The following is a 273,302-nucleotide window of genomic DNA, read 5'->3' on the forward strand; positions in this document are numbered from 1 at the left end:
ATTGTATGTCCTAGGACCAGTGGGTATATTTTTCAGTAATCTTTCTCTAGTGACACATGTTCAGTTTGTTTTAATTTTGATCCTATTGAGTGCTATCAGTCCGGTGCCTCTATCACCAACAAATCTTGATCTATTAAAACCTCAGTGTAGCTTGGGCTACTTATATAAGACATCTATGTATGGTTCTTATTCTTAAGACAAAAGGTAACTTTCAAACCTACAATGACCACAGTGGGTACTTTGGGACCAATCCCTTCTTCCATCTCCATACTCCCTCCCTGACCATCACTGGCCTCCCTGAATCCAAAAGCTTTTCAGAGAATGGGATTTTTTCATGTTTAGACTTGTTGCTTAGGTATTTTTTTTGTTTGTCTTTTAATCAGATGAAAGCAAAGAGTATGTGATTACCTTCCAGGTAGGTCAGAAGTAGAATTTCTTACCTGAAAGCAAGTTGTTGGTTTTTATTGACATTTAAGAAGCAGGTGTCTTTTCCAGCCTCTCTTCAAAGACCTAGAATTATCTTGAATTTTCCATACCTCATTTCACATGCCCTGTCACTAAAGTGTTTAAGCCACATTAAATAAGTAATATTTTTCAAAACTACATTTTTCTGGCAATAAATATTCATTATTTAAACATGAAATAATTCATTACTTAAAATGAATTTTAAAACTATTTGTTTAAACATTCATTATTTACAATAAGAATCACCTACAATCCTACTTCGTAGGGATAACCATTGTTAATATTTTGGTATATTCTCTAGACTCTATGCACATATATACTTTTTAGTCATAATATATACATGACTTTGAGTGCTACGTAGTTTTTCATCATGTATTGGATATGCTACCACTTTAATAGAAATTTAAAAAATCAGCTGCCTTAAAAAAAACCCTAAACATTCACATTTCTTTGATCAGTTTATTCCCATCCTGATGAACTTGATTGAACTGTTCTTAGGCATTTCATCTTTGCTATTGGTCAAAACTCTGGAGATTTCAATAGAGATTTCAAGGGCTTCAGTAGACTTTCCTTCCCATCTCCCAGCTACAGACTGATGTTTCATTTTTGTCTTACATGTAGTGTTTCCCTCCCTGTCCTTTACTTTTTGGTAGCACTAGATAAGCACAGGTGTTTTTGCCTTTAAAAAGGGGGTCCTCTTACACTTCCAGTTATAAGATGGACTTTTCCCCCTCCACCTCTCCCTGCAAGGTTGCAGAATAACCAGAAGCCTAACTTGGCTCTGTTCTCTTTATCACTCTGTTATCTATTTCATCCCTCAACAGATTTTACCGAGCACCTACGAAGTAGTAGGGATTGGTTCAGATGTTAAACTGCAGTGGTTACTAAGACCCCTGCTAGCCTGGTGCTTCCAGGCGGAAAGACTGTGTTGCTTATCCAACTGTAAGCTGCTTAAAAACAAGAACTATGTCTGTTCCATCTGGGAGCAGTTCTATTGGCTCCTAGGAAAGTGCCTTTGTCACAGTAGTAACTTAATACTGTAGCTATTTGCCAAATGAAGAAACAAAAGTAAATTGCTTTAGAAAATAAATGAGTTTTGCCACAAACTTTGTAGATTTATTTCTTTAAATGAGGGCAATCCAGTACTGGTTTAAAAAAAAAAAAAGAATATCTCTAGGAGGAATAATATAAAAACACCTCTAGCCATTAATAGGTTAGTGGGAATAAATTTTCCAACCGACTTCGAAATTTGAACTGGGGGAGAAAAAAAGGAGGCAACATCTGCTTTGTATCATAAGGGTTGCTTAGGACAGACGTGGGAGTAGTTTGGGGCAACCAGGGAGCAAATGATGGTGCCTAGGAGGACCAAAATGAAGGGTAGGAAAGCTTAGAGGGCAAACTTCCCTAATCTGACAGTTATGTTCTCAAGATTCTCACAAAAAAGAAAGGTACCCTACCTAGAGAATATTGAAAATGCTCACAGAGAGCCTCTGGCAGTAACTACGGAAGTAACAAATCACAAGCTCTGCCCCATTTGAGATTCGGGAGGCAGAGATAAAATGAGGTCCCTTCCCCTAGTATCCCATTGCAGAGAAAGATCCCGCTCTGCAAATGCATGTACTCATACTGATTTATTTTCAGGTTTACAGAAAGTAACCCAGTGGGAAATTCTCTTTTAAGCAATATTTAGCTGCTTGAATTTCAGGTTTTGTGAAAGCCAGAAAGTCCTCAAATTCAGAAATCTAAGCAGTAGAGGTAAAAACCACAGCTTGGAGGTAAGCTGAAATGTGACATCTTTGTAAATAAGTTCCATAATTTCTCCTCATTGAGATCCTGTTTGTTAATCACTCATGTAAACCTTAATGGAAAACAGATGCAGAATCAATTTGCAAGAACTGGCATTCATTAAAAAAAATCTATAAAGGTACTTTTACTATGGTGACAAAACCACACAATGATAGATCCTAAATCTTTTTAAAAATCTGGAGCAGAATTGGCATGGGAAAGGAGAATGAAAAGAATTAGAACAGATTTCATGTAGGATCTGGTAAATTTCCACACGACCTATTGACTTGCCAACTTGAAAGTTGGGGCATATCTTAGGTTTTATTTTTCTTTTGGAAGCTTTCGATTGTCTTTGGCCAAGTGACTTTATCTTAGTGTCTGGAGCAAGAAAGAAGATGAAATAAGGGAAGAAAAAGAACAATTTAAATGTTCTGAGAGCGCACATGCATGTATATTTACACAAGCATTGACAGACAAGAATATACAAACATTTAATCTTGTACTTATTCAAATGTCTTAGTATAGTTTGAGTAAGGTATCTATTTAGAGAAACAGACTAACTTCTTAAAATTCAAGTTTAATTACTTCATTTCCCTACTTAAATCTTCCAGGGATCCCCATTGACTTTGGATTAAAGTTTAAATTCTTGGCATGTTACATCCTTTATAATCTACTCATTAGCCTATTCTCCTAGGCAACCTCCACCCCCACCGTGGGCCCTGGCTGCCTTTCTTTTCCTGCCATAAATAGTACCTCCTGTGGAAAGTCTACCCTGAGTTTCCATATTGGGCCAAGTGCCTCTCCTGTAAATTCCCCCATGACCTTCTGCATAGTTCTATCTTACTTCATGGTGATCTGTCCTCATGTCAGTTCTCACAAAACTCTGTGCTCCCTAAGAGAAGACATGCTGTCAGTATCATCCCTGTAGCTCCAGCATGTAGCCTAATGCAGCATGCGTTCAAAATAATTACTTGTTAAATTGAACAGAATTGAATTTATTAAAGCACTTACTGAATGTAGGTGGCTAAAAGCCACCAAAGTGGAATGGAAGCTACAATGACTCTGCCAGTGTTGGCAAATTTCCATTTGAACAGGCAACTGGTCAACATGAAGCAAATCTATGCTAGGATAAAGGAGGGCTGGCCACCAGGTGGGGGCAAAACTGACAGCTTCCATTTTCTTTTGTTTCTTCCCTTGCATCTTGTCCTTTTCTCTCCCTCTACTCCCTGGTACCATTTCCTATCTGAACACACATGCATCCACAGGCATGCACTCAAGGGAAGATGGTCATCTGGCCCCTCGAGCAATTCTCTTGGATTGAGTGTGGGAAGAATTAAGAGACTGGCTTATATGGAAAGCTGGCTTCGATCAGCAGACACAGACTTACATGACTTCAAGAGTTGAGCAGTATGTGTGACTATGTGAAGAACATTTAAATCCAGATTAAAAAAAAAATCTTGATGACTGCATCTATTTCAGTGATTGGTTTACTAGTTGGAGACCTCTGGCCTAGACTCTGTGAGACCTCTAACAGTAGTTCCAGGGAACACTGGCTAAAAATTCAAATCACAAATGGCACGCATTTTAAGTCCAAATGTAGTGAATGAGAAAACAGACCTTGGCATACACATAGTTGGAAGGATGAGCCTCTTACATCTAAAATGCCCCTACATTGACGATGGTGATACAACATGTGCACATACAGCACATACAGCATCTCTGAGGTCAAGGTGTTCTAGGACCATGTTGTAAGTCCAACCGTGATGGTTTTTTATTTTGTTTGTTCTTGGTTCTCCATTTATAGAGCACCAAACAGAAGCTGAGCATAGGCTAGATATTGGGATAGAGAAGTGAATAAACATGATTGCTCTCCTCAAGGACTTATAGCACAATAGAGAAAGATGGGCATCTATATTAAAAAGTACTGGAAAAAAAAAGTACTGAAACATTACCAGGGAATAGTGGGGTCTGCAGAAGAGAGTGGTTATTCCTGCCTGGGGATAATTCTTGAGTTGAATCTTTGTAGAAGAATGAGTAGGATTTCCGAGGGAAGTAGGGGGCACAGAGAGAGAAACTTAAACATGGTTGCTTCAACATGAAATTGGTTTAGAGAATTATGGGGCTATTAATAGTTCTGTAGGATTTGAGAGAGAGAGAGAGAGAAACCCTAGAAAAGCAGAAAAGAATCCAGGTTATGGAGGCCTTAGAAGTCTGGCTAAAAATTTTGAACCCTATTGTGTGGAAAAAAAGAAAAAAGAGTATTTAAGGGTGTGGCAGGACAATTTATTGTGATTATTAACCCGAATCTTCCATTTATAACTACCCACCACACCCTACTCTTCTTTCCAGAAGGTAGCCTGAGCTTTTCTCTTCCCTTACCCTGGGGCATTGGCAGGGCCGGAAGGAGAAGCTGTTGAAGAACAGCATTCTTACTTTTGTGTTCAAAGCCTCGTGTCTTGGATAAGATTATACTCAGGAGCCTGGGTGGAGAAAGAAAGGGACTCTGGCTGGGAAGGCAAGAGAGTTTGGACTTCTGTGTTCCTGGCTTCTGGGACTACTCCGGGGAAAGAGAAGAACCTCCATTAAGTACTCTGATTGAATTTCCTGCCAGCTGTAACAATAGGGGCTTAGAATTGGATTTAATTGGAGTTTTAAAAATGTGATATTTTTCGAACCACCCAAGTCTGTGGAGTAACATTTACAGAGAAAAACCACAAAGTGTTTTAGAAAAGAATATAATACCCTCAGACTTGAGTGATGGAAGGGTAATGATTGAGAGAATTGATCTAAAATCTGTGAACTTCATTGCAATTGGAGAATCAGATTTTTTTCCACAAGCTAGTAAAAAGAGACAGAGGAACAGAAGGTGCACAAAGAAACAGAACATGATTCTTCTAGAAAAGTCAGCCTTTCTCAGGTAGAGCAAGCAGCACATCCTAAGGACTGTGCCCAGGAGTGAGAGGTCAGAAACAGCATACTGCGCATACTCTCAGCAGCTCAGAAAATGCCACTGCCCTGCAGTTCAATTCAGTTCAACCTTGAAGCTATGGGTGCCCAGTAAAATGCATTTTTAATGTTGGCCAAAGAGTCCAAGATTTCAGTTACAGGATGAGTAAGTTCTGGGCTCTAATGTACAGCGTGGTGACGTGACTATAGTTACTAATGCTGTATTGTATACTTGAAAGTTGCTAAGAGACTAGAACTTACGTGTTCTCATCATGAAAAAAACTCCCCAAAACAAACAAAACAAAAAGCTATGGTGAGGTGGTGGACATGTTAATTAACTTGATCCTGGAAATCATTTCACAGTGTATATCTATATGAAATTATCACATTCCACAGCCTAAATATATATAATTTTTGTCAGTCAAATTTCCATAGAGCCGGAAAAACAAAATTAAAAAGTTTTTAATAATAAGACTTTAATAAAAATCTTTGTTTTATAACTCCATATATCCATATCTATCTATCTCTATAGATAGGAAAGTTACAAATGTGATCATAGATATAAAAAAAAGAATCTTAGTATTACTGGGTCCACATTCTTGCCTACAGGCATAAAGTATTCTTACTACCATTTTAGAGACAAAGGTGTCCAATCTAAAAGATTTAATTCATCCACTGAAGCATACGTTCGATGAAAGTGGACTGAGCTCCACTTTATCCCAGATGCTCTGCTAAGAACTGCCTTGAGGGAATCTATAGATGGGAAACCAATAAGAAAAAGATTGATTATGTATATAGACAGATAGATACAGGTAAGTCCTCGACACTTGTACCTTTCCTTTGGAAGGCCTGCTGTCCACGATGACCCCATTTCTCGGAGAACTCCCCATTTTCCATTCCCTCAGTATTGATCCCTGGCAGATGTGCTTTTGCAACTTAATCCAACACTCTGGTTTTAATTGCATCTGGTGTGGTTGCGGGACTAACGTGGAGCAATTACATTCTCTCTTCAGGGAATTTAGAATTGGGCCTGAGAAACAGTCTTAGCCTGAGCTCGTCTCTCAGGTCCGAGGTAGTTCTAGTAAATTATGTATTTCTTTGAATTTCACCAAAACTTTCTAAACTATTCATGCAAAGTTTAGAATAACTGATCTTTTTAATATCCGCAGCATCTACATAGTCACCTCTTTGATTTTTGATACTGGTTGTTTGTGCCACATTTCTTTTTTTTCTAGACCGGTCATTCTAGAGGTTTGTCACTTAGCTTTTCAACAAACCAGGATTTGGTTTGGTTATCCTCTCTACTTCATGCTTGTTTCTATTTCATTAAATCCTGCCCAGTCTTTATGATTCCCTTCTACTTTCTTTAAGTTTATTTTACGGTTTTTTTTTTTTTTTCCTAAAATCTTGAGAGATGCTTTGCTCATTAATTTTTAACCTGCCTTCTTTTCTACAAGTGTTCAAAGCTATAAATTTCTAAGTGCCGCTGAAATTGCATCCCATATGGCTTGACTATTTTGTTACAGTTAAGCTGAAAATGTTTCTAATATCCATTAAGATTTCTACTTTGACCCCTGTGCTAGTGAGAGGGATATTTTAAAATTTCCAATCACACAGAAAAATTTCCAAGTTTTTTTGTTACTGACTACTAGCTTTACTGTGCTACAGTTAGAGGATACAGTTTTGATCCCTCAAAATGTGAGGAAGTGTCCAGGATATGGCTAACTTTTGTGAATATTCCATGCTTGCTTGGAATAAAGGTATATTCTGCAATTCCTAGCACAATATTGTATGAGTATCCCTCAAGTCAAATTTGTTAATTGTGGAATTCAAATACTCTGTATACCTATAGCTTTGTTTGTTTGTTTTTGCTTTTTTGTTTCTGTTTCCCATTAGTTCCTGATAGAGGTGTGTTAATATCTCCTAGTATAATTGTGGATTTGTATATTTCTCCTCAGAATTCTTTTGGTTTTTACTTCATATTTTTTGATGCTGTATTACTATGTACATATATGTTCTAAAATGTTATATCTTCTTGGAAAATTGAACTTGTATTATGCAGTGATTGTTAACTAAAGTAATTCTTTTTTGCCTTAAAGTTTATTTTGCCTGGTGTTACTATACATATACATTTTTCTTATTACTGTTAGCATGATATATCTTTATTCTTTGACTTTTTAACCTTTATATGTCCTTTTATTTTAGGTATCTTATAAAAAAATATGTGCTTGGATTCTTTTTTTTTTTTTTTTACACAGATTCAGTATGATTATCTTTTAACCAGAGTACTTGGTTCATTTACAATTAATACAATTATTCATGTGTTGGTATTTATTTTATACTGTCACATTTTGTGTTGTCTCTTCTGTTTTGTTATTTTTGTCTCCATCTCCTTTTTCTTTTGCTTTAAGTATTTTTTTTCTTATTCTTTGTCCCTGTATTCATTTGAAAGTTATATACTTCATGTCTTTTCATTTAATGGTTAACCTACAATAACAACATAAGGATTTAGCTTTTCAAATCTATCTTTCATCAATATCATTACCACCTCCCTTACAAGTTCTTAGACCTTTTTAACTCCATTAACTACCACAATCTCCCAACTGAAATGTCATTTATAGTCAAATTTGTTTATATTTCCCACATATTACTACTTCTTTCTTCTTCCCTCCTTGCACCTCAAACTTCCATTTTAGACCACTTTCTTTTAAATCCAGTGGTAACCTTTAAAATATCCTTTAGTGAAGATCTGGTAATGCTATACTTTCTCAGTCCTTGATTTCTTGAAAATAGTACATTTTATCTCATGATTGGAAGATGTTTAAATTGATACAGAATTCTAGGTTGAACATTATTGTTTCTCAGCCCTTTAAAGGCATCACTCTAGTATATTCTAGCATTCATTTTTACTGTTAAGCTATTACCTGTAAGTCTGATAACTCCTAGAAAGCACTGTATAATTTTTCTGTGGCTGTTAGATTTTTTTTTTTTTTTTTTTTTTTTTTGTCTTTAGTGTCTTACAGGTTTTCTATTCTGTGTCTTTGTATGGATTTTTGTGTATCCTGTTTAGGATCCCTTGGGTTTCATAGGAAAATTGTGGAAAGCATCCTGTTAAACCTTTAAATATTGTGACTGCCAAACTCTTTTTCCTTACCTCTATGAAGTCTAATTATAAATATAAATAAATCTTTTAAAATATATATTTATTAGAGAGTGTGTGGGGAAGGGCAGAGGGAGGAAAAGAGAGAGAACGAGAGAGGGGTAGACTCTGTTGAGTGGAAAGTCAGAAGTGTGACTCAATCTCACAACTCTGAGATGAAATCAAGAGTCAGATGCTTAACTGAGCCACCCAGTGTCCCAATTATAAATATATATTTTAGAACTTGTTATTTTGCTCTTTAAGTCCTTTAAGTTGACTTTATTTTTTCCATTTTATATTCTATGTTGCATAGTAGATATTCTTTTTGTGAAAATTCAAGTTCATTAAATCTGAAGCCAAGTTAATTTGCTATAAACTTGACTTTTTAAATTTAAATTACTCTGTTTTTCATTTCCAGAATACTTGTGCTTTGAAAAAAAAAATCTGCTTGGTTATATTCTTCATAGCTTCTTGTTTCCTATAGATATTTTAAACTTTGTCTTTGATAGTGTAAAAATAGTAGGCATAATGACTAAAATTCTGTTTGTGATAATGCCAATATCTGAAACATTTGAGGTCTTTGCTGTCGATATTTTGATTCATGAAGTGTTATTTCCTTGTGTTCTTAAAACTCTTTTCTGTTTGCTGTGTATTTTCCTTGGAAAAATTATTTCTGGAAATTCTTTGAGAATTGTGGTAAAGGTACAATCCTCTGACCAAATTTGCTTTTCCTTTGCCATAGACCCATGAGTACTACCAGCTTAGGTTCCTTTAATGATATTTTTATTTTTATTTATTTTTCAAGATTTTATTTATTTATTCATGAGAGACACAGAGAGGCAGAGACATAGGCAGAGGGATGCAGAACTCAATCCCAGGACCCAGGGACCATGACCTGATCCAAAAGCAGACGCTTAACCTCTAAGCAGCACCCCCAGGTGCCCCAATAATGATATTTTTAAAAGTCTAATAGTTGGTGATTATTTTGGATTCTCTTGGTGATTTGGGGGTTGCAAATGCACATTGGGTAGTTCCTTTGCAGCTGGCTCTTACCTTGAAAGTATAGCCATTTGGGAATATTCCAGCTTTCTCGTAGATTACCTCTTAGACTTGCTACCTTGGGAAGGTCTGGGCTTTATCTTCTACCTCTTATCTATATAATCCCATTAATACTTAGACCCAAGTTTATTAGATTTAATGAATACCCTGAAGGTAGAAGCAACTTGCATGTTCCTATTGCATCTATAAGTTCCCGCTTTAACTTAATTTTAGTACTGATAAAATCTCTTTTTTTCCCCTTTTTTGCCTCTTAGATATTTTCAGGAAGTATATTTTCTATATATTAGCATTCATTTTAGTTGTAAACATTAGAAGAGTTAGCCCAGATACCAAGCCAAACATATTACCAGAAAGAGAAGTCCCACTTTTATCTTGGAATAGCAATTTAGCTGTTAATCCTTGAAGTTAATTTTCCATTTTCTTTAGAATTCTGGGGTACAATTATTTCCTACAAAATTTCAGATATTTACTATTTATTAATTAATTATTACTTTACTCTATTGTTGCTGGTGTTTAGTATACTAATGTCTTAAGGTTTATTACTGCATTCTCTGATTATTTTAAAGACTTTTTTCAATCTTTAAAATTATATCACAGCACAGTTTTGGCTACATCCCATAAGTTTTGATATATCCTATTTTCATTATAATTCAGTTAATGCATTTTCTAAAATTTATTGATTTTTTTTCATCCTTTGTCTTCTGTGGTATTTAAAAGTATATTGGAAATATTCAAGTTATCTTTTGTTATTGATTTCAAGCTTACTTCCACTGTGATAAGGAAATATTTTTCAATTGTTAAAATATGTTAATACTTCCTACTGTATTTTTCAATTGTTAAAATATGTTAATACTTGCTTCACGGCCAAACATAAGGTTATCTTTGGAGAATAGTATGTGTTTGAAATAATGTATTCTAGAATTGTTGGGTGCAGTATTTTATACACAGTCAAGTTGGTTAGCCTTATTGTTCATACCTCCTCTATTCTTAACTAATTTCTGTCTGTTTGTTCTATCAGTTATTAAGAAATGTTGCAGACAACTTTGTGATCCCTTCCTTCCTGTAATTATACTCTTCTGTAACTCTCTCTTCGTAACTGTAGACTGGATCCAGGACTTGCTTCTAATGAATAGAATATGGCAAAAGTGGTAAGATGTCATCTCCAAGATTACACTACAAAAAGACTCTTATCCTTTATTCCTTGCTTATTCCCTCACTCTGATGGAAGTCAGTGCCATATGGCAAGCCACCCTCTGGAGGGGTCCTTATTGCAAGTACCTGAAAAAGGTTTCTTCTGGTAAACACCAGAGAGGAACTGAAACCCTAAGCCCAACAGCTGGTGAAGAACTGAATCCTGCCAATAACCAATGGGGAATAGATCTTCCTCCAGCTGGACCTTCAGATAAGATTGCCCTATGAGAGATCTTAAGTCAGAGGACCCAACTAAGTCATACCAGGATTCATGATATATCTGAAACTGAGATGGTAAATAATTATTGTTGCAAGGTGCTACATCTTAGAGCCATATGTTATGCAGGAATAGGTAGTACAAGAGAAATTTCATCGTGGAATTGTCTACTATTTTTTAAAGGTTTTAAAAATTTTATTGTAAAAATTTTGTAACAAAAAATTTCCCATCTTAACCATTTTTAAATATACAGTTCGGTAGTATTAAGTACATTCACACTCCTGTGTGAATCTCTGGAGCAAAATGGACACTTGATACCCGTTAAACAATAACTCTCAATTTCACCCTTCTCCTAGCTTTGTCAACCATTATTCTACTTTGCCTCTATGGATTTGACTCATCTAAGTACTTCCTATAAGTGGAATCATACAATATTAGTCTTTTTGTGACTGACTTAATTCACTTATAAGGTCTTAAAGATTCATCAAAGTTGTAACATACACCACAATTTCTTTTTTTCCCATTATATGTACATACCACATTTTATTTATCTATTCATCTATCAAGGGACACTTGAGTTACTTCTAACTTTTGGGAATAATGCTGTAATGAAAATGAGTGTGCAGATATCTCTGAGACCTAGCTTTCAATTCTTTTGGATATACACTCAGAAACAGAATTGCTAGACTATATGGTAAATTCTATATTTAATTTTTTGAAGAACTACTATGCTATTTTTTTCAAATAACTGCATTATTTTATGTTCCTACCAATGGAACACAAGTGTTACAATTTCTCCACATTCTTGAAAACACCTGTTAGTTAATTTTTTTTTAATAGCAGCAATCCTAATGGGTATGAGGTGAATTCTGTTACTTTTTTGCTTTATATATTTTGAAGTTATATTAGTAGGTGCACAGACATTTAAACTGTTATGAAACATCGATTGACTCCCTTATAATAAAATATCCATCTTTTTCTACAGTATTTCTTGTTTAGAGTATACTTTGGTTAGTAATAATGCTACATTGGACTTCTTTTTATTCATGTTTGCATGTGTCTGTCTTTCTTTCTTTCTTTCTTTCTTTCTTTCTTTCTTTCTTTCTTTCTCTCTTTCTTTGAGAAAGAGCATGCCTGAGTGAGTGAGTAGGGAGGGGCAGAGCGAGAGGGAAAGGGAGAAAATTAAGCAGGCTCTCCACCCAATACAGAGCCCAGTGTGGGGCTCAAAACCACAACCATGAGATCATGAACTGAGCAGATAATCAGGCTGAGATTTTAAATATATAACCTGATAATCTTGGTCTTTTATAATTGAAATATTTTGTTCATTTATATGTAGTGCAATTACTGATAAATTTGCATTTTAACCTGCCATCTTCCCTTTGTTTTCTATTTGGCCATTTAGTTTTTAATTTCTGGGTTTTTAAAGTATTATTATTTCCATAAGTTCTTTTTGTTTTGGCTTTGTCTCTTCTTGCACTGTTTTTGTTTTCCTTAAACTTTGTGGTTATCATTAGGAATATGTTTATTTTATAATTTCTTGAACCTTCTTACCTCAGTTTTTTGGGGGAGTACAAATTCCCCTTTGTCACCAATTCTTCCTTATGGTAGGTAGGAGATATATATATATCCTATATTTATATGTATATATCTATCTAAATCTTCTAAATTTTATATTGAGCTCATCAGATTATTCCCCCCTTTACTGCTTAGAAGATCCATATGTACTAAACTAAAAAAAAAAAATATCTTCTTTCAGATGAAATATGCATTTTCTCCAACAAGACCCCATGCTGGATTTCTATTACACCAAGACCAACTTACATATAAATTCATCTGCTTAGGATTTTCATACCACATGGGCAATCTAAATTAGGGTGTCACACCTGTATATTATACAGTATATATATATATTTGGGTTTTTTTAATGTCTAATAGGAAACTTTTTGTCACATCTCAAGGCCAAGAGGAGAAGAAATTCCTACTACTTCCCTAAGCCAGAGTATGGAGTTTGTCTAATCTTCCTTCTGTGAAGGGGATAACCATTTGGAATCCTTGCTTTATGCAGGCTGGCACAGGTTTCCTACTCCCCTTGGGCCATAGATGATGTCTCCCATCCTTGCATCTATGTTAAAATTCTAATGTCTTTCCAATAGGACCAATATCCTAGTTTAATATCATCTTGGGTGTTCCACTTCTGTGCTCATCATTCTAAAGATCTACTCTGTTTTTTTTAATCTAAATATTTCTCATTCTTTTAATAAAGCTCACTTACATTGATTAAAGAATTTTAAAAAAATTCTGCACTCTAACATACTTGTATTGGAAGCAGAATGGAAAAATTCACATTGAATTCATGATGGTGCTGGCACTATAAATTCATGCCAGCAAAACAAAGGATCTAGGTGCTGTCTAATGCCCCGTATATATTGAAAATTCTATTTACAGTGTTAATATTGACTCTAATGTATGTACATTCATGTTAAATTCCTGTAGTTCTTACATGCTTCTGATTCCTTAAGTACAAGAACATTTTATTTTAACACTTTGAACCATAAGCAGATTTCTATACAAGCCTGTTAGTGAACTTATGACAGTGTGACTGAGTTCCTCATCTCTCTTGCTTTCTAAAAAGTAACCTCTGTGTGGCTATCATAGTCATTAAATTTGTTCACAATTATTTCATCTCTTTTGTCTTTGAAGCATATAGTAGGATTGTCATTCTACTCCCTCTTCAATTTAAATGTGTCAGTATCACTGGCTTTGGCCAATGAAGTATAAATAGATGATATCATTTCCTGGTGGAAGCTTTAAGACTTAATGTGTGCCTCACCACAGTCTTTTCCCTCTCCCATAGAAAAAGTGTTCCAGATAGTGTTGCTTCTTTAGCATAGGTTTCAGTATGAGAACTATGCAAAGTAAAGTTTCTATATGAATTATAATTGATGTGGAGTCTGAGTGAGAAATATACCTTTGTTTTGTTTTGTTTTGTTTTAATATTTTATTTATTTATTCATGAGAGACACTGAGAGGCAAAGACACAGGCAGAGGGAGAAGCAGGCTCCTCACAGGGAGCCTGATGTGAGACTCAATCCCGGGACTGGGATCATGCCCTGAGCCAAAGGCAGACACTCAACCCTTGAGCCACCCAGGTGTCCCCGAAATATATCTTTGTTGTCTGAGATTTTAGGATGGTTTGTTACTGCAGTATAACGTAGCCTTTCTTGATTAATTCAAGTATAAATGGGATTGCTTATTTTTCATTATCATTTTCTATATCCTAGCCCAAGGCCTGGCATAGTAAGTGTAAATTGTTGAGTCAATTTTAAAATCAGAGCTCTCTAAACCCTCTGATGATGGTGCAAAGATGGGGTCTTTCTGATTTTCTATGAGATTTGGTCTTGAATCCCCAATGTATTCCATCCAACTCTCCAGTTGAAGAGAGAGAGAGAATTATATTTGACTTCATTACAAATGAGAATCATTTTGTTTGGTACAAAGCCCACTGGGAAAAGCAATACAAAAGACATTTTGTCCCCTGGTGGGTAACCTGCTACTTACTGTACACTAGATATTTTGTTGGCCTGTGAGAGATGATGCTAGGTAAGAGAAGAGGCCAGGTTTTTGTTTTTTGTTTTTTGGCTCAAAAGAATTAGGGAACCTCTCTGATCGTAGAATTACATGCTTGGGAAACACTTGGGCATTCGTCGAGTCCGTTACATTCCCCACAAGTAACCTATCTCAGAAAGGGTGTTTTATTTTCAGAGGACATCAGGCCATTCTTGTTCTATGAAGTAAGATCACTTGGTCCACCAAGAGAAAGTCCCATTCTCTTATGGATTTCTTTTTCTCAAATAGGTGGAATAGCAATATTATTTACTTCCAGACATAGGGACATTTGAGAGCAAAAGAGAGCACCATTATGAATTATATCAGGACACCAACATAAGCTGATATTTGCCTGTACAAATGGTATGAATGCCTCACAAATCACAACCTTTACAAAAGTAAATTTCCTAACATAGAATCAAAGCATTAAGTCCTTTGTTCCCTGACTGAGGGACTGAGGAGCCAAGGGAAGGAAATTTCATCCCTTGTTAAAATTGAAATGGGTAACATTTTTCTATTAGCTGGTTATCACTAAGTTTTTTTCAATATATCCCTAGTGAGGTCTTTGATATCTTTGTACAGATGTCTGAACTAGTTGCCTTGCATGGAAAGCCCATTCTTTCTCAGCAATCCCTCACTCCAAGACCCAGATTAAATGTGACTTCCTCTGGAAAGGCTTCTCTAACATCCCTAGATGTAGCAAGTCTTTGGCAACTGGGTTTCCCCAGTACAGTGTAGACACTTGTGCATGGCATTTTAAACATTATATTCTAATTCCCCATTTAGGCCTGCCTTCCCTCATGGACTGCTTGAGGGGAAAAGCTACATGTCATTTTCTCTTTCTAAGAAAAACTTTTTTTGCCCTAAAGTAACTGCTCAGTAAATTATTGCAAGTGTGAACCCAGAGAACTATTTATTTAGGAAGAGATTATGCTTAGAAGGCCTTCCCAGCTTGAACATGAGCTAAAAGAAATAAAAAGAATGAACTGGTTTACCAGCTGTTTCCTGATTCATAGGGGAAGAAATATAGAGTGATTCTGAGCTGGGGATGAGGGAGAAACAAAACACAGTTCCTTCATTTTAATTACATTTGGCTGTGGCACCATTTCAGAATGGAACTCACAAAGCTGTAACTGCTAGAAGCTGTGTGTTTATTACTTAAGGGAAAACAAGGTAATGCAGTAATCTTTGAGGGATTTTTAAAAGACTTTTGTGGTATAGCTTCTAGGAATAAAACTGAATATATTCCCCAAGCGGTAATTACAGAAATTAGAGATGCAGAAAACTCATCTGGTCAACTCTCTCAGCACAGCATGCGTTTTTATGCAGCTCTTGTCACTTCCCAGAAGTGGGCAAAACTCTGAGCAGGTCAGAGTGAATGGCTTTGGATATATAAGGCAGATACTTGGGTCCTCATGCTAAATGGCCTTTGTGAGGGATTGGGAATTGGCAAATGGAAAATTAGCAGATTTCTCCAAGCCAGGAGTTAAGGCTAAAGTCTGAACTATCGAGAAGTCATGTATATTTAGGCAGAAGGGAGAGCCCTTTCTTGTGGGCCAAGAAGTGGGTGGGTGAAATGCACACGAGCCTTCTTAAGCTGTTTTTGCAAGATTTGGAGGGCTGATCTCCCTGAGGCATGTGAAAAGACGGGCAATTGTTCTCAGAACCAGAAGTAGTACCATCCAGGAAGAAGAGCATGGGCACAGAGACTCATGGGGTTACTTTGGGTTCTGATCCTGGGCTGACATCTGAGTGGGGTAGAAGCATTAAGCATCTGTGTTTCTCCCCAGGGCTTGAGTTTTCATAGCACTAAGGTGTAGAGAAGAGTCCCGGTAACCATGGGAGGTGGTGGCAGAGGGAGATGGCACAGAAACCGTGTCACACATCACTCCCTGCACCGAGTCGGCCTCCACCCCTATCATCCTCTCTTCCATCAGCACGTATATCCTGGGTCACCACTAAGCTCATGGCACTGTGCCAAGCAGTGCAGAACTAAAGGTAAAAATGATAGCCTTGGCTTAGAAGATCTCCCAGTCTCTGGGGAAGGCAGCTACAGAACCAGACCATCATCATTCACTGCAACGGGTGTGCTATTGGAATGTGTACAGGAGGTTGTGGGAATATGCAGGAGGGGGTTGCTAATTCTATACAGTTAATTATGGAGGAAATGACGTTTGGAGAAGCCTTCACATATGGTTCCCCCTCATAGACCCGAACGCTTTTGGTGTGGCATTCTGGGGTCTCCAATACGTGTGTCTTTTTCAATCCCAGCTGCTATCACAATACTATATACAAATACTGTACAGACATGATCTAGCAAGTAATATAGTCTAGGGTGGCTTACAAACAACAGTAATTTATTTCTCACGGTTCTGGAGGCTGCAGAGTCCAGGATCACGATACCATCAGGTTTGGTGTATAGTAAGGGCTTCCTGGATCATAGACCGCTCTTTTCCCTGTGTTCTCACATGGCAGGAAGGGCAAAGGTGATCTCTGTGGTCTCTTTTAAAAATACCCTTTTCCTCTTTAAAGGCCCCACCTCCTAGTCCATCACTCAGCTTGTGTTATTCTCAGTTTTGTCCTCTTTATTCCCCAGTTGGAATAAAGTTCCACTGCTCTCTACTAATCCTGAATCTTATCTGTCAAACATCAGCTTAAATCCCATCTCCTCCATGAAGCCCTCTTAGATTACTCCAGCCTACAGTGGTCTCCCATTCTGGACTCCCTGTTTAGAATTCTACTTTTATCTTGCGTTGTGATGTCTGTTATGTTGTTCTGTAGCTCTTCTATTACTGACTTAATATGCATACTTTCCTTTCTCCTCAACTAAAATTAAAAGCATTCAATGGCAGAAGACATTATCTAATTTTCCATATAAACTGCAGTATTCAGTCAATATTTACTGAATGAATGAATGGAAAATACAGACATTTCGTCCCTTAGGGAGATTCAGGATGAAACTGGTTTTGTTGTTGTTTGTTTTTTAAGTGCCCAGATTCAATATGAAGAGTCTTCCTTCCCTGGGGCTACTAATTGGGCTGTGCTCTATTTCCCTGAAGGCCATCCACCCATCCATCAAATATTTACTATGAACCACTGTTTTGCTCCTCTGAAATGAGTACAGCCTGAAAGCAGACATCTGAATGGGAAGGGCCAGTGTGTAAAGGGATTTGTATCTGTCAGGGTGGGGACACGGAACTGAAAGTCACTTCTTTGATAAGATTCAGGAATGAGTTCCAGAGTCAGGGTATGCTTATTCCCCTACTCACCAGGGAATGATATTGCTGGACTGGGGACTTTTGGAGAAGTGTCAGAAGGAGTAGAGCAGCCTAGAACTTAAGGCAGCCCAGTGCAACTAAACACCCCACAGTTCTTAGGTCCAAGTGAGGAGCCCTCAACACAGGCTGGTTGCTATAGTTCGTGTGTGAATGCCCTTTGAGTGTCCTTGACCTGATTTCATTGTGACCTTGGGTATCCAGACAGGTCTTTATTCTACCCATTGCAGATGATGGAATTGATACTTTGGCTAGAGGTGAGAGTTCTTGATGGGAAGTAAGTGTCCTTCAGAGTTCTTAGGGTATTGCCCAGTTATTTCTAGCTTTCAGCATGTATAGACTTAGATGCCATTTCTGATTTTTCATATTTTTTTAAAATTTTTAAAATTTATTTATGATAGTCACAGAGAGAGAGAGAGAGGCAGAGACATAGGCAGAGGGAGAAGCAGGCTCCATGCACCAGGAGCCCAAGGTGGGACTCCATCCCGGGTCTCCAGGATCACGCCCTGGGCCAAAGGCAGGCGCCAAACCGCTGCGCCACCCAGGGATCCCCTGATTCTTCATATTTTTTATGTGATCTTTTCCTCCCCGCATTGGCCCTAGTTTTTAGGATCCTCTTTTTGTCCCTGGTATCAATGATCATGTATCTTGATATGTTTTATTATTTTTAAGTCATGACTTTAACTCAATTATATTAAAATTTTGTTATTTTTAAACATGTTGATGGGCTCTTTCAAAATTGAGATTCCTATTCTTATTTTGTTTTGTTTTTAAATTTCCCTTCATTTTCCTCCTTCTCTCTTTCTGGAATACCTATGGGGTAGATGTCCAATCTGAACTGCTTTTGTAGTTTTCCACTCCTCCCTTCCATTATCCATCTCTTGGACCATTAGCTCTACTTTCTGAGCTTTCTTTAATTTTATCTTCTCATCATCTTGCTGAAGGTTTTGTTATCCCATTTTTTTTAAAAAATATTTTATTTATTCATGAGAGGCAGAGGGAGAAGCAGGCTCCCCGTGGGGAGCCCAATATAAAACTCGATCCCAGAACCCTGGGATCACAACGTGAGCCAAAGGTAGATGCTCCACCACTCAGCCACCCAGGAATCCCCCATTTGCTTTTTCTAAATAGCATCTCATTGTATCCTTCATTCAAAAGAAAGTTTCTTGTAGGCCATTTCTTTGACTTATTTTGGGGTCACTCTCCCACTTGAAGTCTCTCTAAATATCAGTCGCCCCTGGGCAAGGCTATGGTGGGAGGAAGAAGAGAAGGTGACCTATCCATAGGGCTGGCTGATGGCAGGGAGTATGGGAAAGCCATCAGTTAGGAAGCCAGTAATTTTCAGTGAATTGTTTGTAAATACCAGTGGCTGTTTCCCCTTAAGTGAGGGTACCAGCCATCTGAAATCCCAGAAGGGAGAGGGAATCTTACCAGTCCCTGCGAGGACTTGTCAAGTATTGTGTTTTCATCTGGGTTTCTGGGCTTTTCTGTGCCTGAGATGTTCAGGTCCAGAGCCTCTCATGTTCTCGTCCTCCAGCAAGCCTATCAACAATCTGCATTTGGGGCTGGGAGGGTGTCTGGGTGCTACTTACTTCTAGGCAGGCTCAACATGCCCAACCACGATATCTTCTGAGGCCCCTGGGGTGCCCCTGATTCCTGGCCTTTCCAGATTTTTGCAGCTTTAATTAGTCCTCCCCCCGCCGCCCCCTGCAGGCTTCTGCATTACACAGTCAGTTACCACTTACTTTTACTGTCTGTCTCCTCCAATTTTTCAAAATCTGTCCTCCCCTGCCATGCCCTGTTCTCTTTTCCTTTGTAATTTAGGGGCTTTCTTCACTTATTATCATTGTGGAGATTTTTCTTGATAGAGTTGAGATAGACCTGTAACATGTAGCCTTACAGGTTAACTGACCATCCTTTTCCTTATGCTGGTCCTTAGAGTTCTCCTGACTGTCTTGATGGGTTCCCCTCACCCTCCTCGGCCACCCCTCACCCTCCTCTCCCTCCTCACCCACCCCACACCCAGTTCTGTGGTACAGGGATGCCAGATGTAGAAAATAAAAATACAGGATATCCAGTTGAATTTGAATTACAGAGCAAAAAATACTTCACAGAATATACTTTAAAAAAAAATTAGTCATTGTTTTCCTGAAATCCAAATTTACCTGGTCATCTTATATTTGATTTGGCAACCCTGCTAGGAAAGAAGCTTCTCGCTCTGAGCGTTGACCCTGTAGAACCCAGTGGATCCTTCTGCATAACCACTTAACTAGCACCCGAGTAACCCTCCCTTGTTCTCCTGCCACCACAGGGAGCGGTGCTACACCTGTGTTCGGGGAGGCCTTCTCCACCCTTTTGAAGCAAGGTGGCCAAAATGTGTCCTCTTTTTATGTTGCTTCTGTTCAACTAAAGAGTTTGAATGTTAGCCTCAGAGCTTTGGAAAATTGCCAAATACTTTGAGCAGAGAAATGACATGATCAGATTTGGGCTAAAAAATGATATGAAGGGTGGGGATCCCTGGGTGGCTCAGCTGTTTAGCACCTGCCTTTGGCCCAGGGCGTGATCCTGGAGTCCTGGGTTAGAGTCCTGCATCAGGCTCCCGGCATGGAGCCTGCTTCTCCCTCTGCCTGTCTCTCTCTCTCTCTATGTCTATCATGATGAATAAATAAATAAAATCTCTAAAAAAAAAATGATATGAAGGGCACCTGGGTGGCTCAGTGGTTGAACGTCTGCCTTTGGTTCAGGTCGTGATCCTGGGGCAAGGGATCGAGTCCTGCATCAGGATCCCTGTGGAGAGCCTGCTTCTCCCTCTGCCTATGTCTCTGCCTCTCTCTCTGTCTCTGTCTCTAATGAATAAATAAATAAAATCTCTCTCAAAAAAAAAAGATAAGAATAATGCTGTAGCTTAGAGGGTGACCAGCCTGGGGAGCCGGTCACTGTTGTAGTGAGTAATTCAAGCAAGAAAAGTACGGCATCCTGAACCAGGGCAGAACACCCGAGAATGGAGAAGAGAATGTGAGGAATATTAAGGAGGTAGGAACTGCTGGCTTGGGAAATTGAAAGCTGCGGTGAGGGAAGGGAAGGGAAGGAAGGGAGGTGTCGGGGATGTTTGCTGCTGCGTCGCTGGCTTAGGCTGATGATGGGGTGGAGAGCGTTTCACCAAGAAAAGAAACTCAGGAGAACAGATCTCGGGGAGGAGATTGCTTTGAGCTCTCTCCTAAATGGTTCTCATTTCCACAGGGGGAGAGGGTTTGCTTCTGGGAACCATGAATGTGTTTGGCCTCGTCCCAAACTCCAGCAAAAAGAAACCACGAGGATGTCTGCAGCTTACCGAAGTCATTTGCAAACTGTCGCTCCTACCCTGGCTGTGAGCTCAGCTGCTGGAGGAGGGCCTCCTACTTCCCAGATACAAGCCTGAGAGGGACCTTCTCACGTGACAGTCCCAGCCTTCCCAGCAGGGGGTGACAGCTGTTGGCAATTGTCAGCTCAGCAAGTGGGAAAGAGGCCGCTCTGGGTTTGGGGCTGTCCTGTCCTCACCCCGGGCAGAAGTGAGCCAACCCGGACTCAGTCCTGACAGCGCCTGCTGGGGGGGGGGGGGGGGGAATGGGAGGGATGGGGGGTTGGGAGGGGCGTTGGGAGATGCTGATGCACTGAACCTGCAGGTCACATCATTTGCATCCAGTGCTCTTCCCGCCCTAAATCACCTGCCCGGAATGATTGGGGCCCAGGGAGTTTATCAGCTGCAGTCAGCCTGGGTCCCTTCCCGCGGCCGTGGAAATCCTAGGGGCTCCTCTGTTGTTGATTTTTTTTTCTCACGTGAAATCTTATTATCAAATCAAGTCGGTGGCGAGTTTAACATGAACTTGGACGCCAGTTCTTGGGCCTGGTGACAGTCCAGGCGTCCAAGGCCGTGCTGTTAGGCTAATGAGGCGCGGGGCCACCAGGCTGGCAGGTGCGGGCCCTGCGTCCCTCGAGGGGCTGCGTTGCCCGGGCAACTTCTCCCTCGACTGTAAATGGCTTTTCAACATTTTCCCCTCCTGCCCGTGTTAGCAAATCAACTGGCCTCTCTCCCCTTTCTTTTCTCAAAGAGTGTGTAGAATGAACGCGAACAGACCGTCATCCTGGCGATTCGGGCCGTGGCTTCCCTTTCTAGTTCTGCTGCCACTGATTTAGTTTCTGTTGCTGTTACTGTGGAAAGCAGAGTTCAGCCTGTGAAACTTGCCGTAGGGCTCGGACAAAGGGAGGTGGATTATATTTTTACGGTTTGGGGCTGGGGGAGGGCAGTGCTAAGACTAGGATTTCCAGCAGAATAACTGAGCCCCTGGAGAAACAGAGGAAGGGTTTGCAAAACCTTGCAGCACAATGAATTCAAGTAAGCATTCCTGGGCCTGAGTTTGCCTTATTAGGTTGCTAAACTTAAGTCACAGGACAGGGACATAATAGATCATAATTACAGGGAAATAACCTACGGAGTAGACCCTAGATTGAGAGCGGAGCATACAGGACTTGAGTGGAAACAGGGAGACACTGCACGTTACCTTATAGGAAGAAAGCTTCATCAGCCGTGTGAACTTACTGTTGGTTTTCCCCAGCCCACCGTCCATTAGTAGTCACGGGGTAGGATGAATTCAGTGTCGTGTTCGGATTCTTAATGCACATGCACTCATGCTCCTGCACGGCCTGAGGCTTGCCCATGGTTTTCAGGAAGTACTGTCAGGCTGTGGTGAAGACTCTGGCCCCTAGAGTAAAAAAGGCTGAGAAGCATGTCCCAGATTTGGGACCTGCCAAAGGATTTGGGGGGAAATGATTCAGTCTCTGAGCCTCAATGTGCTCCTCTGAAAAGTCGGGGTGATGGAAAGAGAAGAAGCCAGGAGGCACTCAGCACAGTGCTTGGCACAGCCAGCAACTACATCGTTGTTTGGGGAGAGACCTGCATCCGTCCTTTGCCTTCCTCAGTTTTTGCAGCTAAAGTGTGCATCCTGTTTCCTGTTTCCTCGTGGGAAGTGCTTCCTACATCTTTGCCTCCTCATTTGGTTGTTGCGGGCCCGGCACAAAGCCTCTGGGTTCCGGGTTTGCAGAGGAGGCTTGGTTGCTTGCCAGCCTGCAAGGGGGACTCCCCTTGAGGACTGTGTTGGAGACGCTAATGAGATCTCTGTTTAACCGTGGCTGTGAGCTCTCCTGGCAGTTGGGGGAGAGCAGAAACACCTTGCACAACAATTAGCTTTTCACAGCCATGAGCAATTTGTAGTCATTAGCACCGTGGAAACATTGCAAATCACACTCAGGATGCAAATACCACTCTGCGCTGCCACAGGGCTTCAGAGCAGCATTAGTCCCCAGTGAGTCAGGGGATCTTAGAGAGCGATGCCCTCTGTTCTTGCCCACACTAGTGAAGGGATGTGTGACCCAAAGTGCCTATGTCCTTTCCCATCATATTTCTGAAAGCGGCTGCATGGAGCTCGTGATTTGTTTCTGTGAAATACAAATCTTTCAGAAGGAGAGCTTGGAAGATGTAGTGTGTAATAAAGCAATTCTGAATGCCTGCACGGACCAAGAAATCTAGACTGCATTGGAATGAATGGCATGAATAATTGAAATGCAATTTGAATGAAACCCCAGTACAGAGCAATGCTTTAGCCCCAAAGCCACTGCGAGCAACACTGCTAAATTGAGGAACCATCTATATGTCTTAAAGTAGGGTCTGGTTAAATAATCGTGCTGTACCTATTTAATGGAATATAACACAGCCTTTAAAAATAGTGTCCTGGAATTCAGAGTTGGATGATAATAAAAAGGTTAGAAAAGAGTATTAATATATTTTTTCATTGTGAAATGATACCTTCTCAAATGACAGGTGTTATTCTTGGGTGCTGGGAATGATAATGGATGGGTTTTCATTTTCATTCTTTTACGGTTCTATTTCATGCTCTTTTTCTAAAATAACTGTGTCTATATATGTAATCCTTTTGAATCAGAGAAAGTAAGAGCAAAAAAGAGCAGAGTGAGGAAAGAAGCCCTATCTGATCAAGCAGATTTAACATAAATGCCAAAAAAAATTTTTTTAAAGATTGTATTTATTCATGAGAGACAGAGAGAGAGGCAGAGACATAGTCAGAGGGAGAAGTAGGCTCCTTGAGGGGAACCTGACGTGGGACTCAATCCCAGGACCTGGGATCAAGGCCTTTTGCCCTAAGCCAAGGGCAGATGCTCAACTGCTAAGCTACCCAGGCATCCCTAAAATGCCAAAATTTTAAGTAAATTCCTTACTGAAGTATAACACATGTACAGAAAAAATACACAAGTGATAGGTGCATAGTTTGATTTTTCACAAAGTTCCTAGACTCAGATGCAGAATGAGTCTTAAGTAGAGTGATGGTTCTGTGTGTGATTCTTTGATCATGAATCTGGATGGCAAATAATTAGAGTAGGAGATGAATTCAGTAGGAGTTGATGGTCTAAGTTGGCAAATTGGAAGCCAATGATGGTAATCTGGAGAGAAAGGTGGTAGATCTCCATTTTGCAGAAGGAGTAATTGAGCTAAAGGGAATAAGGGTAACTTGAATCCTACAACTACTAAGTGGAGAAGCTGAGATTTGTTCCCAGGCAGTCTGGCTCTGGAATCCATGCTTCTCCAAGAAGGAAAAAAATCGAGCTGAGCAACCAGCAGGAGGCCATGGCATCCCTAAGTGCTCAAGGACTAGACAGTGGGAGAGAGGGCAGGGAATGTTGTGTAAGAGAGGCTGAGAAGGAACAATAGAAAAACCATTTCCTGGCAACATCTACAAAAGATAGACCAGTGGGGAAATTAATAAGTTTACATTTGTGCAGTTAGGGCCCATGTAGAATTGAAAGGTGCCCTTGAGGCTAATGGACCAGGGAGCACAAGGGTTCTCGCCTTGTTCAGCTCTGGCTAAGTAGGAGAAGGGGATCTGATTTATATTTCCTCTACATTTGCTGATTCACAGGGAAGCAAGGCACTATTGGTAATCTCCTTCACCTAGAAAAGTGCCCCCTCTCCCCCCAGAAATCTTCACATGGTTATCAAACTTGTTTCTTTCATGAAATAACTGATCTGTGTGAACCATGTAGAGGGCGTGTTCTGGGCAAGAGGTGCCTCTGGAGGGTAGGCAGTAAATGTTGAGAACTTTCGGTGATGACAGCAGTGTCACCTCCCAAAAGAAACCCAGCTGGGGAAGATTAAGCTTGGGAAGTTTCATGGAGACCATTTTGTCAAAGGCATGTGCCTAGGAATTTGGTTTTCTTAATTAACTCCAGGGTAGCACTGAGGGCGGCATGTATAGTCAGTGCTGTGCTCAGCACTGGATGTGACACTTTGTAAGTACCTCTAGTTAGGTTCTAATATCCTGTCTTCTCACTGTCAGATTTTCAAGAATAGGGGCTCTGTGGTCATTCATCTCTATATCCCCAGCACATCATAAAGTGCTGGCAGATGAGAGATGTTGCCCAAGTTCTTGCCGAATGTAGAAAACATATGTCCTACATTTTGTAGGATGATGCCAATTTAAATACTCCATTGATGATGTATGCTGATTCAAGTTCAGGAACCTTGATCGCCAGAGAACCAAGTCTAAGCATGGCTGAAGGGAGCTGCTGAGAATTCTCAGGGAATACTTTTCAGCAGTAGCCACAATGCCAGTAGTGTTTCATAGGTCTTGTCAACCATGCTTTGGCTCCAGTGAAGGATCCGATAGAGATGAAGGAGTCCCTGGCAGGAAGGGAAACAAGAATTTTATTAAACCTAAAATGGAATCCTCAACTTCATGCTTCACCAACCTCAGAAGTTATTTTATATTTAATTTGAGTATAGTTGACACACAATGTTACATTAGCCTCAGGTGTACAACATAGTGCTTCAACAAGTTTATGCCTCATGCTGTGCTCACCACAAGTGTAGCTGCCATCCGTCACCACACAACCTAATTACAGTGCCACTGACTTTATTCCCTGTGTTGTACCTTTCATCCCTGTGACTTACACATTCCATAACTAGAAACCTGTGTCTCCCACACCCCCTTCACCCATTTTGCCTGTTCTCTTATCCCACTCCCCTCTGGCAGCCATCAGTTTATTTTCTGCATTTATGGGTCTGCTTCTGCTTCTTTGCTTATTTATTCATTTTTTGGTTAAATTCCACATATGAGTGAAATCATATGATATTTGTCTTTCTGTCTGACTTATTTCACTTAGCATTAAACCCTCTAGGTCCATCCATGCTGTCACAAATTGTGAGATCTCCTTTTTTATGGCTGTGCGATATTCCATTATGTGTGCATGTGAGTGTGCACATGTGTACACACACACATACTTAATATTTTCTTTGTAGAACTTTTAATTATTTGACAGAAAGAGAGAGAGAAGAGGGAGAAAGAGAAGCAGACTCTCCATTGAGCAGGGAGCCCGATGTAGGGCTTGATTCCAGGACCCTGGGATCATGATCTGAGCCAAATGCAGATGTTTAACCGATTGAGCCACCCAGGCACCCCCATACTTTAGATTTTTTAAATCACCGAAACAGCTTTTGAACAAACATTTATTGACCCTTGCCAAGTGCCCAGATCTAATTCAATGTTAAAAATATAAAAATTAGAGACAGAATCCACAGATATAAATACAAAAATTGCAACATGTGTTGGATAATGTTTTTATCACATAAGATGTGTTTGGTAGCAAGTAGCAGAAAAGAAATAGTGGCTAAAACAATAGAAACTGTTAATCACCTCACAAATTATAAAAGTCTAGAAGACACTGGTTCCAGATTGGTTCAAAAGCTTAATGATATTATCTAAAACCCCATGTTCTATCTTTTCACCTTTATCCTTGCCCCTTTGGCTTGTTACCTCATGATCACAAAATGGTTGCTGTAGCTCCAGGTATCATGTTTCCATGCATTTACAATCAAGTCAGACAGGATAGAACTTGCTACTACTCTAACAGAAAACACAAATATTTTGAGAAGAATCCATCAAGAGACTGTCCCTTTAGTCTCACGGGGTCACATGCCCACTCCCAAGCCAGTCACATGTAAAGGGGCGTGAGATTGCCATGTTTGGCATAAGCCAATTATATTTCATTCTCTCAGGCCGAGGGAAGAGTTCTATCTTCCTTGAGCATGTTGCCACCCTTTAGAAATGGGGATTCTATAATCTGGAGAAGATAGAAGGTAACCAACTGTGTTTACCGCTGGTGTAAGAATAGAGTTGTGCCACGTACCTATTTTCTCTGATCTGATGACATGTCTTCAGCATCAAATACCTCCCCTAGAGTAAGCCCAACAGTCCAAGGCTGCTAGAAAACCCTGGCCTTTATCAGTGACACAACCCTGGCCTGGTTGCCCCAGTGGAGGGAGTAAAACAAGCTGTCAGACTCGGCATTGGCCCTATCCTTGAGCTCGCCTAAACTTAAGCTTTCATAATCTCAGTCAACTTTTAAAAATGCAGCTTGCTGATGTGAGTGGGAGCTTGGAATGCTGGAGGGGAAGGGTGAAAGTCAGGTCAACAAAGGAGATGGAAGTGCATTTTCTTCCACAGACACAGAGCTCCCTTCAGGACTGAACTCCAGTGACTTCTGAGTGGGAAGGAGGAGAAAGCACTGCAAGACAGCTTAGCCTGGCCACAGATGCAGCTGGAAAGTGTGACAGGAAGGACAAGTAGGTTTTCTCCTTGAAGAGCAATGTATTCTACTTTCTAGATGTACCTAATAGAGAACGAAGGAGCAAAATTGAGTCTGGGGAAGAAAGTCCAGAAATGATTAGAGGAGATATTTTTGAAGGGTGTGACTTTGGCCAATACACCTGTATGCACTGGTTCTGCAAGACCCTGTAAATTTACTAGCGCCATATGTAATACAATATGATACAACACCGAGCAATCCGGTAGGACATGTAATATGATGTAATATAATGCAATCCAATATAACATAACAATGCAATATAACAGCAACTAAAATTTATTGAGCGCTCATTGTATAATAGACATGATACAATGTACTTTCCTTGCATGACTACTTATAATGGCATTCACAGAGCATGTTCCATTATCATCCAGAGGTTGGTAACTTGCCCAAAGCCACTTCATCAGATGCTGGACTCAAGACTCGGGCTCTGGAGGCAGACAGCCCTGGGCCGTCTTCCTCCAGAGCCCCCCCCCCCCCCCCCCCCCGTTCTACTCCTTTGCTGTCTTCTGCCTTCCATTTGTTTTTTGTCTACTAGGGTGTTAAGGAATGTTGCGGTGACAAGGCCAGGTGGTGGCAACAGACAGGACTGGAAGAGTTTAAGTGAAAAATAGCTCATTTGGGCTCTGGATTGGGAACAAATGTTCGACTGGCTAGAGAAATAAAAGAAATAACACCAAAAAGTTATTTTCATTCTGCCCAAATGTTCAGAGAACAAAATAGTTAAAGGTTTCTTGTTATACACAGTCCAGGAGAGTAAAGAACAGAAGAGGAAATGCTGTACCGATCAGAATTATATAAACAGATAAACTTCTTTTTTCAGCACGGAATCATGCAAATATATGCATGCGTTATGAAGGTTTCACAATTCCCTTGTGTATCTCCACAGTCATTCTCTGCCTGGATAGTTTGTGCATTTACTCATTAACTCAAACATTTTATTCATTCATTCATTCATTCATTCATTTACCTAGTCATCTGTCAGATGTTTATTCAAACTGTTGCATGCAACCCTACCAAAAAGGACAATGAAGGTTTAAGACTTTAAAAAAAAAAAAAATGCTGTCTCCTGACTTAGATGGGATGGAATTAAGAGATGATTTTCCTCTTCAGCTGTACTTTCAGCTCACCATGATTGAAAATGGTTGTCTGCTTTGGACAGACTCCTTTACTCCTCTGGCATGCCACTGGCATACTGTAGGGAGTTACCTGTCCCTGATTTGTGACTGGGACAGTGGGAAGAACAGGGGACATTTGATAGGTTCTCCATCTGTCTGATGGAAGCAAATCTGGTTCAGGGATCCCCTGTGGGTTTCTATAGGATCTCGAAGACTTCAGTTTCCAGGAACTATTGAAAGCAGCTTGGTCCCTTTAAAATTTCCCTCCCACCTATGGAGGGCAGGTGCCTGGGGATTTTCTAATCCCATTGAAGAGCTTCCTCCTGTAACTGGATGGCTGATAGCCGCTTCCCTGATCTGACCTTTTGAATGTCTTATCTTTCCAGAGCATTTTCTCTGAAAAACCCAGCAATGAGCATCATTCTTGACAGCTCTACAATTGTCCACACCTCTATATGGACTCTCTTAGGGCTTCTGTTACAAAGTCTCCAGACTAAGGCATTCCCCTCCTCCCAATAACCATCTCATCCTGAGAAGGTGTTCCAGATCATTCCAGATCACTAAAGATGACCTGTGTCAAAAATGGCTCACCAGTGATGGCAAATGCCCTAAGCAGGTTTCTACCTGTGAGGCAGTCTACCTCCATAAGGACTATCCAATTACGATGATGCTCCAGAAAAGTGTGTATTAGTGTGATGGAAAGGACAGTGGAATGAAATTCAGAACACCCCCTCCCTCCATCACCACCAATGCCCTGGATATTTGTTCCTATCCTTTTCTCTGCTCAGATTTTCTCTACAAAATAAATAGTTCAGACAAAGATAAGGCCTTGGGTCCTATCAAGCTTGGACAATCTATGACTTTCCGAGTACTTTGTGTATTACCTGCTTTGGCAGTTTGCACTTAGAACTAGGCTTCAGAGACTTAGCACACCCTAATGTTCACTCAAGTGGCAAGTGTGTTCAGTCTCGGTGGTATACATCTACTCAGCATCTCTGGCTTTTGGAGTGCAGGGGGTAGCTGGCATTCCAGCCTGGGCCTGGGGGATTTACAGCAGCTACTTCATAAAAGGACACTACGGTCTCTTGGGGAACCAGTCTGGCCTCTTGGCAGAGGGGAGCCCAGGAAGAGGGTCCACAGCCAGGAGCTCTGCCCAGGCACAATGCTCCGGGAGGCCACAATCTCAAGCATCTATGAATGGAGAGAGGGGAACAGTCAGTCCCAGTGTGTTTATTTGGAATCCTAAGTCCTATTTGATCTTAGAAACTTGGAAGCTGTAGGACCTGGAAGTGCTAAAGCCCAGAGGCCGTGCAGTGTAGTGGAAAGAGAACTGGCTTTGGAATTGGAAGTTCTTGTTTGAGTCTCAGCTCTGCCCTGACTGGCTACGTGACTACGAGCAGGTCTCCTCACCCTGCTGACTCTGGCTTTTCTTGTCTGTCCGATGATGAGAATTAGGTCTTCCCTGATGATCTCACAGGGCTGGTCTTGGTTGGTTACTTATCCTGCACACAGTGTACAATACCCCGGTAATGTCTCCATCATGATCTGAGGACAATATTAGGGCAGAATGATGATAATATTAGTTTCTGTAGCAAATACAACATTAATAACTATTGCCACCAGCTGTTAAGTTCTTAATATGTACCAAACACTCTGCTAAGGATTGTGGAAACATTATTTCATTGCCGAAGGTCATATGGTTGTGGTAAATCTTATGGCAGGACTCAACACAGACATCCTGACTTCAAAGCCAAAATCTTAACGCTTTGTGCCTGTGCACGCTTCATTCCTTGTGACCAACCAGGCAGATTTCTCTAATAAATACACAAAATAAATTAATCACATCCTTTAAAACAGGCATACACAACAACTTTAGAGTGTCATACATTAAAAGACATTTTGTGGAGCAGAATTAAATAACAAGGAGAAAAATCCAACCCTGTGTTCACTAATAGTTAAACAACATTGCTTACTCCCTTAAGTAAAGCTTTCTCTTAGGCTTGGACAGAATGGGCCTCCATCCCAACTATCCATCCCCCCCTCTTCCATTCCCTTGAGAAACAACTTGCAAGCACCTGTTTTGTTCCAAGTCCCCAAGCAGTGGTCAGATCCGGTGGTGAATGAGGTGTTTGTGTCCTCAAGGATCATTCCAGAAGAGGGTATTGATAAGCATACAATTAGAGCATGAACACTCTGTGATGGGACATGGGCAGGGTACTAAGGGCAAACAGAAAATAAAAAGTTAACACCATCTGAGATGATCAGAGAAGGCTTCCCAGAAAAGGTGACAACTAAGTTGAGTTAGTCACACTGTTGTAAAGGAAGAGATGAGGCCTTAGCAGGGAAGAAGGAAAAGAGCAGCTCATTTCAGGAGGTTGAAGTATTCCCCATGATAGCTGAGAGGCAAGAGAAGCAAGACCCAATCAAGGAGTCAAAGGAAGTTCCGAATGGCTGAGGAATAGAGTCCAAAGACAGGGGTGGTGAGAGCTGAAAAGGAGGGCCATATATCCTTCACTGTAGTCACACTGGGAATTAATTGAAGTGATTCAAGCTACGGGAATGAGTAGGAGAAATGTGGGTCATCATGTGATTTGTGTGTTTTGAAGGTGATTCTAAACACAGCATGGGGAATGGTTTAGTAAGGGGCAAGGATGATGACAGCTTACAGAAGATAGAACCCCTCGGAAATTATTTGGAATAATTCAGCCAGAAGATGAAGATGACTCCTCGGGGTCTGGCAGTGGGAATGGGGAGGAGATACCATGTAGAAGGTGTAGTGAGCTGATGTGATCTAGATTGGTCCCTTGGTCCCTGAGAATAAGGGCTGATCTGTTTTGTGCCAGGTTCTTTCTAGTTAAGACGGAATGGCTTTGTGTCCTCAAATTTCCGAATCCATCATCTCCTGCTTTTTGACATCCCTCATCTCTTCCCTTGTATTTTTTTTAATGTTTCATTGTATTAATCAGGGCTATGTGAACTGCTGTATCAAATTCAGAACTTTCAGTGGTTTATCACAATAGAAGGTTCTTTCTTGTTCATATGGGACTCTTTGCAGGCGCATCTGTGGCTTCCCTCTGCATGCAGGTTCAGGAAACAGACCTTGTTCAATTGTATGGCTTTGTCATCCTCTAGGGTCCCAGTGTTTTAGCATCCATCTAATAGAGGGGGCATGGGAGAGGGAGAAAATATCCTTGCTGCTTAAAAACCTCATTTCTGTGTCCCTAGTGAGAGCTCATCATGTTTATCTTCTACTAGTTGACAGTTGCTGATTGTGGGGATGGCACAAATATTTCATTCCTCTGGTTTAGACACTGAGAGAGGATGACACCCTCTAAGACACAACACAGAAAGGATGACTCATGAGCTTTTCATCACAGGTTAAGCCATGACCATTGTGCTATCACTGAGCAAAGGACACCTGAGAGATGGATGATCTGGGCTCAAGTTGGGGCTCCCTCGGCAACTTACAGCATGACTCGTGCCAGTCACTTAGCCTCTCTGGGCTCCAGTTTTCTCATCACTAAAACAAATGGACTGGAATACACTGGTGTTGCTCCAAGTGTATTCTGTAGGACATTAGTTCCATGAGATTTTCTGGGGAAAACCTTTACTAGTCAAATAGGTGTGAGATATCCTGTGAACTTGAAACCTCTCCTGGAGGATAGTCCTGGCTCGTGGATGTATTGAAGGGTCTGGGAAATCCTGTGCTAAGGAACCTTATTTGGCCTTCACGTTGACCTTTCCTAAAGTTGGGACATGGAATTTACATATCCAGGTATTAATTTCTGTAGTTAATGTTTTACCACTAATCAGTGGAGCTGTAGCATAGAGAGGTGTGGCCTGAAGTCAGGCAGAATGAGTTCTTTCAGCCTCAAAAAAGGGAAAAAGAAGGAGAAGCTGAGAATTGTGCTAAGAAGACTGGTACCTTTCATGTGCTGAAAAGCTATGAGAAAATTGACTGCACTGTGCCTAAATATCCCTTTTCTGTCATCATGGGTATCCCACAAACTCCCAGGGACCAACCCCTGGACAGTGGAGCATCTGGATGGAAGTGGGATTGTTTCTGCCTGTAAGACTCTACCTAGGTCCCTCCACTATCTACATGGGCCCATCTCCTGTAAACAAGCCTCTAGTGAAGAGTTAAAGTCATTTTACCAGAAAGACAGAGAAGGGAGACTTTTTTTTTTTTTTTAAGATTTTATTCATTTATTCATGAGAGACCGAGAGAGAGAGAGAGAGAGAGAGAGAGGCAGAGGCAGAGACACAGGCAGAGGGAGAAGCAGGCTTCCTGTAGGGAGCCCAATGTGAGACTCCATCCCCGGGCTCTGGGATCATGCCCTGAGCCAAAGGCAGATGCTCAACCACTAAGCCACCCAGGCGTCCCAAGGGAGATGTTGTAACACATTCTGACTTTAACTCTTCATCTAAAGAAGTATTTTTATTTAAGGCTAAAAATGGTCTATATGTCCTGAACCATTTTTTTTTTTTCTTTTCAGAGAAGACCAAAGCAGCCGGGAATTGTGAGCTGGTTTCTGGGACATTTTAATAACTTAAAACCAGGAGTGAATGTATTTTATACAAGTTAAACATGTTCAAATGATCTTTTACACGTAACAGCTTTTTTGAGATATAACTCATATAATCATATGTTTCACCTCTCTCTTGAAAGTACAGAATTCATCAAGTTGTAAAATCATAATCAATTTTATTTTTTAAAGACTTTATTTATTGATGAGAGACACAGAGAGAGGCAGAGACACAGGCAGAGGGAGAAGCGGGCTCCCTGCAGGGAGCCTGATGCAGGACTTGATCCCAGGACCCGGGAATCACGACCTGAGCCAAAGGCAAATGCTCAACCAGTGAGTCACGAGGTGCCACTCAATTTTATTTTTTTTTAAGTAGGCTCCATGCCCAATGCGGGGCTTAAACTTGGGACCCTGAGATCAGGAATCATCTACTCTACTGACTGAGCCTGCCAGGCACCCCCATAGCCAATTTTAGAACACTTTTTATTACTTCTAAAAGAAATCCCATGCCCATCAGCAGTCTCTCTCTTTTCTCCCAAGGCCTGAACCCCTAGACAACCACAAAGTACTTTCTGTCTCTCCAGATTTGTCTAAATTGGACATTTCATATAAAGAGAATCACGTGGTCTTTTGTGACTGACTTCTTTCATTTGGCAAAATGTTATCATGATTCATCAATGCTGTAGCATGTATCAGTACTTCATTCTTGTTTTTGACTGAATGAATACTATTCCATTGTGTGGCTGTACCACATTTCATTCATTCATTCATTCATTCATTCATCAGTTTATGGATATTTAGATTATTCTACTTTTTGGATATAATGAATAATGCTGTTATGAACATTCATGTGCAAGTTATTGTGTGAACATGTGCTTTCATTTTTCTTGACTACATGCCTAGGAATCACATTTCTGGGTAATACGACAACGGTTGAACATTTCTAGAAACTCCCAGGCCATTTTCCAAAGTGACAGCACCATGTTGCATTCCCATCAGCAGTATATGAGGGTTCTAATCTCATCACCACTTGTGTTGTCTTTTTAATAATAGCCATCCTCATGGATATGAAGTAGTTAGTATCTCACTATCATTTTTATTTCTATTTCCCTGATGACTAATGATGTCAAGTGTATTTTATTGTGCTTAGTGGTCATTTGTAAATCTTCTTAGGGAAAATGTCTATTTAGATCTTTTGCCTACTCTTGAACTGTTTTTAAAAAAATTATTGAGTTTTTTTTTTAAAAGATTTTATTTATTTATTCATGAGAGACAGAGAGAGGCAGAGACAGAGGAAGAGGGAGAAGCAGGCTCCATGCAGGGAGCCCAACGTGGGACTCGATCTCAGGTCTCCAGGATCACACCCTGGGCCAAAGGCAGACACCCAACCGCTGAGCCACCCGGGCTGCCCCAATTATTGAGTTCTAAGAGCTCTTTATCACTTATCAAATATATATCTTGCAAATATTTTCTCCTATGGATTGTCTTTTAACTTTCTTAGTGGTGTTCTTAATGGTGTAGCAAAAAAACTTTTTGATGAAATTAATTTACCCATTTTTGGTGTTGCTTAGTCTATTCTCTATATTTAACCGTTGACTAATCCAAGGTCGTGAAAATTTATGCCTGTGATTTTTTTCTAAGTATTGTTTATTTTTAGTTCTTTCATTTACCTTGTAACATTTAGTGTGAGTTAATTTTTATATATAATGTGAGTTAGGGGTCCACCTTCATTCCTTTGCTTATGAATATCCAGTTGTCCCAGCATCATCTGTTGAAAAGACTGTCCTTTCCTCTAATGAATGTCTTCTCTTTTTTGTTTTTTTAAGATTTTATTTATTTATTCATGAGAGATGCAGAGACACAGGCAGAGGGAGAAGCAGGCTCCATGCAGGGAGCCTGATATGGGACTTGATCCCGGGACTCCAGGATCACGCCTTGGGCCGAAGACAGGTGCTAAACCGCTGAGCCACCCAGGGATCTCCACACTGAATGTCTTCTTAACCTCATTGAAATCAGCTGACCATTAGTGTGAGAGTAAAATCTGAATTTTTAATTCTATTCACTTGCTCTGTATATTTGCATTTATGCTGGTGTCACACTGTCTTGATTATTGTAACTTTGCAGTCAATTTTAAAACTGGAAAGTTTAAGTCCTCCAGGTTTGTTCTTTTTCAAGATTGTTTTGGCTGTTCTAAGGTCCCTTAAATTCCCATATGAGTTTTAGGAACAGCTTGCCAATTTCTATTAAAAAGCCAGTTTGGATCTGACAGAGATTGTGTTGAATCTATAATTAATTTGAGGAGTATTGTTATATTAATGATGTTGAATATTGTTCAATATCATTATTTTCTAATCAGGTATTACAAAATACATTCAGATTTTTTCTAATCAGGATATTTTCTAATCAGGTATTAATTTCTTTCAGCAGTATTTTGTAGTTTTCAGAATATAATTTTTGGAATTTTTTTGTGAAATTTATTCTTAAGTATTTTATTTTCTTTTATGCCATTGTGAATGAAATTATTTTCTTAATTGCATTTTTGGATTTATTCCTTACTTTTGTGTTGAAACACAATTGATTTTTGTGTATTGATCTTAGAACCTGCAACCTTCCTGAACACATTTGCTAGTTCTAATAGTTTTAAGTGTATTCCTTAGGATTTTCTATATACATGATGATATCATCTGTAAACAGAGATAGCTTTACTTCTTCCTTTAGAATCTGATGCCTTTTTTTCTCATTATTTTTTTTTTGTCTAATGTAACTGTCTGACACTATTATGTTGAATGAAGTGGTGTGAACACTTATCCTGGTCTTGTTCCTGATACTGGGGGAGGGAGGAAGCATTTAGATTTTTTTCTTTTAAGGATAATGAAACATGGACCAAAATGTGGCTGACCATGAGTGAATTGGAAATGGTGGACATACCTTGGTTTACTGTAGAGGAAGAGATTCAAAGACTTAGAGAGATTGGAATGTTAGAGTGGATTTGTTATGTAAAGCCTACTCTTCCTCCCTGGGAGGACCCAAAAGCTAGACCTTCCACTAGCATTGTGAGGAATAAATATGTGAGGAGAGCTGACCACTCTTCTCCGTAGGCTAGAGTTCACAGTGGAAACTGCAGTCAATGAATCAGGAAACTGAAATGCAATGGGTATAATTGGATCCTGAGTGGCAGGGGCTCCACCACCAAAGGGCAAGTGGAATGGCTACTATAATATACAGTAAAGTCAAAGCAGCAATGGGTAGTCTGACTTGTGTAGAACTATGGCTCTGGCTAATTAATCACAATGAGAAGTAAAATTTACAGGAAGCTTACTAAATTTTTGTTTGGTACAAGCAGGAAAACTTTAAGCCAAATGAAAAAAAGAAAGTTTAACCTGAATCCTAAAAACAGTCATGGTCTTAAAATCAGTTCCCAGACTTGAGCCAACTTATAGACCCACAACCCATTAATGAGGAGGGGGTTGTGTCTCCTTGAGGAAAGACCTCAGTACACTACCAAAACTTTACGCTGTTAATCTTTCTCCCAGTTCCCCTGATGGGACCTATAGCCTTTTACCAGAGTAATTGTATATTGAGGAAAGGAAATAATTAGACCCTTTGGGGATTACTGGAAACTGGTCTAAACTAAGTCCAAGAGACCCAACATCTGTGACTGTACCCCATCAATCAGTGGAGGCGCTTATGGAGGTCAGGTGACCAATGGAGTTTTAGATCAGGCCCATCTCTCAGTGGATCCCTGAACCCTCCCTGTGGTGATTTTCTCCGTTAAAGAATGCGTAATTAGAATAGGCATACTTATCAACTGGTGGAATCTTCCTGTTAATTCTTCTCTTTAGGTCTGGGTTTTTCATAGGTACTCTTTTTTCAGATTGAGGATGTTCCTTTCTAGTCCAAGTTAGTTATGTGTTTCTGTCACAAAGGGATTATTTTATTTTGTTAAATTTTTTTTCAGCTACTATTGAGATGATTGTGTGTTTTTTGTCATTTATTTTTTATTAAAACATATATTAATCATACTTGGATCTTCAACCAGTCTTATATTTTTGCAATAAATCCCTCTGGTTATGGTGTATAATCCTTTTTATATCCTGATCATGATTTATGACCTTTTAAAAAATATGTTGTTTGATTTTCTTTGCTAGTATTTTATTGATTTCTCTACCTGTATTCGTAAGAGATACTGATCTGTAGCTTTCTTGTTATCTTTGGTTTTGGTATCGAGGTAATACTGACCTCATAAAATGTATTGAGAAATGTTCCTTCCTCTTCTATTTTTATGAAGAGTTTGTGAAGTATTGGTATTGATTCTTTTTTAATGTTTAGTAGAATTCTTTAGTGAGTCCTGGGTTTTTCTTTGTGTATAGTTTTTTTAAAAAATATATTACTAATCTCTTGTTATAGATCTATTCAGATTTTCTATTCCTTTTTGAATTAGTAGTTTGTACCTCCCTAGGAATTTATCCAGTCCATCTGGATTATCTGTTTTGTTGGCATACCATTGCCCATAGTGTATCTTTGGGTTTTTTTTCATTTCTGTAAGGTCAGTACTTTTGTTCCCTCTTTCATCCTAATTTTGGTAATGGAATGTTCTCTCTTTTTTGTTAGTCTAGCTAAAGGTTTTAATTTTTTTTTCCCAAACAATCTTGGTTTTGTTTATTTTTCCCCCCTGGTTTTCTATTCTCCATTTCATTATTTGTACTGTAATCTTTATTATTTATTTATTTTTGCTTGTTTTAAAGTTAGTGCATCTTCTTTTTCCAGTGTCTTATGGTGGAATGTTAGGTTATTTATTAGAGTTTTTTTTTTTTTTTTTTTTAACATAGGGTATAAATTTCCCTTTCGGCACTGCTTTAACTGCATCCCATAGATTTTTCTACACTGTATTTTAATTTTTATTCATTTCAAAGTATTCTATAATTTCCTTTGTGGTTCCTTCTTTGGCCTATTGGATATTTAGGAGTGTGTTGTTTAATATCAACATATTTCTGAATTCCTTTAATTTCTTTCTGTTACTGACTTCTAAGTTGATTCCATTGTGGAGATCATTAGTTCTATGATTTCAATCCTCTTAAATTTATTGAGGCTTGTTTTACTGCCTAGCATGTGATCTGTCATGGGGAATGTCTCATGTGCACTTGTGAAGAATATATATTGTGTTGTTGGTAGGTAGAGTCTCTGTTAGGTTTAACTAGTTTATAGTGTTGTTCAGCTCTTCTCTTTGTCCATCTTCTGCCTTTTTGGTTTATTTATTATTGGAATTGGAGTAGTAAAGTCTTCAACCATTGTTGATTGTCAGTGTTTGACATTGTTAATTGCTTTATGTGTTTTAGGCTCTGTGTTAGGTACATATATGTTTGTTATCTTTCTTGATAGACTGAATCTTTTGTAATAATTAAATGTTTCTCTTTAACATTTTTTTTTGTTTTAAATCCTATTTTGTCAGATAATAGTCACTTCAGCTTTTTTATGGTTACTGTTGGTATGATCTTTTGTTTAATCCTTTTACTTACAATTTATTTGTATCTTTGAAATTAAAATGTGTCTCTTGTAGATGGCATATAATTGAGTCTTTTTATTCAGTTTGACAGTCTCTGCTTTTTGATTGGAATGTTCAGTCCATTCACACTTATGTTACTGTTCACAGAGTTAGATTTACATCTGTCATTTTACATTTTGTTTTCTATATAGACATTAGTTTTCTAATGCCATCATAACAAAGTATCATGAACTGGAGAGCTTATCACACACAACACAAACAACAAATAGAGGCCCGAAGTTCTGAGATCAAGTTGTCAATGGAGTTGGTTCTTTCTTTGGCTCTCTTTGGTCTTTCTCTTTGGCTTTTTTTTTTTTTTTTTTAAGATTTTATTTATTCATTCATGAGAGACACAGGCAGAGGGAGAAGCAGGCTCCATGCAGGGAGCCTGACGTGGGACTTGATCCCAGGTCTCCAGGATCAGGCCCTGGGCTGAAGGTGGCACTAAACCTCTGAGCCACCCAGGCTGCCCTCTCTTTGGCTTTAAAAAATCCATCTTATCCTTCTCTCTGTTCACATCATCTTCTCTCTGTCTTCATGTGTCCAGATTTTTGTTTCTTATAAGGGCACTAGTTGTATTGGATTAGGGCTCACCATAATGACCTCGTTTTAACTGTATTCCCTCTGTAAAAACCCTGTTGCCAAATAAAGTAATATTATGAGGTGAGGGATTAGGACTTCAACATATGAATTTGGGGGGGACATAATTGAATCCATAAGATTTTGTTCCTGAATTCTTCTACTTCTTTCTTTTGAATATTTTCTAGTGTGACATTACATTATATGTATTTTTGAGTTAGTTACTTATTGGTTGCTCTGGGATGTACCATCTGTATCTTAATTTTCAGACTGCATGTCAGATTTATCCTGTATTTCAGTGAAATACTAGAAAAGTTACTCCTATATAGCTCTGTTGTTTCTCCCCTTTTATGTGCTGCTATTGTTATACATATCACATCTATGTAACAAACCCCCAAATACATTGCTGTAATTATTGCTTTATACAATTGATATCTTTTTAAGAAGCCGAGAGAGGAAAGGAGAGCAAGTATATATTTATAGAGTTTGTTATATTAACTGTCTTATTTGCCATTTTCATTTCTTCCTCTCACTTTTAGTTAGCGTATGGTATAATTTCCTTACTATATTATACCTTTGCTCCTACTCACCTCCTCTTTGGTATTATCAACTGTATTGCATTTCAACATTTTAGGCCCCCAAATACACTTATATGCATATTTTTGGCACAGCTGTTTTTTAAATAAACTAAGGGAAAGAAGAAGAAATATGCATTTATATTGTGTTTTATAATTACATAGTTATCAGTGCTCTTTGCTCTTTCATATAGATTTATATTACTATCTGTGGTCATTTACTTTCAGCCTGAACTTCTCTTAATACTTCTTATGAGATATTCTGATAGCAACAAATTCTCTCAGTTTTATTTATCTGAGAAGGTCTTGAGTTGCTTTCATTTTTGAAACATTATTTTTCTGGATATAAGTTTCTTGACCTAGTTTTGAAATTCTAGCACTTTAAATATGTCCTCTCACTGCCTTCCAGTCTTATTGTTCTTGATGGGAAGTCAGCCGTTAATCTTTTTGGGGTTCTCTTCTACTTGATGAGTTCTTTTTCTGGCTGTTTTCAAGATATTTTTCTTTGTCTTTTAACATATCAGGTAAGAGGTGTCTGGCTGTGGATCTTTTTGTATTTATCCTTCTTGAACTATGTTGAATTTCTTGGATGTGTAGATCACTTTTAAAAAAAATCAAATTTGGGAGTTTTTAGCCATTATTTTATTGAAATATTTTTTTTCTACTCCCTTGCCTCCCTCCCATCATTCTGGTAGTCTCATTATGCATAGGTTGCTGCTCTTAATAATGTCCAACATTTCTCTAAGGCACTATTGATTTTTCTTCATCCTTCTATCACTGTTAATTGGATTGTGTAGCTGGTATCAACATATCTTCAAAATCATTGATTCTTTCTTCTACCAATTCATATCTGCTTTGGGTCCCTTTAGTAAAGTTTTCATTTCAGTTGCTTTATCTTCATCTCTATTATTATTTCTGATTTGATGAGACATTGTCATCATAGTTTTGAAAGCATAGTTTCCATTAGTTCTTTGAACGTATTATAGTGGCTGCTGTGAACTTGTTTTAAATATAAGATCTAGGCCCTCCTGGAGATAGTTTTTGTTGCCTTCTTGTCACCCCACCCCCTGTATTGGCCATGCTGTCCTGCTTCTTTTCATGTCTAATAATTTTTTGTTGTTGAAAACCAAACATTTGTGATAATATATTGTAGCTACTCTGGTTACTGATTTCTGTTTTCCTAGGTTTGTTGTTACTATTTGCTTGTTTATCTGCTAAGTAACTTGGCTGGAGTACTTAAGTGAAATCTATCTCCCATGCAGCATGAAACCTCTGATGCCATTCTTGGGAAGGTGCAGCCTTGGGTATGGGCACAGTCACCCTTGGATGACTGATTTTAGCAGGGCTCTCTTTTGCTGCCTACTTTCCTGGTCTCTCTGCTAAAACTTTTGTCTGTTGGCATCACAGCCAGCTGTTAGGCTCCACTAATTGCTGGCTGATTACTCTATGGTTTTCAGTGACGTCCTAGTACATACAGTGCTCCACAGTCTGATCCAGTTACATCAGGGCCTTTTACAGAGTTAGTCTTTGAGGTTTCTTCCTGACTTCAGGAGGGCTCATCATAGTAGTTATCTCTTTACTTGCTTCACTCTGGTAATCTAGTTGGCCTATATTTTTTTCTTATTGCTTTCATAGAGCTATCAACCGCCACTTAATTATCTACACCAAAATCTCCATTGTTCTATGAGAATCCCTTAGGATTAAACTTGCCCACGTTTAATTCCAAATAAATTGTCTGGAAAGAGTTTCTACATATTTTATTCTTTTACCTTCTCTCTATGCAAAAATCTGAGTCACTGCTTTGGATATGGGAGCAGGGACAATGATCCACTTCTTTTGGAGTGCCATTTTTGCTCTAATGACCAGGGCATTGGGCCGGAGCAGTAGCTTCTGGTCTTCCCAGCTTGCTTCTCCCAGTGTGGAATATGCTCTGTATGAGCAAACTGTGGTGATAGTAATTGACTTCAGTGTTATAAGCTATCTTTGCCAGCGGGGCTAAGAGTGGGTTGGAGGGAGGAAGGGAGCCCCTGGCCTCTTTGTCACTCTTGCTTAGAAATTAGCTTCTGAAACAGGCAGCTAGGAGAGGATGAGAAATATTGGCACCTGTCCATCCCAGGGAGATATAGCTAGTAGCTTGGGGGAAAGGGAGCCCTCTGTGGAATAGAAGTTAAGCTGTGAGAGAAGTGGCAAGGGAGAGAGTAGATCATGACTCAATTGACATAGGCTCTCCTTGTTCTTACCAAGATTTATTAGTTTTTCTTGAATAAATGTTTCTTCATTAACTGTATTGCCCTTAGGCAATTTCTAGAGACTTTAAATAGTTGTTGGTGTTTTAAAATAATTTTTACCAGGTAAGGTTGTTTTGTTAGGGAGTGAGTCTACAGAGCTCCTCATACTACTGTGCCAGAAGTTATGTCTCTCTAATTATCCTTAGATGAAACTGATTAGGGTAAAGGAAACAAATTAGTATAAAAACAAAGAGAACAAACCTGAATTCTAACTAATTTGGCTATTAGTGGTAATTATTATTTACAGATAGCTTGTTTGTAGCTGATTAACTGAAAACTTGATTCTTTTCTGTTATAACTCTATCAAAAAATTATATGTTGAGTGATAAGGTTCTAATGTAGTTTGACTTTTTAAATAAATTCCAAGATTTGGATATCAAATTCCAATAGAGCATTAAATAACCACTATAGTAGATTGAAGAATTGGTGGTTATATGCATTTTCTATGATGGGGATCTTTTATTATAGAAAATGTCAATGTGGTTATCAACTCAGAGTCTGGATGGGTTTCAGCATGTCTTCTCTGAGCCATCTCTCACATTTGCAGGGCTGACACAAATTTTTTCTTACAGAGCACAGTCTTTGATTTAATTAATCAAGAAATCCTTATATAGAGTATCAGCTGCCTAGAAAGTCGCTGTGCAAGTAAACATAGAGAACTCCACAAATGTAGTACAAGATACCTGTCTCCAAGAGGATAATCATCACTCAGGTGATGTAGTTTCCAAACAAATGAAAAAATAACTTGTAACATAAAATAGCATAGTTCAATAATAGATGAATAGTGCAGAGAGGTTCAGAGGAGGGTTTGGTACTTTAGGGTTGAAGTCATAGGTTTTAGTTAAAGCAGGGGCTTCAAATAGCTCTCTCTCTATATATATATTATATAATTATATATAATTAATATATATAATAATATAATATATATAATCTTTTTCTGATAGATCTTCAACTTGGGCAGGGCTCAGCAGGATAAGGCTTGTCTCTGCTCCTTAGCTTGGGAGATATTGGTGGTTGCTGGTAATTAACTGAGGGCTGGAGGATTTGCTTTCAAGATGGTTCCCTCATGTGACTAGTAAATTGGTACTGGCTTTTGGGGAGCAGCTCAACCAGAGCTCTTGGTTTCTCTCCTGGAAAGTTCTACAGAGAGGGCAAGGAAACCGAGGACTTGCAAAGGTCATTGGAATTGCATACATTAGAATCCAAGAATATTAGAGTTTCAGTGGAAGAAACCACATTGTAAAAAGATGAAGGGGGGGTGAATATTGCAGCAGGTTTATCTCTAGTCCAGAGAGTAAACAGTAAAAGGAGAGAAATTGGTTGATAGCAGAGAGATTATTAAATCAGATAAAGGTTTCTTTCAAGGTAAGGGAGATCAAATTATCACAGAAGGCAGAAGAGAAAGAAAAATGTTTTATATGTGGCTCGCTTTAGACTTGGTTTCTAATACTATTGTATTTGAATAGTCTACCTGGAACTACTAAGGATTTTCTTGACTCTCCTGGGGTCTTGATGTTTAGATGCCTCTGTGCCCCAGGGAGCAAGAGTCTGAGATTTTTGAAGCATTTTTATAGCATTATATCTTTATATAACCTGAATCTAAGTACTTCCTGTCTTCTTGGAGAAGTCTCCTTCACAGATTAAGAGAAGTGTGAGTACTTCCTAGCCTCAAGCTAAGTGAAATAGGGCCAGTGGGGCAGGCAAAAGTATGATGCTGAGTGGAAATTTGCATAGGAATTGTAAGAATTTTCTCTCAAAATCTGTGTGACTTTATTCATAATCACCTACTGATGGCCAGAGCTAAATGATACTGGAAGACCCATAAAGGACTATGCTCATGGTTTGTCAATAGTAGTTAAAAGGATTATTAGCTATTGAGGGGTCTCATTGCTAGAATTGATGACAGGGAGGCAACTTAGAGTTACTACTGAGAGCCGTCATCTCTGAGGGCAACTGCTGCTGCTGAGAGTTCCTGCTATCCTAAACTCCAGGGTAGAATGTTCAGGGGGAACCAACTTTAGCTCCTGACAATCAGCACTGATGGGAGCAAACTCAGTTGGGCTTTTCTTAAAGTCACTACTACCTTGACTGGCAAGGTCAATAAATCCTGCTCTGAGTTTCTGAGAGGAAACCCTTCAGGCAGCTAAATTTAGCTTAAAAAACAAGGCACATTCTTTGGCCAGTGACCCAGTCTGCCCTCCTGGCAAACACTGATCTTAACGTTGATGGGAAGACTAGGTTGACACTCAATAGAGGTCAAGTGAAGAACAGATAGTATGGTAAAAAGAGCATGAGCCTTGGAGCCTATTTGAGACAGGTTTGTATGCATACTTGCTAGTTTCAGTTTCCTTGTAGATAACATTAAAAAAAAACCCTATCATGGTGTTAGAGGGAGGGCTGAATGAGATAAGACATGTAATAGAGCCTGGTATGTTGCAGGTACTCAAAATGTGATTGCCAATAGTGTTCTTTCCTATCTGGACCCATGTGAAATGAAGGCCATGGGACTCCAAGGCATCCAGCCAGTTACTGAATCCTTGAATTATATCCTGCTTTTTACATAGAAATAATGTAGGAGGCTCTAGTTTGAGAAAACTATTAAATAAAGGACTAAAGGCAGATCCCATGACTCTGAGAGCCTTCACATTGTTACATGCATGTGGACTCATGACTGATTCTAGAAACATCATGTGTCCAAGGACCAACATACCCATTCCATGTGTTTCTAATGTTGACTCTAGACCTCATTATCATTAAACTGTTCAAAGGATCCTAGTCACAAAGGATGTTGTTTCTGGAAAAAGTTTTCAGTATGTTTGCTTCTCCTTATGTATAAAAGATGGAAGCCACATTTCTCTTTCAAAAACCCACTGCTTGATTAATTTCTCCTTGCCCAGCTTTAGGCTTAATAGCTGGATGATTTGGGTCTCACTTTGCAATTCAAAATCTTAGCTTTCCAAAGATGCTTCTTGATTTGATGTTCCAGGTGGCTGAGAAGAAATGGACATTAAGTGATTGCTTATGGCTTTGAAAGGTCATGATCTGCTTCATGCAGGCTAGAGAATGTCAATCTGCACCTGAACTTTAAGCCTCATACTTTTCTGATTATGGATATAAATCATGTGACATTGGCAAGTAGCTCATTCTCATGCATATCCAATGCTCAATTAAGGCAGGACTCAGAGCTGATGGGCACTTCTGTGACTGGCATTTCAGGGGTATATTTATTTCCTTTTTCCCTTAACTCCTACATCAAAGGAATTTGAGTAGTTTGGCTGGTAGGCAAAAGGGAAAGCAATTCTTCACTTTGCATGTAATCATTTACACATTTAGAGCTCTCACAATGTGTCATTCTTTCACAACTCAAATTTTGCACATAATCCATTTACTTAGGATAAAATAACCGACACACTTTAAGAAAATATTGCAAGAATTATGTATGTGAGCATTTAAAACTTTGTCGTATGCTAAAAATCCATAAAGTTCAGAGATACACTGCTATTTTTGGTGTAGCATCAAATCATTGATCTGATAAGGAACAGTTTTGAACATTATGAAATATTACTTGCATCTAGAAATCGGTACAGGTAAAATAATTTAAAATGTTGCCCACATATATTGCATCTTTAATACACTCAAAGTCCGTGAAGTAGATTCACATGTTTGTTTAACAAATGTTTATTAAGAGTGTGTTTTGTGTGAAACCTTGAACTAGCATTTTAAAGATTTTCATTTATTTACTTTAGAGAGAGAGAGAAAGTGTGAGCTAGGGGAGGGGCAGAGGGAGAGAAACAATGAGAGTCTCAAGCAGACTGTGTGCTGAGCATGGAGCCAGACCTGGAGCTTGATCCCAAGACGCTGAGATCATGATCTGAGCTGAAACCAAGAGTCGGATGCTTAACTGAGCCACAACTTGTGTGAAACCTTTGAACTAGCATTTTAAAAGGTATCATTATAGGTGGATGTACAGACAAATTTTATACACACATAATTAAGACAAGTACAGAATATTATACATTTTTTAAAGGAAACAGTGTGCAGGAATGGTGAATTTTGTGAGATCTACTTTACATAGAACAGTCAAGGAAAGATGCCATGGGATTTAACTAAAGTAACATTTAAGCTGAAACCTAAAATGAGAAGCCACCTATTTGGTGTGTAGCAGTAAAGTTGTGTTAGGCAGAGGAAAAGCAAGTACAGAATCCCTGAAAGGGAGTTTGGCATATTGTAGAAATTCAACATGGCGTGACTGGAGAAGCATGAACAAAGAGAAGACTAGAATGATATCAAGTGGGTTTTCTGATTATCCCTAGTTAAGATGTGAAGAAGGTGGGACTCAGGGAGCAACTGTTCAGGCATACAGAAGCAATAAATATCCGACCTGGGCATGACATCTTGGCCTTCCAATTGTAAATCCCAAGCATGTTCTGCTATTCTAAGAACAGGGAGATGAGGGAAAAGATGGACAAAGGATGCAAAAGGTATGGTGCCTGGCTCCTTGAAAATTTGTAGTTAATGGCAGACATGGATTTACCATATGCTGTCTTATCGATTCATTCATCTATGAGTCCTGACAAAGCTCTAGCACAGTAAAAATGAGGGAAAAAAATTATGGCAAACCACAGTAGAAATCCACATTCTTTAAAAAACTTAAAAGTCAATATGAGGAAGGCAAAAGTAGAACATAACATTGTAATTGCAATGCTAGTTCAACTTCCTCAACTTCATTGACTGCTGGAAGCTTTTGGGGACCTGGTTAGTTAGTTAGTAGGTGCCACACCTAGTTGGACCTCAACACAGGGCTTGAACTTAAAACCCTGAGATCAAGACCTGAGCTGAAATCAAGAGTGGGATGCTTAACCAACTGAGCCTCCTAAGCACCCCTGTTGGGGGACCTTTCATCATTTAGTTGGTAAAACACGAGCAAGTTGTTATATCTAGGAGTTCAGGCTTCTGTGTTCCATGGTCTTTTGTCTTGATTTTGAAGGAAAATCATTTTCATTCTAAGATGTAGCAGATGCCTCTGGAATTAGATATTGTCCTAACTGGAGAAAATGACCCCTGTAGGAGAAAAGTAGAGTGGGGTTATCCTCTAACTTGCTTAAACATCAGAGCTACTAAGAATCTTGACTGGAGTCAAATGGGTTGGGATACTGGCATTTTCAAGCTCAATAATACTTGAAAGAAGTAGTAATTATAAGGGTTGTCCAGTTGGCAGGCTCAACATAACCAACCGCTAACTCAGGGCACAATGTGCAACCCTGAAGGACTCTCTTATGGCCTTAAAGAGACCCTCCCCTACTGTTAGCAGAGGATAAATTGGGCTGAAAATCAGGCCAGGGACCTAATTGGGAGTCAAATTGCTGAGAGGACTTGATACACAACCTCATCAAATCACATATACTGAAACAGAGAATTGATAGGGAAAGAATGTGCTGGGGACATCTAGATGGAAGAATTTGAAAGCCCCACATTATCAAAATCCCTTTTGAACTCTCCACGCCTTCAGAAGTGGTCCATTATTTCTTGCCTAGAAACTATTACAAATATTTCCCTGAGGCAGAAGCCTTATAAAATGACAACATTCCTTCCTCAAGATTTGTCTCCACCTCTCTTAGGACATCCAGGGCAACTAGGAGAGGAGGATCGACTCACAGAGTTTCCCAACTGGTAAGATACTGTTGCAAAAATTGAAATGAAATACACAAGAGTTTTAGTTTTATATTGCCGTTGTAACAAGTTACCATAAATTTGCAAAATGAAGCTATACAAATTCATTATCTGACATTTCTGTAGGTCAGAGGTCTGGCACCATCTCACAAGGCCCAAATCAAGGTGTTCTCAGGGCTGCATTCCTTTCGGAAAGTTCTGAGAGAGCATCCATTTCTTTGCTTTTTCTAGTTCCTAGAGACTACCTGCACTCTTTGGTTCGTGGTCAGGTGTTCCACCTTTAAGGCAAGGGCAGGTTCAGTTCTTTTCGCATCACATCATTGTCATCTTCTCTTGGGCCTCCCTCTTCTATCTATTAGGACTCTTCTTATATTGGCCCAGCTCAGATAATCCAATATACTCTCCCTAGCAACCTTAATTCCATCTGCAATCTTAATTCCTCTCTACCACGTAATGTAGCAAATTCCCAGGTCTCAGGAATTAGGATTAGGCATTTTGGAGAGGTTGTTCTTATGCCTGCCATAAAATATAACGATGCTAAAACTAGGGTGGGATATATGGTAAATGCTCAGCGAACATTTGCTATTATTCCCTGCTTCTAATTCTTGGGCTCCTGCTTTTAGGTGGAAAAAAAAAAACACAACCATCTGAATCAGAGGCATCTCAAACCCAATGCTCTCCCCTGTTCTCAGTAAAATTCTTCTCTTCTGCTTCTATCTCTAATGTCCCTAAACTACCATTTCCTTCCCTTTCCCCAGTCTCTCTGTCATCCCCATCAGCAGATGATTTTGTTGCCTATTTTGAACAAAAAACTGAAGCCATTTGGAGTTGAATGACATTAAACTCTGGTGCTCCCACCCATTTATTTACCTACTCCTGCTCCCATTCTTGGGTCTTTTGCCACCGTTGTGGAAGACTGGAGCTCCTTCCTCTTACTCATGGTCAACTCCACCCATATTCTTGGTGCCTCCGTTAGCTTGAGGACATGGCTCCCATCCTCTCTTCTCTCTACTTTTTCTGTGCATGTTTCTGTGGACCATTACACCCTCTGTGAGCTGCTGTCTGTAATCTCTTGCTTTCCACAACAAGCTTCTGTGGCACCGTTCTCTCCTGGCTCTACTGTTACCTCTCTTATCACTTCTTGATCTTCAAAGTCTCCCCTTCCTCCACTTGCCTCTTAATTTGTGGAATATCCCAGATCCCATCCTCAGTTCCCGCTGCTCTCATTTCATTGTGAGGAGATACACTGTAATCTCCATCCAATGCATGGTGCTCACTGTTTTCATCTTCCAAGCCTGAGCACTTTCAGGAAGCCTTCCTGTGACTCTTGTCCATGCCTTTCCTCTGAGTTCCCTTAGCACTCAGAAAACTATATCTAAGAATTAACATCATAATATGTTGAAATTATATCTTAGCGGGTCTGTCTTCTCTATGATCCTGTGTGCTACATGTGGATAAAGATTTTAGTGATCTTTCTTTCTCTAGTGCCAACTACAGAGGCTGACGCACAATTAACTCTTGATGTAAGTTTGTTGGTGTATCTATTTTGAATAGAAAACAGAAAAATAATGCCAAATTTATAAAATTCTGCACTTAACTCTATCATGTGGATACTCTTCTATACAGCGAAATAACTTATTTCCTAACCAAAAGTTATTAGTCTCATTTGACTTTGCATATATATACCAAAAAAGAAAAACTTTTTTTGCTAGGCTGGTTAATATATAGCCATAAACAATATGGTATAAAGTAACTTTTCAAATATCAGCTTCCAATTTCTATATTCAGAATGTTTTCATTGCTCAACACATTTTTGGAGCTGCATTTATGGAAATGTGCTTAGATTTTTGCAGTGCTCCTGCGGCTCTGAATGTCCATAATATGGCTTTTTGTGATGGATGGCTGATTAAATGCTCTCAAAGTCCCCAAGTGAGATCAGATTCACGCAATACTTACTTCAGCCTCGACCTAATAGGTCATTTTAATGACAAAGAAATTTGGCAACTTAGTTCTTAAATTTTCTATTTATGTCAGGAAACCGAGGAGGAGTAGATACCTTTCTTTTTCTCTGACCTTTCTCCTACCTGCGCTGTAAAATTGTCAAAGTCCCCTCGAATAGCTGCTCTGTTGTCCTTGTAAGGGATGCATGCTTTATTGATGGATGAAGTGATATATCTGCATGCCAGATATAATTTTGCAAAGTCCTTCGGCTTGATGGAGGTTGCACAAACAAGAGAAAATGCTTGGAATAAATGCTTGGAAAAAGCTGCAAGTGCAGCTTTTTTTAGTTGCTTCTCAAATCTAGGAAAACCCAAGTTAAGAACCAGTGTTCGGTACAATCAGTTTGTGATTCAACCTAACCATGTACTGGGCCTTCCTTTTCTATATCAAGCATATTGAATAATCCATCTCCAGAGATCTGGGTGGCTTCAGATAATGGAAACATATTTAGGTCACCTGCAGAATAACTCACATGTTGTTTTTTAACCTAGCATTACAGGATAGGAGTTGTCCCAGCTTGCTTTGTCTGTACAGGAAGCACTCGATAAATATCTGGTGAAATAAATCCAGGTCAGACGATGTCCCCAATGCTGGGATACAAAGATAAATAAGACACATTTCTACCCTGGAGGAGCTGACAATGTGGCAGGAAAGAAAATCAGAGAAGCTAACAAAAGGGGATAATAAAATACGGTAGTAGCAAAATGTTATGGGAATCTAGTAAAGAGTAAGATTAATTGTTAGGTGGAACCCGGGGAGGAATCACAGAAAAGGTGATATCCTTCAAGACCCAGTAGGCAGAGAAGCTAGAGGAGACAGGAGACAGGAGAGGGTGGTTAGGAAGCACGTATGGGGTCTCAATGAGTGAGCACACGGAGTGTCTTCGTGGAACTTGATGTAGGTTAGTTTGGTTGAAGCATGAAGATGCTAAAAGGAGGGCAATAAATCAGGTCTAGAAAAGCAGACTGAGTTTGGGTTGTTAAAGGCATCATAAATCTTACAAAGGAGTTTGAATTTCATTTTCCCCATCGAAAACTCCATGTTGCCTGGAAGACTGGGTTTCCCAAAGGCTATTCCTGGGCATGCAAGTTCTATAGGATGTTTGGGGTGGGGGATTTATACCAAAATACCTATTTAGCTTTTAGTTAAAGGTGGAAAGGTAATCATGTGGAGCCCAGTTGTGAGAAGTGGCATTGGTAGGGAATTTCCTGAAACATGTACAGTCCACCCATCTCTTAGATAAATGAAGTTAAACCAAATTAAACTGCATACTTAGGCCAAATAGTTCTGCTGCCCTCCTTGATGGATATTACTATCGTGTTTTTCAATAAGATGAGATTGGCCTGCGCCGAGAATTGTAATAGGAAATGATTTGATGAGACATTTATGTGCACTTCTTCTGAACAGAGGGTTTGTCTTGATCTTGAAGGCACTGGGAGTGTTGTAATGGATTAGGTGTACTTCTTTGTCATGAATACTAGTTAAACCTAGAGCCAACTTTGCGGCTCACCTCCGTAGGAGGGTCCTTAGGGTATGTGTTCCTGGGTAATAACCGGACTCAGAATTTTGTGTGACTTTCTACATTTGTATTCCCTTTGCTTAATCTACTTATTTGATCCTATTGCAAGTTTTTGTAACCTCTCTGTGATCCTTCTTGGAAAGAAGAGCTGGGATTAGGAGAGATATCAAATGTACATCACTCACCACAGTGTCTGGCATACAACACCTACCAAACAAGGCCTTGCTTTTGTTGCTGTGGCTTTTATCAGTTCCACCTCCTCCATCGTACAGTTCTCAGGGTTGACAGAAATGGAAAGAGAGCGTATACTAATGGATGGAAATGATTTCCAAGATCTTTTTGCCATGGTCTTAAGTCGCATTAAGCACACAGAGCAGTGGACAAGCCTGAGTTGAACAATTAGCGATCCCAGGTCTCCAATCTTGTGCTGTGAAAGGGACAAATCAGTAAATCAAAGAGAATGGTAAATGAAGCCTCTCATCTAATTAGGGAGCTAAGTTATCACTATGGGCCTCAGGATCCTTATCTGTAAAATGGGAAAACTAACAAAATTTATTTTGTAGAGTCACAGTAAGGATTCTGACTATGTATGTGTAAAGAGCTAAGAATAATGTCTGGCACATAAGCGCTCAGTTAACATTAGCAGGGGTTTTAAAGAATCAGACGAGTGGGAAGTCCCTTCCAGCTCAAGTCAACCAGGAAGGCTTCCCAGAGGAGGTGGGATTTGAACTAGACTTGGTATGATGGAGGGAACTCAACTAGGCAGAGAGGAGCAAGGAGGTTAACCCTTTTGGGAACTCAGTTTAAAAAAAGGCAGAGAGAAGGGAGATATCCAGTGAGGAGGAGACCTCAGGAGAGCAGAGATATTGGTGAAAGGGGCTGTTAGGTGGAAGGCCTGCAAAAACCCCGGCTTTTTGTGCCCTCTTGTGTCCTCCTTGGGCACTAACGCACTGCTTCTCGGTGGGCCTTCCCTAACCACCCCCTGAAGGAAAACCTACGCTCTTCTCTGAAAGACACTCTGAGCTCTTCTGAATCTTTCCTCTACCTTGTAGCCAGTAGGAAATTACATCAGGGTGTGGTAATTAGAGGGAATTACAGAAACTGTGGCCGGTCACCCCCCCCCCCCGCCCCCCTGCCGCCAACACACACACACTAAGTTCCTACACACAGACTCAGAAAACCATGATTCTATTTCGGGCTTTCGAGTGCTTAGGAAGAAAAAGTGCAGGAAATGGGAAATGAGAAGGAGGCAGCAGAATTCCCATCTGTGCCGACACTGAAAGGTTTTTAGTACAGAACGTGAGAGAAGCTTGGTGAGTCCCTGCAGGGGTGGCTGGACAGGCGCCCATGGGCAGCGCCCGAGAGGGCCGCGGTCATCTCAGAGACAAGAGTCACCAGGCTTCTTTTCCACATTTGTCTGATTAAAGAGAAGAAAATCTCTTTTTAAACATGTGCCCTCGTCTGCTATTTCTAGATTCCTTAAGATTTGGAGGGGGAAAAGATGAAAGATTAATTGAGATAATTTATCTTTAACCCAAGAAGAAGCCCAATGTTGAACTGCAGCAATGAGACGTGAACCAATGGAGTGTAGGGGAGGTGTGATGGACCTGTGCCCGCTGGTGACAGCAGCCATAAAAACAGAAGGATGAAGATGCAAAGCAAAGAGTGAAATCCCAATTATAGTTATCTGTTTATTTATACCCTGACACATTCCCAAATTATTTGAGCCTGCTGAAATTCAAGTTGAGAAGCCCAGCTCTCTGAATGAACACCTGCTAACACCATCGAGCATCACATTTCTTAAAGCAAATGCTAGACACTCTAGAGGGAGAGTTTTTTCCACTTAAAAAAAATTTCCTTTCTGCCATGCCACACCATCCTGAGTGGGGAAAAAAAGAGCATTAATCAAGCTGGCAATTCACTTGAATCAAACCTACATTCCCCATCTGTCACTGTTCTAAACGCCACAGAGAGACATGTTTCACAAAGGGAACTTTTCTACATTAAAATTTTTATTGGGGCATAAGAGACAGATATATGCACAAGTCATAAATACGCAGCTGGGTGGATTTTCACAGTGTGAAAATGTCCATGCAGCCAGCATCCTGATCAAGAAACAGAACATTACTGGGATCCCAGAGGCTCCTATGAGTTACCCTATACCTTCGAGGGTAACTCCTTCCATGATTTCTAACACCACAGATGACTTGGCCTGCTTTTGAGCTAACATAAATGGAGTCATCGACTCTCTTATAAATTCTTCCACTCAACATTATGTTTGTGAGATTAATTCACAACATTGATTCACTTATTCTCATTATTGCATAGGATTTATTTATTTAACATGCTGTGATTCACTTTTTTTAAAATAAGACTTTATTTATTTATTCCTGAGAGACAGAGAGAGAGAGAGGCTGAGACACAGGCAGAGGGAGAAGCAGGTTCTCTGTGGGGAGCCCGATGTGGAACTTGATCCCAGGATCCCAGGACCACGACCTGAGCTGAAGGTAGATGCTCAACTGCTGAGCCACGCAGGTGTCTCTTACTTACTTATTCTATGGTGAACAGGCCTTTCGGTTCTTTCCAGTTTGGAACCAATGCAATTAATGTTGCTGTGAACATTCTTGTACCTGTCTTGCAATTGTTGGGATTATACCAGGAATGGAAGTACTAGATACATATTGAGTATTTGCCATTCTTTGGAAACTATGGAAGAAGGCTAGACACTGGAATAAAACGAGTGAAAAACCCAGTCCTTATTTGCAAGGACCTCACAATCCAGTGAAGGACAGAGCTGAGCTGGCACATACTCTAGGATGTTTGTAGGGGGCATGTGCCAGAGCACCTGGGATGGAGGGGGAGGACAGGGCAGGTGGGAGTCAGGAAGCCTTCCCAAAGGCAATGACTCTCAAACTGACTTCTAAAGAATGAACAGATATAGAAGGAGGAGCAACGTGGAGAAGGCAAGAGAAGAGCACGTGGAAAAGCAGAGACAAGTGAGGAAGTAGGTCAAGTCCAGAGACCATGCATTACAGCAATAGAGAAGGTCGGAGTGTTTGGTGAAGGTGAAGGCCGACTAGACAAGTTGGGGACACACCAGGAAGGACCTCACTTTCCATCTATGGAATACATACATTATCCTGAATGTGATAGGAAGCCACAGAAGATTCTTGGGCCACAGAGGGGCAAGATCAGTTCATGCAGGTGGCTCTGTGGAGACAAGCCTGGGAGCTGAAAAGGGGAAGGGAATGTGGTATCTTAGCAGATGGAAGCTAGGTGATTCTTTGAAGTCTGGTTTTGGCTAATATCCAGTCCAAGAATCTGGATGGCTTCTAATGGAATATGGAGGATGTGCACAGGGATAAGGAGGGTGTGGGTGCCAAGTTTCAATGTGCAGAAACCACACACAGTAATTCATACAGAAAGCTTTTTGGGCCAGGAGGCCACCTGCTGACATCCAGACTGGTGCAGGCAAGGAGCCTTCTGCTCTGGAGTAGAGAAGCAGAGCATATGTGTGAGGAATTCACGCCAGAAAGCGAGTGTACTACAACGTGAGTCTGCAACAGTGGTGCCAAAATCTCATTGCTCTCCACTCCCTCTGGAGACCCAGACAGAATACGGAGTGGAGACAAAGAAGGTCTAATCCCACCCAGATTCCTGATAGACTCGTGAGAGGATTCTAGAAGAGTCTTCTAGCCTCCTCTGATTGAAATCATAAATTCAATAGTAATATTTTATGCATACTTAGCTAATACAGTGGCCTGGATGGAGCCCAGAAATTTGGTGTTAGGATTCTAAATGGATACTTCACATGGCAGAGAGGTATATAAAATGAAATATAATGGGAAGATCCTGATTATTAAATTTCCTTCTAGTATAAAATTGGTACTACATTAGAAAGTATGAGAAATTCATAAAAGCAGAGAACATTTGCCCCCTATTCCACAGGCCAAAGAAAGGCATTATTGAGAGATTTTTCCTCCTCTCCCTCCCCCTTCCTTCTTTCCTTTCATACACACATTTCTTTTTTTTATTTTTAAAGATTTTATTTATTTATTCATGAGAGACACACACACACACAGAGAGAGAGAGAGAGAGAGAGAGAGAGAGGCAGAGACACAGGCAGAGGGAGAAGCAGGCTCCATGCAGGGAGCCTGATGTGGGACTTGATCCTGGGCCTCCAGGATCACGCCCTGGGCCAAAGGCAGGCGTTAAACCGCTGAGCCACCCAGGCATCCCCACACATTTCTATACAGTTGTAATCATAAGGCAACCTTCATTTTGGCATAATTGGCATTATCTCATATTGCTTAAAATTTTTTGTGACCACAAGTTTCCCTTTATTAAAAAAATTTCATTGCAAAACTTATAGAAAATATTGTGCAGAAAAAAAAAAACACCCCTAAGTTCCCACCACCCAGAGATAATCATTCTCAAATCTTAGTCTCTTCCTTGATTTTGTATGTTCTTATCTATAATAAAAAGATTGCTTTATATTACCTTTAATTTTGCAACTTTTAAAATACTACCTCAAAAAAAAAAAATACTACCTCTGTGTTAGGAATATCTTTCCTAACTGTATCGCATTGTATAGCACCAGGTTTTATTGGAATGATTCCTGTTTTGTGACACTTAAGTTGTTTCCAAATTTTTTTTTAAAGATTTTTATTTATTTATTAATGAAAGACAGAGAGCGAGAGAGAGGGGCAGAGACACAGGCGGAGGGAGAAGCAGCCTCCATGCAGGGAGCCCGACATGGAACTCGATCCTGGGACTCCAGGATCATGCCCTGGGCCAAGGGCAGGTGCTAAACCGCTGAGCCACCCAAGGATCCCCTCCAAATTTTAATATAAACAATGCTGCAGTCCTTCAATTTTAAAAAATATATACTCTTTACATGGAATTGCTGAGCTGAAAAGAAAATCTATGTAAATTCTTAAGACTTTGACTACATATTACCAAATTTCTATCTAGGAAGTATATACCAATTTATACTCCCAACAGCAAAGTAGTGCCCATTTCTCTACAACTTCACCAATATTAGGTACCATCAATTTAAAAAAAAATAAAAAACAAAACTCATATCTAATGGAAGAAAATAGAATTTTATCATTTTCTTTATTACTAATGAAGTTTTAAATATTTATCTATTTAAAGCATCATTTTTCTACCAGCATAGTTCTGTCATGTGAATATGCTATTATTTTATGTGAGCATCCTCTATGGAAAGGGGAAAAGTATAAGGAGTTCAGGCCAAAGAGCAAACATTACTACATGCATGTAGAACAATGTGACAAAATCTCACTGCCCTCCATCCCTTCTGGAGACTTCCAGGTTTTTTGTGTTGGGGGTACGTAGAAAATATTCCAATTATACCTAGTATTACTTTAATGTAGAATGATCCTTTTATGGAAGTTATATAAACAACCAGTAGTCTGAGAACAGAAGTTCATAAAGGCAAAGTAGACTAAATTTCTGCTGTTAATGTGTCTTTTTGTATTTAATATCAAATAAGACAGGAGTCATGTCTTGCCACATGCTCTAATGCACGCTGTTCACTCTTCTCAACCATGCACACAGGATTCCAGAGGTCTGAGGCAGAGTGACGTGTCCTCTGATGCTAACAGATCTACTGGAGGGGGGCAGTAGTAGAAGTGTTGAGGAATCTTGAGGTCAGAGATGCTTGTACTAGCTCCTTTGCTTTTTCTTTGGGGATCATCTTCTGGCACCATTTAGCATGAGTCTCCTAGAGATTGAATAAAAAAATCTTTTTAAATTATCCTTGGATTTTGGATTAAACCTCTCCATGGTTTTTAGGAGTAGGGGGTAAATTTCACTAACACACACTTGAGTTCAGTATATAAGATAATGTGAACATGTGTGTGTTTATGTAGTTGGTGCTCAGAAATAAAAGGGTTTTGAACCTATTTGATCATCCCAAAGCGGTTTTTTTTTTTTTTTTTTTTTTTTTTTTTACAAATCATAGTTTACTGCTATACAAAGCATCTAGGGTTAAAACATTGTGTTTTCATGTGCTTCTCAGGTGATTCTGATGATCAGATTTGTTTTCTGGTCTCTATTTTGCTGATGTTTCCCATTCTAATGATTATTCCTTTGTATGTTATTTGTTTTCCCTACTGGCTCTTCAACTCTTGTTTGCTTCAGTGTTGTACCCTTCATATAATGAATCTACTAGATTTGCATATTGTGTGCAGGATTCAGTGTGCCGCTCTAGTGCGAGGTTTCAAGACTTTTCTTAGTTCTTGACAAGTCATCCCCATTTCATGTAGAGCATTGCTCTGTTCCCATTTTTTCTTTCTGAAATCCCATTAGAGCTAAATTCAAACTTCTAATTTAATCCTCCATATCTCCAAACCTATCTTTTGATTTTATACCTGTTTATCTCTCTCTGCCACCCTCTGGGTAATTTCTTCAGAAATATCCCCTGTGTCAGTTCTCTCTTTCACTGTGCCAATCTACTCTCAGAGCTAGTTGTTGCTGAATTTTATCCACAGTGTTTCATCTTGAGTTCTACTGAGTTGTCTTTGTTTTTTTAAGATTTTGTTTATTCATGAGAGACATAGAGAGAGGCAGAGACACAGGCAGAGGGAGAAGCAGGCTCCCTGCAGAGAACCTGATGTGGGACTCAATCCCAGGACCCTGGAATCACGCCCTGAGACAAAGGCAGATGCTTAACCACTAGGCCACCCAGGCGCCCCTCTACTGGGTTGTCTTAACTGCCAATTCTTTTTTCTGTTTTTTTTTTTTTTTTTAATGAGGGCTTTTAATTTCTCCCTTTATCACTTTCATAATTATAAATATGCTTAAATTTATAGCTAGCACCACAAGAACCTGAGATAATCTAACGGTCTAAAGCTATTTTTCCCACATGTATCTGTTGACTCTCCCATTTTGTGGCCACTTCCTTGATTTGTCCTTTATGAAGCATTTTTTTCAGTTAGGATATAGCTTCTCTTGTGTACTTTAGGATGTGGTAGTAATCATTCAGAGGAGTCTTACATTTGATTCTTTGATGAAGACCAGGAGTTTCACTGTCAGAAATATTTATGGTATCTGTATTAATCTGCATTTGGGGTTCCTCTGCTAAAATTTGGATGCTACACCTATGCATGACACAGATTTTTTAAATTGCCATTTATTGTGGGAAATTTTCCCCACCCAGATACCTGAGGAGTGAGAATTTTGCCAGTAGCTTTAGTAAGTGAACATGTTTTATAGTACCCCAACAGAGTGGGAGCAGGTCTTCCTTGGTCCTCGCTTTATGTGTGAATTTCAGTTCTGACTCCTTACCTCTCCTTACCCAAAGGCCATGTGTCAAAAACCCCAACCCCTGGCTGTTAGGTTCTGTGGTCATGTCTGATATCCTCTGTTCTGGACTCCACTCCTGTATTTGCCACATTGGTTATGAGGTTCTTTATTTTTGGCATGTAAGGGTTTTGTCTCCCCATTTCTCAGTCTCTGTCTCCTTTTCTTCTTTGCCTAAATGTAAAATAGTTTCATGATATCTTATCCAGCATTTTCATGTGTCTGTAGCACATAGAAGGATGTCAGTATTAAGTAGGTGGAATTAGAAAGCGTTATTAGTCAGGTTTGGAGACCACCAATGGGTGCAGCAGAGGGTACATGACTCTGAAACTGGAACCAGAGTTTGAACTGTGGCTTCACCCCTTTCTACATAAGGTAGGTTGAGTCATCTAACCTCTCTCTAAGCTTTAGTTTTCTCAGCAGGAAAATATGGATAATATACCTAGGGTCTTCCTTTAGGTATTCTTCTTATTGCTCTAAATTCCCTCCTGTTGAAATTGATGCCATTTTCTCCATCTTCCATTCTTATAGAAGCTGGGGGAATACTGCAAGTTTCTCATTCAATATTTTCCTCTAAAAATCAGATAATGGATACAGTGGTTGACTGAATGATCTCGCTAATTTCCTTTCACCAATGTATTTCCACATGCCAATGGACTGAGAAAACTCTGCCCAAACAAACAAACAAACAAACAAACAAAAAAACACAGCCATGGAGCACCTGGGTGGCTCAGTCTGTTAAGAGTCTGCCTTCAACCTGTTAAGAGTCTGCCTTCAACTCGGGTCATGATTCTGGGGCCCTAGGATCAAGCCCTGCATTAGGCTCCCTGTTCAGTGGGAAGTCTGCTTCTCCCTCTCCCTCTGCCCCTCCCCCTCTGCTTATGCACTCTTGCTCGGATGTTCATTGGAAAGAAATGAATTCCATTTCCTAAGAAGTTTGCAAGGCGGCAAGAGAGGAGTGGACTTACATCTTTGGAGTCTCATTCCTCTCCCTTCTTGGCTGCTCTCTTTCCCTGGAGTGCAAATGAGTGAAACCGTATATTGGTTTAGAGGTTCTGCTTGGGTAAAGGTTTAAGAGCCAATAAATCTGTCAGAGTAGATCTCAGGCTGAGCCAAGGTGAATAGCCTCACAGCAATTTTTTCAGAGCCTCAGGATACCAGGCAGCAGAAGCAGAGAGCTCATCAGATGCCTGCTAACCCCCTGCCCAGGAGCTGAGATATCACCCCACAGGAATATGAGGAACTTTTCCCAAAAAGTTGTGTTTACTGTGTGGTAAAATCCCTTGTCAAACAGCAGAGCACTCAGATTTAAAAAGCAATTACAGAAAAAAAAAAAAAGAGGTACATAAAAATCACAGGTCCTCTCAGTGAATTATCTGGTGGCTTGTAGATTCTAGGTGAACATTGCTATTCATTGTGGAAGGCACTTTGGTGGTATCACTTGCAACGTTTAATATATATGTCCTGTTTCAGCTCTCCACTTACAGAAATGTATGCTAAAGATAAACACAGAATCACTGGGTTGTCCATGGTGGCTTAATTTTTTATGTTTTGCACTTTATTTTTAATAACAAAAAAACAGAAGATATTAAAAATCTTATCAGGATACATTATACAGCTGAATGTTCTATACATACTCTGTATACTCATTTGGAAAGGTGTCTAAGAGCATGACCTTTGGAGCCTGAGCTCCAATAATCTGTATTTAGCTGTGTGACAGTGGACAAATCCCATCCTTATGGCTCAGTATGTTGATATATACAACCAGGATAATAGTAATATTTGAGCCATACAGTTATTGTGAACATCAAAATGAGTTAATGTATAAAGGGCTTGTAACAATGTTGGACTCACTGTCAGGTACAAAACTATTATTATGTTAGGTAATTATTTTAGTAACTAAAAAGGGCAAGCTAAGGCTAACTGCTTGGGTCTGGGCAATATACTTGTGGGGTTTGAGGTGAGAGTGAGCTTTCAGTTTTCATTTTATACCATTTGGATGGGCTACTGTGTACACAATAATCTCATTTCAAAAGTATACTAGTTAAGAGGACAGTTGTTCTGAAAGTTTGGCTTTTAATGGGGACTTTAAACAATCACACTTACTGATGGCCATATATTTAATGCATTAGGAACTGATTCCTGTGAGCAATCCCTTACATTTAATCCCCGACATCTGTAGTGCATTTTACACTCGGCAAAATGTTTTTATATTCATGAGTTCATTTAATCCAACTAACTGGATTATTTATGAATTCACTTAATCCCTGTGAAGTGAGTTTTCATATGTATTATTCCAAATAGATGAGTGGGAGAGAGTAAGAGTGGATTGTTTTTTTAATTTTCCTCTGCTCATGGCAAAGCTGGGCAGGCAACAAAATTGAAGCTTAGGGTGTTAAGGGCTTACTTATGATCAGATAGCTCCTGGGTAACAGAAATAGATGAAAAGCCAGGTTTCCCCAGGCAAAGCTCTTTCCAGCAAACCATAATTACCCTGTGGATTTACAATCCCATTCTCTGCATGAACACTATTAAGTATCTGGTTTGGCAGAAGGTGGGTTTCTAGTGGGTCAACAGGAAATAACAGCCAAAAAGAAAGTTCTCAAAGTTTATAAATAAAGCTTGTAACTACCTCAGGATAAAGATGACCAGTGACAACATATAGTTGGCTTCTGGGTATAGAACTCTCAAGTGGGATAATGCTGGTAAGGTAAGACTCTAGAATAAGAAACTAAACTGCTCAGTGATGGAACCAACAGTATAATTAAAAATAGTAGCTATAGGATATAGTGGAGGTCATTAAGACAATGAATACATTTAAAGCAATAGGCCAAATAGCCTGCTATCTACGTCATCTGTGGCAAGTTGCTTTTCCCTCTGGTTTTCTCACTTCTAAAGTGCCTCTATTCCATTTATCAGTCCATTCATTCAATAAATAGTGCTTTTTAGTGCTGGACACTGATTATACTAAGTTGGATGAGGTTTATAAGGTCATAGCCTTCAAGGAATTTACATTCTGGTGGGGGCAATAAACAGACAATAAACAGAATATATCAGATAGTAATGTGTCATCCATAGAATTAAAATAGGCTGGTGGGAAAGATAATGACTGAATACCCTAGGTGGGTGCCCAGGGAAGGATTTTCTGAGAAGGTGACATTTTAGATGAAAATAATAAGAAAGATGGAGCCATGTGTGAATGATAGAGAAGCTCATTGTAGGCAGAGGAAGAGCTAGTCGAAAGACTCTAGAAAGGGAATGAGGTTGGAGTTGTGAAAAACCAAGACTTGGCAGGCCAAAAGCCAGTGGATGTATTGTGCTGTAGTTACAGAGACTTTTAGAAGATTTTAAACTGACTTATGATCTGATTTGGGGTTCAAAAAAGTTTACTGTGGTTGCTATGTCCAAGGCTGGAAGCAGAAATACCAGTAAGAAGCCATTGTAGTCCATAAGAAACATGAGGTCTTTGTCTAAGGTGAGAGAGAAATGCATAGAACTGGACAGATTCAAGGTGTTTGCTGGAGTAGGATCCACAGTGTGTATATAAATGGCTTTTGTGAGTTGAAAGAGAAGAATCAAAGATCATTGTCAGATGTGTGACTTGAACAACTGGTGAGATTTTGGTGCCATTTTCCAAAATGGGAAGAAGGGAGAACCTAAGGGGTAGTGTGTGTGCAGGTAGCAGTAACTCTAAAGTTCTCTATTGGTCATGCTAAGCATATGAAAATGTTAAGCCAGCCACTAGAGTCAGGAGTTCTGGGAATACAACATAGTTAATGATAAATGTCTGGGAGTGATCAGCATAAAACTATGGGCTGGATGGAATCCCCTAAAGAGACTTAGAAGAGTGAGTATAGGATCCCAACAGTTTTACATCAGAGGTCAAGTTGAGAACCTGGACCAAAGGAGAATGGAAAGGGTGTGATAGGAGGTAGAAACAAAATAATGTGGTATCTAGGGAAACTTCAAGAAGCAGAAAACAATCCAGTGTTAGGCCAGGAAATGAAGAAATTTGATTCCACATATAGGAAATCTTGTTTAAATAACCAGGTATATCTACACCTATATGTTATTACAGCCCTTAAGGGCTTGGGGAGGAGCCCTTAATGATAGGTTTGCCAAGGGGTCTAGAGAGTTCCATTGAAAGTCAATAGACAGGAATTCCAATATGTAGAAAATCTGAAGCACACTCCTCCAAAAGATAAATAAACATGCAGTTTTAGCAGTCACTCCAACAAGGAGATTAATGTACTTCAAGATAAATGTAATAATCTTAATGCAGTAATCACACATTATAAGGAAATAAGGATTACATGTAAGTTGGCACTAGTCCAGAAGGCAAGTTTATCCATAGCTATCATATAACTATTAAAAATTTTCACTCCATAATTGATGTTTGGGTTTGTGGCACAACTTGAACAGTGTGTGTGTGTGTGTGTGTGTGTGTGTGTGTGTATATGTTATATGATATATATGTGTATATATAAATTATATGATATATATGTGTGTGTGTGTGTGTGTGTGTGTATATATATATATATATATATATATTTTATAGAACTGCCTTCATTTAGGAAAACTGTAAAGTTGATTAGGGGTAGAAAGAGTACTGTGAGGACATGAGTCAACACGAACCCAAACTTCTCTACATTGAAATACCTAAGGACTTAGTAATGGGGAAAGAAAAGGAAAAGACAATGCTAAGCAACGTGATAGGGAGGTGGAGTCCAACTTGCAGAAATAGCAGAAGGGGCTTTAGGAACCCCCATATCTAACGCTGGATTTCAATATAATTCTACACAAATACTTCATGTGCCTAGAGAAAAACCTGTAGGCATGGACATTTAGAAACTTCATAATGAAAAGGTTAAATCTTTATCCAATTTACTGGACAGTTGGCAAGCTATGTCCAGCTACACCAAGCTTCCAATCTGCACTTACTAACCTAACTTTTAAAATCTTAAGAGAAAGTTGAGAACTACTTGACATTTGAAGAAAGCCTCTAACATAATTAGGGACATCAAAACGAGAAAGGCAGAAAGGAAACTCAAAAGAGAAGTTTAATAAAACTATATTTAATGATCTCAGAGAGGTAAGCTATTTATTGTCAAAACAAGATCAGGATACTATTAAGAAAAAGGCAGAGATTAATTTTAGGATCAGAGAGTGTTCTTAGAAATTTATATGTGAGAGCTAAACTTATACAAATATAAAATTTGTAAAAGATTTGGAAAACAAGGAAATAACACCTTTTTGAAAAAATAGAGGAAGCCAGGAGGCCTAACATCCTACCAATAGGGTATGGAAGAGAAAAAGGTCAAGAGAAATATTGCAAGGACATTTTTGGACCTGAAGTACACGTACATCCATAATGAAAAAGCCTCCTGAACACCTAGTATAATGTATGAGAAAAGACACACCATGTCGTGTCCAACACTTTCCAACACTAGGAAGACAGTAAAAGTTCCAATAAGGGGGAAAAAACAGGTTACACTCAAATGACCAAGAGTAAGAATTTCCGTGACTGCTGTACCCAGCACTATCAAGACAGAATGCAAATGTTTTTTGATGTTTAAGATCTAAAAAAGTATTTGTCCACCCTGACCTTTTCTGAGAAACCTTCTCACGGATGGCTCCACCCAAAGCTAGAAGGTAAACCAAGAAAGAGGGAATGCTATCCAGAAAACCAAGAAAACCACCCAGGAGGGAGAGAAGGAAATCCTCTGGACAAGTATGACTAGTGGGCGTAAGGGTAGAAAGCACACAATCCAGGTGAAACCAGATAACAAGGGACCTATAGCAGAAAGAGCTTCACAAAAAGTTTCTAACTAATGATCCGCTAGGCTTGCTTACATAGAAAATTCCATCAAGGGCTGTGATGCTTGAGGTTGGGGGAGTGGATGCAGGAGCCCAACTCTGCCTTTTAGAATCTCACCATGCTAGTCAATTAATCTCCTTGTTTCACATTTCCCATCGATAAAATGGATCATAATGTACCTACCTCACTGAGTTTCTGTGAAAATTAAGTCAGTAACTATACTTAATGTGCTAGAAAACAGTGCCTTGAATATTATGCTATAGAAATCACTGGAAAGACTTAGCATGGATGGAGAAAACTAAATGCATTTTTTTTTTAAATGACCAAATTCTCAGCTCTAGGGAAAATACCTGAACAAGAATGGAAACATGGTAATAGGCTCCTTGGCTCAACAGTGACTTCCATTGTCAGGTAATACAAATATTGTCACAAACTGGAAAGATGGAGGAATGTAAACGGATATAAGAGACATAATTGTATCTACCATAATAAAATGTAAATAGAGGTAGCATTCTATTTTAGAATATGGAAATAAATATTAAAATGAAGGGCTAACTATGTTTAAATTACTCCTCAAAGAACAGGATGTGGTTAACTATAGCCATTGGCTACCGTAAATAATAAGTAAATACATTAAAAAAAAAAAAGGAGAAATAGGAGGACAAGGTGCTTTTATAGTAATTCCAGAACACCAATTACTGACAGGGGCCTCAAGGATAGAGGTCCATGGCACTATACACTAATAGTTTGCACTGCTAGGGAACAATGCAAGAGAAAAGCTACAGTCTCAGGATATTAGTCCCTTACCCTGGAAAGGGGCCTGCTGGGACAACTTAACAGAAGAGAACTTTTCCTTTTGAGCTCTATCACCTAGGACATGAGTTAAGATTGATTTGATACTACAGCCACTCTTAAAAAAAAAAAAAGAATTGGTTGGAAATCCTATTCTCTTAATGTCATCATAAATATATTTAAAGGTATAGGCCTAGATATATAAATTAAGGGATAAATATCCCTGTTGTGCTCTGAAAGTAAATAGATAAAAAGCTCTGTACCAAAGAATAGCCACAGAATGAGAGAGAAGGCACACAGGTTGTCAGCAGATGGATAAAGTTTAAGTGAAACCTGATTTTGTCTGAGCTCCATCTGATGTTTCAGAGCCAAGGCAAGCTCTGAGTGCCCTGATCACAGCCCTCAGGTATCCATGCTGGCTGGTGCTTTTCTACCTCAGTGACTATCTCTGGGGCTTGCTCCCATCCCTGGCTAGGCTGCTCTGGGGGTACTCAGGCCCCACACTGTCTTTAAGGGCTGAATAAAACCACAAGACTAGCCAGCAAGGAGGAAGTCTCTTTATTAGGCATGTTCCTCTCTGGGGGACAGGTATGTTTGGCTTTCAATGAATGAACTGAAATTTCCACAGCTGAGCCAAAGATCACTGCTCCAGAAACCCAGAGGGAGACCTGGGGGTCTTGTGTTTTCTGTTGTATCTTGGCAACACTTCCTTGTGCTGCTGACCCATAGCAGAGATCCCGCTGCTTTGTGATGGGCCTTGAGGCAATCATATTTCCAGCTGTGTCAAGAAGAAACCGTGTGATAAAGGCATAGGGACCCCTTGCTTGGGTCACAGAAACACCAAGGCACCCCCTGAGCATGAAATCCTACTCAAAATATAAGTGAATACACTGTTTTATGGCAGCCATATAGGAAGTGAGGTTTTTTTGTTTTTTGTTTTGTTTCGTTTTAAGAAATGGAATATGCCTACAGATAAATTTTTTTTAGATCATCTGAAATTCTGATTAAGTGGCCTTGGGTGTATAATGCCCATGGCTTTTGGTGCTTTCAACAATAAGCAGGGGCTCTGAGATTTGGGTTTTAATTCCTTTAAGCATGTCTCAATAAAACTGATTCACAGCAGCCATTTTTTTGTAGAAAGAATTTGAGTTTATTTTCTCACCTTTTCTTTCTGAAGCTGGTGTTATGGTAAAAAAGAAGGGAGACTGAGGCTGGGAACAAACATTTATGAAGTGTCCATTATGTGGGCAAGTTATTATTCTAGCACAATGCCCAGTACAGAATCAATTTTAAACATGAAGAGGCTGGAGCTCAGTTGAAAATGCCTCAAATCACAATACTAATGAGTAGTAGAGGTGAGATTAAAATGAGGTTCTCCTGACTCTGCAATTGATGCCCTTTCCATTACACCATGGTCCTTCTCATAAATCCAAGCAGAATTTTGTTTTCTTTTCTGTGCTGCCACTAACAAAGATGTCGCAATCCATCTATTCATGGAAGTCATGTAAGACAGTCTCGTAATTTCCAACCGTGAGAGTGAATGCATTTGTCTCTACTTTATCAATTAAGGTTCCTGCTGCGACATGTGTCTCTATTTTGCCAAGTATTTAAAAATCTCCATTATGCATTGCTTCTCACCTTGCCCAGTAAAAGTTGGCAAGCACTGTTATCCTCACTTAATAACTCCCGTTACCCAGGGAATAGCCTGGATTAGAAGTGATGATACCCAAAGCTCATGGATAAGCACTCTCAGTCTCCTGTCTAGACTCAATGAATAATTCAGAGGTCTAGTTGGTGGAAATCCAGTTAGGAATCTGGCAGATATGACGACTTCAGAGGTGTGGCATCTGGGACACTATTCTTGCCTCAGTTTCCTTCTAGTTCTCTGTTTCTCCTTAGGGGCAATCATCTAATTCCCCTATCCTTTAAGAGTTGTTATATAATACAAGAGTCTGGTCCTAGCCCTCTCCTTGGTTATTCTCTTTGTTCACTCCACCGAAAACTATGGGAGCTCCCACTACTTGTGCATATCAATTGCCTGTTGGCCTTCAGGCCTATTTCTGGTTCTTTTCGTGTTCTCTTTATTATAGGCTCCCTTGCCCTCTAGCATCTGGTTACTTTCAAATTACGGGTAGTATGGTGTAAAATTGGAGGAGGAAGAAGAAAGAAAACCAGATGGTTCTTCTACTCTCTCTTCCCCACTTCCTGTGGAGCTTCAGGCCTCAGACCCCAGATGGTCACCTCTCCGGGAAGCCCCCCTAGTGTTGTTCTTCCTCCTGCCAGAGAATGTGGTCCCTTCCTCCATGGTCCCTCAAGCCCCAGGGGTGATGGCAGCTTCCATGTGAGGCAATGAGGGTTACCTCATTGTTCCCTGTTTGGCTTTTCAGCTTTTCCATCACCTTCTGTATTAAATCTCGTCTGCTTCAAAGAGGTAGAGGGTGTTTTCCTTGCTCTATCCTGACTGACATAGACAGCATTCTTAGGTACAAGCTATAGGAACAAAACCTGACATGTTGGCAGGAAAGGAACTTGTCCCAAAAGATATTGGAGAGATCAAGGAATCTCTGAGAGGACAATGGAAAAGAGCAGTACTCAAAAATATCCAAGTAGAACTTGTTCAATGAAGCCACACTTTGTGCATGGGGTTGTACCATGTGTGCTACCAACACTGGATGCTGGAAACTCATTCAAATTGCTGTCTCTGCTACCATCTGTCAACACAATCAATTCTGGCATTTCCTCCTTCATGACATGAGCTTCCAATTTAAGGATATGTCTGATTGGCAAAGTACAGGTCATGTACACACCCGTGGATGCAAGTTTATGTGACCTTTTCAGTTCCCATCATGAGAGATGGGCTCTTTATAGGCAGCAGAATAATTTAAATATAAGGATTTGGGTGCTGAGTGGACATTTTAGTTTGGACAGCCAATTAAACAAGGATTCAGATGTAAGTGATTTATTTGGGAGTTAAACCCCTGAAATCACTGGTAAGGAAGTCGGGGAAGTAAGAGAAGAAGGCAAAACAGCCAATGGAGGGTAAATTATCAATCGAGTTATTGCTATAGAGTAATTAGAACAAATTCCTCAGAGGGCAGAGGATGTGGGGCAGCTGGGGTGGGACTTAATTCCCTATCACTGTGTGGCTCCCGCCCTGAATGTGGCCTTAGTGGCCCTTATTAGCTAGAGAAGATTTTCAGGCAAATAAATGCTGGGGCTGACTGTTGAAAGTTGGACAGGTGTGAGCTAGAGAGCTAGGGGAGAGATGATAGGGCAGGATGCCAGATGCATCTCCTGCAGGGCACAGGGTAAGTAGCAAATGTTCACTCGGAACTATTTTTGCATTGAACATACAATGTTGGATGAGAGAGAAGCATTTCTGGCCTCCTTAAGCTGGTGCTCTTATGAGTCAGACACATGAACAATGAATAGGCAAGTGGGACAAGAGCAATAATAGAACAGCCTCGGGAGCTAGGGCTAGATTTCTGGCTTGTGAGACCCAAGAGGATGGGGACAGCACCCTACTCACTTCTGAATCCCCATTGCTTTGAAGGTAATGATTCAATATGTATTTTCTGGCCCAGTAATGAACTGTTGGACACAGCAGTTCACAGACAGTATTCATTGTCTCTATTTCCTTACTATAACCCGACAAGGGAAGTGTGTCCCCATTTTACAGGGAAGAAAGTTAAGGCATTCATCCTTACTTCTATCCCAGCTTTGAAGTATTTTCTCTAAACGGTTTACCTATCCAGTGTACCCCATTTCCCTACAATTGCAAATGGCAACTCTTCCTTGTATATTCTCATGAGCAGGGTTCTTTGGGAGCAGGAACTATGTCTGTTTTTGCACTGTATGCCCAGCATCCAGGCTAGTGCTGACATGTTCTAGATGTGTAAACCTCATTTACACTGATTATTTTCTGAAGGGCTTGAATAAATAAGGTTCAGGGGTGCTGAGTAACTTGACAGGTCAAAACTCTGCAGCCTGACCCCCAAATACCTCTGGTGTTTTGCTGAGCATTACACAACCTAGCTGTCTGTCAAACTAGAAGATTGCTATTTTAAGGTCAAAATAATTGGGCAGGAGATATTTAAGAACTTGCCATAGTATCACCATGAGGGATGACCAAGCACAACCGTAGACCTAAATAGAGAAGGTTCCTAGAGGACAATGCCTCACTCCCAAAGCCTTGGCTGAATTGGAAAATCTTTAACATTCCCCGTAGATTTACATTCTAAGGTTTTTAACTTAATCTCTAGGCAGAAGTAAAATTGTTCACTCCAGCACCAATAACCAATTAACCTTATTACCTTACTATTCCAAAATAATTTTAAAATGTTGGAAATAAAGTACTTAAAGGAACATGAAAGATATATCCAGTACCTTAAGACACTGTGGAAGAGTCACGTCAGATATACATGGAGCCACATTCAAAATGAAGAGGAAGAGGGACACATCTGCCTTAGTTATGTTTTTATTCTCCATTTTTGCAACACAAGGAAGGGTCATCGATCCTCCATGCATGCACTTTCCTGTTTCCTCAATTCTAAGCAGCATGGAATTAATAACTAGTAGCCTGGGAAGGGAAAGGAAGGGGGGAGATGTTTACAGACATTACAGTGTACACATCCTGATTTTAAAGTGCTAAAATGTGGCCACCAAGAAAGTCCTAGGATTAAAAAAAAAAAAAACAACATGCCAATTAAATATAAAATCTCTAAGTGGTATTAATGGAAAGCCTATATATATATTTTGTCCCAATGAGACTATCAGATATAACTAAAAATGGGAACAATAAGAAGAGGTTTCAATTACAATTTTGAGAAGGTGAATACACATTTTTAATTTCTTGGGAGTATGTAAAGTATTTGGATTGGTTTCTGAAAAACTACTAATTTGAAAAATTATTCACCAATCAAAAGTTACATACATAATAATGCAGGTGCTTTGAGAGTCAGTGTGAACTTTCTTGGTAAACACTGAAGCAGGATCTAATTTCTACTTTAGCTCTTTTTCTTCTGGGAAAAAGTATGCCCATGCCCAACAGCTTTTAAATGGACATCAATACAGCCTATCAGATTAATAGTTAATCAGTTATCCCTTTGACTGATCACTGCTTTGGAAACTCAGAAGTGAACATTGGGTTGTATTTCACCTGGTTCTCACCACTTCCATAGGTTCCAGCAGAGTGTTGCCACAGTATTCATCGATAGGGTTAAAATGGCAATTAAAACCAAAACTCCCTTGTCAAAGAATCTGCATTTCACAAACTATACCCCAAGATGTCACAATGAGAATCGAGAGCAGGGCAAAGACATTGAGTATATATATTTCAAATTAAGAAAAGGTATAAAAAAGAAAATATGGGGCCCTGATACTCTATTGCCCCTTCTTCTAAGCCCTAATCAGTCCCAGAGCCAGATGCAACCTCAGAACCCATCTTAACACATTTCTACAAAAAGCCCCTCCAGATGATTGGAAACAGAACTTAAGATAGAATTATTTGCCTCCATCACTGAGGACTGAATATTTCAAGCCATAGCTACCTCCCATATATATTGAACCCTGGCTACACTGAGCTATTCACCCATCCTTGAGTGTACCATGCCACTTCAAGCATTTGTGTCTTTATTATGTTCCCTCTACCTGGAAATATCTTTTATCTACTCTTCTAGCTGTGGAAACCTTATTTTTAAAAAAACAAAGATTTTATTTATTTGAGAGACAGAATGAATGAGATCACAAGCCAGGGGAGGGGCAGAGAAAGAAGCAGAGTCCTCGCTCAGCAGGGAGCCCAATGTGGGGCTCAATCTCAGGACCTTGGGATCATGACCTGAGCTGAAGGCAGACACCTAACTGCCTGAGTCACCCAGGTGCCCTGGAAGCTTTATTTATTCTTTGAGGCTCTATCCAACAATTGCCACTTTAGTTTATAATTGTTTAGCAATTATAATCTAGCAAATAATGATAATCATTATCATCATTATATAGAACACTCATATATACATAAAAAAATTTCAGCCCAAACCCAAAGCTCAAGAGGAAAATGATTAGATTTATGAACTGGAATTCCTTTTCTTATTTCTTTTTCAAACCTATAGCTTCTCCTACAAAGTGAGTCAATATATAAAAGTTTAGTGTAAACCTGAGTTTCTACTGTAAAATGTTTACCAAGGATAGAAATTGAATCATAACACCATTTTGTCCTGAGCTACAGCAACTTCTATCAAAGCAAAACTTCTTTACAGGAACTTCAGAAGTTACCAAATGTTCTAGTTCAATCATTCATTCCCAGGGCTGGGCTGATTCCCAGAATCATAAGGGGAACTCTTAAAGAATATTGACCTGTGAAGTAGCATCTTTGGGAAGTGATTCCCAAGAATTAGTTGTATAAAAGTTCTAGGTGAACCACCAAGCTGACTGTCTGAGCTGGGAATACCAGAAAGTGTTGCTTATAACTACACATCAAGGAACAGAAATATTTGGATACACAATATTTGGACTCCATTGAAGCAGGGACAATACTGGCAGTTCACTCATTCTGCTCTTTTGGCATGTGGCTATGGGAGAAAAAAGACTGCTAAAAATTTCAACAAATTTCTGAAAAGCAAAATATTGTCTTAAAACAAATGTCTTGGGGCAGCCTGGGTGGCTCAGCAATTTAGTGCCGCCTTCAGCCTAGGGCGTGATCCTGGAGACCTGGGATCGAGTCACCTGTCAGGCTCCCTGCATGGAGCCTGCTTTTCCCTCTGCCTGTGTCTCTGCTTCTGTGTGTGTGTGTGTGTCTCATAAATAAATAAATAAAATCTTTAAACCAAAACAAAACAAAACAAAACAAATGTCTCATGGTTGTCTTCAACCTGAACAGGAGAATATTTGGAGAACATACTTTGTTAAAATTCTATTTGATTTATCTAACAACGAAGAATCACTGTTTGTCTTCCATGTCAATTGCCAAAAGGGCTTGGTTTTTAAGACCTCTGTTACACAATGACCTCATCTCCCTAAATGAGGGAAGAACTTGGATATATTCAAAGAAATATAAATTTACAGTCATAGTGTCTTTAAAAATTAGAATCCTTGCATGTCTAATTTACAGCTGGCTTGGGGCTAACCATAAAGCGAGATTCCAATCTAGTAGACTGCATTAATTGGATATTTTCTGACAATTCTCTAGGTGCTACTCTATGGGTAATCCATACATATCTGGTGATTAGTCACCTGTTAATGTTCTATTTATGCATGCCCCAGTGGGAACCAATTGGATGTTGTGGATACAAGTGAAAGAACTGAATCAAACTCTAATAAGTAAATAATAGGAGGAATGCATTGGACTCTCAAGCACCACATTAAGTTCCACATAGCCTTTTATGTCATGTGGCTGGCAGGTAATGAGAAGGACACCTATATGCATTAAGAGGAATATCTGAAATTCCTTTGAATTCATGCATCTCCTTTCTGTGCCCTATCTTTGCATTTGAGAAGTAAGCTTAGAGACCAGAATACAAACTCAGAGTCCAACCAAGCAAAGGTAGACTTCCACCATCCCTGTAATCAGTCAATTTGCTTTGCAGTTAAGATATATTTGACAGTTCACATAGAAATTAATTTAAAAACGCATGGCTGTGCTCTAACATTTGTTGGGTTTCCCACATAAGTATTATTTTGACGTGAAGTTGCATACTTACATTCAACTGGGCAACTGAGACAATCTGGCTAATTTTCCATGTTTTCTCTGCAGATATGCAGTGCAGGTAACATCCAAAAGGACAGAATTTCTTGGAGGAGATTGTCTTTTCCAAAAATGGCCACATTAATATTCCAGTCCTCTACATTCTTGCAGAACTTGCCCACTAAGAGAAGTAGACTCTAAGTTTCTCTCCCCTTCTTGGTCCTGGTGATGTTTTGTGACCACCCTAAGAGAACATGGAGAAAAGATATTGTGTGACTTCAAAGGTTAGGGTGTAAGAGGTGCTATAGCTTGAACCTCGCCCTTTTTTGGGACCTTCACTTTTGGGAGACAAGCAGCCACATGGAGGTGCCACATATTGGTACTGCAGCCACAGCCAGAATCCACTGCCAACCCAGGAGTGCCCCTTCAGATAATGCTACTCTGCAGGCTTCTAATTCTACTTCTTAACTGTGCTTGATGCCAAATACAAGGGATATAATGTCCCCACCAAGCTCCACCAAAATTGCAAGCCTATAAGCGAAATAAACACAGTCATTATCTTAAGCTACTGTTTTGGAGTCTCTTGTTCTATACCAGCTGGAATACTTCTGTCACTAGTTAAAGTCACTTTTCACCAGGAAAACAATTTAACAATCAATTAGTAATGATTCATATATTGTGATATAGGATTCTCTCATAATAACTGCCTTGTATCCTTTATGCATTTGGTCACTATTTGGCCAACATAATGTGAAAGCTATGCTTGATTCACTTGGGCATTGTAAATTCTCTCTTAAAAAGTTATAAAATACATATTCATAAAAATTCACATTTTACAGATTTTTAGTAAAAAAGAAACAGAATGTCCTACATCTTTCTGAGGTTCTCATACAAAATCCAAATCCTTCTCCACCCAAACATCTTAGATTTTTCCCCTCTAGGTCATTAGTTTCTTTTTATCATGTTAAAGTAAGCCTAATGATGATAATTATTATCAAGCTATGAATATGATGGTTGTTACCATTTTCTATGTGCCAGGCAATGAGGAATATGGGTAGCTGGAAATGATATGATGGGAGTATTTATACCACAGACATTGGCAAATACAAAGAATCAGGGCTTTTGTTTTGGGAAAACCAGTTGTTAAATTTACCATCAGAGACCCTGTTTCTCTTTGCTTATTAATACCTCTCCAGAACCTAGGACAGTGTGCAGCAAATGTAAGCTTCTCAAGTGGTTGTTGAACAAATGAGTGTCACAGGCTCAGACAAAATTCCAGCTGTTGCACTTCTAAAATGAATGTGACCTACCAGTTTTATGAACGAGCATGCTTCTAAAATGCAGCTTCTAATTATTCTTTGTTTTCAGGCATTTCATTTGGATAACTACTCTCTCTGTAGGTCACCGGAGCCAGTGACACAGTTGAAGTGTTCAATTCACAGAGAGACACAGTTGGCCAGCAGTCAACTTATCATGGTGAAAATGAATTCAAACCTCATAACCAAAAAGTATCATCCTTCTCATCTCTCTTACCAGCTTTTGTAATACTCAAATGTTTTTTCAGGAGTGACCTAGTCAAGAAAAAAATTAAAAGGAACATATACAGAAGTCCACATGTACTATGGGTATATGTGCGCATGCACGCACATGTGGCATATGTAGACCTTTTTGGATAAATCTACATACATAATAAATACCTTCTTTAAATAAAAATGGTAGGAGGGTTGGTGGGAGATGGAGAAGAATGTGTGAATAATGAAATATAAAAAGGAGAGCAACCCAGACCTTGTCAGAGGAAAGAAATCATATCTGCAAAATGGTTGCCTCCAAAATTAACTACTCAGATAAATATACGCAACATATGCACTTCAGGCCTAAAACACCCAAGGCAATGTGGTAACGATCAGGTAGGGGACAAGAGCTTTCCTAAAGAGCCAAACTACGGACATTATTTAACCATCATAACCTGCTCCAGGTTTCAGGTCATTGACAATAATTATGATTTGTAGAATGATAAATGTCTATATGGCACTTCCCCAAATTCCATCTCTGTTTAAAATGCAAATGCTTTCCAAAGCAGATTTATCTTTTCAATTAACCTTCTCATGGGTTCCAAGAAAATCTTTGGGGGCAGGCTGGATATGAGGAGATGAAGGATAGTGGTATCAGTATTGATTATCCTTTAAGGCTTATCCCTTCCAATGTTGGCCTAACACACAGGCATCTAGTTGAATTCTTTCTTCTTTCCTTTATTTTCTTGCAGTTCCAGAAAATGTTAGAAATCTTTTGTTTCTATGAAAAAAAACTCATTAGGGTACTATAAATAATGGTGTAGCTTTGGTAAAATTCATACATCACCACTGGAAAGCAGATATTCTCTGATTCCTTGCTTTTGGGATTTATCAATAATTTCCACCACTGAAAACACAGCCATCATTCTGGTAGCATTTCCAAAAGCAAAGGCTCTGGAGAAATCCATGCAAGTCAGGAGAAAGCTTTGTATTCCCCCTGTAGAATTCAAAGAGGATGAATTAAAGGGAGTGTCTAAGAAAATTTCTAGCATTACAAAGCCTTTTCAGATCAGCAAAATAAATTAACTTACCAAGAAATCTTAAATGGAAGAGTAGAAAAATCAAATCAAAGCAGGGCACAATGTGAAAATCCAAGGATGAATTAAAATTAGAAAACCTGTTCGTATAATTCACTAAATTAGAAGTCAAAAGAGAGAACCAACTTTCTCCTCCTTCGCATTCTATCCCCCTTCTCATCCTTTTGCAAATAGTTTATTCCAAAAGCTATTAGCTAGGTCCCAAAAGAAGTGAGCATATGGTGTGAACATAGCATGCATGGGGAGAGGGCAGAGGTGGTGGACCAAAGATTGATTTTACTCAAGGGTTTGATCACACAGGTAACTATATTAAAGATAATAGAAGGCAGATTTTTTTACTCCTAGAGAAGGGAGTTATAAACATGGAAAGGGAGAAAACTAGAATAAACCTATGTTGAACCTATGTTGAACTGGAGTAAAAGTATATAAACTCAGGGTTTCAATGGATGGATGGATGGATGGATGGATGGATGGATGGATGGACAAATCAGAAGATCAGACATAAATGTACACATAAGCATACATACATTTCTCTAGCTCAGTCCACTAAGAGGGACTTAGAAGCAGTGACCCCCAAAGAGTAGTCAACATGCCAAGATGCCTGAGGACCCTGGAAGAAGTAGAGAATCAACAGCCAAATAAGAAATAGGCTCATTTTACTCTCTGATATTCAGACAAAGCTTGGAATGTTGTGATCAGAAGTACACTTAAGGAACAGATTCCTGGGACAATCCAGAAGGTCCTATGATTAACAGCTAAAGGAGATGAGATTTAATCTATTGAAGAATTAAGGGAAATATAAAAATGCTCTTCAAATTTCCAATGGCTGTCACAAGACAGAGAGATCAGGTTCATTATCTCAGGGGTTCCAAAAATAGAACAAGGACCAATGCACAGAAATTTCCCAGATAGCATCTAGGCACTAGAAAAACTATTCCAACAATTAGACTTGCTCCACAAAGGAGGAGGAGGTGAAGCACGCTTATAGGTCTTCCCTCGGAGGCTTCTAATGACTCATCAGGACTGTTGCAGTGTAGATTCCAGCCATGATAAAGAACTGTACTAAAGGGACTCTGAAGACCTTGTAACTCAAAATGAGACCCATGGACCAGCAGCACTGATATCACCTGGAAGCTTAATAAAAGTACAGATTGTTGCTCCCACCCCTAGATGTAATGAATTAGAACATGTACACTAAAGAGTGAGAAGCAGACCTTTAAGATATCTTCTCACTCTCAAGTTTCTCCACTTAGCTTTTCACAATCTCCTTTGGCTACTCCTCTTTACCTTGCATGACCTCCTAAATATCCATTTAATAATTAGTTACTAAAGGCAGGAGGCCTGAGGATGATTTAGGATAGAATGGATATAATGAGCTTCCAAATTATTATCATCTGATAAATGATTATACAGTTGGCCACTGAACAATGCAGAGGTCAAGGGCACCAACTCTCCACAGTTGAAAATCCATGTGCAACTTCTGACTCCCTCAAAACTCCATGGATAGCCTGTTGACTGGAAGCCTTACTGATAAACAGCAAATGCATATTTTGTATGTTATCTGTATTATATACTGTATTCTTAAAGTGAGCTAGAGAAAATGTTAAGAAAATCTTAAAAGCAAATACATTTATAGTACTATAAAAAAACATCTGCATATAAGTGGACTGGTGCAGTTCAAACCTGGGTTGTTCAAAGGTCAACTATTTTCCTTATTGGTGGGAATTTGGGGGTAAGAAGTGGTCCCATTGAAGGTCAGTGGTAGATAAATGGGTGTGAATGCAGTCATGTCTACTCTCTGTGGGCCCAGTGAATGAGAATGTATGAAAACTCTCACTTTCCTCTAGATTCTCATTCATTAGGCCCATACTCCGGAGAGCAATTTTAGGCTGCTGTCAATTCTGTAGGACTATGTGTAGAAGGGAAAACAGCATTCTCCCATCCAAGCAGCATATGTGCCTGCATTAGTCCTATCTTCCAGGATAGTCCTACTCTTGTAGAGACATAAACTTCCAACTTTCAACAGCTGATAGTCTAAAACTTCAAACAAAGAGTGGAAACATAATCAGACCTTATGTATAAGACAAGAACCAGGGAATTTAATTACTACTGGTTGTTAAATGGTGGCATACCAAGCCTCACCTCTTGGGCAGCTTCATCATCTTCCAGTCCAACTCATAATAAGTTAGGCTGGAGAACAACCAACTGTTTCCAGGGCTCCTCCTTGACACCACACTTTCCTGGCTTTCCTTGTTACCTCCACCTAGAATATATTTCAAGATGTGTCCTTACCTGCACTATCTCTGCTCAACCTTTAAGACTCAGCTCAGGATGCATCTGCTCCTCCAGAGAGCACTCCTTCCCTCCAGGTTGCATCACATGCGGCCCATTTGGGTTCTCACAGCACCCTGTATCACCCGAGACCAGTGCTGTCCAATAGAAATACAACAGGAGCCACACTAATTTAAATTTTCTGGTAGTACAGTTTTTAAAAATGAAAACAGATGAAATTAATTTTAATTATTTTTTTGGTAAGGAAGAAGTTAAACAGTCACCATTTGTAAATGACATGACATTATACATAGAAAAGCCTAAAGATGCTACTAAAAACTATTCAAAGAATTCTATAAGGTTGCAGGATACAAATACCTAGATATCAGTTGCATTTCTGTACACTAACAAGGAAGTAGCAGAGAATGAATATAAGTAAACAACTCCATTTACAATTGCAACACAAAGATAAAATATGTAAGAATAAGGAGGTGAAAGACCTATGCTCTGAAAATTATAAAACATTAATGAAAAAAACTGAAGGTGACACAAACAAGTGTAAAGATATTCCATGCTCATAGTTTGGAAGAACCAATCTTGTTAAAATGTCCATACGACCCAAAGAAATACACAAATTCAGAAAAGGCCCTATCAAAATACCAGGAGCATTTTTCACAGAACCAGAACAAATAGTACTGAGATTTGTATGGAACCACAAAAGATACCAAATAGCCAAAGCAGTCTTGAGAAAGAACAAACCTAGAGGTTCCACACTGCCAGATTTAAAGATATACTAGACCTCTAGTATCAAAACAGTATGGAACTAGCACAAAAACAGACATGTCAATCAATGGAACAGAATAAAGAGCCCAGAAATAAACCCACAATTATAGGGTCAATTAATCTATAATAATGGAGGCAAGAATATACAAGGAAAAGACCGTCTCTTCAATAAATGGTGCTGGGAAAACTGGACCATTTTCTTATGACATACAAAACAGTAACAAAACACAAACCTCAAAATCAATTAAAGACCTAAATGTGAGACTTGAGACCATGAAAGTCCTAGAAGAAAACATAGGCAGTCATCTTTTTGACATTGGTCTTAGGAGACATACTAGAAAAATGTGCTAAGGCAAGGGAAACAAAAACAAAAATAAACTACTGGGACTATACCAAAATAAAATTATTGTGCACAGCAAAGGAAACCAACAAAAAAGAAATTTTTGCAATGGTATTTGCAAATGATATACCTGATAAGGGTTAATATCCAAAATATAAAGAGAACTTATATACTTGGCACAAAAAATAATCTGATTAAAAATGGAGAATATGAAGAAACATGTCTCCATAGAAGACATACAGATGGCAACAGACGCAAGAAATGATGCTCAACAGCACTCATCATTAGGGAAATGTAAATCAAAACCACAATGGAGTATCACCTTATACCTGTCATAATGGCTAGAATCAAAAAGGCAAGAAAGAGCAACTGTTGGTGAGAATAGGTAGAAAAAGAAGCCCTCGTGCACTGCTGGTGGGAATCTATACTGGTGCAGCCACTGTGGAAAAACAGTATGGAGGTTCCTCAAAAAATTGAAAATAAAAACACCATAGGATCCATTAATTCCACTGTTAGGTATTTACCCAGAGAAAAAGAAAAGACTAATTTGAAAAGATATAGGTGCCTCTATGTTTGCTGCAGCATTATTTACAATAGCCAAGATAGGGAAGCAACCCAAGTGTCCATGGACAGATTAACAGCTAAAGAAAATGTAGTGTGTGTATATAGCAACAATACGGATGGTCCTCGAGGGTATTAAGTGAAATAAGTCAGAGAAAGACAAATACCATATGATTGCAGTTAAATATGGTGTCTACAAAAAAGGAACAAACAAACAGTAGAAATAGACCTATAAATAGAACTAACTGGTTGCCAGAGGGGATGGGCAAAATGGGTGCAGGGGAGTGGGAGGTTCAGGCTTCCAGTTATGGAATGAATATGTCACAAGGGTATAAGCTACAGCATAGGGAATATGGTCATAGTATTGTGATAGCATCCTATGGTGACGGAGGGAAGTTGTACTTGTGGTGAGCACAGCGTAACACAGACTTATTGAATCATTGTGTTGCTCACCTGAAACCCATGCAACATCGTGTGTCAACTATACTTCAATAAAAAAAAAAACTGTATTATGTATTTTATTTAACCCAGCATACCCAGAGTGTTATGGTTTCAATAGGTAATCAAGACTACCCTGGTCATTATTAGAGATTTTGTGTTCTCTTATCAAACCAAGTCTTAAAAATCCAATGTGTATTTTATAGAGAGGGAATATCTCAATTTAGTCTCAGCAGCTACATGTGGCTAATAGGGACTAATCAGACTGCCCAGTCCAAACTGAAAGAATCTGGGGTGCCTGGGTGGCTCAGGCGGTTTGAACGTCTAACTCCTGATTTTGGCTCAGCTCATCTCAGGGTTGTGAGATGGAGCCCAGCAGTGAGGTTCAGTGCTGGGTATAGAGACTGCTTAAGATTTTAAGATACTCTCCCTCTGCCCCTCCCACGCACCCATGCGTGCTCTAGCTCTAAAAATAAAAATAAAAACCTGAAATAATCTACTTACAGGTTTGCCTTCCCTACTAGAAGGTAAGCTACTCAACGGCAAGGTCCACATGTGTCCTGTCAGTGCTCAGCATGCCCTGAGCCCTCAGTAAACGTTTGCTCAACTGAAGTGACCCGATGGTATTCTGAGAGAAGGTGGAATTTCAGCAGCTGCTCAAATTAAGAGCAGCTTTACAGGTACTTATAATAATTATGATGAGAGGAATAATAGCTAATATCTTTGTCTTGGGCCATGTTCTGTGTTCTTTAGATGCATTAGCTCATTCATCCTCACAACAACCCCATATACTATGTACCATTATTACATCTACTTTATGGATAAAGAAACCTACCCCCAATCATCTAGCTGCTAAGTGGAAGAATGAGGACTTAAAGAAATCATTCTAGAAAAACAAAGGACATGGCCACTAAACACACACACACACACACACACACACACACACACAATAAATAAAAAGTTGGAAAGAAACTATATTTGCAGACGTGATAACCCCGCCCCAATAGGTAAGCTTCTCTGGAGTCTCCTTTACCAGCCCCCACAGCATCTTTTCCAGGGCTCAGTGACCTGCTGCGTTTTGCCTTATCCAGGGGGGACCTATCTCCAAGGGTTTGAACCAGCCTTTCCTGTCTTGAAGTTTAGTATCTCTCATATTTGTCTCCTAAGTTGTGCGCGTTCTCCCTCTTGTGTCAAACCGGCAGAGCTTTTCACCAACTTTAGTGAGTCAAATAACCTTTCTCTACCTCAACTTCTTGTAGGATATGGAGGGACAGAGGGAGATAAATTGTTCCCCTGCACCTGCTGTCCCCAGAGGGCCTGGCGACCCCACTGCCGTGGCCACTGGGCGAGGGAAGCAACCCTTACTGATATGTGTACTTTTGTTTAAGGCAATGAGGTTAAACTGTACTTAAGAAAAATGATGCAGATTTCAAATTTGGCAAGGGCGGCGGTGGGTGGGAATGGGTGGTGATGTGTGTCCAACGATTCCATTATCTCTAAGCCACAGAAACCAGAACCACATCTGGCAAGGAAACACAGGCGGAGAGGTAAGAACAGATTAGGGGAAGCCTCGAAAACAGGCAGCCACGATTGGACTTCACATGGTGGGGAAATGAAGATCCCTGGAGGGTTTCTGAGCCTGGGAGTGATGTGATGAAAACAGTGATTAACGAAGACGAAATGCAAGCATGACCAATTGAAGGGAAGGGCTGCAATCCAAGAGGAGGCAGACATCCAGGCCCCGGGAGGTGTGGAGAGCCAGACAGAAAACAAGCCTAGTAAGGAAGGAATCCATGATTCTACATCAATTAACATCTGCCCACCCTGAAGTCACTTTACTACCAACTCACTACTAGTCTTTTTTTTTTTTTCCTTCTTCTTCTTTGTATGACCTTACTATATTTGGAAAGACAAAAATAAACCTGTGAGCTGAATAGTGTCTTGAAACTGGTAATAAAATTTCATCTCTGTGACTATAATGGTTTAACTGGATGTGTGCCCCACGGGACAAATGAGCTTCATCGTGAGCATGTGGGACAGTCTGAGGGGCAGAAATGGGGCTCGGAAAAACATATAGTAGGCCCTTATTCACAGAATGAACAAACAGGATGAAGAGAGAATAATTTCAAAGAGCAGCCTCAGGTGGATGAAGGCCAGATGACAGAAGAGAAATGACTGGCCCCAAGGTGGCACCTGCAGCTGGAGAGTGCCCTGGACTCACTGCCCTTCAGGCCTGAGACCATCGTGTCCCACGTCAGCACCCATGGTGGCAGGAGGGCCAGGCTGCCCGTTAAGTGGGCCCACATGGCTTACCAGAGCCCTACATCCTAAACTGCCTCGTTCTTTAGTTCTGGCTGCTAGTTTAAATGGTCCAGAGACTCCAAAGTTATTTTAATTCAAGTTTAGATCTGGAAAGAGCCTCAGAGAGCATCTAAAGCCATAGTTTAAGGATATTTTCAAGCTGCGTACCTTTTTTTTCCCCCAATTAAATCTAATGGAAATACAATGGAGAGATACCAACATGGAATCCTTTGGAAGGAACTATGGGGCAAGGCCCAGGAGTCCATCTACTCATTTTGTCCCCTTCCCTGCTCTAACCTCTGTTCCCAGCTGACACACATTGTGGCAGATCCTGAAGTCCTCCCCAGGCCCTGGGGGCTGAAGAGAAAGCAGTCTGCAAAATACTGAAGACTCTAGTATTTTTATTTTGTTTTGGCACGTAGTGACAGATGAGAAATTAAAAGCCCAGAAAGTTAAAACAGAACTTCCATTTTCCAGCCATAGGACACACGAAAATGACCTGAAAAGCCTCCTTCTAGAATCTAGAAAGCCTCCTTCTTTAGCTAGAATGCTTGCTAAATGCAAATATCCATTTCACTCACAAAGGAACTCACAAAGACTTAATAAACTCAACTTGAAACTGGGTATAACCTACAACTCAACAATTCCACATGTCTCAGGACAGTATTTATCCAATTCTTAGTGGATATGGGTCAGAGGATCATTTCAGTAAATTGTAACCAACACATTTTTTAAAGACCAGGCTAAACTGGATTGTAATTGAATAGAAAATAAGGGTATTGGGGCTCCTGGGTGGCTTATGTCTGCCTTTGGCTCAGGTCGTGATCCTGGGGTCCTGGGATCAAGTCCTGCATCGGGCTCTGTGCAGGAAGTCTGCTTCTCCCTCTGCTATGTCTGCTATGTCTCTGCCTCGTCTCTCTGTGTCTCTCTGTGTCTCTCATGAATAAATAAGTAAAATCATTTTAAAAAATAAGGAAATAGGGTATTATGTCCTAGGGTATTATTTTGAGAAACTTTAATTCTACATATATGTGTACACACACACAAATGTAACACATGTGCTCAGTGTCTGCGTAAAGTGTATCTTTAACTGTGTGTGTAGACAAAACATCTTGAAAAAAAGGCTATCTTAGAGAAACTTTTGTACATTAGTATAGGGACTATATAACACACTCACCAGAACATTATTTATAATCCTGAAAAATTATAAGTAATCTAATTGTGCATCAACAGGAGGATAAACATATAGTGGTCTGTCCACGAAACATTATACCACAGAGCAGTTAAAACGAATGGACCAGAGCTATGTTGCTGAAATCTAATGTCAAATTGGGGGGGGGGGGGGAAGCAAGTTGCAGAACATAAAGTATGCTGCCATTTATTTAAGGTTTTAAAACACGCAGAATGGGGATCCCTGGGTGGCACAGCGGTTTGGCGCCTGCCTTTGGCCCAGGGCGTGATCCTGGAGACCCGGGATCGAATCCCACATCAGGCTCCCGGTGCATGGAGCCTGCTTCTCCCTCTGCCTGTGTCTCTGCCTCTCTCTCTCTCTGTGACTATCATAAATAAATAAAAAAAAAATTTAAAAAAAAAAAAAAAAAAAAAACACGCAGAATGCCAGTACCTTGTGTTGCAAGATGCTGGTGTCTACAGAAGTATGCAGATTCAGGACACTGTTCGTATCTGGGGTGGGGAAAAGGAAATGGGATCAAGGAGGAATCTACCAAATACTCAACTAGGTCTGAAATGAGCTGGTCAAAATGTTAGGATTGTTGCCTGGAACTCAGTAGTGGCACTCAGTTTTGTTAAAGCATTATCCCTACCTCTTGTTGTTGATTAAAAAAAAAAAAAAAAAAGTACTGTAAGTCACATGTACTCACCGAGACCAGATGGCTGATTGCTAGGGTAATCTGGAAGAAACCCAGGGCAGGACCCTGATTCCCAATCCAGTTGTCTTTCCACACAGCTCCCAGTTCATGATCTGTTTGTGAATGAAGGATTTGCATCATTTTGGTCCTAATCTTAATAATTTATTTTTACCTGAGAGAGATTGCTCCCCATAGCCCACCCCGGCCACATCTGCTCTGGCTAGAAATAGCACAAAGCTCTCTCACTCTGTGAGGCTGAGCTGTTGTTTCACAGTTTGTATCTTGGCTCTGTTTTCCAGCCCTGCTCATGCACTGAAAAAAAAAATGCTGAGCCACTGAAAGGTCAGTAGAGAGATGATCTAAACAAAAAAAGTATAAGCAAAAAAAGAGACAGGGGAGACGGAGAATCAGCTTTGCATGAGGGAATACACAAAATCACAGGAAGCGATCAAATTCAAGTCAGAATATCTCTGAGAAACCATAAAACAAACATGGGGCGTATTTTAGATGACAGGAGTAAGTTGAAATAGTAGCCTTTTTATAGCCGTTAAGCACAAATACACAACCTAACGGGAGTGGGTTCATTAACTTTTTTCCTAGTCTACAAAAACCAGACAAAGGATGCCTTGCCAAGGACCGGAGAATCGTAAGCAGGGATTTATTGCTCCTTGGAAAAGTTCAGGGCAGTGGTTTTTATCATTGGATCTTTCGTACTCTGCAAGTTACATAAGAGGCTCTTGTCTTTTTTCTGTAAACATAACTTCCAGATGAGCTTTAGCTTCTCAGGTGGGCCAGCTAAGGCCTTCTGCTGGTGGAGGAGAGACAGTCACTGAGAAGATACCCTTGTAGTAGAGGGTCTGCAACACATCACTCTCCAGAGTCAAGCTGTGAACTGTACGTGAGTGTATCTCTATATATTGCTCACCCTGGGATGCCTACCAGCTGTCAGGAACTGTGAACCAACTCTTTTCAAGCTGCCAGAGAAAACTCAGATCTGTGAAAGAATTCCTTCCGTGGTGTGCAGAGCAAACAGAGCAGCCACTGACATTTATTGAGCACTGCCTCTTCTAAATGCGTTACCTCATCTAGTCTTCAACCACCTTCCCAGGAAGGTACTACTGGGAGCCCCATTTTACAAGTAAGAACATTAAGACAGCGCAAGGTGAAGAGATAGAGGTCTCAGGTCACCTGGAGTAAGTGCTAAAGCCAGGATTATGGACAGAGCCAGCGGGTTCTTACGGCCTGGGCTTTTATGTGCCACACTGTGTCTGGAAAGTGGCATTTAAAGTAAGTAGATGACAGCACTAAGTTACGCTAGGATCCATGGGCTCCTGCCTCAGATACAGGGGCTCTAATAGGGAAGTATTCACCTGCCAAGGTGAGGGTGGTTCGCTAAATTCAGAATCCTCTCCTTAGAGCTTCAAGCACCTGAGAACACCTGCTCCTAACACCCGAGGACACCTGCTTCTAGCACCTGAGGACACATGCTGTGTATCCCACCTTGCCTAAGTCATGGCTAATTTCTGCTTTGTCTCTAGACCCCCAGAGGACAAAAGCAGAGATGGACTTGGAAATGCTATAAAAACAAAACAAAACAAAACAAAACAACAACAACAACAACAAAAGAATGCCTAAGCTTGAGTTCACTTCTGCTACTTACTAAATGGATTCATTTCCTTCACTTTCCTTGTCTGTAAAATGGGAAAAAAATGAATGCCCATTACATAGAATGGTCAAACCAGACAGAGGAGCAAAGAGCTTTATACACATCGGTGACGTGGGGTTTTTTTTTTTTTTTTTCTTTTTGCATGTCAAGGCAGCACATTACAACAAAATGCTGTGAACATCTGAGAAAGATCTATGTGGATCTCAAAGAGTTTTTGTCCTTTTTTTTTTTTAGGATTTTATTTATTTGAGAGGGAGAGGGAAAAAGAGTGAGAATATGTGAGCAGGAGGAGAGAGAAGCAGACTCCCCACTGAGCAGGGAGCCTGATGCGGGACTCATTCCCAGGACCCCAGGATCATGATCTGAGCTGAAGGCAGACGCTTCACCAACTGAGTCATCCAGGTGCCCCTCAAAGAGCCTTTCTCTGTAGTGTGAATATTAGCCTTGGTCAGGTCATCTCCCCGCCTTTTCCCAATCTTAAGAGGAGGGGTATTAGTCCCCAGAGTCTCTTCTACATTTTGATATTTTGTGATTGAACCAGGGTTTCTAAATGGTAGTTTGGGCCAGCTTGCCTTCCTAAGGTGAACACTCATTACATTTCTGGGGGCCTATTGATGACATAGGACCCCAGAGGATATCTAACAGCCCAAGGATCTAATTACCACGGTTCTAACTGCCCCCGAGTTCAAGTATTAGAGGAAAGAGAATTGGAATCTCTCCTGGAACTAGATGAATATCTGGTTCAGCTGGCAACCTGCTAGAAGCTGGGGAGGAGGCATCTCATACTTTTGTTCTGGGCAATGCCAGATACATAAGGGAATGCAGGGCAGGAGGACTCTGAGGGAGCTTCTAGCCTCATGACTTCATGTGACTGCCTCACTGATAAGTATCACTTGAAAATGATGTCAGCCATGACCAGTCATGACAGGCTGGAGTCACAGTGGGGGGGGCCCTGCCAGGCTTCCTGCCTCACTGCATTGGCCTTTCCACAGGGAAAAAGGTCAAGTGTGGTGACTGTAACTCCAGCTGGTGACTGGGGCGTGGTGCTGAAACAGCTGTGTGCCCGCTCAACTCTCTGCCAGTCCTTCCAGAATGGGCTTGATGCCATTTCCCAAGGAGGCCAGGCCCCTGGGGAGCGTCAGTGTGGTAGCTGAGCATGACGGGTCCATTCTCGTTAGGAAAGGGGGTCGGTCACCCTGACCCCGGTCTATTAAGCAGACCCTCCCCAGCCGTCCCATTCCCTGGGCTCTCAGAGCCTGCAGCAGAGGATAGGAAAGCCACGTGTGACAGGAAGCCCCGTCAGCAGCCTGGAGATGCCTCACGAGGCCGTGGGCCGAGTGGCCGGAACGGCTGTGACGCGAGGAGCAGGGGCGGCCTCCGCATCCCCTCACCGCGGACGCCCCGTAAGGATTCTCGCTGTCTCCAGCAGGCCACGCTCATTCCTGCCCAGGGGCCTGTTCCTCTTCCTCAAGAAGCCTGGGTCTCGTCTACACAGCTAGCTCCCTTCCACAACTCAACTCTCACCTCAAGTATCACAGTCTCAGGCCACACACACCCGTCCCACAACTCCCCCCACTGCAATACTCCTTTCCTGTTTCATACAGAACTTCTCATTATCTCAAATGATTCACTTCATGTATTTTTGTTTATTGCCTTTTCTCCCTGTAGGGAAACGAGAGCCAGCATCTTCCCCACCCCCTCTAGCCAGTCCACAGCACTGGGGAAAATATCTGACAGGTAACACGGGATTAATAAAATTACTATAATTAGTTAACATGACTTGATTAACTCTATCTAGGACAGGTGTGTACTGGCACAAAGAGGATTTCCCTCTCTGTGCTCTGCAGCCGTGGTGAGGTCTCAAGGCTCCAGGGTGGCTTTCCTAGACACTTTTGAATATCTTCCTGTTAAAGAGCTGAGACTCCTACTCTGATCATTTGGGGCTGGCTCCTGACAACTGTATTTATACTATGGAACTTTTCACTTAGAGATTTTGGTTGTAAGTATATTGTATGTAGTGCACTGTGATTTCAAGTACCAGGGAATCATTTTTCTCAAGTACAAGAGGTGTTTGGTCTAGGGTTGGTATGAAAGCTCAAACACAGAAGGACCTTGCTCTTTCTCCTTTGCACCCTCTGTTCCTAGCACACAAATTTCTTCTGGTGTTTGTCACGTTATGGTCACAACACGGCTGCTGCATCACCAGCCATCATGTCGGAATGCCAGAGAAGGGCAAAGCAAAGGAAGAAAGAGTTATGCCACATGATTCTGGCATTCCTTTTTTACTGAGAAGACAAAAGCTTTACCAGCATCCATATCCAGCCTCTTCCTACTCACATCTCCTACATTAATCCTGAGTCACATGGCCACCTCTAGACCAGCTACTGACAAAGGACAATTAGATATCTGTGACTGATTTAGACTATCAACGATTCAGCCCCTGGGGCTGGAGAGAGGACCAACTTTCCTTGAGATCAAGATATTACCACTCTCTCCTGAACAACCGGATATGTCCTATCTGATGGTCTGGCATAGACATTTATCCCAAATGAGAGCTGAAACTCACAGAACCTGAGAGTTAGAGGCAGATACCTCAAGCTGTCATGCTTCTGAACTTTATTAAGATTGGGCTGTTCAATTTGTTTATTTTTTTTATTTTTTTATTTTTTTATTTATGATAGTCACAGAGAGAGAGAGAGAGGCAGAGGGAGAAGCAGGCTCCATGCACCGGGAGCCCGATGTGGGATTCGATCCCGGGTCTCCAGGATCGTGCCCTGGGCCAAAGGCAGGAGCCAAACCGCTGCGCCACCCAGGGATCCTTGTTCAATTTGTTTAAATGCCATCATGTGCTTTCAAATATCTACCCCAAGTATCTTTTTTTCTTAAGGTAGCTCAAGAGAGTTTCTGTTATCAAACCAAAGGGTCTTTGTTACAGGAAAAATCTCATCACCAGCATCCTGCACGGCCTATCAGGATGCTGTAGGCTGTATACCAGTCATTCACAACTCCCTCAGCAGTGACATGGCTTTTTGTACCCAACACTCTGCTCCTCCTGAGGTGACCCAAACACTTAGACATTATGTCATCAGCCTGACAACCTCTTCCTCCCCCCTCTTCACCTTCAGATAGCATTCGTTGAGGTCCCAAGTGTCCAGGGAGGACTGCTGGGTCCTTCAGGCCTACGTGACAACAGACGGATGCAGGGCTACATAGTGACACCCACCCTGACCAGTGGAGGAACAGAGCGGAGATGTCACATCACAAATCCATGATAAAGGCCAAAAAATACTTCCTGCCTTCTGACTGTTAGCTCAATACTTTTTCCTTTTTTAAGCCATCTGATTGTCATCCAGGCCACACACATACACACACACTCATCCATACTCTCACAATTAAGAAAGAACCTCATGAGTGAAAAGCCTGGCCAGCCCGGCATACTATTCCATCCCTGCCAATAGCCACAAAGAATCTTTTGTGGGCGATTATAAGGAATGTCACACAAGTGTCTATAGGGATATCTCTGCAGAGCTCTTGCTCAACAATCTATGAACTTGATTGAAATTCTTTTTCAGCATATATATTGTTCTTCTATATCCCTCAACTAATGCAAGTTTTATATAGCATTTCTCAAAATGTGTTTCATTCAACTTACAGGTTTTACATTAATAAATGGCTCCATGATCAGATGACTTTGCAAGCACCCGATGAAAGAAAGTTAAATGGCTTCTTCATTGCAGGACAAGGCACAAGGCTTCAATATTCCAATATGCATGATGAGTAGCTAAGGAGGGATGGAATATGTGGCATCTTCCAAATCTGTTTCACCACTGAACGCTTTTTCCTTGGCGTATATTGAACAGCTGATGAGGCTTCGGGAGACACTGAGAAACAGAGGCATCCAAGGGGCAGATGCTAGAAATTACCTACCTCTTTTAACTGCCAAGAGGCATATTCTGTGACCTGGTTAGGTAGGGGTTGTCCAGAGCTAAGAGTACCCCCAGTGAATATACTAGATACTTAGGATGGCCCCTTCATCAACTATGTGTAGAGTTCCACATCCCAGTTGCTGCCCTAGGTGAGAGGCACCTTGGTCTAGGAAGGGGTGCACTTGAGCTGATGATGTTTTGATGTTTTTCTCTGATCCCCAGGTTTCCCTCCTTCAAAATGAGCATGGTGCGCCACATTAAAACAGGGAGAATGTGGTCATTACCGAAGAGTTCAACACCCTGTTATTTTTCTTCTGTTCCACCCTTTAATGAAAGCAATTTTCATTCATGCAAGGGTGAGCAAGCCACCCTGACCTTGGTGACATGGCACATAAACTAAAAACTTTTAAGGCTTTTTTTTTTTTTTTATTGTCTTGCTTACATCCATCTTCTCTAAAAAAAACGACTTGGCACAACATAACAAAAATATCTTTCTACAAATGTGCAAACATTTCCCTTAGTTATCTGGCACCGATGTGGCTGCCCCATAACCTTTAGATGCTTTAAGCATCTCTATGCTGATGAAATGATTTTAGGAGAATTAAATGCACGATTGGCAATGGTTCTGCCAAAGCCTCATCACGGGACATCTAGAAGGAAGGTGTGCTTCCCTGGAAGCCTTTGCTCCAGGGACAGAGAGATCCACATCAAAGAGGAAAATAACTAGACAAACACATTTATCATCACAGTGTGATGATATCAGCTGCAGTTTATGGGACAAGTCGAGGAGAACTTCATCTCTTGCTCCCAGGGTTCAGCATTAGCAGCCACAAAATGATAAAAAATTCATTACTAACCTCCAAGATGATTATTTTCAGGCTATGTTAATAAGCATCCTTACTCCTCTGAACTTACTTTGACCTGATATTCTCCTAAATTGAATCATTTAAAATGTCTGAGAAAATTGGAGATTCTGACCATACCTCTATATCCCACGTCCATGAAAGAAGAACACGTCTTCTCTGCAGCAAGGAGAATACAAATCTTAAAAGACACATGGTGCAAGAAGGGAAAAAACAAACAAGGGTATCTCAAGACTGAGGTTCTAGTCAGTGTTTGGGTAGCTCTAATTATGGGCTGAATTTTATTCCCCCTAAATTCACATGTTGAAGTCCTAGGAACTGGTACCTTAGAATGTGATTTCATGGGGTGCCTGGGCGGCTCAGTGGGTTAAGCATCTGCCTTAGGCTCAGGTCATGATCCCACGGTCCTAGGATGGAGCCCCACATTGGGCTCCCTGCTCAGCGGGGAGCCTGCTTCTCCTCTCCTTCCTGGCTTGTGCTCTGTTGCTATCTCTGTCTCTCAAATAAATAAAATCTTAAAAAAAAAAAAAAAGAATGTGACTTTATTTTGGAAATAGGGTCTTTAGGGAGGCAATCAAGTTAAAATGAGGTCATTAGGGTGGCCCTTATCCAATATGACTGGTGTACTTGGAAAAAGGGAAAATTTGGACAGACATACCAAGGGGGAAAATGATGTGAATAAACATGGGGAGAAGACAGCCACTGACAAGCCAAGGAGAGACACTAGGAGCAGATTTGTCCCTCCCAGCTCTCCAAAGGAACCAATCCTGCCAATACCTTGATTTTAGACTTCAAGTTTCCAGAACTTGGAGACAACCAATTTCTGTTGTTTATGCCACTCAGCTTGTAGTCCTCTGTTATGGTGGCCCCAAAACACTAATACAATGCATTCTCAGGTAACTCTCCTATCTAATATCTCTGGGTCTCAGTTTCCTCATCTAGAGCAGTAGGGGGCAAATGACCTTAGAAATTGCTTTTATCTCTAAAGGTTAATGATCAAGGATGAAGGTACTGCTCACCAATTCTCCTGAGATGTAATCATATACCATCTTGGGAGAAAAGCTTTCCTTCTTATCTGTAGATCAATGGATTATTATATACAGGCTGAAAGCATCTCTGATAATCTGGTCTGGCCATCCCAATTTACATTTCCCTAATGGCTTTGGAAAGCAAAATAAGGAAGAAAGGAGGCTTGAAGTAACTCCTATGAAAGGCAAACTTATAAATGTGTATCTTTTTAAAGACATTCATCATTTGGAAAAACTGGCTTGTGAGACATTCTAGAGGAGGTGCTGGGGTGGGCTCACATGAAAAGATCAGTAGCAAACATAATGCTTGTCATGGAAGGGAACGTGTTCTAGGCACCATTGTGGAGCTTCTGAGTGCTACTATCCTGTTTTACTTTACCGATAAAACAGTTAATAACAATGCTTCTCTGCAACATTTATCAGCCTCTCATCAGAATGTATCATGTTGGTATAAATCATGGGCTATTACTGTATCTTCAAAGCCTGGAATTTAGTTTTCATGCCAGAACCATAATGGGTAAGAAGAGCATTTTGGCAATAGAAATCACAATTCCAAATACTATTAAATAGAACCGATGTCCTAATTCCCTTTCTCTTTCCCTTACTGAATATCTACTCTCCTGCCAAGGGCTATACCAAGATGAGCCTTCTATGAAGTGATTTTATCATTCTTAACCGAGGTGACCTTCTTAAGCGGCAGCTAAATGGCTGCTGTAGCATCCAGTGTATGAACACAAAATTCAACATACCTGACAAACAAATCTGGTGCTTATGTTAGTTAAGCCATTTCATTTCGCAATGAAATGGCTCACCCAAATCACAATCATTCAAATAAGGTTTATTTACTATGGAATTTTTTTATAAAGGGGTACCCAAGGTATAAAAACAAACATAAGGAATTGTGGGGGCAATAGGCCAGGATCAAGAGCTGATGCACTGTACCCACCCCCTTAGGCACAAGGAGACAAGGGGAAACAGTGCCTAACAGAAGCTTGAAGGAGGGAAAGCCATGTAGAGAAGATGGTCTTGAAAGGAACAGTGGTATTCGGTGGTCTAGGGACACAGCCCAAGGCATCTTCCCAAGGACAAAGTGAGGAAAGGAAGTACCCTGACTGACCTCACTCACTCTCCCTCCCTGCAGTTTCCCACCAGGGCTCCCCATTAGTCAGATCCAACCTGAGACAAAGGGCATGGGGCCCAGGGATGTGGTCTGTAAGGGTCAGTATCCAAAGACCAGAATGAGTGGACCTGGAGGTGGATGATGTGTGGCCCTGTGCAATATGACCCCACAGACACATTAAGGTATTCGTAAATTTTCTAAGAGCAGAACAATGTTTGCTCTTGTTCACCATTTTATCCCCCAGCTACATCATTCCAACACCAATCAATTTCCCAGTGCTCTAACTAGGTATCCAATACTTCAATCCAGTGCTGATACTACTCAAAGTCAGCAAAGACCCCACAAAGTAAAGGCTTGGTCCCACAAGATGCTCTCACTTTAGATACTAGCCACAAATTGGGTCCCTAGGAAACCTGCACATCTGCCCAACTGATTACAGATTTGCAGGTTCCCATGACTCCCACTCAGGTTGAATAATTTGCTAGAACAGCTCAGGAAAGCACTCAACTTTCTATTACAGCTTTTCTCCAAAGGATGTAACTCAGCAACAGCCAAATGGAAGAAAAAGGTTCATAGGGCGATGTGTGGGGTGTGGGGTGGGGGTGGGGAGGTGGGGGGGAGGAAGTATCCAGAACTTCTGTGCCCTCTGAATGTCATCCACTCAGCAAATCAACATCTTAACCAACCTGAAAGCTCCATGAGCCCCACTGCTTCAGAGGTTTTATGGAAGCTTCATTACTAAATCATTTACTAAATCACTGGCCACTGGTGATTGAATTAAATCTCCAGCCTTTCTTCTCCCTAGCGGTTGGAAGCTGATATTCATAGCCCTCTCACATGGTGGGTTTCTGAAGCTATCTAAGGACCTGTATTCAGTCACCTCATTAGTATACAAAAGATACTCCTAACACTGAAAGTTCCAAGGATTTTAGGAGCTCTGTGCCAGGAATGGGGACAAAGACCAAATATATTTTTTTATCATGCCATGTAGCCACGTCCTATCATACTGTCTGGTGCGTAACAGACAGTTATATTGGCTATTAATGATGCAGTCTCCTCAAGCCACTCTAGAGTCCATCCATCTTTCCTTTCTTCTTTCCTTTCCTTCCTTCCTTGGGATTACTGAAATTTTTTAGCCAAAATTATACATGGTTTTAAGATTCTCCTCCCCCTTTTAGTTGGGTATTCAAGAAAAAACAAACCATGACAAGACAGGTCTCCAGAATCTTAGGGCATTTCACACTCTTGACATTCCAAGCCCTGGGAGACCCAATGGAGAAACATTCAAAAAGACTTTTCAGAGATGGAACCAAACCTACTGATTTACAGTCTGTTGCAGTCTCCTTGGTTTCATACCTTATTTTTTACCTTTGCAATCAACAGATTCTGCTGTCCCAAAGAGACGTAGGAAGCTAGGGTTGGACATTTGCTGGGAATGCTAGAATATTTTTGCTTATGTCATATGTTGTGCAACATGCCACTGAAAGGACTTTATATTCTGGATAGTTTCCCAATGATATGAGTCCCACCTTATGCTTTTAAAATCCCAAGTGATCAGCATTTTACATAACATAGGGAAAACTGGGTTTCTGCCAAAGGAAACTCTGAAACCAAGGATAAAGAAAATGTGGAATGGAGTAGAGGTATTTTAAAATGCATTAACAGAGAAAACAAAAGTGAAAAACACACATAGGTCCATTTGGATTGAATATATCTTGAAAACATGGTGTGAAATTCCAGTTTAAATAAGGGTTGGGATAAGGGTGTTTAAGTTTTCTATCAGCAGAGCTAGCCCTCAATCTGATGGACTGTTAGGCTTCTCTCTAGTTAGTAACAGCCTTCTACTCTTAACAAAAATGAGCCAAACTCTAGGACCAAACTCTGAACTCTCAACCTAAACAGGTGTGCAAGGGCTTGATGAGGTCCTTTTAGAGAATATTTTCAGCCCTGCTCACACACCCACGGCCCACCTTCCTATGGAAGTATATACCCTTCAACCTGAGCAAAAGTTACTCCTCAATTTCTTAAACCCAGTGTCCTCTCTGGCCACCCCTCCTCCCCCGGGGCATATGACGCCTCTTTGATGAGCAGCACACAATATCAACACTTCAGGCAATGATAAGAAAATGCACCCAAGCAGAGATGGTGATATACAGCTTGCACAAGTTTGCTGGAAACAGATACTGATACTGGAAAGAATGGCCTATGGCAGCTGTTCTAAACCCAGTTGATAATTCTAAATGACCTTGGGGAGGGGTAGCCGGGAACAACCAGTGAGTCTTTTGAAAGAGGCGATGGTGAGACAGAATTGGGCCCACCAAAGAATAATAGATAAAGGTGGATCCCAGGTGTCTTTTTAAAGCTACTTCTGCCCATCATACAACAGAAAAGAGGCACATTGATTATTTTTCTTTAATGTCTCTAAACAATACTCACCTGGATTGGGTACAGTGGCATGACAAGGGAAACACTTTCAAAATATACATGTGCAAGATCTTCCCTACCCAGCCAGTCACCCACCCACCCCACCATCCTGACAAACCCTATGTGGGGGGAAACCTATGTATTTTGTAGGAGCTCCCAGGGCTTTCTGATCCTCCCTCCTCCCTTCATCCCGACTTCTTCCTGGTTAAGATTCACTGAGTGCTAGTTCTCTATTACACTAAATTACTAGAAAGAAATATATTTGGGTCACATATCTTAATTCCCTGCTGATACACCTTAATGGAATTAATATTTAACAATACACACTTGACTTAGATCAGAAATGCCTTATAGAGGTTATCTACTTAAATTTTACATTGTTAAACCTTCTGGAAAATAAGTTTCAATGATTGGATACATTACCCAACATCCATCACATAAACCTCACAAAATTGCAGGTCTGACAAAAGGTGGTCCCCTCCACCACCACCCCAGCAAAACACATCTGTCTTTCTAACAGATGATGATGAAGAAATAATGTAAAGCATTTGCCCTGGTGCCTCAGCTGCTACAACACAAGCCTGTTTTACCAAGAACTGTGCCGGCTGGCAAGGATCCCTAGAAATGGCTTGTAAGGCAGTGTGGTCCAATAGAACTTTCTGTGATGACAGCAATGTTCTTTGTCCATATTGTCCAGTCCAGTAGCCAGGAGACACAGGTGGCTGGTGAGCATTTTCAAGGTGACTGGTGTGGTGGAGGAATGAATTTTAAATCGTATCTAATCTCAAGCAATTTAAGTTTAAACAGCCACATGTGGCTCGTGGTTATATTGAGCAGCATGGTTGCAAGGCCACTTGTAAAATTTAAACTGGTGGTTAATACTTACACACAATAAGGCAAGACAAAAGTTTTATGGTAGTTTCAACGGATGAGCAAATGCTACGTTTAAGTTTTAAGAGTGTCACAAGACTTTTAGTAGTATCACAGTTGGCCCTTGACAACTCAGAAGTTGGGAGCATGGACCCTCCACGCAATCAAAAATCCTTAAACAACTTTTGACTTTCCTAAAACTTTACTAGTAAACAGAGGCCTTACTGATAACATAGAGTCAATTGACACATATTTTAAATGTTATATATCTTATATATCATACTCTTACAATAAAGCTAAAGAAAAGAACATGTTCTTAAGAAAATCGTAAGGCAGAGAAAAATGCATTCACAGTACTGCATTTGCCAAAAAAACTCCCCCATATAAGGGAACCCATGCAGATCAAATCTGTGGTGTTGAAAGATTCAGCTGTATTTAGAAAGACTTCTGCATGTCCAGGGCTGACTGCGGCTGTTCTTAATAAAAAGGAGAAGGCTAAGATCATCTGTGGAGCAGCCTGATTTAACTGGATGTGGCCCCTGTCCTGAACTGTCAAACTTACGAGGCTGGGAGCTGAAATTGCTGACTGTCCTCTGAACAGTGCCACCATATCCTGCTTGAATGGCAAGGTGGTAACCTTTCCTCTCTCTACAGCCAGGGACCCTCCCCTGTTACCCATCTGGTAAAGGGGGGGGCAGGAGGTGGCTTCAAAGTTTGCTTTGTTAATTCGCACCTGGAGAATGTGTGCTCTTGATTTAAGGAAGGGCCCATTGGGCTTTGCAGGGTTTCTCAACCTTGACACTAGTGACATTCTGGGGCCCATAATTCTGTGTTGTTGGAGACAGTCCTGTGCTTTGGAAGGTGCATCCCTGGTCTCCCTCATTAAATGCCAGAAGCATCTCCCACCCATCTCAGAAGCGCTAACCAAATGTTTCTCCAGGTAGGGTCAAATATCCCCCTGGGGACCAAGTCATCTCTGGTTGGAACCACCATTCTAGAAATAAGTTTTTGAACTATAGTCTACTTGAGAAAGGAAGCCAATCTTTGTTTCTTGTTTTGTTTTTTTTAAATCTCTAGTACCCAGTAGATGTCTGTTACTCGATGTGCACTCAGGCATTACTTAGATGAAAGAATAAAAGGCCACTATTAATTGTTAACTTTATAAATGTCCCCCTCAGTGCCTAGCATAGTGTAAGAATCAATACATATTTTCTGGCGGTTAATATTTTTACAGGTTTTTAAAAAAAGCAGAAATTTCTACTACTATTTCTGAGGCAGAGAAATGATGGGGAAAATAAATCTTTCTCATACCTTCATGTACATGAAGCAATTATTTCCTGGCCTCTCGGGGTTTTCAGCAAACAGTGCAAGTCTAGAAAATATAGTCTCGCCATTTCCAAAAGCACCAGGATTGTCTGTGTGTGAGGACAGGATGCGTCTCAGGCTCAGTCTCTTCACAGAGGTTTGTCTGGGTGCTGGGGTCAAGAGGATTCCTTCCTCCCTGACTGGGGGAGCTTATCATCTCTGGCACCAGATGAGACCCCTAGGAACCCCTGCTGCCAGGTTTCCTGTAAGAGAAAAACAGACAGCTGGCTTCAGTTCACAGTCCTGAGCCTTTAAGATGCACTCCCCAGCACGTGATGCTTTTATCTCACAACCAAACCCTGGAGAATGAGCCTACCACTTAATTAAAGCCAAACCCATCGCACCTAAAACTTTGGAGATGATTTACCTCCATGGACACATGGCACAGCAGAGCAGAAGGAAGTTAAAGGCATTCCTGCTGTGCACAGATTTCAACAGATGATGTGTTTGGTATAGTCTGCCCTTCACTATTTTCCTCAACTGTTTACGGTACTTAACACTTTTTGGAGGAGATTTTTCATTTAATGAAAAATATCACTTTCCAAGTTCCATAGCGCTGGCTGTACATTTAAAGAACCGCTGTATTCAAACCACCACAATGATTAAGTCACATTGCTATTTAACCAAGGACAAGGCCAAAGCATTTATTACCATTAGACAAGAAAGCGAAGGGGAAACCCATCCCTTCCTTTAGAGTACTTTGCTGGAGACATACTGGAATCACCTGGGCAGCAATAAAGTCTCAAGACTGGGGCCACAAACCAGAGGAAATCAGAATCTCAGTGTAGTACTAGGCATTACAGATTTTTTTAAAGTAAATGTTTGATTTTGGAAGAGCTTTAGGGTTATGGAAAAAATTACAAAGAGACTACATACATTTTCCATATACCTCATAGACAGACATACCCATTTCCCCCTATTATTAACATTTTATATTAGTATGGTACATTTGTTACCATCAATGAGCTAATTATTTTTTTTTTAGATTTACTTATTTGATAGAGAATATGCACACATTCCAAAGGGAGAGGGAGAAACTCAAGCAGACTCCCCACTGAGTGCAGAGCCTGACTCTGACCTCCATCCTATGACCCAGAGATCATGACCTGAGCTGAAATCAAGAACCACCCAGGTGCCCTTAATGAACTAATATAGTTACATTAACTAAGATCCGTAATTTTTTCATGTTTCCTCAGTTTTTCCCTAGTTTTCTTTCTGTATTCCAGGATCCCATCTAGGACACCACATTACATGTAGTTGTCATGTCTTCTGAGGCTCTTCTGGGCTGCAAGAGTTTCACAGACTTTCCTTGTTTTTTGATGACCTTGATAGTTTTAAGGAGTACTGGCTAGATATTTTGTAGTGTCCCTCAACTGGGATTTGTCTGATGTTTTTCTCATGATCAGACTGGGGTTACATGCTTTTGGGAAGAAGACTATAAGATGAAGCCATTCTCATCACATTAGATAAAGGGTACACAGGTCAACATGAGTTGTCACTAATGATATTGACTCTAATCATTTGGCTGAGACAGTGTGTGTCAGGTTTCCCCCGAACAAAGTTAGTTTTTTGTCCCTTTTTTTCTTACTGTACTCTTCTGAAGGAAGTCACTCTGGTCTATACTTTTGCCTTTTCCAGAATGTCATATATTTTGAATCATATAATGCATAGCCTTTTCATATTGGCTTCTTTTACTTAGCAACTTACATTTAAGACTCATTCATGTCTTTTTGTGGCTTGATAGTTCATTGAGAATCTTCCATTGTATAGATGTTTACCAAGGTTTGTTTATCCATTGACCTCTTGGTTGATTCTAGTTTGGGAAATCATAAATATAGTTGCTATAAACATTTCTATGCAGATTTTTTTGTATGAATATAAATTTTCAAAACAGTAACTTAAATTTTCAAATCAGTGAATATGTAGTTCAATCACTGAATGATGTAGTAAGACTACACCTATCTTTGTAAGAAAGTGCCAAACTATCCTCCAGTGTCTGTACTATTTTGCATTCCTACCAGCAATGAATGAGATTACTTTGTTGCTCTAGATCCTTATCTGCTACTGGTGCCAGTTTTTACATTTTAGCCATTGTAATAGATGTGTCATGTTGTCTCATTATTGTTTTAATTTGTAATTCTCTAATGACAAATAATGTTGAGTATCTTTTTACTTGTCAGTTTTCCATCTGTATACTTTCTTTGGTCAAGCAGCTGTTCAGATCTCTAGCCCTTTAAAAAATTTGATTGTTTTCTTGTTAAGTTTTAAGAGTTGTTTGTAGATTTTGGATATAAGACCTTTATTGGATATGTGTTTGGAAATATTTTCCCAGTTGGTAGCTTGTCCTTTGGTTCTCTTTATAGTGTTTTTCAGACAACAGAAGTTTTTATTTTAATGAAGTCTGATTTCTCAGTTTTTCTTTAAGAAATCATGCTTTGCATCATATATTTACAAACGCATCATCAAACTCAAGGTCACGTAGCTTTTCTTCTGTGTTTTAGTCTAACAGTTTTAAAGTTTTGTATATTACATTTAGGTTTATCATGCATTTTGAGCTCATTTTTGTAAAAGTGTAAGGTCTGGGACTAGGTTCACTTTTTAAATTTTGTTTTATGTACAGACTTCCAATTGTTCCAGCACCATTTATTGAAAAGCTTTCTCTGTTGCATTGCCCTTGCTCCTTTGTCAAAGATCAGTTGCCTATATTTGTCTGGGTCTATCTCTGGGTTCTCTATTCTGTTCCACTGATCTATGCATCTATTGTTTCACCAATGAACACAGTCTTGATTCCTGAAGCCTTATCATAAGTCTTGAAATTAGATAGTGTGAGTTTTCTGATTTTTTTCTTTTTTTTTAAGTTTTCCAAATTAGTCCAATGTATAGCCAATGTGCCTTGGAAGCAGCTGGGAATAGAAGGAAGAACATGGATTTTTAAAGTCAAGCAAACTTTGTTCAAATTCTTGGTCTGTAGGCAAGCCATTTGAAATCCTGGAGCTTCAGTTTTCTTTTCAGGAAATGGGGGGTTAAAATGCTTACTGGCAGGGGTTTTTGTTGTTTGTTTGTTTTTATAAAAGCAATTCCTTGGAAAACCCCAGCATAGGGATGAGCAAGCAGCAAATGAGTAGTCAAGATGAATTCCCTTTACTTCATTTTGAATGCTTTCTGGAGTGTTTTCTTAGTGTACCCTTAAACCATTTAATTCCAAATATTATCAAGGACTGGCATAGTTTATTATTATGAAATATCTCCCAATAGATGCATAAACATGTAAAATGGGTTATAATCCACATTTTTGCTACTCCTGGAAACTGGCTGCCTAGACTAAAAAAATAATCCTATTTGACGGTCTTTTTTAGAAGGAAGTGATTCATGTTGAGCCCATGGGGAATTAATTATGATCTATTTTTTAACGGTTTAGGGAAGGGATAGGAATTTACTGACTGCATGGAAACAATAATGAGAATAAGTAACAAATAGCACAAATGACTTAAAAAAAAAAAGGTGAGGAAAGTGCCTTTTTAAAAAATAAGGTAAACAGGAAAATGACCAGGAAGGACATATTTTTGAAGCAACAATAGGATCTCTTTATGATTATACCTTTGTACTTCTAAAAACTGGGCCATTGTTTGAGTACACATTTACATAAGTGAGATTATTAGGTTAAAAGTACAGGTTTCAAGATTTTGGTATAAAGTCTTGTTTTCTAAAACACACATCCTTTATTCTACAAAGTAAAAAAAAATACGTACACAAGCAAGAAAACAAGCAAACAAAAAACTAAAAGTCAGGAAAGGTGAGAAGAGAGAAAAATAAAAGAACTGCATTTATCCACTACATCTATGTCCCAAACTTCCTAGGAATTATACACATTTAAATAACTTAATCATCATGACAAAGTTAATACCATTCTCACTTCATAGAAAAGAACTGAAGTGTCAGAAAAGCTAAATAATGGGCTACAAAGCAGACAGTTCACATGGCCGAGCCAGGAATCCAAGTATGCCTCTAAACCAAGCACTCCAGCCCCATCTCAAACATCATTATACCATACTGCTCTGATTCTTTAACATCTCAAAAGGAGAAAGAGCGTGAGAAAATGTTTGACTTCTAAAAAAGATCCCCAAAGTGCCTAGGTATCTTATAAACTGGATCCTAATTTGTACTTATTTTCCTGTAGGGATATCCTAAGAATTCTGGTACTGCCTCCTATTGCAGGGCTGAAAGGAAAGGATTCTTTCATTTCTTGCAGGACACGGACAGGCCCATGTTCACAATGGCCTTCCCAAGACGGTAACCCTCCTCTGGCACATCCCCAGGAGTCATTAGTGAATCCCGGAGCCCTCCATGCCTGCTCTCAAAAGATCTGCCAGCCCAGCAGCAGCAGCAATAATGAGACTCGGCCACCGTGTAACAGATGCTGGTGATTCACCGGAGAGGGGGGCAGGTCTTGCTGTGCCTCCCCTTCCTGCCACAAACATGAAGCCCAACCAAGCTGCTCACAATAAAACTGACGACAAAACTCAAAGAAAAGAAAATGTCAGGGGTCAGAAGTGGCCACAGAAACCACTGTAGAACCCAATTAAAAGTTGGTCTTCTCCAGCTTCACTTGTGACAGGTATTTCTGTGTGCTTACCTGCTTTCTTTCCCTGAGGATGGGTGATGAGACATAAACCAGCAGAGTGGAAAACGCTGCCCCAAGAAAGGAACTGCTAGAGAATTCACAGTAGCAGGTGCAATGCAATGTAGGAGTAATTAAAGATATTGGAAGAGTAAACAACCTTCCGTCGTGTAAAGTAGAAGGAGATGGGGAAACTGGGGACTTAAATTTCAGAGACTTTATTCATAAGAGAGATATAAGGCTATCTTGTCACAGTCATGCTGGGAATCCCAGGTGGGAGAGTTTTAAAAACCAGTTGTCTAGGGTCTGATCCTCCATTTTGCTAGCCTAGAAACTAAATTTTGTCTACTTATTCAGAGCTACTCAGGTTCTCAGGGGCTTCCATGCTCACTGGGTTATAAGATCCCAAAACACAAACCAGAATGCCAAGGTGTGGTTATTGTTTTTCATTTGTAATATTTTTCATTTGTACCCTTTTATTTATAATAGTTGGGGGAAATTTGCTATTAATTATAATACTATTGCAGGGAATCATCCTGTATTGGTTAGCTATTGCTGTGTAACAGCCACACCCAAATTCAGAGGCTTCAGACAATTAGCATGTGTTTTTGCTCACACATCTAGGGTAGCAGGGCAGCTCTGCTGATCTGGGACAGGCTCAGCTGCTCTCTCCTGGGCTCACTCAGGCACTTGTGCTCACCTGGTGTTTGGGCCACATGGGCTGACTGATCTAACACATGGCTAGTATAGTCCAGCAACCTGCCAAAGATGTAAGAGTAAATGTTTCTTGTTTCTCATCATTGAGCAAGTTGGCCTAGGTGTGTTTCCATGGTGGTTATACAATGTTCAGACAGAGAAAGAGAGAGAGAGAGAGAAGTATTTATGGCCTCATGAGAGCTTAGGCTTAGAAGTAGCACATCATGACTTCCCCCACAGTCTGTGGCCACAACAAGTGACAAGCCAGCCCACGTTCAAGGGGTTAAGAAACAGTCTCTAGCTATTGACGAGATGAGTTGCCAAGTCACATACAGGATACAGGAAAGGTAATAATTACAGCTATTTCAGCACCAACCTTCCATACCTCCCTTTCTTAGGCTCTTAAATATTGAATTAATAAGCAGAGGCCATTTGATAAAAATAGAATCAAATATAACTGGATAGTGCTCAGGGGTTATTTCAACCAGGCTTCCAAAGAAGCTGATAAACTATACTTGCTCCAAACCCAGAATGTACCAAACACCAAATTGCCTCTTCCCCTCTCCTACCCCCTCAGCCTTCTCCCACACATCCTAAATGTCCATTTGGAAGTCATCTCTCAGAGTGGATTCTTTCTGCAGATGCCTGCCACTAAACTGTCCATTATGCATTGCTTTTTGCTGCCTTCAGTCTTATGGTGGCACCTGTTTCCACATAATAGATTTACTTCCTGTAGCTACTACAGTAACTAATATGTTTGTGTTTTAGTCAATAAAAATTTAATTGCTGCTAGAGGTGCTTCAGGAAGAGAGAGTAGAGAATATTCTCTCTTGTCTCCTGCCCCCTCCTTGGAGCAGAAAGGAAATGGTGCTCGTGGAATCTGGAAATAGAATTTTTTGTTTGTTTGTTTGTTTTTCTTTCATTAGCAGATTCTGTAATGACCACAAATTTATGGATGGTTTGTAACCAAGTGGAAGAGGCCAAATCTCTGTGGGCTGCACAGGTTTACTGCAATCTCAGGGAACATTTCCTGAAGTATCCTGGAACTGAAACCTATTTTGCAGAAATCCAAGGAGCCCAAACCCCATTAGAGTAAATTAGCATCTAAGTATTCAACATGGCTTTGGAATGAGTCTCTCTGTAAAGATGAGTTTTCTAGGTTACTATTTCATTACACAATGCCCTCCTTATGAGAGCCCAAGGGAGAAATTTCTCTCTGTTCTCAGAATGGGAAACAGTCAGGCTGCTTCTTAGTACCTGGGATGGTTTTGTGGTGGCTGTTATTACAGATACTGTAGATCACATATATGAAGGCATCTCCTTCTTCGGGCAGTTTAGCACCAAAAGTGAGACCCATCTGTAGAAAATCCATAAGACCTTTTGGTATGAATTTTAGACCTTAACCTCATACCTGACTTTGCCTTATCTTTCCTAGTTCTATACACTCTCCATTCTGCCTTCCTCACTCAATGATTGTTACGGTTGTTTTTTTTTTTTTTTCTATTTAAGATACTTTTTTTTTTTTCTAAGCAGGCTCCACACCCAGCATGGTGCCCAATGCTGGACTTGAACTCACAACCCTGAGATTAAGACTTGAGCTGAGATCAAGGGTCAGATGCTTAACTAACTGAGCCACCCAGGGGCACCTATTTAAGATACTTATTAAGCAGAACTAAATGCATTTTAGAGCCTACGAGACTAAAGAAGCAAACAAATACCAATTTCTCAAGAAAGCATAGTTTAATTTTTTTTGAATGCTTAAAAAATTTCTTTGATTTTATCTATCCTGATAAGGACTCTTTCTTTTTGATTTCAGATACTGTGGCCTGAGTTAATGATACTTCTCAATAGCTCAACATTGGTCTAAGAAGACCCTTCTCAGTTTCTTTCTTTCTTCCCTTTGATTTCACTGCTATTCCTCATCTATCCCAAGGCAACCATATCAACGTGTTTAATGCAATCTGTTCTGCTACCCTGTGTTCTTATACAACATATAGTTTTATATGCATGAATCTTAATGGTATGTAACTATAGTTATAAACCTCAATCTGTTTCTTTTTCATTCAGCCCATGTTTTTAAGATTCATATATTTTGCTAAGGGTACATCTACTCTGTTACTTCTCTCTGCTGAAGAGCATGAACCCAACACATGTGGCCTCTCCACTCCCCAAACTACCTCCAATACCCTCCCTGCACCACCACCACCCCCGACACACACACAAATATTCTGTGAGGACAATCCTTATATCCAGGATGAACAGTTTTAAGAGTGAAAGTGTGCTATCAGTAATTCCACAAGGACAGCAGATATATACTGTAATTGTCCTAGGCAAGACAAAATGCCTTGTCACCTTACTCATTTAGGATCCTCATGAACTCTGTGAATACCTTCTTGATATATACCCAAGAGTGGATTTGCAGAGTCAGGAAGTATACACAGGCTTAATCTGCTATCATGACCAGAGCCCCCTGCAGGATTTCTACACCAGTTTAAACTCCCATCAGCAGCGCCTGAGGGCTCCCATGCTCCCATGTCCCTGCCCCTGTCACTTGGCAGTATCCTGATTTTGCCAGTCTAGTATATGTAAAGAGATACCTCATTGTTAATTTAACTTGCATTCTTTAATGAGTTTGAGCATCTATCTCTTCATGTTCTTGTTAGATTTTTCTATTTATCTTTTCTGTGAATTTTGATCTTGTATCTTAGCCCATTTTCCATTGAGGTATTTGTCTTGCTGATTTGCAGAAGATGGTACTTTTTCTAAAGTGAGCATACATTTCTTTGTCTTCTTAAACTGTATAAACACCATAACTATCCTTTCTTGCAGAATTAGGGTCACATGATGAGCATATGGATTGCTGGGGTTATAAGATGCTATGAAACAGTTTGATAAGTACAAACAAATTGTAGTGGACTAAATGGCGTCTCCCCCTCCAAAAAAAATTTCATATATTGAAAATCTAACCCACAATGTGACTATATTTAAGATGTGGCTTTAAATGAGGTCATATGTGTGGGATCCTAATCCATGAAGGCTTGTGTCCTTATAAGAGAGAGACATCAAGTAGGTGGTATGCACAGAAAAGTTTACTCTAGGTGGGACTTCAAGTCAGATACAGGTAAAAATATTAAATGCATTTAAATTACTTTTCTCTTTGGGCACTTGGAGGCATCAGAACTTGCTGTTTGACAGTTGAAATGCTTTATACAAATTAACCAGTGATGCCATTTCCAGGAAATTTTTCAGGATATAGGCTGTTTTCAGAAATCAGGTATTTCTTCCTCTGGAAAAAAAATCAGTGAATTCTTCTTCAACTTCATGATTTCCTTTTTCTTTTTTCAAGATTTTATTTATTCATGAGGGACACAGAGAGAGAGAGGCAGAGACACAGGTGGAAGGAAAAGCAGGCTCCCTATAGGGAACCTGATGCAGGACTCAATCCTGGGACCCAGGGATCATGACCTGAGCTGAAGACAGATGCTCAACTGCTGAGCCACACAGGTGCCCTTCCTTTTTTAAACTTATTTTCCAAAGTAATGTCCTTCCCTGATACCACCAAGTTTCCTAGAGAAAAATATATGTGGCTCAAACACCTTGTTGTTCTTAAAAACTTTTTGCTTTTGCAATTTACAATGTCCAAAAACACTGGAGGGTCTAGGATTTTTCCAACTAGGAAGAGTTTGTCATAGGCCCTGTAGATGGCTTCAGGGACACTGCTAATTATCGTGCTATTTGTTTGTTACCTGCAACATGTCTAATGCAAACGTTGTGATCAGTTCCTACGAATGTGTAGGGAACTAGCTACAAGCTGCCATCATAAACCCTACTAGAAATTATTTATAATACCTAATGTAACACCATGTGGCAGCATTCCACAGAACTGAGCTTATCCTGCTGGACTATTCCCTATCAGACTTCAAATCTCTAAGTAACCAAACCTTCTTCAGAACTCCTTTGAAGCCCTAATGCATGCCCTGTATTTCTACAGAGGTTAATAGAACTTGGCCCAACTTTTCCTCAATGGTCGCCTCCTCCACCAGCACCATCACCACCTCCACTCACACTGGAGAGCTGACTTCTGGTCCTTGGAGGGGGGTGCACTCACTTAATCTTCAGATACCCAAAGGACTCTTTACCTGTTTCCCATTGTGGTATTGCTTTTTCCTTTTTCCTTCTCCTTGCCATTGTATTTATTTTTCACTATTATTGTAATATCCTGCTGTTTATAACCTCAGAGCCACTCTGCTGTCCTTATCTGTCACTCCTATTCATAGATGTTCACCTTGTCTTCTTTTCTATGTCCTTTTCCTGTTGCTTCTCTCATGCTCCCTGGCATTTGGATGAGCAGAGCATCCATTCATTCTCATTGGCCCAATAGAGCAGGTCTCCTTCCACCTCCTGAAATTGCTTGTGTAAGCTGTGTGTGCACGTGTGTGTGCACATGTGTGTGTTTTCCTGGAGTGAGGATGTAGAAGACCTATGGATGACCTACACACCTAACAATTCCCAATTCATATGTCCTTGACGTCCTTTACCACAGAGGCCGAGAAGCTGAAAGTTTTCAATTTGCCAACTTCCCTTATTTTGACCAATGACAAGGAAAATATCCTTTCTTGAATAAAAAGCAAAGAGGAAAGTCCTTTACTCTTCATTCTTTCCTGTGATTCTTGTGGATAAAAAGCACAGACATAAGTAGCCAACCAGCAAACATGAGGCTGTCAGCCTGAGAATGAAGGCCTATACATTTGGTAGAAAGGGCAGAAAGTTAAGAGTTTTAAATCTCTAATAGTATCCTTGCACCCCCATCCAGCTCTGGACAGTCTACCTTCACACATATTTTTACATATTATGAAATAAACATACACACAATTTTAAAGAGGAGAAGTAAAAATATCAACAGAAATTCTAAAATTTTCTTCCTGTTCCCTGATTGCTTTGTTATATGCCCTAGAGGCAAGCATCCTATTTTGGAGGCCTCTGCTAAATAATCAAGGTACTGCTATTAACAGAAATCAGTAAAAGTTAAAACAGCAATGACAAAGAAGGGGGAAAATACCCAGAAAAGTATACTCTAAGATAAGGTGGTAATGTTCACTCATTTTTGTTTTATATGTAAATGACTAGAAGGACATACATAGCATGCTAATGGTGGTAGTTTTAACTTACTGTATGTTTGAGCCCTCTTCATCAACCATGTACTAATTGGCAGTGAGAAAGACGAAGAAAAAGAAGTGATATTTTAAATCTCCTATTAGTTCAATACAGGCTTTTCCCCCTCCCTTCCCAAATTTACTTTTCCTTCCAGGTACCCTTGTCAGGGTGCTGAGCGATCTCCAGCCAGGCAGGTGTGGTGAGGACTAGAGAGGAGGGTACATGGCCTCCAGCCTACTCTAGGGTGGGGGGGGAGGGTTGGAAAAAGGAGAATGAGTGTCCCACAAAGCACCACCCTTTTGATGAGGAAACCCTCCCACATATCAGGGGGGTTTTCCCATGTCTCATTCCACCTACCACTGAATTGTCCCAATTCTATCCTGTCATAGAATGATGGGCATTTAGCCCTGGAACACCATCTAGCCCACTCCTGCCTTTTCAGAGACAGAAGAGCAAGCTCTGAAAGTCAAGGGTATGTCCAAGGTCAAAGAAGACATGTAGGCAGCAGAGTGGGGATCAGAACCCATTCAACTGGTAACAACCACCATCACTACCCACCCTGATCACCTCAGGAGATCCTTCTTACAGGTTGGGCATTGCCCCAAGTGCCATCTACATAGTCTCTTACCCTTATAAAAGCCCTACACAAGGTAGGTGTTGTCCCCTCCATTTTGAAGTTGAAGAAACTAAGGCTCAGACAGATCATGTGGTTTTTCCAAGGCTAGAAGGAAGCAGAACCAGGAGTTGAACCCAGCGCTGTCTAGCCCTTTCTACCACTTCCGCTGATTCAAGACAGGACAGTGTTTTCCGATGTTACACATTTGCCTACAACGCAGTTTCCCATAATTCCTCTAGAGGGGTCCTCAGCTACTGGAGTCTCAGGAAATCATTTCAGTACCACCTTCCTCTCCCCTTGGGTGCAAAGAACGCCTCCTGAATGAGCCTATTCTCTCAGCAGCTGGTGATATTTGATTTGATTAACACCCTGGGACCTATCACCAGACGTAAAGATGATGTCTAATTAATTGCTTACATTAAAGAGCTGGCACGTCTTGCATTCGGTTCACACTTCCAGCTTCAATCATGTTTTTGCTTCAACAATAATATTTACATGATTAGCAAATAGTCGAGTCATACTCCAGCATGGACCTAAGCTGGGTGTGGGACTTCCCTAAGCAGATGTCCTTGACAGGTGTAAAGAAATAGGCTTTTTTTTTTTTTTTTTTCCACAGCAAGAGCCATGAGCAAGTTCTTCTGCTGGTTTTTCAATAAAAGAATCATGATTGGATTAACAAATATTCATTGAACACTGACCTATTCTATGTCAGTCATTCCATTTGCAAGGCCCTGTGGGGGCCAAAAAGAAGTGCAGTCACTGAGAAGTCACATTAGACTTAACTGTGTTTTCTTTCCTTTCTTCTTCTTTTTTTGTCCCAGATGTAGATTCATAGATTAAGAAAAGACACTCTGCATTAGACATGTGAAGTTTCAATAGGCATTTGCTGAGCTCTCCAGAGATCTTATCAAGCAAGAGGAGGGAGAGTTTGTGATGTGAGATGACTCCAGGGATGTGAGTAGAGGTCAAGCTGAAAAGAGGTGATGTGCCACCGTACTATCCTATGTAGTATCTTTAATCAGAACATGGATAAGGACACAGAAAAGCAAGATTCTATCTTCTGACAACAGGAAATTGGAAGGGATAAGGCAGCATTTTGGATGACAAAGTTCTTGACAATGGGCCAAATTCTAACATCATGAAATTGAAACAAATATCCCAGAACCACCAGACAGAGGGAAGATGTGGCTTTGTGCAAAAGGCTTGGTTGAGATCAGCCACAAGCTTAACACAAGACAATGGTGTGACGTGTGCTCCCAAGTCACTAATGTACCCATTTGACTGCATTTGTGAAGTATCTACACTTAGGATCGGAGAGACTTGTTCTAATTTTCCCTAGTCCACCCACCCTCATGCAGTGCATTCAGCTCAGCTGTAAGAAGGTTGACCGTACACCATATTCTACTCAGGACGCTTTTTAGAATGAAAGGATTTTCAGGTGTAGATTAAGCCTGGAAAATAGGCATGAACAAAGACTCCTAGACAAACTGGAGTCTATGTTGCTTAGTTGTAAGGGATTTAGACAGATTGGAGGGTGTTCCAGAGCAGAGGCTTGAGGATGGGCAGGCCTCAAAAACAGATTAAAAAATAGATCTATCTTTGAAGAAAGAGATGGTGAGTCTGAAAAAGAGCAGTGTAAGGTTTATAGGAGAGCTACTATCAGAAATTATAAGGGCAGCATGTAGATGAGAGAGGGACCTGGGGGCTATAGGTCCTGAGGGGTTCTACTCTCGGGTAGCCAAGTGACCTCCAATAGGAAAGATTTTTTGAAAGCATGCCTGGCTATATCCATCAGTTCCTCGTTCACATGCCTACCTAGTTCCTCAAAAAATCCACTAAGGGGGACCTGGTGGCTTAGTTGGTTAAGCATCTGCCTTCAGCTGAGGTCATGGTCCCAAGGTCCTGGGAGAGAGCCCCACTCCAGGCTCCCTCTCCCTCTGCCACTTCCCCTGCTTGTGTGCACACACATGCTTGCTCTCATTCTCTCTCTCTGTCAAATAATAAATAAATAAATTATAAAAAAAATTCCACTGAAATAGCAATACTTCCTTCTTAGTGAAACCAAGCTGGTTTTCTTCAAAAACATTATTATTATGTAAATATATGGTGGTGGTTCTGTCTTTTTTCAAAGAGAACTTATTTTATGGAAGTTAGACACACATTGACCTTTGACCCCGGGCCCCCTCTGTAGTTTTAGGTTTTATATACGCTTTGCAGGAAACTATTGAAAGGAGAACTCTTTCCAGGATTGTCCTTTGTACAGACCAACACAAATACCATATTATACTGATGTAAGACACTAACGGTCATGAGATGCATCACTATTAGCTGCCATTAATAAAGAGGAAAAAAAAATCCACCAACTCAACTATATCCCAAGCTCCTTCATATCTGACTTGTCCCTTTCAACTCAGAACTGGCATGTTGTTCCCATTTTCCACATGATATTTGTGTCTGTGTCATCAAGAGCATCAAGAATGTAGTATTTCTTTAAAAAAAAAAAAATCCACTATTTTCTCCAGAATTTTCTTCCAACAAGTAATACTTGATGTTACTTTTTTGATCTAACCAGCAAATGACAACAGTAGGTTTTCAGACAACAATGAGGATTTTATTCTTTCTTCAAATAGTCCTTGAATTGTTTGCTGACTGAAACTGTGAGGGACACTGTCCACTTCTGCCACCATGAATAATAACAAAATCTGTTCTGCATGGACAATGGCTGCTACCTCCCACATGGCACCTGGTCAACAGATGCTTGGGATATTAGAATGGAGGTCTGGATGTAGAGTAAAATCCAGTAACTCAATCTACCTGGGTCCTTCTGTCCTGGATTCTTACACCCTTTACCTGATCCTGTGATAACCTCTATTAGTTCTTTACACTAGCTAAGAGTCTTCTCAAAAGCTCTCCTGGGTTGTCCTCATTTCACTTGATGCCCAACCATTCTACTTTGGAAGTATTCCTAATTTTTTCAGTTCAGCTAGTCTTCCATTTTATGCCCTTCAGCTGGTGGAAGACAAAGCAAAAATGGGAAGGTCAACCAAGATTTTGCATCTCAAAAGAAGGCATGCTTTATCTCTGCTTTTATGAAGAAGAGCTATGCAGCTTGATGGTATAGAGATAGTTCTTAGCTCTGGCCATGAAGCAAAATAATTTGTTAAGATTTTTAAAATCTTTTTCCAGGGGTGCCTGGGTGGCTCAGTTGGTTAAGTGTCTGCCTTCGGCTCAGGTCATCATCCCAGGGTACCGGGATCCAGTCCCTTGTCAGGCTCCCTGCTCAGCGAGGAATCTGCTTCTCCCTCTGCCCCTCCCCCCTGCTCATGCTCTCTCTCTCAAATAAATAAATAAAATCTTTTTTAAAAAATGTAGGTTCCAGTGGGCTATCCCAACATCCACTGACTCAGACTCTCAGGATTAAGGACAGAATTGAGGGAATTGCACTTGTACTTTTAAAAAGAGTTTCACAGATTGGTGTGATACGTCATGTAGGTTATACACCATTAGGAGGAGGAGGACATTAGGCATTTTCCAGCTCATGCAGGGACAGCTGTCCTGACATACATGAACACAAATGTGCAGCTCTAAGTGTGCTGCAAAAAACAATTCCTATGGATGGACCTCAATTCTATTCAAACCATAATATTCATACCATTCTGTATTCAACCTGATTGAACCAAGGGGTGGTAGGAAGGATATTGCCATGATCGGGTGTGGGATGGGCATGGCAAAAGCACTGGTAGGAGACAAAGGATGAGATTTTCCTTTTTCCAACCTTCCAGCCTTCCCAAATGCTGCCTGGTCTAAGGCCATGTGGGGGTGGGGGGTGGGGGGTGGGGCGCTCATCCTCCATTCTCTGTCCACAGCTTTGCAGAACCATTTCAGGAACAAAACAATTTGGGCATAATTCTTGTTCCCCGATTTGGGGATTGTCTGTAGCCTTAGAGTGCAAGGTTGTAGTAATGAGGGCCTACCCTCAGAAAATATGATCTGCCAAATCACTGCACAAAAGGACACCGGAACACATTTTTGTGGCTGTGGGAGAGCCCTGACATCCTCTTCTTAACCACCTCCTTTTCAGCAAACATTTTCTGAATTTTACATAAGTATTAAGAACCCACTGCTCCCATCTTGTCTAGGGTCAGTAAATAACTGTTGATTCTACATTTAGCACTGTGGCCTTTTAATTGTGCCAGGGAATTCCGAATGCCGTTTCTACACCAAAGCCCAGCTCACCTCTGACCTCTCAGATCCAGGAACCTCTTGCTTACATCCAAGCAAGAGTCTAAGAGTCGTAGTCTCCTATGAATTTCTTTTCTTTCTGGGCCTAAAGCAGGGGCTGGAGGTAAAAATGCAAGAGGTACAAATCATTGTAAATCAGTGCTGATGGCTGAAATGAATATTTATACTGTACTTAATGCTTATTCTCTTGCTACCATGTATTGAACACACATTATGTGCCAGGCCCTTTATCTATATTCTCTCATTTACTCCTCACCACAAGCTATGAAGTATGCTGCACTGTCCACCCTCGTGACAGAAACAGGCTCAGGTTAAGCAGCACCCCCAAGGTCATGCAACAAATAAGGGCTGAATTCAGGAATTAATCCCAGATCTTATTCAAAGCTAAAGCTCTTTCAAACACTGATTGTGTTGGAAAGGCAGTGAGGAAAAAATAATATAGGACTAATGGTTGAGTAGATGGATAGACCAATAAATATGTCATAAACACATAAATACACATAGATACATGAATATAATAGAGTCTATCATGCAAGCGAGGTGGTCGTTACATGGGTATTCAGTGAGTGATTCTTCCACTGTTTCATGTTTGAAAATGTTTGAAATAAAGCGTTGGGGTGAAATAGAAAAGCAGTGAGAGAATCAAAGCCATGCCAATTAAACATTCTTTCCAGGATCTGTCTCATGTTTCTATAATTATGTGTTTCAGAAATTTAAATTTAGTTAGACAACTATGTATTGAAGCTTTCTGATGTACCAGGCACCAAAATACCTGGCAGCCTAGGATGCTACATTCATGGTAGGTGCTGTGAGGACATAAAACAGAACCCCAGAAGGGTTCACACACAGAGCTGACGCTAACTCAACCTATGATCCAAAGCTAACTTTGATAAGGGGCTATAATCAATGTGTGAAGTGCTGAAGGAACACAAGGATGGAGAGGTCTGGAAAGGTGCCTGGGAACAGATGCAATTTGAATTGTGCCTTGGAAAAAAACAGGGAAGAAGTCAAGAGGCCTAAAATGAGTTTACTCAAAATACTTCTGACCCTAAACATGTGGGATTCCCCCGCCACACACACCCCCCAACCAATTCTCCAATACCAACTGGGTGTCCTGCAATTCAATTCATTTCTGACACTGTCTGGACTTAGTCAGAGCCCACAGTGTCCCAAGACTGCCCTTACTTCAGAGGCCAGTTGAAGGCTGTGGATTCTCTGTTACCACTCGGGTGGCACTTCTGAGCACCGGGGACTCATTTTAACCCTTGCCTGCTGGGCTGACGCCTTCAACCTCTGGAGAGCCTTCAGACTGCCTGTACCTTGGACACCACTTAGCCAGGTCTGTTCTGGGGTTTGACAGTCTTTGAGTTCTATAGGAAAGTGAGTGATACACCTACTACTTTCTGCCAGGTTGCTGGACACACAGCCTCTTTCCAGAGGAGGAGAGAGGCCACCAGATCCCAAGGGCCTTCTCTGCTTCTCCTCTACCCTGCCATTTTCTTTCCCTCCTCCTCACCTCCTCTCCAACAGCTGAGAGCTCCTGCCCCATCACCGCCCCTGAATCTAGACCCTTCCCTGCCTCCCTGCCTGTTTACCTGCAAAACTTCACGTTCTACTAGAGGCTAGAAGCTCTGCTCCAACTCATTATATAATTACTATGCCAAGTCCCTTTAGGGTCTTGAAAATTAAAAGCCCATTTTCACCTCTATTTTTTTGGTAAAACTCCTTTATTCCCTGATATAATAAATGATGCCTAAAAATGAGGCTTGGATGGGGGAGAAAGGGGAGGAGGCAGAGGCAAGAGCAACTGCCAGAGAGAGAAAATCAGTTAATACTGTAAAGCTATCATTCTGCCAGTGTCCTCACCACTGCCTGTAAATTTGGTTCCTCTCTTGAGCAAAGAGGCAAAGGCTCTACTCCACACCCTCCTTTCGGTTCTTATGTCTCAGAAGAATTTTGCTTCCACGTGACCTGTTCTCAACTAGAGGTTGAATCCCAAGGTGACCCTAATTCCAAAAGAAGATGAATCTCACACCTCGAGAGTTGCCTTGGTCTTAGTTAACCGCTGACTCTCTGGAGGTTTTCTCAAGAAACGTAGCAGAAGAAACCCCAAGCTGCTAATCACCAAAGTGTACAACAGTTTAGAAATATAACGATTTGCTGATGTTAATTGAATGGCCGGTGTGCCTGATGGATATTCTGTGAACAGTTATAACACGAGACCCTTCATTTGGGGCCCTGTGCTTCATGAATTTCCTGTGCCAATAATCACCACGGGGGAGTCAGTATTTCCCAGACTGCTACCTGGCCACGCGTGCCTCATCTCTTGCCCCACTTGCTGAAAATTTCCATTTGCATCCCTGTGGCATGCCTTCCATCTAGATCCTTTCTTCAGTTTATTTCTCTCTCTGGTTCATATGACAGTCTTCTATATCAACCATGGGGCCTGAAAGAGAAATTACTTGTCAGTTTAAAAAATCTTGAAGTAAAAATCCAGATATTTGAGGAAAATATAATTTGATTCTTTTCTCCACCAACTTCCCATCCCAAATGGGACCTCGTTTCTAGAACATAATTCTATATTAGAAAGGCTCCTTTTTTTTTTTTTAAGATTTTATTTATTCACGAGAGACAGGGCAGCCCCAGTCGCAGCGGTTTAGCGCCGCCTGCAGCCCGGGCCATGATCCTGGAGACCCGGGATCGAGTCCCACATCGGGCTCCCTGCATGGAGCCCGCTTCTCCCTCTGCCTGTGTCTCTGCCTCTCTCTCTGTATGTCTCTATAAATAAATAAAATTAAAAAAAAAAAGAATGTATTCACAAAAGACACACAGAGACGCAGAGACAGAGGGAGAAGCAGGTTCCTCGCAGGGAGCATAATGTGGGATTTGAACCCAGGATCACGTCCTGAGCCAAAGGTAGATGCTCAACTGCTGAGCCACCCAGGAGTCCCAAGGCTCCTGGTTTCAAGTGAATAAACACCCATAGGGCCTATCTCCCTCCATAAACCCATACAGGTAAGGGTCAGAGATATCTCTTCCCATTAAGTAGAAATTTTCCTTGTCACAAATTAGAATCCTCCCCTGTGTCTGTAGATTTATCAGCAAACTTGGTCACAATGGTCTTATTAATGGTGATTGGGAACAATAGGTTATTCCTTCCTGCTACAAAGGCTGCTCAAATTGGTTCAAAATGACAAACCTGTTAAAATGAACCTTCCTTAGGCCAATACTGTGTCTCAGAAAAAAGTGTAAGGGGAAGGTTTGGAGTGGGATGGAACCGACATTTCTATGCTTTAAAGGGAATATTCAGCAGCATGTGGCTTCACCACCTTATTCATAAACAATACCCAGAAGAAATACTGACCTGAAATGCATGGAGTCTTTGTTCACTTTTACCCGAAGAGTTGAATATCAATTATTCAATTAAACTTTTATTATTTAGTGAAAATAACACAAATGCACAGAATCATTCAGGGAGTATATGTGTGCTCAATACCATACCCTCCTCTCCATGCCTCCTTTCCATCAGCGATGGAGGAAGCTTCCATTTATTTCAAGAATACAAATTTAGATCATTGATCAATAAATGCTAATATCATACACATAATGCATTGATTGGGCTTTGCAGTTCTGAAAACAATAAATCACCAAGAGCTGACACAGTGATTATTTTAAACAAGATCCAGAAATATATTTATTTAAATTGGTTGCTGACCACACACCTCCACTGTCTTCTTGGTACTGGACAAAACACACAGGAAACTTCTCTCTCAACATTTGCCCCCCAAATAATTCGCATGCTTGCAAAAATAAAAAAAAAAATCCCTCACCTAACCAGACATTTTCTGAGAAACACATGCAATCTTTTTAACTCAAGGCAACATTCATATTTGTTATACATTTTTCAGCTCCTCTGAAGACTTCAATAAAGCACGAACCCATGTGCCTCACTCAGTTGGACCGACTTAAAGGAATATGAGGCAAGAATCATCCACATGTAGAGTTAAACAATGTAATTTTCCAAGTATACACCCGCTGGGAGAATCAATAACCTCTTCTCAAACTAGCAAATTGGTTTCAAGTATTTGGTTCACTGGTTCCATCCAACAACCACAAATAAGAGGCCACCTCCCAAATGAAAGAGAAGGGGTTATAAATCCTGGTAAATTTGTTCTCATCAGAATTCCTGTGCTTTTCTACCGCAGAGATGGTATTTGCAAAACTCTTTGGAAAGAACACTGGGTTTAATTTCAGGCAATCCTCTTTGTTGGGATTTTAACAAAAAAGCTTTTGCAGAGTACTCTATCTCATTTCATGAAAACTCATGCCATGTAGTTGTTTAGATAATTTGGTATTCTCTGGATTTTAGATTTTTTTTTTTAACATTACAGCCAGATTATTCTTTCTAAAAGAAAACTCATATTCCCTAGAAAGTTTTAGGTGAAGTAGCTGGCCCTTCTATGGAATGATGAGCTCTGAGAATATTAGTCAGAAAACCTGGTCCTATGTTCATGTCCCATATTCTCAGGCAAGGAATCTGTGTTTCCTTTTTTCCTCCCTTCCTGTCTTCTCATTCCCTGAGCACCATCGACTTTCCTCTTCAGTCATCAATATCTAGCATCACTTCCACAAATCGACTTCACTCTCCTGCTCTCTGAGGGCTTCTGTAACAATCTTTCTGCCTTTAGACTAAACTCCTTTCCTTTTCTTCCCCTCAGGATAGAATGCTCATGCAGAAATTCTAGCCCAAAGTACACCACTTCTTCTTCTACTTTTACTTCTCCTTCTCCTTCTCTCTCTCTCTCTCTCTCTCTTTAAGTAGGCTCCACACTCAACATGGGGCTTGAACTCACAAGAGTGGCATGCTCTACTGACTAAGCCAGTCAGGCACTCCACCAAAGTATGACTACTTCTATGTTCTAGAAAGGTCTTTGTCTAGCAGGGTAATTGTGTCTTCTGCTTAAATGCACACACTTTTAAAGAGACATATGCAAAGGGAAATGAAAAGGGACCTACCCTAGCCAGTCCTAGCAATTATTCCCTTGAATAGTCCCCAAGGCTGCTCTCCATTCCCATCTGCCCAGTCCCATGCTCACCATCAGAATGACTGACTTTACAACATATCTCTCAGAGTATCTTTGCTCCACTGGTAATTAGAGTCCTCTCTCCTTCATACTGCTTGTATCCCCTCAAGACACAAGATGCTTAGGAGATGTCAGGACTTAAAACTATTGTTTTAGAGACACTATGGGTCAAAGGGGACTTTTCAGGCTGGCCTAAGAATCCTACTAACATTAATTATATTTTATCTACTGATAACCTTACACCCCTACTTATAAAAGGATTTTAGCATTATTAATAATGTTGTTCATTATGAGCCTGGTATTTAAGAGAAACCATGAGTTATGAACAACTGAACTATAAAACCAATCTTTGAAAAATAGTATTGAGAAAATTGGAGGCTACTTTTTTTGGGGAGGTGGTGGGTTTGCATGATTTTTTCTTTCCTTTATCTTTTCACATATTTATTAATTCATTAAATATTTGTTGATCAACTTCTTAGGGGCTGGGACTAAAACAACAGTCTGAAGCAGAGATTTCCTGCACCCATGGAGCTTACAGCCCTACAGAGTAGAAAGACAACTGAACAAGGAGAAAAGGGAAAGGAAAACTGCATACCTAGGATATGTGGTAGAAAGAATGGGTGTGCAGTGCTCTGCTAGAATTAACTGGTCCAGTCAGAGAAGCCAAGGAGAACGGGGCAGAGTGGCAGAAAAGAAGGGTCCAGTAGAGGAAACAAGATGTGCAAAGGCCCCATAGTGGAGGAAGCTTGGTGGGGCAAGGAAATGAAAAGAAGGCCACACAGAAGCACGGGCAGGGAGAGGAGTGGGAGCAGATGAGGCTGAAAGCTGGACAGTGGCTGGGCCTTACACGGCTTTATGGGCCAGAGTAAAAGAAAGCCTCTGCAAGTCTTACCTGGAAGAGGTGACACATTGGGCATGGTTAGACGACCACTCTGGTCACAGTGCGGAGAAACACTGGTGGCTTGCAGGAGTCCACTTACAGAGGTCATTGCAGGGGTCCTCATGAGAAATAAGGGCCACTCAGAGTGGACAGAGACAGGCTGAAGAGATTGTTAGGTGGGAAAACAGGCAGATTTGGTAATGGGTTGGATGGCTGGATAGGATGGTTGAAGTTGAGGAAGCACAGAACCATGACTCTGGTTCCCTGTGTATTTTATTTTAACTATTTGATCCTTTGTTTTTATCATTGACTCTTGTCTATGATTTTAGGCACGTACTCTTTTTCTCTATTTGTGCTCATACTTCACCTTGAAGGAAAAATCCCCTACTCCTTCAAAAAACTAACAACGCACAATGCCCCCTGCACATTATTCTACCGAGCCCCTTACACCCCTTTTGAATACAATTTGTGATGGTTTGGGTTTATAGGTATGGTTTTTTTTTTTTGGGGGGGGGGTCAGTTAATAGGTTTTCAACTAAATTTGGTCTCTCTTCCTTATCTAATTTTTCCACATAGTAGGATTTCCTTCACTGAAATGAGAAATCTGAAATTTTGATATAGTGGGGGAATATTTTTTTAGTCACCAAAAATTGAAACTGACCTGCACCAACTTTAACCCAAAAAGAGATTTAGAGAATAGCACAAGAGTGTCTCAAGAAACCAAATGGGGAATGGAACCGAGATTAGAGGTGGGCTGAATCTCTCTAGAATTTCTCTCCATATTCCATTTGCTCTTCTCTATACAATGGCCTCAGTCTGCGTTTGGAAGTCTAGATTTCTCCAACCTTTAATCTATAGGATGGCTCTGTAGCAGCCCCTGTATTTACATGCTCTGGGTTTAGCCACAGAGACTGACTCTCAGTCTTCCAGTGTCTCAACTCTAAATCTCAAGGATGGGAATTTAGCCAGCTTTGGTCAGGTGTTTGACCCTGGTCAATGAACTATGGCTGTGGGTGGGTGGGTGGGTGCAGGAATTCAGGGAAAAAACAGCCAATGCCAATTCTGAGTTCCCAGAGAAGGGAGAATTGTTATGGACTTGGCAGACACCCCATATAGAGGAGGGAAACAATAGCTCTTTTGCTTCAGAAACATGTATTAAGCACCAACTATGTTCCATGGTCAGTCTAGGCCCATGAATACAAAAATAGGTGCACCACCACATTCCACCTTTAAGCAGCATAACAACATCCAGCCCCGCCTGTGAACACCTTGACCTCTATTTATACAGGGTCATTTACCTATAGTATGTACCTAAAAATTCACAGTGAACTACATAGAACCAACATGCATGGTAATCATAATGTGGATTCAACATTCAGCTCTCATCTTGCACAATATCAACACATTTGCAGACAAGGCAGCAGAGATTCAAAACTTTATTTTCAGTTGCTGACAGATGCCAGAAAATGAGCAGTAAATAAAATACACAACTCATACTACAGATAACTGTGGCAGTTCTATTTGCCATCATTCATCCATCTTCACAGTAAAAGGTATCCATCTGTAGGTTCACTGGTAGATAAAAACGTCCACCGAAGATTACAACATGTCAGTCAAGTTGCCAGAGAGGCCCAGGCAGCAAGAGTAGACAGCCCATTGACTCTGAGGCAGAAGATCTGGAGCCTGGACACACACACCAGCTGGGTGCCTGGAGGAGGGTCATGCACCTGTAAGGTGAGGCTCACACTTACCTCCCAGTATCAGTGTCAGGAAGCAGGAATAAAAAGGAAGAATATGAAGGTAGAAAATGATGCTCTGAGAAGACGGTCTAGATATCTTACAAGCAAGAGTGTGGAAGTGGGAACCCACAGGGACCACTGGGAGATTGGGACACCAAACTGAAAGACAGGAGGGTCTGGGTAGATGTCACCGTAGAGGTAAGGCTGACATTTCAGATGGGTTCCCTCTGTCTTGGACTGACAAATGGGAGGCAGGGCAGCAAGGGATAGCAGGAAGAGATAGAAACAGGAAAAGCCAGGCTGCATGAAGATTCCTATTCCTTCCAGATCTACAGCTGGATGAACAGACAGCTGCCCTGCAGGCTTTAAGCTTCGGGGACTCCCCGACAGGAGACATGCCCTCGCCTTGTGGATTTAGTTGTGCCTAATCTTTCCTTCGCAAACAAATCAGAAAAAGCAGCTACCTAGTTATTGTAGTAACTGTCACCTACAAAAAGAAAAGGGGAGTATGATTTCCTCTTCAGATTCCTAATCCAGTACAATTTTCCTTCCATCCTATTGCCTCTTAAGCCTTCTTTTTATGTTTTCTTTTTATGGTAAGCTTAAATTCAGATTAGCGGCTTCTCTAGAAAGCTCTCATCTCTTCAATTTCTCCTATCTTTGTTCTCTACCAGATTTTATTTTTGCATTTTCAGATTTTACTAAATCTCCATTCATTTGTATGAGCATTGCTGTCCATTTAAACTGCTACAGGCCTGTTAGCTTTATCTAGACTATAGGCATTTTAAATCAATGGTAGTATTTTTGAGTTTCCTGTTGTTGTCTCCATATGATGCCAAGTGTACAACAATTGATATTAAGCTTTTAATTTAATAAGTAATTTAAAAATCATGAAAAAAAATTCTTATTTTCAGAATTCATTCCCCCTTTATTGAGAATATGCATTCTCAATGGTAGAGATAATGCTCCAGACAAGTAAAATTGGTCCTCAGGGAGCAAAAAAAATCTTGGATGTCACAGTGGCATGTGGTCCTCAACCCCTCAACCTGATCAGACTTCACAGATACACAGCATAGCTGTAGTACTAAAATGCCATGGTGGGAGGCAGTAATTAGGTAAGAGAAATGTCTAATAAGACACTTTAGTAGGAAAATAATGAAAATAATTTTTTCAAAGTTGAGGAGAATGATTTAGAACTAACCTGGTTGCATAGCACATTAGTTTGCAGAAGAGTTAAATACAGTCTTTCATTTGATCTCCACAAACATCAGGTGAATTGGGTGCTATTAATCTCTTTTCCAGACATGTTAATTGATCAGAGATTACTTCCTGATTGTGTGATTTTGTTGGCAAATGTCCCCCTCCATCTATGATAGTACAGCACATTCTTTTAAAGCGGGTTTCTTAACCTCAGCATTGCTGACATATGAGGAAGGATAATTCTTGGTTATGGGGGCTGTCCTGTACACTGTAGGATGTGGAGCAGCACCCCTGGCCTCTGTCCAGTAGATGCCAGCAGCATCCCCTCCACTACCACCTATATCAGGTAGGACAACCAGAAATGTCTCCAGACATTGCCAAACGTCCCCTGAGAAATGAGGTGGGGAAAATCATTCCCGGCTGAGGATCACTGATTTAAAGCCTACTTATGGGGCAGCCTGGGTGGCTTCGTAGTTTAGTGTCTGCCTTCAGCCTAGGGCGTGATCCTGGAGACCCGGGATTGAGTCCCACATTGGGCTCCCTGCATGGAGCCTGCTTCTCCCTTTGCCTGTGTCTCTGCCTCTGCCTCTCTCTCTGTCTCCCATGAATAAATAAATAAAATCTTAAAAAGAAATAAATAAAGCCTACTTATGAAGACAGACTACCATCTACTAATTTTTAAAATTCATTTGTAGTTTCATGATAGCTAATAGTTATTGAGCTTCACTAGTTAACTAGGCACTTCCTATATTTTGGCTCATTTAATGTTCCCAACAACTCCATGGGGTAAAAACCTGGGTCTAAGCATTAACTACCATGTCTGTTTCAAAGCCAAAATGCCCTCAGCCATTCTCAGTTCTGTATTACCTCCCCTCTGTTGTCCTATTTTATAGACAGACATCATTTTCTTGCAGGTGTGTTTTTTAATTGATTCATTTAATATGTTCAAAATGAAATCCTACTAAAAAGATGTCCAACATAAGGATGGATATGTTAATACATGAATTTTTTGAAGTTATAACCCTATGCTTAGAATATCCCATTGTTGTACAAGGTTATGTACATTTTAGTCATACTTAAACACACACACACACACACACGCACAGGAAAAGAATGGAAATAAACCGGTTATCTTAGTAGGATTTATCAATGGGAAGATAACAAATATTTCTAATTTTTGTCTTTTTGCTTATCTATATTTTTTACCTTTTCTATAATAAGTACATTTAAAAATTACACAAGTGATCTTTTTTTAAAAAAAAGATGATTTGATTTGGGCACCTGGTTGGCTTAGTTGATCCCATGATCTCAGGGTCATGGGATCAAGCCCCATGTCAGACTCTGCCAAACTTGGGATTCTCTCTCTCTTTCCCTGTCTCTCCCTGGCCCCTCTGTCCCTTCCCTCATTTGTGCTGTGTGCTCTTGTGCACACTGTATTTATATATATACATAAATAAAATCTTTTTTAAAAAAGATGATTTGATCAGTTAAGTGTATAAAGATAAGAGTTTAGGGGGTAGAAAAAAATTTTATGTTACACGCAGTCCCTAAATTCAAACTACTTACACACTAACAAAAATGGAATACTATGTCCACAGATAATCAGAGATGAGACCAGCGGTTCTCAAAACAAATTCTCTAATAAGACTAATGACCTTTTCCAAATTTTCAAGAATAATTAAATTCAGAGAGATAATTTAAAGTTCTTTGCCTTTATATTTTCCCTAAATATTAAGTATCTGCCTGTTTCCAGTTAGACTACAAAAAGGCAAAATATGAACAAATGAATGGACAGCAAATAAATATTTGGGGCAGAATTTAGATAGAGTGGCTGAAAGTACTTATTTTTGTGATATAGGTCGTCACACTCATATTTTTTCATGGACTTCCAAATACACTGACAGCTAAATAGAGATGAACTAGATCAAATTCCAAGGTGGGCCCTGAACCTGATTTTCCTTTAAAAACTCTATCAACTGGCTTGTTATAGGAGCCCATTATGGTACCAATAGATTTAATAATGAATGAATGAATACAATGGACCAAGTGTTAAGTATCTGAAGAAGAATAAGGAAAACAAGTGACATGAGAATTAAGAGAGAGAGAGAGAGAGATGCCAGTCTGAGCCAGTGAGGCAGACTGGCTAGTTGTTCACCAAACAATTGCTCTTTTTTTTCTCCTGGCACATAGTTAGATATTTCCCGGCATGCTTTGCACTTAAGGGTGGAAGTATGATTGATTCACTTCCAAGAGAATGTGGAAGAGGGCAGGAAACCACTCTTAGATTGGGCCAAAAAACCCCCCAGCTGAGGGAAGAGGATTCTGAAGACCTGGAGGTAGATAGAGCTACAAGAGAGAAGCAGCCTGAGTTCTTCAAACTTTTTCTGAGGGAGAACTGCCCAATCAGGAACACTGAATTGCATTGTTAAGGTGCAAGAAAAAGTCTCTGGGATTGGAGAGCTGTTATGTTACTTAGCTACCCTGACTGATACATTTGATTCAACTTGAAACCATCCAAATGCTCAGAACCAACCTGACACTTTTTTGGAATAAAAGCTTTTCAGATACATTGTTTCATAAAATCCCTAATACTGCCATTACTATTTTGCCTGTAGGGACAACAGTACTCCATTATTAGGATACAGGTAGGTATATGAGTAAAATACCTATGGTCACATCTGAACTAAGATACGAACAAAAAACTTCCCACAAACCAAATGTGCTTACAAAGGTCTTCATTTTCAGGCACTTTAACTACTACTACAAAAGGCATGCTTGTTTTCACCATGGGCAGGACATACATAAACATTAGCATTGAAAATACGACAAGAACAAAAATTCATCTGTGATAAAATATGGATGGTGGATGTCCGGCAGACATGAGGTATTTATCTTGGATCCTATCCCATCCTATCCATGCCATCCCATTTCCAGTCAATGTTTACTGAGTACCCACTATGTGTGAGACACTGTGCTTGCCCCTGGAGACATAAAAGCAGAAGGGGTGGCCACTGTATTCAGGAAACAGCCTGTTCAGGACACAAGTGTGCACACAATCTATCTATAGTATAAAACACATACTCCTAGTCTATTCAAACAGGACACAGTGGGAACATTGAAGAGTCAGTGCTTGCCTCTGCCTAGGATGATTTCACATAGACAGTGATCCTTACATATCCCAAATCTACCCTTGAAGTAACAGCTTCTTGACTCTTCTCCAGTTGTACATAAATTAACAGCTTTGACTGAATACTAGCTGATTACCCAGATATGAAAATATAATAAAAAATTTGGAGATCTCCTTATCATCAAGAATTTGAGAACATACACCTATTTATATGTATTCATAGTCAACATCTGCTAATGCTACGTAATACTAGAAAAATTAAGAAGTAATGGAATATTAAGTTTGAGAAAAATATAAATTTACTATATTTCTCCCTGTAGTCAACAAATGTGTTGGGGGAGCTACTTTGAAACTATGAAAATAATCCCTTTGTTCTTCAAAGTTTTGCCCTCTTTTCTGGCATCCATTGGTGGTCCATCAGCAACAATGAGTACTGTGGGGGTTACCTGGGAGGGGGTGGCGATTCTCTATGTTCTTCATTCTTTTCACATTTATTAGAGTTCTACCGCAAAGAAGAACTGTCACTTTGCCTCCATATATAGTCCATCCTCATTATTCACAGATTATGAATTTCAGAATTCACCTTCGGGCTAAAATTTATATTCACAGCACTTTCTTGGTCACTCATGGACACGTGCAGAGCAGTGAAATATCTGAAGCACCTGAAACACATACTCCCCACTGAGGTCCAACAAGGCAACACTCTGGCTCCTTATGTCAGCTCTTGTGCTACAAACAAGTATCCTTTGCTCCATTGATTTAGTGCCACATTTTTCACATTTCTGTTGGCAATTTCACTGTTTAAAATGTCCCCCAAGCACAGTGCTGACATGCTGTCTAGTGTTCTTAACTGCAAGAATGGTGCGATGTGCCTTGCAGAGAAAACGTGTGTGTTAGATGAGCTTCATTCAGGCAGGAGTTACAGTGCTGTGGGCTGTGAGCTCAATGTTAATGAATCAAACAAATAAAGAGAGTCTTTAAACAGAAATAAAAATAAAACCAGGTTATGTATGGATCAACTGATAAAAAAAGGTTTTTGACCCAAGGCTTACAGGAACCTAAACCTGTATTTCCCCTAGGAGCAATGGTTCAGTATGAGCTAATTGAGGTTCACACAGTTGACTCTATAGAGCATAACTACTGCAAATAACAAGAATTGATTGTGTCTAATTTATCAGTTATTTATGTCACTATTAACTCATGGATATTATTTTATGGGTTATAATCCAATATTATCGTTATCTATTTTGGTGCTCAAATTGTTCCACCTTGGCAACTGGGAGAGTAACTTTATAGTGTAAAAGTGTAATAACAGTCTTGACCAGGTGATCAATACCAACATCACCAATAATAATATTGACATTGATGGACTGGCATCACACATGCTGTGATCTGATGCACTGAGAAGGATGAGGAACCATTTCTGTGGTGTTTCTTGATGGGGACGCATGACTTCAGTCCAATGACAAGATTCCAGACAGGCCTGAATTGAGTGACATGGAGTAAAATACATTAACCAGTATTCTCTGGGCTGTCAAGGTGACAGAAGGCAAGGAAAAACTGAGGAACTGTTGCAGGCTACAGGAGATAAGAGAAAAATGACAGCTAAATGCAATATGGGATCCTGAATTGGATCTTGGCAACAACAGCAACAGCAAAAGGATGTGAGTTGGAAATTTCCAAGTAAAGTTCAAATGGAGTCTTTAGTTCATGGTACTATACCAACATTAACTTCCTGGTTACAATAATTATATTGCAGTATATAAAATGTTAATTGTGGGGTATACCAGAGCAGGTCTATATAGAAACTCTCTGTACTATTCTTACAATTTTTCTGTAAGTCTAAAAGTAGTTCAAAATTTTGCTCATTGAATCATCTTGCATATCCTTAGTTGCAGAAGTTGTGGGAGAGTGGAGGCAACTCAATTTTAGATACTATGGATATAGGGAAGTGTTCACTTTTCCAGGCTTTTCTAAGTCCAAGACCTTTGGGGAATGGTGAATAAATAAATACCTCCTACCCTAAGTGATTATAGAAGCTTTGGTTGTACCCAGGCAGGAGACTTCCCTTTCAGCTGTTGACCTTGGACAAGCCATAAACTCAGTTTTCTCATCCATAGAAGGAAGAAGCTGAAATGAGTCATCTTACTTTATATCTCATATATGTTACAGCATAATGTCTTATTGTTCTAAATTAATCTTGTTATTCAGCCCTTGAAATCAAGTAGTGCAAAAATACCCTTCAGGATGCTTATTTCTCCTGCTTAGTAATAAGCAGTGGTGCTGACATTTTATAGGAAACCCAGGAATTAAATGGCAGTAGTTTTGAGGAATTCTGCAGCAGTGCCCCCTGAAGCTCATTTATAAAAGAGATACAGTTGACATGCTCACACACAATATAAATACATCTAAAGAACCAAGACAGTGCAGCCCTTTAAACTATGTCTCTCAATGATTATGAGGAAAAGCAGATTATAAATTTGCACATGCATAATGATTTCAGATAACATTTTCCATACAAAGATTTTTAGATGGAAAGGTAGAACTACTTTTTTAAAATTTTATTTATTTATGAGAGACACAGAGACAGAGACAGAGAGAGAGGCAGAGACATAGGCAGAGGGAGAAGCAGGCTCCCTGTAAAGAGCCCTATGCGGCACTCAATCCCAAATCCCGGGGTCATGCCCTGAGCTGAAGGCAGATGCTCAACTGCTGAGCCACCCAGGCGTCCCAAGAACTTCTAATTATACTCTGGTAGAGTATTATTTCAGAAGACATAAATCACCAGTAGAAGAAAAATGCACACTGTCTACTGATAAAATATCACAGAACAGCAAAATTTTATATACCTTGAATCCACCCCCTTTAATTAGAGAAATCATAATTCTATCAGATGTTGCTAGGTTGGTGAGAACTTCAACTTCTGCCAATTTCATGATTAATACCACTGGAGAAATATCAGAAGAGTGAAATGAGAGAGAAAGTGATGAATCTGGTATTCACGGTGCTGGTCACTTTGCCGGGGTGGCAATAGGAGTGAGTGGAGAAGTTGAATGTGAATCCTTGGCATGTTAATGAGATGAATTTCTTTTTCTCCTTTTCTCACATGATAAATTCATTAGTTCATTCAGAAGAGTGAGAAATGAGGAAAATGACAAGAATGGAGTTCAGCTTACAGCATTTTGCAGGGGTAATATTCCCCACCCTGTTTTATAGAAGGCAAAATAGTACTCTGATAAGAAATTAAAATGTATGTATTTTGAACCATCATTAATACACATTTAATTACTTTTTCAAAGACAATAACTCATCAGGTTTTTAAAAGTTGATCCTTTGATCACTAATAAATTTATTTTTTTCTTTTTAGAAAGAGAGCACATGCAGGGAGGGGAGGGGCAGAGGGAGAAGGAGAGAGAATCTTAAGTGGGCTCCATGCTCAGTGGCAGAGCCTGATTGGGGGGGGGGGGGACAGACTTGATCTCACCGCCTGGAGATCATGATCTAAGCCTAAATCAAGAGTCAGACACTTAACCTTCTGAGCCACCAAGGTGCCCCAATAAATTCAATTTATATAATGAAATCTAATATCAACAGAGCAGAATGGTAACCAGAATAGCATAGCATTAATATCATGGGCTCCTGTCTGCTTGTTACCTCCCTTATTTACTTGGTCAAGTAATTTCATCCTCTGGGCCCTATTTCTTCATCTTTTTTTAAAAATTTTTTTATTTATTTATGATAGTCACAGAGAGAGAGAGAGAGAGAGAGAGAGGCAGAGACACAGGCAGAGGGAGAAGCTGGCTCCATGCACTGGGAGCCTGATGTGGGATTCGATCCCGGGTCTCCAGGATCACGCCCTGGGCCAAAGGCAGGTGCTAAACCGCTGCGCCACCCAGGGATCCCCTATTTCTTCATCTTTAACATGAGAATGATATGTTATACTTCACAGAGTTGTCATGAAGATTAAATGAAATAAAGTGCATAAAATGTTTAGTGTAGTATCTAATACATGTCAAAGACTCTATAAACTACAGATGAAGACAGAAAAGAAACACAGCAAAGTATTAAGTGTTTGCCCTGGGTGATAGGATTATGGGTGATTATCTTTTCCTTTATTTAGTGTTATTTTGCCAAATTTCCTAAAATGGACAAGTATTTCTTCTATAATTGGGAAACATGTCATTTAAAAACCTAAGTAAGAACTAGAAATTCACATAAACATTCCTTTACATTCTTTTCCATAATACACTATGTACTAATGTCTGACTCAGGAAAAAGGATGGGTAGGAGAGCTCAAATGCACTTGATCCAAGTTAGGCTGGGTCTGCAAGGAATCTTCAAGAACAACAATGAAAAATGATCAGATCAATGGAGAAAGGTGGAGAACAGAGGAGGGAGACCTCCAGGCAGTGGCAGATCTTGAAGAAATAGAGACACAGGAGGGAAGAAGTAAGGGAAGAGGCATTGATGAAATTCTCACAGACCAGAGTTTGCCAACTAAGCATCAGAAGAAAGGACCAGACAGTCAGTGTGGAGCATTATGTCAAGAACTATCCACAGGAATTTTCTTAAAATTATTGAATATATGAAAGAGAATCTACAATTGGAGGTTACTGTGGTGAATGGATCTTACCACGCCTCTCAGTCACCATTCTTAATGGCTCTTTCCCAGTCCTGCTCACAGGTTCATCATTATCCCTACTTCATTTTGAAATTTTCCGAAGAGATTTCTGACAGCAATAAGGATCCAATCAACAGATTAGACAAGATACTTTCTTTTTTTTAAGATTTATTTATTTATTTATTTATTCATTCATTCATTCATTCAGTCAGTCAGTCAGAGAGAGTGAGAGAGAGAGAGAGGCAGAGACACAGGCAGAGGGAGAAGCAGGCTCCATGCAGGAAGCCGGACGCGGGACTCGATACCGGGTCTCCAGGATCACACCCCGGGCTGCAGGCGGCGCTAAACCGCTGCACCACCAGGGCTGCCTGACAAGATACTTTCTATTCACATTTCTTCCTACTCTTAATTAAATATCCAGTTTATTCTTTACGACTGCTATTCTTGGTGTCACCTATACAATTGCAAAACTAACCTCTCCTGGAAAGAACTGCCAACAACCTCACATAACCCCCCAGATAGACTAGAGAGCAACCTTCGCTATACTTTTCTCTTATTTTTTTAAAAAGATTTTTATTTATTTATAAATAGAGACACAGACAGAGGCACAGACATAGGCAGGCTCCCCACAGGGAGCCTGATTCAGAACTCCATCCCAGGACCCCAGGATCATGACCTGAGCCAAAGGCAGATGCTCAACCACTGAGCCACCCAGGTGCCCCCAGATTTCTCTCTTAGATTATCAACTTTTTTTTTTTTTTTTTTTAGATTATCAACTTCTTTTAACAGAATATGATGCAACCCACCTACCACTCATCACTGGGATGTATATCCAGTGGCGCTAAAGTATTTATTCTTACCCAACCACACATCATACTACCGCTCCATCTTTTTTAGGAGTCAGTTACCAGCGTGGTGAAAGGTACATCCTGTGGCCATAGGAGGAAGTCAAATTGGCAGTATTATCAGGGATGGGATCCATGGCTTGGTTTCATTTACTCTAGGAACCAGATGGCTGCCCATCCAGTCAGGAAAGAGTCAAGGTGAGACCGTTGCAAAGGATGATCTGGTAGGCTATGAACAGGACCACAAACACAATTTAATTCCACTGACTCCTACTTTTATGAATAGCTAGACTATTTACCAATAAATTACTAAGTGAATTATTAAGGGTTATTCAATGTGTTATTAATAAACTTAGCCTAGTATATCACCAGAGCTTAATAAGGTCTTATTCTATACTCTCCTAACGTGGCTTAGTGCCCAGCAAGGCTGCCAATGCTCAAAAGCTCCCACTGGGCATGCCCCACAAAGAAATAGAATTCTTATAAATTTTTAGGAAGAATATTTAGGGAGGAGCTTCACCAGTACAGATTTGAGTTAGTCAAGCTTTTAATTACTGTCACTTTTCCTTTTTAATTATCAGTTGCTCTTAGTTTAGCATCTTCATTACAAATTTAGTTTGTTGTGGATTGTTCGGTTAACTACCACAGTGTGTTTACTTTTAATCCAGACCCTATGCTGAGATGTTTATATGCTCATTTATTGCTTTTAACACTCCTTTGAGGCAGGTGATATCACTGTCCTCATTTTATAATCAGGAACCTAAGGAGCTAGCTAGCCCAGAGGGGCTAGCTAACCTGCCTGAGGTCACATAGCTAGAAACTGCTGAGTTAGGAATTTGAACTTACGGATCTTTACTTTTGATTGAGGGTCAGCAAACTTTTTTCTGTAAAGGGCGAGATGGTAAATATTGTAGGCTTTGTAGACCTTTTCTACTCAACTGAGCTATCCAACCTGAAAGCAGCCATGGATATTACCTCAACAAACAGATAAAGTTCCAATAAAACTTTATGAAAATGGGCAGCATACACAGTTTGGCTTATGGGCCACAGTTTACAGACTTTTGCCTCATTGTTAACCTCTATGTCATTAACATCTGTCCTCTTAACTTCAGTGAAGCATACACACAAGGAGACTAAAATATTCTAATAGTCATACTGAGACCATGAAGGCACTGCAATTCAGATATCACTTGTGTCTTTATGGATAAAGATGTAAAATATATGTACAGCAGTATATTCATTAGTGATGTGAAGAAATTTTGCTTTTTTTTTTTAATTTGCAACATAGGATCAAGGTGAGAATAAGATTATTTAAGTTCATACTGCAATACTCTAGGATGTAAAATCTATACATAAGCTTATCATTTTATTTTAAAGTAAGTATACAATCCACATACTTGGGGGTCCCATTGCTTTATATAATCTAGATGGACCACATGAAGTAGGGAGGTCAAGGTATCTTTATGGACGGCTGCAGTCCAAAAATGTTTGAGAAGTACCACTCTAAAGGACTAAGGGAAGCTTCTGAGGCCCTATCATGTCTGGAAAGAGATCTCAAATGGCAGCATTAAGGAGTGAAGGCATTTTATCATCTTCAGCAACAGTCTAACACAATGGTTCCTGTTATAAACTGAATTGTGTTTATCCAAAATTCATATGTTGAAGCCTAAACTCCTCATGTGACTGTATTTGGCGATGGAACCATTAGTCACGTAAATAAGGGTAAATGAGGTCGTAAGCGTGGGGTCCTGATCTGATGGGCCTGATATCCTTATAAGAAGAGGCACGGATGCGTGCGCACACACATACACAGAAGGGACCATGTAAGGACACAGCAAGAAGACAGCCATCTGCAAACTAGAAAGAAGGCCCTTTATCAGAAACCAACCCTGCTAGCCAAGGACTTTCAGCCTCCAGAACTGTGGGAAAATAAATGTCTGTCATTTAACCCAGTCTGGGGTATATTGTTATGGCAGCCTGAGCAGGCTAATACATTCCCAACTTTAGAATTTAAAAACTTATATGAACTTCAACAAGATTGAAGCTGTATATTCACTATCTCTTGATTGAGATAATATAAATATATTTGAGGGAAATGTGTTTTGTTTTTAACATGTCAACTGCCTTACAACAGTAACCCCATTGACCATCCAGCCATCCTTGGTCTTCTGGGAAGAAATCATCTATTTATAGCCCCTTCTAAGTCAGGCTAAATTTGCACTATCCTTGGCTCAGGACCTTCTCTCCAGCTGCCCCCTGACTGGGGGTGTGGCATACACAGAATAAAATATATCAGATACAGTTTAAGAAAATGATCTAATAGCAGGAATCCAAGGGCCAGGACAGATTTTAGGCCAGGGAAAAATCATGGCAGCAGCGGGATTGGATGCTGCCATGTAGCTAATCACACACCAGTCTTATTTGCCTGAGAGTGGAAGCTCAATGAGAAGAAGCACCAACATCTTCAGCTTAAAATTCTTTTTATATCCCTTGTGAAGTTTACCATTGTAATCATTTAAGTGATATTGTTAAACAGAAAAGGGGTCCAGACTGGAGGGTTTTCAACCCTAGCTCATTGGCTGTATTACCTAAGGAGCTTCTAAAACTATGAGCACCTAACCCCACTCTGAGTATCTCGGAGGGGTAGGCTCTGAAGAATTGTGATGTTACTACACTCCCTCCACCCTGCTGTCAGCGATCTGATACAGCTGTCTTGACATCATTTCTCAGATTTGCATTTGGCCGTGGCATTACATGACCATATCCAATGGCCTCTATTTGATATATCCTTGCCCTGTAATTTCGTAGTACCCTGCCACTCTGAGATCACCCAAGTGTCACTCTTTGACTAACAGAATTTTAGCAAACTTGATATAAGCGGAGACTTGGAAAAATGTTTGTTTACATGTTTCCATTTCTTCTCTTCAATCCCTGACACCACAATGAGAATGAGCTCAGCTAGTCTGCTGGAATGGTAAGAAAGGCACATGGAATAAAGCTGAGTCATTCCAGGCAAGGCTAGGCTAGACCAGTGAGTCTCCACCTAACTCATCCCCACAGATATATAAGTAAACCCAGCCAAGATCAGTCAATACCAGTCCTGATCAGCAGAATCACCCAGTGAACTACAGACTTGGGAGAAATAATTCAAGCCCCTAGGGACTGGTGTGGTATGTTTCACAATACAGCCAATTATATAGCTGTGGTGCAGAGCAACCAGAGGGACAGAGCATCTCAATGAAAGTCTGACATTGATAGTGTCAGAGACTCTTGCAGAAGTTTTCAATTTACATTCTATAGGATGGTAGTGAAAAGAAAAAGGGTATTTTCCAAGATCAGATGTCTGGGAAATGCTAAGTTAAAGTTCAGCTTAGTTGGTTTCTTTGCTGCAGAAGCCTTTTTTTTTTTTTTTCAGAAGCCTTTAATATGAGCCATGATAAATCTTCTAAAGGAAGAGCTTGTAAGCAGTGTTTCCAAACTTATTTGAGCATAGAAACTTCTCTATCCCCCACCCCCATGCTGAGCATCACACAAATGAATATAATGTAGAATATATTTTGGACATTTAAGGAAAATTGGTTTTTGTCCTGCTTCTGTGTTGTTCCAGAGGGTAGAATAGCATTTAAAGCGTAAGAGTTACACAGACAGAGATTGGGACTCAGTGAAGTTAAGCAAAGACTTGCCAATCAGAGGCATCATCCAGAGATGCACTTGTCTGCTTTGGAAAGCAGTGGCTCTAAACCCACAAGACTGAAAGCATCCAAAGAGAGATAAATATGAGGTTTAGAGATTTTTTGTGTGTGACTACTAGTTACTTTCATTGATATTCTTACTCAATAACGTGATGAGGAGCTCAGATGACTTCTTTTATTTAAAAGCAATATAATGGTTAATTTTTTTTTTTATAATGGTTCATTTTTATGTGTCAACTTGGCTGGTTGTGGTGCCCAACTGTTTGGTCAAACACTAGCCTAAATGTTGCTGGGTAGGTATGTTGTGGATGTGATTAACATTTACAATCAGTAGACTTTAAGCAAAGCAGAAAATGTCTCCACCCTGTGGGTAGGTCTCAGCTAATCAAACTCTCTCTCAATCTCTCTCACTCTCCATACACACTCAAATGCCACGTGTGTACATGTGCACACACACACTCTTGGTCTGTTTGTTTTTTTTTTGTAAATACGAATAGATATCAAACATAGTTTATATTTTACCATGGTCCTAGATTTAAAATATCCCCTAAAAGTTCTACTCTTGCTGCATGCTAATACTTGCCCTGGGCAGATCAAAGTGCTAGGTTTCCCATTTGCTCCTCTGAGCATTCTTTTGGGCAGTCAGCTGAGAGGAGAGCTTATAGTTGCATTATAGTGATAGCCAGGAGGTGACATTTCTAAAATTCTCTTTTTAAGAGGGTCTGATTTTATGAGCCACCTTGTGTGGCATAATAATTTTGCAGCTGTGTAATGTTTATAAGGAACTGACAGTCCCTTATAAGCCACAGTGACCCAACTTGGCAGGGCCCCAACACCTATTTATGGTCCGAAATATGGGGGAAGAGGTCACAGGAGGTGGTTCTCTCTTCTTGAATTGAGTCAGACAGATGATAACACTCCAGGGTCAGAGTTACCATGAGTTTGATTTACTGCATCATTTTCTCTGAATGATTTCCCGGGAGCCTGAGTGAGCTACTACAAATCCTGTGTTGATATCCAATACCTAGGGACTTAGGAAAAAAACCAACAAAACAAAACCCAAAAACCAACCAAACAAAAACAGGAAAAGAACTGGAGGTCAATAAGAAAGAAGAATTTTAAATAGGAGAAATAAGTAGGAAAAGACCACATGTAGTCCAGTGACTGTGGGAATTCAGAGCTAGAACAAACCTCCTACGTTAGGTGCCCAGTTCATAGATTTGTCACAAGACTTCTCATACAGTAGAAATGGCCATCCATAATTAGTTTCTTGAGGACAGATTCTTGCACCAATCATTCTTGTGTTTCCTGTATCTAGTTCACTATCTGGTACCCAGCAGGAACTTAGAAAATGTGCACTGAGTGAATGAACTAGTAGAGGCACATAAAGCACTTAGCATTCATGTAGTTAGTGTCCAGCCAGCATTATTTCACACCTGACCATTGAGCATAACAAGCCCATGACCCAGTGCCTGAGAATATTTCTTTCTAAAATCACCTTGACATATATGTGCAGCTTTTGAGTTCTTAACATCTTTAGGGCTGGAGTCTTCTAATTGTGTATGTGTATTTTTAGTATTTCACCAGGGCTGCCATAACAAAGCACCGTGTGTGTGTGTGTGGGGGGGGGGGGTTGCTTAAACAATAGAAATGCATTTCCTCACAGTCCTGGTGGCTAGAAATCTGAGATCAAAGTGTCAACAGGGTGGATTTCTTCTGAGGCTTCTTTGTGGCTTGCAGATGTCTGTTCTCCCTGTGTCTTCACTTGGTCTTCCTTCTATGCCTGCTGCTTGCTCTAATTCCCCCCCACTTTTTTTTTTTTTTTTTTAATAAGGACACCATTCCTTGGATTACAGCCCAGCCCAATGACCTCATTTAACTTAGTTACCTTTTTAAAGGTCCTATCTCTAAATATAGTAACATTCTGAGATACTGGGAGTCAAGACTTCAACATATGAATTGGGGGCAGGGACACAGATATAGATATGGATATAGATATAAACATAACATATGTAAAATATACATATACATATTTTCATTATTTTAAGGTCAAGAAGGGAAGGCCTTCACATCTATCCTATTTTCATATCATCTCTCTTACTGTATAGACCTCCTCACTATGTGTGATAGGAGATGAACTAGAGGCTATGCTTTCTGTATCTCTGCTCTCACTGGTAATTAAATCACCTTCAGACTAACTCATCAATTTCTTTTTATCCTAAGTTTTTATTTCTCCTTTCAGAATTCTTGAAAGCCTGAAAGAAACAGGAATACAAAAGACTAGATGGGACCCACAGAGAAGTTGCGAGACCCTAAGCCCCTTGAGAACTGACTGGATGTTGTATCTCTGTGTTGTCAGCATGTAACACATTACCTGGTATATAGTAGGTGTTCTAAAAATACATGGTTAAAATGATATATACAGGAAAAAAACCTCATGCTAGGTTCCTGTTTTCAAGTTCCAGAATCACATTTTCCTCCTATGCAATATTTCCTTATGCTGACTCATGTTGAGCCCATTGTACCCTCATTTTTTTAAAACTACATTTATGTATAACAACTTATTTCCTGGAGTTAACAGACTTGTGTTTGTAGCCATCTACATTAAAATAGGAGCTAAAACTTTTTAGAATTTTACTTACACATATACAAAAACCAAATGGCATCAGTCCACTCAGACATGAACCCCACTGATGCATACACCAGCAGCCATGCATGGTGCCCTCTTGACTTACCATTGCTGAGGCAGTATATTCAAGAGGCACATACCTGTCAGGTTCAGCTTGACTCATGACCCTGCCTTTGCCTTGGCTCAAGAGGCATCATCAAGAGGAAAATGTGGGCACTTGGCTAATCTGCAGGACCCTCCATGTTTAATACCAGCCAGACATTCATCTGATGAGACAGTAATCCATTGATAACAGGACCCCATTGCTGAAAACAGAAAGTCTAACATTTGGTATCTTGGACCTGTGGCTGGCTCTTTGACTCAGATCCCAGAATGAATGATTCTGATCTGGTTAACTTCCCTTCTTCTGGCTGTAGACCCAGACTATAGGCACTCTAGTCCCTGTTACGACTTGGTTATCTATCTAGGATGGGTTGAGGAAATCAGTAATAGCCACTGCAAGACAAAGACTAATCAACAAGTTTTCTCCCTGTTAATTCAGAACAGAGTGGTCATGAAAACAGAAAACTAAACCCCATAATCTCCATATTGAGACTGAAGGCACCTGACTGATGGATATGTGGAAGGGCCACAGATGAGCTTCTTGAGAAATGTCATCATCCCCTATCAAACCAGCAGTAACCTAAAAATTGTTCCCTGCCACTGAACATCAATGACAAGTCCCAGAATGCCACCGCCCAGCACTCACTAACACTCCACATGGTTCCACATCACTAGACAGAGTAAAAGGTGTGATACGATAGACACTGAACCCGAGGTCATAAAGGCTCAATTCAAAACTCAGCTTCATTGTGACCACATTCTCTAAACAATGTACCTAACTTGCTTTTGCAGTTTGTTTACAAAATCAGAATACCAGCACCTCACACCTAAAAGAAGTGCTGTAAGGATCCAATAAGATAAAGAATCATTCTGTTAGTGAGTCAACAAATATTTAGTGGAGGCATACTAGGTAACAGGCATCATTTTAGGGCCTTAGGATATAACTGTAAACAAACCCTGATGCAGCTCATATTTTACTGGGGGGAGATGCACAAAAAATTAATGCTTATATACATGAGTAGGGCAAGGAGAGATAGCTAGTCATACAGCTTAAGAGGCTCTGATTCCAGATAAGGTGGTCAAGCAGGGCTTCTCCAGTGAGAGAACATATGCACAGAGCTTGGAACCAAGCACAAGACTAAGAAATGCACATAGCAGGGCAATACAGCAAATGCAGGAACCCTGAGGCAGGAACATGCATGGTGTGTTGGAAGCGGCACACAGAGGCCAGTGGTGGCTGAAGCAGAATGAGTGAGGGGGGAAATAGTAGAAGATAAAGGAAAAAAGGTGGCCCACATATCAGATACAGCCTTGTATCCAGTGGATGGGCTTTGGATCTTATTCTCTCATAGGAAGCAGATTCAAGCAGGACAGTGATATAAGTATGTCTGTGTCCTAAGGACTGATCACACTGGCTGCTGTGTTGAAAAAGACCAGTAGACGAGACTGGAATCAGGGAAACCAGCCTGGAGCCTACGGCAGTGCGTAGGTGAAGAAGAGTAGAGACCTGGGCTAGGGTGACAGGGGTGGAGGATACATTTCTTAGGTGGAACCATTGGGATGTGCTAATAGGTTAGATGTGGTATGAGATAAAGCAGGTGGTACATGATATTATTCAGCCACACTGATTTGGGGGTTATACAGGGAAGTCTCCTCAACAAGAATAGAGATCTGAAAGAATAAGATTACATCCAGGCATAGACTCTAAAATCAGAACACAAGGCCTGATTAACACTGCAGATAACCAATATCTGCAGTGTCACCTTAGAAGACAATCCAGATCACTGCCAGCAAGATGAGACCAGACTTCAGAACTTTTAATAAGGCTAAAGAAAGAATGGGTCAACCAAATGGGATTTCTTAAACATGAACTCATATATAAAAAGAAAATTACAGAGTCAAAAGCTGCCTGTGTCTTTATAAACATTGTCCAGAGAATGGAGAGCCTTTGCCAAAGGATGTAAATTATTATGTTCCCAATGGCCAAGCCAGGTCTACTATAGGGATTGATATAAGGAACTGTGGCCAATTGACTTTGAGTATCCTGGACTTTTGGCAAGATAAGCCCCATTGTAGTGATGAATGTTGTTTGCCTGGTAAGTATGACAGGCAATAAGAAGGGAATTTGGTTATTGAGTCCAGGAAATGGCTTCTAACCAGAGAGAAGGCACGAAGACAAAGGGCAGACAAATCAGGAAATTATTGTTCCTTGGCCCAGGGAAAAGAAATGTGGTTAACCATAAGTCCTCTCTTCTATTTAACTCCTGATTTGTATTATCACCTTTAAATTAAAGGGCAATAACACTTGTCATGCACAGACATGCGTGGATAAGAAAGCACTGTGATAAATTTCTTTTCACCATGGTGAGGTAGTGGAGAGTCTGATAGATTGTTTTCATTGACTGAAATACCAACGCTAAATTTTGTCAGCTCTTGCATAACTCAGTTTAAAAGAAATTGTCCCTTGAAAATGGCATGCTATTGACTGATCCTAGAACATGCTTTTTAGAAGTATTTGTTAATATATGAGATTTATCAGGTTTTGGAGAATAAACCATTCCATCCCTATCAAAATACCAGTGGCATTTTTTTTACAGGCCTAGAATAAAGAATCCTAAAATTCGTATAGAACCACAAAATATCTGAAATAGCCAAAGTAATCTTGAGAACAAAGAACAAAGCTGGAGGTCTTATGCTCCCAGATTTCAAGTTATACTACTATGATATAATAATCAAAACAGTATGGTATTGACACAGAAACAAACACATAGATTAATGCAACAGAATAAAGAGGCCAAGAATAAACTCACACTCATATGGTCAATTAATGTACAATGAAGGAAGCAAGAAGGTACAATGAGAAAAGAACTTTCTTTTCAACAAATGGTGTCGGGACAACCAGACAGCTACATACAAAAGAATGAACGTGGACCACCATCTTAGACCACGTACAAAAACAAACTCAAAAGAACTTAAATGTAAGATCTGAAACCATAAAACTCCTAAAAGAAAATCTATCAATAAGCTCTTTGACATAGGTCTTGGCAATATTTTTCTGGCTTTGTCCCCTCAGGAAAGGACAAGCGAAAAGAAAGGAATGGGACTACATCAAACTAAAATACTTTTGCATACCAAAAGAAGTGAAAAGGTAACCTACTGAATAGGAGAAAATATTTGCAAATAACCTATCTGACAAGGGGTTAACATCCAAAATAATAAAGAACTCTTACAACTCAGTATTAAAAAAAAAAAAATCAAGCCAATTAAAAACTAGGCAGAGGACCTTAATAGACATTTTTTCCAAAGAAAACACACAGATGGGCAACAGTCATATGAAAAGATCCTCAACACTGCTAATCATCAGGGAAATGAAAATCAAAACAACAGTAAGATATCACCTCAGTGGGTCAGAATAGCTATTACCAAAAAGATAAGAAATAACAAGTGTTGGCGAGGGTATGGAAAAGGAAACTCTCCGGCACTGCTGGTGGGAATATAAATTGGTGCAGCCACTGTGGAAAATAGTATGGAACTTCCTTAAAAAGTTAAAAGTAAAACTACCATATGATCCAGCAGTTCTACTTCTGGGTATCTAAAGAAAACGAAGACACTGATTTGTAACAATATGTGCACCTTTATGTTCAATGCAGTATTATTCACAGAGGCCAAAAAGTGGAAGTGACCTAAGTGTCCATCAATAGATAAATGGATAAATAAGGGGTATACATATATAATGAATACTACTCAGCCATAAAAAGAATGGGATCTTACCATTTGTGATAACATGGATAGACCTGGAGGATATTATACTAAGTGACACAGAGGAAGACAAATATCATATGATTTCAGTTACATGTGGAATCTAAAACACAAAACAAATGAACAAACAAAACAGAAACAGATTCATAGGTACAGAAAACAAATTGATGGTTGCTGGCGAGGGCAGGGGGTATTGCTGGACAAAATAGGTGAATGGGATTAAGACATACAATCTTCCAGTTATAAAAATAAAGAAAACATAGGGATGTAATATGGGGAATACAGTCAATAATAATGTAAACATTTTGTATGGTGATAAATGATAATTAGACTTCCCATGATAATCATTTCATAATATATAAATATTGAATCACTATGTTGTGTACCTGAAACTAATATAATACTGTATATCAGTTGTATTTCAATAAAAAACCATTCCACATAAATGGGTATTTTGCAAGATTGATTGCAACCTGCATACACACTAATATTTAAAGTACGTTGACAAAAATAACTCTAAAATACAGTACTGTACATTTTTCCTCTTAAACAGAAAGCACTGAAGATCCTTCATCCTTATTAATGAATCAGACTCATTACTATGAACATTAGTAATCATGATGCCCTCAGGAGTCACTGACCTCCGCAGAGTAACATGCCCCTGAACTAAATGGTCGCTCTTAAAAATAAAATGCTGTAATAGTTTTTCTTTGATCACTCCCTACTGAAGGGCTATTTATACTCTTTCTTTGGCTGCTGCTGGTGTATCTGACTTTAGCAGGGTGCTATGGGTTGAGGACTGTCCCCGTACAATTCATATGCTAACATCCTAACCACCAATGTAATGGTATGTGGAAGTGGGGCCTTTGGGAGATAATTCGGTTTAGATAAGATCATGAGGATGGGGCTCTCAGGAGGGAGTTAGAATTATTATAAGAAAAGACACCAGAAAGCTTGCATTCGCTCATTCTCTCTCTCTCTTACACGCACAGAATAGTGAGAAGACAGTAGGCTACAGGCCAGGAAGAGGGCTCTTATCAGGAACCAAGTCAACCAGCCTTGATCTTGGACTTCCAAGACTCCAGAACTGTGACAAATAAATGTCTGTTGTTTAAGCCAACCAGTCAATGGCATTTTGTTAAGGCAGCCAAGCTGATTGTTCCATGGGGAGAACTACACCTCCTTTTGGGGTTCATTGCTTCCAATCTGCTGTGAACTGCTTGATCAATTTTTGCATAAAATAAAAGTTTGAATGTGATCCATGGGTGCTATTTCATTTATTTTGTCTGCTCAGGTGTCTTGATTATCTACTTTCAAATTCCCAGTTAAATGTTGGCACTCCAAAGTCCAGTATTTCCATTTTTTTCCAATGCTGCTAATAGCTGAAAAATATCTTATAAAATTAAAAACACAAACCATGATTTGGTGGGTTTTGTTTTTTAATTTAAGGAAATAAGAAAAAAGTGTTTAGTTGTCCCTCATGTCTGAGTTAAGAGAAGACTTTTAAAGCTCTTAAATTCAAAGAGATAAGAATTCCTCTGAGAAACCATGATGATCTTTCTGACTTTCAGCATTTTCGGTGTAAATGGTTGAAAGATTTGGCACGGGTGACGGTGGGGTGGAGAGCAAATAGAAAATGTGAATTCTAGCAGTTATTTTGTCTCTAAGGATAGAGTTATGATGATATTTTTAGATGTTTGGGAGTTGGGGAGTATGGGGGGGGGCCAGGAAAGACTGTTGCTAATGAAACATCTGAAATAATAAAAGTGATCAGTATGCAGTTCATGTCAAACATATTATTACTGTGGTGGCATGACAAGAGAAGCATAAACTGCAAAAGACTATTATTTTCAGAGGAAATAATGTGACTTCTAACCCGTTTTTCCATTTGTGCTGAGTAGGGAAGAAGCTTGCAAGGGGTCCCCTGAGTTGTTTTTTTTTTCTAGGATTTTTTAGCAGATGGCTTACCAATGAGTGGCTAGGATGCTTAACAGAATGGGGTCAAGGAATACCTGATGAAGAGTCCACTTAAAAGATGAAATTTTAAGATTATCAGTTGGTAGTAAGACCTTAAAGGAGAAAAATTGATGTACTTTGCAAGCAATGTACATTTTCATGTACATTTTATGCCATGTATATATAGGATGAAGACTCCAGGATGTAAGAGAGGGAAGGAAATGAGGCTTCGAAAACAAATAAAGAGACCATTTACTTATTTCAACTTCCACCTTTGGAGCAGAGCCAAGTGCGTCATGTGGGTAATATGTATGGTGAATACAAACATTCTGTGGGCCAGGTGCCAGAATTTTAGAAGTGGCAATTGAAAAATGAAAAATGAAAAAATGACAAATGAAAAAGGCAAAAATGAAATAATACGATTTTCTCTTGTCTCTGATGGGCACAGGTCCCATATGGAAGTGCAGTTAGGTATATACTCAGACCCTCAGCAAATTGTATAATTTGACCAAGCATAGTAGTTCCGACATACGAGGGCAGCTAACAAATGTTTGTGCAAGAATAAACTACATTTATGAGACAATTTGCTAAGCACTTTTGCCTAATTTATTCCAACAGCCCCTTAAGACATTGCATTATTCTTCCTAATTTATAGATGTAGAAGGCAAATCTCATCAAGTTAAATTCTTTACCCAAGATCAAGCAGCCAAAACGGATCAAAGAGTTTTCTAACTCAGATCTAACTCCAAACTGAATGCTTCTTTTTCTTCCTCCTCTATGAAGATAAATATACACCAAACAGAGAGGCATGGTGATGCCTAGCACTGGGCTCCAGCATGGCCTGGCAACACAGTAAAATCAGTAACAGAGTAACAGCCCACAACCAGGTCATCTGTTTCACGCTATACTTTCTATTTCCTACCTTATTTCAGATACCTCAGTCCACCCAGAAGGACAGGGGCATCCTCCGTAGAAAGGGCATCTAATCATGCATCTATCATGAACTATCACTGAAAAACATACATGTATTTGCTCAAAAGCTTTCTGACTATCATCCATCTCCCAGTTTTCAACCAGTTGTCTGATAGTAGCAACTTAAATGACAGAGCTTGTTTGCAGAGAGTGACAGGATAATTTCTTGCGAAGCTCAAGTTTATGGACCAGCAAGACCAAATGTGTAAAGTGAATTTGAACATGCCATCACAAACAGTTTTAATGGTTTTTCAATGTATGAAGATATTTCAAAGCATGCACAAGAATCACCAAGTTCCTCATATATGATATTAACTTCAGTGAAAAATAATTTCTAAAGCCACTTTTCCATAAAGACCTTGAACAGGATTTTGTTTTCCAGAATTTCTTATTTCAATTCTTTGATCCATCTGCCACTTGCAGCATTTTCTATTCTATTCTACCACACAAACCTGCAGAGTCCAACTTAACTTCCATCAAAAGGTCATGAGGATTCCAGGGGTCTCTCCTTTCCCTGAGTTACTTTGGCCTTCTCATGTAAATCATTAAGGTTGACACAAAACACAAGGTCAGCTGTCATTTCTTCTCATAGAGATGTCTTTTGCTCCTTGTCAAGATTATACCTTCCCTGAAGACAAGGACAGCATAGTATATACTTCCTAGTATAACAAAATGCCATACACAGATAAAGTAACTGCACTGGATCACTGGGTCTTTAAAATAGTGGGAATTATGACATGGTGGGAATTTAAAGGGAACATGATAGAAGGGTTGAGAAGCCAAGTAGAGTAAAGCACAAGTTACCAAGAATAGGAAGCCTCCACTTCCTTTGGGGTTGAGAAGACAATGAGAGAAATTGTTACCATAGCCCAGAAGCCAGGACCTTCCAGTAAGAGCTGGAACCATACAGGAGACACAGTCACAGTCAGAGATATCAAAAGAAGCAAAAAAGAGAGGTGAGAAGTCCCTGACTCCTCTTCATTACTCTTGCCCTCCTATTTTTCACCAGTGCGTCTTTTCAGTTATGCCTCCTTGGAAGCCAGAGTGAGAGAGCCTATGTCTGTGATAGAAGTCATAGGGGAAAAAGTAAGGGATAGTGCTGACAGTAAACAAGCAGTGTGTAGAAACAGTAATCCATAAATTCCTCCCGGGGGATACAGAAATCAATTAAATCATAGGTAATCATTGTATATTACAATTCAATTTTCCTTTTTAAAATGATTAGTATAAAAAGACTGTAGCATGAGAGATTAAGAAATGTACAGAATAAAAAAAAAAAAAGAAATGTACAGAATAGGCTTTGGCTTCTAGTGACGTGATGGTAAACCAGCCCTCCTCCTGACATTAAAGTACACACACAAACACATGTGTCATTTACACTGGAGAACTGATGAGAGAGTAAAAGTCCATGATTTGGATTTTTTCCCTGGGGGCATTTACCAATTCAGGAAGAGGCAGCCAAAAGTCCAAGTAGCATTTTTGGCAGTCTCATGGGCATAAAGTCACAAATGTTGGTTTTGGACTTGGTAAGAGAGCCTACGTCACCTCAACAGGGTGAACCAGAGGAAGCTGGTCTTGTAATAACTTCAGCTCAGCTTTGAGTCATCTTTATCACTAAGCTGGATTAAAGTGATTCCAGATGCAAGAGCTGCCAGACACATAATAAAAGAAAACATAAATCTTCCCTTGCGGGATGAAATATCCTAGATACCAAATATTTCTACAAATGATTTTTTAGTACAATTTCTAAAACACAATAGAATAATAGCAAGATGACTGGATAATAGTACAAATCAACAGAACAAACAGACAATGGAAGTAGACCTATCAAGGGTTTAGAAGCAGGAGACTTCTCAGGAATGCACTTTAAAATAACTATGGTTGCCAAATGTTGATATTTATTGAAACTGGGTGATGGATTCTTGTAAGTTCATATATTTTTCATTGTACTTTAGTATGTATTGTTAATTTTTCATAATAAAAGGAACTATGCACAAATTGTGAGCCAATCTAAAGAGAATCTTAGTTCCCTCTTTTGTTACCACCACAGTAAAAACACACTGACCACTGCCTAGAGAACATTACATCATCTCTGTGACATTCATCCAAGACGGTATGTCATAAATAGCAATGAAACATAGCAAACACAAAAACAAAACTGTGCTTACCCTTTCAAGGAAATAAAAGATGCAGCTGTGAATTCAGCAAGGAGGAGAAATTATTTTTAAAGGCTATATCAGATTGAAAAATAACTAGAAATTATAGACTTGAAAAATAACCAAATTTAAGACCTCAGTGGATTGGTTTAGAACAATTGGTACACAGCTGAAGAGACTTAATGAATTAAAATTAGTGTACAAGGTAAGAAAAAAAAATACTCAGATTGAAGCACACAGAGACAAAAAGTTGGAAAAGACTTTTTAAAGATGGTAAAAGGGTAGAAAAAAACAGAAGTTGGGGCACCTGGGTGGCTCACTTGGTTAAATGTTCAGCTCTTGATTTTAGCTCAGGTCATAATCTCAGGGTTGTGAGATTAAGCCCCCCATGTTGCTGCATGCTGAGCATGGAGCCTGCTTAAGATTCTCCCTCTTCTCTTCCTCTGCCTCTCCCCACTGCCCACTTGGCATGTATTCACTTTCTCAAAAAAAAAGTTAAAAATAAAAAATAAAACCAGAAAGGAAAAAAATAGTGTAATAGTGTCAGAGAATTCTCTAAAATGATGAAAAACAACCAGTGTGTTCAGCAAGTCCCCTGGACTCCAAGTAGGATAAATAAGGAAATTCTCATGTAGGCAAATCATAGTAAAACTGCAGAAAACCAAATGAAAAGAGACATTTTATGGCAGCTGGAGCAAAAAAATAAAAACAAAAAAATTGCTTTCAAAGAAGCAGTAAGACTAACAGCTGTCTTTTCAAAAATAGAAATGAAAGCCAAACGTCAATGGAATGATTTCTTCAAAGTTGCCTTTTGGGGGAGAAGAAGGAAGAAGGGCCTAGGAGGAGACGTGGCTGCTTCTGGGCTGCTGTCAGTATTCTACTTCTTGATCTGTATGTGGTTATATGGATATTCTCTTTGAAATAAACCATCAAGCTATGTGTTTCTAGGTCTCCAGCATTTTTCTGCATGTTTTCTAATGGTTCAAAATCCATTTAAAGGAAAGATTGTGGTACTAAGAATTCTTGCTGATTACTAAATAATCCTAGAATAACTGTAAGCAAACTTTATTGTACAGTAAAACTTTAGGCTATAGAAGAAGAGGATAATATTTGAGGGGGGACAAAAGCAGCTTTGAGTCCTAGGGATGTAACTACATCAAGCCCAACCTTGTTTTTCTCATTTGTGATCTCAAAGAAGCCTGGCTGTAATGAGCAAACAAATCTGCTAATCACAATCATTCCTATCAGTAATATGTAACAGATGCTTCTAAACTGCTTATCTTTATTTTTTAAATCTTTTAAAGATTTTTTTATTTATTTACTCATGAAAGAGACAGAGAGAGAGAGAGGCAGAGACACAGGCAGAGGGAGAAGCAGGCTCTGCAGGGAGCCCGATGCAGGACTTGATCCCAGGACCCCGGGATCATGCCCTGAGCCAAAGGCAGATGCTCAACCACTGAGCCACCCAGGTGCCCCTGAAGTGCTTATCTTTAAAAGCCATTTTCCTTTGTCTTATCCGCTGTTTTTAATTATTTGTCAAAATTTCAATAACAAGTTTTAATAAATGAAGGGGGAAAGACTAGGTCTTTGAAAATTAACCCATCATTAGCTATACTATCTTAGATGATTGACTTTTCTCCCTAATATTTGTATGCTAGCGAAATGATCGTAATGGAAATGGACCAATGTCATTCATTCTAGTGGTGGCCAGGCTGTATCCGAGCTGCTGTCACACTCCCCAGGGGTTGCCATGAAAACATGAAGAGAGCTAATTGTACATAGTAAGAGTTTTAATTGAGGAATGCCTGACCGTTATAGCAAGTTCCACTTCCAGAAGCGTCTCAGCTGACATTGTCATAGAGTAGCATAACTGAAAAGAGAGGGACTAATTGGAGCGATTAATTAAAAACACACAATTAGCTTGCATGGTAGGGTTGCTTTGTGTGCGTGTTTTGTGTGTGTGTGTGTTTTTTTTCTTTTTGGTTCTTATCCTCATTGCTTGAGGCCTGGTGAGGATTTTATTGAGTCTTCCCACATTGGGGGTTGTCTCTGATGATAATTAACAAGAAGAAACTAGGAAGAGAGGGGTAAAGCTCACAGCCCAATCGAGTGATGGAGTTTGGCTGGTTTCCTCCATGGCAAGCCAGGAGCAGAGCAAAGACAAGAACTTGAATGAGAACACAGAGTGGGATCTAAATGAGAGCCACCAAAATGAAGAGATTTAATTCTCTTGCCTTTCTATCTGTAACGAAGTAAGGTAATTATTACATACCTACTTCCTAAGATATGGAGAAGACTCATTAGTGGCTGTAGTGTTGGCAGGAAGAACACTGCCCCCTGTGTAATTGAGCATTGCCACCCTCCAGCCTGACCTTGAGGGATTTCAAGGTCTGACAACTGTTTTCTAGAATAAAGTCTGATTTTTTTTTTTTGGTTTTACCTCCAAATGATAAGGAGTCAGAACATCTCTAGAGAGAAATGAAGAGTTGAGAATTTTTACTTTATCCCTCACCCACATCCCAATTGCACAGAGAACTGAGCCAGCTCTCACCTAGAAACATGCAGAGACTATACCAGTGAGCCTGGCATGCAGGGTAGACCACAGAAATCCCTTCTGTATATTTAAAATTAAGATGTCAGAGTGCAGCTTGCACCCAGTTATCTGGCCACAAAGGAAGCTGAAAGCGAATAAGTGAATTAAAAGTAAAGACTCTCATTAGTAAAAGCCTTCTCTGGAAAAGGTCACTACATGATCTCATGTGTCAGTCTACAAAAGGACCTGCCTGGATTTGCCTCTGCAGCTTTTTCCTGGGCACTCCACTAGGAATGGAGAGAAACATTCTACATAGGCTTGCTTCTTCCCATGATCAATCTCTTCCAATCAGATGGAGCTAGGATCATGGTGACAAGGCTATGTGAAGAGGATGCTCCAGTGAGTAGGTACTATGAATCAGGCTACCAAAAAAGCTCTTTTTCATAGCTGCTTTCATGGTCTAGTAATGTCACATCTGAAAAAGAAGATCATGGTGATGACTCTTGGTTACAAATAAACCAAGTGTCTTTGTTTCAGAATTTTAGTTCAAGCCCAGAATTGCAAATACCTATTTTTTATTACACTTTTACAGATTTATGATGACTTCAGTGTAGAGGTAAAATCCTGACCAGGTCTGTAAATGCCTACATGTTTAATAGAAGCATATAGTGAACCACTAGAAAACAATGCAAAACCTGTCTAAAAATCACTTAGCCAAATATTTGAAATAGGTAAAGCTTATAATGATCACACAGAGGAAAGAGGTTTGATTTACCTTTATTCCCACACTTAATTCAACTCTTTGCTATTGTAGCAATGACTGAGCATTTGATATATTTCTCTTTAAGCTCAAGCAGTTGAATTTTCTTGGCCATCCCCTAGCTGAATGCATATAAATCGTATCTACTTGTGTTCAGTAAATATGTACATCACATAGCTGATCAAGAATTTATGATGCTTCAGTGATTAATGCAAAATGCCAAAAGATTTTAATTGCTTTATATACCCAAGGCTTCCAGCTCACTCTAACAAAACCAATTAAGGTGCCGGCATAACATTTGGTAGAATAGAATAAATAGATGTAACCTCAAATTACATTCCATTACCAAAACTGTTTCAATCGTTAAGGGTGAAGTAAATTGTCAATATGGGAGTATTGTAAAGGATATTTAGAGCAAGAGGTACTGATATCTTGCCTTAGATGTCAACCTCCTCACTTTAGCAGGACTGTAGAAGATAGGAATCCACAAAAAACAATGGCAAATAGGAAGCAAGGAACTAGTAGACAAAAATGTGTTTGTGGGCCTAAAATCAAAGGGAAAAGCTTGGAAAAGTCATGTGTGTCTGTAGGCCTAAAATCAAAGGGAAAACTTGGAAAAGTCAGTATAGAGAATAATTCTCCTCTTTTATTTCTATTTTAATTAGCCTAAGTAGCTTTAGCTTGAAGCCAGCTGACCTACCAGCATAGGCAGAAATATAATCAGAGACAGACAACAAAGTAGTGACTTTCCTCAATTCTTAGCTTAAGAACTGACCCAAATCTCACCATTAGCCGAGAAAGAAGAGAATAAAAGGGAGGTAACAAGATAGCTAGTATTTGTCTCTTTTAGGAATGGTCTTGACCTTTATAATGCAGCTCTTATATGGAAGAAACTGGAAATAGCAAGCTATAGTAAGTGGCTAAATGTGATCTTGATTGATATTTGGGAAGGAATACTAGCCAGGTATGCTTTCAATGGACAGTAAGAAAAAACCCATCTAACACCGAGTCAATTAGAATGCTCAAAAAGAATGCTTTCTTCCCAAAAGAAGTCTGGGGGCAAGCAATGATTAGGATGAGTTCACCAGCTCAAATATAGCAGAATCTGCATTTACACCATTCTCTTTCTCTTAGGTCTGCTACTCATGGTCGCAAGATATCCACCCAAATCCAGGCATCACATCAGATTCCGGGCTAGCAATAAGAGAAAGGGATTGCACTGTGCCTTCATTCAGAAAATGAAAACCTTCTCCAAGGACATTGCCAGGGTTTTGTTCATATATATTTGTACAAAATTGTGTCACATGGCTGCCTTTGGCTGCAAGTGTATGGGAAAAGGAGTATTTGGGAAGTGGGAAAGGATACTCCCCTTTTTTTTTTTTTTTTGTAGGATATTCCTCTTAGAGAAGAAGAAAGGGTGAGGCCAAGGGTTAGACAGAAATAAAAAAAAACAAAAAACAAACAAACAACAAAAAAAAACAGTGCCTTTAAGGAGATTATCAGATTTTGAGGTAAGATCACTAGAGGTGAGAAGGAAATATTCTCTTCCTTGATTTCTGACACATAGGAAAATATTTCACCAAAGAGCAGAATATTTCACATCAGTGGATTCTAACGGGGTGAGTGTAAAAGGTTTCCTGCACTAACACAACCAAAAGCAGGACCCAGAGAAGCCTGGAGCATCATCAAAGTTGACAGGCCAAACTATTTATAGGGTGTTTTAGTATTTATATCAGGCTACTTGTAGTCTTCTTTTTTTTTTTTTTGTAGTCTTCTTTAGTATATTTTGTCTACCAAACAACAAATAAGATAGGAAAATAAATATGATGCTAAGACACAGTAAAAATGTTCATACTGACAATGCATGGCCTGCTATCAAAAATGCCAAAATAAATAATACATGTGAATTATGATAGAAGAGGCAAGGCAATTGAAATTTACCACTTTTTTTAAAAAAAGATTTTATTTATTTGACAGAGAGAGGATGTATACACAAGCAGGTGGAGAGGAGAGGGAGAAGCAGACTCCCCACTGAGCAGGGAACCTGACATGTGGCTCAATCCCAGGACCCTGGGATCATAACTCAAGCCAAAGGCAGACACTTAACTGACTGAGCTACCTAAGTACCATGAAATATATTTCTAAAAGCACCTCAGTGATAGAGTTTAGAGATGAAATGGGAAAACGCAGAAAAGTGCAAAACTTTTCTAAAAATTAATTGGGAAGATGGGCAGGTGATGGTGGGATTCCATGTATGTTGAAGCAGAAATGGCCTCACTTTTTTCCAAGTGTGTGAAAATTCACTTGGAGCAAAATATTTCGGCCAAGACCTTAATTACACAGTATATTTTTCAAGCCAATGAGGCAAACGTATACTACTTAGATTTTACTATGCTTTGATATCAAAGGGCTTTAAAGTAGAATTTTTTTATTTATACAATTACCGAAGTTCTGAATTCTTTCTATCAACTAGACTCATTTGAGGGCTTTTAAACTTACAGATACCTTGGCCCTCAGTTCCTTAGAAATTCTGATTTAATTGGTCTGGGATAGATTTCAGACATAGGCCTATATTGTATGTTTGTTTGTTTAAGACTCCTGCAATGACTCCAAAGTAAAGCCAGAGTTAAAAAAAAAAGTTGGATCAAAAAAAAAAAAATACTCAATGGCATTGAGGGTATAGTTAAGTCAGACTGTACATGAACACTAAATTAGTATCTTCTGTCCAAAATACAATTTGGCAAGAAATCAGATGCCTAAACAAATTGATTCCCTTTCTAAAAATAAATCTCAAAAAAATGGGCAGAGAACCAAAGATTAATATAGTGAAATGTTCACTGCAACATTATTGACAACATCTAATAATGGGTACAATTAAATAGACTTAACACATTTGTGCTAAAACATTTTCAACGAAAAACTTCAAAAGAGTCTACTAGTGAGATGTATACAAAGGTAGGACAAAAGTGAACATATTATGGTGTGATTATATGAAAACTACATGCACACACACAAAAAAGAAAATAAGTACACTAACATTAACAGCAGAGTATTAACAGTCTCATGATGGGATTACATTAGTAGTACTTATTTTTTATGCTTTTCTATATTTTTAAAATAATCTATGTACATATGTTAATTTTACAACTAGGGGCAAAACATTTCTTTCCAAAGCCTTTAGTTGTAGTATATGTGGGATCCCATTTGGTTAGAAAACCCAAGTCTGATGACTGCCATATTCATGAATATACGGGCTTCTGGTCTTCATCATTAAATGATCATATAAGTGGGAGAGGAAGTACTTAAAATACTTTAAAAAAAAAAAAGGTTTCCATAGCTCCTTTATAAAATTAGCTCTTCTGTTTTATGAAAAGTATAATTTAATCTTCAAAAATATAATTTCAAAGGAATAAAACTCTATACACTCAGTATGTATAATGAGATTAGTCTAATTTTCTATCTCGCTGTTGCCAAAGATATTAACCTCCTGGGAGAAATTTAACCCATAACCACTTCTTAATATCTTAAATATGTTTAGATAATCCATGATCCAATAAATAACAGGAAATCTGTGGATATTCTTTTACAAAGCTGTCCTCCTAGACCTGGATACTCTTTTCTTTTTGCTTTCCGTCTTAACATTTTTTTTGTTCCCATGACCCTTCCCCCGAAAAAGAGAGGTAGCTCATTGCCCCCCAAACTGAAGTATTGATGATGCTTACACTTGCAATATTTTTAATATTTAGTTTTGTTTCACAGAAGCTCAGGTCTGAGGCAAGTACACTGTAGCACTGGTTTCCAATTTCACATTTCCTCAGGGAAACAGCTGGCTTAATGTCATGGTTATTGAGTTAATTGCTATTTTGATGACTTGGGGTAATGACTTACATAACTTCCTAATTTAAACTACTTCAGAAAATGTGCACAAGCTCTGCTGGGTGTGGACAAGAGTCCAGTCTGAGTCACAACGTTATAGGGAAAGATGGCTGGTGCCAGGCTAGCTAAAAGGGTAGAAGGGGAAGCTGGCTATACTACTGGCATTACAGGGTGAGGATCCCTTTGCTACTTGCTTGTCAACCTTCCAGAAAAGGGCTTCTTCTCAGTGGTTTGGGAGATCCAGACTTGGGCTATGGTTAAAGTCGTGAGACTTGAATACACCAGAGGGAAGGATCACGTAGCTATCCCTGGACACACGGAGGAATATTAGTTTATATGGGTTAGGTTCAGCCAAATTAGTGCATGGAAGAGGCCAATCTAAAGTCCAGTAATGACTAGAGAGTTTGCATTTATTAAGGGCGAAGACGATGGGCTGCACCCTAGGCAGGCTTAACAAAGGGAGCTGAGTGTAAATGAGCTCAGGAAATCTATAAAACAGGCCATTGGTTTTTGGGTACTTTTCACCTGCTCTACACTCCAGCACGGACATTGCTCCCCAGGACCCCACCTCAGGTCCTGTCTTTGCTTTCAAACAATTGTCAGTTAATTCCCACTAACTCTAAAATGGCAAAAGGGTGGGCTGAGTGGCAACATCCCCAAAGGGTGACCCTCCTCAGGTCTATTTACCTGTTGGAGGGAGAAGTGGAGGGATATGGAGAAGTCTGGGAAAAAAAGACCTTACCTGCTGCCTCAAAGGACAAGTGGCTCCCTTCCTCCCAGCATCTCAGCAGCAGCTTCTGTGAAGGGGGGCCTAAGGCATCTGCATTCCTCTGTCATCATCCTAGTGGTTGGGGGTGAAGTGGGGACCATAATAAATAGAACTAAAGGGACCTTAGAGATCATTTATGATCCACTTAAATTTCAATGAACAACTAAAGGCAGTATGTCTTCTGTGAAAAGTTACTGATTACTCATCTAAACTTTCTAAGCAATTTACCCTAGCCCCATATCTCAACTCTGCCAATACCCCAAAAATTCATCAAGGATCTAAGACTCTGATCATTGAGAGACCATTAACCATGTTATAATACCAAACAAATATTGAACATTGTGCTCCAGACACTATGTTAAAACTTGAAATGAACTTGGGTTATACCATCACCATTATCATCACCGTCATCATCATTACCTCCCAGATACAGAGATAACCTTACCAAAGTGGAAGGTTTTGTCCCAGGTGACATAGCAACAGGTGGATCCAAGGTCAACCCAGGCAGCCCCATGACAGAGCTGTATTTTGAACCATTCACCAGAGGAGGAGGAAAAAGAGGACAGGAGGAAGAGGAACAGTAATTGTGAGTTGATCAGTTCTATGCCAATCTATGATTCTATGTCAACCTCTGTGCTAAGCACCTTCTACACACTACCTCAGCTTATCACAACATCTGAAGATAGGCCTGTTTCATCTGCTCTTATTTTACACATGGGAAAACTAAGGTTCAAAGGGGCTATATGTGAGGCACCTGGGTGATCCAGTTGGTTAAGCACCCGACTTTTAAAAAAAATTTTATTTATTTATTCATGAGAGAGAGAGAGAGAGAGAGAGGGAGGGAGAGAGAGAGAGAAAGGCAGAGAGAAAGGCAGAGACACAGGCAGAGGGAGAAGCAGGCACCATGCAGGGATCCTGATGTGGGACTTGATCCCGGGTCTTCAGTATCATGCCCTGGGCTGAAGGCAGGCGCTAAACCGCTGAGCCACCCAGGGATCCCCAAGCATCTGACTCTTGATTTCAGTTCAGGTCATGATCTCAGGGTGGTGAGGTTGAGCCGTGCGCTGGGCTCTGTGTTCAGTGGGGACTCTGCTTAAGAGTCTTTCTCTCTCTTTCCCTCTGCCCCTCCCCCCCCTTGCATGAGCGCTCTCTCTCTCTCTCTCTCTCTCTCTCACTAAAAAGAAAAAAACTATAAAAACAAAGGGGTTACATGATTTGTCTCTGGTCCCCCAGCTAGTAAATGCCAGAGCAAACATTAGAATCCAGCCAGCCAGATGCTCCAGAGTGTCACTGGACCCAATATTCTTTCTGCCAAAGAAAAGGCGCCGAGAGGTCTGGCTGGCACTGTGATTCTTGAGCATGTTCTAATTTCTAGGAGGATGCGGAAAGTTTTGTTTTGTGTCGTTTGATGTTTCATGTTATTTGGTTTGTTTCCCTTAAAAAAAAAAGCATGAAAAGGGGACAGGTAAGAGGGTCCTCAAACATTATAACTCATCCTTATAAAGCAATGCCACAGCAGCATAGAGAAAAAATGGATTGATTACTCTTCCTCATGAGCCACAAGTTTAATCACTGGGGAGATAGAGAATCAAAAAAATGCGAAAAAAATAGTATATGCAAAAACAGAGTTGTTCTTTAGCGATATTATCTTTTCATAGACCATAAGTAGAAATTTGTTTCCCATAGCAAACATTCTACAGCATGATTCCTGACTCTCAGATGCCTGTGGGAGTCTATTATCCACTATATTATTGCCCTGGTATTTGATAATAGTGAGAAGAGATGATGAAAATTTTGGCAGGCTTTACACAGGGCTGATCAATATTTTCTATTTTCCCGTTTATGTGCCACTACAATTCACCAGCTGAGAGGATAAGTTAACTGGATATAGCATGAGAGAGAAAGCCAAACAGACCCATAAGTCAAGGCAAAAGGAGAAGGAAAAAATGGAAAAAAGCTGGAAGAAGGCTTAGAAGAAGCACAGCATCAAGAAGCTCATAAAGCAGCTTGTAAAGTGACGACTACACATATACGAAGGTGGTGAAGCTAGTGAGAAAGTCCCCTACGCACAGCCAGCATTGGCCTGGCATTATCACTCTCGGGCTCCATGGCACTGCCAACAATTCCAGCAGCTCTGGAAAGCACAGGTGTCAGGTGCCAGACTCAACACCACAAGGAGACTCAGAAGAGAACCTTGGGACTAGGGCCAATTTCAACACGCACTCCCTCCCTCTGAGATCTGTGCTGGTAGGCTGCAGGTGCGCCTGCTAGGGGTGATGTTGAAGCTTAGGCTCTAAGGACTCCTGGGTGGCTCAGTGGTTGAGTGTCTGCCTTCGGCTCAGGGCATGATCCCAGGGTCCTGGGATTGAGTGCCGCATCCAGTTCCCTGCGTGGAGCCTGCTTCTCCCTCTGCCTATATCTCTGCCTCTCTCTGTGTGTCTCTCATCATAAATAAATAAATACAATCTTTAAAAAAAAAAAAAAGTGAAGCTTAGGCTCTAGGCTCCTGGGTCGCTGACACTGCTGAATTTTGGTGCCTTGCTTCCTGCGTCCCCTCCCTCAAGGACTTGAAAGCTGACCACAGTGGAGCAAAGCTGTGCAGATCCAGGGGGGAAAGTCACGTATTAGCCAGGTGGATTACCAGCCTCTACCTCCTTCTGAGCATGCTATGGCAGGTTAAGTGAGGAGCCTGAATCAGAGCCCACTGCCCAGTTTCCTCAACTATGTTAAACAGGGCCTGGGGACAGTGTACATTTAAGAATATCAAAGCCAAAGCATCATGCAACCAGGAGATCAGGAGATAGCATGAATCCAGGGTTAGAAATGTAGACATCTGAATTAAAAAGAAGCCAAGACAAGAAGAAGTCAGGTTTCTGGGATGGAAAGGAGATTAGGAGCCTCTGCTAAGGATCTAGTTGCTGATACAGATGGGAGGCTAGGGAGACAGAGCTCCAGAAACAGCTCCTACAGCTTGCAAGGACCTGGCTGTGTCTGCTACAGTCTCCTACACCTGGTTCTTCCTCATGAGTTTACCTGTTCCACCTGCTTGTTTTCCTACACAATTTGGGCAAAACTGGACATTTACTAAATTTGCTCTGGGAATACCAGAGCCCCATCTAGTGCACAGCCCCCATCGACAACATGTAATAAACCCATGACCCAAAGCGAAAGGACAGCTTTCTGTGAAGCTCCAGTTGACATGACCATGCAAAGAAGGGCCATCTGATGAGTGTTTGGTCTAGTGAAACACAAAACACTTAATGAGAGTTACCTCTAGGATGGGCAGGGAAGATTAGGGAACCTGGCATCAAAAGGAAGTTTTATTTCTATCTCTAAAGTTTTATTTAAAAACTAAAATTTGGAGCTTAAAATTTAATTATATATTTTACACGGTGGAAATAAATAAATAAAAATAAATTACGCTTTTCTATGTTTTTAATTTTTTTTTTTTTAGGAAACAAAAAAGATGAGAGGGAGAAAAGAACAAAGGGCATAGAAGAGAGGGGGTAGCACTAGAGGGGATATAGTGGGGCATTCTGTAGGAATGGAAGAGGAAGAGAAGAAATGTCCATGGAGAAGGACTCTGTAAGGCTAGTGAAACCCCATAGTAGACTGGCATTCAACCCAGGCTCCATAGAGCTGTTTACAAGTACCCAAACTAAAGGAAGAATGAAGATATTCTAGAAGCCCTGAAGACAGAGAGACATTCTTAGAAGGCAGGGAAAGGCCCAGAGAAGTCCTTCTAGGAACGGTGCTACCCAAGGTCCCAAAGGACAGGGAGACTAAGTTAAGTCCACGGGTAAATTTCACAGACGTTCACAGAATAACGGGGACCATCTGAACTCCCATCACACACTCTGAATTCATTTTTATGACAGCATGGCAGCATTTCTCTGGCTTGAGAATAGAGGCTAGTGAGAAAGGAGAATTCACTGTTATATTCTGGGTCAATTTGTCAGGGAATTGGCCTTTTCTGTGATAGAGTACCCAACCGGCATTTACATTTCTGCAACACAAGTATGGGCAGTAAACATACTACCTGGTGACAGCCTTTTTGTTGTCCTAAATGCACAAAATATCCCTTTTGGAATATGAAAGCGCTGGGTGGGTTTTTTGTTTTTTTTTCTAAAACTTTAACATCCATTGGTAAAACTAACAGCTTAAAAGTTTTTCAATGTTAGAGAGCAGAAACCATTCCAAACATGTATTGATTGTTTCCTTTCATTAACTGAATACTGGTAATGGAGGAGGATTCATAACTGCAGGCAAAAGACATCCTCTCATTAATCCCAGCTGCTTAATTAAATCAATTCAAAGGTTCTAATTTTATTGTGTCTTTTCAAATACTTGCATTCATTTGTTGGGAGAGAGATTTTGGATGGCTGAAGTTACATGTGGCTGAAATGCCTAAGAAATAAGTCTTCTACTACAAAAGGGATTGTCTGAGACAATCTACCGACAGATTCCCTCCCGGAACTTTTTAAGGCTGTCAGAGAACAAAGGCGTCATTCACAATGGGATGGACTTCCGTAAGCCACAGATGATAAAAAGAAAAAAGGTTAGCCTCTTTGCTTGACCGTTACACTTCAGTCCCGGGAGAAGGTGGAATTGTACCGCAACATCTGGCCTGCACAAAACTACCTCAATTTAAGAAAATGCGCTTATGAATCCCTTCCTGGAACAGGAGGTAATTCCACTAAGAAATGCAATAAGAAATCTACTACACAAGGTCAACAAAGGAACATCAGAACCTAGAGATCATTCAAGGCAGGACTTCAGTGAATCTGTGGTTGTCTTCAGGCCTCAGAAATGTTTTATTTTGGGGAGGGAGAAATGTAAAATTGAACAAGGTGAGTGGTAGGTTACCAGGAAGCGTTTGCATAGTTTGAACGTAAACACCAGTTTCTGACTCCTATAATCAATAGGTGACGTTTTGCCCCTTTCTCCCCAGGAAGAAAAATTCTTGACCATGGGGGGGGGGGGGAGGGAAAGGATATCTGGAAAATCTACTTTAAAAGAGAAAAACTTGCCAAATATTACCACGACACTATTACATTATTTGATGCATGAAATGTTATATTTTTATCTCTTTTTATGAAAAGGCATGTTTATATTTTTTTAAAATGCTATAGGAGATGTACCATCTTGAGATACAAAAGAAATTGGACCCCCGATCTCACAGTGGGAGGCCCCAGGAGGTCATATATCCTCTAACGGTCTTATGATTTCACAGTCATCTCTCCTTTGAATCTCAGTTTCTGCTGAATTCCTCCCCACACTCAGGTCTCACCCCAACACCACCCCTCTGGTCTCTTTACTCATTACCAATCCATTTAAACAGCTTCTTCTCATTTTCCCCAAAACATTACTTACTCATGGCATGTTGATACACATCATATATTATGGCAAGTTCCAACTATGGTGGGAATTCTATCACAGCACCACACACGCCCCCAATAATATAAAATATAATAGCTTATTATGTGCTGCTCAGTTCATTGACAAGTGACACATGCAGATTCTGATTTCATTAACATTACCCATGATGAAAAAAGAAAAAGGAAGGAAATCTAGGAAAGTGCTAATGGCAGTCATCTTAGGGTAATAAATATATTCTTTTTGTACCCCATCCTCCAAATTTTCTATATCTTCTTTGATGCACTTGCACCTCTACATTCAACCTTATCTTCTGGCCCCCAGTGCTTTGGGTTTCCTTTCTCTATCTTCAAAGAAACGTCATCTCTGCCCCAGCTTATTGATCCATTTTAAGCCTTTGGCTCTGCACCCACCATTTGCAGAGAAGAATCGCATTCCAGGAACTTATGAGAGATGACCTCCAACTCTTTGCTCCTCAAAAGTTTGCAACAGTTCAGATGGAGAATTGTCTGGAGGTTCTTTCTTTTCCTTTACAGAATTAAACGTTGGCAAAATGCCAACAATGAGAGACATTCAATAAAGCAGTCCTATATAATTCAATGGCAGTCACTGTGAGGCATTTGAGGAAATTCATCATCAGAGCTTAGAATAGCCTCTTTATGAGTACCTTCCAGAATGCTTATTTCTGTTCCAGAGCCAGGGACAAGGGAACTCTTCCTAAGAAACTTCATTTTTGAAGCAGGAGACAGAAATCACCCCTTTAAAAAAAATGTATTCATTCATTTGAGAGAGAGAGAGAGAGAGAGAGAAAGCACACATGTACCTACGTACACACAGAAGTGGTAGGAGAAGGGGCAGAGGGTGAGGGCAAGGGTGAATCCCAAGTAGACTCCCTGCTGAGCATGGAGCCCCATGCAGGGCTCAATTCCAGGACCCCAAGATCATACCTGAACCCAAATCAATAACCAGACGCTTAACAGATTGAGCACTCAGGTGCCCCAGAAACTTTATCTTTAAAAATTGCATAATGACAAGAGATTTTGCTCTTTCCCTGGTCTCTGGGAAACCCAGAGCCAAACTTCCCTCCATGGGTACAGATTTTCTATGCTCAACTTTATGCTATTTTTCTTTCCCCTTAGTTGGTCCTTATGATATTTTGTATTCTTATTTTCTAAATTGTCTTCAAGTCTTTATGAAACAAGACAACTGTAAGAAAGGCGCTTTGCCTTAATGTTACAAAGGCAAACAGACTTGGAAAGTGCCCAGAGAATGACAGAAGCATATGATCAGGGTTTCCTTTTACTCTTCAGTGAATAAGCCAACAAGCTCTTTGGCAAAACAAGGCTGACAAAAGAAACGAGGGATACTTCTTCAACCTTCAGTATTTTCTCTAAGCATCGTGGGCTGCTTTCCTTTCCATAAGAAAGCTGGATATTTTTAAGAAGTTCTGAGCTAGCAAAATGTCTTCATTAAATACATTCCAACAGCTTGTCTCTGTGGTTGGTCCCAGGAAAATGTGTGTGCTTGAGAGTGCCTGGTTGCCTGTTTTACATCAGTGTAAGCATACATTAATATTCGCTTTTCAGGAAAAGAGTGTGGGTAAGGGAGAAACACATGAATTTGTGTTCCAAGTCCCTTTCACACAGAGCAGTAACAGGTTCTAACATGGCTTAGCTGAGGATAGGTCAATAGAAGATGACAAACCTGCAAATCCATGGCAACCTCCAGTTGTATAAAGGTTACTGTGGTGATTGTCATAATGCCTTACTCAGAGGTCCCGTGGAACTCAGTATGAAATAAGAAGTAGGAATATCCTTAAGCATTAAGTATTCAGGGTCAGATAGATGTCTGCTTTCGTGTTTAAAACATCCCATGCAATATGAACCACAGTTTGCATGTGGTTTCCCTCCTTAAGTACTATCCAGAAAAACTCCCATCCCTTTTTGCTAAAATACAACTGTACCTTGTCACAAAGCTGTTCTATATAGCCTCTGTTGTGACAAATGCCCTTCTCCACAAAAATAAGCCTTAAAGGAAGCCTGTATTACATAAGCAACATAGTTAAATGGAGTATGTTCTCATCATATGCCTGAAACCCTACAAAGCTCTTTACTAACGATCTCACGACTCCTAACCACCAACTTTGAAAGGCAGTCCATCCCCATTTTAATGTTGAGGCTCAGACCACTAGTAACTTGTCCAGGGCCACACAGCTACCAGATGACAGAAACAGATTTCGAGCCCAGATCTAACTCCCAATAGACACTCTTACACATAACCTGATTGGATTCTGCATGTCTGGAAGCACAACAAGTCTAAATTCTCTTTCCGGGGCCTGCCCACCTCCAAAGATCTAAGGACTCCCTGGATACTCTCCCTGGAACAAAGGGTCAATCAGTCCTTCTTGCCCCCAGTTAGTACCTGGAGCCAGACCTCAAACATCATCCTTTGATCTCAGACCATAATAGCTTCCAACAGAAGATGGTTGCTTTAAAAAACAAAGTTAATCTAGAAACTTGGTTTGGTTACGGATTCAATATTTCTCTCCCTTCCCTCCAAAAAAATTCATATGTTGAAGCCCTGGAGGTGAGTTCTTTGGGAATAATTAGGTTTAGATGAAGTCATGAAAGTTGGGACCTCCAGGATGGTATTAGTGTCCTTATAAGAAGAGGAAGAGAGACCAGAGTACTGTCTTTCTCTCTCTGCCATGTGAGTACACAGAAAGAAGGCAGTCATCTGTAAGCCAAGAGGAGAGTTCTCACTAGGAACCAAATCAGTCACTTGGTCTTGGAATTCCCAGCATCCAGAACTTGAGAAACAAATTCTTGGTGTTTAGCCACCAAATTTATGGTATTCTTACTAGGCAGACCAAGTTTGACTAATACATCCAGTGTCCCATGAAGCTCAAAATGTCTTCTATTGATAAATAAAGAACTTATATGACTCAACACCAAAACAACAAATAATCTGATTAAAAATAGGCAAAGGACCTGAATGGACGTTTTTCCCAAAGAAGACCAACAGATGGCCATCAGACACATGAAAAGATGCTCAACATCACTCAGCATAAGGGAAATTCAAATTAAAACTACAATGAGACATCACCTTACATCTAGTAGCATGGCTAGAATCAAGACAAGAAATAATAAATCCTGATGAGGATGTGAAGAAAATAGAATCCATATAAGCAATCAATCTACAGATTTGCTGCAATCCCTATAAAAATACCAACAGCATTTTTTATAGAACTAGAACAAATATAAGATTTATATGGAACCACAAGACTCCAGATTCCCAAATAACGAATCTAAAAGTACCACAATTCCAGATTTCAAGATACACTACAAAGCTCTAGTATCAAAACAATATGGTACTGGCATAAAAGTAGACACATAGATCAATGGAACAGAATAAAGATCCCAGAAATAAACCCACGATTATAGGGTCAATTAATCTACAACAAAGGGAGCAAATACATACAATGAGGAGAAGTCTCTTCAATAAATGGTGCTGGGAAAACTGGACAGCTACATGCAAAAGAATGAAACTGGACCACTTTCTTAAATCATACAATGAAAAAACCCTCAAACTCTCAAAATGGATTAAAGATCTAAATGTGAGACTTGAGACCATAAAAGTCCTAGAAGTAAACAGGCAGTCATGTTTTTGACATTGGCTTTAGCAACATTTTTCTAGATAGTCTCCTCAGGCAAGGGAAACAAAAACAAAAATAAACTATTGGAACTACACCAAAATAAAAATGTTTTGCACAGCAAGGGAAACCATCAATGAAACAGACTTACTACGAAGAGGGAAAGGATATTTGCAAGGGACACATCTGATAAGGGTTAATATCCAAAATATAAAAAGAACCTCAACATCAAAAACATATAATCTGTTTAAAAATGGGCAGAGGATATGAAGACACATTTCCATAGAAGACATACAGGTGACCAACAGACACATGAAAATATGCTCAACATCACTCAGCATCAGGGAAATGCAAATCAAAACCACAATGAGGTATCACCTTATACCTGTCAGAACGGATAAAATTGAAAAGGCAAGAAATAACAAGTGTTGGTGAGAACAGGTAGAAAAAGGAACCCTTGTGCACTATTGGTGGGAATGTAAATTGGTGCAGCCACTGTGGTAAACAGCATGGAGGTTCCTCAAAAAAATTAAAAATAGAAATACCATATGATCTACTAACTCTGCTACTGGGTATTTATGCAAAGAAAACAACAACACTGATTCAATAAAATATATAGACACCCCTACATTTGTTGCAGCACTGTTCACAGTAGTCAAATTATGGAAGCAACCCAGTGTCCATTGAGAGATGAATGGATGAAGAGGTGGTACACAAACACACACACAAAGAAGAATGAGACCTTGCCATCTGTAGCAACATGGCTAGACCTAGAGAGTATTATGTTAAGTGAAGTAAGTCAGACAAAGACAAATATCCTATGATGTCACTTACATGTGAAATCTAAAAAACAACAAAATAACAACAACAACAACAAAAAATGAAAAGCAGAAACAGACTCATTAATACAGAGTACAAACTGTTGATGGCCAGAGGGGAGGACTGTGGGCAGAGGGGCAGAATGGGTGCAGGGGAGTAGGAGGTATAGCTATGGAATGAATAAGTCACAAGGATAAAATATAAAGCATAGGGAATGTAGTCAATGCTATTCTAACAGTATTAAATGGTGACTGACGGTAGGTACACTGTACCATGGTAAACATTGTGTAATATATAGAATTGTTGAATCACTATGTCCTACACCTGAAACTAATGTAACATTATGTGTCAACTATACTTTAATAAAAAATGTTTAATTAAACAAATTAAAAAGTCTTCCATTGGCTATCCCTGCCTTCACTGGAAAATGTGGTCACTTCCAGCTATGTCCAGAGCAGCGTGGTAAGCAGGACCTCTTCCCTAGTGCTTCTCAGTGAGAATGGTACCACTTCCACAGGGTGTTTTGGGAGTGTAAGAGCACATTTTGGTTGTCACAATGACTGGACTTGTGTTGCTGGCCTTCGGTGGGAAGGACCAGAGATTCTAGACAAAGCAAAGCAGGTGACGCAGACATCAAGAAAAATGGCCCGTGTGATTCAAATATAAAAATATTCTACCAAGGCATTAAAGGCTTCTCCCCTGTTTATAATGATCTGAGCCTAGATCCTGGTACTATTTTATATATAAACACAACATATCCGGGTGGTTTTAACAGACCCCACAGTTTCTACAAATGCAACTACCATGTGCAGTACAGGAAAGATTTTTGCTTATTTTGTTTGGAACATTACCAATTATGGCTTACCATTTCAAAAAAATATCCTATCACTAATAGCTATGCCCCTTGTAATAGGAGTCTACAAATCACTATTACTATAACAGTTGGCAGATGGGCTCACAAAGATTCCGTGTGCACAGTATCAGATGCAGCACCGTGTCTTCTGCTGTGGTTGGGTCCTATTACTCCTTTACAAACTGTTTTTCTTCCTTTTTCCTTTATGCTACACTTAGGACATTATTCTGATTATATTTTGTGGATTATACATATGTATGTGATATTATCTATGATTTTCACTGCAGGATAGGGAAGGGGCATCTCAAGATACTACCTAAAGGGAGAAACTGAAAGTGTTGAGAACCACTCCCCTCTCCCTCCAAACAGAGGGCAGACTCCTGCCTGGGTAACATGGATTTTCAGGTGGAGGGAAGGAAGGCCTCCTAATTCAGTGTCATCTCAGGTGAGGGTGCCCCCATACAACAAGCGACTTGGGATCCCATCTCTTATAATTCATCCACTTGAGCCATTTGCTCAGAGCCAGATCCCTTGCTTTTGGAAACAAGGCAACATTCAGCACCACTCTCTTCCAGTATATCATTCTATCCCTAGTGCTTTTAATTGAGGCTTTTTCTACTTCTAAGTATTTGATCACCCAGTGCACCCAGAAGGTTTCTATAACCTGAAATATAGTAACAGGGGATTGAGATTTTGGTCCTTTCTTTTTTTTCCCCCAGAAGGGTCACTGAAGTCTTTTTACAGATTTACTTACCCCTTCCCCTTTCCTAATAAGTTCTGACTATCAATACACTGTAACAGGAAAAACCTCACTGGGTACTCCGTGAAAACCACTGACCATCACTTACATGTACATTCTCTCCTTGGAGCCAGGTGAAATGCTCTAAGAGATAGGTAGGGTGACAACTGTCTCCTTACTCCAGCTAAACAATGCCAGCCTCAGCAGGGAGTTAAGGAGCCTCCTCAAGAACGGGGAGCTCAGGAGTGACAGAGCCCAGATGCAAATCCCAGTTTCTGAATCCAAATACCAGCACAGATCCCATCACATTAAAGTGATAAAAATGAAAATGTTGCAAAGCCATCCCAGAGTCAAAAAAAAGTCCCTTCAATTACACTCCTTTGAAAATATATGTTTTGTTTCTTAATCAAGGCAACAGAGTCCAGACAAGCAGAGAGGACATTACTTACATTCTGGGCATATCTTATCGCCAGTGGGGTCCAGAAATCCTTCTCTCTCACACACACACGACCTCCTACCTGTGACTCACTCAGCTACTTGTAATGGAACATGTCCAGGCAACATAAAATTTTATCTAGGGGTTGCAAATTTCAGGTTGGAGTTATCGAACACCAGTGCTTGTTGTCCACCATGTTCCTGAACTCAAAGATCCTACAGAGCCTGGGGAAAACACACATTTCAAGAGTGCCACTTTTTAGGGTATTGTTCTCCAGCACAGCAGGAGAGCCATCTGCTCTGAAATCCCATGTTGCTTTGGCAAGGGCCATTCTCTCGTTTCCTTATCAAGCATGGGCACTTCACCATTTCTCTGTCTGGGGTACCTCTGAGCAGCTGGGCAGCTTGCCAGGCAGTGATGGAAGAGCTCTCCTGTGCATCCCTTAGAGCTAACTCAGATCTGTGAGCGAGAATGGCTATGGGCTTCCAGGACCCAGAAATTGGTGCTCACAACTATGAGGCAGGCAGCAGGCAGAGGACAGACTTGCCTCTCCAGGGCCTACCCACCAGAGCTCATATCTTAAGAATGGCGTATGTTCCATATAAGCTATGTCACTGAACAAGTACCACAGATCTCCTTCCATGGTTAAAATTACACACAGTGGAACCCTACTGTTAACTACTTTTCATGAAGCCATTTTCATGCAAGGCAGGTGTCTCTTATGTCCAGTCCCAGACTCTGTGTGCCAAGTTACATAAGGATTCCAGTAAAAAGTGTCACTTCGAGGAGAGGCCCATGCCACATGTTCCAAAGCACAGAACTTTACAAAGGCTTCAAACATGTTGGGCCTGAGTTCTGATTCCAGTAGGAGTTTCAGGTATAGTCACAGGGTAGAGGTCATCCTCATTAATCACTTAGGAACCCTTTAAATGTGTACAGCTGCAGCCTCCGTAGGCTTCATGGTTTTGATCCCCCAAACTATGGGAATGTCAATGCAGTTGAAAAGACTGGACAGTCTTTCAATGTTTAAGAATAACAGAAGGGAGGCAAAGTTGCATGGTGAATAAACAGGAATGCTTCATGATCCTCAACCTTCTCGGGTATGACCACATGTCCATAATGGCAAACTTTTCATATACCCCTTCCCACATGAAACTAACAACCAAGGTCAAAGGTACGCTATGAAAAAGCATATGACCAGAGCAAGGGGTTCTGAGTAGGAAGAGGGAGTGATGAGCCCACAGAGATAGGTGGGGGGCAGGAGGCTCCAAGTGTCCAGCCTAAGGGGATGAGCCTTTGGAAGGAAAGACACTGGAAGTTTCTCCCCAAGTATAATGTGTACAACGGGGAAAGCTAAGAGGATAAATTTGGCAGTTCAATTACAAATAAATGCCACAAACCATCACAGTCTCTTATTCAATGCAAATAAATAAAAATTCCCACCATACCCCCAAGCAGATTTATTTTTTTAATTAAACAAGGGAATATATGGGGAGAAAACCACAGAGAACCCTTCAAAAATCCAGATAACCACATGAAAAGGCACAGTCGGCTCACTGCTGAGGTTGTAAACCCAACACGCACACTGCCAAGTCTAGACGCTGGACAGGTATTTATAGCTGAGCAAGATTTAAATGGCCAGTTACGTTTCCTTCCAGAGATACTTCGGTGATTAAGAAATAAAGATTCTAACAGAACAGCTACTCTACCTGACAGCATATCAGACCTGTTAGCAGAAATAAACGAACTACTGCCATCTCACATCAGAGTCCAAGGAAATGGGAAGAGAATTGACCTGATTGGTAAATAGTTCCTGTTTTCACCTTCAATTTCCAAATAATCCTTGTTGCCATATTTACAATAATTTCTCCAGTGACTCTTCCCCTGAAATGGACTTGATTTCAGGAAATGCTATTAGAGCCACAAGGCACTGTTCCATTTCTCTTCATATTCTGTGAATTATCTCCCATGGGCAGAATCTGCTGAGATTTCTTTCTTTTTTTTTTTAAGATTTTATTTATTTATTCGTGAGAGACACACAGAGAGAGAGAGAGAGAGAGGGAGGGAGGGAGAGAGAGAGAGAGAGAGAGAGAGAGAGAGGCAGAGACACAGGCAGAGGGAGAAGCAGTCTCCATGCAGGGAGCCTGACTTGGGACTCGATCCTAGGTCTCCAGGATCATGCCCTGGGCTGAAGGCAGCACTAAACTACTGAGCCACCCGGGCTGCCCCCTGCTGAGATTTCTTGAGAGAGCTAGTCAGGAGGCTGGGTCAAGATCAAGGGGATGGAGTGAAAAAAAAAAGGGGGGGGGAGCAACTTGATTGGATGTGATTAAAATGTCCTTGCAAAGCAGAAACAGGAATTTAATGGCTACAAAATAATTTGTAGAAATTATAAATTATAAAACAATAATTTGTTTGAATAACTACTGTTTTTTTTTTCCCTTCAAGTTATTAACAAAAGTTCTTACAGCTGCACTCTGCTGCAAGATCCTAATCAAAACAACACAGGGAGATAGGATGTTTTCATTTCTCTTTTCAACGACTCTTCTATAAGACTCTAGGTTTTACCTAAGGTGAGCCAATGATAACACAGATACTAACTACTTGTTACCTCTTGTTTTGTTCTATCATTTTGCTTTTTTTCTGGCTTTTTTTTTTTTTCGCAAAAAAAAAAAAGTGCCAAATGGAAGCCAATTCTATATGGCCATTTGGGAGAAAAGGAGGAGAAACCATAAAAATGTTCAGTGTGCCTTTTTGAAGCCTGTGACATAGACTTTATCAAGAGGCTTCACTTAAGTGGAGGCATCTAGCCACCTTTAGTGTCGACTCCCATCTCTCTCTGTGAGATTTATAACTCACACAATCCGGAGACACTCGCTTCAACTCAGAAAAGGTACTGATCTGTGCGTGAGCTCCTCCAAACTGCTGCAGGGGGATTATTCTCCCTGAGCGTGGGGTCCACAGTCTCCTCTGGGGAGTAATGATGTCATGTTTGCAGAGTGCTTTGAACCTTCTCAGAAGAAAGGCAGTGTGCAAATTCAAGACATTCTTCACACGCTGTGTAAGACATTGCCTTCATTTTTTTCTGTTTTGTATTTAGAAAACTGCCCCTCTAGCCAGGCTACGCTATAGAAGAAAGAAGATCTTCCGTGACCTTCCCAGATTTTTCTCTTGAGGGTTCTGAATAGTCTTTATGTCAACCAGCCCTGTCTCCCTCACCTCTTTGTTCTTTCTTGGAGTCTCTGGCAAAGCCAAGAGAGAAATGAAGCAATGTAAAGACAAAAAACTAAACACCACTCCATCCTCCCTGCAGTCACTGACTCCCAGAACAGTGCCTCTCCGGAGTTCAATAAAGTGAACCAAAGAACCTGATTAAAAGATCTGTTCGTATATTCATCCCAATTCAACTTCACCAACCTGGCAGGCCTTCTAAGTATTTAAACCATAATTTTTACCCTTCGAGGTGTTTACTTCTGATGGCAGGAAAGGAATAAGTTTTGATTGCAAAGAAGGATGTTGGTGCCATTGGGGTTTTTGTGTTAAGGTGAAAAGGAAACATCAGATCTAGCGTAAATCTCAGGTATGGCTCTTCTCCCAAACCTCCTTATCCCAATTTCAGGACTATCTCCCTCTCCATCTCTATCTGTAAAAGACCTCTGATCTGCGCTTCCAAACGGCCTTCCGTTATCTTCTTCCCAAAGCATATCCAGGTCGGTTTAGGAACAAGCTCTGATTGGGGTCATTAGCCATCAATCATCCTTCCATATAAGTCAGTAACCAAGAACCACCCTTCATCTCTAGAAGGAAGCCTCTCCCAAAGGGTGAAGCTTTTTATGTTGTTCACATGCAAGAATAATCAGACGCAGCCCAGAAGAATTGCTGTAATAAATATACCTTCTGAGAGAGTTCCATTTCCCCTGGATCAGGGGAAATAATTCTTAAGATCTCAAAATAGAATGCCAACTTCTAGGAGGCGCTAATTCTATTCCCACCAAGGTTAACACAACCGCAACCTGTGCTTTGTGATCGTATCAGAGAATCAGCTGAAATCACTATTCATTTATGTTCAAAAACATACGTTCTCTCCCACACAATTTATTCAAGGGTTCCTTTAAGATTTCAGTGGAAGACCCAGCTCCTGCTGGAAGTGCTTCTCCAATTACAATGGGATCCCCTTAACTCTTTGATCTGTCTATCCGTTTACTCCCGACTTCTGACTCTGGGAATCATTAAGTGGTCTTTCCTCTCTTAGATGGCAAACTCTGTCATGCCTCATAATTGAGTGGGCACTCGATAAATGAATGCTATAGTGCTCTGAGGAATAATACACTTCCTATTGGCAGCAAATCCGAGAGAAACTTCCTTAGAAGAAAGCACTGTCAATTACCACTTAACAAGGCTGGATTTTGGCTCCCACAGAAAAACCAAACAAAACAGTAACAACTCACCCCCAACAGCAACCACATCACTATCTGGCCACTGCCCTCCTGTCACCTGGCAAGTGGCTGACCCCATAGCAGGTCCTTGTTGGTAGACTGACTCATAAAGGCATGAGAATGGCGATAGGTAATCCATCACTGATAGGTAGACGCCAGCGGGGTGCCTGAGCGTCTGGCTCTGCAGAGCTTCTGGCCTCCCATGGTCCTTGGCTCTCTTACAGCTGACACATCCAGCTGGGGTGAGAGATGTCAGGCTGGGAGCAGGATGCACAGAGAGGACGGGGAGGCCATTCTGGAATCCTGGCAAGGGATTTGCCTGTTTCTTCTGCAGCAGCCCACAACTTCTCTGTCACCCTGATGGTGAAGCCTATTCCATCGTGACTACACAGTCTTCCTTCTACACTGGCCAGGCTAGAGCTTTGGGCTTGACACCAAGTGGTTCGCAATGAGAATGCGAGTCTCCTAGGAAGTTCCATGCCCCAGACCCATTTCCAAGCTTCGTTATCAAATGGGGCTAGAGTAGAACTTGGTGTTGATACTCTGAAAAGCTCTCCAGGGGATGTGAATGTACAGGCAGGATGCAGGACCCCTGCTCTCTTTCGTTCCAACCCTCAGCCCGTACCTGCAATCCCTGTCTTTATGGGTGGCTGTTGATAACAGTAATAATAAATGTCACCTTTAGTAATAGTACCTAGCAATTCCTGAGCATTTATTATATGCCAGGCACTGTTGTGAGTGTTTTACTCATATGAATGCACTGAATTCTACTAAGAAGTGGGTGCATTTGTCATTCTTATTTTTTCAGGTGAAAACACTGAGGACATAGGGAGAGGTTAAGCAATTTGCCTCAAATTTCACAGCTAGTGGGTGACAGAGCCAGGCTTTGAACCCAGGACAACTGGGTCTAGCACCTTCCCTCTTAACCATTACCCTACACTGGCTCTCTGTCCTCATTTTTTTTTATATAAATTTTTTTTAATTTTATTTATTTATGATAGGCACACAGTGAGAGAGAGAGAGAGGGGCAGAGACACAGGCAGAGGGAGAAGCAGGCTCCATGCACCGGGAGCCCGATGTGGGACTCGATCCCGGGTCTCCAGGATCGCGCCCTGGGCCAAAGGCAGGCGCTAAACCACTGCGCCACCCAGGGATCCCTGTCCTCATTTTTTTAAAAAAGATTTATTTGAGAGAGAGAGAAGAAGATAACGAGTGGGGGAAGGGACAGAGAGAGAAGCAGACTCCCCACTGAGCAGGAAGCCTGACGCTGGGCTTGATCCCAGGACCCCCAAGATCATGACCTGAGCCGAAGGCAGACTGAGCCGTCCAGGCCCCCCTCCCCTCTGTATTCAATGCACAAAGGCTTTCAGATACCACAAAGATGCCCTCTGGATCCTATATGGATATAATCATCTCCCCAGATAGCGATATTTCTGATACACATATCTACTCCCATTGCACCCTGACCTTTTATAACTTACTAATTGCTCATGGGATAAAAATCCAAAAAATATACAAACACCTTCCTTGATGGGCCTGGACTACTCCTCTGGGATCTACTCCCACCTTCAGCCACTCTACCCTCCAACAATTCTGAATTATTAGCCGTTACTTCCATCCACCAGAGAAGCCTGAAAGCAGGCTGGAGAACCAGAAGTGCCCCCTCCACACTCTAAATATGGTTGTTGTTGGCATTAGTACTCCTTGTTAGTGCGTTTCTGAAACAATTTAGAGATGCTAAGACAAAGCCTTCCCAAAGAGCCAGCTTGGCAGGAAGAACATTCATTCAGAAATTCACCCCTTCAAGGGTACAGACCAGCAATATAACACAAATTCAGGTCATACACGTAACAAGAAAACATTAGATACATCAACTCTCCACTTCCACAAAACTAGAAGTTGAAATATGGAATTATCATGATGCAATGACATATCCTTAAAGATCTTGCTACATTACTTATAACTTACAGATTAAAATCATTGTCTGAATGAACATTGATGCTTAGCTGGCTCAGTAGGAGCCCCAAAGCCCCCATTTTCTTAGAAACTCCCATCGTAACAATGTTTTAAATGCTCTAGCACCGCATTCCAAAACGTCCTGTCAATTGCAGTCATGGCAGATGAGAACAATCCAATCTGGGGCCACTAGCTTAAGATGTAATTATGGAGAGCTCCTGGAAAATAAGGTAAACCTGGTCCAGCACTTGATTCCTTCAGTGAAAAACAGAAAACAGAACCCAACATTTGAAAAATACAGGACACCCGTGAGTTCACAATGCAACTGGACTGTGGATGTCCCATGTTGGTGTCATCAATCCAAATGTAAACTACTTGGGGTTTGCTTTCCTCTTTCCAGGTCTATAAATCTGCCCACTACGTGCTGACAGTGCATTCACAACTGGTTTTCTACTGGGCAAGACTCAGTTTGTGCTCTCTCTTGAGCTATCAGCTAACATTCCCTGACCCTACTCATTACCTACCACATATTACAGAATCATCTGACTTCTCACTCTAGCTCAAGATATCTCAATGGTGGCACCTCTGACATTTCGAACCAGACAGATCATGCTTTGTTGTAAGGGCCTGTTCTGTGTACCCTAAGCTATTTGTCTAACAGCAGCCCTGGGCTCTATCCCCTCTATGTCAATGGTACCTGTCCCCGAGGCACGACAACTAACAATGACTCCAGATGTTGCCAAATATTTCCCAAGGGCAAGATCGGTCCCATTCCCGAACCACTGGCCTAGCTTCATACTTACCCATTTTGGAGTTTCACTCCAACCGTAAACTCTTTACCATGTTCAGCTACATTTTTTTTCCCTCAGATTGTTCAAAAGCAGCCTGCAAAGCAGTCTTTGGCCTTGGGATTTCTAACATGGTTTTGTTAGAATGTAACCTCAGGAGGGACTCCTCTGTCCTACGTCCACATTAAGCATTTGATTTCGGTTGAGGTAGGGGTGTGGAGTTGACTTGGCCATGATGCACAAGAAAGCAGCTTAGAGACAGTCCTTCCTAGTACCTGTATTCCTTTTCACACTTCGCTGCAGGCGAGGATAGGCATCTTACTTTTCCACTGGATGGTCACACACGGTGTTTTGCCTAATGCTTTATGATCATGTACACTACATCCCTCAAGAGGCCACCTGTCTCAGTCATTTACTTGTCAGTAACAGAAAACTCAATCCAAACAGACTTAGGCAACAAAGAGAATTTATTGGCTCGGGTATGTGAAAGGTCCTACAGAATCACCACTTGTAGGAAAAGCTGACCTCCACTTGGGTTGGAGGTCAAGTTTGGGTGGCATCTCTCTGATTGTCTCAGCCTCCTCTTCTCCATGAGTCAACTGGTCTTCAAATAGGCTTCCGTCATTGTGGTACAATGACTATAGAAGCTCTGGCCCAAGGTCCATATGACATTGCTTCAAAGAGGGTGCCTTTCTAATGAAGCAGAAGTCCTGAGCTTCATCAGAACTGGACAGACTTTAGTAATATGCTTAGGGCTGAAGCATCCCACCAATGTGGCCAGGAGAAGGCCACAGGCTCACTGGTTGAGGCCCTTGAATCAATCACAGAGGCTGAGGGAGGTAAGTTATGCTGATGGGTTTTGAACAGTATTTCTCAAAGTGTGTTCCCTGACTGCTGGCATCAGCATCACCTGAGGACTTGTTATAAATACAGATTTTTTCAGGCCCCATCCCAGACTTGCTGAATTGGGAACTCTGGGCTGGGGACCAGTAATCCATGTTTTAATAAGGCTTGCAGATGGTTCTGATGGAGGCTAAAATTTGTGACCCACTGGCTTACATCATCAGGCCCTATGCCCAGAGCCTGGAGTGGGGTGAATCCCATGCATTCCACTGGGCTGTCACACAATCAGAAAAGGATACAGCAGAGGCCTCAGAAGTTAACAAAATCCTTTAAAAGGGGAAAGATCATTTCACTTCTTCCTGTGGCATGGCTATGGGGTAGAAAATGTAGTGATCAGAGCTTCAAACTAGCAACTGGTCTGAAGATTATTCCTGCTGCCCATACCAGTTAGCGTACAGGGCTTGAAGACAAGAAAACACCCAACAGTAGGGTCTGCATTTTCTGTGGGTCCCACCCCACTCACCCTGGAGAAATTGGACAAATATGTGTATGCATATTGAAAAAAGAAAGCTACTTGGTCGTTCAAACTGCATCAAAGAAGGCATTCTCTGAGGAAGTTTCTTAATCGTGGCTCATCCTGAGAATCAGCTGGAGTAAGATCACACACAGCCCCTTGGAACAGATCCTAGACCCACCAAGCAAGGATCACCAAGGGAGGAGCTGGGAACCCGCACTTTCTGCGGATACTGCCAGGGATCCTTGTGGATTATACATGTTGAGAAAACACTGTTCTAAGAGATACATCCAAAGGGCTAGGGAGAAAAATCTCATGAAGGAATTATATGAACATTTCTGAGTGCAAATAATAGTTTCTTCCTCTTGTTTATGTGTGTTCTCCTCACTACTAGGGCCCCGAATTGTTCTTCTTCTCGACTTACCTGCTTCCCAACTACGACATTCTTCATGCCAGTGCCAGAGTGGACGTTCTAGAATGCACTGGGTATCAGGGCTCCAATCGAAACTCATCCATTCAACAGTAGTTTGTTTCCTCCAACGAAGAGAGCTAGAGGTGTTCACATGGAAGGACTCAGCTAGGTGTTCCTGCCAATATTCTATTACATGGAGACAGCAGTGGGCTCATAGATATATTTTTTTATTTACAGAAGTAAATTAGCAAATAAAGAGTGCCATAACTGTACCAATTATAGTTATGTCAATACAATTCTGTCCCCTGAGGATAAAATTGAGTACATTTTTTAAAGTAAAGAAATAGAATATGTCAGTGTCGCTGGGTATTCAGAGTATGCTTTTTAAAAGGCTTGTTCTCTGTATTTTAGAGTTACTACTTTGTGAATCACATAACTTAATAAATTTTTTAAAATTACAAAAGCAAACAAACACAAAGGTCCATCACCCATCCTCGCCATGGCCTGCGGGATGGAGGCCGGGTGTTACCATGACATATAAGTCTTCACATAATCCAGTCCCAACCTCTCCTCCTTAGGCTTTTTCTCTACCATTAGCCCATTTGAAACCCACCCTTGAAACATCTTGTGTCGCTTGCATATTCTTGAGTACCTGATAGTTTTTTGCCTCTGCTTCCTCTGCTCACCCTGGTCTTCCTTCCCCGTTCACTCAGCACATCAGCCAAGTAATGGTGGGTAATGATGAGGTAACAAAATCCCAGTAGATGAACACAACACAGGTTTCTTTTATACTTACTCCACGTAAAGATGCTGCAAGTTTTCTCTCCAAAGACCCAGGTAGTAAATATCTTAGGCTTTGTGAGCAATATACAGTTTCTGTTCCAGATTTTCCTTCTTTGTTTTGTTAATATTTTTTGGGGGGGGGGAGAGTGGATTTTTTGTACAATCTTTTTAAAAATGTAAAAACCATTCTTATATTCCCAGGCCATCTAAAAAACATGCCACCAGCCATTTGCTGATCTCTATTCTACATGACCATTGTCAGAGAGATGTAGACAGCAGAGAAATACTCATGTAGTCATTCACACTGGGTTCATGAAGCAGTCAGATCTTGCACATTTTCTGTTATTAGACAGCAGACAAAAAGCAAGGGTCTTAATGCAAGTAATTAAATATTCAAGTCTTCAAGTAGTATCCTGTGACTTCTTACGAATAATTGTCCAAAATTTGTCCTTCAGTCCCATCCAATCATAAGGGGGGCAGAAAGTGCAACCCTACCATGTGCCCAGCAGGAATAAGAATTGGAATTACTTGGTCAGGGTGCCTGGGTGGCTCAGTGGTTGAGTGTCTGCCTTTGGCTCAGGTCGTGATCCCTGGTTCCTGGGATCGGGTGCTGTATCGGGCTCCCCGCGAGGAGCCTGCTTCCCCCTCTGCCTGTGTCTCTGCCTCTCTCTGTGTCTCTCATGAATGAATAAATAAAATCTTAAGAAGAAGAAGAAGAAGAAGAAGAAGAAGAAGAAGAAGAAGAAGAAGAAGAAGAAGTAGTAGTAGTAGTAGTAGTAGTAGTAGTAGTAGTAGTAGTTGGCCAAAACAATGACTCTACTCAGGTCAGCATCAATTGCCCTGGAAAGCCTTTTCTGGCACCCTTGTTCCACAGCCAGAGTAGTTACTCTTCCCCTACAATTTTATAGCACCTTGAGCATCCCCTTGGCTGTCCCTTGAGTACTGTAACTGCTATTTCTCTGCCTCCCCATCCAGATCCTGAGCTTCCTCGGGTAGGCATCTCCCTATGCCCACTGCATAGCACAGTGTCTGCCTCCCGGGGATGCTCAATGTGTGTTGCCTCAACCAATATATAAATGCGATGGACTGTGGGAGTCAATGATTGCCTCTGAATTTACCTGAAGGCTTCTGAATCTAGCAGTGTCAACCTTTCTGAGACCAGTTAGTTCAAACACACCCGTCTCCACTAAGTTTCTCATTTTGGTTATTCGGTTATTTTCTGTATTAAGTTCATTTCCCCTTACAACTGTTTTCTTCAATCAATGCTTTGCAGAGAGCTGGTCCCTGAGGCCACAGAGCGTGCTGACTTGATGTGGATTAGTTTTCAGTTTATAGGTCAGGAGGCAGGCACAGAGAGGCCCAGTGATTTTCCTAAGTTCCACAGCCAATCAGAGCTACAATTAAATATTATGCTTCCTATCAATTCAACGATAAAGCTACAAGACTAATCACAGAGCCTCAGCTAAGTTCACCAACAGATTATTTATATCCCTTGGAGAGGCAGAAAGCATGCATGTTTGTCAAGTATAAGTGTATTATCATAACAGTGTTTAGCTTGGAATACCTATGCATTTATCTCTGAGAAAAAATATTAAAAACAAGCCACATTGACTGTTTATTAATGTCATGCTTTTTAATATTGATTCCACTCATCCTTCTACCACCTTACCTCACCTGTGAAGTGACACCGCTCATTTTCAGATGGTCTTTCAGAACTCTGAGAATATTGAGGATGATGCACCCCAAAGGTTTTACCATCACACCTTAATGCCCATTAGGTGAGCAACACCTGCATGCATTTTCGCTACTAAATGGTATAAGACAAATTTGAATTCAATTTCACATGCAACATGTGTATGGCTGCTGCAGTTTGCATCAAATGTTTAACCACAGAGTAGGCAAAACAGCAATCAAAATTAGTTATAGTGCAACACTCCACCAATACAGAGTCAAGCTCCTTAATATTTATCAGTCACGAGATCCTCTGGCCCCACCAAACTGTATCCTGATCTGCAATCTTCCTTTTCTTGCCATCTCCTGGATACAGTAAGTTCCTAATAAAGATCCCATCCGATGGCTAGCCTTGACAAACACCTAGAAGAACCAGGGCAAGGAGAACATAGCTAAGCAACGCCCACCACTTCTCAGGTCACCAAGAGAACACCGCTAGAATGTGGTCCTATCGAAACCTGTGAAGTTTGGGTCATTGGGTAAAAAAATACCTTCAGAAAAAAGAAAAAAAATAACTTAAAAAAACATACGTAAACCCTTTCATTTAAGAAGGAGAAATAGCTTGGTGTGCCCTCCAACTCTTGTTAAATGCTTAACAGAGCACAGCAGACAATGCACGTCAGCCAAGGGCAAGTGTGCAAGAAACATGAAGCAAACACACGTACAAAACAAATTATAGGCTCATGTGCTGCCAGGCACAAAACAAGAATCAATCCTTAATAGGAATCTTGCCTTACTTCCTTTCCTCTTAAGCCTTACAATTGGGATGTTACAAAGTGTACCAAGAAGAATAAACCGAGGTTCCCCCTTCCCCCAAACAAGAAAAGGTTAAGCTTTTAATTACAGGCCCTCAAACTATCATTCTGTGCAATTAGCAATTAACTATAATCGTTGATGAGAGAATGCAGGGCTGCCCTAGCAATTTCCCTCCTCCCAGGCTGGGTTATTTTAGTCCCGTTCCATTACAGAGAACCAACCACAAACGCGCGCACACGCGCGCGCGCACACACACACACACACACACACACTCTCTCTCTCTCATTTAAAAACATTTAATTTTTAGCGAAAATGGCATCTCGGCGTGCGATTGGGACAGGCACCCCGAACCCCACCTCAGAGCAGCCCAAACGTGTCGAGCCCGTCCCACTCCATCACTTGCGGGTGGAGGGAGGAGGCCCGAGGCAGACGCTACCTACCATACCAGCCTTACACTGCCAGCCTCTCTTTGGGGCGCAGGAGAGGGTGGCAGGGAGAGGGAGACTCTTGCCGCCTTTGGAAGCCGCAGGTCCCCCCGGGGCCGCCGGGCCCAGTTAGCGGCTGGTGGTGGCAACAGCAGCAATAGTTGCATCAGCGCTAACTGCTGCGGCTGCATTTACGGTCGGCGGCTGCCCTGCCGGGAGGGTACGGCAATGACTGTAGGGAGCGCACAGCTGCTGCCGCGGCAGGTTCCCTAGATCAGGAAATTAGGGCAGGCACCGGGGATTGGAGGCGAGGGCGGCGCGCGAGCCAACCAGCGGCCGCCCCGGGCCCCCGTGAGCCCCGGGCGGACGCGCGGAGCAGCCGGGCCCCGGGAGCAGTCCGGGTGGTGGTGGCGGCGGCGGCGGCCACGGCCACGGCCACGGCCACTCACGCACGCACACACACTCGCACACCCCCTGCGCGGGCACCTGGCTGCCCAGAGCTTATGAGAGCAGCGCGTCGAGGGGACCGCGGGCTGGAGCCGCCGCTCCCCCCACGCCCCTCGCTGACCACTCCCCCTCCTGCCCCCTCCTCGCTGCTCACCCGGCAGTCGCCAGTGTGGGTGCTCCGCGGCCGGCTCGCTCCCTTCTGCCTTCTTCTGCTCTCGGCTCCCCACCCCCTCTCCCTCCCCTCCCCTCCCCTCCCGTGCCCTCCCCTCCTCTGCAGCGCCTGCATTATCTTCTGCCCGCAGGCTCGGCTTGCACCGCTGCTGCAGCCCGGGGAGGTGGGCGGGTGGGTGGGTGGGTGGGTTGGCTGGTGGGGAGGAGATTGTGCAAGTTGTAGGGGAGGGGGTGCCCTCTTCTTCCCTGCTCCCTTTCCCCCTTTCTAACTCCTTCCCCCCTCCTCCTCCCCCTCCCCCCTCCCCGCCCCCACCTCCTTCCTCCTTTGCGAAGGGCTGGTAACTTGTTGTGCGGAGCGAGCGGCGGCGGCGGCGGCGGCGGCGGCGGCACCATCCAGGCGGGCACCATGGGCACGTCCGCGCGCTGGGCGCTCTGGCTGCTGCTCGCGCTGTGCTGGGCGCCCCGGGAGAGCCGCGCCACCGGAGCGGGTGAGTGAGGACGCGCCCCTCCGCCGGCTGCCCGGGCCCGAGGCGCGGGTCTCCTTTTGCGCCCCCCCCCCCACCTCCCCACCTCCTAGGAGGCGCCTCTGCGCTCCGCTCGCCGTCTTTCCCTCCCAACCCTGGTGGCGCCTCTGAGCAGACTGTCAGCGCCGCGGCCACGGGGAGCCGAGCTTGGGGGACAGTGGGATTGGGGGTGTCCTGAAGCCTCGTCTGAACTAGGCGTCCTTCCCTTCACTCTGTCCCCCGAAGCCACTGCTTTGCGTCGTTTTCACCCCGCTCGGCCGGGGCTGGGGCATGTGGGCTTCCGCGCACCGAACAATGGTTCTGTCTGCGCTGCCGGGCGGAGTGTTAGGAAGGAGGCAGAGGGCCGGGTCGGGCCGAGCGGTGCGCGGGAGCCGGGGCCGCGCTCCTGGGACCGGCGGGGGGCGGGGGCGGGCGACGGCGGGCGCCTCCGGGGGCGCGGGGCGCAGGTCTCGGCGGCGAGCCCCCGGCGCGGGGAGCGGGCTCACGATCGATGGGCGGCAGCCGGGAGGCTCCAGGGAGCCACTACAAGTGCGCAGCCTGCGCACCCGGACTGCGACCTCCCGGCGCCCGGTGGTCTCCTGGCGTGCGGGTCAGAGGACGAGTGCGGCTTCCAGGAGGACTCCCCACGGGTGTTCCTCCCCTCCTACCTTGCCCCTCCCCGCCCCCCTCGCGCCGTGTTTGTAAACCTCTCGGGTCTCCCGTGGAGCTGAGCGGGGGGAGGAGGGGAGCGGAACCAAGACTTAATCAGGTTAGTTTGCTGATCTTCTGTTCCCGGTGAGATTTCCTCGAGAGGAATGGAGTCCTAATCTAGCGACTGTGTAATTAGCCTTCATTCCAGACAATAGATCAAAGGGAGTAGCGCGAGGGCCGGTGGGGGCGGCGGCGACTACGGTGGTGCCCGGGGCTGCCGCACTGGGCCCCGGAGCCCTGTCCTCAGCCGGCCTCCCGGCTGGAGAGCGCAACTTTCCCGGGCAGGGACGGGCAGCCCTTCTGGGGCTCGGGCCAGAGTGCCGGCGCGTCCCCGGTGCCAGCTTGACAGCACGCGGAGGGGTGGCGGGTCCGGGGGGCGGGGCGGGGGGCAGAGAGCGGCCGCCCCGAGTACCCCTCCCGAGTGCGAGCTCCGGCCGCGGGGGGCTCAGGAGGCCCGCCTGCCTGCAGTCACGTGTCTCCCGAAACCGGCCAACTTTCAAGTGTGCGGTCCGGTCCGGCAGCCTCCCGGGCGGGGGTCCGGGGGTTCGCAGCCTGCCATGCCCCCGGCCCTTTGGCTCCGCTGTCCCGAGCGAGCGTGTGAAGCTGGGACGGGCTTCTCTGCCCTCTGCGATTGGCTGGCCGCCCGATCACGTTTGGGCTGGTCACATGGCTCCGCGAACTCGGACGGTCGCAGCCCGAGCAGGAGTATCTGTAGGGGAACGCAAGGCGCCCCACAGCCTCCTTCGCACTGTCCCCTCCCGTGCTCTCCCCAACCTGGACTCCTCGAAGAAGGCGAGGCCTGGAGAGAGCCTCTGAGGTGTGACCACAAAGCTAAGAGCCTGGGGGAGCCTTGCCCGCAAGAATTTTCAGACTGGAACATTAATCATTAATGGATGAGCAATACTAACTTATTAAATGATTTCTCAGGATCGTTCCATGACTTGCATGATACTTTTCATAACACTTCAAGAGACTAAGGTGTACCAGAAACTACGGATAACCGCCCTGGAGGTGGGGGGAGAGATTTTGTTTTTGCTGTATGTCCTCCTCCTCCTCCCTGTTCTTTTAGTTTAACAGGTAGGAACTTTCCGTTGGAGGCGAACTTTATCCTATAGAGTGCTGGGAATGCCCTTGAACTCATGAAATGAGTTAGTTGAAGCCATATGGTCACCTTGTATTAGGTAGGTGAGGGTCCCTTTTGCTCTACGTCACATGTGAAATACGTGACATGCCATGAAGAGTGACACACCAAAGCCCAGGCAAGACTTAAATTCTTCAAAGGAAAGGAGACACATCATTTTTCAACTGGACAGACTCTGGGGTTGGCTGAGGAGGTAGTGACCTTACGCCAACCCAGACTGGCTTTGGTCTGAAGTTCAAAGCCCCAGGGTATATGGGCTGACTTTCTGGCCCTGGTTTTGTGTGCATCCCTTCTTCCCAACCTCTCCTCCCCCAGATGTGCTCTTGGTACTGGTCTAAAATAGGACCGGGCAGGGATGCTCTAAGATCCCGTCCAGAAACTTAGATCGGTCTAACTACAGAAGCTAAAACTCAGTGGTGTAGTATACCTGACTGCAAGTCCCTGGGAATTCTAGTACGTTTTCCATCAGCCTAGGTAGTCAGGCTTAGGATGTGGGGTACCATACAGCATCATTAAAGCCAGAGCCTAGAAAAACCAAGGTTTTATGAGGGCTCTTCAGAGATGGCTAGCACCTAGCAAAAGAGTAGACAGAGACTTCTCTTACTGTGGGAGTAGGTTTGTAAAATGAGACCTGGAGGGATAGGAGACAGGAGGGCAAGGAGAAAATAAACTTGACCCACCCCATAGCACCAAGGGAAAGTATGGCAGTGATCCTGATCCCCGTTGAGGCCAAAGAACGAGCATGTGAGCCTGGACTCTTTAAACAAGGATCACCAGGCAAGTGACAGCTTCCTGAAGTCTGAGCAATCGGCCTGTTGCTTGCTACATGTGACATTTAGCTATAATGTCCGTCCTGTGTTGTTTTGATTCTCTGCTTTTACTGCTGGTGTCCCCACATTCCTAATGCATGTGTAAAGGCCAAGTTCAGTAGAGCAGCCAAATATTAAGACTTTACCATGATCGACTGCATATTTAAGCAGTAAGCCTTCCTAGCAAGGTAATTACGGCTGTCTCCGTGCTTAAAAGAAGTGAAGTCCTGATTGAAGTGTTTCTGCCTTTCATAAAAATTGAATAACGATAAATTTGATTTCACTTGAGCAGTTTTACTACCATTTTAGAAGCGACAAAAAGTAGTTACAAGCCCCTTCTATTCCAGAAGTATCAAACTGGTGAGACTTCACAAGAGCTCCCAGAGTAGAACATGGCCATAATCAAGGAAACAGGCAGCTCCCAGCCACACGGCTTTGGGTTTTGACCCAAAGACCAGAAAACTCAGAGCACAGCATAGACGTACAGACAACTCGTGTTAAAAAAAAAAATATCTAGACCGTTTTCTATTTCTTACAGAGTGTGAATGAAGCTGGCTTTTTTGGTAGAAGGAAAAGCAACCAAGTATAGGCAGTTACCTACTTGACTTTAAGTCATAGTTAAATTTATTTTGGATACTGACTGTTCTTTGGAAAGCCACCTTCTCATACCAGCCTATGAGAAATCAAATGCCTCCAAGGGTTATGATAAGGTCTGCAATGACATTGATGATAAATGTACCTGCCTTAGGAGAGTCAATCAGGGCCGGGCTCTCCAGAAGGCTAGTTAATAGACTCAAAGTGCTTAGTATGTTCCCTTCTACTGTAAGTTAATCTCAAGAGAGTACTTAGGGTACAAGGAGACTACTTCCAAGACCAAAGGTCCAAAGATACCTTCTGCAAAAGTGATGGATGAGATGTACCTGTTGAATAGAAGTGGTCCAGGAACAGATTTTTGTGCCCATCTAAAGAATTTTTAGCTAGCAAATTTGAAGACTGGTAGCTTTTAAGCTTTCAGACGGAGTGTGACATAGCTCTAGCAGAATCTTGTTTGATGATTTCACTGTGTATTTTCCAATGTGAATCGGTGTCTCCTTGCTAAGCTGTTCTGTTGGCTTAGCAATAAAAACTCTAAGTGTAGTTGATGCCACCTCGTTAGATAAACTAGCCATGCTGCAGGAACTAAATGAGAGGGCAGGTGATACTGTAATGTTAGCATCCTTTTTCCTTCATGTGATGTGTCCTAGGAAAGCTTGGGCCTGCTGGTTATTTGTGGGCTCAAATTCAGCAAGAGCATGCCTCCTGGGTGCCATGAGATTAAGGATAGAGATTATGCCAAAAAAAAAAAAAAAGGCTTAATGTTTGCTTGGGGAGCCTTTGACTACTTTGTATTTTAAAACTGCTCGGGGGGGGGGGGGGCGTTAGGGGAAAGGTATGAACGCTCTTACATTTAAGAGGCAGAAAGTTTAAGATGGGACCATTGGCTGGAGTGGTTGATCTTGCCACCAGCGTGGGCCTTTTGGATTGGCCCTACTAGCTAGGAGCCTTTATGTATACACATGTAATTTTAGGGGGTGGAGGTGGGGTGGAGCTTGCAATTAGCCAAGCAAGAGAGATGATAAAACCTTGATGATAGACATTTGTGGATTACTTCACGTGCTTATATGTTATAACCTAATACTTCCCCTAACTCCAACATTTGCAAGTTACTTCACATGTTAGAACTTTATTCTTTTCCCCCCAAATGCTCTGACTTAATAGGGTTCCTATTTTATAGACTGCCTCTAATCTTTCGTTTTCCTAAGAAGGCTTCCCAAAATCTGAGTTATTAACTGATCTGTAGGTTCACTAAATAGGTGGTAGATTGATGTCAACATTCCTTATACTTCTGCTTAAAACCACTTGACGACCATCTACTGAGCATCTAACCATGAGCCACTTGGCAGCACCAAGCATGGGGAGGACACAGTAACTAGGCAGGTGGTCCTCTCTTTCATGGCATTTGGTCTAGTGGGGAAGTCAAATCAAGAAATCAAAGTTCGCCTGGAATAGAGGCTCTGGAGAGGAGTGAGCAGATCCAGTATTTAAGCCTTAATCATAAAAGAGGCAGACAGCGGCTGAAGGTTGCTGGAGTTCCCACTTGCTACCTGTGTTACAGAATACAATGTTTCCCAACTGTCACCAAGAACTCAAACTCTCATGTGACAAAGTCAGATGCTATTCCATCTCCACAGATGATCTTACAAAAGTGATCAGATTCCAGCAACCATGGGTTGCTGCCAACATTACTAAAGAGCACTAAAGCAGGTCCCAAGTGAAATCCAAGTCTTACACATCAAATTTCTAACTCTACCAGTTAGCTGCCGCTACTGTTCCCTGTGCACTGGAACCTCGCTCTTCACAGGAAAATGAGGCCAGATGTACCTACAGTGACGTACTCACTGTGATAGATAAGTGTGGGAAAGCACACAGTTTTTATATTATCAAGTGGCACAAAGATGATGTGAAGGTACCCCCATGGGCATAAGGAACAATGGACTTTATAACATAGAGCCTTTCAGAATATTCTAGTTGGTCAAACAACTGGTCATGTGTTTCAAGTTCAGGAAAGCTGGAAGGAATGCTTTGGAAAAAGTCTATAGTTCAAACCAGCTTTATCAGTGAACTAATGAATCAGTTGATTCATCCAGGAATACTCACTAGTGCCCAAAGATACTGGAGATGTCAGGAACTTGGTCCCAAGTTACAAAGATAAATTCTAGGCCCTGCCTTGGGGTAGGGTGAGGGGGACCTCCACTTGTAGAGATGGAAACAGGCAGGGAGGGCAAACACCTCAGTACACGGCAACTGTGTGACCATCAAGAAGCAGCCAGACCACACTTGGTGGGTCAGGAAAGGAATAGAGGGCCTCCTTCAAAGGGAGACATTTGTGTATACAGGAGTGACAGGAGCAAACTGAGACAGATCAATAGTGAGGACACAGGCCTGGGGCAAGTGGGGCTGGGGGCATCCCTGGGTGTACTCTGAGCCAAGGGCTGGTGGGAAGCAATAGGGAAAAGTTGGGGGGAAATGGGTAGGGAACCAGACTCGGCCCTTGAGCCAGTGAGAAACCTAGAAGTGATCCCATCATTGGCACTTCAGGCCGGTCTAGGTGGCTTGGGTCACCATCTTGATTTGGATGGTTGATGTGGCAACCTGGAGGAAGAAGGAACAGATCAAGGGAGGGATGAGAGCCCAGATGGAGCCAGGGATGGATGGCAAAATATCAGGGGAGAAGAACCTGGCTCTCCACGGGACCAACCTCCATAGGTTGGAGGAAGTGATGGAGCCCCCCAAGGATAGGGGCTTCTGGCAAAGAGAAGACAGGCTTTAGAAGAACCTCTTTACCATGTAGCCCTGTTAAGGCATCTAGATAAATTTTTCCTACCTAATGGGTACAGAGGCTTTGCCTCATGCTGTCACCATGATTAATGTCCGTTGTAAGAATGGCACTGAGCACTTGTGCCCATCCAGCGGTGGGTGTGCAGGCTTATGGGGGTAAGAACTATATATTCCACCCTGAAAAGGACATGGTCACTTCCACTGAGGGTAGAATCTTAGCCTCCTAAACTTTGGGCAGTGGTTTCAAAGTGTGGTCAGGAACCAGCAGTGTCAATACCATCTGGGAACCCAAGAAAGGGAGCTCTGTCCCCACCCTGCTCCAGCTGAATCTGAACCTCTGTGGGGGGGTAGGCCCAGCAGGTGTTCCAACAAGCCCTGTGGGGATTCTGATGCCAATGAGAATAAGAGCACCAGGGACCTAGCATCTGCCTCCCATAGAAACTGTAAGTTCGAAAATAGTGAAAGAGATTATAGAGAAAAGGAGAGAAAATGAGTGGGGAAAATCAGAGAGGGTGACAAAACATGAGAAACTTCTAACTCTGGGAGATGAACAAGAGGTAGTGGAAAGAGAGGCGGGTGGGGGGATGGGTGACAGGCATTGAGGGGGGCACTGACGGGGGCACTTGACAGGATGAGCACTGGGTGTTATACTATATGTTGGTAAATTGAACTCCAATTTTAAAAATACATAATATTAAAAAAAAAACTCAACTTCGCAATATGCCTCGATTTGACTGATGTATCCTGGACAAGACAACCAAGCTGTGTAGTCCTTCTAGAAAAAACCCCGCTGAGGATACTCTAGGCTTTTTAAATTTTATTTTATTTTAATTAAAATGCGGCAGGGAAGGCTGTCTTTCGATAATAAGACTGTGTTAGGACAGTATCATCTTGACGGGTGAAACTACCTACCTCATTCTGGATTGATTTAAACTGACTCTGTTACCCAAGTTACCAAAATCAACAGAATATTTTAAGGGGAAGTAGTCCTGCATTAGATGCTTTAGATTCTGTGCATGTTCAGCAGTGTAGTATCTGAAGCCAGGCCACCTGGGGTTCAAATCCTCATTCTGTACAGGCTGATCCTGGGCAAGCACTGTACTTCCCTTCTCTGTCCTCTCCTTACCTGATACATAAAAGGGGAACAGTAGTACTCAGAGTGGAGGATTTAGAATTCAGATGAATTAAAAGACTGAAGGCTTAGAGCTGTGTTTGGCAAATAATTTTGAAAGCTTATTTACCTATGATTCTTAAGATCATCTCAATCTGATGTCAGTGGGACAAGTGAACTCTAAGATTCACTTATTTCAGCGAATCAGAAGGATTGACCAAAGTATTTCTTTTTAAGATTATTTATTTATTTATTTATTCATGACAGAGAGATTGAGAGAGACAGGGGCAGAGACACAGGCAGAGGGAAAAAAGCAGGCTCTGTGCTCAGTGGGGAGTCCAATGCAGAACTGGATCCCAGGACCCTGGGATAATGATCTGAGCTGAAGGTAGATAGATGCTCAACCACTGAGCCACCCAGGTGTCCCTGGCCGAAGTATTTAACAGCTTTCAGGCAGTTCTTAGAAGTGCTTTAGAGCCTGACAGTAGGGCCGGAACACAACCTCCGTGCCCGACAGCTCAGGCTGTCTGCCTGCCTTCCTCTCACTAACTAACCTCTCCTGAGAGAAAACCACTTTGCTGACTCGCAAGTCTGCTTATCCTAAAATGAGTTTTAGCCTATGAATAGAAAGATTGGCATTAAAGAAGCAGCAGAAGTGTGACTAAAAATAAATGCCCTTGGCGGCCCCAGAAGTGGCCAAACAAGTGGACTAAAGACATTCCTGTAGATAGCACCCATATCTCAAGCAAGGAGGAGAGGGAGAGGCCCCTGAATCCTGGGCCCCGCCAGTCCCAGGAGAGTGGCAGCCTGAGCCTCTCTGTGCTGGTTCAAGTTCAGGTCTGAGCCTGATACTCAGAAACCTCCCCGTACCCTGGGCAGCCTGGAGCCCTCTAGGGAAAAGTGCAGCCTACCATGAAGGCTTGGTATCTACTGTGAGGTCTATGCAGTTTCCCACTGACCCATTAAAACTTGCAGGGACAGTCAGGCAACAGTAGGCTGACATCTATGTGCATTTAAACCCCTGAGTTTTGGGACGCCTGGGTGGCTCAGTGGTTGGTTGAGCATCTGCCTTCGGCTCAGGGCGTGATTCCGGGGTCCAGGATCAAGTCCCCCATCAGGCTCCCTGCAGGGAACCCGCTTCTCTGTGTCTCTCATGAGTAAATAAATAAAATCTTTAAAAATAAAGACATAAATAAGCCCCTGAGTTTTTTGGAGCCACTGAACTGCCAACATGTCTGGGCAGCAACGTTCACTCTTGAGGTGAGCAAGGCTCCTGGGACAAGGCGCCTTAAGGTCAGTTTGCAGGGTCTGATTCTGCCTGGGCAAGTGACAGAATGAGCAAGTTAGTCCTTGGCATGGGTGGGCCTTCTTTCATTACAAAGGTAAATAGCTGTGACTAGGTACATATGTGACTACATACAAGTGACTTCCGACCCCCTGACCCAGAGGGGCAGGGATAGTTATTCTAAGTATTAGAGCTCAAAGAAGATCCAGATCAAGGCCAATGGTTTGATTTCTTAAAGCAACAGGAAGAACCCTTTTCAAATTCTTTCACAAAACTCAAGTATTGATAAAGAAAGCCTTCCTGGCTGAAACAGGCAAAACACCCAGGTTCCCCACTATCATGGCCTTTCCTCCACCCACCCCCAACTTTAACCACCCTTTTGGCACTAAGGCATTCCTATGAATCCCCATGGCTTTGAGGAACCTGCTAAAAACCACATTGACTCTCAGCTGTTCACCTTTCTGGGCAGATAGATCTGGAGATATTGGCTGCCTAGAGCTTCTACTCCTAGGGTTATTGTTTGAGGCATCAATCCATGTCTTAGCTTAGCCTAAAGATTAAAAGCACCTTGGGGGAGAGAGGAGGATGCCTGGGTGGCACACATGGTTGAGCCTTCGACTCTTGGTTTCAGCTCAGGTCATGATCTCAGGGTCAGGAGATCGAGCCCGGCACTGGGTGCTTGGTGCAGGGTCCGCTTGGAACTCATTCACCCTCTCCCTCTGCCCCTCCCTTCCCATGCTCTCTCTAAAATAAATCAATCAATCTTAAAAAGAAAGAAAAAACAAATAAAAGCACGTCGAGTGTAGACGATTTCAAGCTCAACTGTTCCCTTTACGAAAGTAGACTTAAGGGTCACGGATGAAAATAGCCTATAGGTCCACAATCCTGTAATCCCCCAAAGGCTGTGGAAATCAAAAGCTCCTTAACTTGTTTGGTGCTTTCGGTTCTCCTGGAGCTCTGTACGGCCGTGTTCCCAGCCGAGCACCAGAGGCGAGATGGAGAATCTTTTTGAAACTTTGACGGAACACCCACAGCATTGCAGTCTGGCCGCGGTCCCAGCACGGGATCCAGCCTCGGAGCTCTGGCCGCCCTGCACCAGGCGGGACGTTCAACAGAAGCCAGGGCCACATTCTGCCCAGGAGCAACCTCATAACCGAATGCTTAGATAATAAGAAACTGAGGCATGGCCATCAGGCCTACGGTCTTACCTCTCTTTAAAGAGAGGGTCCCGTATGAGGGCAGCTAGCCAGCCTTAGCCACCGCCACCTCCACCCCCACCCCACTCGTCCTGTGAAGGAGCAACAGCATTCAGTAGCTTTCTCCACTTCTAACCTCCATCGCTTCCCCCCTCATAATACAGGGTCACGTGTGTGTCCCAGTAAAACACAGTTCCAGGACTGTTGGGCAGAAGCTTGGGGGGAGTGGAAATAGCTCAGATAAGAAAAGGTAGACATTAAATTCCTTTTTGTCTTAAGGAATTGGAATAAAACACTGAGAAAATGCTTATGCTTGTCCTGAAAGTCTGCTTAGGATCAACTCTGGAAGCAGTGCTGCTGGGATCTTACTCTCATTTCTTACTGCTGATCGTTCCTTTGCTGCCATGATGTTCAGAGACCCTCCTGGAGGTGCTGGGGCACTAAACGCCAGCCTGATTTCACCTGTGTGCCTGTATTTGATCCCAGGCCAGCTTGCATGTCTAGGAAATCTCTAGCTTCCAAAGTCATTTTTAAGATCTTCCAGGTCCTAACCTTGAGTGGAAAACCATCATTTGACACCTACTTCTGTGTCCCTGTCCAAGTCTGATTCTATGCTGACCTTTTTATGCTTTATAGGCTTTACCTTTACCTACAGTGTAGGTGTCAGTGTCTGAATTTTTGTCTCTTTTTCACTGAACAACCTTTGGTACCTCAAACCTTTAAAAAAAAGTTCAGAGCCTCCATCGTACCCTAACTGGAGCCTGACTGTTCTAACTAGACTTCTATTGATGTTGTTTGACGACAAACTGTTCATCTGCTACTTTCACATTAAGTTCTCTAAATAAATTCTTGCCACTCCCACAGCCCTCAAAGGTAGTAGGGATAGAGAACTAAAGCCAGAGGCCCCTGCAGCAGATCCCCCCAGCAGCGAGAACACTGAGAGGCTGCTGGAAATATAGGGATGGATGGGGGAGGCAGCTGCTTCTCTGCTTTGGTTGAACAGTATAAAAGCCAGCTGCTGACTTCTCCCAACAACCTCTACCCTTCTCAATCCCTGATATCTTATGCCAATAAGATATTTGTGAAATGAACAAACGTTGTGAAATATAGGTAGAAAGTGCCGTCAGATCATACTGCTTTGTATCTGGGTCCCACCTTAACCAGACTCTTGGGAGCAGAGTGGTACACACAGCTTATGAATACATTCAGTATCTAAGAATGGAACCACACCCATGTGGTAAACCTGACTTGGACCGAATTCTAATCTCCCTGGGAATTAGCCACAAAACATAGACCGCCCCCAGATAGGAGGGGCTAGCTGATAGTAGGGAGGCCAACGGGAGTATTGTATACCAGGCACAAGAGTTCCAGTCTGTGCTTGTCACTGTAGTGTCTGTCTTTAGGCCGGCATGCCACAGCTGCAGATGCTGGAAGGTGGCAGGAAATCTGCTTGGAGGGCCTGCCTAAGTAATCTGCACGAGCCATAGGGCACCCCTGGTTGTCCTGAATATTAGCAGTATATTTATATTAAGCAACCAGATCGTTGGTCTTTTAGCTCAAAGAAATCACATCCTCCAGAAGAGCACATGTACTAATGGTAGGAAACACCTGAATGTTAGCTGTCCCATGCCAGGCAAAAACGAAAAAAATAACAAAACTAAGTGTTCTACTTACAAGGATTAGTTCATACCACTGTGTGAATTAAATATCCATACATCGAGTGCAGGAAAATAGAGATTCAGAGAAATAGAATCTGGGTCTGTGATGCTCCCTCACTTTGTTTTTCTTCTGTTGCTAAAAGTGATCTCCCTTTACCTCTCAACTATAGCTTCTTGATTTTTATCTTTGAGCTGTTTTGTAAGCATGTCTTTTTCTAATTAGACCTCAGATTTTAAAATGAGGACATTAAACCTCTGTCCTGCCCCCTCTTTGCTATCATTCTTTCTAAGTCTCCCTGAGTTTACTTGTAATAGAGGCATCATCCATGAATAACAGTACCAAATGTGATCAAGAAATGCCATTAAAAGGTTAGAATTTGGCTGATTACAGTTCCCCAAGTGAGTTAAACACATGAGGGAAATGAGTCCAGGGGCAAGTGAGTCCAACCTAACTCCCCATGGTCTCTGGGAAATCTAGGTTCCTTCTATCTTGGTCTGGCTCCATTGGCCCAGGATCTCTATTCCAGCCACCATGCCCAATTTTCAGGATCCAGAAAGGAATAAAGGAAAGGATAATGGGTCCCCAATCCCTTTGAGGATATTTCCCAGAAGTTCTATTTATCATTCTATTTATATTCCATTAACTAGACCTTAGGCCCACCCATGGCTGTGCCTCACTGCAAGAGAAGCTGGGAAATCTAGTCTTCTCCAGATGGCATTTGCCCAGCAAAGAATTCAATCACTGCCTGTCACTGCCCCAATGCCCACCCTGCCCTGGCCCCTAGAATGTTCTAGCCTGCTGAGCCTGCAGCTCTCCCTTTGAGAAGTACCATGTCCATGGGTTTTGGGTAACTTGCAGCTCTAACTTCCCATGCTTGTATCCCAACTTAGCTAAGTGCTCCCTCCTGATTTTAGGAAGAAAAGCCAAATGTGAACCCTCCCAATTCCAGTGCACAAATGGCCGCTGTATTACATTGCTGTGGAAATGCGACGGGGATGAAGACTGCGCTGATGGCAGTGACGAAAAGAACTGTGGTGAGTAAGGAGCCTTGCAGTGTCCCTCACGAGGATGCATGCACGTCACTAAGTGTGATCTTAGCTTCTTAAATGTTTCGAGGTTCTGAAAATAGAATCCACTCCTAAGAGTTGCCTTGACTCCAGGTCCCAAAAGTCTCTACATCTTGGTCTAGAGGAATTTAGTTGAATGTTTGACATGGGACTACCAGCATGAGTGTGGAATGTTGAAGATCAAGTGGAGGTCCTTCCAAATGACAGGACCTGGTTTGTCAGAGGTCAGGCAAACATTCAGTATAGGAAGCTAGGAGAGGGGGCAGGAGGACCAGAAGTAGAGACAGGAGCTTGCTTAGAACAGACCTTCTTTTTGTAATTCTCAAAAAGCTCTGATAGCGCCCCCCAAAGAAAGTAAGTCATGAACAGTAAGAAAACCCCTCAGGTTTCAGGGGGTTAATAAACTCCTGGCTTTGAAACTACGGGCCCCTGCCGATCACAGATCAGATAAGTATTTTTAATAATTGCTGACAATAGATGCTGATTCTAAAATGGTAGGCAGGGTAAAAGACATTCTTTCCCCCAGAGAATGGGGATATACCGTCATACCCACCGATCAACGTCATCCAGAGATCATTGTGAGAAATGCCTCATGTTGAGCCTGAATAGCTGAGAACTACGTGTCAAGGTGGCATTTAGGCTACCTTGAATACATGCTGAAATTTATTTTTTGATCCCTTTGTTCTGTGTCAGAATCTTGAAACAAGATTGTGTGTGAATGTTGGTGACAACATTGTCATTTGCCTTTTAATGGATGTTATTGAAAGATGTCTACAAACTAGAAATACAGAAGAAAAACAGAAGCTAAAGGTAGATTGCATCAACTGCTGTCTTGTTATGCCCTTACCTGCTTCTTCATGCGTCATTACAAAAATGGCATAGCGTAAGCATCAGGGCAGGCGGTCTTATGCTTGAGCTCGCTGGAGCAGTATCGTGAGTGTTTGCACACCAATATGTGGATTAGCAGCCCATTTAGAAACCTAGGATGTCCCTTCTACAATCTCAGGGAAGAAGCATCTCCAGTCTCAGGACCAACAGTAGTCCTCCGGGCACTACTTTGCCATCGTGTACGTTCTAAAGCTGGGATTTTAATCTACTCTACAAGACATTGAGTTCATGTCACTTCTAGGTTACCTAGGTAATAGAATTCCCTCACGAAATCTCTCACTGGAAGGACTCACTATTGGCAACTCCTCTCTTGGTGTAAGTAGTGATTCTTCCTCAATTCTAAAGTATGTACTTGGCAAAGCCCATTGTTCTTTCTTAGAAAGTAATCATTCTCTTCATGTTTCAGAAGCCTTCTCTGACCATCTGACTAACTTGGTAGCAACTAACCTGGGTCATCTTAGGAATCACCCCTGGCTTTTCCTAAAGTAGTCTCCACCTAAGTAACTGCTAGACACACGGCAGAAGGGTTTGCAAGAGTGAAGGGGGGATATTTATGTACTGAAAATCACTCCAGGTGGAAAAAATTAAATAAATTCTTGGCCAGAATTGGTCTCTGCCTCCAAGATATGAAGGTATAGAAGGAAAGTGGGAACACTGCTCAGGGTAGCTCTGCATACTTATTTTGAGATGTTCCTCCCTAGAAGGGAAAAGCTGCACAATTGCTTAAAACTCATAAAGCCACACTTCTTATTTTTCCTGTGCAACCTCTTGGTAGTGAACTGGGCTGCAGTTTCAGCAGGGCTGTTTCTTTCAAGCATGTCCACCAGCATTCTTAGTCAACTACAGCTTAGAATCCAGAGCCATGTGTTTCCATCAGCCCCATGGAACTCATTCTTTTACAAGTGTGAGGCTGACCTGATTAATGAGTAACTTAGAGACTCTGAGTGGGTAACTGTTAGTTCTCTTCCCCTTTGGCACACCTACACTGCTATCCATCTCTCAAGGCCCCATTCGAATAGACTTTCTTTACCCTCCCAGTCTGTATTCAGAATGGAAGAGAGATGAACTCTAGAAAGCTTCCATCACTATTTATCTTTTGCTCCAACACTTTGTAGCATGGCCAACTTGTCTATGTCTACAACATTTTATACGTCTTTAAACCACCTTGTCTCTCTATAATTACTTCTTGCTTCCTCTTCCTGAGGACCCTCACAGGTTGGGTTACAGGAAAATCACTCTGCAGATGCTCTGGCACCTTCCCACATGCTCAGGAGCACATGGCCCTCAGATACCGCTTTTAACCATGAATACCGGAGTTTGAGGATTTCAGGGATTTCAGAGACAGGTACAATTCTAAAAGCTAACATGGCCTTTCTTGTTTCCTTGGCTACACAACTCATGTAGATGAATAATTCCTTTTGGATCATCATGATTCATCATCACATCTTGAGTTCTGGGAATGAGCTAGAATCATTATCTTCCTGCTGCACAGTGTCCAAGGCTAAACCAGAGTGGCCCTCTACTTCTGTGTCCTCTACACTCTATGACTTGTCCATAGCTCAGACTCCAGACTTGAAGTAATCCCTTTCAAGTTCTCAGCAAATTGTTGGCTTTTAGCTGATTTGCCATTTACAGAATGTTCGTTTGAGAGGAAGAGCATAAAGTGGAAGTTTAAACACACAAGCAAGAAAGAATACAGCTTGGGAAGGAGGGGCCTAGAATACTCTATGTGGCTGCTTATCAAGACTCATCTGACTCTGACTTCCTTATGGCTAAGGTGACCAAACCACTCAATTGGCTTAAGAGAGTCCAAGTTTATGCTTCTCTTCCTGGTATAGTTAAGTGTCCCCTTTCCACTGAGATTGTCTCAATTTGGACAACAAATTAATTGCATGGTCATCAGAATTACAGGAGAAAAGGCCTGCCCTAGTCAGAATCAGTAACAGAACCGATACCTTTTTAAGGCAATTTTTCACTCTAGTCATCAGTTGTAGACATTGGCAGCTTTCATAGCTGATGTTACTCTGTCTCTTGGATTCTAAATGTGACCTCTTTTGTACCCAGGTTTAAGCTTTCTCTATTTCTTACTGGCTGGGTTCCTCTGCCCCCAACAGACCTATAGGAGTGGCAATATTCACTCCTGGGGCTTATCCTTCTGAATCTACACTAAACCCATGCACTCTTAGGAGATGCTCCCAGTAGAGCTGTATTTGTGATCAGTCATAGGATGGAATGTTTGGCTTTTTTTCTTTTAAGATTTTATTTATTCATTCATTCATTCATTCATTCATTCATTCATTCATGAGAGGGACAGAATGAGAGAGAGGCAGAGACACAGGCAGAGGGAGAAGCAGGCTCCATGCAGGGAGCCTGACATGGGACTTGATCCTGGGTCTCAGGCGGCACTAAACCGCTGAGCCACCCGAGCTGCCCGAATGTTTGGCTCTTAAACCTTATGAAGCACCTGAAGGGCCTGGAAGAAATGCACAAAGAGAATATAACTATTACTTAAACTCAACAACAGAAAACAGGCAAAAATTGTAAGGTATCTCTGGGTTGTAAGGTAAGGAGCAACTCCTGTCTTACAGTGACTTCCATATCCTCCCACTCTCTCAAACAAATACCTTTCTCCTCTGGAGGAAAAAAAAAGGATTTTTCTAGTGTTCTCCTGGCTATTGGCAGTTGGGCACTAATTCACTCAGTTTCATTATTGGAGCAAAATATATCAACAGGTAGTTTTACCTCCAATGGGAATATAAGGTCTCAAGTGACTTTAACTTTAATCCTGCCAATACGCTTTTGTAGTAAAGAAGACGTGTGCAGAGTCTGACTTTGTGTGCAACAATGGCCAGTGCGTCCCCAACCGGTGGCAGTGTGACGGGGATCCTGACTGTGAAGATGGTTCTGATGAAAACCCAGAACAGTGCCGTGAGTGACTTGCTTTGGACTTTTAACTTGCTTGGGCTGTTTCGTGTCTCGTAGCTCTAAGTATGGTTTCATCTAAAACTTGGTTTTAGTTTCCTTTGCCTATGTTGATGTGTAGGCCAGTGGACTCCTAGGTCAGCCAAGTCATTAACAGTTGATAAGTGTCCTTTACCGAATGTCCTCCCTAGTCTAACAAGACTGACATTCTCTTGGGTAGCTTCACTATTGAACATTTAAGACCGAAGCCAGCCGATTTGATTAAGAACTCCTTGACTAGGTGCACACATTTCAAATATTTGGTAATCATGACTCTGAGCAGATGGTACTCTGGTCCTGGAAGCTAAGTCAAGATATGAGGGTTCCCCCTTGGGCCCAGGATAAACTTTTAGATGCATAGCTTATGTTATGAAAAAAAAAATCTATTACTGAAGGGGTAAGGTGGCTAGAAAGAGGGTGACATCATGATTTTTAACAAACCTGGTACCTAAGGTTATTAAAGTACAGTCAAGTTTACAGCTTATTTTTAATAAGAGAAATTACGTAGGTAGGCAAATGTCTATCTGTGTCCTTAGGTGGATAGGCAGGGGAAGGTCTGTGGCATCACAGAGGAGGAAGATTTGGGACAGATAAATTGGGATCATGTGACTGTTGTGATGAAAAAAGTCGTGGTGTTCATTTCCGTGCGGTAGAGACCTGCCCAAGCATGAATAGTGCAAATCGAATAGGAACCAAGTTTAGTCTGGAATAGGATCCCAAAGCACAGAGAAGCAGAAAGGAAGATGAATGCCTCCATTTCCATTTTTGAGGCAAGAAATCAGAGGAGTGATAAGAACATTGGTCAGGGCGGGTAAATCACCACAGGTAAAGAGGGTCCACCAAGTCACGGCCCTGAGTCTTAGTGAAGGGTAAGTGACCCAGTGAGATCAAGAATCAGGAGGTGTCCCTGTCTTGTAGACCCAATGTAGGTTGTGAAGAAACCTATATGGGAATCTAGGCAGGGCAAGACTTCACAGGTGTCAGGCCATCCAGCCTTTAATGAAGTTGGAATTAGGTGACCTTATCTGCTGACAGATAACAAAAAAAAAAAAAAAAAAAAAAAAAAAGGTCAAGGAGCAGGCCAGCCAAAAATAAGCCCAACTGTGCCAAGTAAAACAGAAGTCCGAGTGGAGCCTGCCACGGAACCTTGAAGGAGTAGCACAGTCAAGGCTCTGGGGTGTCCTGCCAAGCAGCACGGTGGGCATGGCCTCCGAGCAGCAGAGTTAGCCAGTGATCTCCCCAGGCTTGGACTAGTAAGTGGAATGTCACGCATTCACCAGGCTGCTGAGTTACAGGTGTGACCACTTGCAGGCAGCTCAGGAGCAGCAGCTTTGCACTGATGCATTGAGAGGCTCTTTTGAGACTGTATATCATCAACAGATATGAGAACATGCCGCATAAATGAAATCAGCTGTGGCGCCCGTTCTACTCAGTGTATCCCAGTGTCCTGGAGGTGTGATGGTGAAAATGATTGTGACAGTGGAGAAGATGAAGAAAACTGTGGTAAGAAGATCAGTGTTGAGTGGCTAATCCCCCAGACCCTTTTTCTCAGAGAAGGGTGGGCAGGGGGAAGGAAGCTCACTGGAGCGTCAAGATGCAGCTCCACTGACTCGCTTTTCAGTGACTTCACTCTCTGCTCAGCTACTTGGCCTTCCTAACTGCCCTAAAACTCTGACACAAGTCCCCCTGGTTACTGACCACTGCTTGCTTTGGTGTGGGCTCCTAGGCAGATAGAAATGAGAAGGTAAGTCATTCAGGGCGCTGCCAGTTAGAAGTAGCGCAGAGAGGCCATGATGATGTGGGCATCTGTGAGTGTTAGGACAGGGATTCACGGGCCTTCCTTGCTTGGGCTCAATAAAACCATCAGGAAACTAGGGCCAGCAAGCTCATTCCTAGGTCTCAGGGTGGCGTCTGCTTCTTGGAAATGAATTACTGGAGAAGCATATGAGCACATCTTACCCCCAAACTAGATTCTTTCCCCCCCCCCCAAACTAGATTCTCTTCTTAAGCTTTCTAAAGGTTAACCTGGCACAGAACCATGCTAACCACCTTGCCAGCAGGTACCCAAAGAAAACCTCACCCAACTGATGGTGCTTTTGTCTCTTCTCATAGTTCCTGCCTGTCAAAGTGAGCTCTGTTTCCTACGCTTTCATGTTTCTGTTCCTGGAAAATGTGTAATAAAGTGCTACATGTTCCAGGAGAGGCCCTGGGAAAATATCTGGGTTGAACAAACATTGCTGTGAGCACTCTTTCAAGCTACCGCCCTTTTATAGAGTCCCTAGAGCTACAGCTCCCAAGGCTGACAGGCCCGGGGCCTCCTGACGCAGCAGAGTACTTGTGAGCTGAGCGTGCTTACAGTCCAAACACCAGTCTTGCGTGGAGAAGTCAACTTCTGAGGTCAATAACACTGCACCTAGTCCAATGAGTTTCGGTGTTCAGTCTTAGAATTGAGCTTTATGTATTGGTAAGCCCTGGGGCTGCCAAGTGTTTCCCTTTTAAATCTTGCTTCCCAAGAGAGTCGTGGTCTCTACCCTAATTACCACCAAATTGTGACCTTGATTCATTCGGCAGGAATTTGAGTCAGAGTACAAACTGGCTAGTCTGCCTCGCTGAGCAGCAGCAGCAGCATACCAGAGGACTAGACCTGAGATTCTAGCCCTAGCAGTGACTTTCTAACACTTGAAAATATTTAGGACCCATTATCCCTGATCCTCATTTGAAGGACCGACAGAGAAGGAACCAGTAGGGTAGCATAACATGATGGCTTCTTCTTAGTCACAGTGTCATAATGCTTTGTTATGAGACTCTGATTGCCTGTATACCTGATACGTGGTAGTCTCAGCAGATGATCTGAACTGATTAGATGTCCATTTAGAGATAGCTCAGTCTTTGCCGTTCAAAACGAAATCCCCCGGTCAGGTTTAAGTTATTCACTGCTGTCCCTTTAGGAATCTGGTGTGGTTCTCCTCTCCAATTAACTTCTAGTCTTCAGCTCTTTTTTTGGTCCTTTATTTCTCTTCTTACTCAAGTGTCCCTGCATCTTGCACACTGAGACTGCTTACTAGTCCTCCAGGAACTTGGATATTGGTGGAATGACTTGGCTTTTAAGCGAAGCTGGAAAGCTAGGGCCGGTGGTTGGAGATCCCGCATGTCATGCTGTGAGACGAGAGCCTGGAAGGCATGCCGGTCCCGCAGGCTCTCAGTGTGGCCTGCTCTCTCCCCGCAGGCAACATCACATGCAGCCCGGACGAGTTCACCTGCTCCAGCGGCCGTTGCATCTCCAGGAACTTCGTCTGCAATGGCCAGGACGACTGCAGTGACGGCAGCGACGAGCTGGACTGCGCGCCCCCCACGTGCGGCGAGCATGAGTTCCAGTGCAGCACCTCTTCCTGCATCCCCCTGAGCTGGGTATGCGACGATGACGCCGACTGCTCCGACCAGTCAGATGAGTCCCTGGAGCAGTGTGGCCGCCAGCCCGTGATGCACACCAAGTGCCCAGCCAGCGAGACCCAGTGCGGCTCAGGCGAGTGCATCCACAAGAAGTGGCGCTGCGATGGGGACCCCGACTGCAAAGACGGCAGCGACGAGGTCAACTGTCGTAAGTAGCCACCTTATCAGTCCCACCTGCTCTGTGCCCCCCTCTCAGGGTCTGCCTGGATGGCTTGGCTGACCCTTCCCGCCCCACCGCCTCTGCAGCTTCGAGAACCTGCCGGCCTGACCAGTTTGAGTGTGAGGACGGGAGCTGCATCCATGGCAGCAGGCAGTGCAACGGTATCAGGGACTGTGTGGACGGCTCGGATGAAGTCAACTGCAAGAACGGTGAGGGGCTCCTCCTGGGGGTCAGTCAGAGGACTGCTCTGAGCAACCCCACCAAATGGAATCTTGCTTTTGTGTTTCTCGTTGTAGTCAATCAGTGCTTGGGCCCTGGAAAGTTCAAGTGCAGAAGTGGGGAGTGCATAGATATCGGTAAAGTATGTAACCAGGAGCAGGACTGCAGGGACTGGAGTGACGAACCCCTGAAAGAATGTCGTAAGTGGAGGGGTTGCCTGAGCACAGTTGGGAAGGTTCATGACATCACCCCTAGCTAATGCTGGGTGGACCCTGCACAGGGCCTGCTTACACCACTTTTAAGGAACCTAGTCCAGTTGTTGGGCTTCAGGGTGGCATTTTTTTATGCCTTAAAAGCAAAAGCAGTGACAGACTTGTTCATAGTTTTAAATTCCTTAAAGATAACTCATCAGCAATGGAGATACTTGGCTAAGTACTACGTAGCCAGCTGGTAACCTGCCAAGGAGATTGGGTTTCCTATTCCCCAAACCCTCTGAGATGCAGATCTTGAAGACAAATTTTTGGACCTTAGGAAAATCATGGGTTTGACCAGACTAATTAGATAAGCGATTGCAAAAATCCGGGAGTGTAAATGTTAATCAGAGCACATATCAATTTGGAGTAAAGTGTGGGGTAACTCTGGTCCCTTTTTATTTCAGACGTAAATGAATGCTTGGTTAATAATGGTGGCTGTTCGCACATCTGCAAAGACCTAGTTATAGGCTATGAATGTGACTGCGCAGCTGGGTTTGAACTGATAGATAAGAAAATTTGTGGAGGTGAGTCCAGGAGGGAGCCTCAGCCCTAGTGCAGGGCGGGTGGGAGGAGGCTGTTGGGGGTAGGGGTAGTAGAGGAGGAGATGGGAAAGGACAGCATCTCACTATAGGTCATGTAGGAGCAGAAGACTAATGTTCATTTCCCTCCTAGATATTGACGAATGCCAAAATCCAGGAATCTGCAGCCAAATTTGTATCAACTTAAAAGGCGGTTACAAGTGTGAATGTAGTCGGGGCTATCAGATGGATCTTGCCACCGGCGTGTGCAAGGCAGTAGGTAAATGGACTTGGACTGGTGTTGCTACCTTTATGAGTAACCGCTTGCACCAAGGGTACAGCCAGTGATTCCCAAGAATCAACTAAATATGGAATTAAAATAGTATACAGCCCTTCCTTGACTTATGATAGAGTCTTACTCCAATAAACCCATTGTAAGTTGAAAATATCCTAAGTCAAAAATGAATTTAATATACCTAACCAAATAAATATATATATACCTAACCTACCAAATATCGTGGCTTAGCCACACCTGCCTTAAATGTGTTCAGAACTCTGAAGTCAGCTTATGGGGGGGGCAACATCTTCTAACACAAAGCCCCTAAAATACTGAATGTCTCATGTAATGTATCGAGTACTATACTGAAAGTCAAAAGCAGAATTCTTGCAGGGGTGCAGGTAGATGTCAGTGCATTAGATGTTCACACCCTCGTGATCCTGGGGCTGGTGGGGAGCTGCGGCTCACTGCCACTGCCCAGCATCATGAGAGAACATCATAAGAGAGGACGGTCGCACGTATCACTGGCCTGGGCAAAGATCCCAACTCTAAACTCGAAGTGTGGTTTCTACTGAATCCAAACCACTTTTGTACCATTGTAAAGTTGAAAAATCCTAACTGGAACCATCCTAAGCCGGGGACTGTCTGTACTCCGAGCAATGCTACTTATTCACAGTGCCGTATCCTACGTTAAACAAAAGATCCTTTCCCCGGACACCTGCTTTGGTCAGCTTCTTTTGCATGTGATACCATGAATACCTACCAGGTTTGCTTACTTTCTGCTTCCCAAAGTTGAGTGCAATCTGTGAGTAACGTGCCAGCCACCCTCCTGTTGAATGCCGTGACCCCAGGACTGCCTCCTTGAACAGCGCAAAGTGCTTGCAGTTTCCTGGGGGCACGGACTGCTGCCAGCACACTCGTCAGGTGTTTCAGCGGTGCCTTTACTTTATAGATGCTCCTCCTTTGGGAGAAGGTGACTCGGAAGGACCTTGCCTTCTCACAGCGAAACTTAGTAAACCTGACTCTTGTCTTGTAGGCAAAGAGCCAAGTCTGATCTTCACAAATCGAAGAGACATCCGGAAGATTGGCTTGGAGAGGAAAGAATATATTCAACTAGTTGAACAGCTAAGAAACACTGTAGCTCTTGATGCAGACATTGCAGCTCAGAAACTGTTCTGGGCTGATCTGAGCCAAAAGGCCATCTTCAGGTAACTTGAGTTCTCTGCTTAAGTGCTTCAGCCTAAGTCTTTGACATGTGGTCTTTGGGAAGGTTTGGAGGAATTTCTAGCTCCACTCTAGCATCTAATTAGCTGGGACTCTTATGTCTGGACACTGATTGATTCTTCAACTATTAAGTTACCATTAGTTCCTCATTAGAAACTAACCATCACGTATGAAGTAAAAGGTGGCTGTAGCTATAGGATTATAAACAAAGGACATCTTCACTTCTCCTCTTGTCACCCCTTACTCTCTAATTAATGGATACCTTTTTCATAGTTGCTACCAATAGAAATGGTAGTGGCAGCTTTTTCCTAAGGGGAACTCTAGAAATTCAGATGGTAGCCACTGCACCAAACAGCTTTGCTTAGAAATGTGTCATTCTTGAATATCGAGGTGTACCAGCAGCTACATAACAGTATTATTTAGCATCGGTAAGAAGCACAGTTAAATAATTGGAGTGGTGAGCGATGGTGTTACCAGAATTTCTTCTGAACAAAGTTGTGGATCATTTTGTAAGCAGGAAGCCCATTCTCCAGGCTCTGGTGGTATCAAACTCCTAAATTTCTTGTGACCTATTCTGTTTCAGTGCCTCAATTGATGACAAGGTTGGTAGACATGTTAAAATGATCGACAATGTCTATAATCCTGCAGCCATTGCTGTTGATTGGGTGTACAAGACCATCTACTGGACTGATGTGGCTTCTAAGACTATTTCAGTAGCTACCCTAGATGGGACCAGAAGGAAGTTTCCTGTTTAACTCTGACTTGCGGGAGCCTGCCTCCATAGCTGTGGATCCACTCTCTGGGTTTGTAGTCTGTTTTTCTAGCCTTTTGGATGCTATCTGTATGCCAGGAGCTTTCCTTCTGGCCGGAATAATATTGAAACCCCAGGACACACAGCTCCCCCACAACAAAGCAACATCCTATTTAAGATGTCATTGGTGCCACAGTGAAGCAAGTGTGCTGCCTTATCGGCCCTCTCTGGCAGTATGACCGCCGGGTGACATGAAGGAAACATATTTGATGCACACCAAAAGCTGTATCTTAACCCTGATGGCCACCCAGCTTCTATGCTGGGTCATTTTCTATTTTAGTCTGAATGCTTTGTCAGGTTAGCTCCAGGTGATCGAACCTAAGTATTAGCACTTGTTGTGAGGATTTTGGTAACCATGTTACTTCAAGGCTTTTGTCTAAATGTCCAAGTTGTGTGAAAGTCTACAGTGAAATAAATGGCTCTCTCCAGCAACACTTGACAGTGTTTCCCTAAATTGGTGCTAAGTAATATAGGAAAGCAGCTTAGCAAGTTACTAAAGCTGTGGTAATGACCCCTGGCCCCGTAAATCCTCGCTAGAATGGTCAGCCAGCCCCTCTGATAGAACCTAACACATATTCACCTTTCAGTTCTCTGAAAGAATTGGCCTTTTATAAAGAAGTCTATAACCTGTGACTTGGGCTTGAAATATAATTATCACACTTAGATAGATTAATATAGCTCATAATGAGCTTGTATATTCTTAGTGTTAGCTTCTGTTTACTCAGGACATAATTTGGACCTGTTCCTGTTACTGTTGGTCTCTAGACTTTTGTAGTCATTCTTTAAATGTGTGTCTCAAATTACACATTTATCCCTTCTAAACCACTGAGGCTTTTTTTTTTTTTTTTTTTCATTTAATTCTTCCCAGGTTTGTGTACTGGTCAGACTGGGGAGAACCAGCTAAAATAGAAAAAGCAGGAATGAATGGATTTGATAGGCGGCCACTTGTGACAGTGGACATCCAATGGCCTAATGGAATTACACTTGGTATGTCTGTCCTTCCTTCCTTGGCCACCAACTCAATGGTCTCTGCTGCTTTCGCTTCCCTCCATAGTTTATTCTGGACTACAGCAGACAGCTCCCATGGTTCCTTTAGTAGCAAGAATTTTGGATGAGAGTAACTGACCAATGCAAGTCGAGTACTGGCCTTAACGAATTACATGCTCCATCATTACTAGCTTTTTGGTCCATATGGACCTAATATGTGACATGAATTCAGTGCATCTTGGGCCTTGGCAACTCTCATCCATTAGGGGAGAGCAATATGCTAGCTTCCTTTAACACTTCTATAATGTGAGTACCATTTCTTAAGTCAGCTCCTTTGAAAATCTTAGCTGCTCCTTGAATCCCCCAGAATGAGTGTGGGTACAGATTCTGCATGCTGCCTCTCCAGGTTTCTGGGACCCCATTTGGAACCCATGCTGGAGAAGGAACCATGAGATTAGAATATTGGATTCTCTGGGTATTTTCAATGGAAGCCAGGGTGGTGATGGCCTATCATGCACTGACAATTCTTTCCCTCTCTAGACCTTATAAAGAGTCGCCTCTACTGGCTTGACTCCAAGTTGCACATGTTGTCCAGCGTGGACTTAAATGGCCAAGACCGTAGGATTGTCCTTAAATCTCTGGAGTTCCTAGCTCATCCTCTGGCGCTAACCATATTTGAGGTGAGATGTGTGCATCATGTCTAAGTGTGTACCTCTGAGTTACTTCAGCACTCCCGGGGAGAAAGGACAGAACAGGGATGGGGAAAGGAAGGATGGGTGGAGAAGCATGACCTGAGAAACTGCTCTCACTGCCATCATGGGATGCATTAGATACTCGTTTCCTCTAGCACTTTAAGAAGCCCCAACTTGCTTTCCACCAGTTTGACATCTAACCTCCCAGAGCAGTGTTCAGTAAAGTTGCTTCATTAAATTACCAGAAAATAAGATGAATACAGTATCTATGGTCATCATTAGGTGTACCTGCTAATTTGGAGGTTCTGTTTTAGGATCGTGTCTACTGGATAGATGGGGAAAATGAAGCAGTCTACGGTGCCAATAAATTCACTGGATCAGAGCTGGCCACGCTAGTAAACAACCTTAATGATGCCCAAGACATCATTGTCTATCACGAACTCGTCCAGCCGTCAGGTAACATGGACAAGCACAGCCCTAACGTCTGTGAGGACGGCAGCATGATGTAATAATACCTGCTTGGCTGCCAGTAGCTCTTGAGCAACTCAACTTGCTCTAAAATGGAACTTTCCCCTCAATACCCTACCTCGAACACTTCAAATGTGTTTGTTTTTTGTTTTATTTTCTATATGTTCTTTGTTATTTTCTTATGTTCTTTTCACTTCTGACTTCCTAATGAAACAGAACTTTAGCTCCTCCCTTCCCTTCGTACCTTCAGCATTCAGTCTTTCATTCAGGCTTTTCCATACCTCTTGGCCTTCATTCCCTTGTACTAAGACTATTGCACTACCCTCCAAATTAGCTCTGATACCACAAACTTTTCCTACCTCTATGTCATGACACATCTTATATGTAGATCCTCAAACACATCTGGTCATACCAAGTCCTGCTCAAAATACTTGACTGATACTATCTGAATGAAATCTTCAAACTCCCTCTAGCTGGGATCCTTCCCCTGAGAATCTAAGGGGTCCTCAATCTAAGTAGTGGGTCACTCCTGCCCCGACCTGCTCCCTCACCACCCATCTGTTCCAGGCATAATCCTTATGCCGCTTTCAAGAAGTTTCTTTGGATCTGTGGTATCCTTAGAGCATGCTGCCTGTTGTATTGGTTGAACTTCAAGATTGGACAGAGTTAGACAAGTATCTTCTCTGGGGACAAGGACTCATATCTTCAGCATCTAGAACAAGGCTTTATATATAGTAAATACCAGAATGCCTCTCTTAAAGGACTTTTGTCTCTGGATAGGTAAAAACTGGTGTGAAGAGGACATGCAGAATGGAGGCTGTGAATATCTGTGCCTGCCAGCACCACAAATCAACGATCACTCTCCAAAATACACGTGTTCCTGTCCCAATGGGTACACTCTAGAGGCAAACGGCCGGGAGTGCCACAGTAAGGCTTTGTACTTTTCAACCACAAGCAGGACATAATGACAGGCAACAGAATGAGACACTTAGCCATAAAACTAGCCTGGATGTTAGGAATTCTGTCTTAATTGATTCTTGGAATAGATTTGAGAACATACCTGCTACTGACTGATGCATGCCAGGTTGTTCATGTCATTACATCACAAACTGACTTCTCACTCGTTTCAGCATTAGGTGAGTCTACAGGTGACCCAAGTGTGAATGGGACTATCTCGATGTTCTAGTTAGTCCCCTAACAGCACTGAGCCAGCCAACTCACAGATAATTAAAACAAAGCCTTAGTATTTTCCTCCAGAGAGAGAGGCCATGGTTACAGGAAACCTTATGGCCCCAGAGGGCGACACCGTCTTAAACTCACACTTAAACCCAACTTGATTTTCGTCCTCCTTTCTTAGCTTTTGGTTGAGTGGCAAATTAAACTCTTAGGTTGTGAGCAAGGAGCTCCTATGGTGAGGTTTTTACTAGCTAAATATGGAGTCCCTGCAGAGACTAGCTCGGTTTACTGAGAAAGTAACTGTAAGACAGTCTGACAATAAGACTAGTACTATCCTCGAGAACATTTCTTGTAACTTCCAAGACGGTGTGGCCATGCATCTTTTCAAATTATCAGGTTCCAAATGCTGACTGTGCTGTCCAGAGTCTTGTGGGTCTCTGGTTTTTTGTGAAGACTTCCTTTCCACTTTGACCATGCAACTTAGTATAGCAGTGACTGGTTTTATTTCCCGTGGGGTTCATATAAACCCTCACATGGTTTGTCTGGAGGAAACAGCTAACCACTCTGGAACCTTGGCATTAACCAGGTTCTTGGTCTTTATAATTCAGGTACTGCAACTACTCTGACTTACAGTGAGACAAAAGATATCCACACAACAGAAATTTCTCCAACTAGTGGACTAGTTCCCAGAGGTACTGGGCCTATACTGCAAACTGCAAATCTCAACTAACAGCCACACTCTTTGTATTTATTGCTTAAATAATTAATGCAGCCCTGTAACTACTAGGTCTGCTCCTAGCTGGTAACCTACATTTCAGCTCCAAAGCCTGAAAGCCTGCAAATCTTAGACTGACCCGACTTATTAAGATTTCTACTAGACAACTATTAGTGAAATAGCTATTCTAGCGTGTGACTGTCAAATCCTTCTAGACCAGTGCCTGGAATGCAATGCAGTAGATACTGAACGGCAGTAGTGGGTGCCAGGGCATGAAGTGCTCCACCAGATTGTTCAGTTTCTCAGTCTGAGCTCACATCTCCATCTAAATGGATTCCTTTCCTTCTCCTGTAGGGATCAATGTGACCACAGCAGTATCGGAGGCCACTGTTCCCCCAAAAGGCACTTCTGCTGCCTGGGCCATCCTTCCTCTCTGTAAGTACACTCCCCACATTTCTGGATAAGCTCGTTAGACACCAACTAGATGGGTATTTCTAATCCATCTAGAGACATCCCCCCCATGACACAGTACTCATGACACTGATTCTATTCACTCCCTCCCCAGCCTGGCACACCGAGTTGTGTCCATACCTTTCTTTTTGATGGTCTCGTTGGCACAGTGAGTGACAGTGATGGAATGCTTAAGTATTACATGAAAGATGCTGATTGCTCCCTACCTCAGAGTTTTTAGTCTTTCTTGTCCCCTTTCATGCTACATTCCTGTAGGTAAAGAGCACTGATCTATTCTCCTTTTAAAGGTGTATAATGCTTCATAGAGAGGAGACAAACAAATGCCTAAATGCTTTCTTGAGGAGTTGTAGGACTCATAGAGGGTAAATTAAAAATACTTAAAAATTCGGAGACTCAGGCAGCCCTGGTGGCTAAGTGGTTTGGCGCCGGCCTTCAGCCCAGGGTGGGATCCTGGAGACCCGGGATCAAGTCCCATGTCAGGCTCCCTGCATGGAAGCCTGCTTCTCCCTCTGCCTGTGTCTCTACCTCTCTCTCTCTCTCTACCTCTCTCTCTCTCTCTTTCTCTGTCTCTCTTGCATAAATAAATAAAATCTTAAAAAAAAAAAAAGAATTCACAGACTCAGGGGGAAGAGCCTCTGGAGCAATTATTAGGCATGGGGATTTCTAAGGGTCTGTGTGCTAATGGTCACTTAATTGTGGAATACTGGATTCCACGCTTAGCTACCACACCTGAGGGACTACTTGAAAAGATTTCCAGAGATTCCTGAAATTTTAATTCAGTTGGCCTGGAAAAGGGCCCAGGACTCTATGCTTGCCCAAATGGATGTGTTGAACTTAGCACCAGTCTGCAGAATAACACTTAACCACAGGTCTAAACTTGTTTCAAGTTCCGAGCCCATTTATATTCTAACATCCAGTTATGCTAGCTTCCTACGACATGACATGTTTATTGATGCCAAGTATGATGGATTCCTGAACATGACCTTCTTTGGTATGTTTTGAGACTAGACCCTGCTTAGTCACCCTCTGACTTTTTTCAGTGCTCTTAGCAATGGCAGCGGTAGGTGGCTACTTGATGTGGCGGAATTGGCAGCACAAGAACATGAAAAGCATGAACTTTGACAATCCTGTGTACTTGAAGACTACTGAAGAGGACCTGTCCATAGACATTGGTAGACACAGTGCTTCTGTTGGACACACGTACCCCGCAGTAAGTCAGCTTTGTGTCTTGATACACCATGGTTTGCGGTAGGACTTTCTGGAAAGGAGACCACTAACTCAAGCTCTGGCTGCTTGGGCTAGGAAGAGCCATTAGGATCACAGAGCCACCAAATACATCTACTACACCTGGAGATCAGACAGTCTAACCATTAGAGCATATGCCAGTCAGTTGATAAGCATCTGTTCCCTACAGAATGTCAGGTAAGTCAACCTAAGGCCATCACTATACTATTGGAGATATTTTTAGTTATAGAAGCTATATGTAAATATTAGCATGAACCAAGTAGCTCCTATTTGAACTGCCAAGTCAGCTGTCTACTGGACACTTACAAGTTTGCATATGCTATGCAAGGGAGTTGGCTTAAAGTCAGCATATTGAGCAAGATTCCTTTTGCCATAATTACCAAATGCTTACTGTAGCTAGCTTCCTTTCAGCAAGAGAGTTAGTCCCTTGGTCTTCAGTTGAAACCCAAATGGAGTATTTGGCCTTCACTTAGGGAACAGTCTGGACAAAACAAGAGCTCAGTGCTCCCTTCCAAGGTGTCTGGTGAAACAAAGAATGATGGTCAATTCATGGCACGTGTGTCTTTTTCCCATTTTTCTCCAGGATTTAACATCATTCAATGGAATGGCAGCATCAGCTCCGCTATTTTCTCTCTCCACCAAGTAGATACCACACAATTCAAGTTAAAAATGCATCAGTGACACTATAAATACTGTTTTAGATCTAACTTCCCTTCCACATCCCTTTGGTCTCTGAATGGCCAACTCAAAAGCAAGGTCCATTTTAGAGACTGGAATTACTACCAATGAGTGATCACCAAGCTCATTCTGTACTTTTTCTCTTCCACAGATATCAGTTGTAAGCACAGATGATGACCTAGCTTGACTTCAGAGACAAGCCTTGACCTTTGAGGTCTAAACCAATAACCCTCCACTTCGAAATGGTAACCGAGCCAGCGCCTGAAGTCTTTCTTCCTTCAGTCTGGAAGAACATCAAGATATCTTTACTTGGATCAAGCTTGTATACTTGATCATTTTTATATTACTTTTGTAAATATTCCTATCCACATTCTACTTCAGCTTTGGATGTGGTTACCAAGTATCTAATCCTTGAGTTTCTAGACAGTATTGCCACATCTGGCCAAATATGCACTTTCCCTAGAAAGCCATATTCCAGCAATGAAACTTGTGCTATAGTGTATACCACCTGTACATACATTGTATAGGCCATCTGTAAATATCCCAGAGAACAATCACTATTCTTAAGCACTTTGAAAATATTTCTATGTAAATTATTGTAAACTTTTTCAATGGTTGGGACAATGGCAATAGGATAAAACGGGTTACTAAGATGAAATTGCCAAAAAAATTTGTAAACTAATTTTGTACGTATGAATGAAATCTTTGACCTCAGTGGAGGTTTGCAAAGACTGAGTATTCAAACTACTGTACATTTTTTTTTCAAGTGCTAAAACAATTAAACCAAGCAGCTTAACCATGGTTTGTGCCTATTCCTCTAGGATAAACTTCTATCAACGGCCTGAGTAGTATCAAGCATTCTAACTAAATATGAGCTAGATGATATAGATGTTGATGTTGTGTAACTAAGCCTATAACTTGGCTTCTTACAACCAAGTAGTAAAAGAAAGTTCCACGGAATGAATATTTGTTCCCAAAATATTTATTTTATAAAAGAAGCTAGCTTAGCCTGAACCTAGAATTCCTCTTGCTTAGAGGCAGGTTCCTTTTCTGATTAATTTATTTCCTGATGTAGAAACTGATGCTCAGATTTGTAGCAATTCTGCTTCTAATACTTAAGTCTCTGTTTTCTGTGTTCTATCGTTATATATAGCTCCAGGACAAGTGCCTTCTTGTCCTAGAGCGAAGTGTGTTCGTCTTTTATAAGCCTATATTGCCTACCATGAAGAGAGCTGGAGAGGTAACAGGTAGTGCCCTTCTTGAACACTCTAATGTACTAGTTTCTCACCAGGATTAGCATCTCCATCCCCTGGGAACCTGTTAAAAATGCAAGTTCTTAGGCCCCTTCCCAGACCTGCTGAATGAGAAACTCTGGGAGGTAGAGTCCAAGAATATGTTTTCACAAGCCCATCAGGTGATTCTGATGTCAACTACAGTTTGAAAACCACTGTTCCAATGGGACCTCATCGAGAATCTGTAACATCTCATTTTTCAGTTTGGCTGGCATAGGATGGATTCCTTCTGTGGACAATGTCTGAAATTCTTAGTATGAAGAGCAGATGAGGAATTTGGGAAGAAGAAAAAGTAGCACAGGGATTTAGTAAGTTTTCCATCAGATTGGCCATTACTGCCTTTCTCTAAAATCTCAGGAGGTGAGCAAACAAGAGAAGACATGAGGCTTGGAGCCCTGGGAAGATGCTCTAATTCCAAAGAGAGGTGGGTGTCTGCTGCAGAAGATCTGCTTCCTCCTGGGACTCCATGACCAAGGCAGGAGCAAGAGGATGAAGAGATGTTTTGAGTTGCTAAATGATCGGTGGAGGATTCCTATTCTACTTGCACATGGAATATAAGTAAGGCAGCTGACACCTTGCTTGTGGCTTAGGCAGAGACCACCAATCTTAGATGAAGTTGCTTCTGCTGTATTGTTCCATAGATGCCCTATTGTGATTTTGGTCAAATGGTTTTTAAAATGAAAGAATAGGGGTGTGTGTGTGTGTGTGTGTGTGTGTGTGTGTGGTATGCAAGTCTGGCATATAGAAGGAAGAGGCTGTAGCTGTGAAGGTAGGACTCTGTTGTCTACCTGTTGCTTCCTCTTCAAATAGTCATTACAAGAAACAGGATGTGGCCTACTGACAGGGTACCTGAAGTGCCCATGTGATAAGTGCGTTAGTTTCATCATATCTCAACTCTGAAGGCCATTTGGTTGACCGGTACTTTGACCCAGCTATGATACAAAACCTACCTATTTCTTTTTTTAATTGGAGCAATACAGAATTCCCTCCTAGGAAGTTTGAAGATAGCAGTGTGTTCCCCCATTACAAGGACTGTATAGGATTAATTAACATCAAGGCCTAATTCCATAGTTTTTAGGAATAAAATCAAGCATTATTCTCTATCTTCTCTCTGATCCCAGTCCCTACTGGGTTCTTTTAAGTTCTAGGTCCCACTCTCCAACCTTCAAAGAGTCTAATGTATTTCCTTCTTTTACCTTGCCCTACCTCCAGTAAGTAGCCAAGGACAGAAACTCTAATTTAAGAGTTAAAAAAAATGAAGTAACTAGATATTTCTACTGAAATAAGAATAGTTAATATGGCTAGTCAATTCAGCATATAATATTAGTTCAAGAGGAACTAGAGCCTTTGGGCTTTAGTATCCAAATAAGAGCTGTAAGAATCCTACATGAAACATACTGGTGTAAGTTTGCTATGTCTGTAGTTTACTAGGGAAGGTGAGAATTAGTTAAGAGGTGAAATAGGGAGCTTATCTAACACTAAGAAGGAGATTTGGAGCTCAGTGTGTCATACAAAGTCACTGAACATGGGTCCTCCAGAGACTTTAGGAATTGTTACAAAGATTGATAAGAGATGAGTAAACAGATTTATGGCCCTTGGTAAAGAAATCCAGCCAAGTCCCTGAGTCCAAATTCTTCAGTGGCCTTTACAAGCTGTTTGGCAAAAAGAATTCCAGTTGTTCAACAGCTCCCTGAAGACATTCTCATAGCTATATTAGGGCCATAGCATCATCTTCAAGCCTACAGTGTTCTATTCTTGATGAACACAAGGCAAAAAAGAGTGGGGGTGGGGGGCTTCAACTTCCACACTTCTGTTCCTGGCATCTTTGGAAGTCAGAGAGCTCTAATCAAAAAAAAAAAAAAAAGAGAGAGAGAGACAGAGAGACAGGCTCTAGATAGCAAAACTACAGGGCATTTAAAGAACTAATTCTTTAGTTTAATATTTAGAAATGGGAGACCTAACTGAACTAGAATCCTTGATTTTAGCAGCAGGGTGACTTGCAAGAAGCATATGCACTTTTGCTGTGGTAACTTAGGGCCAAGAATTTAGAATACAACCTGCTAATCTTGATCACTGAGTTTGAGAGCTCCTCAGTTTCATAATCAAGTATCTAGCCTGACTCTTTGGAAAAATTGGCAATTATATGTTCATGTTTCCATCATACTATGGACCAACTGTGAGGTTTGGGAATACATAGAAAAAGGTTTCAAATATACCTTGTTTCCAAATATAGTGGACTTTTTTGTGCATATACCATCCTTGCCTGCTTTCACAGAGCAAAGGCTGAATCAGGATTAGCAGCGAGGTCCTATGTGTGTGAATTTTGGGGATCCACAGATAAGTTATTAAGGAACAGATGACAGAAGTGTCTCAATTCTCTATTTTGTCTCCCAAATCTATTGAACATTTCCAAGCCTGGCTCATTCAAGAAACAGGAATGAAGTGGGACCACTCTCTGACAATCCCCCTGTAAACCTTCCACCCAGAGTCACAGAAGCTGCTGTGGGCTCTGCAGGGGGCCCTGAACACATCATCAATAGTTTTCTTTTTCATTGTGTGTGAGGGGAAAATTAGGTGGTCAGCAAGGAGGTTCACAAGCATGGACCCTGGTGTCAGTCTTGACATGGTAGCTTGGGCAAGCTACTAATCCCCTCAGTAAATGGACAAGATGGAGACTGTCGCCATGCCATGGTGAAGGTTAAGTGAGAAGGCATAGACAGACTCAGCACCACCATGTCTGGCATTTAGTGAGTGCAAGGCAAGTGTTACTGCTGGAGGTTACTCTCGATCTATGCCTTTATTTGTATTCATTGTGGCACGATCTAGAACCTCCTATGTGACTTTACCAGGGAGGGTTACAGTAACTTGACTCATTGAGCACAAGCATTAGACCTTGTCCCAAGTGTGTTCCACTACACCTGTCTGATGAGATCTAGGTGTGAATTTCAGGTAGTGATATAACCTTTATACAGTTAAAAAAAAGCTTCAAGGGTTCCATGATTTAAACCCTAGACATTTAGCCTGTGGGTTTCTGTTCCAATCTTTTGACTTTACTGCCTAGAACATGGAAATAAATATTTGGTAGCCTACACAGTCTTTGGATGGTGCTAAAGCATTTTGAGTTTCCCTTAACATCTTAATAGTTTAATAATGTGTTAAATAAGTGCTGGCATGTATTTTTTTTCTTTTGATCTTCACAACAACCCAAGTTGGTAAGTGTCTTCATTTTATGATGTGAAAATTGAGACCACAGATTCCAAACCCTATATGCTTCCTGCCATCCCCTCTCAGAAAAGGAGGCAGAGACGTGTAAAGGTTAAGCCAGATGTCACACTACATGTTTGCTGAGTCCCCTTTACTACTGATAGTAGGGATCCCTCAGTAGTTTCCCGGTGTGTCAGATGCCCTAAATGGCTGGCATCCAATATAGTGGTGTACCAGTAGTATAACACTAGCAAAACATTGTTATGTGTGCCATGCTTCAAGATGCCAGAAGTTGCAGAATTATTCTCCTTGTGAAGTAGAAGTAGATTACTGGATTGCAAAGTAGAAGAAAAAGATCCCCTGAAGGAATTTATGGACAGGCAACATCCCTCCTGTGTACAAACTGTATCAAAACCAATCATACATTGTAAGGTTCTCACAAGACATACCCAGTAAAACAGGAATAACTATGACTTAGGTCAAGTGACTGATGGATCTTAGATATTCTGGAATCTACCCGAGACCTAGGTATTTCTCTATTTATACACACGCACAGGGAGAAAAGAATTCTTTGCATAAAGTGACTGGCTTTGAAAAAAAACTACCTTGCCCCTTTTAAAATGTCACTCGATACCAAAATGTGATTTAAGAGCATATAATGCCTTGGGATTCTAGAGCATACGGCTACATTATCATGCTCAGGATCTTCAGAATTCTATAGACACATGTTGGAATGCATCAAGTCCTGCTGACCTGTAGACAAGCATTTTTCTTTTATTAATGAACTGTACATGTAACTTAAATAAAAGTTTATTTTTGAGATGACGGTCCTAAGACTTTCCTTGTTCTACACAACTTTTTAAAAAGCTTTTCCTCAAATCTTTCACCTTTATGCAACTGAATCACTGAAGATGGTTCAGTCATCCCTTTCTGGAAAACAGCTTGAGCTGCCTAGATCTGGACTCATCAAGCTGAAAGGATGGGAGATGTCCCCTCTCTTGTCATACTTAGAAATACAATTAGTGTCTCTCTAGAGGTAGCCAAAACCTTGCCCTTCCACACTCTTCCTTCCCACTCCTCTGGTAGGAGAAATGACAATCAAAGCTACTATTACCAGGGAGTTAGGCCAGAGCCTCCTCCCTGCTCCCTGTGGGTGACAGAGAACACATGCTTCCTGCCCAAAAGGGGTTAGCCCCAGGGTGACAGGACAAGACAGGCCTTAACAGACAAGTAAAATCATTTTGGTACTTCCCCTCATCAGTTCTTAAGTGGTTTGTGTTGAAATTCATGTATGATAAGCCTACATGTTTGTGAGCCTTAGAGATAATTCCATCTGAAACTTGTCCAAGCAGTAGCCCCCACTTGTTGAAATCATGCTGCATGCTAAACCTTGAGATTGGCTCAGGGAATCCAAAAATGTCGTGGGAGGAAAATAAGCTGAGGGAAAAAGAAACTGCCAACAAAACAATACAAAAAACAAACCCAACTTTGAAAGCTCCAGAGTGAGTCCTTTGTGAATGCAATGATTCACTTAATGAGTGAAATGTTAAGTGAATACTGGCTGTGCAGTGATAGGAATGTGGTGAGTTTGGATGTGTCTCCTGACTACTTCATTAGCCGTGGCCATAGGTAAGCTGCTTACCATCCAAACCCTCTCCTTCTATGGAAATTAGAACACCCACCTGGCATAGGGTTCTCATAAGAGAAAGAAGCAACACCTATAAAGTGCTTCACTCGAATAACTACTGTCCTCCTCTCCAGTGCCAAAAAGTCATGATTCATTTTTTTAAAAAAAAGTTAAAATGTTTTACTGGTGTCCTCTTGGAGATCTGAGTTTGATCTGCATGCTCACATCAAATCCCACTTGCGAGAAAACATAGAACCCTCTTATACTGCTGGTGGGAATGCAAGCTGGAGCAGCCACTCTGGAAAATAGTATGGAGGTTCCTCAAAAAGTTAAAAATAAGGCTACTCTATGACCCAGCAATTACACTACAAGTTATTCGCCCAAAGGATACAAACATAGTCAAAGGATACAAAGGATCTGAAGGGACACCTGCACCCCAATGTCTATAGGAACAATGTCCACAATAGCCCAGATATGGAAAGAGCCCAGATATCCATCGACAAATGAATGGAGACTATGTTTATATTTATAGTTATATATAATGGAATATATATTATATTGATATATATACATATAACAGAATATATATTATATATATAATGGAATATATTATATATAATGGAATGTTACCCAGACATCAAAAAAAATGAAATCTTACCATTTGCAATGATGTGGATAGAACTAGAGGGCATTATGCTAAGCAATCAGAGAAAGACAATTATCATATGATCTCACTCTTACGTGGAATTTAACAAAAACAGGATCATAGGGGAAGGGAGAGAAAAATGAAACGAGATTAAATCAGAGAGGGAGACAAACCATAAAAGACTCTTAACTCTAGGAGACTGAAGGTGGCTGGAGGAGAGGGTTTGGGGGGATGGGGTGCCTGGGTGATGGGCACTGAGGAGGGCATGTGATGTAATGAGCGCGAGGTGTTACATGCAACAAATCAATCACTGAACTCTACCTCTGAAACTAATAGTACAGCATATGTTAATTGAATTTAAATAAAAAAATTTTTTTAATAAAAATTTTTAAATTAAAAAAATAAATTTCACTTCTGAGTATTCCTTCTCAGGTGTCACCTCGAAAAAAATGGTAGCATTTGGCAATCTGTTTTTACTCCAAGAAATGAAGGGAAATCTTCCTGCATCTGCAAACTTTACAGAAAGCCATATGTGTGAGACCCTCTGCGGATTCAAGAGCACAGGTAACTGGTTCAAATCCACCAATTATAGAGAGGTCTGTTTAATCAGTGGGAGAGGAAGACACTGAACTTTGTTCCACTCCAGAAGGTCAGGATAGGATTCTCTTTGGATTCAACATGCTCAGCAAATGTGATAGGCCCATCACCTAGGAAATGTCAGAGAATGCTAAATTTTGCTTCTTTTGTTGTTGTCTCTCCTTCAGAGGCATTTCTGCTTACCTGTTGATTGATGACAGACTATTTTTAAACTCAGAGTCATTTCATATTTCTTAAATTCATCCATTTACATGTGAAATCTGCTGAGGATTAGTTTTTGGAAGCCAAAAGCAAATTTGCCTTTTGGTCTGACCCCCAGATGAATAGCCCTGTGATTTCCTGAGTAGAGCTTACAAAGACTGGAGGATGACTTGAGGTAACTAGTTAACAACTGGCATTCCTTCTCAGGCATCCTGTGCTCATTCTAGCTGAGCATCAGGCACAGAACAGACATTTACTATGTCACATATGTTAAAAGCTACAAAGAAAAACAAAATGAGAGTCAGGGACAGAGAATGATAGGATGTGCTGTTTTAAGTAGAGTGATCAAGGGAAGCCCTACAAGGAAGTGACATGAGCAGAGCACCTGGGCCAGAAAGTGTGGGAGTGAGCCCAGTGAGGACACAGCAGAAGTGGAAGTCCTGAGGCAGGAACATGGTTGATTCTTCCATGACAAAGCAAGGCAGCCACATAGCTGGAAGCAGTCGTGACAGAAAAGGGAGAAGAGTAGAGACCTAGTGATGTAGGTGTCAAGAGCTGTGGTTGGGGTTTAGGATTTTAAGTGATGGGACATCTTAAGAGGGTTTCCGAGCAGCAGCATGACTTCCTGTTTTAAAAGGATCATGCTGAATGACTGCTTTGTTGGCAATAGACTGCAGGGATGCACGAGGGAAAACAGGGAAATAAACCGGTTGACTATGGCAAGAGGGCAGGTAGGTGGCCATGGCTTGGGCTGGGCTGATGGGGAGGCAAGAAAGCTCTACTCCACGTCTTGCCTGTCATTTCAAGGCAAGAATGTGCCCAAGCTATCTCCAGGAGTGGCCAATGTGTCATGATAGATGGTCTCCTTATTCAGGAGAACCTAGCTGGTTCCTAGCTCCGCTGTGCTCTCTGGCTGTCCCCAGACTGGGCAAACCCTGGCACTGATGGAAAAACTCAACAAAGCTTCATGGTAACTAGGAAGAAAGCCCTGCTCCTCCTCCCTAACAAAGGAAGTCTGAATCTAGGAGAAAAGAAGAGCCCGGACTGTAATTCCCATCCACACAAACACAAGTCTTTCACCTATTCGAAGGGGGAGCACTTTCCTACTTCAAGGTAGCGCCTGTCCAGGTACACATCTTGGTAAAGTCATTTTGGTACAGAATTCTGGGCTAGCTCTTAAGTAATGTCCTCTAAAGGAGTGTTTTCTACAGGAGGTACCATTTACACAAATACACACACACAATGGGCTTTAGACAGGATCAAGCATTTCCCATCTATCCAACCACTGTGTATTTTCTTATCACCTGCCTTCTCCTTAAAGGCAGTGGAGAATTATTCAAACTACGTTCCCTAAGAAACTTTAGGGTCCTGGGTTAAAAGAGACCCCAAGTTCACAGAGTCTGATACTTGTCTGATTAAGGTGGTCACAGGTCAACAGACACAGAATATGTCTGCCTGAAGTTACCCAGCAAGGAGACAAGGAGACCCCTGTTCACCCACAGAGTAATATCCACTCTCATAAGACTTGAAATTCAGCAACAGCTCATGAACCTTCAGTATTAAAAAAAAAAAAAAAAAAGACACTATTTTGGAAAATAAGAGCCTCCTAGAACCAAAAAATTTAGGAAAGGGCTCTTAAAAATATGTATACTTAGAAGTGAGGTAAGGCTCTGAAGGGCACCCATGCATGTCACAGAATAGAAGCCAAATATTAACAAACCGGTTTGAAACAGAAAAAGCAGCCTCTTCTCTGACATTAGCTACAGTACATGTTTCCATTCAGAGAAGAACAATCTTCTGTATCTCGGGATCTGGGGCCTCTCCTCTGGAGAGGAGGCTGAGAAAAGAGGCTACGTGCATTTCCCCTCGCGTCTCCCTCCCCTGCAGCAGGCACTGTGTTCCAGCCCTCTGTGAACTGTCTCCATTAGGAGGCAGATAAGATTTCAATGGGCCTAATTAATAGGGCCAATTTGCCAAAAGCGGTACACCAGTTCAGTAGAGAATCCCACGTTCTCTCAGAAAACCAGGGAAACTGCACTGGAAAAAAGATTACTTAAAACCTAAACTAACTGTTGCTTCTTTTGCCCTGGCAGGAAGGCTGCCAATGCCCCTGAAAGGGAAATTTCTATATATTGCTACAAGAGAAGGAAAACCTTTGGATTTGCCAAGAGAGTGCCAGACTGAGTTTGGGGAGTGGGCTGAATGGTGCTGTGTCCCCAAAGAGAGAAAGCTTGGGTTGGGAGTAGGGGAAGTGCTGGGAAGGAGCAAGGTGGCACACAATAGATGCAGAATCTCGAGCTGGCGGTCAACAGGACATGTCATATGAGACTGTGGACCAGTTACATTTTCTGTGCCCCCAACATTCTTACCTCTCCAGCCTGTTGGTCAAGTGTACGGTACCCTAACAGCTGGTATGACTGGATTTTGATGAAAGTCCTAGAAAGGAGGTCTGGGCTCCAGACCAGTGTCAGTCCAGTCCCAGGTCTGGGCTGACATGGCACAACAAGGAAGGGACCTATGGGACAATCCAGTAACTCAACAGAACTAACTCAGCAGCTGCAAGAGCTTAAACCCAGAGTGTGAGCTCTCAGAGCTCTTCAGCTGGGACAGTGGACTTTACACAGGATGGAGAATGGAAGTTCCAGCACGTACCATCTGGCGGGGGCAGAGTGACTCCATATAATGTCACAAATTATTAAATTTATTAGGTGAGATCAGGTGGCCCTTAAGATGTTATGGACCCAACATTTTGCTAGTGTATAGAATTTATTATCGTGATGGCCTGTAGGGCTTGGAGTATTTCAAACTATGGGATCTTCTAAAGTGCAAATATGACAGTGTCACCCCCTATCTTAGATTACTTCTTTTTGCTTACAGCACAAAAGCCAAGATCCTTAGACTCTCAAGACCACCATGACCTGATCCCTGCTACTCACTTCTATATCCTGCATTCCCAAGCCCAGACTCCACACTTTGCTAATGTTCAACAGTCTGTAATTCCCCCTCAAAACCCACCTGCCGCCCACCAACCTCACACACAAGGCTGCTCCCTGCACAAAGCTGTCCCTTTGCTCATGCTCTCCTGTCTCCACGTCTTCTTACCTTCTTGGTTGGCACTTACTCTTCTTCCAAAACGTCTTCAGGTATTACCTCCTCCAGGAAGACTTCCCTGTTGCCTATTTGAGTCATGTGTCTCTTGCCTATCCAGAATTCTATATAACATGTACATTATATTGTGATTATCTATTTTTATGTGTGTAGCTTCCTGACATGAATTGAATGAAATACAACTTCTTTGACACAAGAATTAAATCTTGGTGTCCCCCCACCAACACACACACTGCATGTATAGCACAAAGCAAAGCACTTTTTAAGTACTAAAATACTATTTGTTAAACTTAATCGACCCCATAAATGCAAGCAATATTTTGTTAGCTAGCATACCAGAGCTAACATCTTCAATTGCACATTGTCTCTTGAAAGAAGTTCTCTTAAGAAATCATTTGTCGATTTTCACGATGTCCCACACTCCACACATGTTGGAGGTCCTTTCGTGACTTTATGTTCAGGAAGCACAGAGCTCTCTGGCATACATACCACTATTGCAAACCTTACATCCTTAAGGATAGACTTAATATTTACTTAATATTTTCAAACAACAAAAAATCATTGAGTACTCTATCAGGAAACACAGTAACTTAACATGTCAGTTAATACCATTTGGAGACCTTTCCATGGCTGTCCCAGCAAGGAACTCTTACAGAACATACTAGAGCCAAAGTGCCAACTTTGAAATAAACACACAACCAGCTAAGGTAATTGCATTCAGTGAGGTAACCCTCATCTAGGTTGATATACACTGCTGAGACTATTTACAAGTTATCCTGTAATTTGAAAAGCACTACCTGTTACCTTTTTTGTATTCAGAATTGATTTGCAAACTAGTTACCTTATATGGCTTATAGCATGACTATAGAAAGGCTTGATCCCACAAGCCTCCATGTCCTCTAAGACAGGAATTTAAGAGTCAAGCTCTGATCTTCATTTTGACACTTACTTGCCTTATGATCCTTGTAAATTCTCTATCTCTAAGCCTTCATTCCTTCATCTGCAAAAAGAGTCAATGATAAAATTTGACTTAGTGATCAGATTGCTGAAAGTCAACATTCCTAAATCTGTGATTTATTAAAGGTCTCTACTACATCTGGGGACCCTGAAACACACACCCACAGGACTGAGATGCAGCCCCTCTTACTTACACACACAGTTAAGTAACAAGGCAAAGCCATGGTCAAAGGGCACCAGATCTATGTGGCAGGCAGACAATAAGCTCACAGAAAACTCAAGAAAGGGCAAAATCTTTGGGGACTGTGTTGGTAGGGGAATGAAATAACTGTTTGTTTCCATCAAAGTAATTCCTGAAAGTTCTTCACAAAATGGACTTTAAAAGCCTAACAGAATCAAAGAATATTCCCAGAAACAAAAATGCATACTCACAAATTTCAAAATTTAATTTCAGGGAAACCTATGCTTCCTAAGTGTCTATCTATGGATTTTTAAAATGTCTACACCTCCAGGTTAGAAATTTCCCATTTCCACATTGAAGTAAATTCACATTTTCTAGGACTATCTCCTTTTCCCCCAAGATTCTGTACGTTCACTGAAATGCCAACAAAATAGAGCACGAATGGACAGAATTAACATCTCACTTACAACACAACAGTTCTTTCTCTATGGAAACATAACATTTAGGAGTTTATTTATAAAATGTTCAGTGCCTGGGATGTCATACTGGCTTACCTGGTGTTACAGACCAGGTGTGTGTATTTTCAGTTCCACAAACTGGCAAGCTCTTAATCACCATATCCGTATTTTCACTCTGGAGAGGCAATGTGCCATAATGGCAAAAGCATGGAAGCCAGACTTAAAGAGATTTGAATTCCAATCTTTGCTTTGCCACTTACTTCCTTTATAATCCTGGTAAATTCTCTTCATCTCCAAGCCTCCATTTCTTCAACTGTAAAATAAGTCAATGATAAAATTTGACTTAGTCATTTCCACATGGATGTTATAAGGACCAGATGGGATAGCAGATGTGCACTATCCAAATGTAAGCTTTTTTGTCCCCCTCCCAGGGCCGTTTGAAAAAAAGGACATTTACCTTGTGTACATTTTGCAGGTTCACTTCTCAGAAACAAATTTTATGGAAGTTTGACATCACAGACTTGGCTTACAATGAAAATGGGCAGGATGTTCTGTGTTTAAAATAACACCACCCATATTGACAATGCTCAGTCATTCACACTGATGCCAAGTGAAAGCCATTCCCTAATCCATTGAATTTTCCATTGATGTCACCTGTGCCTCCCTCCCAACAGCACAGTATTTTATTAGAAAGGTGTGCTTGCTTTACTAATAGGCATTATTTCAGTTGCAGTGCAGTATGCTGAAAGATGTTCTTTCACAACTTAAATTTGGGTAAATATGTTTACCATGAGCTGAAAAGAGCTTGGAAAATATGATGGTTTCAGTATTAAATTCATGTTTCTAGGTCTGCAGCTTTGATTACTAAGCTCTTTGGATGGCACTGGCCTAGCTTCATCTATCCCCAGAGCTGATGCAATAAACTGTAACTCCCGAAGTGTGGCAGCTGCAATCAGATGATCAAATTGCAATATTGTTCTTTAAAACTAATCAACAGGGCAGAAGGGGATATATAGACTACCATGCCTAGAACAGGAGGCTGTGCTTATTCAAAATGACAAATGCCCAGTGTTGAAGGGGTGGGGTCAGCAACTAAAAAGAGTTGTGTTATCAGCAAATCCTTATGGTTTGTGTTTCTTTTATGATGCTTTAAACCTGTGAAAAAAATCTTAAATAATCACTTCCCTTTAAAAAAGAATTCCAGTTACTTAAAAACACTACCATCCAAGTGCGGTCTGGGCAGTTCACAAAGCATTCGTCCAGGGATCCCTGGGTGGCGCAGCGGTTTGGCGCCTGCCTTTGGCCCAGGGCGTGATCCTGGAGACCCAGGATCGAATCCCACGTCGGGCTCCCGGTGCATGGAGCCTGCTTCTCCCTCTGCCTGTGTCTCTGCCTCTCTCTCTCTCTCTCTCTCTCTGTGACTATCATAAAAAAAAAAAAAAAAGACAAAGCAATTGTCCAGCTGGGCGGTATTTATTTAGCTGAACTGGAAACTGTAGCCACGAAGGGTCATTTTTAAGTGCTAATAGTTGAAACCCCCTCATAGCCTCCTCCTCAAGAAAAAGCATCTTCCAGCCTACTTGCATTAAATAGGGTCACTTTTCTTTCTGTGTGAGGAATTCCTTCCAGCCTGTGAAAGACTGAGCAAAGCTTTATCTGTAGGAATTTTTGTAAGAATTAATGTTGTTCCTCGTACTTATAGCTAGGCCCTCACTGCCAACATATTTCCTGCCCACAGTGGCCAGACTGATCTTCCCCAAACATACTTTGTACACATCATCTTACTTACTTAATTAATTTTCATCATCTTTTTTTATCATGGGAACCTGTAAAGGTTTCAGAGCAAAGACCAAGCCCTTGAGCCTGGCATTCAAGGCCCTCCAAATGGCTTTTCTAGTGAATTCTACTAAACCTTTAAGGAAAGAATACCATTTCTACTGGATCTCTTCCAGAAAATTGAAAAGGAGAGAATTTTTTCCTTACTCATCCCAAGAGACTCTGATACCAAAACCAAAGACATTACAAGTAATCAGATTAGTAATATCCCTCATAAACATAAATGTACAAATTCTGAACAAAATCTTAGCCAATCAAACCCAACAATATATAATCACGACCACATGGAGTTTACCATAAAGATGCAGGACTGGTTTAACATCTTAAAATAACTCAATGTAATTTATCACATTAATAGATTAAAGAAGAAAAACTATGATTGTCCTAATAGATACAGAAGTAGAATTCAACAAAATACATCTAATCCTGATTTAAAAAATAAAAAAAAAACTCTCAGAAAACTAGAAAAAGAATTTCCTCAACCTCACAAAGAACACTTTCCAAATGCTTATAGCTATAGCACACTTAGTAATGACAGACTGAATGCTTTCCCCCTAAATCAGGAACAAGACCTATTCTCTATTCTAGTCACGGTTTTACTGGGGGAGTTTAGACAGTGCGCTAAGGCAAGAAAAAAATGAATAAAATGCACCCATCTTGGAAAGGAAACTATTCACAGATAGATGATCACCTATATAGAATATCCTATGAAATCTATCATTTAAAAAACCCCATCAAGATCAGAAAATGTGGGCAGCCTGGGTGGTTTAGCGGTTTAGTGCCGCCTGCAGCCCAGGGTGTGATCCTGGAGATGCGGGATCGAGTCCCACATCCGGCACACTGCATGGAGCCTGCTTCTCCCTCTGCCTGTGTCTCTATCCCTCTTCCTTTGTCTCTCTCATGAATAAAAAATAAATAAAATAAAAAAAAAAAAACAGCAGAAAGTGTATTTAGCAATATGTAGGATACAAATACACTACACAAATACTAATTGTCTATATACCAGCAACAGTTGGAAATTGAAATTTAAAATATTTTTACATCATCAAAAATATGAAATATTTAAGGATAAAGCTGATGGATAAAGCTGATGAATATATGAAGATCTAAGCACAGGAATATGGTCTATTTTAATAAATGCAACATGTGCACTTTAAAAAGCTGCGTATTCTGCTCTTATTAGGTGGAGTGTTTCATTTACGTCAAATCAAATTGGTTGATAGTGTTCAAATTTTCTACATCTTTGCAGATTTTCTGTCTTATCAATGATTGAGAAAAAATTATATTGAGATCTCTATCAGTCTTTGTTCATGTATTTGATGCTCTGCTTTTAGGTAAAATAATAATAGTAAAATAATCCTGTTCTACAACTGATAATGATTAGCGTGCATGCATATGCACATTCATGCCCCCCGTAGATCATTGTCATTTATTAATGCAAATGAAAAAAAATCCCAAATCAAATGCTACCAAATCAAATTCAATGATATAAAGGACATAATTCACCATGACCAAGTGATAATTCTCAAGCAATGTTAGGATAATTTAATATTAAATAACCTAATGTGGCATATCAATAGATCAAATGAGATATGTCGTATAATTAAAAAAAGTCCAGAAGGTGTTTTGTAAAATTCATTAAACATTTTTAAAATAAAAATTATTTGAGGGCACCTGGGTGGCTCAGTGGTTGAGTGTCTGCCTTTGGCTCAGGTCATGATCTCCAGGTTCTGAGATCAGGTCCCTCATCAGGCTCCCAGTAGGGAGCCTGCTTCTCTCTGTCTCTGCCTCTCTCTGTGTGTCTCTTATGAATAAAAAAATAAAATATTTTAAAAAATTATTTGAAAACCAGGATTATAAAGCCACTTCCTTAATGATAAAAATATATAGCAATGTTAAACCAATAGCCATTTCATACTTAATGATGATATAAACTAGAAGCATTCCCTTTAAGGTCAGGAATAAACCAAAAATGATGTTTTTTCCAAAGATGTTTGCAACTTGTTCACTTACACTCTTCATTTTATATGCCTCCTGGCCCCAGGGTCCTTCAATTTCCTGAGCTCATGTCAGAGATATTTGCTGCAGAGTATTGGATAACTTAGTGTCATAGGGCTTGCACCCAACTATTTGGCCAAATAATCATGCAAAAACATCTGTGCGCCATACAGATTAAAATATTAGAAGCTGATACTAAATAGCCAAAATTATTGGGAAAACTATTTCCTGACAGCTGTATCAGATGGAAAAACTTTTTTTTCTAAAAGACAACTTTTTAGTCTTTATTTTTAAAGAGCTCTGTCCCCTAGAGTATCTTATTAACACATCCTTTGACTACTGAAATATTTATGGAGATGGAAACTACATAGTGAGGAAGTCTTTGGTGGTTTTTTTTCTATTAAAAAACAAAATCCTATTACATGTATCTTATAGCCTGCATTTTTTTTGGCATACATAATGACCATTTTCCTATGTAATAACTATTTGTATAAATCATGATTTTATAGACTTCATAATATGTCATGATATGGCTGCACCACAATTTACTTAACCTTGTCCCTATTAACAGAAATTCATATTGCATCGAATTTTTAAAAAAAATTTAGTACTTTAAAGAATATTTCCAGGGCAACCCGGGTGGCTCAGTGGTTTAGTAGGCGCCTTCGGCCAAGGGCCTGATCCTGGAGACCTGGGATCGAGTCCCACATCGGGCTCCCTGCATGGAGCCTGCTTCTCCCTGTGCCTGTGTCTCTGCCTCTCTCGTTCTCTCTCTTTCTCTGTCTTTAATGAATAAATTAAAAATCTTAAAAAAATAAAAAAATAAAGAATATTTCCACCTCCTCCCATCCATACAACACATAAGTAACCCCTTAGATTTTCTTTCAGGTCCAGATTTTTTCCCCTAATCCTGATAGGAACCTGCAAGTTCACACTCTGGAAGTAATAAACCAGAAAACTGGATGAAAATAATGCAAACAAGTTGGGAATCCATTTTATCCATATTAAGAGCTCCAATCCTGTTAGTTTCCAGAACGATTCAGCCAGATTTAGACTCCTATCTTCATACACACACAACCAGAATTTGGAGGTTTTCACGTAACCAAGAAAAAGGATCTGCAGTTACCAATAGTTGGAATTCCCACTAAAAATGGCCAGATCCTAGGCCAAATCATGGGTAGAAAAAACTGCCAGTCACCAAGTCTTGCTCATACAGAGTTTTAATCATGATTTCAATCTATTATTAAATAGGAACAAACACCCAAAGATCACTCAAAATTTTAGGAAAACATTCCACAAAGAAAAATAGACAAAATTAAAGAGGGGGAGAATAACTTAAGAATATCAATGGAAAAAAAAAAAACAGAGTAACTTGTCCAAAAAAATCTTTATAATTCATAGCTTGAAGACAGAGATACTGCATGTATAAAATAAGAACAGGATGCTCTTAAAAGGAACATTCAGAGAACAAGAAAAGCTCTTGGAAGTTAAATACTGTAACCAAAATATAGATACATGTGTACTTATTGCCATCTTATTAATTTTTTTCTAGCAGTTTTAATGGTTTCTCTCTGTTCTTTTCTTCTCTTGCTCTCTTCTTTGTGGTATGATGGCTTTCTTCAGTGGTATGTTTGTATTTCTTTCTCATTCATTTCTGTAATGTGGTTGTTTTGTGGTTACCATGAGGTTTACATATAACAACTTGCATGTTTAATAGTCCAGTCTAAGTTGTTAACATCTTAAACCTCAACATTTTCTCTCCACCATCACATTTTATGTTTTTGATGTAACACCTTATAGCTTTTTATCTTGTGTATCCCTTAACTAATTATTGTAATTATAGCTATTTTACTTTTTTCCTTTAACCTTCACATTAGGTTTATGAGAGACTACCCACTACCTTAACTATGTATTTAATTTTCCTGTGAGATTTATTCTTTCCTAAGTTTTCTCGTTACTTATCAGTACCCTTTCTTTTCAGCTTAAAGAGGCCCCTTTAACATTTCTTGTCAGGCTGGATTGGTGGTGATGAACTCCTTGAACTTTTGCTACTCTAACTGGGTGTGTTCTACTGCTTTGTCTTTGAGTTGATTGATCCTTTCTCCTGCTTCATCTAGAAGCATCTCCTGCTTCAACCCCTATAGTGACATTTCAAATATTGAATTATTTCAGTAATTTCAGTTATGGTAACCTTCAGCTATGTGCCTTCTATGTGGTACTTTCTTATAGTTTCCTTCTGTGTGTTGAAGCTCTCATCATGTTCATCCATTTTCCTCCCCAGGTTAGTGAGCATCTTTAGGACCATTACTTATCATTGGGTATATTACTTATCTCCATTTCATTAAGGTTTTATTTTCTGATGTTTTATCTTATTATTTCACTTGGAACATATTCCAAATATGTTTCATTTTGCTTGACTCCTCTGTGTTGCTTTCTATACAACAGATGAAGCAACTACCTCTCCCAGTCTTGGAGGAATGGCCTTGTATGGGATATGAACCTTGTCCTTCAACCTTGCCTCAGCTGTTTTCTAACTTTTGTACTTATTCAAGCACTCTACTTTTAATAGCTCCCAGTATTTGAAAATGTACCAAGAACTGTCACTATCCCAAATGAGAGGATCTTACCAGTTAAGTTTAGGCTGATTGGAAGCCAGACCCTCAGCAGGAGCTTTTAAAAGTATGCAAACATATACAGTTTTGTGGAACTACAAGCATAAATCCTGCTGGCCAACAGAGCTGAGCAACCTGCGGGTGTTCCCTGGGTAGCAGGCACAAAAACTGAGGTTCCAAATAAGTGTATAAGCTCTTTTCTGAGAGATACCAGTGAGCTGGAGCAAGGCAGAAGGAGAGCACCATGATGGTGCCCATAGTATACATGCCTTATGAGCAGTACATACCTATCAATTATTACTTTAAATGTAAATGAACTAAATTCTCCAATCAAAAAGCATAGAATGTCTAGAGGGTTTAAGAAAAAAAGCAAGACTCATTTTTAGGCTGTCTACAAGAGACTTACTGTTTATAAGCACATAAACAGATTAGAAGTGAAAATATGGGAAAAGATTCTATGCAAATGAAAACCAAAAGCTAGAGCAGCTATATCAGACAAAACAGACTTTAAACCAAAGACTAGTAAGGAACACAGATGGGTGTCACATAATGATAAAGGGTCAGCGCAAGGAGAATATAAATATGTAAATATGTAATATTTGTAAATATGTACACACTCAACATAGGAGCATCTAAATATATAAAGCAAATATTAACAAACCTAAAAAGACAGAAATAGATACTGTAACAGTAGGAGACTTTAATATTCCACTTACATCAATGGGTAGATCATCCAAACAGAAAATCAATAATAAAACATCAGCCTTAAATGACATATTGGGCCAGATGAACTTGACAGATATATACAGAATATTCCATCCAGAAGCAACAGAACACACATTCTTCTCAAGTGTGCATAAAACATTTCCAAGAATAGATTATATACTAGACCACTGACAATTCTTAATAAATTTGAGGACTGAAACCATATCAAGTATCTTTTTTATTAAGCTTTTAATTTTAGTTCCAATATAGTTAATATAGAGTGTTATATTAGTTTCAGGTGTGCAGTATGGTGGATTTAATAATTACATTCATTACTTCATGCTCATCATGATAGATCTACTCTTTAATCCTCATCACCTATTTCATCCAACCCCCAACCACCTCCCTTCTCATAACCATCAATTTGTTCTCTATAGTTAAGTCCATTTCTTGGTTTGTCTTTTTTTCCCTTTGGTTCATTTATTTTGTTTCTTAAATTCCACATGAGTGAAACCATATGACATTTGTCTTTCTCTGACTTCTTTTGTTTATACTCTCTAGCTCCATCTATGTTGTTGCAAATGGCAAGATTTCTTTTCTTTTTCATGGCTGAGTAATATTCCACTGGATATATACACCATTTCTTTATCCCTTCTATCGATGGATGCTTGGGCCATTTCCATAATTTGGCTACTGTAAATAATGCTGCAATAAACATAGGTGTGCATGTATCCCTTTGAATTAATATTTTTATATCTTGGAGGTAAATAACCAGTAGTGTGATTAATGGATCTTAGGGTACTTCTATTTTTGACTTTTGAGAAACCTCCATACTGTTTTCCACAGTAGCTGCACCAGCTTTTTCTTCCCATCCTCACCAACATTTGTTTCTTCTGTTTTTGATTTTAGCTATTCTGACAGATGCTGGTTCATTGTGGTTTTGATTTGAATTTCCCTGATGATGAATAAATGTTGAGCACCTTTTCATGTGTCTGTGATGTCTTCTTTGGAGAAATGTCTATTCATGTCTTCTGCCCCTTTTTAACTGGATTGTTTGGATTCTGGTATTGAGTTATATCAATTCTCTATATATTTTAGATACTAACCCTTTTATGAAAATGCCATTTGCAAATATCTTCTATTCAGTTGTTTGCCTTTTAGTTTTGCTGATTCTTTCTTTTGCTGTGCAGAAGTTTTTTATTTAGATGTCATCCCAATTGTTTATTTAGATTCCCTTGCCTCAGGAGACATATCTAGAAGAATGTTGCCATGGCTGATGTCAGAGAAATTACTTCCTGTGCTTTCTGGATTTTTATGGTCTCAGGTCTCACATTTAGGTTTCTAATCCATCTTGAGTTTATTTTTGTGTATGGTTTAAGAAAGTGGTCCATTTTAATTCTTTTGCATGTAGTTTCCAGTTTTCTCAATACCTTTGTTGTACAGACTTATCTTTTTTTCATTGTATATTATTTCCTCCTTTGTCTAAAATTAGTTGACCATATAAGTGTGGGTTTATTTCTGGGTTTTATATTCTATTCCATTGACCTATGTGTCTCATTTTGTGCCAGTATTGTACTGTTTTGATTACTACAGCTTTGCAATATAATCTGAGGTGTGGAATTATGATACCTCCATATCAAGCATCTTTTTTAACACAGTAGTATGAAACCAGAAATTAACTACATGGAAAATACTGGAAAATTCACAAATATGTCGAGATTAGAACAACATGCTACTGAACAACCCACAGGTCAAATAGGAAATCTAAAGAGATATAAAAAAAAATACCTTCAGACAAATGACATTCAAAATATAATGTACCAAAAATTGTGGGATGCAGTAAAAGCAGTTCTAAGAGGGAAATTCATGTGGTAAATGTCTACTGCAAGAAACAAGAAAACTCTCAACAAACTTTATACCTCAAGGAACTAGAAAAAGAATGAAGCTCAAAGTTAGTAGAAGAAAGAAAATAAAGGTTAGAACAAAAATAGAGACAATAGAGAAAATCAATGAAACTAACAGCTGATTCTTTGAAAAGTTAAAAAAAATTGGCAGGCCTTTAGCTAGAGACACCAAGAAAAAGGGAGAGGACTCAAAATCAGAAATGCAAGAAATTTTATAACTCTCACCATAGAAATTCAAAAGATCATACGAGACTACTATGAACAATTATATACCAACAAGTTGGACAACCTAGAGGAAGAAATGGATAAATTCCTAGAAATGTATGACTTACCAAGACTGAATCGTGATGAGACAGAAAATCTCACCAGGCCAATTACTAGTAGGAAAATTAAATCAATAATAAAAAAATCTCCCAACAAACAAAAATCTAGGACAAGATGGCTTTACTGGCGGGTTCTACCAAACATTCAAAGAAGAATTAATACCAATACTTCTCAAACTCTTTCAAAAAATAGAAGAGGAATGAACTCTTCCAAACTCATTTTATGAGGTCAGCATCACCCTGATATCAAAACCAGAGAGAGATACAAGAAAAGAAAATTATAGGTCAATTATCTCATTGAAAATAAATGCAAAAATCCTCAACAAAATAGTAGCAGACCACATTTAACAATACATTAAGAGTCATACACCATGATGAAGCGAGATTTATTCAAGGATGCAAAGAGGGTTAAACATCCACAAATCAGTGTGATACGTCACATTAAAAAAGGATGAAAATCATATGATTATCTCCATAAATGCAAAAAAAAAGCATTTGACAAAAATTCAACATCCATTTATAATAAAAACTCTCAACAAACTTGTACAGAAGAAGGAAGCTTCTGTACAACATAATGAAGCTCATATAGGACAAGCCCACAGCTAACATTATACTCCCTGGTGAAAGACTGAAAGCTTTTCCTCTGAGATCAGGAACAAGACAAGGATGCCTACTCTTGCCGGTTTTTAGTCAACATAATATTTTAAATCCTAGTCAGAATGATTAGGAAGACAGAAAGAAAAGAAAGAAAAACACAAGGCGTCCACACAGAAAAAAAAGAAGTAAAATGGTCACTATTTGCAGATTACATGATTATAGCATATATGGAAAACCCTAAAAACTCCATAAAAAACTGTTAGAAATAATAAACAGATTCAAGATACAAATCAAGACACAAAAATTGCAGGATGCAAAAATCAAGGCACAAAAATCTGTTGGATTTTCTCCACACTAATAAAGAGACATTAAGAAAGCAATGTCATTCACAATTGCACCAACAAAGAATAAAACACCTAGGAATAAATTTAACCAAGGAGGTTAAAGACATATATATTGATAACTATAATACATTAATGAAAGAAATTGAAGATGACACAAATAAGTGAAAAGACAAAACCAAAATAGAAAGGGCCACAGAATGCCTCAAAAATAGTGTTTAAATTTTTTTTCAAAATATAGAACAAAAAACAAAGAAGGAGAAAATAGAAGACAAAATACATGCAACTAGAAGATTAGCCTGGGAGACTCAGCATCTAAAAAGAGTAGCAGATAGTGAAAGGTATTATAGGGGAAAGGAGAGAAAATGAGTGGGAAAAATCAGAGAGGGTGACAAAACATGAGAGACTCCTAACTCTGGGAAACGAACAAGGAGTAGTGGAAGAGGAGGTGGGTGGGAGGATGGGGTGGATCGGGTGACAGACACTGAGGGAGGCACTTGATAGGATGAGCACTGGGTGTTATACTATATGTTGGCAAATCGAACTACAATAAAAAAAATATACAAAGAAAAAAAAGGAAATAAAAAAGAAAGTAGCAGAATGATCGTTCAGAGAAAATAAAGAATATTATCAAATAAATAATAGAAATATTTACTCAAAGAGAAAGACATGAGTTTCCAGGCTTGAAAGGGCCCAGAGAAGGTCCAACATTGTAAATACACACCCACCACCACCACCACCACCACATTTCAGAAAGTAGATAAAGTGAAAATCATCAAATCTTTCAGGGAAAAAAAATTCACAAATAAAATATTAGACATCAGATATCACCAGACTTTCCAACAACAACGCCAGACAATAGTTTAACCTAGAATTCCATACTCAAGCTACTAATCAAATGTGAAGGTAGAGTTAGCCCATTTTCGGACATGCAAGATCTTAAAAAGATTTACCAAAACCCCCACAAACTTCAGTGATTCTTTCCGGGGAAATAAAAAGAAGTTGGCAAGAAATACAGATACTACACATTTTAAAGGAAACAAAAATACTGCAGTTGGGAATAAGATTTACATCATTCTAAAAATACACCAACTATTAATATAATCCTGAAGTGTACAATGGGAGCACATAGAGAAGGAGAATGTGGAGCAAGCTAGTAGTGAAAGATTGCTAAGAGAGGAAAATTTTCATCTTTTATTCTAAGAATTCGGTTGGTAATATCTGACTAAAGAAAAAACAAAGTATAGCGATCAAATCTTCCCATGTAGAAAGTGGAGTGAAAGATGATTACTGAGGGCAGTAGCAACTAATGGTACCCATCTTTGGGTGGCCAGGATCAGAGATTAGTGGGGAGACTAAAGTTTTTAATTATGATCATTGTAGAACTCTGACTTTTCAAACTACGCCTACATAATTTTTTTAAAATAAAAATAACTATAGGGGGCAGCCCCGGGGGTGCAGTGGTTTAGCGCCACCTGCAGCCCGGGGTGTGATCCTGGAGACCCTGGATGGAGTCCCAAGTCGGGCTCTCTGTATAGTGCCTGCTTCTCCCTCTGCCTGTGTCTCTGCCTCTCTCTCTCTCTCTCTCTCTCTGCCTCTATGGATGAATAAATAAAAATCTTAAAAAAAAATAACTATAGGGACATCAGGGTGGCTCAGCAGTTGAGCGTCTGCCTTTGGCTCAGGGTGTGATCCTGGAGTCCTAGGATCTAGTTCCACATCGGGCTCCCTGCATGGACCCTGCTTCTCTCTCTGCCTCTCTCTCTGTGTCTCTCATAAATAAATAAAATCTTTATAAAAAATAACTATAAAAGAGGGAGTAAAGCAAGTACTTCATTGGCATCCACACATAGGGTCAAGGAAGGTCCTTTATGCTTTGGTGTAAGGAAAATAAGATACTGTTCCAAGAAACAGGTTGGACTGTGGATTCCATAGTGAACCATGAAATGTATAGGCTGAGTTGGCAGCACCAGAGATCCAACGAAAAGAACATGGGCTCTACCCGACATGGCTGTGCACAAACTTTTCAAAACACACACCTGGATTGGGAACTGTTTTCTCTCTGGGAACGCTTCCCTGAGCCTGGCTAGGGAGAACACAATCTAGTAGAGATCTAGACCCGGGATCTGGGAACCCAATTTTGCAAAATGGAAGAAGAAAATCCAAGAGATGGAGAAGGATCCTGGGCAGGCTGGTGGGGATATGGGAACAGGGAGAGAATGGGAGAGAAATAATTGACCATTTGTTGCCTGCCTCCCTTGTGTCAGGGACTCTACGAAAGCATTCTACATAATGCTTATTCTCCTATTGTAATAATTCAATATTTCTATATTCTCCATTTTACCAATGAGAAAGCTGCAACTCTGAGAGGTCACCTAGTTTGGCCAAACCCCCTTCAGTAAGTTGTAGGGTCTGGACCTGAGCTGATTCTATCTGATGTCACAGTCCTCTGGATCAGAGAGAGGAACTGAGGGTAAAAAAGGATGGGGTTTCCTTTACTTCGTGGGCATATCAAAATATCAGTTTTTGTGATCTATTTTTTTAATCAAGGAAAAATATACATAAAATTTATTATGTTAACCATATTTAGCTATATAATTTAGTGGCATTAAGTATATTCACATTGTTGCTCATATTCACAACCATCCCCATTTACTTATTTCCAGAACTTTTTCATCATCCTGATTAGAAACTCTGTACTTATTAAACAACAACACTCCATTTCCCCTTCCTCAGCCCCTGGTAACCTCTACTTTTGCTCTCCGCCTCATGTAAGTTAAATCATACAGTATGTTCCTTTGTTTATAACTTATTTCACTTAGCATAATACTTTCAACGTTCATACATGTTTTGGAAAATATCAGAAATCCATTCCCTTTAGAGGCTGAATAATTTTTTTTACTGTATGCATAGGACACGTTTTGTTTATCCATCACCTGTTAATAGACATTTAAGTTGCTTCCATCTTTTGGCTATTGTAAAAATGCTACTATGACCACTGATGTACAAGTTTCTGTTCAAGTCTATGCTTTCAATTCTTTAGGGTATACACTGTTTGTTCATTTTTAAGACCTTTTTTCTCCTTTGAACAACCATGTTCTCTAAAAGTTCCAAGTTTTATTGAACCTCTCCTCAATTCATTCTCCATCCCACTCCATGCTCCAAACCTCTTCAGCCCATGAGGAAAGGACAGAAGAGCATCTGCTTTTCGAATAGCTCTTTGTACTCTCTGGACCTGGTGAATGAATGACCAACATACTTGCATCCTTATTCATTCATTCTTTTACTATTCAACAAATATTTTGAGCACTTCTTCTGTCCTTGACACTGTTCTAAGGGCCTGGGATAATTCATTTAACAAAACAAAGATTTCTGCCATCATGAAGCTCCCATTCTACCTGTTGGCTTTCTGACCCAAGTTTATTAGACCATTTCCAAATTATAGGAATGGACTTCATAGGATAGGAGAATATAGGGAATGTTAGTCATTCAAGAATGCAATTCTCAAATATGAATGAATTGACAGAAGACATGGCCCTTCTGAAAAGTTCCAAATCTGGTCAGAAGGAGGAAAATAATTATTTGTCCAATACCACCCCACTTTTTCCATCCTAAGGAATTGATAAAAGCAGAAAAGGAGGAGAAAGTAAGAGAAGAGGATGAAGCAAGAGTCTTCATTCTAGATTTTGTTCTGGTAAGTCCCATTTCCAAGGGCAAGCTATAAGGGCATTTATATCTAAGCATCATGACATGTTAAAGTTTATGTATATATGTATGTAATCTCTACACCCAAAGAGGGGCTTGAACTCACAACCCCAAGATCAAGAGTCACATGCTCTTCCAGCTGAGCCAGTTAGGCGTGCTGGCATTTGAAAGTCTACAGCTCCCAGTGGTTTTACTAGATCATTTAGTAGATGACAGGCAGTATTTAATTCTGGACCCAAAGTCCCTGAGGATTCTAAGAGAAGTTTCCAGTCTCTAACAAATTGGAAAACATGACTTTCGCAACTCTGTTCCATATAAAGGCATAGCCTTGTACATTTATTTTAGATTTGAAAAGAATTTCTGGTGCCCCCATATATAGTATGCTGCTGAATCTTCAAACTATTTTATGAAGAACTGTGTCTTTTCTTGGCATTTAACTAACTTGAAAAGCATCAGTGCTGTTGCCAACTGGAGCATTAGGTTTCCCCCCAAAGAGCATGGGTTTAGGGTTCAGTAACTGGCATCAACCCAAAATCAAGTCTTGGATAAGTGCAGCCTTATTTTGTCAGTGGGTAATACAGTGCGGGGGTTCCCTGATCATTTCAGGGCACCAGCTAAGAGTTCAGTGTATGCTAGCATTTCCAGGCTGAAATGAAGATGACATATTGACACTGAGAACTGACCTTGAAGAGCTTCTCTAGTTTGGGCAAGAGGGGCCAGAGGAATAAGGAACTGGTTACATTCAGTGACACATACTACATTAATCCCTCTACCCAAGGCAAGTCAAGTTTGTCAAAGTAGGAGCATTTTGTTCTAATACCCAAACAACCTGACTGGAAATTAACCCCAGCAAAACAAACAGAAACAGGTTTACCAGAATGACCTGCTTGAAAACATGCATTTGATTTGCCTTTGAGCCCAGGAAGCAGTTGGAATGCGGTTTTCTCAGGTCCTTTTATCTTCTTCCTTCTGCATCTATCTTGTCCTTAAATGCAAAATTTCTCTAGCCTGATTTTTCTGGGACTATGATGTTCTTTAGGATACCACAGTGGTAAAATGTTCTCAGGCTGCAGAGTTTCAAAAAATGAAAATTTAAATTAATTTTAAAGCCTGGGTTATCTTCCAGTGAATGTTTAGAAGGTAAATGTTCAATGGCACCCTCCCTTTAGAGGGCCTTAGGACATACTACCAAAAAACACATGCTAAAATACCAAGGGAGGGAAGCTAAAAGCACCCTCCAGGGGCTTGAAAATGGTATACCGCAAAGGTGATCTCAGTTACCAGGGATGAGCCCAATTACAACTTGTTCTTTGTGCCAACCTTGTGCATTTAACGAAGGTGACTAGCTCATGCACACTCTCAGCAGCCAGAGATAAAAACCTTAGTAACTAACAAAGGGCTTTGAGCCTTCCAGTCCTGGTTATGAAGAAGGTCCTGAACTCTTATCCTTCTATGCAATTTTTACTCCTGTTTTCCTACCCTGTAACCTATGTTTACCTGTTGCTTGACCCATGGGCATCATCCTCCATTTTCAGCCCTCACTTTTGAATGGGCTTCACATCTTCTATTGGTCTTTGCTGACAACTCATCTCAGATTCCCTCTGCTTTGGAAGCCATAGGTGAACTACTTTGCCCATGCCTGCCACTGACCTTCAGCCAACACCTCAGTGGATCTGCCCATGCCTCTCCCCACCCCCAAGGAGGGACTTAGGATAGACCTTCTACATTCTTCGATCTAGACAATTGCATTATGGGTGACCCCTGCAGGCACTGAGATTAAAGTCCCGTAGTGAAGGAGACAGCGCGCTACAATGGAGAATGTTCTAGCCCCAGATTTAGGTAATTTGAGATCTGCCATAGATCTACCTACTGCTCATAGGCTACGTGACCAAGTGACCTGGTAAGTCTAAACTTTACGTTTTAGCACACAAGGCCCTTTACTGTAGGGTTCTTGATAAATTCTCTGGTCTCCTATCACTCCTATCACTCTGTCACTCCCTTCCATCCAGCCCCACTGGTAATTCCTCACACCTTCTATTATGGAAAGCTGTAAGACAACTTTTGTCATCTTAGAAGGTAAAATTTCCACCCCATCAAACCTAGAAAGGGGAGGGCAAATGAGTAGGGACAGAAGACATGGCGGGGGGGCGGGGGGGATAGGTACAGAAAGCAAAATAAAGGAAATAATAGTGGTTATAAGGTCATGAAAGTTATTACAGCTCATGACTAAGAATCTCATGATCATATAACTTTAATGGAAAGGCTATTTTGCTGCAACTGGTAGAACCTATCAATCAAAGTTTCAAAGATCTTTTCTTCTAGCACAATTAACCAGTTGCTATTTTTCTAGAACAACATCATTTGTGTGGCTCTGGAATTATATACTTAGAGGTCTATGGTGCCTGCTATAAGCAAAGAGATCTCTAGAATAAGAGCATTAAGAGCAGCGTTTTGGACATCACCAGAATCCTGGAAAAAAATGCATTTTAACCAAAAGGTAAGTTGGCAGGATCTTTAAGAGGAATGCACATCGACTGCCATTGCTGTGATTCAAAGTATATGTGTCTGAGGGGAGTGCTCAAGAGAGAGAGAGACACTGTGTTAAGGGAGAGAGGAAATGTATGTATTATCCAGCAATTAACGAATATTGACAGGTCTAATAATAGTTTATCCTCAGTTAATCCTATGATTTGCTTTCATAATACTATAGCTAATCATGTAGAGGCTTGAACTTCTGGCAAGCTTGCCTCAGCACCCAGTTTCCTGCCGGGGTGTGACCCCAAGTAAACACTGAATTGACATTTCTCTATTTTAAAGATCCTGACACAGCTGTGGGTGCTTTGCCTGTGTTTTACCAATTCAGTTATTAATGGCAGCATCTTGTTCTTGCTATGAATTTCACATAAAATATGGAACAGATTGCTTTTGCCTACAGCCTTAAAAAAAAATCAAAGCCAAAAAAATCTGTGTAACCAATTGCAAGTTAAACCATTTTAAATTGGAAATATTCTACTACATCAATCCTGACAATAATTTTTAAACTGCTCAATTCTGTAATGTATCTACAAAGTTTATAAAATTTACAATGGGTGTATATATTTTTTGTCAGTTCTAGACTTTTCTCTATTTTAAGTTTTTGCTTCCTACAATTTTCCATAACATAAGAAGAACGCATCTTTATTTTCTATCTATTAAGCTCTAAGTTACAAGCAATGAAGATTCTAATTTGCACCAGTCATCTGCATAATAACTATAAAAGTGACATTATTTGGATGATGTGGGCCTCGAGTAATTAAAAAAAAAAAAAAAACCTTGATTGTCTAAATTACAAAGACTATATCATTTTACTTAAAAAATCCAGAAGCAGCGATGCTCCACAGTTGGTTTCCTCAAGGCTTCAACAATGTCATCATGGATTCAAATTCTTTGCATATTTCTGCTCTATCACTCTGGGCTTCTCAGCTTGTGTGCAACTGGCTCTCCCCTGGTTGTCAGATGGCCACAATAGTTCCAGGAGTCAAGTAGACATGGCAACTACTTGTTCAACAACATTGAACATCTTATTCAATGGGTCTCTTATCAATGAGGAAACTTCTCTAGAGCCTGGCCCTAATTTTCCCCTGACTTACCATTGGCCAGAATTATATCACATGACCATGCTTAAACCAATCACAGGCAAAATAAATGAAATCATTGGTTGGCCAGTGTCATCTTGTAGCAAGGGTTCTGAAACTAACCCCCACCCCCCGAAACTTATGATGGCAATGTGGAGGAAGGTAGACATTTAAACAATAGCAGGTTTCAATCACAGAGGAGGAAAGAGGAATGGTAGTTGAGAAAGATGACAAGAATCACCAACAAATGCAAAAACCGAGTTTCTACAATACAGGGATTTGATTTATTCATTTTTCATTCATTTAACAAATGTTTCTGGGTTCCTGCTATATGCCATACACTATTTTAAGTAGCAAGAGAATACCATAGTAAGAAAAAAATATACACAGTCCCTGTCTTCCTGGGCCTTTCTTGATTGTCCACATTTTGCAGTCATGAACCAGAGAACAAACATCCCAACCTTCTTATTTTACAGGTGAAGAAACAGAAGTTGGGAGTGACTAAATCATTTGCTGGATTGAGGATGCACCTGATTTGAGATTATATGTCTTGCATTTTTTTAAGGTATCAATTATCTTGGGTGCAAAAGCTTTTTTATATGTGTAAATATAACTTGCCATATGCTAATCCAAAATATGATTTATCATAAAACAAATCACTTTAGGGGAAACAATTTACTCTATGAAATGATTTCCACAAGATCCATTTAAGTGATGTCTATCTGGCATTAAGATAAAAATCTATAAAATTAGTTTATAATCTTTTCTGGAGTTAATCTCTTTGTACATCACCAAAATTCAAATTTCTTCCTGTCATATCTTACCCCAAACTCCATCATTTTATTCCCTCCAGCTCTGTACAGGGCCAGTCAATCCCTGTGGGTAGTAAGATAGTCTGCACCCCTAAAGGCTTGTTCAGTGTCTTCCAAGGGTAGGGATGGGTCCACTGTGTACTATGTGCTTCACTACTCTGCATAGTGGTAGTTAAGACACACCAGTACCTACAAATTTAGGCCATGTTTGCTGGGACCCATATTAAAAAGTGTCTCCTGAAAGATTCAGAACCACCCAGGGCTTTAGTGTGGCCTGGACAAGACCTGCAATGAACTGTTATGAAAGCAGCTAAATCTTTGCTTAGAAACTTTGCTCAGAAATTCATGCTAATTGTTAGCTCTGATTTCTCCTTTGTGTATTTATTCAGACCGAATCACACAGGTGCACAAACGTGCAAGGATATTCACTGCAGCATTACTTGTAGAAGTCAAAGATCAGAAAGAATCTGAATGTTCCTCAACACATCACAGCATGGGCCTGAGCATCATGTGACTGATAAAACAGAAGTAACTCTATGAACTGATAATGGAATGGCCGCCAGGAAACTCTAACAGCAAAAGCTCAGTGCAGGAAATTACAAATAGCATGGAGCCTGTTTGTAAATAAATATTTAAAGAAACAGAAGTAATATGTAATTGAATATGCGTGAAATGTCTCTAGAACAGGGGTGACTGAACTATGGCCCAAAGGCCAAATCCAGCCCACCATCTGGATTTAACACCACCATGACATAGTTTTTATACTTTTTAGTGATGAAAAAAAAATCAATAGGAAAAAATTTCATGAAAATGAGATGAAATTCAAAGATCAGTGTCCATAAATAAGCTTTACTGGAACACAGACACACCCTCTGTATTGTCTATGGCTGCTTTTGGACTAAAACAATATGATTGAATAGCTGTGGTATATAATAATTGCCCACAAAGAGTACAATATTTACTATTTGGCCCTTTACCCCTGCTTGGAAGAATAAGTGTAGTTTCCCCTTGGGAAAGGTATTGGAATATAAAGACAGGGCAGGAAGAAATTGTTTGACTTTCTACAATTTTGTACATTTTTCAATTTTAAATAATGAGCATTACCTACTTCAAGGAAATAAATTATTTTTATTAATAATTTTCCTAAGTTATTTAATAATTCAATAAGTTCTTGAAACTGTCTGCTCTTGATAAACATCATGTCTTTGATGAGGCATCCTGTCACTGGCACAATGACTCCTCAAGATGGTCCTTGTGAGTGTCAGGGAGACCAGGGTGCTGGATATGTGCAGTTTTATTACTGGACATGTGCTACTAGATGTGCCCTGTACTTCTTTACCATTATATAACCAACTCTGCTATGAGGGGGAAAAAAAGCAGGAAATGTTTAATTTCCTTAATTTTTTTTCTCCTGGAGAATATAGAAAGCTCTGTATCATGCAGTATCACCGTACTTCATGAACATTTTTTCTGTAGCTACACTGAAAAGTAAATTAAAATCTTCCCAATGATGGGCTGAACTAGGCTATGCAGACACAGAGGTAGCCTGTCTCCTCTGATGGAGGAAGGGAAGGCATTTGAGAACCCAGAAATAAGTAATCTGGACAGTTCTGACTCATAAGTAGGCCTGGAGATTCAGAAGAAACTCGAGGAAGGTCTCCAATGACAGAGTGTTGATAGAAGAAATGCTGACAATTATTACAGGTCCTATATTGTTTTTCGGGTGAGCTTTTAGTTTTAAAAGAATATTCTAGAAGAATGGCTTAAACTTGACTGAATTTCTGGGGATGGGGCTCCTCAAATGAGAAAACTCTGTGACCTCATACACAGAAAATAATGAAACTTAAAGAAGCTTTGAATATAGAGCCCTAGCTTCCACGACTCAGTATCTAAAAGATACAGTTCATTCCACCCAAACAAAAACTCAGAATTTTTTAAACTTGACTAAGAGATTCCACATTATAGGAAAGAATAACTGAGCTGAAATATCAAAAACTAATTGTGGAAGACACAGCATCAGAAGACTTTGGAAAGATAGTGCATTAATGCATCCTGCCTTTCCTATATAGACAACGCCACATCCGGCTTCACCTCACTTCTCCGGTGCCTCGCGCCGTTCACACTGCGGGTAGGTGAACTGACACTAGTGGGGTGCTTTAAACCTCTGGGCCAGGTGGGAGCCCAGGGGGTGGGGAGCAGCAGAAGGTAATCCTAGAACAAGGATCTGAAACAGCTTTGGGAAGAACTTGATCAACAAGGATCCTTGGACCCCTGCGAGGAAAGTTGGTATTGGCCAACCTGGGTGTTGCAGACATTAGCCAGTCCCTGAAGGCTACAAGGTTTTGAAGAGGTGCTGAATGGGTAGACCAAGCGTTCCCCACCCCTGACACTAGGACAGCAGTGGAGAGCCTCTCCTCCCCCCACATGTCTTAATAGGGAGCTAATGGCTTCCTGCAATAGCTTTGCCAGCTTTCAGGGTCAGACTGCTACACTTCCTTTTGCTCTCACCACCCCATCCATCTCAGGTAAAGCATCCCAGCAACTGAATCTAATAAGCAGCAAAGACAAAACACTCGATACTAAAAGAATGCAGCAGCCAGAGAGACCAAAAATAAATGAGGTCCTGATGGGATAAAGTTGATGGGAAGAAAGAGAGGGCAACCTTTTAAAAAACTTCAAATAGTAATGATAATGTTAACAAGAGCACTTGAAGAGATTCAGTCCAGCATGTGATGAAAGAACACATGCCTTTATTTTTTAAAATATCAGTAGATGAATTCAAGCACATGATCACTGTGGATACTCACATTCAGTGTCCAGGCACATCTAAAGGATGAAGTGGGTAGAACCAGAGGCAAAAATACAAAGATGTAGTAATCATGAGAGAGAAGATAAAAGGCTTGGTTGACAGACCCAACAAACTCACACATGGATAGTAGAGTTCAAGAAAAAAAGAAGGAGAAAGGGAAGAGACCAATAAGAAACAAAAGTAAAAAAAAACTTCCCTGGGGAAAAAATTGTTTCAGATGGAAAAAGAGTCTAATGAATTTTAGGAAAAATTATTGGAGGAAGAGAGGCATTTATCCATATTCTGGCAAAATTCCCAAACTCCAAAGGTAAAGAGAGACTCTTAAAAGCATCCATTTAGATAAAAAGAGTTCTCTTAAAATTAAATCTATATTGCTTGAAGAATCATCATCCTAGCACTACTTAAAACAGAAAAAGCAAAGAAAAAGAGGTAGAACTAAGGAAGTGATAATTTTATGTGAAACTTTATACAGCTCTTAACAGTATTCACTAAAATGGGTGAAGGGGTTCACAAGCTTCCAATTATAAACTAAGTCCTGGGGATGCAATGTACAGAACAGTGATGATAGTGAATTATATATATTATATAATTGAAATTTGCTAAGAGGGATCTTAAAAATTCTCATGACAAGAAAAGATTTGTAACTACATGTGGTGATGGGTTGTAACTAGGCTTACTATGATCGTTTCACAATCTATACAAAGATAAGTCAGTATGTTGTACACTGAAACTAACCATATTATGGTAATTATTTAATTTTAAAAAAATCAGAAAAAGCTAAGAATTATATAGTTATGGGGAAAGGCACAGATATAAGGTAAATCTTCACATTATAAAATAGAGGATTATGAAATTGTGTAGTATGATCAAACATGGTTTTTAACCATTGGTAGGAATACAAACTCAGGCAGCCACTCTGGAAAACAGCATGGAGATTCCTCAAAAAGTTAAAAATACAGCTACCCTATGACCCAGCAACTGCACTACTAAGAATTTATTCAAAGGATACAAACATAGTGATTTGAAGGGGCACATGCACCCCAATGTTTATAGCAGCAACAACATCCACAATAATCCAGATATCTATTGACAAATAAATGGATAAAGAAGATGTGGGGTGCGTGCATATGTGTGTGCGTGTGTGTAATGGAATATTACTCAGCCATCAAAAAGAATGAAATCTTGCCATTTGCAATAATGTGGATGGAACTAGAGGGTATTACGCTATGTGAAATAAGTTTGTCAAAGAAGGATAAATAACATGATTTCACTCATATGTGAAATTTAAGAAACAAAACAAATGAACAGAGGAAAGGGAAGGAAAAATAAAGTAAGCCAAAATCAGAGAGGGAGGCAAATCATAAGAGACTCTAAACTCTAGGAAACAAGCCGATGGTTGCTGGAGGGGAGAGGTGGGGGATGGGATACCTGGGTGACAGGCATTAAGGAGGGCACATGATATAATGAGAATGGGGTATTCTATGCAGCGGGTGAATCATTGAATTCTACCTCTGAAACTAATTATTTAATTGAATTTAAATAATTGGTTTTAAAAGTTGTTTTTAAATGCACAGGAAAAGATAGAAGGAATAAAAGAATGGTAGGTTAGAATAACTGACTATGAGTTCTCTCTTTCATAAACTTTTTATAATATGTCAATAATTTCTTAAGTTAAAGTTCAGTTTTTTAAAAAGGAATTATATTTTTAATAAGTAACATGAAAAAAATTCATGCTATCATCTGTAGATGCTGAAGCAAACTTCACAAACAGCACATGACCTGCAGCCAGATGGATGATTCAGGGCTCCAGGATCAATATGCCAATTTCATCTTTTTAAGATTGATAGTGCCTGGGGGGTAGGAGTTATCCCTAAAACTTTGGGTGGGGTAAATTTATTTTCTTGGTATATAGAATAAAGGAGGCCTTGATTCCCCTATTTGTCTGAGATTTGAGCAGATTCAAACCAAAGTTTTAAGGAAAACTCTTACCCCTCCTCTTTGAAGGCATCCCCTCCTCCCCCTCGTCCAGTGGGCACCCATTCCCATCAGGCTCCTCAATCTATCCAGTGTGAAAAAGACAAAAGCAGCCCGACAGCCGGGAGCTGGCAGGGAAGTGGTAGGGTTTTCTGCTGCCAGAAGGCAATGTCAGACAAAGTCATTCTATTACTGTGATAAAGTGAGACAAAAATAAACCCACTCCATAAGCTTTTGTCTGGGCTCTGACAAAAACAAGGTGTGAAACACCACCAAAATCACCAATTCTCTCCTTCGCAGCTCGTGAGGGGGACTGGCTCTTCTGACCAATCCCGGCTTTAGCTGTGCTTCAAGGCCCCTGCATTTCAGATAAAAATGAAGACACCCAATCATAGAACTGCCCCCAAACTCCTGATAACACCCAATACAGACCAAATTCCTGCTTCGACTTTCCCCAAAATCACCTAAGTTCAAATCCCATAATGTAAATTTTCTAGGATCTTATTAATTTTATTTAAATTCAATTAATTAACATATAGTGTATTATTAGTTTCCGAGATAGAATTCACTGATTCATCAGTCTTATATAAGACCCAGTGCTCATGACATCACATGCCTTCTTTAATGCCCATCACCCAGGTACCCCATCTGCCCACCAACTATGACCCTCAGTTTGTTTCTTATGATTAAAAGTCTCTAATGGTTTGCCTCCCTAATTTCATCTTGTTTTATTTTTCCCCTCCCTTCCCCTATGATCCTGTTTGGTTTCTTAAATTCCATATATGAGTAAAATCATAATTGTCTTTCTCTGATTGACTTACTTTGCTTAGCATAATACCTTCTAGTTCCATCAATATCACGGCAAATGGCAAGATTTCATTTTTTGATGGCTGAGTAGTATTCCATTGTATATGCATATATACCACGTCTTCTTTATCCACTCATCTGTTGATGGACATCTTGGCCCTTTCCATAGTTTGGCTATTGTGGACATTGCTGCTAGAACATTGGGGTGCAGGTGCCCCTTCAGATCACTACATTTGTATCTTTAGGGTAACCATCCAGTAATTACTGGGTCATAGGGTAGCTCTATTTTCAAGTTTTGAGGAACCTCCATACTGTTTTCCAGAGTGGCTGCACAAGTTTGCATTCCCACCAACAGTGCAGGATGGTTCCCCTTTCTCCACATCCTCACCAACATCTGTCATTTCCTGATTTGTCAATTTTAGCCATTCTTACTAGTGTGAGGTGGTATCTCGTTGTGATTTTGATTTATATTTCTAGTATCTTTTTAAGGAGACTCTGTAGTCTTACTGATGTGTGGCTTCCCTTAGTGAAAGAAGCCAAAAACCCAATTCTCAGTTCAATTCCAGGTATGTGTTCCCAGTGGGGCTTGGCATTAAGGCACTGACAAATCCAACAGCATCTTTTGTAGGTTATGATCAACATTAGGGTGAGCAATGAAAATTTAGCCAGCGACCCAGAGTAGGTTCTTCCCATGGTACAGAAAGTGAATTCATTGCTCATTGTTACCCAGTGTTTGGCAAAACTCAGTTAAAAGAAATAATACGATGCACTGCCTTAGGCATACATAACCCCTTTCTTTCTGGAAGGCCTCTGACACCTATCCCTGAACTCCAGGAATCTGGCAAAGAGCTCTGTACATGCATCCCACTGCTGGGCATCTGCAGACCTGCCTTTACTCAATTCAGCTTTGGTGTAATGCTGTCGGGGTGCTCATGAAGCCTTGTCACTTGGCCACTGTCAGGATGTCAAAGACGCCACTCACCACATAAAGCAGTTCAGGAACTCACAGGAGAAATATGTTGCTTTTGATGCTAGCAGGAACAGTGATACTTGTCCTGAGCAATCCATTTGTTTCCATTTTATACACAGTGTGAATTGGAGAACTGTAGAGTTCCCATTTGCACGTTGGTTTCTTGAAAAGCAAACCAAATCTGTAACAAGTGTAGTCTGCTTTCTGATGGTCGTCTCATTTCTGGCTCTACTTTTTTTTTTTTAATTCTCTCAGCCACTGTTTTCCCTTCTCCCCTCTGCCAAATTGGTATTATCTTGCTGTATCCTATGCACCTGTGTAAGTGGCCTGACATACTTTTTAAAAAATAATAAATTGGGTAACAGAAAAAGAAGTCTGAAATAGTGTGGCACAAACTGAGAAGCAGGGTTGGCATTTATTTTTTTTTAATTTTTATTTATTTATGATAGTCACAGAGAGAGAGAGAGAGAGAGAGGCAGAGACACAGGCAGAGGGAGAAGCAGGCTCCATGCCGGGAGCCCGACGCGGGATTCGATCCCGGGTCTCCAGGACCACGCCCTGGGCCAAAGGCAGGTGCCAAACCGCTGCGCCACCCAGGGATCCCAGGGTTGGCATTTAGAGCAAGGTGAGCCCCCCAGAGGGACAGGGCAACTGAGGAGGCTGGCAGGCAGAGGGCCCGGGAGCACACCACAGGCTTGAAGAGAAGTGTGCTTCCAACCACAGGGCACACATGCCAGGGCACACACGCCAGGTGGGAGGAACTAGACAGGGAGGAGCTTTGTCACCCTGTCATGCAAAGTCCACGTGGGGGGACACAGAAAAGCCTTGGGACACAGAATAGGATGGGAAGACTGGCGTGGACTTGAAAATAGACACAGAAGTTGAGGCACAATGTGGGTCACATCTGACCTTCCTTTTTGTGTGACAAACACAAGTGTCCTGGTTCCCATGCTCAGGGGTAAGGGATGGAAGTGGCAGAAAGGGGACTGTGTTAGTTTCCTACAGCTGCCACAGACTGAGGGACTTAGACATTTATTTTCTCCCAGTTCTGGAGGCTAGAGGCCCAAGACCATGGTGTTGGCAGGACTGGTTTCTTCCAAGGCCTTTCTTGCTGGCCTACTGGTGACCTTCTTTTGAGGTGCACCTACATGGGATTTCCTCTGTGTACGCCCACATATCTGCCCCCATTCTCCTCTTCTTACAAGGATAATTGTCATATTGGAATAGGATCCACCCACACATGCCCATTTTATCTTAATTACCTCTTTAAAGAGCCAATTTCCAAATGCAGTCGCTTTCCGAGGTAATGAAGGTTAGCACTTGAAGGCATGAATTTGGTGGGGTGAGGTGGGGGGTATCACAATTCAGACCCTAACAGGCACCCACAGAAGCTTCTGGAGAAGGTGCAAAGCATATGGTAGCTAAAATACAACATGTAAAATGCCATTTGTCTCTGTGGGATGTGGCTCCCTGGGTGGAAGGAGGCTGGGATAAGTGAGCAATTTTGGAGAAGCATTGGCCATGCAGCCTGGCCTCTGAAAATCAAGGTATCTCCCATCAATGGTATCAAGAGGCAGGGATGAGCTTTGTTTGGGCCTCATGGAGGGAACGAAGGAATTTTGCAGATGGTGACCATGACGAAGACAACACACTTTAGGATCATCACTGAACGCAATAAGTGATAAAAGACAAGCAGTGGCTCAGGATAGCCACGCAGAGTCTGTCATCACTGAGCTGGGGGGGACATGACCAGCATGACTTAGATGGTTTTCTGGTCCTACCAACACTGACCTTCTATAGACACTCCACTATCTGGCTGAGAGGGCCAATTTTCTCTTTTCTGCTCTCATCCCTGAGCAGAGAAAGTTCACAGACTCACTTCACGGTGCTCACACACCGACTTGATGTCTGGAATTGAGAATGCATTGTCCGAGTTCTGTGAGAGTAAGGCTTTGGTTATTCTCAATTTTCTCTGAAAAACAAACAAAAAACAAAAAACAAAACCAACAACTGTGTGGCTGCCTTCCACTTGACCCATGATCCCAATAACCCTGGGCTTGCCTGTGTAGTGCAGAGCCCTCTCTGCCTCTCTCATCTGAGCTGGAGGCTGTGTCTAGCATCTGCGTGCACTACGTAGAAACAAAGTGGAAAACAAAGTGGATTTCTGGCAAAATCACCAAACCCCGCCTGCCCTGTGAATGGGAAGGAAATGTCACCTCCTTTTAAAAAGGTTGAATTACTTCCAGTTGTGGCCCCATCTAAAAACTGAATCCTTCATCAGGAAAAAACCTAGATCCCATGACATTTTCTCTGCTACCTAAGAAATACCTCTTTCCAATAATAACTCCTGACATTATAATTTAATCACTTCAATATTGGGTTAGATGAGCAAGGAAATCCTCTTTCTGCCTCTACTATAATCTCTTCAAGGTTGATTTTTTAGCTTCTGTGCTACTCCAGCCCCACAACCCTACCAGAGTAGACAGCCATCCCCGCAGGTTATACCCACTATACACTCAGATGATTAAGGGAGCCCTCTGTTTTTATTCTAAATGGAAATTTTTTTTAGATGAAAATATTAAATGGATAAAGATGGGCTTCAGATCCAACCTGGAAAAGCTTAAGCTTGAAAAATAGAGAATTTGAAGTTATTGAATAAAAGGTGGAGAGTCAGAAAATTCTGGTCGTATAGCATTCAAGGCAGATAAGCCTGAGGAAGGGCCAAAGAGGAGGAGGCTGGGTTACTAGTCACAGCACACCCAAACCTGGGGTGACAGCTGATGTGCGTAAATTCCCCAAAGCTGCATGAAAATGAAGGACCCCAGAAACAAAGGAGGAGAATTCAGAAATAGCCAGAGTTAGGAGAGAAGGGAGGGGAAGGCCAGCCAAGATATTGGAGGAGGACCAGGGCTTTGAAGGTGGACCCTATGTCAGAAAATCATGCCAGACCCTCTCCACCCCTCCTGCTAGCAGGAACACCAGACAGGCCACACGACAGGGCGATCCACGAGCAAGCTCCTGCAGGAGAGGATGCTCCCAAGAGAAGCTGTTTGCCTCCTAGCCTCCTTGGGAGCTCCTCTCTGCCCTGAACAGCTTTCCAGCCTGTCCTCATGTCCATACTGATGGGGGAACAGCCGTGATCTATGCTGTCATTGAAACTGCTCAGCACTACCACCTGGCTCCCTCACCCAATGGAGCGCTGCTGATTTAGTGATATTGTCCCTGTTGGTGGGAACAAACTGCCCAAGTCTGCAGTGAAAAATAACAGTCAATAACCTTGCCCGTCCAGAGAAGAATGGGTGAAGTCAGGACCTCCGCTAGAGCATGTTCCCTTACATCCTCCCTCCACCTCTTACTAAGAAATCAATATCTTGCCTGTGGGAGGACTGTGTTTTTTTTAAGGGCCCACAGTGTGAGGCCAGCATTGGAAGGGAGGGAGGAAAGATGAAGGGAGGGGGGCTGGTGGGTGGAGAGTGTGCTTCTGGGCAGCATTTACCCTCTGTGGCTGTGGCCACCAAAGAGCTTCTGAGATTCAGTTTCCTCATCCATAATAAAGCAGGATAATAAAGCCTCTTCTGTAGATTGTAGAGAAGAAAATGTACAAAAATTCTTACAACATGGGGAATGCTTAAAGGGGGGGGGGGGGCAGCTACTGCTGTCATTAAAAAAAGAAAGTCACATTTCCTGACCATATTCTTTGTGTCAGGTAGCACCTGGAAAGTACTATTGATATAAATTGCCTCACTTACTCTCCATATCTGCATTATGCAGTGGATATTGTTATCTGGTCTGAGAGGCACAATTATTACCCCAAGGTCGCCTGGATGGTAAGGGGTGGCCCCAGCTGTCACCCCCAGATCGGCTTGTCTCCAAGGCTGCTTCTAGCAGATGACAGGTTTAGCCAGGTTTCAATGGCCCCAGGGTCAGGGCATTTGGCAGGAACACTATGATTTCCCTAGACTCGGACAGCCTCCCTGTTAACGAGCTGGTGCTGGAGTTGTTGCTCTGGAGACGGTGTAGGTCGCCGCACATTTTCAGTAGCACCTCAAGGGGCTTGGATGCAATATGCATTAGGTTCTGCTCTGCTAACAGAATTCCACCTTTAAGTTGTTCCGCTGACTACTCAGAGTTCCTTCCCCCTGGATTTGTGCAGAACCAGTACAAGTATGTTAGCCACACATCTGTTCTCTTGCATATGTGTGCGTGCACGCACACGCACACACACAAAGAGCGAATGGGGTGCCGGGTGTGTGTGTGTGTGTGTGTGTGTGTGCGCGTGTATGTATGTGAATGTCTGTAGCTTAACTTGCTCCTTTTCAACAGTAGATTCACGACCCATATTTGGGATCCTTTCTCATGGTGAGGAGGCTCCCTCACCCCTCATTATTTCTTTGCATAACTAACATATATTCTGTAACCTCCAGCAGAACGGGCCTCCTCTGTTCTTCTCAAGAGCAGACAACTGTTCATTTTCTACACATGAAGTTACCCAGTTGCTCTTTCAAAATCCATTGCAAGCTGGCCTCCCCCACTTGAAATGGCCAAATGGCCAAAACAAAAAAGTGTTTTGTGGGTTTTTGGGGGTTTTTTTTGGCCATTTCGGTACAAAATTTACAAAAATAAATCATAACCGCAGAGAAATCCAATTCTGAACCCAGGCCCCTGATGTTAGAGCCCTTGCTCAGACCCATTCATGCCAGCTAAGTACCATTTGAGACGATGACGAAAAAGTAGACTAGCAGGTACCAGGGCTGGGGAGAAGTGGGGAAGACAGTACTTGATGGGTACGGGGTTTCAGTGTGGGATGACAACAAGCTCTGGAAACAGGATAATGGGGATGGTTGCCCAACATTCTATGTGTGCCACATGCCACTGAATTATATATTTAAAACACAGGAGCCAGAAAACCATAGCTGAGGGCATCACAATGCCAGATTTCAGGTTGTACTACAAAGCTGTGGTCATCAAGACAGTATGGTACTGGCACAAAAACAGACACATAGACCAATGGAACAGAATAGAGAATCCAGAATTGGACCCTGAACTTTATGGTCAACTAATATTCAACAAAGGAGGAAAGACTATCCACTGGAAAAAAGACAGTCTTTTCAATAAATGGTGCTGGGAAAATTGGACATCCACATGCAGAAGAATGAAACTAGACCACTGTCTTGCACCAGACACAAAGATAAACTCAAAATGGATGAAAGATCTTAAGTGAGACAAGATTCCATCAAAATCCTAGAGAAGAACACAGGCAACACCCTTTTTAAACTCGGCCACAGTAACTTCTTGCAAGAGACATCCACGAAGGCAAAAGAAACAAAAGCAAAAATGAACTATTGGGACTTCATCAAGATCAGAAGCTTTTGCACAGCAAAGGATACAGTCAACAAAACTAAAAAGACAACCTACAGAATGGGAGAAGATATTTGCAAATGACATATTAGATAAAGGGCTAGTTTCCAAGATCTATAAAGAACTTACTAAACTCAACAGCAAAGAAACAAACAATCCAATCATGAAATGGGCAAAAGACATGAACAGAAATCTCACAGAGGAAGACATAGACATGGCCAACATGCACATGAGAAAATGCTCTGCATCACTTGCCATCAGGGAAATACAAATCACAACCACAATGAGATACCACCTCACACCAGTGAGAATGAGGAAAATTAACAAGGCAGGAAACCACAAATGTTGGAGAGGATGTGGAGAAAGGGGAACCCTCTTACACTTTGGTGGGAATGTGAACTGGTGCAGCCACTCTGGAAAACTGTGTGGAGGTTCCTCAAAGGGTTAAAAATAGACCTGCCCTACGACCCAGCAATTGCACTGCTCAGGATTTACACCAAAGATACAGATGCAGTGAAACACCGGGACACCTGCACCAAGATGTTTCTAGCAGCAATGGCCACAATAGCCAAACTGTGGAAGGAGCCTCGGTGTCCATTGAAAGATGAATGGATAAAGAAGCTGTGGTCTATGTATACAATGGAATATTCCTCAGCCATTAGAAACGACAAATACCCACGATTTGCTTCAATGTGGATGGAACTGGAGGGTATTATGCTGAGTGAAATAAGTCAATCGGAGAAGGACAAACATTATATGGTCTCATTCATTTGGGGAATATAAAAAATAGTGAAAGGGAATAAAGGGGAAATGAGAAAAAATGAGTGGGAAATATCAGGGAGGGAGATAGAACATAAGAGACTCCTAACTCTGGAAAACGAACTAGGGGTGGTGGAAGGGGAGGAGGCAGGGGGTGGGGGTGACTGGTGACAGGCACTGAGGGGGGCACTTGACGGGATGAGCACTGGGTGTTATTCTATATGTTGGCAAATTGAACACCAATAAAAAATAAATTTATTTTAAAAATAAAATAATAAAAAATAAAACACAGGTGCCTGGCTTGGCTCAGTCAGGTGGAGAGTGTGACTGGATCTTGAGGTTCTGAGGTCAAGCCCCACATTAGGCATAGAGCTTACTTTTTGAAAAGTGCTTAAAAGCTTTTTATGTGATGCGTATTTTTCCATATTTCAAAAAGAAGTCAAAAAGAGAAATAGTGACAATAGTTGTATTGCACCTCGTTTAACTTTGCCAAGCCTTGGCTTCCCCAACAGCATGATGGGGGGAGCCATACATCTTCCTCGGAATATTGCTATTGCCATGAAGTTCTACCACAAGGGATACACCTGGCCCCACAAGTGCCACACTGTGGAGTTCAGCCCACATCCTTCCCTTTGCTCTGCCCACCACTCATATCTTCACTAATTTACTCCTCTCCTCAGGCACAGCTCGAGGTGTCCAGGCACGCGTGCCCTACATGGGATGCCCGTCTGCTACTGAAAAGTGGTCACAGGCTGCAGATTTCCAGCACTTAATAGGTGCCTAATGAATGTTTGTGCAACTAAATTAGATTGACTAGATAAACCGCAAGGGAGCAATAAAAGGCAGTCAGTGCCCTGTTCTGAGGTGGTTCCATGTATCAGGGATGCTTACTCCACAGGGGATACAAACAATATTTGTTGTTGATGAGGCAACTCTGTGGTTCACTGGATTTCATTCCAAATTTGGACTATTTTTTAAAAGCTGCCTTTTTATGTGCAGTTTTACTATCTCAAACAACTGGAACCAGTGGAAAGAGGCATTTGGGGAACCATCTATAATAAAGGAAATGGCAGTAATAGGTACAAGAAGCAAATTCACGGGGCACAAGCTACTTAATCTCCAGTTGGGGATGTACACTGAAATCTGAAAGATGAAAATAGGCATTAATTGGATCCACCTTTCATTTTTAAGGTTGCACAGAGTCTATACACGTCTAAGCATCATAATTAGGTAATTTCAGTTATATGGCTTTTAAATTCAGAGCAGGGAGCATAAAACTTTATGCCACAAATCTACAACTTCTAAAAGTACACAGTCATTTTCATTTCACATTCTGTTACGGTCAGTGACAGAGACTTAAGTGTGCAGAGAGGATCTAGTGTGATTAAAACTCTGTTGGTTCTGAGGGAAGGTAATAAGGAATCTTTTGTCATATCCTGCTGCTACCATTTCCCTCTGTCATTGTCACTTGATGGCCACACATTCTCAGTCCCAGAGAAAGGCTTTGTCATTCACCCAGACACTCAAGGGGGAACCTCTTGCATCCCAGAGACATCCCCACCCCACACAACTGCTGCATCCTGCTGCTTTTAAGACCTGCATGTGTTACAGACCCACTCACCCACCTCTCTCTCTGTGGGCACTACTCAAGCACCAGGCTACTCTCTCACACCCAGATAGGAAAATTGTTGCCTATCAACTCTTTGAACCCTACACCATCATCTACGCTCCTGGTAGGGAGCTCTCAGTGGCAAACCTGGTTGTCCTGGCTGAGAGTCTTTGGTCTTCCAGTAACAGAAACTCACTCAAACAGTAGGGAAGTGTATGATACATGTAATATGGAAGAGGTGTTTCTTTCTCAAGACAGGTCTCCTGTTCTGTGAGGTTTGATGGTATCATCTAGGGGAGAAGAAAGGGGAACACGTCTAGGACTAGTAAGGGGAAGCAGAAATTGGAAAGGCAATGTGAGTGCAAGCAGTGAACACTTGATCCTGGGCCAGGACCCTTGGAGGCAGAGGCTAGGTCTCTCGCATACCTCCAAGGCTGAAAGAGTGACAGTCCAGGTTGGCCCTGAGGGAATGGCTTCTTGGCTGAGCATGGTACATGTTGCAGTTCCTTACGTGACGAGGAGCCACAGTGTCTGGGCAGGGCACCTGCGTATCACTAGAGGGTAAGACTGGTCATGAGCAGGGAGTCTGCCTGGCAAGGGGAAAACAGCTAGCCCCTGTGCTGCAAGACAGAAGCAAGCGAGCTGCCCCTTTCTGGACACTGCTAAACATCTAGAAATGTCTGGACAGCTAAGGGGAAGAAGGTGGCAGAACTATGAGAGAGAGAGAGAGAGAGAGAGAGAGAGAGAGAGAGAGAGAGAGAGAGGGGGGGGGCAGACAGAGAGTGGACTTCCTACAAATTAGGGAATGTGGGGGAGACTGATTGCTTGTGTTCCCTGTCCACATGGCCCTGTGGGCTACAGGCAGACAGGCCTTGTCAGGCGTTTACAGTACAGCTGCTGGTGAGTGGAAGGGTAGGGGTGATTAGATGAAGGGGATCCAGGTGATGCCATGACTCCAGAATAACAACCATGCCCCATCTTTCTCTGAAACCTTCCAATCCTCATCCCATGAACTAGACCAATAGTTCTCATACCGTAGCCAACCAAAGAGTCACCTGACTGATCACTGGGCCCCATCCCTGACATTTTGGTTTGGTAGTGAGGCTAAGACCAGAGAATTTGCATCTCCAAAGCCCACCAAGAGGAGACTCTTCCTTAGGCCATACTTGCTAGCTGCTGTGTACAAAGATTAGGTTCTGAATGCACTCTCTCTTCTGTCTCTTCCAAGCTGAAGGGCCAGGATCCACTTTGTTACAGGGAGATCTCGGGCTAGACTGCTCAGTCTCGTTCTCTCTCCCTTCTAGCCAAGTGTCAGAAGTGGTAGTTGGGCCTTTAGGAAGGAGGAGCCTGACCCTTTATGTTCAGTCTCCTTGCAATTCTCCACGTTTCTCTCCCTCTCTCTCTCTCTCTCTCTCTCTCTTGCATTTCTACACTACTGGCCAGTCAAATGTGCACAAAAACGCAAGATAGAGGATTCTCAGGCTTTGAGCTTAGGATGCATACTCCCATTCATCTTACCAAGTTTCCAGTATTGGTATTTGGAGGAAAAACCCAACCCAAAACCAGTGAATAAAAATGCTAATTTTCTTTGGTCATTGTTCTTTGTTCTAAGGGCCATGCATCTAATCGCATCAGTTGGGTAGAAATCAGTATTCCTGCACCCCCCTGGATGTCATCACAACATTAACAAACCTCACCCCTACTCTTTACAGGGCCCATATCATAGCCTGGTGGAAAGGCTTGGGCCCAGTGTCCTGTAGTTAAGTGTCTATTCCTGGCTCTCACCCTTAATGGCTCTTGTGCCTTCTTTCTTCCATGGCCCAGTGGGGATTTCAAACCCCCCATCACAAGGTTATAGGAAGGCATAAGTGAGAAAAACTTTCAAAGTATTTTGACAAATATGAGACCTCAGCCATCTCTGCTATGATCTCATCCTTTACAAGGAACACTGAGCCTGAGTCTAAACGTTTATCAAAAAAACTCACAGCCTGGGTGCTCCTTCTGAGTCAAGTACCTATTCTTATCCTGATGTTCCCAGTGATTTTCATCCCCTGTTCAGATTGTTTTCCTCAATATGGCATAACACTGGCTGTTTATCTTCAACCCCAAACCTAAAACAGGACTGGTCTATGTATGCTTAGTCCAAAATGTATGAACCAAGGATCCCTGCCTTATACACACAAGGCAAATGATAATCCGCCCATGATGATATTCTGTTACCAACTATATAATGAGACCTTCTTACAGCTGATGAATCAGCATTAAACATATCCTGGGGTGGACCGTAGAGATACCATCCAAACATCCTCTTGGATTCACAGCTGTCTCAACAAGTATATTTCTTTGTTGCCTCTTCTTTTCTGCCAGTCCTCAAGCTGCTACTTTCTGTGTGGCCACATGGTACTTTGGGAGGCTACTTGCACAGATCTGTACCCCACAACCCTTTCTGCAAAGGGATATTGCTACACACCGGTTCAGCTTAACAGTTTCCCAACAGGATGGGCTCACCTGGCAGCAGCCTCTACTTCACACTCCAGTACAAACTGAAAAGGTGGGAGTGGGCTGCAGATTGGATGGAACCTGGCTTTTTTTATACACTGGACACTCAGAGGCCTCGTCTTGTCTTAACTTCAAAACAACCAATGCAATTTTGGCAATGTTAGCTCTTTTAATCCGATCAGGAAACAAAAGAGGGAGAAGTAACCTCAACTTAGTTGGTCACACAGTGTTGGAAACTAGAATTCAAATGGACAAGTTTGATAGATCACAAAGTCATTTGTCAAGATAGGAGTACAGAGGCATCCCTTGTTGTATGCTGAACCACCACAACAAAAACAGTCAAAAAACCCACTTGCATCCGTAAGTCACAGATATGCCTGTTGGTCCCATCCATCTCTCATCAACTTCTTTAGAAAGACTGATATCCAAACCTTCACAACATTCCTTATGTCCTACCACACCTCCAAATTTCTTTAAAATAGAACACTTTGAACATGTTTTTGTCTGCTCTCTTTCTTTCTTGGAACTGGGCAGGGACTCCTCCTTGGGCGTGCCAACCTGGCAGTATCTGCCATGCATAGCTTTAAAAAAGCAAAGGACTGGAGAATGGAGCATTGAGATTTTTATCATGGAACACTATTAGTGAACATCAATCACAGGATTGTGGCAGGGGGCGGAGGTGGGTGTGGGGGAAGCATGAGTTGAAAGGATAATGCAAATAAATTCCTAAAATCCTTCATCCGTATTCTTAAGAAATAGTTGACAAAGAAAGCAGCAACTTGAGTGACTTAAAACTGGCATGCTGCATTTGTTCAGAAAACTTCTCCAAAAACATTTTTTAATAAAAAAAGAAAAAAAGAGAGAGAGAGAGAGAGAGAGAGATCATGGATAATGGGAGTGAAAAGAATCTGGACAGAGGCATTTCAAAAACCAGCTTTGTCCCCGAAACTCGTCAGTCCCATTGCCATATGCCATAAGCATCCTCATCCCAAGCCGTGGTTCCCATATCCAGCTGTGAATGAGCAAAGATAAAGGTTTTCTCAGGTCTTATATTGATTGGATCTAAAGAGTAAAAATCCTTGAAGAGTAAAAAGGCCTAGGAATTGGTATTTATCTGACATTCACTTATATATTATTAGTTGATTGTAATGCAGCCAGTCACTCCAGGAACCAGTGGTTTTAGCGGACACTGGCATGCAAGGCAACTTTCTGGATGAAAAAAAAAAAGGAAAAGAAAGATCCTCTGCAATTTAAATCAGACTTCCTTGCTGTTTGAGATGCTTCTTGGAGGTCTGAAGACATCTTCTGCAGCGCAACAGCATAAGCTCTTTAGTATAAGTCACCTCTGCTACCAAGTCCTAAGAGCCACTTGTTTATTTTTAACATGTTTCCTGTGTAAGGAAATGCTAATTATTTTGTAGTATGATATTTCAATTTGTATTCTGGACCACAAAGGAGGCAACACTCTGCTGACAGACAAACCTATCACATTCCCCTGGAGATACTTATAGGAAGGGAACATGGGTTCCCTGTGCCAACTTTCCTCAAAGCTTCTCTCTATTCACATGCAAGTGTCACAGCTAAACTTCAAACCCTGGCTAAGATCAGCAATAAACGAAGGACAGTGAGCAATTTAATACACTTCCTATTCCCAAAGCTAGGTTTTTGCTTAAGCAAGCAAAGTGTTCTGGCTAGCTCCTCTTTGTGGGATAGTTCTATCAAATAATATTTGCATAGCACTTTACAGTTTCCCAATCACTTTCCCTTTTAATACTATTCTCACCTAGCGATCAGAATAACCCAGAAAAGTACATATTACTTCCTCCATTTAACCTACAGAGGTCGAGGCTCAGAGGAGCCTACTCAAGATCACACAGCTAGGAAATGGAAGAACAGGATTTGGAACTAGGTCTTTTGATGCACTCGTCCCACCTTTCTGGACCTAACTAATACTGTTGAATGAGTCAATGAAATGATGGGATGGACAGATGGATGGATGATCCTCTATAAAACCAATAGAATAGTGGAGATTCAAACTAACTTTAGTGTATACCATTAAGATGTAACCCAGGCAGGCATCAGCACCTAAATAAAAACTCATCATTGGAAATGGGTTGCCAAGTAGAAACCTAAGGGGTGAATTTGCTAGTTGATCTTCTCTCAATAAGACGCTTGTCAGGAATTTCTCTTCTGAGCTGTCCCAGAGGTAGAAAAACATGATGATTGAGACTCTGCAACCAGGTAGCCTGAGCATGAATCCCAGCTCTGCTGTTTACTAGCTGTGTAACTAGCTGTGTTATTTGACTTCTTTGTAGTTCAGTTTCTTTGTCCACAAAATGGGAATTAATAATCATATATAACCTATGGAGTCTGAAGATTTTAAAAATTAGATGTAATGTCTTTGAGTTGTACCTGGTTCACTGTAAGCTTCTACGTGCCTCTTTTATATTAGGAGAAATATCTGCTCACACATTATCACGTCTCAATTGTATATGTGAGGATTACTCACTAGATTTTAGGTTTTAGTTTGGGGATAGTTTTATACTCTTGCATGTGGAGATCTGCAACTCTGACATGCAGCTGTCCTTGAGGAGGAAGAAGGGAATTCCCACTTGCAGAGGGAGTTCCACATGCAGCAAGACATTTTACACACACCATCCTACTTAATTTTTGCACCACCACAACAAAGCAGCTATCATTTTCCCTGTTTCAAAGAGGAGAAAATTCAAGGTTCCGAGATTTAAATAAACCCTATCTGATAACTGGACCAGAAGATGAGATCTAAGTCCTTCTTGTTTCAAGCCCTTCCTTTTTCAGAATTCCTGTTCAATACAGATATGAACATTGCATATATTCAACTCAAACTATAACCACATGCCTTCTCCCAAATCATGCGATAGGTCTCAATTTAGTCCCAGTCCTGGGGCAGCTCCCCACAGCCTGGAGGAATTGCTGCTTGGGAAATCAAAGAGCATAGTAAGACCAACCACCCCATCAAGTCACCATTAAACCAATACTTTCACTCAACAACAAAGATGTGTCATGTGTTACAATATTCAAAATACTGAGGCTGAGAACAGTTCTCATTGAGAAGGGTTCTGTGATGATTGCATCCCAGCAGCCCTTGTCACAGGGCAAACACTCTGTAGCTGCTAGCTGTAAAGGGCAGTGGAGCATAAGGTTTAAGATCATGAACTTTGGGGCTGTGTTCAAATCCCGACTATGTCACTTGCTAGTGGTGTGACTTTGGGTAAGTTATTGAATCTCCATGCCACAGATGCTCTCCTGTGAACTGGAATTAACAAAAGCAAAGGGTTGTTGAGAAGATTAAATGAGCTAATATAAATGAAGTCTTAGAACAGTGCCTGGAACACGTAACTGCTATATAACTGGCTGTTTTTATTGTCACCATTAAGAGAATAGGGAGTTGCCACTGGGGAGAAAAAAGGTTGGTGACACACAGAAAAGCAGTGGTTTACATATACTCCTCATGGGACTTTATACCGATATAACATTTTTTGGAGGTGACTTGGCAATATCCAATAGCATTTTAAATGTTTGTGTCTTCATTTCTTGCAATTTATCATTTCCATGCAGAGAATGTAAACTGTATCTGTAACTACAGATATACTAGTGTGGATCTGTGTGTTAATGGAATCCACTCAGGGTAAGTGAGAACTCTTTTACCCAATTAGGATATTCTATCAGAAACCTAGGATCAGCTTTCCAGGACATTATACCATTCTTCGATGGAAAAATATCAGAAAATCCCCTTAAAATCAGGTACAGGACAGGATACCCACTATCATTGTTTCTAGTCATTATCATACTGAAGACTAAGCCATCTGCATTAAGGGGAAAAATAAAGAATGGAAAGCAAGCTGCTTTAAGTGTATGTAAAATGATTGTTTCCACATATCTCAATAAAACCTACAGAAAACTGGGCAGTCTGGGTGGCTCAGCAGTTTAGCGCCACCTTCAGCCCAGGGCGTGATCCTGGAGACCCAGGATTGAGTCCCATGTCGGGCTCCCTGCATGGAGCCTGCTTCTCCCTCTGCCTGTGTCTCTGCCTTTCTCTCTCTCTCTCTGTGTCTCTCATGAATAAATAAAATCTTAAAAAAAAAAAAAAACCTAGAGAAAACTTATTAATACAATTACTGAGAGCTTAACAAGGTAGCTTGCTATAAGAATAATGTAAAAAATCAATTGCTTTTCTAAACAGCAGCAAACAGAAAATATAGCTTTTTTTTTGAAAATATAGCTTTTGGGATCCCTGGGTGGCGCAGCGGTTTGGCGCCTGCCTTTGGCCCAGGGCGTGATCCTGGAGACCCGGGATCGAATCCCACATCGGGCTCCCGGTGCATGGAGCCTGCTTCTCCCTCTGCCTGTGTCTCTGCCTCTCTCTCTCTCTGTGTGACTATCATAAATAAATAAAAAATTTAAAAAAAAAAGAAAATATAGCTTTTAAAAGGTGTATTTGTTATGTATTATTTCTCAATGAATTATTCTAAAACTTAATTGCTTAAAACAATAAACCTTTTTTCTCTCTTACCTCTTATGGTATTGAGGGTTAGGAATGTGGGAGTGGTGCAGCTGGATGATTCTGGCGCTGTCTCTAATGAGGTTGCAGCCTCATGGTAAGGGCGCTGCAGTGATTGGAATCCTTCACTGGAACTGAGGATCCCCATCCAAGATGGTCTGCTCATATGGATGGAGGCTGCAGGCTTCAACCAGGCTCAATTCTCTACATTTGGACTTCTCTGTAAGATGGCAGGAATATTCTCATGCATGACAGCTGCCTTTCTGCACAAAGAATGATCTGAAAAAGAACAAGGAGGAAGCCTTTATGATTTTGTCTCTGGATTTCTCCTGGTTTATCTTTTTCCTTAGTGGTAAAAGTCTCTCAGTCCACCTCACACCCATTAAGAGGGGAGTTAAGCTCTACCTTCTAAAGGAAGACATTTCAAAAAAATGTGTAAACATAGTTTAAAACTACCAGAGACATCATACATGATAGCAGAAAAACCCAAGTTACTTAGGAGTAAATCTAGTGAAAGGTGTTCAAAACCTTAAGGGGAAAAATTTTTAAATTTAGTGAAAGTTTTTTTTAAAGATTTAATTCCTTTATTCATGAGAAACACACAGAGAGAGGCAGAGACATAGGCAGAGGGAGAAGGAGGTTCCCCACGGGGAGCCCGATGTGGGACTTGATCCCAGGACCCCAGGATCATGCCCTGAGCCAAAGGCAGATGCTCAACCACTGAGCCACCCAGATGCCCCTGTGAAAGATATTTTTTAAAGTTTTTATTTAAATTCCAGTTAGTTAACATACAGTGTAACATTAGTTTCATGTGTACAGTGGAGTGAACACTTTTATACAGCACATTAGAGGTGCTAATACAAGTGCACCTCTTAATCCTCATCACCTAGTTAAACCCATCCCTACCTCCATCTCCTCTCTAGTAGCCATCAGTTTGTTCTCTATAGTTAAGAGTCTGTTTCTTGGTTTGCCTCTCTTTTTTCTTTGTTTTGTTTCTTAAACTCCATATAAGAGTGAAATTATATGGTATTTGTCTTTCTCTAATTTCACTTAGCATAATACTCTAGCTCCACTCATGTTGTTGCAAATGGCAAGATTGCATTCTTTTCTATGGCTGAGTAATATTCATATATATATGTATATATATGTGTAGAGTTATATGTGTGTATTTATGTGTGTGTATGTATATGTATATATCACATCTCCTTTATCCATTTACCAGTTAGTGGACACTTAAGCTACTTCTGTAATTTGGCTATTGTAGATAATGCTGCAAAACGTCCGGATGCATGTATCCCTTTGAATTATTCTTTTTGTCTTCTTTGAGTAAATACCTAGTAATGCAATTGCTAGGTTGTAGGGTAGTTCTATATTTAACTTTTTGAGGAAACTCTATAGTGTTTTCCAGAGTGGCTGCACCAGTTTGCATTCCCATCACCAGTATAAGAGGGTTTCCCTTTGTCTACATCCTCACAACACCTGTTGTTTCTTGTGTTGTTGATTTTAGTAATTCTGACAGATGTGATGTGGTATCTCACTGTAGCTTTGACTTGCATTCCCTGATGACAAGTGATATTAAGGTCGAAGACATTTTTAAAAACCTAAATTAATGCGGGGACATATTAAGTAGTCTCAGTAGCAATTCTCTCATATGGATGTATTAAATGAATACATTTCTAATCCTAGCCCCCAGTTTTAAAAACAGGTTTTTTGAATTTGAAAGTGGATTCTGAAACTCATATGGAAATTCAAAGGCCCAAGAATAGCAAACACACTCCTGAAAAAGCAAAAGTACAGATTGAGGAACATGCCCCACATTTATAAAAGTTTTTTATAAAGCTTGCTATCAGCGTTAAACACATTGTGAGATTTTGTCTGTTGCTCAGTTTGTCTATTTGAGACAGAGAGCCCAGAGATTGATACAACTACAGAAACTTGATATGTGCCAGGAAAAAACTTTGCAAATCACTTGGGGAAGAGTATATTATTTAATAAAGAATGCTGCAACAACTGGTCATCCATAGAGGGAAAGTGACATTGTATCCCTATTTCAGAATCTATCTTCAAATAAATGGATTCTAGGTAAATTTCAAACTTAAATGTAAAAGGTAAATCTCTGAAAGTAACAAAAGAAAAATTAAAGACATGTATTTGTGACCTTATGGTATTGAAAGGACTTCTTAGGTAGACATAAAAATGGTAGCTACAAAAAACTTGATATGTTTAACCACATTAAAAAATAAAATTGAGGGGATCCCTGGCTGGCTCAATGGTTTAATGCCTGCCTTCCGCTCAGGGTGTGATCCTGGGGTCCTGGGATCGAGTCCCACATTGGGCTTCCTGCCTGGAGCCTTTCTCCCTCTGCCTGTGTCTCTGCCTCTCTCTCTCTCTCTCTCTCTCTCTGTCTCATAAATAAATAAAATCTCAAAAAAATAAATAAAATTGAGCACCAAAAAATAATCATAAAGTAAAAAAAACAAGACACATATAGGAAAATATTTTTAGGATACCAACAAAATATTAGTATCCTAAATATGAAGTATTTCTCAATTCTCAAAAGTAGGACTGTTATATCAACATATATGTGAATATTTAATTTTAATATGTATTGATAGAGAATATTTCTACTGTTACCAAGTTAGAAATTCAAAGGGCTCATCCCACTAGCAATAAATGTATTTTTTTTGTCACTTTGAAAAATGAATAACAGTAAAACTGAATATTTTTCATTTGTTTTATTCAGTATGTTTTGTCATACAAGAGTGGGAGGTGGCATCCTTTTCAAATACCTGGTTCAACTGAAATATCTGCAGCATATATTCATTGGGTATTTTGTAGGCTACCTTGTAATTTGTTCATATTCTTTTGCTGTTAGCTATTGTCTTGGAGCTATGAGCAAATTCAAAGAATATAATCTATATATAAGTTGAAAAGCCAAGATAATGCTCTTGGTTTATTGATGTGATTTTGTTTCCAGAAAACCTAGAAACTCTAGTTTCTTAAAAAAAAAATTGCTAGAATAAGATAATTTGGTAAGATGACTCGACACAAGACAAATATACAAAAATCAATAACTTTTTTCTGTACTACCCATGAGTACCTAGAAATGGAAATGTAGGAGATATTTCATTGACAATGGCCAACAATGTTCATCCTCTCCTGAATGAGGGAATCCCCAATGTGGGACTCGATCCCAGGACCCCAGGATCACACCCTGAGCGGAAGGCAGGCATTAAACCATTGAGCCAGCCAGGGATCCCCTCAATTTTATTTTTTAATGTGGTTAAACATATCAAGTTTTTTGTAGCTACCATTTTTATGTCTACCTAAGAAGTCCTTTCAATACCATAAGGTCACAAATACATGTCTTTAATTTTTCTTTTGTTACTTTCAGAGATTTACCTTTTACATTTAAGTTTGAAATTTACCTAGAATCCATTTATTTGAAGATAGATTCTGAAATAGGGATACAATGTCACTTTCCCTCCATGGATGACCAGTTGTTGCAGCATTCTTTATTAAATAATATACTCTTCCCCAAGTGATTTGCAAAGTTTTTTCCTGGCACATATCAAGTTTCTGTAGTTGTATCAATCTCTGGGCTCTCTGTCTCAAATAGACAAACTGAGCAACAGACAAGAAAATCTCACAATGTGACTGCTGAGGGAAGATGAACAGGAGAAGATGAGGGAAGATGAACAGGAGAAGATGAACAAGCAAGGCTTGGAATTTTTGTAAATAAATGTATAAAATCTTACCAAGAGTCATAAGGTATCTCCAAATGGAAAGAGAAACTATTCTAGACAATTCCTCTACAATTTATATTCAGCTTAAAGCAAGATGGGGAAGGGAATGGGCCTGGTATATTTGAAGAGTAACTCAGAATGCAGGTCAGCTGGCACTTAAAGTCACTCAGTAAATTTCTACTGGGTGCTTACTCAGTGCCATACTTGGCTAAACTTGAGTAATAATCCAGACCTGGTCCCTGATAGTGATTTAACAGTAATGAAAGACAAGTCTCTATAAAATAATAAAACATGAGAGCCCATAGAAGAGACTTTAATGTTACTATACTCGTGCCATTCATTGACAAACGTGGACACTGAGGCTCAGATAGGAGATGTGACTTATTAAAGTTCACACAACTAGTAAGGTATCAAGCTGGTATTAGAAGTCAGTTCTCTTGACTTCCTCAAAATACCACTCTGCTTCTCAGATTACAGTCTGGAGGCTTAGACTATACTCCTGAGTGTAGTCTAATCCAGTACTTAGATTTTGTAATACAATTTATTTGTGTACAATACAGTACACAAAATTAGAAGTACCAGACTTGAGGGAAAACTAGACATTGCGATATGCTCAAACTCAATATTTTGTTACACAACAAGCATACAGATCACATATGTAACAAGCTACATGTCACTAAGTGAATAAAGGTTATGTTTATCACTATCCTGTATGTATAAAATTATATGTAAAAATAGGAGTGTGAAATTACACAGTATGTATATATAATTATGTATATGTAAACATATAATGCGTGCATATATATAGATATACAGAAATATAACAATTTATGGATAAATGTTCATCATGATATAAATAGTAGTAACTTGGGATTATAAAGTATGAGATGGATTTATTTTCTTCTTTGTCCATTTCTCTGATTTTTTAAAATATGATCTGGAATCTCAAAATTCAAAAGATAGATTGTTCTGGTATCAGGATCATGACCAATGGTTTGGAACAAATGTTCATTTCAGAACATGGATATAGAGATCACAGCAGAATTTACTCACCCAGAAAAAGAAATGAGGAAATAAATCTGTGTTTAGGACCAAATGATGCACCTTTTTAAAGTTCACAAATTATCAGAGGGAGCCTTAATTCTTGGTGACACCCTTAAGCCTCTACTTGCCCTGGACTGCCAATCTTTGGGCATCTTGTCACAGGAGGAAAGTAATGCCTACACAAATAAATTCCTTTTAGCTTTCTTTCAGTGTCATACAGCTGAACATAATCATTAAAGATGGGAGCAACATAGTCCCTTTAAAAGTATTTCACTTAGTCATAGTTTGTGATGTTCTTGTGATGTTCTAAAATTGACCTTTGCTATATTAATTTTAGAACAAATCAAGAGTGAAAATATGGGGGCAAGGAAAATTATTATCTTTCTTGAAAGAGTAAGCTACTTATTCATCACAAGCCTTTTAGCAGCACCACACACAGGGTTATATACAAGTAGCTGCTATGTCAATTAAAGTAATTTTTTATCTATTCTATAACTCTTTGTGGCAATGCCTTGCTAACAAGCTCCAAACTGATCTTTAGTCCAAAACACTCATTTTTCTCACAGAGTTCTCTAACATTAGTTGCACTGCTTTAGAGTCTAATCTACATCAACATAAGAACAATATAGCCACAAATATATTTACTTAAATCTATTATTTATGCTTTCCAATGAGTAACTCCCATATACCCATCCATCACCTAAGGTCTAAACTCCTCTGTTCTGATTTTGTGAACAACCTTTGCAATGCAGAAACATGGTATTTTAGGAAGCTACATGGAAAATACTCTTCTGCACTACATAATTTTGCCATGACACGTAACTACTGACCTGTATAAAAAAAAAAAAAAAAAAACAAAAAACTTGGAGTTAAACTACATAGGCAATTTTAATAATATCATTGGGTCATTATTAATCATTCATAATCCCTTCCCCTTGCCACACTTATTAATCCTTAAAAGTTTTCAGAGAATTGTCCTCTTTCAGTATTCTTTACATACCATCTGTTCAGGCATATTCTCTGTATTCTTATAGGTTTTCACAGATGCCACTTTTCAAACTGGCAAATCTCCTCAGGAGCATCACCTGGCTCTCATTGTCCCTACTCCAGGGAGCCCCGAGTCATCAAGGTAATATCAGAATCAGAGCAGATGTGCTATATTCTCTGATATACTTCCCTCCCTTGGCAGAGTTCTTGAATGCAAATTTTAAGGTAGAAAAAAAAAAAAAACAACGTTTGGGTATAAGCATTTTCTGCAAATGCTTTCTCTATGTGATCATGCAGAGCTCACTAGCATCATTTCTGCTCTTCTGGAGACTTGGTCAGAGAGAGTCTCTCTTCTCAGAGTAGAGAGAGCGGAAACAGACATCCAGAGGCAGAGACCAGGAGAGAACCCTGAGACCAATGGAGTGAGACGCAAAGTGGTGTCACAATATACAAAGCTCAACTTCTTAAAGGTCAAGTGGGTCTACTCTACCACAGGAAATAGTCAACGTTCTGGTTTGGGCACAAGACAAGATGTTATTTCTGGAAGTTATGTGAAATACGACTCGGATTACCTACTCAACACAAAATGGAGGACAGACATTTGCTGTGGAATTAGACCAGTGAAGACAGTTTGTGTAACTTACCTTAGCTCTTCATTAAATGTCAAGATCTCATATTTAAATTACTCAGAAGGACACCTACCAGATGTACAATTTGCTTGTTCCACATGGACACAACCTCAAGGTGAAACACTAGATGCAATGATGCTGAAACAATGTCAAGTTAGGGGGAGTGAAAACAGGGTTCCAGAGTCACGCATTCATTGATTGGACACCTCAGTTTCCTTCTCTCTCAAGGGAACAGTGGAAACAGCTGACCACTGCATCCCTCCCAGCTTGGAAGTCACAGAGGGTCTTGTACACAGTATGTTTATGCTTTAGCTTGAATCACCTTGCATCTGCTTCATAGTGGCAAGATCTGTTGCATCAGTGAGGGGGCAGAAAGAACAAAAAAGAACCATGTTGGAAGACTGTCTATGAATGTTTAGGGGAAATCATAAATGAGGATCAGAAATCAAAGTGAAGTCTTTCTAAGTAAGGGACACCCCGTTAGGGGCTGCACACTCTGTGATGGCAGCTCAAAAGTGGGGAAGGTGTCCAAGTGGCCCAGATTCTTCATCTTTCAAAGAGGGGATTAAAGAAGATGGATGTGCTTGCAAGAAGGGGGTACACCCACCCCCCAGATTAAGCCTGATTACAGGACCCTGATGACAAGAACGTTTCCTTACAGCCTTCCCCTGTCCCCATCCCTCACCCTTCCTTTTTCCAAACCCACAGAAAACCTTCACTGGGTCAAAGAGGATTTCAATTGACTAAGACACTTTGCAATCAATCACGATTTCCATCCATTGCACATTTTACCTGCAATGAGACAGGCAAATTTAAAGAGAAGGAGGTCAACGAATACTTCAATAATTCAGTTATCAGAAGAAATTCACCAGGCTTAACAAAAGCTCCCTCCCCGCCTCAAAAAGCTCCTCTTTTTCCTTTATTGAGAACTGGGGAGACTGTTGGTTTTTTTGTTCTTGTTTTGTAATTTCTTTGTTTTTTTTTTTCTGGGTATTAGATCTTCATCTCAACTTCCTACTTTACAATTATGGCCTCTGTCATTTACCGACAGGAACTTTGGAGACCTTAAAGGAAATGCAGCTTTCCAAGGGAATACTGAACTCTCTCTCTCTCTGCCTTTCTCAGGACTAGGTCTGGTTAAATTTGCAAAAGTAGTTGCATTCTCAGCAACTTTTCTCTTCTTACCAGTTACTTTAGTTTTTCCCTTTTAATTCCAGGCTCTTCCTGAGCCATCCTGAACCTGAATCTGTTCTGAAACGCATTCCCCCCCCAAGTTACCCTCCACCTGTTCAAACTTCTCAGTCCCATCGCTCCATTCACTGTCCTACCCATATTACTTTTCCCGTCTCACTTCCCTTTAGTCGTAAATGTAGTAGGCCAGTTTATGCTGGCAAACTCACTTGACCAAGGGCTTAAGGTCCTAAAAGTTCATGGCTCCTGGGGCCAGTGCATATTTAAAAGAGACAATTAAAAAAAATAAAAATAAAAATAAAAAATACATAAATAAAAGAGACAATCAAGACACAGGTCTTTTAATACTGCCCTGTCCAAAATGGTAGCCACCTGTCATACATGACTGTTAAATATAAATTAAATTTTAAGTTCTGTCCCTTCAGTAGCACTAGTCATGTTTTGAGCCATAAAAAATATTTTATCAATGTATGAATTGTATTCATCAGTGCTCCTTTAACATAAAGGAATTAATTTTCATGGTGGACTGTGAATGTGACTTCTTTCTCTGCTGTGAAATTCTCCAGGGGCTAAAAATGAATATCTGTGTGTTGGAGGCATACAATCAGGAACTGGGGTAATAGGTAGCTGGATGGGGAGATATGGCTATCTGTTCGTGAACAGCAGGTGCTAGCATTTGGCATAGGCAGGCCAATTGAAAATAAAGTAGAGGGGTGTTCTCTTCTTATATTAACTGGAAAATCCTCCACAACCCATCTTACAGGTAAGGAAATTGATATGAAAAAGGCTGAAGTCATTTTCCCAAAGTTTGAACCAGAATGCAAAATCTTGTCTTAGTTTTAATGTCCTTTGCGTTGTACCACACTGCCTATCAGCCTCTGTCACCAAAGAAAAGCAGGCAGGATGCCCAGCCAGTGTTCCTCAAAGTCCACCAGTTTTCTTTCCCTTTGTTGTGGGGCTTAGGGTGTATCAGTGCAAAGTAGTATACCTTTCTTTTTTTTAAGATTTTATTTACTTTAGAGAGATAGAGAGTGAGAAAGAAAGAATGAATGGGTGGGAGAGGCAGGCAGAGGGAGAGGGAGAAGCAGGCTCCCCGCTGAACAGGGAACCCAATGTAAGACTCGATCCCAGGACCCCAGGATCATGATTTGAGCTGAAGGCAGACGCTTAACTGACTGAACCACTGAGGCACCCCCAAAGTAGTACATTTTTTTTTTAACATTTTTGAGATAATTCTAGACTTACATGCACTTGTAAGAATAGAGAGAGATCTTCAACATATTTTTCTTCTAATCTGCTACATATTGGACACTACTTGGTGCTGGGGCCACAGAGACAAGATTGTCTTTACCTTTGAAGACTTTAGAGGCTAGTGGGGAACACACAAGTGTGTAATTAACACAGAGTTGATTAAAACAAAACTGTAATGGCATTTTCACTTGTCAATAAGCAAATAGCAGCCAATAATGCTATTTAAGTGAAGGCACTATGAAGACACTCCTATCCTTCAGGGCTAAGAGCAAGCAGTGAGGCAAATTGCAAAGCAAGCTGGTAGGAAGCGTTAAATATTTCCATCTCCTAGCTAGTAGTTCTGAGTGCCTCCTCTATGTCAGGCAGTGGACTAGAACCTGTGGAAAAGAAGAAAGCAAACACTGTCCAGCCCTCTGGAACTCAGTCTGGTCTTGTTTACAGGCAAGATAGCATTTGTGTGAAGAGCTCTGCTAGGCAAAGTCAAGCTGTTAGAGAAGCACATGTGTGAGGGACTGAATTCAGTTTTCGTGGATGCAGGGAAGCTGTCCTGGAGGACAGGCTAAGAGGAGTTAGCTCTCCACTTACAAAAGGTGAACATGAGTTGGCAAGAGGAAGAAGAGACAGGCTGGTGTGGAGAAAGACTGTCCTAAACAGAACAGTAGGAATATCACATGGGAAGGTTCAGTATTAAAAGAGAATCGCCTAAAAACAACAACAACAAAAATCTAGCCAAACTGTCTCAAAAATTAACTCAGAATACAAAACAAAACAACCCAAAGAATGAAAGAAAAAAATCTCTCATTTTATCACATCATTACTTAAAATAGTGAAATTCTTAAAAATCATTATTTCCATAAAAGAGATTTGGTTTAGTTATAGACGGTACATCCACAATACAGGATATTTGTAGCTATTTAAAATAATGATTACAAAGTGGGATTTTGTTTATAAATATTTTATTTATTTATTCATGAGAGACACAGAGAGAGAGAGAGAGAGAGGCAGAGACATAAGCAGAGGGAGAAGCAGGCTCCATGCAGGGAGCCCGATGTGGGACTCAATCCCAGGACCCAGGGATCATGCCCCGAGCCAAAGACAGACACTCAACTACTGAGCCACCCAGGTGCCCTACAAAGTGGGATATTTTAAAAAATAAAAAAATGCATATGTGAAAATGTTACATGCAAAAAGCAGGATACATAGTTTTATGTCCATGAGCATGTTAAATATACATCTGTGTGTGTGTAATTGAATAGAAAGACATAGGTTAAAATATTAACAGTGTCTTTGGATGGTCAGATTATGGGTAGTTTTTATGTATATGCTACTTTATAACCTGCTGGTTAGTCTGGAGTAAAATTGAGCTCTACAATTTACTTTCTGTGCAATCATGGGCAAGTCATTTAATTCCTGTGTCCCAGTCTCTTCATCTGCAAAAGAGGAATAGCATTTAATGATAGGTTATTGTAAGTATTAACATAGCACAGTATCTGGGCATGCTATTGATGTTGTATTAGTTTTGAGTGTTCTACTCTATTTTTTAAATTCTTCTATAATGCACTTATAGAACTTCTATAATGGGAAACTTTTTAAGTCTCTCTTCATTAAAGTAAATGCCTTGGGGCACCTGTGGGGGTTCAGTCAGTGAAGCATCTGCCCAGGTCATGATCCCAGGGTCCTGAGATGGAGAGTGCAGCATCTGGCTGCCAGGCCAGTGGGGAGTCTGCTTCTCCCTCTCTCAAATAAATAAAATCTTTTTTAAAATAAGTGCCTCATATTTCAAGTTAGTGATAGGTGTCACCTTAAATTAACACTGAGAAGGAGCAACAACCCATCTTGACGCAACAGAGCTGTTGGAGAAGAATCGCTCAAAGAGGAGGAGGATGTCTGAGCTGACTTTTGAAGGATAAGGATCACAGGACAGGAAAGACAAAAGGGAATTTAAGACAAATGAATCATCAAAGAAAGATCTGGAATCTCAGTAATTTCAAGGCAGAAGCCAGCTTTAAGTTCATACAGGTTTCCCTCCTCCCTACAGATTCTTAAATGCATTCCCATTCTACTTTTGGGCAGTTGTCCTTGCTAGTAAAGTTTTCCATGTGTGGATACGCATCTACACTTGCCCTCGGCAAAGGAAAAATCCAAGAGCAAAATCCAAGCAACATGCCCAAACCAACAGATGCATTTGCGTGTAAGAGAAAATTAAGTGTGGTCTGTCCAGGCAACACTCCCTGACGACTCCGTGGCTGTGGTGTTTGCACTTAGCTTTGAGATGCCTCACAAACATACTAACTCTCCTGTGTTTCAGTGTAAAAGCCGTGACAGCATTGAAAGCTTAGGTACGCACCGGCATATGACTGCAATGGAGAGGACATGAGAAATAGAATAGTGATACTCTTTTATAATAGTATGATCACTTCTGCAGCGAAAAGGCACTTGTTGACAGTATTCAGCATAATAGAAAGAAGAGATGAAATTGGAGAATAGTTCAGTGCATGTCTGGAGAAACAGCATTAATATTGTAGGCCATCCAGGGAACACAAGAAGCGCATTTAGGAACTTAGAGGTTGCACTAGGCCTGGTTAGGCCTTGTCTTAAGCTTAGAAGTTTGAGGTCTATTGAAAACTGAACCAGGTCAGCAGGTGCAGCCCCTATAGCAACTGTGATCTATCTGTCCAACGACCTGGACACATAATTAAAACTGCATGATGTGATAGAGACAGCACTACACACCAGTGGGGGAAAACCAGATTATTCAGTTCATGCGTTGGGACATGTGGATCAAACCCTGGAAAATGGAGTTGAGTCTCTACTTCACTCTTTACCTCAAAATTAATTCTTGATAGATCGAATACTTAAATGTGAGAAGTAGAACTATGTGAAGAAAAACCTTTGAAATTACAGAGTGGGTGAAGACTTCCCTAATATGGCACTACGCTGAGAAGCCTTCAAATAAAAAATTTATATGGGAAAAAAAACTCACCAAAGGATCAAGTCAGAAATGAAAATTGCAATCCATGCCCCAGCTAAAGGGTCTATTTTCAGAATATAGATACCTCTCCCACAAATCAATAAAAATGCCAACTTGTTGATAAAAGGCAGAAAAAGACATATAACTAATGACATGAAGAGAGACTGAGCTGCATTCATAATGAGAGAAATACAAATTAAAATGATCCCACATCATTTTTCACCTATCAAATGGGTGGAGTTCAAGAAGTATGATGATGAGTTACAGATCCATAAAAACTTTATGAGGCAAATTGGCATCATCGATCAAAATTGCTAACATGTAGTCTTTGATATGGCAATTCCACTTCTAATAATTTATCCTTTATATACCTTTTTTTAAAAAAAATTTTTCCAAAGATTTTATTTATTTAAGAGAGTACAAACAGGGGAGTACCAGAGGGAAATGGAGAAATAGGCTCCCCACAGAATAGGAAGCCTAACACAGGGCACAATCCCAGGACAGGACGCTGGGATCATGACCTGAGCTGAAGGCAGATGTTTAACCAACTGAGCCACCCAGGCACCCAAAAAAACTTTTTATTATGAAGAAATTCAAACACCTAGGAAAGCAGAATAGTATAATGAACTTCTATGTCCTCATCACTCAGTGTCAACAGTACTGACTCATGGCCAGTCCTATTTCCATGCCATGGCCATCTCCTTTCTTTCTCTATGCTCTATTTTCTTAGAGCAAATCTCAGGTATCATATCACTTTGTCCGTAAATACGTCAGTAGGTCTCTCTAAAGATATACAACCTCTCTTTTACCATTACAAGACCATTACCACAACTAAAAGTATTCACAAGAATTCCTAAATACTATAAAATTTCCAACTGTCTTGAAAACATTTCAGCCTTTTTGTTTGAATCAGAATTCCAAATAAGACACACATTCCTATCAGACAGAACATTTTAAGTAGCATTCATCAGGACACCTGGGTGGCT

The 273,302-nt window shown here is 41.0% G+C and overlaps 1 protein-coding gene and 1 long non-coding RNA gene across 7 annotated transcripts; one reads left to right on the forward strand and one right to left on the reverse strand.

The window, feature by feature from the left end:
* Positions 1-45,666: 45,666 nt before the first annotated feature.
* LOC125752275 (uncharacterized) lies at positions 45,667-178,458 on the reverse strand. 6 transcript variants are annotated; one of them, XR_007401374.1, is made up of 9 exons: positions 178,384-178,458; positions 114,868-115,009; positions 112,558-112,660; positions 97,184-97,440; positions 83,988-84,088; positions 74,905-75,313; positions 72,822-73,049; positions 69,517-69,709; positions 56,279-56,940 (listed from the first exon to the last, which is right to left on the reverse strand). It is a non-coding gene; the product is annotated as an uncharacterized LOC125752275 (long non-coding RNA). The 6 variants fall into 6 exon arrangements; XR_007401375.1 differs by lacking the exon at positions 112,558-112,660; XR_007401368.1 differs by lacking the exons at positions 56,279-56,940; positions 97,184-97,440; positions 112,558-112,660; positions 114,868-115,009; positions 178,384-178,458 and adding exons at positions 45,667-47,065; positions 51,406-51,621 and having other exon boundaries at positions 83,988-84,267.
* A 274-nt stretch (positions 178,459-178,732) lies between these two features.
* Positions 178,733-213,772, forward strand: VLDLR (very low density lipoprotein receptor). The gene is given in 20 exon segments (XM_025423422.3): positions 178,733-178,888; positions 191,108-191,227; positions 194,954-195,076; positions 196,490-196,612; positions 198,336-198,707; positions 198,806-198,928; positions 199,016-199,138; positions 199,597-199,716; positions 199,865-199,990; positions 201,024-201,195; positions 201,795-201,954; positions 201,956-202,014; positions 202,891-203,009; positions 203,550-203,689; positions 204,016-204,157; positions 204,950-205,096; positions 205,954-206,037; positions 206,415-206,495; positions 207,572-207,741; positions 208,606-213,772. Coding segments are annotated over 20 exon segments (2,622 nt in total). The 5' UTR covers positions 178,733-178,806; the 3' UTR covers positions 208,642-213,772.
* Positions 213,773-273,302: the final 59,530 nt, after the last annotated feature.

Source organism: Canis lupus, chromosome 1 (assembly GCF_003254725.2).
Source record: "Canis lupus dingo isolate Sandy chromosome 1, ASM325472v2, whole genome shotgun sequence".
NCBI lineage: Eukaryota > Metazoa > Chordata > Mammalia > Carnivora > Canidae > Canis > Canis lupus.